This window comes from Ictidomys tridecemlineatus, chromosome 11 (genome assembly GCF_052094955.1).
Source record: "Ictidomys tridecemlineatus isolate mIctTri1 chromosome 11, mIctTri1.hap1, whole genome shotgun sequence".
Classification (NCBI taxonomy): domain Eukaryota; kingdom Metazoa; phylum Chordata; class Mammalia; order Rodentia; family Sciuridae; genus Ictidomys; species Ictidomys tridecemlineatus.
The window spans coordinates 37,360,417-37,648,774 of record NC_135487.1 but is presented as its reverse complement, the minus strand read 5'-3'; the positions used below and the strand labels follow the sequence as shown (position 1 = coordinate 37,648,774).

The following is a 288,358-nucleotide window of genomic DNA, read 5'->3' as shown; positions in this document are numbered from 1 at the left end:
AGGTAATGTATGGGTAGGTCAAGGGGGTGTGTGTTTCCGGCAGCTAATACCTCCCTTGTGATCACAGAAATCTCTTTACTGGGGACTCCCAAGGTTCCATGCTGACAGTTCCACTGTGCCGTTTAAAATCCAGTGATTCTCATATAAACTGGTCACCGTTACTTGAGGGCCAGTGAAAGGCTAGACTTTGTATAAAGAGCTTCCCTTGCATTAATGCATTTTATCTTTACAAGAGCCTCATGGAATGCATTCCATGGGGAGAAAACTGAGTCTTCAGAAGGCCTGAATGCCTCGGGTTGGCACAGGGGCTTCTTCATAGTCCTGCCACTGGTTCTCCTCCACCCTCCTGAGCCCTCTCTTTAGTCCCAGCCACACCACAACACTTTGTTCCCCAAACATATCCACCTTCACAACACCCTGCCTGTGCACCTAGAATGCTTTTCCTTTTCTGCATATCCAAGTACCTTCCTGTTGTTTAAGACTCAGCTCAGGTGACACTTCCTCCCAGGGCAGGCTGGGAAAGCCCCCAGTGGGAGCTGCCAGTCTCTGTACTCTCCATGGGAACACTACCTTGTGGTGTTGGGTTTGACTAATTACACTCTGTGCCCCTGCCAAGAGCCTGAACCAGCACTCAGCTGGCATTTACCTGGTGAGTGAAGGATTGGCTCATCCATTTCAGTTTTCATTCTTTGCTAGCTTAGGCTTTTTTTTTTTTTTTTTTTTTTTACTTTCTAACATTCCTAAGATTTTTCAGGGCCAAGATATAGGCTTCCAGGGCAGCAATCTGTGTTTTCTTGAAGGTTGGTCTTCTCAGGATTGGAAGCTTCAAGATAGAAAATACAGTGAGCCTCACATAATTGCATTCCACTACCAACCCCAGGCCTGGTGTGGAGTGGCATTGGATAGACACAGTTAGATCAATGCCCTTTTTTGCAGTGCTGGGGATTGGACCCAGGTCATTGCTTTTGCCAGGCAAGCACTCTACAGTGAGTTACACCCCCAGCCCAACAGCTGAATAAATCAATGAATAATCAATATGTTTTATGATGTATTCATTCATTGAGCTGTGTTCTGCGGGGAGATGAAGAAGGAAAATGGGACAGCTATATTTATGTCCTCAACTTTGGATTTATCCAGAGGCCCATTTTGAGATTAGGGCTCCTGTGCAAATAGCTTATAAGAGGTGATTTCAGGAAGCACTTGCCTGGGAGAAAAGTGGGACAGGAAAGAATGAAGCAAGGAAAGAATGTTACCAAAGAAAGTTCCAGTGCCAGTAGCTAGAGTGTCACCCTGCTGGGGAACTTTGGGAACTGCAGCCTAGAACACATGCCTTAAATTCATCCTACTGCAGGCCATGGATGAGGACGGGCACATGAGTGAGGAAAATGGTCTCTTGTAGCCAGAAGGAGCCTTCAGGTAGAGCATTGTAGACATGGGCATGTTGGGCAGCCATATGTGGGATGGTAAGAACATGGGGGAGGTAGGTGGGATACGGACAGTGTCATCTGGTGAGTGACAATCATAGGCATGTCATTACTGTACAGTATGGCTCCAGATGAAATTCCTAGAGGGGACAGCAGATAATGTAAAGGAGAGCAGTGCTTGTGTTGAGAAACATCATACAGCCTTTCTACTCTGCCACTTCCTCCAGCTGGGACAGAGAGTTAGTTTGTAGGAGGATGAATTTGGGAGTTTTCCTTAATATCTGCCTGTTTCAGTTGTTCAGCGTCTTGAGGAAGGAACTGTGCTAACTGGAGGGAAACCCTGCATAAATGGAATTGGAGAGGCTGTTTCTCACATCCAGCCACCACATGGGACACTGAGATGGAGGCTGATGTGGGGCCAGATCTGATTTTTAAAATGGGAAGTAGTAATCCAGATATTTATATGAAATCTCCTGATTTTAAAGGTACTGTATTGAATAGTGTTCCTTCAAAACTCATATTCATCTGATGTACTTTTTTTTTTTTTCTTGTGGCACTGGGGAATCAAACCCAGAGCCTTGTGCATGCAAGGCAAGCACTCTACCAACTGAGCTAATCCCCAGCCACCATCTGGTATAAAATTAACATCCACAAATCATTTACATTCCTATACATCAGTGATGAACCAAATGAAAGAGAAATTAGGAAAACTATCCCATTCACAATAGCTGCGGAAAAAAAAATACTTGGGAATTAATCTAACAAAAGAGGTGAAAGACCTCTATAATGAAACTACAGAGGGCTGGGGATGTGGCTCAAGTGGTAGTGCGCTCGCCTGGCATGCGTGTGGCCCGGGTTGGATCCTCAGCACCACATACAAACAAAGATGTGTGTCCGCCGAAAACTAAAAAATAAATATTAAAAATTCTTTCTCTCTCTCTCTTTAAAAAAAAAGAAACTACAGAACACAAAAGAAAAAAATTGAAGAAGATGTTAGAAGATGAAAAGATCTCCATGTTCTTGGATAAGCAGAATTTAATACTGTCAAAATGGTCATACTATCAAAAGTGCTATGCAGATTTAATCCAATTTCTATTAAAATTCCAACAATGTTCTTCATAGAAATAGAAAAAGCAGTCATGAAATTTATTTAGAAAAATAAGAGACCCAGAATAGCCAAAGCAATCCTTAGCAAGGAAAGTGAGGCAGGAGGCGTCACAAAACCAAATTACACTTAAATTATACTACAGAGCTATAGTAACAAAAACTCATGGTATTGGCACCAAAACAGACATGACAAATGGTAAAGAATAGAAGACACAGAGACAAACCCACATAAATACAGTTATCTCATGCTAGACAAACACACCATAAACATACATTGTAGAAAAGATAGCCTCTTCAATAAATGGTGTTGGGAAAAGTGGAAATCCCTATGTAGCAAAATGAAATTAAACCCCTGTCTCTCATCCTGCACAAAACTCAACTAAAAGTGGATCAAGGACCTAGGAATTAAACCAGAGACCCTGCACCTACTAGAAGAAAAACTATGCTCAAATCTCCACCATGTCTACTTAGAAACCATATTCCTCAATAAGACTCCTAAAGTGCAAGAAGTAAAATCAAGAATTAATAAGTGGGATGGTATCAAACTAAAAAGTTTCTTCACAGCAAAGGAAACAATCAAGAATGTCAACAGAGAGCCTACAAAATAGGAGAAAATCTTTGTCATCTGCATCTCAGATAGAGCATTAATCTCCAGGATATATAAAGAACTCAAAAAACTTAACACCCAAAAACCAAATAACACAATCAATAAATGGGCAAGGGATTGAACAGACACTTCACAGAAGAAGAGATACAAATGGTCAACAAGTATGTGAAAAAATGTTCAACATCCCTAGCAATTAGAGAAATGCAAATTAAAACTACACTGGGATTTCATCTCACTCAATCAGAATGGCAATTATTGAGAATACAAGCAACAATAAGTGTTGGCAAGGATGTGGAGGAAAGTATACACTTACACATTTCTGGTAAGACTGTAAATTGGTGCAACCGTTATGGAAAGCAGTATAGAGATTCCTCCGAAAACTTGGAATAGAACCACCATCTGACCTGGTTATCTCACTCCTCATTTTATACCCAAAGGTCTTAAAATCAGCATACTATAGCGATATGGCCATGTGTTTGTACAGCTCAATTCACAATAGCTAAGCTATGGAATTAACCTAGGTGCCCTTCAATAGATGAATGGATAAAAAATGTAGCATGTTCACACAATGGAATATTACCAATAAAGAAGAGTGAAATTATGACATTTGCTGGTAAATGCATGGAACTGGAGAGGATTATGCAAAGTGAAATAAACCAATCCCCAAAAACGGAAGTCTGAATGTTCTCTCTGATATGTGGATGCTAACTCACAGTAAGTGTGTGTGTGTGGAAGGGGGTTAGGAAAGAATAGAAGTACTTTTGATAAGACAAAGGGGAATGAAGGGAAGGGAGGAGGGATGGGAATAGGAAAGACAGTAGAATGAATTGGACATGACTTTCTTATGTTCATATATGAATACACCACCAGTGTAACTCCACATCATGTACAACCACAAGAACGGGAAGTTATACTCCATGTATGTACAATATGTCAAAATATGCTCTACTGTCACGTATAACTAAAAAGAACAAATACAAAATTTATATCCATCTGGGACCTTGGAGATGTGACCTTATTTGGAAGTAAGTTTCTCGCAGATGTAAGATGGGATCATGGGGTTAGAGTGGGCCCTAATTCGAGATTGGTGTTTTTTTAAAAATATTTTTTGGTTGTAGATGGACACAGTACCTTTATTTTATTTATTTTTTATATGGTGCTGATTTTATTTATTTATTTTTTTATGGTGCCAGTTCCTCATTCGTCCTAGGCAAGCACTCTGCCACTGAGCTATAACCCCAGCCACTGTTTGGTGATTTTATAAGAGAAAAAAATGGGGACAGAGACACAGAATGAAGATGGCCCTATGAAGACAGAAGCAGAGATTGGAGCTATGCTGCCACAAGCCAAAGAATGCCCAGGATTGCTGGCATTCACCAGAAACTGAAAGGATGGATTCTTCCCTAGATCTTATAGAGGAGCATAGCCTGTTCTCTTGATTTCAGACTTCTAGCCTCTAGAATGTCAGAGAATAAATTGTTGTGTTAAGCCAAAATTATGGTACCTTGTTACAGCAGCCCTAGGAGACTAATGCAACTGGAAATGACTTGTTTTTAAATGCTGCACAGGAAAACACTGCATGTCTGTAGTGGCCATATGTTGGGTGTGGTCATTGTCCAAATGTTTGTCCCTGAGAATAGACTGGAAATTGGAGTGTAGTCCCCACTTGTAGGTTACAACCTTGGCATGGGGACCAGCTCTGTGCAGAGGGCAGGGGGAGCTTCAAGGAGGAAGCTTCTTGCTCCTGATGGTGCCTGGGGCAAGAAGGGAAAACTTCACAGAGGAAATGAGGTGGAAAAAATGTAGTCTCAGGTGTCCTCTCCCTGACAGGAGGAAGGTGGACCCCAGGGTGTTTGCAGAGGAACATTGACAGGACATAAGGTTTGGCAGTAGAGGTGAGAGAGAAGCCTGGAGTCACTCTGATGCTTCAGGCTTCATTGATCAAGGGGTGTCCTAGGTGGGGAGTAGCAAGAATGCTCAGTGTCTGACATTTGGGACATGCAGGTGGAAATGAAGAGGATCCAATTAGTTTGGGTCTGTACTCAGAAGAGGTATCTGGAGGTGTCTGCAGCTATCTCCTCTGTGAGGGAGAAGGAGATGCAGTCAGAGAGGGAGGAGGAAGACCTGGTGATTGGGAGGTTCTGGAAGGAGGGAGGGGCAACACCACCAAAGGCTGCTAAGGGGCAGGCTTTGGAAAACACGTTTCCTTTCATTGCTTGTTTGGAAAATTCCCAAAGCTTCTTCAGAGAAGGAGAGAACTTGAAATGATAGGACCCTTTGTTTCAGATGAGTGGGGTCGGGGAGGAAGCCAGAGGAGAGGGGACAAGAGTGTGTGCGGAGAGGGTGGAGGCAAAGACTTTGGGCAGCATCTGCTGGTGTGTGGGGCAGGTTGAACTGTGGGGAAGGGAGGGAAGGACTGACAGATGAAGAGGCACGCGGATAAGGGCCAGGAGGAAGGACTCCACTTTTCAGATGGGCCAGTGGACAGGGGGCAAGGATGGTGGAGGATGCTGCCAGCTGTTGAAGAGAAAGGCTACTGGAGAGGTCGTTTCGGTGGGGGCACAGTGAAATAAGATCTGGGGTCACTTGCTGACCATGAGGGCCAGCAAACAAGGGGGTAAGTTGGCTGTCAGTGGACACAGTAGGGGCTGACCCAAGGTTCCTTGAGGGAGACTCCAAAGCTCACTCTTCTGTGAAGCGTTCACTGTCCCATGGACACATTCTTCTTGAATGTGTTGGGGGCACAATGTTAGCTGAAAAGACCAACCTGCATTGGCGTGTGTGTATCCCTGTGGGGGCTTCCAGTGCTGCAAAGCATGGCAACAGATTTGAGTTGAGGCTTCAGATAAGACAGCATATCTGCTCTTAGGCACTGGAATACCCTTCAGCTCTTTTACTTCATGAAATAATCCAAGGAGAGTATTGTTCATTATTCTTCTGTTACGGACATTAACATGACTCTGCTTGGATCATTCTGTCTCAGGCTGGCCCTTTGTACCCATCCCCTCACTCTGCCCTGTTGGAGAAGAAAGGATCACTGTTGTCCCCATCTTGCAGATGAGGAGGTTGGGGCAGAGGAGGGAGACATGTACCTGACCCAGGGGTGGCCAGGTGCCATCAGAGATCAGGCTCTTGGTGACCAGGAGCAGCCCCCTGCTGTTCCAAAGTGGTGCTGTGGTTGGGGCCATATGTTGGGTGTGGTCGTTGTCCAAGTGTTTGCCCCTGAGGAGAGACTGGAAGTTGGAGGTGTGGGGCTCCAGCAGAACCAAGATTCTCCTCCTTTGTCCCTGATAGAGATGGTGAGCTCATCTAATATTGATAACCTCTCACCCCTGCCCAGTTCTGTCCTTTCCTTCCCATCAGTAAGCTGCCTGGGAGCAAACAGTGGTGCCAACTCACTGCTGAGGGCCCAGCCCAGGGCCTGTATTCAGGCTGCACTCAGCAGAAGAGTTCAGAACCAAACTTTGGCATTTAAGGATGACCAGACACTTTCTGTCCCCTGCTGAGGCATAGAGTGTGGTGGAAAGAGGTTAAGCCACCTGATTTTGACTACTGGCCCTGGTATTCCCTAGCTCAAGATCTGGGCCATAAGTCACACAGTCTTTCTGGGCCTCAGTTTCTCCATCCATAATATGGGGGGATATTTTCCAGCAGCACTCCACATACCTGGAACCCAAGGGCCCTCCTCCACGCAGTAGTGTCACCACCATCACCATGATGGTAGTTGTCAATTACTGTTTACTATGTGCCAATTGCAGTTCTAGCACTTTATGGTCCTTATCTCATTCCACCCTGACAACTCTGTGAGGGAGATAAGGCGAGCCAGGCACAGAGAGTTAAATAACCCAGGCAGGGAACAGCACAGCCCTTTCTATGCTTTGACAGCTGACCAGGACATCTATCTCAGTTTCTTCAACTATGAAATGAGCTTATAATAGTGTATTACAAAGTGAGCATGCAGCACCTTGCCTACTAATTGTTCACACACGACGGATCACTGTCACTCTAGCAGTGCTTCTCCCTTGATCACTCTGTTTCTCCCCACACCCTTCATTTTTCTGCGATGTTTCTTTTTGTGTATTTTCCCACCCCCCTCCAGCCACTTTTCTCCCAGTCTCCCACCCTCTCCTACCCCGCCCTCAAGGTTTTCTCCGCCTGTCCTCTGCTGCCCCTGTGTGGCCCGAGGAGGAACGGTTCCTCGCGGGCCCCACCCTTCCTCGGGCCGCAGGGCTGGAGGCTGCAGCTGGAGGTGAGCGTTGGTGGATGCAGGTGCGCGTCGCCCTCTGCACTCATCCGTCCGGCCCAGTGGGTTTGACACCGAGCCTTTGACTTGCCCTGGTCTCTGGATTTATTTTGATTTTGTTCTTGGTGTGGGGGACGAAAGTCTGGCTGTGGCCTCGGTTCTCTGTTCACACCGGGAGCTGCCCGGCTGCTTCCAGAGCACCAGTCTCAAAGGAGGGCTTGCCTGGGCGCGCGAGCGCCCCCCTTCCCCTCTGAAATTCGTGAAATTGGAACTGGAGAATGTTAATTCCACAAGCCTGAAGGGAACACACCCTATACTTTCTCCCTTAGCCGGAGGTTTTCTTTTTGATACTTTTTGTTGTAACTAAGGGCTAAAGAACATTCGCAGAGATACTTATTTACCTCCAGGGCACATTGTCAATGAAAGAGATGGGATTTGAACCAAGGCATCTTCAAGTACTGTTCCTAGATTATCCAGCCTCTATTCAAAGCTGTTATTCTCCTGTTAGAAACCTGATTATTCATAAATTGTTTTATATGGTTGCATGATATTTAACTCTTTTATGTGTGTAAGTATACTTTAAATGCATGGTCACTTTGGAAAGATTAGACACACAGTAAAGAACTTCCAGTTAATGATGGCAGGCTCAACTTCTGAGTGTTTTTAACCATTGAAATGACAGCAGAGAGCTTATTGAAATATTCAAATCTGCAAGGACAAAGAGAAACACAGAGAAGCTGGTAGCAGCAGTATTATTTTTCCCACTTTTTGAGGTATAATTGGCAAATAAAATGCATATATTTATATATTTAAGATTTACAGGGACTGGGATTGTGGCTCAGTGGTAGAGTGCTCACCTAGCATGCATGAGCCACTGGGTTCGATCCTCAGCACCACATAAATGTAAAATAAAGATATTTTGTCCACCTAAAACTAAAACTAACTAACTAACTAAATATTAAAAAAAGATTTACAATGTGATGCTACACACACAAACACACACACACAAACACACACTGTGAAATAACTACTCATATTGAGCTAATCTACATATCCACCCCTTCACAAAGTTACTCCCCTTTTTAATGTGGTGGAAATACTTAAGATTTACTATTAGCAATTTTCAGGTATACAATGGTACCTCAGTGCATCAGTAGGATTTGGAAGCTGGAACCGACAGTGACATGTGAGTCAACTGATCTCAGAAGGCTGCATCTTCCATCCCAATAGGCCCATTCAAGAAACTTGACTTATACTGGAAAATCCCCAAAGACTCAGACACTTGAAGAAGCAGGTTATTCTAGGAGCAGAAAGTGGTTGGAGTCCTTCCTTATTTCCCTTTGCAGGCAGGTGACACCCTCCCTCAGGTTGGGCAGAAGACCATAGGTTTATGTAGAGAGGTAAAGCAGAGGATCTGCGGCCTGGGAGGAGGGAGGCTATTGAGACTGGGAGCTTTGCACTACCAACAGCAGGCTAAGAGAATGTCTGCGATCTGAATGTCTAGCACAATACCCCCTCCCTTGCCTCGCTGGGCTCCCAGCACCTGGTGACCAGGCAGATACCTCAAGGCAGGAAACTGGGCAATGATGCCTGGTGGGTGAGGGTCATCTTCCTATTCCCCCAGGAGGTCTAGTGTCAATAAGCCAGACCCCTGTGCACACAGCTTCCATTCAGCTTTTTAAGTTTTTAAAAGAAATCTGCTGTTTGGGGGGCTTGGTTGTGTAATTTGGTGCCAGAGCTCCTGCTTAGCATGTGTGAGGCCCTGGGTTTGATCCTCCGTGTATATATGTGTGGAGTGGAGAGTGGGAAGAGGACCAACTGTTTTTTCCCCCCTAATTTCAAACTTAGAGAAAAATAATCACAAGAATTCCTGTCTACTGAACACCAGATTTCTCTAAAACCTGGTTATAAAAATTTTATAATGATGCCTTTTTTATCCCAAATAATTCATGTGTGTTTCTTAAAACCAAGAACATTATTTTAATGTTGAAATCAACATTGATTCAGGGTTATTAACTACAGATCTTGTTCAGGTTTCACTAACTGTGCCAATAATGTCCTTTAGAACAGAAAATTCCAGATCCTGTGCTGCATTTGGTGGTCATGTCTCTTTCATCTTTTTGTGTGCTGGTCAGCTTTTTGTTGCTGTGACCAGATACCTGACAAGATCAACCTGGAGGAGGAAAAGTTTTGGTGGCTCCCAAAGACCTTGAGACCTTCCACTAGGCTTCCTCTCTTCAAGTTGCCACCACCTCTCAACAGTGCCAAGAAGGGAACCGAGCCTTTAACACATAGGCTTTGGGGGACAGTTTAGATCCAAACTATATCAGAGAGCATCATTAAAAAAAAATTCAATTGTGTGGTTATAAAGTAAAGCTGAGGAAAAACTCAGGTGAAACAAAGAGACAGAAATGGAAAATTACAAGCAAAAGTAAAACAAATTAGAGGTCTAGATTCTGAAATATAAAGGTTCCAGAAAAAGAGACCAGAGAAAATGAGATGAAGGCTACAGTAAGAGGAGGCTGAATGTTGGCCAGCCTTTTATGGAAGGACGGTGAGAGCTCCTGTTTTTGGCTATTTGAAAAATTGCTGGCTGTGGTGTGATGGCACATTTTTTAAAAACCTGCTCCCTAGAAATATATGCATACAAATGCAATTTTAGTTTTGTTATAAAATTTACTGAGTAGCACCAAATTTACAATAATAAAACATACCATATTCTTTATTGTAAATTCTCTGTAGCCAATTGATTCTCACAGGATACTGTCATTACTTTTTGTCAAACTCATCTGTAGCTAACCGATAGTTGTAATTCAACCACAATATGGCAATGCTCTCTTCCCAATAAATTTATTGTTATTAAAGCTGACATATGATTTACCAAAAAACTGTTTCTTAAACTTCAAATTGTAGACATTAAATTTAAGCCTCTTTCAGTTTCAGTTCTACATATTTTGAAGATTCACCAGGTTTAAATGATGTGAGTGACTTTTTTTTCTGCAATAGATAATAGTTTTTCAAGTACTTGAAAAATAGCTCCTCAAAATTTTGTGTGAGTTATGATGTAACAGCCACAGATCTGACATGTTAATCTACATTATTAACATTTTTCATCTCTTTTAAATCATCTAGGCCAGAGGACCATATATTGACTGTTCAGGTTTTGAGGGCCTTATATGGTCTCTGTTGCCTAGTCTCCTTTGTATATTTTTACAACGTTTAAAAAATGTAAAAATCATTCTTGGCTCAACAGAAAGGCAGCACTTTGGTTGTAATTTTGCTAATAATCAACAAGACAACAACTCAAGCCTGAATCTATAGTGTTTGCCAATTTCTTTGGTGTAAATAATTTTACCATGGCTGATTTCAAGCTATTAACATGATATTCTTGAATACAGAATCAGGGAGACAGGTGCATAGCACAGCGTTACATATTTGCCCCATACAGATGGAGTAGACCTGTATCATCTCAAGAACATAGGGAGTAATAACTGGAAAGTAATACATTTTGAATATATGTATTACCTTGTTTTTCTATGCAGTTTATTTATTGCATTTTATATAACTTAATTTTTAAAAATGGCAACCATTAACATGCAAGGTCGCAGGTTCGGTCCCCCACCGGCCACCAAATGCCGCAGTCTGGCTGGGCACAATTCAGGAGCCGCTTGTCAAGCAGAAGCGAACTTTATTTTTAGAACACACGCTGAACCACAGGAGCTATTCAGGAATTCCCTCAGAGCCCAACTGCCACCACCCAATATTGTGGAGCCTCTTAACCTCAGACTCCTTCTGCTCTTGAGGCCGATTGGCTGGGTCTCATGGGCGGAGCCAAAAGAGTCCCCCAGTGAGCAGCTCTGTGGTTTGAAAGTGTGTGGGGGGGGAAACAGCCCAATGAGCATCACCCAGAGGAGCCAGTCAGCTGGAAGTTTGCTGGGGCCACTGTGAGCCAATCAGCTGCAAGTTTGCTGGGGACTCTTTGCTGTGGCTCTCAACAACTTGCAAAATTCTTCCAAATTTAATAATTACTTCTCATTGTCTATCATGAGCTGAATCCATTACAGAACTGCTGTTAGGTTGGAAAGGGCATGACTTTGCTCTAAGCACCTTTAAACAGAATCAGTAGGAGATGACTGAGTGGAGATGACTGGGAGATAGTGATAAGGACTTCTATGGTAGAGACTGCTGGTCTTCAGTTCTCATAAACTCTTGGTTTGTTGTTGAACGTGAGGTGACTAGAATACAGACTGCATTCCCTGTGCAGCTAGGTGCAGCCATGTAATCACACTCTGGTCAATGAGATTTGAGTGGTAGAGAAGCTTAAAACTTCTGTGAGGTGTCCTGAAGAGGGTGGATGTGCTGTTCTTCCCTTAATTCCTTCTTCTTCCTTTTGGACAGAATGTGGGCCTAGAAGTTTCTAGCCATCTTGAAACCTGAAATATCTTTGGAAAAGGAAACCATGCATGGCAGAGAAATAGACTACAAGAAATGGGATCCCACTCTTCTACAAGGGTCTATCAGTCATTCACAACTACTTCTAGACTTCTCAAACTTGAAGAGAAAACTGAATTCTTATTGTTTTAAAATTCTTATTGTGGGTTAACTAATGCAACTTCCTTCCAAGTTTGTAAGGATTTATGGTAATTCACACCCTGGATGAATGATTCACTTATTTACTTGAAGAATATAGGAGTTTGGGTCTACTTATTCTCTAAACTCCTCTCCAAACTTTGAAAATCTATTGCCTTAACTGGAGTTGATTTTATAATAATGGATTTGATCTCCTTATAAAGTAAATTTCCTATTACTGGAAATGAACAGGCAGAAGCTGTATGTGGCATTATAATAGTCTTTGAATTTTGTGAGAGTAGGGTTGTATTTGTGTTGTTCATGGCTGAAACTTCAGAACCAAGTCCTCATTTGGTGCCCAATAAATGACTCATGAATGAACAAATTAATAAAAAGGAGATATAATCTGTGAAGAATATCATGGCGTAAAGAGCACTGACATCAGATTTGGACAGATCCATTTTTTATCCTGGTTTTTCCACCCACTACCTGTGCATGGTGCTCTATCCACCTGGCATATCTGCTTCTTCACAACTGCACATCTCCTCCTGACCCCTCTTGGTTGCTATAGAACTGACATGTTCTTCAGAAATCTCAGCTTCTCACCATAGTAGATTGGCTGAGGAGTAGGGAGGGTGCTTGATGCTGGACCAACTGGGAATTTGGAATTGGGATTCAGAGATTCTAGCTGAATTGGGCTCTCCTCATAGACTCAGCTGCAAATTGGGAGCTAATTGTATTAGGGAAATTTTGTTTTGTGACTTGGGAAATTGAGGGGAAAAAATGAGGCACTTATCTCAGAGAAAAGCCGAGAGACTAAGAAAAAGGGATTCCTGCTAACTGACACCAAGACCAGCTATCTCAGGTTTTGAGGTTCCCTCTATCTTTATAATCCCTTTTGGTTTCAGTCTTACTTTAGTGGAGTTCTGTTTCTTACAAGCAAGAGTTTCAACTGATATGCAATAATAGAGATTTCCCAAGGAATGAAGGTGGAGAGAGGAGCAGGGGGCTAGGATGGAAGCCTGTGGACCGCCAGAGTGTTACCTCCAAAGGGAAGAGGAGCTTGCAAAGAGGACTAAGGGGGAACACCTGAGAAGTGGGAGGAAAACCATGAGTGATAGTTGCAAATGCAACCAGAACAAAGAATGGTGGGAAAGTCTATTGCAATGGGGACAGATTGGGCAGATGCTGAGAGACCTGGGGAGAACAGTGCCTGAAGTAGAAAGATGACTTCTGGCTGCAGGCCATGGTTGTGAAGCCCATGGAGAGGGGACTGTTGCTGGCTTAATGGGATCAGGAGGGAGGGAAACTCTTTTTTTTTTTGAGAGGGGGGAAGATACTGAAGATTGTTTATAGATTGAGGAGAGACATTACTGTGCTGGGTTGTTGAGGGTCAAGGCACTGGGGCAGCTTGGACATGGACAGAGGAAGCATGCTTATCTTCTGAGGTGGAAGAGGAGGCAGCAGGAGTGGTTATGGTGTGTGAAGTCCACTGAAGTGAGAGGAGAGTGTTAAGAGTGGGCTGAGTGGCTGGAGGAGAGTGGTGGAAGTGCCTTGGAAGGGGAAGGGAGGAGGTACCACAGAGGAAGCCAGGGCCCGAGGGGCAGTGTGGAAGCCTTGTTGGGTGGACCAGGAGGTTCACCCCATGCATTCTGCACAGCAGGAGCCTTGAGCAGGTAGATAGTGGGGTGAGGTAGGAGGTCTGGGTGCAGGGTGGTGAGAAGTGCTTTATACCATCCTCTAGGGTCTCTCAGGCAGTGGGTGAAGGTGAGGAAAATTGGGAAAAAGGGGGAGGTGGAGGATGAGAGGTCCCCAGTAGTCCAGGTGCTGCTGAAACTCTGCTGGGGAGCAGACATGGGGAAAGCAGGAATCTGGGGTTCAAAGGTGGGATTAGTCTCTAGTTTAGATCAGAACTTTCAGGCTCAGGCTGTCATTGCTGTCAGGACTCAGTCTTTGCAGGGCTCAGTCTGGGGTAAATTTTGGGGCTCAAACTTTGATCAGAAAGAAACTGAGCATCTCTTCTGGTAAAGTAGACTGATCCCAGCAAAACTGGAACCTCAAACTCAGGCCTCTTCAATTACAAGGCTGAGAACCAGATCCCCGATCCTAGGCTGAGTCAAAAGATTCTGTCCTCTATCTCATTTTCTGTCATCTCTCTATCTCCCACTAGAGAGCAGCAGAGACTTGATGTAAGAAAATGTTTGAAGCACTCCCCCCCAACCCACACTGGCTCAAACCCTGCAAAGCTCCCAGGATGGAGTGGGGAAAAGATTTCTCACTCTGCCTGTACCACCACTCGGTTCCAGGCTCAGCCCTGAGGGTCGGGTGTCGGGCCATAGTCTGCAACCCTAAGTTGACCCCAATCACTGTCTCTGACTGGTTATCCTGCCTCAGCCCTGGCCCTGTCTCTCAGCCAGATCATTGTGCCTGGAGGCTGGGACATTTAGACTGCATTTAGACCCCCCACCCCGACTCTGTGCCTGGCACAGAGCCCAGCCCCCAGTGGGTGCTTAGGAAATGCTTATGGAATTGTACTCAGAGGTTGGGGCAGTGCATTATGTTGAAAAGAGCCTGGCTTTGGAATCAGATAGCTCTGATTTAAAGTTGGGATCTTGCTGTATAAACTGAAGCAAGTCACTTAGGTTTTCTTGCGCCTCTGATCTGCCATTTATAACAGAAATACTGGTACCTAACTTGAAAAGTGTTGTGAAGATTAAATAAAATGACACAGGGATGTACAGAGTGTCAGAGGCCAGGTGCTTAATAAAGGCAGCAATTAGGATGTGGTTTTGAGAAATGGTAAATGATCAGGTGTGGCTAAAGGAACAGGTGGGAGATGGAAGGTGTGATTGTTCCCAAAGGTCAGAGGTCATGAAGGAGCTTGAAGGCTACAACCACAAAAATGGGAAGTTATACTCCATGTATGTATGATCTGTCAAATACTCTACTGTCATGTATAACAACAACAACAACAAAAAGAACAAATAAAAAGTTAAAAAATAAAACGATAGGTTCTGCTCTGTCTGCAAAGGGGGCCGTCAAGGAGCTTTGGTTATCCTTGGTGAGATGAAATTTAGACATAGGAAATTTTTTTCTGGACCCTTTGGCAACCTCACTTATTGAGAATCCAGTACACACACCACACACACACACACACACACACACACACACACACATTAGAAAGTATTTCAATTTTACAGAACAGTTGCAAGTATAGGAAGGAGAATATACATATTTTTTTTACCTCAAATCATGGATTTATTGTGAATTGTCACTTTTGCTTTATCCTTTACTATCTCCCTCCCTCCCTCCCTCTCTCTCTCTCTCTTTCTCTCTCTCTCTCTCTCCATATATATATATGCATTGCTTATTATTCCTGAACTGATTAAGAGTAAGTTGTATACATCATACCCCTTGCCTCTAAATACTTCAGTGAATACATATATACAAAGAAAAAGGCTATTCTTGTATATAAGCACAGAGAAATTACCAACTTCAATAAATTTAATGTTGACATAATACTTTTTATCAATTACTAACTATTGTAGGCAGAAAAATGACCTCTCAAAAGATTTGCATATCCTGAACAAGTTTGTGTTGTTTTAAGGGACTCAATTTGTGATAATTGTTATAGCAGCAAGAGAAAATTAATAGTAATAATTTTATCAATTCTGACTCTCTGAATTTTGTCCATTGGCTCAGTAATGAATTTTATAAGCAACTTCTCCCTCCAGTACAAGTCAGTTTTGGATCCGTGTTGCAATTAGTTGTCTTATCTCTTCAGTTTCCTATAATCTGGAACAGCTCCTCAGAGTTCCTTTGTCTTTTATGATGATGACATTTTGGGGATACAGTCTGTCCACTCTCCTCAGCTCTGCTTCCCCCAGCTCCTTTGTCAATTGAATGTTTCTCATTTTGGAAAACTCTGGTAAGATCTGTGTTCTTCCCAGGGTAATGCCTGGAAGCACTCAAGGTCCATTTACCTCTCATTGGTGATGTTAATTTGGATCCCTGGCCAAGTCGTTTTAATGTCTCCTCATGCTGAGACCACTGAGAAGCATCTCACCTGCTGTCACTCACCTGTGTCCCACATGGTGGGAACTGGTACAATTTACATTATGATTCTCATTGTTCTGCTGGTGCATTAGTCATCTTTTTTGCTGCTGTGACAAAGACCTGACAGAACAATTGTAGAGCAGTAGAAGTTTATTTGGGGGCTCAGGTTTCAGAGGTCTCAGTTCATAGACAGCAGGCTCCATTCCTGAGGCTTGAGGTGGTGGAAGAGGGTGGTGGAAGGAAGCAGCTCCCATGATCAGAATGCAGAGAGAGACTCCACTTGCCAGATACAGAATACATACAACGGCATGCCCCCAATGCCCACCTCCTCCAGCCACACTCTACCTGCCTTCAGTTACCACTCAGTTAATCCCCATCAGGGGATTAAGTCACTGATTGGCGTAAGACCCTCATAACCCAATCATTTCTCCTCTAAAGCTTCTTGCATTGTCTCACACATGGACTTTTGGGGGACACCTCACATCCAAACAATATAGCTGGAAATTGAGCACCCAGAGACAGGTAACATCTAAACTCTGCCCTTGAGACTACACAGCCTCTTGAGAAGCTCCTAGGCTAGTGGGAAGATGGACAAGTAGACTTATTCCTTCATTCATGCACTCATTCCACAGATATTTACCAAGCGCTTAGTGGGCCAGGTTGGGATACAGAGAGGACAAGAGAAAGTAGGTACCCATCTTCCTGATGCTTACAGTTTAGTGAAGAAGATTATTAATCAAAGGAATGCTGCATCCCCAGTACCAAGAACTGTGCCTGTCACATAATAGCTGCTCAGTAAGCAGGGCTGACTTGCTGAATGAATTACTGCCCATCAGAACAGGATCGGTCCTTTCCTAGAGGCATTGTTTTGCCTCCGCTTCTTGAGCAGGTGAAGAAACTAGGGCTTAAAGAGGGGATATATCTCTCTTCCCCTAACCAGGTGGGCATAGAGGCTGTACGTGCTGGTTCTCCCAAGCATCAGTGTTCCAGCCACTTGGTTTCCTGTCGGTGGGCAGCTGGGGGTTGGGCTCGCGTGGGAATGAGCGATTCCTGTCTTCCTGGGGCCGCCTCCTCTTTCCATCCTGCTGGGGCCTGGGGCCTGCTGACTGGGCCTGTGGTTATTTAGTCAGCGATAATATTGGATTTACTTTCATCTCTGAATTGCATCAAATGTCGCCAGTGACATTTAGCTGACACACAAGGAGGAGGCTGGCATTTTTAGACTGTCAGCGTGTTACAGATGTAGAAGCGGATTGTGTCGGGGCATCTGGTTTATTGTTAATTAGATGGAGCCAGCGAGGCCTCCTCAGTGAGCGGGTGGATAAGCCCTTCCATAGCTCCTGCTTCAAACCGGCTTCAAACCCCCTCCCAGAAACTAATGAGGCCCTGACGATTTTTCCCATTGTGATGGGAAATTTCATTTCAGAAGTTCGGGGAGCGAATGACAAAGTGAGTTGTTCTCCATCTGTGGATCTCTCTTACATTTCAATTCTCCCCTGACAACTTATTCTCTTTCTCTTTTGCATCTGAGAGATAAAGTGGAGGGAAAACAGCCAGATTTGGATAGGGGTTCACATTAGTTCAATTCTTATGGCTGTTGTGGGGAGGAAATGAATTAAAATACCCAAGTGTTTGGAGGTGTGCCCGGCACGTAGTAGGTGTCATGTGCCTTTCTCCAGCCACTACTATCACTGCTACTATGAGGAAGAGACACGGGTTGCAGAAGATGCCCTCCCTTCTCTCAAGTCACTTACACTCTGAGGGAGGAAATGAATATGTCCGCCTCCACTTCTTAGAGTCTAAGGCTGCATCATTTCCAGATCCTATGATTATAGGGTTTGAAAGTTCTGTGATTTCATACTTATAAGATTCTCTGAATTCAGGATCCTTACGTTCTACAGGTCTGTGACTCTGTGTGATTCTAACTGCTCAGAGGTGATCTGAAGTGACAGATACTCGTTTGTTGTCCATGACATCTGTGTCATCTCCTCCTGGGTACACAGACTCTTTCTCCAGCCTCCCAGACAGTTAGGTGGGCAGAAATGGTGGAGGCCACTGTAGAGGTGGCCCTGAAGCCCCTGGGGAGTCTTCCTTGCCCTCTCCCTTTCCATATCTGGAAAGAGTACCCTAAGGACCTATCAAGGGGCAGAGCCACATGTGGAAGGAGCCTAAGTCTCCAGAGGAGCATGTGGAAGGGTGTCCAGTCAGGAATGAGACCAGGAAATAAATATCTACTGTGTCAAGCCATTGAGATTCAGGATTTATCTGATTTGGCAGTGAGCAAAAATTTCTATGCACATTTTGGGAGTTACATGGAGGGAAGGGTCTCAGAGGTGTGGGGCTAAGGGGAAGGCGGGTGGGAACTTTCCCTGATAGTCTCCTTCCCATCATTTTCCTATCATCTTCCACCTACTCCAGCTCCCTCCCACAGCCTTCCTCCTTGTACAGGTCCAGGCTTGCACCTTCCTGAACCTAACTCAGTTTTTAGCAGGTAGGGCAAGAAGGCAGTTTGCTCTGGTCACAGTTTGCTTGTGGTCTCGGTGCCTGTCTCTCCTCACCCTGCAATAGCACAGATGTAGCCCATGTTGTCACTCTGAGCGTAGGGACAAAGACTTCACCTGTGGGCAGGCCCAGGCCTCTCACACAAGCCCTTCCCCTTCTCGGTTGGGTTGAGCTGGTACAGCCTGCTGTCCTGCCCTGTCCCCTGTGGGCTGCACCTGCACAACCTTGTCTTCTCCCAAGCCTCCTCCCTGGGTGCCTGCCAGAGTCGCCTGTTCCTCTTCATGGGAAACTTGGTGCACTTCACGCTGCACTGCGCTGGGAAGGGCTGTGTGTGCGGCTTGCACCAGCTCTAGGAAGTGGGCAACAGATAAGAACATTTGCTCTGCCGGGGCTTCACTGGGGTCTGACCTTTAAAAACAGCCTTAGAATGTCAGCCAACAGTCTGCAGAGGTGGTGGGGATCTGGGGGCAGGGACACATGGGAATCCTGTCCTCTTTGCCTGAAAGCCCTCCCCTTCTCCATCCAGAAAACTGGACTGGGCCCACCGCTGGGAGGCCTTCCTTCCTTCCCTCAGACAGAGCTCTGCTCTTGCTCTGTGCCTCAGTTGCCCATTCACAGGCTCATGCTTAGGACTAAATGAGATGGTACAGGACATGCAAAGTGCTCAGATCAGGGTAGTAGCATGGTGGAAGTTATGTTGGCTTTGGTGTTGGCTTTGGGGTGGCTTCCCAGGGTGCCAGTTTGAGGTGCAATGGCCTTCAGTGAGAAAGATCAGTACAGAAAAGTATGAGTTGGCCTTAGGACCCCAATATCAAGATTTGAAAATCTGACAAGGACATATTCCTATCCTTGAAATCTGGGGAAAGGTGTCCAGGAGAGGCTAAGAGCTGGGCACTTCTGAGCAGGGCACTTCTGAACTACCTTTTAACCCAGGCCTCCAGCAAACACTTGTCACGGATGCCTAAAGGGAATGGAATGGGTGCCCTGTGGAAGTCCATCAATGAGAACTGGAGCAATCTGGTAGCCACTTTACCTCAAAGAGGCTGAGATTCAGAGAGGGTAAGTCACCTCTGCCATGTCAAACAGTCATTAACCCGCAGAGCTGGTGTTAGAACTGTAGTCAAGAGACTCAGTTGTTCCAGGATTTTCCCTTGGTCTAGGCCAGGGCCCACACAGGCAAGAGCAGCAGCTGCAGGGACAGAGATCCCAGGAGTGTCCTCCCAGTTCGCAGTGTGGGTGAGGGCAGCTGGAGAGCTTTGAATGCCACCGAACAGAAGTCACAAGGCTCCTCAGGGGCCAAGAGAAGGATGTGGGGCCTCATGGACTCATTCTTCTCTGTCCCAGGGCTGGCCTTCCCCTCCAGCTGGCATGGCAGGGAAGCCAGCAGAATTGCAGACGATGCCTGTTCTCTGCAGATTAGCGCTTGTTTGCAGGGCCGCTGTACACTGCGCCTTTGCTCTATGTAAATAACAAAATAAAAGGCAGGCGCTGGCACCGTGCAATTCCACAGTCCCCGTGCAATTCTGCTGTCCCTTGGAGCCTGTGGCTTCCAATTGAAAGATGTTTAGATACTAATGGATTCTACCTGAGTTGCCATCCAAACAGCAAACACCTTTGCGACTGCATAATGCCTTTCCCATTTCGGGCAGGTGGTGGGAGAGAGACGTTGCGCTGGGTGGAGGTGGACTTCCTGGGCTGTTATTTTTAGGACAGCCAGAAGGGCCTTGGAGATTTGAGCCGGTCTGGATGTTAAAGAGGAAGGGGTTTCAGGATAGATCTGATCTCTAAAAATGGAAAGAGGCCAAAAGAGGTGGTGATTCTGTTATGGCAGAGTCTGAGATAAAAGGCTAAAATATTGATGTCACCTTTTTAACCTGAATTTTATAGGGCTGAAATTTAGCATCCATCTTCCATTATGCGTTGTCGACCTTATGGCTGCACCCAGTGACAGAGCTGTGATAATGTGCGGCAGACAGTTTTATTTCTGTTGTTTACACGAGTCCTCTCTGGCATCTGACGGAGGCCCCGGCCAGCATGTCTTTGGTAATTTGCTCAAACACCTGTATATTAGAGGTGGCCTCAGTGACACAGCGCTCGGAATATATTGGAAGCTGTTTCCTTTCTCTTTCCTTGTGGTTGTTGCTAAGTAGAAGATTTGTGGACAACCACTCTCTGATTAATGATGGACTCATAAATAATCTCAGGACAATGGAAGTTGGGAGGCAGTGCCCGTCGCCCGTGGGAGGAGAGATGGTGTGATGGCCCCTTCACGTGTTTGGAGGCAGCTGTGCAGAGATGAACAGGCACACATTTCCTTGAGAGACAGAACTGGGCTGCAGTCTCCTATCTGCTGCTGTTCTCCATGAAGCTGGGAAAGTCATCACCTCTCTGAACTTCAGCTTCCTTAACAGTGGGACAGATGATAGTGCCTGCCTTACAGGGATGAGATGAAATAAGGAATGTGACGCTCCAGCAATCAGTGGTGCCCCATGGATGCTGGTTTTTATCCTCGTAGGTCCAGCAGACTTAATCTATCTTAGGTTTGCAATATTTCTGTGTTCTCTCTCTCTCTCTCTCCTGACTTAGAAGTCAGGCTGAGAACAGAGACTCCAGGCAGGGGTGAGGATATTGTGAATCCTGTTTTTCACAAACATCTCACATTTTTGAGCCGAGGTTCGGGGTGTTATGGTACAGACTTTATTTTTTCTGGTGCTGGGGATTCAACCTAGTTGTGTATTCGAGGCAAGTGGTCTACCACTGAGTCACAAGTCCAGCTCCAAGCTGCTTTCTTTTTTTTAAATAGATGGACACAATATCTTTATTTTTATTTGTTTATTCTTTTGTGGTGCTGGGGATCAACGCGGGGCCTCAGCCATGTGAGGCAAGCGCTCTACCACTGAGCCACAACCCCAGCTCCTCTAGGCTGCTTTTTGACATAATTAATTAATTCTTTTGTGAGAGGTGACAACCTAAAGGACTTGGGTCTTGGTGCTGGTCCTTGGCTCACAGTAGGCCCTCAGTAACTTTCTGTGGTAGAATGTTCTCTGGGAAGTCAGAAGATTTCACAGAGAAAGTGGCATTTCAGTTGGGTCTTGAAGAAGCCCAGGAGTGCTCCAAGGGGAGGAGGAGGAAGAGGAGGAGAAGGAAGAGAGTGCTGAGGTCAATGGCCCATCAAACCCAGAGGCATAAAATCGAGCTTCAGTCCTAAAACCTAAGTGCAATCCACGGGTGTGGAGAAGGCAGCTCTGCACCCCCAGAGTCTGCCTGTGCTTCGGACAACCAGCTTTTGCAATGCAATTGCAGCGGGGGCTGCTGCTCATCTGGGTAACAGTATCAGTTGATGTTACTAAGCACTTGGTGTGTGCCCAGCACCACAGGTGTGTTACACATCTGAACGCCTCTAACCTCCATCAATTTGTCTATCTATTCCCACGTTTGGTCAAGGAAACTGATGCCCAAAGACGCTGAATAGCTTCCTAAAGATCACATGCCTAAAGGTAATGAGCTCCCTAATTCTCCCTTTCCTCTAGAAGTTGGGCGCATCTCAGTGTGCTCACTTATTTAGTGTCTCCCACGAGAGAAGTGTGCTGCCCACAGATTTATTATATGATAAAGCCAGAATGAGCCACTAATTTGGAAATCATTGTTCAGCTGGGAATAGGAAGGGGAGGAAAATTAGAGGTGGCTAAAATTAAGTGATATTACTCACACATCTCAGACCTACTCCCACACCTGTTTTTCTTCCTGTTTTCTGCCTTTGTTCTCCCCTCTGGTTTTGAGTAGGGTGGTCACAGGTTGCTGATGAGAAGAAGTTGAGAGAAATTCTAGAGCCAGGCAGTCTCCCTGCCAGCCCTGATCTGGGAGGCAGTGCCAGTTCCCAAGTGTGGGACCCACAGCAATTTCTGCTTTCCTTCTTTGTCTTTTTCTTCCGAGGCACAACTTTAGTTTCCCCCACCCCTTACTTGTTGAAGGCGCTGAAGATCAGGACATTTGTCAATAGGGGTGATGGGTGGGGGTGGCAGAGGGATGGAGGTGGAAGGAAGGGTGAAGGAAGGGAAGGAGGAGGGACAGAAGGGCTGAGAGGAGGAGGAAGGGTGCCAGATGAATGGTCAATTCTCTTTTGTCCTCTGCAAACCCTCTTCTCCCTGCCTCTGGGGTTCAGGAGGTGGCAGTTTTCCTTCTGGTCCACACACTGCAGTTCCTGGGGAAATGTTTGGTGCTGGACTCTGGAAATCCACTTGTGAGGCTCTGCTCTGCTGGAGGCACTTGGTGACTGTGCTGAAGTAAGCTGAGTGGGTGTGCTCACTGGAGTGGGCTGGGGGGCCATCAGTGAGTGTGGGTGAAGCTCAACCTCTGATTCCAGAGGAGGGAGGCCCCGAGTAGAGTGAGTGCTGCTGGGTTCTAGACCTTGTTAGATCTGTGTTCAGATCCTAGTTTCTGTTATTTCCTAGCTGTGTCACCTTGGTGAGGTACTGAACCTCTCTGGACCTTAGCCTCTATTCCCATTCTATCTACTGGGCATTAACTATCTCTGTGACTCTGAGCATATCATGCCACTTCTCCAAGACTCAATTTCTTGATCTGTAAAATGGGGAGAATAATAAACTGCCTCCTGTGCCTACCTTACAAGGTTACTGTGAGGATGAAATGACACAAGGATAAAGACTGTGAAGCACTGAACTAATGGGATGTGAACATGGAACATCTTTCCACTTATTTAGTTTTTTAAAATTTCTTCCATTGGAGTTTTTAGTTTTCCTTATATACATCTTTTGCATATTTTGTAAGACATATATTTAAGTATTTCATTGGGGGGGATGTGCTAATGTAAAATGTAATACATTTTTTAATTTCAAATGTCACTTGTTAATTGAGGGTATGTGAAAAAGTTATTAATGTTTGTTTATTAACCACATATCCTGAAACCTTGCTATAATTGCCTATTAGTCCCAGGAGGGTTTGTGTGTGTGTGTGTGTGTGTGTGTGTGTGTGTGTGTGTGTGTTTTGTTTTGTTAGTTCTTTTAGATTTACAACATAGATGATAATGCCATCTGTGAACAAAGATAATTTTATTTCTTCTTTACCAGTCCTACACTGGTAAAGGAAATCCTTTTCTTGTCTTATTTCATCAGCTAGGATTTCAAGTATGACGTTGAAAAGGAGGAGTGACGAGAGTGGACATCTTTATCTTGTTCCTAATCTCAGTGGGAAAACTAGTTTTTCATAATTAAGTACAATATCAACTGTAGGAGTTTTGGAAATATTCTTTATCAAATAGAGGACATCTCCCTCTATTTCTGATTTGATAAAACTCAAATGGGCTTTGGATTTTGTCAAATGCTTTTTCTGCATCTATTGATAGGATTTCCTATAGCCTGTTGATATGATAGATCACCTTAATTGAGTCGCACTTATTTTACAAAGATTCAACTGAGTATCCATTGCATGCTAGAAGGCATTCTAGTTGCAAACAAGACAGAGGAGGGCCCTCACAGAGCTTATATGCTTGTGAAGAAGACAGACAAACAGGGTGACCTCAGATTGTGATATCACTCTGGAGATGAGAGAGATGCTGAGATAGGAGGGCTGGAATATCTCCTCTCAGTTGGATGGGCAGGGAGGCTTCCCTAAGAAAGTGACATCTGAGATTTGAAGGGTGAAAGGAGAAGCCAGCATATGAAGGTCTGGGGGGAAGGTCATTCTAGGCCCTGGCCTAGGACTTGGTTATATTATTTTATATGACCCTCACCATAGCCTCAGATGTAATCCCTATTCACTGGTGAGGAAACTGAGGCTGGGAGGTTAAGCTACTTGCTTGAAAAAAAAAAGTGGTAGAAAAAATTAAGCCCAGGTAGACACAAAGTGCCTCTGGGAGTAGTATTTTTGTGAAGAAAATAAAGTAAAAGTGCAACATTTTATCTGGTAGAAATAAAAGAATAAATTGGCAGCATTTGTGGATGACTCAGTCTTAAAAACATTTTCCACCTAAGTAGGCTCTCTCAGAGATCCCCTTCCCCACGTCTTTGCCGGGGCCAGTATCAGTCCAGAAGGCCTTCCCTGCTTCTCTGTGTCCATCCATATTCTTCCCATTTCTTGGGGCCCAATGCCAGCTCCACTTCTCAGGAAACCTTCCTGGAGGGCCCCAGGCCCTAGCAATTACAGGAAATGCTTTCCAGAGAGGGAAGCAGTTTTGTCCAGGGTCACCCAGAGGAAAGTGGTGTCAGAGCCAGGAGGTCAGATTCAAATGCAAGCCTCCTCTTGACCCTTGGAGAAGGAAGGGTTCCCCTACCCTCAGAGCATGCACCTGCAGCTGCCAGGCCCCGTTCACGTGGGTCAGCAGCTGTGTGGCATCTTCTGCAGGCTCGGGCTTCCGCCCCCTCCCTCTCCTCATTCCTCAGATTTCCTTCTGGGAGGAATGAACATTTTTTTTCTCCCAGAGATGACTCTGTTCTTGTGGCCATAGATTACTCCCGACACCTAATTACTGTATATCATCATGCCATAAAATGATGATTGGAGGTGTCACTGTCCCAAATTTGCGCTCATAAAATACGTGTTCTTTTTGTTTTCCTCCTCTGCATTTGTCTGGGAGAAAAGACAGGCAAATTTATTCCAACTTTTCAGAAGAACTTTAAAGCACAGGAACAGAAGAGTTTTAGAGGTGGGTGGTTTTAAAAATACCCTGCAGAGAGAGGAGGCCTCAGCCCAGCTGATTTGGTGTGGCCTGGGGAGAAGATGAAGACCTCAGTGAAGACACTCTTTCCTGCCAGCCCACATTCCACTGACTCCACTTGCCTGGCAGAAACCCCACCTTCAACCTTCTCACCTCTGACCCTGCTTCTCCTGATGGCCCTACCCTGTCATGGCCTCTCTAAGGTAGCACTGGAATGTGATGGAAAACAAGGCTTCAAATCTTACTTCTGCACATGACCTTGGGTAACCTGGTCACCTCTGGAGTGTTGGCTTCATCACACGTAAAATGGGGACTCATGATGTACCTCTAACAGCTGCTATGAGGATTAAAAATAAAATAGCTGTAGAGGTAAGGCATCTTCTAACAAAGAAGAGGGGCTCAACAAATGTCCACTCTCTTCCTTCCCTCCATAAGTTCCCCTGCCTGTTCTTCCTAAGGGGCCCTGAAATCTTAGAGTTGTTTCTTTCCTGACTAGCATCCCCTTCTCTTGCAAGTTCAGGCTGCATATAGGAGTAGGAAAGCCATCTGAGTATTGGCTGGCAGTAGGGGAGTGACTAGGATCTATGTAGTCCTTGTGAAAGAGCAACCTCATTCGAGGATAGAGAAGTTAGCCTGCTCCATTGCTCTCTCTGCACAGGGAGGCCACTATGAACCCCTACAGGTGGCTCTCCAGCCTCTTGTCCACCTCTTGTGGAGATGAGGTCTCTGCCTTCTGATGTGGTCTGCTTAGAGTCTACCTTTCTGAGGCCTCACGCTGAGTATCCATCTCTTGAAGGGCAAATATTCTCTTTGGGCTGTGGGAGTGGTTCTTTAAAATAGGATAACTTAGCTGGACATGGTGGCACACATCTGTAATCCCACCAGCTCAGGAGGATTCCAAGTTCAAAGCTAGTCTCAACAAGACCCTGTTTTATTAAAGGTGGGTGGGTGAGGCTGGGGAAAGTGACTCAGTGGTTAAGTGCCTCTGGGTTCAATCTAGTACCAAATAAGCAGACAAACAAGTAAAATAAAAAATAAAAATGGGTAACTTGTGAATCCAAACCCACTTGCAGGTGGTTCTTGCCTTAGAAGGGGGACTTGACGTGGGTGTGGGGTGAATGGCTTAATGGAGGCCCTTATCCTGTCTTGCCTCTGCCTGGCAAGCACCTCAATTCTCAAGGCTCCACTTGGAAGCACCCTCTCTGCATGCCTTCCCCACCTCTAGGTGAGGTATTCTTCCTTGGGATCTCTGTACTGGCCTGCTGCCTGGGATGGCCCTCAGTAGAGGCTGTGTATGGGTAAGGGCCATGCCTTGGCCTAGATTCTGACTCTTGGAGCACCTTGAATGTTTCTGAGGCTTATCCAATGTCTGTCTGTCCTCCTAGGTGGTAGCTTTGCCAGAGTGGTGGCTGGATTGACCTACTCATTTCTGTATCACAGGGGCTTAGTGCAGTGCCTGGCCAAAATGGGTGTTCAGTGAACAATCACAGTAGCATTACCTAGTACTTACTATGTGCCATTCTCCATTCTAACTGCTTTACATATATCAGCTCAAAAGAATTCCTAAATGTACATACTGATATCATTCCTGTCTAGTATGGCAAATACAAGCAGCGATTCTGGAGCCAGATTATTTGGATCTCTGACTAGCTAGACTTATTTTTTGTGTGACTTTGTGTTCTTCCTTGTTACCTGGGCAGAACTGTACCTGCCACAGAGTTGCTATGTCGTTAAATACTTTCACATCCATAAAGTGTGTATTAGGTATTACTTTCATCTTATGTGGGCAAAACTTGAGACAGAGTCTTAATAACTTGATGAAGGTCACACAACTGTAAAGGGACACAGGTAGAACTCAAACCCAGGCAGTCAATTCCAGAGTCCATGCTCTTAACCTTGACACTGTGCCGCTCTTATTGAAGATGGATTTGAAGAACTGGCTTCTCAAGGAAGCTCTTGTAGAGGTTTCTCGTCCTCTGAAACCTGGAGCAGAAAAGAGTATTTAGATTTCTTCTCTGATCCGGCCCCTGTTTGAGCGTTTTCTGGGCATGAGCTCAGGTCACAGTACCCCTTTTGCCTGCAGAGATTCCACAGGGGTGGTCACCCCATGTCAGCGCCGCCAGTATCCGCGCAGCGACTCCTCCTTCCGCCAGCAGGGGTCAGCCGCGGCTGCTGTTGGTGGCTCTGGTGAGCTGCTGCGAAACCCTTGATGCAGCCGCGGGCTTGGCGCGAGAAGGACCCTTGGAGGTCACGCGTCCGCAGACTGGACAGAAGCTCAGAGATGGGGAGATCTCTCCGAAGGTCACCCAGGGGTCCATGCTAATCTCTCCCTTCTACCTTGGCTCTTCCCCACAGCCCAAGAGTCCACTTCAAAGGGTTTTAGAAATCAATCCGTTTGGGCCCCGGGGAAGGTTCTACAGGAGTGTGGGTCCCTTGGCGGTGTGCCACTGCCATGCTGTGCGACGTCGGACAACTCATCACACTCTCTTTAGCTTCATTACCCGTCCAAGGAGGGGACCCGGGCAGTCAACACGTCCTGTGATTGTGGGGAGGGTACATCACCACCGCCTGCCTTAGCCACCTCAGGCGAGTCAGAATTGGACCACCGGATCAAGGCTGCCCCAGAGCCGCGCGCTGGGGGTCGGACCCTTCCTAGGCTCAGTGCCCGGGGCCAGTGGGAGCCAAGCGCCCGGAGCCCGGCAGGGGGCGCTGCCGCACCGCGCGTGGCTTCCCCGCGTGTCCTCCCAAGGACAGTGTGTATGCGGCGGGAGGCGCACGGCAGCGGCCAGAGGAGATGCGGCCGCGCCCACACCAGCATTGCCGGCCGAGGTCCGCGACAAGTGTGGGGCGTCGAGGGGGGCAGGGCAAGTCGTCTGGCACCCCCGCTGGCCCTGCTAGCTGGGTTATGTTCTAGATGTGAACGGGCATGGGTGACAGCGAAGGGGTGGGGTCTCCCGAACTAGCCCTAGAGGCCCAGGCTTCGCGGTGTGACCTTGAGAGGTCCCGGTCACTTCTGGGCCTCTGTTTCCTGTCTCTGTAATGGGGAGAGGAGGTTGCTGAAGAAGTCGGTGAGATAGTACATGTGAAAATGCTTTCAGGGAAATTTGAAGCTCAGGCTGTAGGCAAATTGGACCGCGTTTATTGAACAGCCGTCCCCTGTCTCACCCAATCTGTCTGTCCAGTTCCACACTCAGGTGGCAACCATTTTTAGCCATTTTTACCTGTATTTTCTGGGGTTTACCTACATATTTCAAAAGTAATATGCTTATACTACTGTTTTCTAATTTACCAACATTAGACATATTTATTGTCTTCTTGTTGAAATAAATACGAAATTAGTTGTCTTCCATCCCCACCCTCCCGCCAGTGTATCTGGAGCACCATTTTTAGGTAACTCTATGATCAGCATTCCTAGCAAGAAAATGTACCTCTTATTTCCCTCCAAAGCTCCGTCAGAATTGCCATCCACCTCTCATCCCCTGTCTTCTTTCCACAAAAGCTCTGCTCTGTTCTCTGTTGTCTTGAGCTCCTTTTTCCCAAGGGGACTCCCCCGCCGGACTGTGTTTCCCTACTGTCTGCGTGGTCTTCTCCAAAGCTTTCTCTCCATTCCCGTGTTTACTTGGTCCTCTGTCTTTGTTGGCTTACTCCTTTAGGACACCTCACTTGCTTCCTAAGAAAGTGGGTAGGGGAGGGGAATTTTCACCTGTAAATTTATCTGTATTCTGCTCAGGCACTTGATGGATAATTCAGCTGAGCATAGATTCTGGGTTGGAAATCATTCTTCTACAGAGCTGGATGTTCTGCCCCACTGCCTTCTGCACCCAGAGCTACTGTTGGGAAACTTCCTACTTTCTGGTTTGTGTTCCTTTTCATGTTTAACCCTTTTCTCTTTCAGACGTTTTTGAGGATCTTTATCTTTGGAACCCTGGAATTTCACAACATATGTGACATGCTGGTGGCTTCTGTCATTCATTGTGCCAGACCCTAGGTGGCTCTTCTCAATATGGATACACACGTCCTTCAGTTCTGTGAAGCTTTATTTGTTCTTTAATATTCTCCTCTCTGCTTCTTCTCTGAAATTCCTGCAAGCCGGATCCTGGGCCTCCAGGATTGATCTTCAGACTCTTTTGTCTTTTCTATTTTCCTTGTCTTTTCTTCTACTTTCTATATTGTTTCCTTGAATTTATGTCCCAGTCCTTCTATTGAATTTAAAAAAATATTATGTACTTTTTATACTTTTATTTATTTATTTATTTTTATTGGTGCTGAGGATTGAACCCAGTGCTTCATACATGCTAGGCAAGTGCTCTACCACTGAACTACAGCCCCAGGCCTCTGTTGAGTTTTTTTTTTTTAATTTCAGCTATCATAATATTAATTTATGAGAGAACGTATTTATTCTCTGTTCTCTTCCACCCCCAATATACACACAGTCTCTTCATATCTCTGAGGACATTAATTAATGTTTTATCTTTGATCCTGTTCCTTGACTTATCTCTGTGTCCTCCAGTTTCTTACCTTTGTTTTTCTGATTCATGTGGTCTCTCTAGCTCTGTGTGCCTCCTCATGATGAAGGCTTCTCTGATTTTTGGTGGTCCTTGGTTTTTGTCCATAGTTAAGGATGACTGGCACTGGATGTCCTATGAAGGCAGGAGGGGCTGATTTTCCTTTGGCTGGACTAAGCATAAATATCATCAAGGGGAGTTCTTTACCCAGGGTTTGCTCCACTGGGTGATGAGGCTGGCAGACAAACGAGATGCATGTAGGTTCAATATGGCAGGATGGATATGGTTAAGGGGACAGATTTTGGATTCAGTCTACTCAGGTTTGAATCCTGGCTCTGTTACATACTTGCTGTATAATCTTAGACAAGTCACTTAATCTCTCTGTGCCTCAGTTTTTTTATCTGCAAATTAGACCCAATAAGAATACTACTGCCTAGGTTGTTGAGTTTATATAGATGTGTCTTGATTTATAATAGGGCTATGTTCCAGTAACCCATAATACATTGAGAATATTCTAAGTAAAAAATGTATTTAATATACTTAACCCACCAAATATCACAACTTATCAAGAGCACACAGTAGAGTTGCAGTAGAGTATCAGTTATTTACACTTTTGGTTGCATGGTTAACTGCCAGCTGTGGCTCACTGTTGTTGGCCAGTATTTATTTATTTATTTATATTTTTATCTTTAATGATTTTATTTATTTATTTTACATTACAATTCTTAATACACCATTATACAAAAATTTATCATATCTCTGATTATATATAAGGTATGTTGACACCAAATAGTTGGCCAGCATTTAATGAGAGCATGGGAGCCAGGGGTGGTGGTACACAACTGTAATCCCAGCAACTGAGGCAGGAGGATTGTGAGTTCGAAGCCAGTCTGGGTAACTTAGTGAGATCCTGTCTCAAATTAAAAAATAAAAAGAACTGGGGATGTAGCTCAATGATAGAGCACCCCTGTATTCAATCCCTAATATAGGAAAGAAAAAAAAGTATGGTAGTGCATATTGCTAGCCTGGGTGAAGATCACAGTTAAAAATCCAAGATGAATATTATCACTTTTGCATCATTGTATAGTTGAAAAATTGTAAGTGGAATCATCATAAGTTGGGGAATCACCTGTATATGTAAAGCTCTTAACCTGATAGAGCTGAGGTCACTGCCATGTTTTTTACAAATGGGAAAGAGGGAAGGAGTGTGGTTGGACTATTCCCTATGCAGATTCTCAGTTAAGCCTGCTATTTTCAGCCATTTTTGGCCTCCAAATCTCATGCCTCCCTCTTAGGCTCTGCGAGCAGTTACCTTTCTCTCATGGTATACCTTCTGTAGGTCTCAGTAGAAACCAGCGTAGGGCTGGCTAATCAGAAAAATTGTTTCAAGTGAGAAATTGTTTTTTTTTAATTTTTTAAAGAGAATTTTTTTAATATTTATTTTTTAGTTTTCCACGGACACAACATCTTTGTTTGTATGTGGTGTTGAGGCTCGAACCAGGGGCGCACGCACGCCAGACGAGCGGGCTACCGCTTGAGCCACATCCCTGTGAGAAATTGTTAAAAAATGAAAAACATGTTGCAAACATTTTATTGTAACCTAAAAACTACAGATGTCTCTTTTCTTTTCTTCACTATGTTCCTGTTATCTGAAATTCTATAAGGTCTTTCTTGTATAAACACCAATGCCTATGATGTTGTCTACCATTTCCAGGTTCAACTTCCTTATAGTGCAGCTAAAACTTAAAGGCACTCACAGAACAATATGAATGCAGATTCCTTCTAGACTCATGTGTTTTCTTTCAACCTGTTAAAATTGCTCATCTGTAATTCACTTGAACTTTATTTTCATAGTACTGGGGATTGAACCCAGAGGTGCTTTACCACTGAGCTACATCCCCAATCCTTTTTTTTTTTTAATTTTGAGACTGGGTCTTGTTAAGTTGCTAGGGCTTCACTAAATTGTTGAGGCTAGCCTCCAACTTGCCACGTTCATGTCTCAGCCTCCCAGGTTGCTGAGATTACAGACAGGTGCCACCAATGCCTGGCTCATTTGAACTTTAAAAAAGAAATAACGATTTGCCTTTATTGAATCTTTCAGAGCATTGAAACTAATATTCACAAAACAGCTCCCTTTTCACAATTGATATTAAATTGATATTGTTGATATTAAATTGAAACATAATTACAAAAACAAGTACAACTAAAAAAAAACAGGTTTGGGAATAAGCAATTGTTTCTAGGAAGGCGAGACAGATAACTGAAGGAGGAGACAGGTGTTCTAAAGTGCAGCTTAACCTAACAAGAGTTTTAGCCCATAAAGTCTGTAGAGAAGCTGTGAGTGGCTATTCTGAGAGTGCCCTCAGTGGTGGTGGACTGGACTGCACACGCTTAGGGTGTGCTGTGGCTTCTATCCTCTGTTCATTCCTCCACCCCCCACTTCAGTCTTCCAGAAATTAGTTCAACTCTCTCACCTGTTAATGACTCTTCCTTTTTCCTCTCCTTGTGGGGTTCAGATCTTTTCTTTTACTTATTGTCATTTTTAAGGGGAGAGGATTGAGAGAAGAAGAGAAGATAAGCATTAAAGATTAAGCTGCCATTTTTATCCAGACAATTCTCTCTCATTTAAGACTTTCAACATCCGGTAAGCGGAAGAGTCTATTATTATCTCCACAAAGGTCACATAGCTGTAAATGACAGAAGCAAGTTTCAAATTCATGACTGTCAGAGGCTGCAGTGGATATTCTGATGTTTTGTCCAGATCCCCTCTCCAGGCTGGACATGCCCTCCCCCAGCTGCTGGGAATATTGGTTGTTGGTGGCTCCCTGGGCATTGCTCTTGGCTGCAGGAACTGCCTCACTCTGGCATATGCTTCCTTGAAGCAGAAGGCTGTGGTCAATGACTGTCTGATGCAAGCAGAGAAAATCCCAACCCTCTGCCCTTAACTCAAGACAATTCTGAGTTGTCAACCCATCTCCAAAGTTCCTTGCAATATCAGCTGGGTCAACTTGTCCCTTGGCCAGTTGTAGGTGTAACTCTAGAGAGTATTCTCCAATGAACCTTATGCACCAACTCTGTTTCAAATTTATTCTAGGAAGCCCAAGATCAGGCAGAGGTCATGGTCCCTGCTCTTCTGGCTGCCTCTTCAGGTAGCAGACAGAGTTCATAAGCTCCCAGGTTATCTTGAGGCAAGATTTATCAGCAAGAAAAGGAAAACTGGACTGGGGTGGTGGTTGAAGAACTCAGGCCCCACCTAAGGATGACTCTTCTCTGCAGGAGGGTCAGGAATGGCATGTTCCCAGGTGTGGTTGAACCGTCAGGCGCTGTTCAGGGTATGTGGTGGATGATGAGGCTGGCAGACAAATGAAATGCATGTAGGTCCAGGCAGGATTGGCTGCCAGTGGGGTCATCAGAGGATTTTACATGGAGTGACATGTCAGATCTGTGAGTGAGCAAGATGAAACTTGCCGCAGTCTGGCTGGGCACAATTCAGGAGCCACTTGTCAAAAGAAACTAACTTTATTTTTAGAACTACAAACACCAAACAAAACAGCTCCTCAGGAAAAAACCCTCAGAGCCCAACTGCCACCACCGGGTTCCACAAGCCTCTCACCCACACAAGCCTCACCACCTCCCACAATCCTCCTGCTCTTGAGGCCGATTGGCTGGGTCACATGGGCGGAGCCAAAGAAGTCCCCCAATGAGCAGCTCCGTGGTCTGAAAGGGCAGGGAAACAGCCCAATGAACATCACCGCAGAGGAGCCAATCAGCTAGATGTTTCTGGGGCTGCTGTGAGCCAATCATCAGCTGGCAGTCTGAAGGGGGGGGAAACAGCCCAATGAATATCACCGCAGAGGAGCCAATCAGCTAGATGAAACTGACTTCACAATGGATTGGAGGGGTCAGGTCGGAGGGAGGGCCATGAGGAGGCTATTACAGGGGTCCATGAGAGAAAGGAGGAGGCTTGGGCCAGGGCAGTGAGGATACAGAGGTGATTCTCAGTGAAGGACTGATACCTTGGTCTTTTTTCTGTACTTTCTAATGTGCCACATAATTAATCTATTTATTACATTTATTGTCTGTCTCCCTCCATTGCAGTGTAAGCGCCATGAAGAGTATGGCTTTTGCTTTTTTTATGCATTGTGTTCCCAACAACAGAAATGTGTGCCTGGCATATGACTGGTGCTCAATAAATAATAGTGGCTGGATAGATGAATGGATCTTCATAAGTCATGGGAGACTAGGACTAGCATCAGGGTTGATCCTTTGGCTTCTCTCTGGATGTCTGGTTGAATAGTGGTCTCCTGGAAATAAGGTCAGGAAGAGAGGTCTGGTTTTTCATGAACTGAAGGGTGCATGTGGGAGGTAGAGGAAGTCCCAAGTGCTGATGTCTAGCAGTTTCCGTCCCCATTAGACTTGAATTGTTTGGTGTTGCTAGGAGCTGAGATTTTTCCGTAGGGTGATCAGAGGGCTTGGAGTGAAAAGGGGTTTCTGGTTTTAATATGCTGCTTCTCTGTTGCCTCCCTGTCCACTCCTTCTCACCCTGAGCCCTACGCTCTGCTAGAGGGTCCATTGGTGTCAGGCAGGGAGGCTATGGAAGGTACCTCACAAATCAGGAAAGAAAGAAGAGCATCATGCTTGGCGGTGAGTAGGGACTCAGGTAAAGTCTATTGCTGGTGAAATGGCCCTGCTTAAGAGGCACCAAACTTGAATTTTCTAAATAATAAATAACAACCTTTCAGGAATAACGCTTGTAATGTGCTCAGCAGTTTAAAAATCACTTTACTTGTATGTTGTTGTGTGAGGCATACATAACAGCTGGCCCCATCTTTCAGGTGAAGAGTTGAAGGCTCAGACAGACGAGGAGCTTAGCAGGGTCGAGAGGCCAGGAAATGCAGGGCTGGGCCCGGCTCCAGGTTCTTCTGACTCCAGTTCCTGCTTTCTCAGGTGGCTCTACCTGTGTGAACTCTGTGCATGGTGGGCTCCTTCAGCTCTCCAGCCCGAGTTGCTCTCTGTCAGGTGAGGTGAAGTTGTGCTTTGGTTTTTGTTTTTGTGGTGCTTGGGATTGAACCCAGGGGTGCTCTAGCACTGAGCTACATCACCAGCCCTTTTTATTATTTATTTTGAGACAGGGTCTCACTAAATTGCCCAGGCTGAACTTGAACTTGTGATCCTCCTGTCTCAGCCTCCCAAGTTGCTGGGATTACAGGGCGTGCCATCACACCAGGCTTGTGAAGTTTGTTTATCTGAAGCACTCCTGACCCCCAGCCAGGGTCTCCTCCCTCCTCTGATAGTTTCCAAGGCACTGAATGCTGCATGACATTTGAGTCACGGCAGGACTTGGGGGAGTGATTTGTCACAGTCACAGAATTGGCTATGGACAGAAAACACAGGGGAGAGAGAGGTATTTTCCTGCATAGAAAATGTAAAGGATGGGCTCTCCATGGCAGTGATGGGATTATTTATTTATTTAGCGTTTGTTTCTTTAGAGATTTTTCTTAAATGACTCAGAGATGATTTTTCCAAATGTACTGATTTCTCCTTGGATGTTTAATCCAGGGTGCGTGGCATCTCAAAGCTGACATGTGCCAACCCCAGCTCATCATTGTCCCTTCCAGACTGTTTGGAAATTATTTCTTCTCCTCCTCCTCCTCCTTTTCTTCATTTCCGTTTCTCTTCCACCCCCTCCTCCTCTTCTTATTCTTTCCTTTTTCTCTTTTCCTTTTTCTTCCTCCTCCTCTTTCTTCTCTTCCTCCTCTTCTTCTTTCTCTTTTCCTTTCTTCTTTTCCTCCTCCTTCTTTTGATTGTACCCAGGAGCATTCTCTCTCAGAGCTACACCCCCAGCCTTTTTAATTTTATTTTTTGAGCCAACTTGCTGAGATTGAACTTGAACTTGTGATCCTCCTGCCTCAGCTTCCCAAGTTGCAGGGGTTACAGGCATACACCACTGTGCCCAGCAAACCTATTTTTATTTTGTCTTTTCTCTTTACAAATAGCTTTATTGTGGAAAATTCAAACTCACATGAAAGCAGAGAGAATAATATAATGAATGCCCCTGTACCCATCACCCAGCTTCAGCAGTTATCGCCTCATGGTCAGTCTTGCTTTATCTACTCCTGCCCCTTATTCCCAATCCTGCCCTGTCCCCAGATTTCTTTGAAGCAAAACCCTGAAAGCTATCATCACATCTATAAATATAAGGATGAATTGACATCTATAGTAATAATGTCATTCTATACCAATCCACCTAATTCTCCAATATCATGAAATATATAGTTAATGTTTAAATTTCATAGGTTAACTCAAAATTTTATTTCTTTTACAATTTGTTGGACTCAGGATCTAATAAATCCCATGGGTTGCAATTGGCTGATAGTCTTTTAAATCTCTTTTAATCTGTTGTTTTCTCCCTTTTCTTATCTTCCCTGGCCATATATTTATTTAAGAAACTGGGTTGTTTATCCTACTTCCTACATGTGCGCTCTGCTGAACAACTGCTATGGTGTCATTCGATAGGTTTATCTGTTCTCTGTATTTCCTTATATCATTATTCAAATCAAGAGGCTTTATTAGATTCAGGTTTACTTTCTTTTGGGCAATACTTCAGAGAGGTGATTGGTGTTTGTGAACTTCTATCAGGAAGCACATATATCTGCCATCTCTTTTTGTTATTAGCAGCTGTTGATGGTCATTGACTAGATCTATTGTTTCTTCAGAGTTTTAACATAGTGATATTCTGTCCTTTTGTGTTTGTTTTTGTTTGTCACCTGGACTTTTATAAAGAGTAACATCCTCTCACAAGTGATTTGGTTACCTGGAGCTGCAGTTCGTCCAGGAAAGGCAAGATAAATATTTGATTCTTTCCATTTATTCTTAAATTTTTTTTGTAGTTGTAGATGGAAAGGATGCCTTTATTTTATTTGTTTATTTTTATGTGGTGCTGAGGATTGAACTCAGTGCCTCACACATACTAGGCAAGCACTCTGCCACAGAGCTACAGCCCCAGCCCCTCCATTTATTCTTAATTTTTAAAATAATGACTTGGTTCCTTAAGATGATCCAAAAATAACCAATGAGATTTGTTTTGTATCATCATGAGCTCATGTGTTTAAATAAATGTGATGTTTTTCCAATCCATTTCAGTTTTTCTCCTCCTTAATGCTCAAATGATCCCATCTTTGGCTAATGGAAAACTCTTTAACTTGGCTTCTGAGTCCTTCTGATTATGATCCCAATAGTCTCTGCTAGCTTCCCTGCTTTCTAGAATGACAAGATGTTCCATTTTGTACATTTCCTGCCCCAGACATGCAGTTGGCCACTTGAAGCAGCCTCTATTTACTTATTTGTTTTTAGAGAAAAATGGTATTTAGAGACCACAGTCTCTTTTAAATATTATATTAGATACACATGCAAGAGGAACATACCATATATGTAATTATGAAGCATGATAACAGGGCTACCATTTGCCACCACCCAATGTAAGAAATGGAGCTTATTAACAATAGTTCATCTTTATATGTGCCCCTTCTTTCATGTAATCCACAAGAGGCGGGGTTGGGTACTTATTCTCTTGCTAATAAAAGGGTTTATCACAGTTAAAAGTACCCTTAAATATATATGTTTAGCTTAGTTTGTTTTTGAGCTTTATGAAGATGATACTGCATTGTGTGTTGTCTTCTAAGACCTGCCTTGTTTTTACTCAATGTATGCTTTTAAGATTTATTTTTTTTAGCTGTAGTTAATTTATTTTCAATGATGTATAATACACCATTGTGTGACTACACCATAATTTATTTTGCCTATTCTTCTGCTTGTGGACATTTGAGTTGTCCCTAGTTTTTTTTCTGTTCCAAATATTTTGCTGACATAGGGATGTGAGGCCACCTGTTCATGTTCCTGCACACCTGCAGGAGTTTGTTCAGGACAGCAGTCATCAAACACTTTAGTCTTACGTCTCAAAGAGCTTTTACTTATGCCAGTTATATCTGTATATATTCACTGTGTTAATATAGAAATATAAACATTTTATTTATTAATTCAGTATATGTTAACATAAATTACATATTTTGAAAGAAAAAAATCCTGTATTTTATAAGACAAAATAAATTAAGGGAGAAGAGCAGCAGTGTTTAAATTTTTAAAAATCTCTTTCATGTCTTGCTTAATAAAGGATGGCTGAATTCTACTTCCATCTTCAATCTGTTGGGATATTGCATGGTAGACATACTCTGAAAACCCCCACTGTACACTCCTAAGATGAGAATCAAAAAGTAAAATAATGCCTTCAAAGATATTATGAAAATACTTTTGACTTCATGGATCTCTCGAAAAAGTCTCAGGTTCCTGGGCTGCAGTTTGAGAATTGCTGCTCTAGAGAGCATTGGTCTAGGAGTGAGATTGCTGGGTCCTTGGGTTACAGAGGGTTTAGGCAATTGGTTAGCTACAGAAGACAAGGCCACATTGTTTCCAAAATGATAGTAATTAACATTTCTACCACCAATGTCTGAGAATTCCCACTGACCTGTATCTGCCCAATCCATCTGATTTTTTCCTGTGTAGTAAGTATGACAAGGTATTTCCTCGTGTCCCATCTGTGCTTCACCCCATCCTTCTCACACTGCCAGATTAATCTTCCTATGATAATATTTTGATCCTGTTATGCTTGTTCCTTCTAAACAACTCTCAATCAGCAGTCTCCCTCTATATCCTGACTAGTACCATACGTTCAGGCAAATAGAAATATTTGCTATTCCCAAATAGGCCCTGAGATTCTCTCCTTCAAACATTTTCTCATGAGATCTTCCTGACCTGAGTGCCACATGAAAACGTTGATTTTTTATGACATAGCTCAAACTCTCTGCCTCTTCCAAGAAGTCTTGCTCCCAAATTTTCCTTGGCCAAACACTCCCCTTTATCATGTGTGGCTTGGGTTCCAGTTACAAGTGAATGTATCTGTTGCTCCCACTAGTCCAGGAGTTCCTGTGGTCAGAGACCATGAATTTTTGTTTTCTGTATTCCAAACAATCCCTGGTTGCCTTTGGAATAGAGTGAATGCTAAACATCTGCTTCTTGTCAATGTCTCTTATACATAGGAGAAAACTGTGTTTTCTACAGAGCGGGAAATCAAGATCTTATATAAAGATAGAATAATATAAAGTGTTCTCTGATAAATGGTCTTATGGCTGACCTATCAAATGAGGGACCATAGAGAAAAGGTATGGGAAAAAAAAGGGCACAGGAGAGGGAGGGGACTGGTGGGAAGGACTTTCTGGAGCAAGCAGAGGAAGATAGGGCTCTAGATGAGTGAAGGTACACTGGACCCAGAGCTGGAGAGAGGAGATATGTGGGTCTGAAATACAGGGATGAGGATTTGGGTTGAATCCCAGGGCTCAGAATCTCTGTGAATATTTGTACCTTGTTCTCACTGCCTGCTTTGACTGGCAAGGGAATGGCCTGGCTCTGGTGCAGAGACCTGGGAACATCAGAGATGAAGTGGAAAGGCTCAGGGCTGGGGGCATTGCTGCAGCCCCCAGTCCAGCTGCAGAGGACTGGGTCCACCCAGAGGCCCTGGTGGAATATGGATTTCCTCTGTCATCCTTCAGAGGGGAGTTGATTGCAGGGGTCTTTTCTGAGCCTAGGGCTTTCTGTAGACTTCAAAGGTGGTCAGGGTTACCCTCAGGGAGAGGACTTCTCTTTAGTCTACTGGCTTCTTCTTTTGTTCCCTGGATCCTTGGAAGCTTCCTTTCATCCCCTAGGGCCACTGCTCAAGGCCCTGGTTGGCCTCTCTAATGGTCTTCTCTATTTATCCGGGTACAGAAGAGATTCATTGCTAAGATGTGGGACTTTGATTTAGTCATGGGCTGCACTAATCAGCTGGGGAACTGTTTAGGTTCTGACTAGAGGGGTCCAACTCACATGGTTAAGGAGCTTTCTTAATGTTCAGCCCAGTTCTCAGCACCAGGTTTGGGGCCAGTATTTTGTTAAAAATCATTGTGACTGCCAGGTGTGGTGGCACACACCTGTAATCCCAGCAGCTGAGGCAGGAGGATTGTGAGTTCAAAGTCAGCCTCAGCAAAAAAGTGAAGTGCTGAACAAGAAGTGAGACTCTGTCAGGGTAGGACATGGCAAGCCCATGGCTAATGTGGTCCTTGGTATTTTGGGAGAAATTGAGTCAAAAGGCAGGTCTGGTTCACAGGGACCAAGTCTATAGACTTAGTCATCCCATCTGAATCCTTGTTGTTCAACCCCCAGGATGCAAATGCCCCAAGCATATTGTTCATTTACCCCAAAGAGAGAGCTTGGAGGACTCAGTGGAGAGATTTTAGACATTTTGTTACTCACACAGTTCTCAGTGGCAGTGGGCCGTGGAGGGCCATGCTGTGCATACAAGCAGGAGGAATATACAGGGTATGTTGTATGCCCACTGTGCAGGTGGATTTCTCCAGATGTTTTATGAGTACATTCCTTTACTTTACAGCCAGAGTCACTGTTTTGATTGTCACCTAAAGATTGAACATAAAGGCCAGCTTCCCCTCTCCACTTCTTTTGTTATCATATTCTTTAGAGTCCTTGTTCCACCATAAGCTTTCCTAGGCACTGATTAATGTTTACCTCAACACTTGGCCACCATGAGAACCACATGCCTTCCCTTCAGGGTACTGTTCCCTGCCTTGAGGAAGCTTCTGGGGCCTCCTGTTTGCTGAATCAGGAAGGTAGCTGGTAGCATCAATGGGAACTGTGTGATCCAGGACTTGCAACTATGCTTTCTGAGCCTCAGTTTCCTCTTCTGTAAAATAGTATTAGGACGACCTCTGCTTCTGTCTCAGATCTTTTGTAAGGAAGAAACAGAACAACTCCCCCTACTTAATATCTGCACAGTTGTAGACTGATATGTCAAGCTGAATACATTATCTCATTTAATACTTGCAAGAGCCCTTTGAACCGGGTTTTATTATTCTCATTTTACAGATTAGAGACTGCACGACTTTCCCAACACCATGGAACTAGGGAGTGGAAGAGCTGGGGTTTGAATTCAGGTTTCTTTGGGCTGCTGAGGGTTTTGCAATGGTAATGGTGGCAGCATGTGGAGGTGGGTGTGATTTCATATGAATGTGGGCTTTGGGCAATGCTGGCTCGCAGTGAGCCAGGCTATTTGCGGGAGTCAGAGCAGGGTGGGTCAGACCAGCTGGTTATGTGATATTTGCCAATAGACATGACAGAGAAGAAAAATGAAGGGTGAGTTCTCAGGAGGGATGGTGGACGGTGGAAGAGGCAGTACCTGGCAAACAGTTACTGGGTACTTCTCGGTGCCAGGCTCTGTACTGGTCTCTGAGGTCCTAGCAATGGAGCCTACCTGGTTCCCCGCTCAGGGAACTCAATCTGAGAAAGACAGACATCTAAAAAGACAACAGATGTGTGTTATATTCTATTAGGATGTGGAGGTTGCATTCTTAAGAAATCTTTTATTATAAAGAAGATGGAATGATAGAGACAATTGTTTCAGTGGGGAAAAAGAGGTTAGGGGCTAGAAAATTTCAGACTCACTATAACAAAGTTATTTTTCCTTCAGGAATGTCAACAGTAAAGGTGCTTTTACAACTATAAGTGTATAGCTGTAAAATCTGAGCATCCCAGAGCAAACTCAGTGTTCCACTTCCTCATGATTTTGCTCAAGGGGAATAGCCCATTCCTCCTGTCACCCAGCATGGTCACCAGCTCAGACTTTTCTCACCTTCCAGTCACCTGAACTATCCACCACTGGAGTAAGGAAGTGCCCAGATCACTAAGAAGCATTCTGGGGACATCAAGACCCTCCCTCCCCCATCCCTATCTCCTCTGCTGGTTCCTCTGTCATGTTACAACTCCCTGTGATCTGCTCAGTGTAAATTGTGCTCTCTAATTAAAGGATCACATTATGTTTAATTTGCATTTTAAAATCCACCACAGAAGAAATTGTTGTAAGATGTGAGGATGTTAATGGGGGTATATGGAGGCAAGTAGTGTCAGAATTAAGATTGGGGCCTCTTCCCAAGTTGGAATCCTATCTTTGCCACTTGCTAGCTGTGTGATTTTGGACAAGTGACTTGATGCTCTGTGCCTCATCTCTAAAATGGGGAGGAATCAAAAGCATCCCCTTCATATAATTACCATGATTAGAAGAGAAGTTGATTGTGAAATCTTAGTGTAGAGGCTGGTACATGGTCAGCACTCAATAAATGTTAATTATGCATGGTACAGAGAGAGGTGGTGTCCACTTAGCCTGGGGTAGGGGGTGTGGGAAGCAGAGTGGGGGATGGTCTCCAAGGAGGAGTAGAGACTGGAGCTGCACTTATAGGGAAGTATGACTGCATAGCAGAGAACAGAGGCACACAACAAACTCTTCTGAGTTTCCTGAAAGAGTCTGGAATGACCAAGACTTTGGTTTCTACTTAACACCAGCTGCTGTAACAGATAAAACTCAGAAAGGACAAGGGCTTACTGTAATAAATGCACATTTTTTATTCACGTCAAGTGGCAGCGGGGAGGAGGGATGCTCTCATCTCACCTGTGTTATTCATCAACCTAGGATAACAGAGGCTCTGAATCATCCACATGGCTTCCAAGGTTACCTTGGGCATTGACACCCCGCTAGCAGGAGAAAGAATGTTCAGGGTCATGTGGGAAGTTTAAATGTGGAAAGCTTCAAAGTGACATTCATCATTTACTCATAGATTTCATTGGCTAGACTGTCAGGAGCCATCCATGGGTTGCATGTGGGTCACTGTGCATGGAAGCCTCATGGATAGAGACATCTGGTGCATGGGAAAGGCCAGTGGACATTTCCTCTGGTCAATTGCCCAGGGGCAATGTGAATCTCTTTCCTGCTCTGCCATGACCCATACAGCACCTGAGATGGGTGGTCAAGAAGTCAATCAACCTGCTGGTGGCAAGACATCATTAAGACATCATGCCCTTAAAGCCTTATCCGTGCCTTTGATGTACCCCCTAAATAAACCACCGGAGCCATTTTCCCTTTGTCTATTTCCAGAACCCACATGGACTAAATCTATCAGGGGCTTTGCATTCTGTGAATATTTTTCTGAGTATTTGTGTTTTGTTACTAACTAATTGTCTGAGATTGTAAGTTTTAGGGTGGCTTGGACTCCCCTGGATAGGAAAAAACCCCAAAGAGATGGTAGCTGGTGTCCCCTGGATATAGACCTTAAGACATGGACATCTGCAGAGGCATCTGGGTAATACAGTCTAGATACATTCTTAAAAAGGAGAATGAAGTGGACTTGGTTTTTAAACTAGGAGGTGTACCAGCCCAGAGGAACAGGGTCCAATGGTGAGGTCTTAGGTTCTGAGCCAATGAACTTCACCTTGACTCTGAGGGCAATGGGGAGCCTCTGAAGGGTGTTTGTTCATTAGGGGAACCACATAGACAGAAAAAGCCAGCGATTTGTTGGCTCACTTTGTCAGGTAGAGGGTGCGGGAGGGTGAGGAGGAAAAGGTGGATGACAAGTTAGGTCTTTTAGAATTAGAAAGTCAGAGAATAAATAAATCTGTGTTCTCTTAGGCAGGGAAGATGACATCATTATAGGGTTGATGATGTCATCGTATGACATCATCATGTCATACTATCCATGGGCCTTGGGAATCCAGGAATATTTCAAGGAGGTTCTCATGCTCTTACCCATTGGTGCAAACTGGAGTCAGTTTCAGCCTTTATGTGAAAATACCAACTCCTGGGCCCTGTCCAAACCTTGGGAGCAGGACCTGGAGATGAGTACTTTTAAAAAAGCTTCAGAAGAACATCTCCTGCAGCTGGTCCATGGGAAAGCCCTGGTGGAGGCCCACCTGTTCCTTCCTCTCCTCTTCAAAACATGAGAGAAACGGGACAAGGAGAAACCAAGTGACATCACTTGGAGGGGCAAGAACTAGAAGGGCTCAGCTTTATTATCTGTGTGACTTGGAGCAAATTGCTTCCCCTCTGACACTCATTTCCTCAAATAATAATCTGGATTGTTGATGACTTCTGCCTTTGGGATGTTATGAAAAGAATTTATTCCCTGTCCTAGGGTTAGGGCCTCTCTTCCAGAGGGGAGTAAAGTCTCCAGAAGGGAAGGGCTTTGAGCATTTTACCTGTATCAAAGGGTTGAGGATGTGGACAGTGTCCTGTGCATGCTTGTTGACAAGCCCTCCAGTCCTGGCCATCTTCACAGTCACCAGGTGAGGCCTAATCCTCTGCCAACTGGTTATGGCCCCAGTCTCCTTCCAGCCCCTCCCAGAGGCTCTGCAGGGAGAAAGCCTGGCCCTTCCAAGTAGCTTCTTCTGGAAAGCCCAGGAGGTTGCCTGGGTACTCTCTGACTTTGCTATCCATTTGCACTTGGGACTTTATTATCCAGGGATTCTGGGCTAGTCCTTAGTGGGGTGTTTGAAGCTTCTTTCCGGCTTGGTTTCTGCTAGTCCTTAATCTCAGGCTTTCACAAGAGTTATGGTGAGTGACGGAGACTGGCCTGGATGTCAGTGCTAGAACTTGTGCCACCTGCTTCGTAACCTGAGTGGAGAGGAGACACTTGAAATCCTGGTTAGAGTGGCCTGAAGCAGGTTGCTTCTCCTTTTTAAGGGCCTCAGTTTCTTTGGGTGTCAAATGGATGTGCTAGGACATTTCCTGAAAGATTCTGTGAAGACTAAAAATACCATCGATTCAGCTCCTGAGAAGAGGAGCTGTTCAATGAATGGCAGCTAATCTTACCACTTGTGTGCACATGGCTCCTTCACAGGGCTGAGGGCTCTCTGTGGGTAGGGGATATTTTTCTGCAATATAAGAGTCCAAATTTATGGAACACTTTCTGTGAGCTGGGCAGAACTTTCACGGGGTCAAAAATGACACTTCCCTTATAGGGTTGTGTGTGAGTTAAATGAAGGTAGTCCCATTTTACAGAGGAGGAAACCAAGGCTCAACTTGGTTACTTCTGTTTGCAGGTTTATGTTTCTTTGTTTTCTTTGTCTTATGTTTTCTTTGTCTTTGCACAGAGCAGATTGTGAAATTGTGGTACCTAGCATGAAGGTGTCTTGGCCCTGCTCACTGGACACATGGGAGAGACCTGGCTTCCCTCCTTTTCTCCTTCCCTTTTCTTTCCTGGCTGCCCCAGCAGGAAGGGAACACATGAATTTTCTGAGCAGCACTAGGGGGGGTCACAAAAGTCTGGCAGTCAAGTATAGGTCAGGGGAAGCCCATCAGAGGTATGAAGATCCTGTCAGAGGCCCCACCCTTGGTGATGGTGGGGACATTTCAAGGAGCCCAAGAACAATCTATGAGGGCCTAAATCAGAGTATGACAGGAATGGCAATGGATACAGGCAAAACTCATCTCTGCTTTGACCAGAATTTTCTGTGAAGAGCCCCAGTTGGCAGAGGGCTCCAGTGCTGATGTGCATTCCTCCAGTTGTGCCTCTTACTGTTTTATTTTCCTCTGTTTCTCCAAATGATGGAACTGCGCTTGTTTCACTTTCCAGTTGAGATTGCAGAGGCCTGCAGAGGGAAAAGCCCTGTCCAAGGTGTGTGTGTGTGTGTGTGTGTGTGTGTGTGTGTGTGTGTGTGTGTAGGGGGGAGCCAGGAATAACAGAGCGCTGGACTCGGGTGAGGCAGACTGTGACTCCACGTCTAGGGTAACTTGGCAAGTTTCCTTAGACAAGTTACTTTGACCTCTTGAGCCTCAATCTGCTGATCTTTAAAATGGATAAATTAATATCTCCACCTCATTAGCATCAGCATGGAGATTAAATGAGGAAATGAATGCAACTTGTCTAGCATGGTGCCTGGCAAGAGGGGATGTTCACGGGCTGGGATTATGTTTCAGTGGTAGAGCGCTCGCCTAGTACAGGCGGGACCCGGGTTTGATCCTCAGCACCACATAAAAGTAAAAAATAAAGATGTTGTGACCAAAAAAAATAAATTAAAAAAAGAGGGGATGTTCACAATGTGGGTCTGCTTGTTCTGCAGGCTCTATACACCATGGTGGCAGCATGTGGTTCTGTCACATAGCTCTTTCTCTTTCAGAACCAAGTGAGTAGAGGGAGGACCCAGTGGGTAGATCAGATCCTCAGGAATCACATTGCACAGCACCCAACTCAAAGGAAACTGCTAATTGGCCCACAGCAGCGACCTGCTGGTGGTTTCTGATTCTATTTATAGCATTTGAGGCTGCAGAGAGAGAACCAAATGCAGAACTGGGAGACTGAGGTTCAAGTACCGGCTCTGCCACTTCTGAGTGCTTGTGTGATTCTGGGCTGGTCCCTCCCTCTCTCTGGGCCTCAGTTTCTCCACCTGACAATAAGGGAGCAGACCAGGGAAAATTCTAGCACTATGAGTTTCTAATTTTACTCTAATTATATGTTTCAGGGAGGAGTAAGTAGACCCTGGATGTGATGTGATGAATGAATATTCTTAATGAGAAGTGGAAATAATTTGTGCTTGAGAGCGGTGCCTCAGATCAGAGTGACAGGTTACATGGTCAGGCTATATTTTCCAGCAGATTAAGTTAAAAGCTGTGGCTCAAGACATTGAAATATGAAGAATAAAGGAGAAGATGACAAGATATCTTTTTATGGAAATATTTTCCAGCCAAGTGGTGCAGCAGAGGACTTCCAGGAATTTGTTCTTGCTCCCTATCAAAGGCAAAGAGTTCTGTCTTCAAGGAAATGCAAGCTGTGGACAGAGTAAGGGGGCCTGCCTGGACCCTGGTCAGTTGCTGAACCTCTCTGAGCCCTGGTTTCTCTATAGGGGAGCTGATCTGTCTATCCAGGGTGGCTGCTGCAGGGATTAATGGAAGAGCAGCCCTCCTATAGCACAGGGCCCCTCTCTATTCTGGTTCTGGTGCTGCTGGGGTGTGGCTGGTGTGCGAGCCAAGATTTCCATTTTGGACCAATGGTGTGACCAAAGTGAGAACCTTACCATTTTTATTTATTTATTGAGCTAAAATTTATTGAACTAACATTTATTTTGTTAATGCTGGGTATTCTCTTAATGCTGGGTGGACAACAGCCCCCTCTACAATGTATAAAGTGCCTCCACATCCATAGGCTCCCCTCTGCCCCAGTCCAGCTCCACCTGGCAGCTGCCCACGTAGAGAATGGATGCAGCATCCCTCACATTTCCATACCCGTTGGACAAGCACATCATATTCACTCTTCTCCTAATATCACTCATGCTGTCTTTCCTCCCACAGTGTCCTGTATTGGGAATCCACTTGCTGCCTTTCCAACCCACATCCTACAAGGCAGCCAGAGTGGTCTTTCTAAAGCATAACCCATGTTATTGTCTTGTTCAGAACGCTTCAATGGCTTTCTTCCATCCTCCTCAGAAAGGACACAGCCCTTTGGGTGGCTCAACAGCCCCTTTCCCCCTGCCCCTGGTCTGGTCATATTCTTCAGCGCACACCACCCCTTCAGACCAAGCCCCACCTGGCAGTGCAGGTCTCCATGCTGGAATGCATCCCTCCTGCCAGCAACTGCTCAGTTTTGAGCATTGTGTTCTCTGTGAACTCTCTCCTGGGCCTCTCTCAGCAGAGTGGAGTCCTTTTCTCAGCTGTAGAAATAGACTTGAAGCAAGGAAGTGACCACCGAAGATCACAAATGAGATGTGACAGGCCCTTTTTGTTTTAGTCTGCTTGGTCCATAACAGAACACCACAGATTTTTGGGTGGCCTAAACTGCAGAAATTAATTTCCTCACAATTCTGGAGGCTGCAAGTCAGAGATCAAGGTACTGTCAGGATTGATTCCTGGTGAGAACCAATTGGTTCCTCTCTTCCTGGCTTGCAGGTGGTCACCTTCCCACTGCTTCTTCACATGGCCTTGGTTAGTCCTTGGGTCTCTCCCTCTTCTTTATAAGTACATTGATTTTTGTTGTTGTTGTTTTGGTACAGGGGATTGAACCCAGAGGCACTCTACACTGAGCTACATCCCCAGCCTTTTTAAATTTTGAGACAGAGTCTTGCTAAGTTGCTTAGGGTCTCACTAAATTGCTGAGGCTGGCTTTAAACTTGTGATCCTCCGGCCTCAATCTGCTGGACTTACAGATGTGTGCCACAGTGCCCACTGGGATACCATTCTTATTGGAGGTTAAATGTCTTTAGTTAACCTTAATTACCTCCTTAAATGTTCTTTTCTCAAATATAGTCACATTTAGGACTAGGGTTTCAATGTGAATTTTGGTGGACACAATAACACCCTTTTTGCTGGAGATCTGAGGCCAACACATAAGAAGTGGTTCAGGAGTAAGAGAGGAACATGTGTACACTGTGTAGCTAAATATGGGGTGTAAGGAAGAGCATGGAGGTGAGCGAAGAGAGGCAGAGGACTGGAACAGTCAGGGATGAGAAGGGGAGGATATTAGTGCCCTGGGGAGAAGGTAAGGAGGGCAGAACAGCTAGTGAGGGTGGGGAGGTGGACTTAGTATGAACATGCCAGCTGGGCCCTGGAAGGGGCATGGGAAAGGAGGGGTGTGGACCTCAGGTCTGTGTCCACAGAGCAGGTGGTCATTCATGGCTGCCATCCATTCTGTGAGCTCAGCCCTTCTCTAGTCCACACACCATCCTTCAATGTCGGGGGGGTGCACACCCCCATTTCTGGGAAGTGATAAAAATCAGTCGTCTAAGCTGACTGTCCAGCAAGCAGCAGAAGCAGGACTTGCACTCAGGGGTCCTGATCCCCAGGCTGAGGCCTTTTCTCTCCTCCGGGTCAAGACTAGGGAAAGGCAGGTGAGAGGCCCGGGAAGAGCTTACACAATCCCGAGGGGGAAGGGCTCCTCTAACTTTGCACCCTTGGCACCTTTTTTCTTTCTCCCTAGTGCTGATCCAGGCCTCCCCGTCCATGGTGATGCCCCTCTTCCCTCTAACCCTCGTCTCTGCAGCAGAGGCAGCAGGCTGAACGAAGTTGCAGCCAGGCTTGGCTTGGCTCTTAACCAAGTGGGAGGCATTAAGTTAATGGCCCTACAGGTGAAATCAATCCAGTTAAAGTTATTGCCTCTCCTTCCCTTGCCCACTTTGGGAGCCAGTCATGCAGCATGATCTGTTCTCATTCATCTTTTTGGCTCATAGGTCCCATAGGTCTACTTTAGCAATTGGGGTGCCCAGCACAGAATGGGGGTAGGGAAGGTGAAACTGGGCAGGAACCCCTTTCTCCTCAGGCTGCCTCATGGGCCTAGGGCAGTTGTCAGAGGGCTGGAAAATCTCAGAACTCATAGTTAGAACTTAAGTTCAAGTCCTAGTCTGCCATCTCCTGATTGTGGGACCATGGCAAGTCTCCAGACTTCTCTGTGAGTCTCTTCACCTCCTCTGCAAAGGGGGCAAAATACCCCCTTCCCCCCCAGCTTCCAGGCCACAATTAGAGGTGGTGTGAAAATGCTTTGAAAAACAAATAGGAGTGAGATGAAATTGGAAATAGTGATTTCTAGCACCTTTATAGTACTTACTATGGCACATATTGTCACATAACCCTAAGATAAAAAATCATCATCATCATCATCATCATTCCTATTTAGAACATGGCTCTAAGACATTATGTGGCTTACCTAAGGCTACTATATGCTGGAGTGAGTTCAAACTCTGGCATCCAGTTTGAGAACTGTGCTCTTAACCACAGTGCTACTTCTTCTTTTTAGACTTTTTGTACTGAATTTCAAATGTTAATTAAGAATGATCAGTTGCTTCCTAAGGCCAGGTACTTATCTTTTTTTCTACATGATCATCCTGAAATGATGGAAATTATTTACCCATTTTATAGATGAAAACATTGGTACTTAAAGAGGGTCATAAAACTAGCAAGTAGAGTGTCACAATTCAAGCTTAGCTGTTTGATTCTGAAATAAACATGATAGCAATAGGAATAATGCTAATATTCATATTAGTGACATATTAGTGACTCGGGGTTGAGAACGTATGTTCTCATCTTGCTTGGCCTCTGATTTTTGTGTGTCATTTTGCAAGTGCCTCCCTTATTGGGATCTCATTTTTGGTCTCTGGTTCTCAGGTCCCCTAAGCCATGGCAGGTGGTGATTCACCAGGGTTGGCAATTTGAGGGCAGCTGATTCCCTCAGATGGAAGCATTTGTTATCTGTACATTGGAAATATTTATGTGTCTCAACCTAATTAGCGAACAAGCATAATTTAAAAAAAGCCATCCTGGAAAGGGAATTGCTGTTGGAAACAATTGTTTAGACAAAACACCATTTGTTCCCAGCTCTTGCTCCCTGCTGGAATGGCGGGCCACTTGTTTTGCTGACAGATGCCTTTTGACTGGGGTTTGGAGCATGAGGAGCTGTGTGGGGTGTAGTGGGGATGGAGCCAGCTCACTTTCAGCTGGCCTCCGGGGGAAATCCTAAAGTTCCCTGGAAGTGGGGTGCTCTCCTCCTACTCTAAGAAGCCCTCAGGCCTCTGAGGCAAGGCTAACTCCTTAGTCCAGATGTTGCCCTGTTTTAACTCAGAATTGAGATCCCAGGAGATACAATGGCTTGCACAAAGTCATTCAGTAAGATGGTGGCAAAACTAGAAGTAGAATCCATATCTCCTCAGTGTTTCCATGTGGCATGTGGTCTTCTGAAGTTGATGCCACCTCACCTGGCCTTGGTGTCTGGTATCTAGTCTATCTGCTCATGCACAAATTTTCTCAGGAATTATTAAATCCTTATATCCTGTCACCAACCCTAAGATATTTGGTTTCTCACCAGGCACTATCACCCTCTGGGCTGGACAGATCCCAGGATGCTCGGGCTGGTCATGTGGCATAACAGAACAAGTGTTGGGGGGTGGGGTTCAGTCATAGTAAGGAGGCTTGAATCAAGTATAATAATTTTGGTCTTGGTCAAATGACTTTCTTCTTGTATGTAATTAGTAGTTAACCTCTATTTGCTAGTGCCGCAGTCTGGCTGGGCACAATTGAGGAGCCACTTGTCAAAAGAAATGAACTTTATTTTTAGAACACACGCACACACCGCACCACACAGCTGTTGGGCTATGAGGAAAACCCCTTCCCACAAGCCTCTCCCTCAAAACCACAAGCCTCTCCACCTCCCACAATCCTCCTGCTCTTGAGGCCGATTGGCTGGGTCACATGGGCAGAGCCAAAAAAATTCCCCCAAATGAGCAGCTCTGTGGTCTGAAAGGGCGGGGAAACAGTCCAATGAGCATCACCGCAGAGGAGCCAATCAGTTGGCAGCTAGAAGTTTGCTGGGGCGCTGTGAGCCAATCATCAGCTGGCAGCTGGAATTTGCTGGGGCCCCTTCAGCTGTGGCTCTCAACATGTTAGTGTGTTTTAATCTCAGTTTCCTCATTTATAAAAAGGAGTGGTAATCTCTGCTCTCCATGCTCCATTCATTAGGTCACTATAAGGATCAATTACATGAAAAATAAAAAATTCTTGTGCACTAAAGCATGATACAAAACATGACTAACAATGATGACCAATACTCATGAAGCACTTACTGTGTGGGTATTAGTTGAAGTCATGATGCTTGCCCGTAAAGCACACAATGTTCACATCCCAGTGGATTAAACAACCAAAGTTATTCCTCATCCACACAATGCTCTTGGGAGTAGCTCTTTTAACTTTATGTTTCCTGAATCTTTTACTTGCAGGTTCACCTGGATGATCACCTGGGCAGTTGAAAGCAACACACCTTGCTCCTGCCTATGTTTCATTTGCCAGAATTCAGACTCATGGTTCCTCATGGAAACTGGGAAATGGAGTTGAGCTATGTGCCACAGAGGAAAACAAAACTATCTGTGGACACATGGCATTTTATCAGTTATGATGTGCTATGAACCTTGTTAATCCTCATAGCAATATTCTGAGTGGTTTTATTATCCTTTGTTTTTTCACATAAGGAATAAAGTCTCAGTGAGGTCAAATGACTTACAGAAGATGCCTAATTAACAGAGGAGTGGTGATTCGATTTCAGCCTGTTGAGGATATATATATATATATATATATATATATATATATATATATATATATATTTCTTCCACAGAGAGAACTTCCAGCTGCAGGTGGAAGTTTAGTTCATTTTATTTATTGAGTGGCTACTATTATACAGTGTCATAACCATTCCTTTTCCTCATACCAAGACTGCCTCTTTTTTGTCAGCAATTCTAATTCTTTCTGGTCTTTAAGATAAGCCTCTGGAACTGGATTTGTGAGTCTGGACCAAGTATGTCAGCTAATAATGAGGCAAACCTCAATGGGGACCACCGGTTCACAGGGAACTGCTCAGGGAGGGTCCTTATCAGCAGAGCTTGTGGGGATCACCCTGAACCTATGAGGATCCCATCCACAATAAAGCAAGCCATTGGTTAGAGCATAAGTAGGGGAGGGTAGCCTCACTCTGAGGTGTCACACTGGTGTCTGCTACCTCCTGCCCTCATCCCACCCCAGTACCAGAGCAGTGAGAGAGGGAGAAGGAGGTGAAATGGAGCAGACTCTTCCCTTTCCACCTAGAGCAAGATGCTTGAACTGTATTAGGTATGGTGGAGATAAGAGTCAGGGAATAATAGAAGTGGGGTAGGAAAAGCCTTGAATAAGAATAAAAAATTCTAAGTACATAGGATTGAATCCTAAAGAACCCAAATGAGACTGTTCTAATAACTGAAAGTGACTGAAAAGTTATGGCCCCAGACTGAGTTTGTTAAGGCAGCCTGCTACCCAGCAGGAAAAGAGGGTTCAACAGAGCACAGTTGGTAGCAGTTATTGGAAAAATAAAACTATTTCAGGTTCATAACCCAGTGAGCTGAAACTCCACATTAAATCAGTTTCATACTCATCCATTTAGCTACCATTTGCAGAACTTCTGGTCTTTGCCAGACAATGCTCTTGGCAACAGCAAATCCAAGGAGCTTACCCTGGTGGGAAGACAGACAAGTCAAAAAAAAAAAAAAAAAAAAAAGAAGTAACCATTCAGTGTGATAAAGGCTGTGAGATAGGATGGGAGAGCCCATCAGGGCATGGAGGAAGGGACTTAGTCATGGTTTTGTGTGGCAGGGGAGGGCTTGGAAAGATTTTCTGGGGTTTTGAAGAATGAGTGAGGGTTGACTAGGCAGTTGTGGTAAGGAAGGGTGTCCATGTAGAAAAGGATGGAAGAATGAAGTGAGGTATGTTGGAGAAACAGCATCTTAAGAAATGCATAAGGAGTGCCCATTATTTCCATTTTGTTTCTTATTTTCATATTGTCTCCTTTGCACAGCTAGACTGTAAACTCCTTCAAGGAAGGGAAATGTCAAGTCTCAATTTCATCTCACTCTGACTAGCTTAGGTGTAGAAATGTAAAATGGAGTACTTTTCACTGTTGGTAATCTAGCCGAAGTTGCATGATTCTCCGTGTTTGGGGAAATTTGTCAGAGGAGGGAAGGTAGATGGCTTAGGGCAAGTCAGCCTCTTGTCTATGCCTTAGTTTCCTCTTCTGTATATAAGAAAGTTGGTCAGACATTCTCTATGGTTTGAATTTTGAATTGGTGAGATAAATGCAGTGAACTGGAAATCAGGGGATTTGGTCCCTAGTCCCAGCCCTGATGTTGACTTTGTGTGTGATCTCCATCCCCAACCAGGCCTCAGTTTCCCTATCTGTAAAATACAGGAACAACATATTTATCTCTATAGTCCTTTTCAGCTTCAAACTTCTGTAATTTCAACACTAAATTCAGTTGACCTTGTCCTGGCCTGGTGTCCTTGCCCAGGGAGGCCTCACTTTTCTCAGTATTCTTCAGATACATTTTCAAAGTCTGTGGGGTAAGGGAGGGAGATTAGGGCCAGGAGAGGGTATTTGAGTGAGGCCATGAATATTTATAACAGATGCTCCCACCAGAGGACACATTAAGTCTCGCAGCATAACAAAACTGAATTACCATGAAATAAACTTTCTTAATTAAACCAATTAAATTTCTTCCCAGTATGTAATTTAGAAACTCTGATAAACCCTGGTTGAAAAGGTTTGTTTTAGCCTTAAGCTGGCTGAGAAAGCAGGAACATCTGGTTCGTGGTGGAAAGGCCTGTTTAGGCTCCAGGCCATGGGGGCAGCACCACGGAGCTATCCGTGGTGCTGAAAACGCCTCTGCCTCACGGCCTCGGTAAAGGACAGGCAGGCCAGCGCCCAGTGGTGCTTAGGAGATGTGCTATTTGAGGACAGTCTTCGACTCTAGGCATGGTGCACTTTTCTCTTTCCTCTGCTTGACAGCAGCCACTCAGAAGTTAACCATGTATTTTCCCTACACCCACGGGCCCACGAGAGTTTGAAAACATGCCATAAATTTTCTTATGTTTATGGAATCCTAGACCCTCAGAGATGAGGGAGATAGACTAGTCCAACCCCTTGTTGTAAGTGTCATGCAATTGGGCTTCAGAGAGAATTAAAATAGGTTGGCCCAAGATCACACACCTTGTAAATGACCGAACTTGGGTCAAACCCAAGTCTCTAACTCTAAATCTAGTGCTCTTTTTATCAGGATGTTCCTGTAGTCAGTGAATGCTTTGAAAATAGAGATCATGTCTTTTTCACCTAGATTTTATATTAGTTCTTGGAAAACTTACCTGAACAAATGAATACATCCATTCTCTTTCTATTCCTCCATAGTCAAATACTTTTAATAGCAATTATGCAAGAATACAAATTACACTGACACAATCCTTTACTTTTGTAAGATTACTAAAATTTATGAAGCAGTTTTTACTTGCTATCCAGTTTTATTCCCACAATAATCTTGGAAGAAGTTTATAAAAGGAAAATAAAAAAATAAAGGAAAATAAAGGAAAACAAAGGAAAATAAAGCTCAAAGGTCTAGCAGTTTGTCCAAGATCATGTAGAGAGTCAGGGAAGGAGCTAGGAGTAGGATCCCCAGTTTTCCTGATTCTTATCTGTGAACCCCAGGGCTGCACTTAAAAAGCAGAAGGGTATTACATGGCTCTTGCTCTCAAGCTACACTCCAGTTGTGCAGATAAGCTGCACAAAAATGTGTGGAAACAAGGAAACAGGCACGTGGTGAGAGGCACGGTACTGCTCTGGCCTTTTAGGAGAGGAAGTGGTCCCAAAGGCCTTGGAGGATTAGGGAAGTCTTCGGAGAACAGATGGGAGCAGACCTGGCATTGGAGGGTGAATGAGATGAGTAGAGGAAACACCACTCTTATGAAATCAAACAATATTAATGTCAGGAGAATCTTACAGTTGATCACTTACCTTCATTTTTCAGATAGGGAAACTGAAATCCAAAGAAATGAGGGAATTATCCAAAACTATAAAGCCATGTATGGCAGACTCTTGTGTGTAGACATTGGGAACACAGGCTGGTAAGACATGTTCCTTTTCTCAAAGGGCTTTTGGGCTTGTAGAGAGTGGGACATGAGAGTGAATAGAAGCACTCAGATGTCACAGAGATAATGATGGAGTCTATGCAGTGTCCAGAGCACTTGCAAAGGAGGAGGCACTTGTTTACAGTAGAATATACTCAAAGTTCAAAAGACTTCATTTAGAATTCAAGGTCAATGAAGACTAGGAACAAAAAGCCAAAATCAATTTTCCAACTTATAAAATCACTGACTAGAAGGAATTTCTGCCTTAGTACGGTCTAAGCCAGAACACTGGAGAAAAAGCAAACATAGGATCTGGAATCTGGAAGGGCTGAGTTCCAATTCTGGCTGTCTTTTTCTGGTTGTGTGGCACTGAGCTTCCTGATCCTACTTCTAGGAACATCAGTTGCATTGTTATAGAAAAGGGAAGCTACTTTGTCCTTTTTCAGGGTTATGGGAATGAATAAGGGAAATATCAAGGGAAGAGTGCTTTGTCAATTCTAAAGTAATAAAGAAGTCACACACACATATGTTAATTGTTATTCCTCCCACATAGAGCTTGATGCAGTAAAAAAGTCCTGGATTATAGTTGAGTCACATCTCTGGGCCCTTTCTTATGTATGGAGTGGGATGATACTTGTCCTATCTACTTATAGAAATTGTATAAAGTGAAAAAATAATCATGATGATAAAATGATAGATATAAACAAACAAAATATATAGCTGTATTACTGGCTGGGGACCAGTGATTGAGCAGAAGGAAAACTTGACAATGTTATCATAAACTCACATTTACACTTTGAAGCCAGTTGCAAAGAAGACTCACAGAAATTAACCCATTCAATTCCCTCAGCAGCTCTGTAGGATGGGGCTGAGTCTCTAACCAACGATTAACTTCACCTCACAGATGAGAAAACTTAGAGAAAGTGACAAGCCTAGAAGCTGAATCTCAGTCACTTCCCCTCTTCCTTTCCAGTCAACTCCCAGTTTCCTGGTGCCCAGAGTTCTATCTTCATACTGGTCAACTTAGAAGTCAGGTTCTCTTGGACTTTGCTCTTGCTTTGGGGGACGATGCTGGCCTTCGCTCCCATTCATCATTTATACCCAAAAATGCCTGATAAAATCTCTCCCAGAGGTAGGTTGGAGATCTCACCTGCATGGGGTGCCCCTATAAACTCATCAATCAAGCCACCTGTACCTTTTCCTTTGTTCAAAGGAGTCCAGATGGGAGACCTGCACAGCTGGCACACTCCTTAGGCATGCTTTCAGCTGCTCAGGCTGCCTCAGCCTAGTCATTTTCTTCTTTGTTCAAGATCTCAGCTAGGACTGGCTTCCCCATAATGCGGGCAGGAGCTTGGGAGTTAATGTCACTTCTCTGTTTATGCCCTCCTTTGCTGAAACCCTCTAGTAGTTGGATTAAGCCAGCCCCCCATGTGTGGTCCCTTTCCCATAAAGACCTTGAAGAATAGAGGAGAGGAAAATCATTTGAACTTGGGGTTTGGGGCCTACTTAAATTGTGTTTTGTTGGAAGGTTTACTGTAAAGAACTTTATCCACATGGTGGCCATAGAAGTTTAGGAACTGTTAAGATGGAGCCTCCTGTGGGGCCTACATACACAAAATTCAGAAAGTATGACTGATTTTTCTTCTAACAAGGGCAGGATCTGGGTGTAAAGTATACAGATCCAGTTAGAAGGGGAAGGAATTGCTAGGGCCAGAGATGGCCTAGGCACAGGAAATACTGATACCTGCCTCCTGGGGAGCAGTTATTGGTGGATGATTATCCTTTGAGAGCATCCCAGAAAGCTCCTCTTCCAGGATGCCTTCCTGATCCCAAGGCTGGGCTGGGGTCAATCTTCTGTGGGCTCCCAAGGCCCTGGGTTTCACTCTGACCCAGCCATGACCACACCATGTTCCTAGTGTTTGTGTTAGTGACTACATCTCCCATGAGATTCTGAGAAACCCTCCACCTCATGCTGGCTGTAGCTCATTTTTTACCCAGCTTTCAACACAGGTCTTGGAATACAGAAGGGTTAGCATTGTGGTTAGGAGCATGGGCTTTGTAGCCAGACTGTCTGTGTTTTAATCTCAGCTCTGGAGACAGGACCAGTCTCTTAACCTCTCTGGGTCTTAATTTCCCTTTCTGTAAAGTGAGAATAGTAATAGTAATTACCTCAAAGGTTTGTTATTGTGATTTAAAATGTAAAACATTTAGAGCAATGTCTAACACAGAGTAAGTGCTATGTCAAGGTTGTATTTTATTTATTTTAAATTGATACATAACAATTGTATATATTTGATACATGCATACAATGGCCAAATTAGGGCAACTAGAATATTCATCACCTCAAACATTTATTGTTTCTTTGGTGAGAACATTTAAAATCCCCTCTTCTAGCTATTTTGAAACATATTATACATTATTATTAACTATAGTTACCCTACTGTGCTAAGGGTTGCATATTATTCCATTAGATTCCTGGTTCTGTATTTTGGATCTTCACTTTCTTTAAAGAAGGTCCACTTGCATCAAGATGAATTATTCCATGTTCCCTTTACCCCCAGCTTAGTTGTGAGAATGAGTTATGGGTCTGGGTCTAGAGGGCAAGGCAGACCAAGGAGAATTTTGCAAAATTTGTGAAATTTGACCCTTAATGACGTCTTTGTGTTCCGTGACACAAGATGATCTCTACTCCTAATCTGCTCATATGACAACTGTCACTTGGATCCAGCAGACACTGAGGAACATTAATGTTCTATAAATGTAAACGAGAAGAAAGTTTATCCCAATTATCCTCAGCTGGTGTGTGTTGAGTGGCTTAAGTAGGAGGGGATGTTGGAAGGCAACTTGTGAAGAAAGGTGAACAGAAAGTACCAGACGATTTCCTACTATTGTCCTATTAGATATGTCCACCGGGCACAGTGTCTAGGTAATATAAGCATTTTAAGAATAACTTACACCCTCAACCAGTCTGGTGAGGGGGAAGCCCTGGCATGGTTTTTGGAGTCAGCCATTTTGGCCCTGCCACTTACTGGTTGCATGACCTTTTGAAAATTCATTTGTCATTTCAAGCTTCAGTTTCCCCTTGTGGAAAACGTGGACTTTAAAACCAATGTTCTCAAACAAGGCTAAAATCAGCCTTCTTAAATGAAAGCAGATTCTCAGGCCTTACCCCAGAGACTTTGATTTATCAGATCAGAGTGGTGCTCAGGCATCTATGCTTCTAACAAGCAGCCAGGCGATCGTGATGCATGAGCAACACTCAGAGCACAGATTGCTTCTTCCTCTGTTTAATATGTTATGGTTCTGCAATTTCCTTAAGATTAAGTTACAAGTCTGACCACACTGGGTCCTGCTAAATCTCTTTACCGACCCCTGTGGTTTTAAAGGAAAACTCCAACCTTCTTAGCCTCTCTGGGTGCTGGCCCCCAACCCAGGCTCTGGATTGTCTCTCGCATGCCTTTGTCCTCTCCTGCTCGAACCAAACAAGAACTACTTGCAGCATGTATATTTCCCACCTCCACACTTCTGCTCAAGCTGTTCTCCTTTTCTGGTGCATTCTCCCTTTTCTTTCTTTTAAGGCTTAACTCAGGGCAGCCACAGGGATTCTATTCTCTGAGCTGCAGAAGCACTGACACTTGGTACCACTTGCTGTTTGTGGCCAGCTGCCTTGTATAGGTATTTGTGTCTAAGCTTCATCTTGTCCCCCTCCCCCATTAGTCAATAAACTTCCAGAGATCAGGGACTCATCCATGCCTTTCTACCTCCTTGTTTCAGCAGAACATTGTAGACTTTCAGTGAATGTCTGAAGAACTATAATACCTTAAAGTGATTCTGTCTCTGGTTGGGTGGTGGCCCATCTTAGGGTGAAGCATGTTGTTGTGTGTTTCCAAGTTGAGAAATACACTGCAACAATCAATCCCATAGTAAAAGAAAATTACATGACTAGCAATATTGTTTTCATTCATAAACTCATGATTCTAAAATTATTATTCATTAATAAGAGTGGCAGTGGACTAGTTCATAATTTGTTAAGATGGAAAACAATTCATAGCTGCTATTTAAACTGTAAGGGAAAGTGTGCTTATGCTCACATGTATCCATTAAATAGATAAAATTTGGCAAAGGAGTATCTGTGGGAGATGAGTTTAACGAGCACTTCTGGGCTCTGAAAGCCTCATCCAGGAATGTGTCGCTCTTCCTTTCTTCCTTCCTCAATCTAAACCACATGTCTGTCATTAATTCTGCATGCTAACAGCATTGTCATCTAAATAAATAATTACGATTTTCAATTAAGGATCCCAGAACCTCTGGGATCCAAGCTGACCCAGACACTGAGAGGCCTATGTCCCCAGAGGCCATGAAGGCGGTGGCAGCTCTGCTCTTAGCAAAGCCAGCCGGATCCCTCATATGGGAGGGGCTTTTCAGAGCCTGAAGCTGTGGGCCTTAATTGCTCACTAGCCCCACTGCCAGTCACTGTGCTGTGGGGAGAGCAGTTCTGTCCTGAAGCTCTCTTCTGGAAGTCAGGTGGTTTAGTACTTAGTCCCTTATTCACCTCCTGCCTGCTGGACCAGTGCTCCTCAAACTTGAACATGCCTAGGAAGCACCTGAGGATCTACCTAAAATCAAGATTGTGGTTCACTAAAAATGGAGTGGGGCTGTATTTCTGTATTTCTTCTGGGTGCCATTGCTATAGATGATTCATAGATTGCACTTTAAGGACCAAGGAGCCAACATGAGCTTTCCCATCTGAGCTCATTTCTTTTATCTTCAGGATGAAGATGACAGGTCTGAGGATCTCCAAGAATCTGTCCAGCTCTGATTTTCTGGAATTTCATAATCAATAATAGACATAACTTTTATATCTAATGTTTATAGCAGCACTATTCATAATAGCCAACACACAGAAACAACCTAAATATCCATCAAACTGATGAAAGGATACATGAATTTGTGGCTTGCCCTTGTGATAAAACACTACTGATCCATAGAAAGGAATGAACTACTGATACATTTAGTTGCCTGGATAAATCTCAAGTATATTACACCAGGTGAAAGAACAAGACACCAAAGACTCCAGAATGGGTTATTCTATTCATATGAAATTCTAGAAAAGGAAAACTGTAAGGACAGAAGTCAGATCAGTAGCTACTAGGGCCCATGAACAGGGAGAGGGCATTGATAAAGGGTAAGAGGGAAATCTTTAGGGTGATGGAATTGTTCTATAGCATCATCACCATGGTGATTACATGAATATATATGTTTGTAAAATTATCTGATTTAGTTAAAACTGGTGAATTTTGTGGTACATAAATTATCCTCAAGAAAGCTGGCCAAAACAAAAGCAAAAACCAATACAAAAACAAAAAGCAAACAAAGACATAGGTACTGTTTATTGAGTACCCACTATGAATCAGGCAGGCCACAGAGAATGTTGCCGTTTTTTTTAAATTTATTTATTTGTTCTAATCAGTTATACATTACAACAGAATGTTCTTCAATTCATTGTACACAAATGGAGCACAACTTTTGACCTCTTTGGTTGTATCCAAAGTAGGGTCACACCATTCATGTGATCATATATGTACCTAGGTAATGATATCTGTCTCATTCCACCATCTTTTCTACCCTCATATCCGCTCCCAGCTCTCCTTTGCCCCATCCAAAATTCCTCCCCCTCATCCCATGCCCCTCCCCCCATCTTGGATTAGCTTCCACTTTTCAGAGAAGACATTCAGCCTTTGGTTTTTTGGGATTGGCTTACTTCACTTAGCATGATATTCTCTTAACTCCACCCATTTTCCTGCAAATGCCAAAATTTTATTCTCTTTTATTGCTGAATAATATTCCATTATGTATACATACCACAGTTTCTTTATCCATTCATCTACTAAAAGGCATCTAGGTTGATTCCTCAGTTTGGCTATTGTGAATTGTGCTGCTATGAACATTGGTGTGGCTGCATCACTGTAGTATGCTGTTTTTAAGTCCTTTATAATAACCATTTGAGGGAGGACTATGCCCATGATAGGAACCCTAAGCTTGGAGGAAAGCTGACAGCTTCAAAGAAGAGGTAGAATTTGAAATAATGTCCGATTGTTGGTTCCAGGACCTGTGCTTCTCATGGGTGGCTCCACATCCCTTGGCCTCCTCTTGCAAATCCAGTGAGTTCTAAAAGGTAATGAAAATGCCAGCCTCTCTACCAAGAGCTTTTATTTTTATTGTTTTTGTTGTTTTCATGGTGCTGAGGATTGAACACAGGGCCTCACATGTGCTAGGCAAGTGTTCTATCATGAGCTACATCCCTTTTTTATTTTGTTTTATTTTGAGAAAGGATCTCACTAAGTTGCTGAGATTGGCTTCAAACTTGTGATCCTACTACTGCTTCTGCCTTTTGAGTAGCTGTGAGTACAGATGTGGGTCATTGTGCTCAACCAGGCATTCATTTTAAGAAGTATGGGTACTGTGTATCTCTTGGTTGAACATGAAACACACCCTGGTTAAAAAATGCCCTTACGGTGAGTATGGTGTCCCTATTATCAGTCTGGAGGGTGTAATAAATCAATGATAAATACATTGTTACATATCAATACACATACATATGTCTATATCTATTATTATTATTATTGTGGCCCTGGAAATGCAACCCAAGGCCTTGCTTATAGCTAGGAAAGCTACACTGAGCTACATCCCACTGAGCTACACCCCAGCCCTATAATTTTTTAACTTATAAGGGAAAGGCTATTCTGTGAGCACATAGTGTTTGAGGTAGGGTGGGAGAGTGGACCAGTGGGGATAGTAAACTTCCTGGATAAGAAGTGCAGGCAGTACAGCCCCCCTGGCCCTTTACAATGTGCACTACAGAGGCTGGTATTGTTATCTTCCCCACTTTGCAGGTTGAAAATCTGAGGCTCTTAAGGGTTAAGCCCCTCCTCTGGAGTCACACAGCTTGCCAGTGGCAGAGGCCAGGCTGAAAACTTGCTCTTGTGTCTCTCAGTTCCATGCCTTTTCTTTTTGATCATGAAGGAGAACACCGAGCCCTGCCCTTGACAAGTTTTTATGAACATGGCAGCTGCTCACAGCCATGAATGAATGTTGACAACCAGCCTGCGATTCTGTGCACTCCGTGGAGTAGCTCAGAATAAATGAGACTCAGCAGAGAAATGAGCCTGGAAGGACAGAGCAGTCAGGGAAATCTTCATGGAGGAGGTGAGCTTGTGTTAGCCATAGTGGTTGAATATAGCTGAGGCTGTATTTGTGTCCCCACCTCTAGCTTCCTGGGAAGACCCGGATATGAACCCTGGGGAAAATAATTGAACCATGGAGAGAAAACTTGGGAGGTTCAAGGCTTAGACCTATTGAAGAGAGATAAAAAACAAAAAAAACAAAAAAACTCTCTACTGTTCTCCCTCTGGTTCTGTCCAGGAGAACCAGAAATAGGAAATAGGAAAGGGGTATCTGCCACAGGTGGGCAGAAGGCAGGTGAAGGCTGTCTGTCCTCAGGGCCTTCCTCAGCATTGCTAAGGGTGGTCAGGAGGTCTCCCCTCTCAGTCATGGCAGGCATCAGATTCTGCTGTTCCATGGTTCCAGATGTGGCCTAAGAGCTTCTGGGGTCTTATTCAGCTTCACTCTCAACTCTAACATCACCCTACCCAGGACCAGACTGCCCCTCTGGGCACCCAGGAGGCCTGTTGGCTCCAGCAGCTGGTGCAGGATTAATAATTGAGGCTCTCTCCTGAGCCTTGGGGCCCATCAGGGACCAGTCCTCCTGCAGCCTGCTATTACTGCACTCTGATCAATTAGTGGGGAAGAAATGAGGTCAGAGAGAGCAGGTGTGGGTCTGGCTTTGTTTCTAGGGAAGGACTGAGCTGCGGCTGGGAAAGGGTGGCGATGATGAGGAGGGTTCTCAGGGCTTTAGGCCATGGGCAGCAGAGAGGAGAGTGAAGCACAACAAGTACAGGGCTCGTAGCTGGGAGGGCTGGGCCTCACAGTTGCCAAGAGATAAAAACAGCATTTGGAAAACATTTGTGCTCCAGGCTGCACAGGGCACTGAGATGGGCCCATTAGCCACTTAATGTCCTGGATAATGACCCTCGGCTTCCGAGAATGTCAGCTGGAAACCCAGACTCTACCAATGGTGTGGAAACAGGCCAGCATCCTTGGCCTCATGTTCAAAGCCCTCCCCATCTAGCCAACCAACCTTCCCCGCACCATCTACCGCCTTCCCCCATGTTGTTCTGTGCTTCAGCTTTCTGAACATTCTGGGCTGTCTTATTTCCCCTCCTTTGCTCAAGACAGTGCCCACTCCTGCCCCACTCTGATCTACCTCTCCTGATAAACTTGTCCTCATCCTCCGCACACCATGTCATATGCCAGTTTCCTCATGGAGCCTTCTCTTATAGCCATGGTAGGAGCAGTCTCTTACCTCTGACCCCAGGATGCCAATGACAGTTTGCCTGATATTAAGGGAATCTGAGCTCGTTCTCGTCTTCTTTCCCTGACTGAGAGCAGTGGAATCACAGAATGTTGTTTGTTACTTGTCCTTCTGAATGGCTGGCCTTGATACCTCTTGACTTGTTTGGAAAGTGTGAATTGTTTCACATGCTCTCTGGCACACAGTAGGGTCCAGAGACTGTTGAGTCTAGTACCTACCTGTATGTATTCAGTCTTCTTCTTTATATTGCTCTGAACACCCCCTGAGTGTCTATGCGAATGACATCCATGTCCTAACGTTTTCTGTTCCCTTTGGCTCAAGTGTCCTTCCCTGCTTTAGTGTCTGCCAAGATCCAGCTCCAACGCAGGCTAATCTGTGCTCTCTTTGTATCTTTTACACTTCTCCCTGATGGCATGATTCACACTGTGCTGTGAGTAAGGCAGGCTTTTTGCCCTGAAAGATTCACAACCTGGCAGGCAGACAAATAGCCTTAGTGCTGTCTTCAAATCCAGGGCTGACTCTCAAGCTTCAGGCCTCAGAATTATAAAAATTCAAATAAGTAGGCAATGAAAAGTTTCCCTCCTCCAACACCAGGGCTGCTGCTATATTGTACATCCACAGGGGACATCATTGACAATGTGGCTTAAGTGTGTGGCTCTGGGTGTGTTTTACACAGTACACAAGCTTGACAATTGTATGTGGTGTCCCTGATCCTGTGCTTCAGTTGTGGTTCTCTTCCCCACAGGTAACTGTTGTTGTTTCTTATTTATCTTTCCAGATGTTCTGTGCACATCAAGCATTTATGTATGAGCCATTTTTTATACAAATGAGATTTTGTCATGCCCAATCTTTTTGCATCTTGTTTTCTTAATCATCTTGAAAATAATTTACAATCAGAACAGTTAAACCTATTTCATTATTTTTTTTCATTCTGTGTGTGTGTGTGTGTGTGTGTGTGTGTGTGTGTGTGTGTGTGTGGTGCTGGGTGATTAAACCCAGGACCTTACACATACCAGGCAGGTGCTCTACCACTAAACTACACCCTCATCCCTCTTTCCATTATTTTTACTAGCTGTATTATATTTAATATATAGTATTTTTAATATCAATCATATGTGTGTATCATAATTTAATCTCTTCTTGATGAACATTTAAGACATCTCCGATTGTTTTTCTTAACACTTTAAACAATGCTGCAACAAATATAGGTACTTCTTTGAGCACTTGTAGGTGAATTTGTCAGTGGGACAAATTCCTAGAAGTTGAACTGCTGAATCAAACAGAAGGTATATGTTCCAAATTTTGATGGACATTGCCAAGTTTCCTTTCAAAGACAGAGCTGAGTGTTCTCAGATGAGTAAGAACTAGAGAGGTGAAATCATGAATATGAGGAACAGCATGATCAGAAGTTTAATGGGGGCTGAAAAAACACAGTCTGTTTGGAAAAACTGAGTCATACTGGGTGGCTTGACTGTAAAGCATAAAGCACTGCCTGGTATGTGATGGGGCCGAGTCACTCAGGGCAGGATGGGTTGGTTTAAGTTACCAAAGTTGGCAAATGCTGACTTGCTGGCCAAATCTGGCTCACTGACTATTTTTGTAAGATGAATTTTATTGAAAAACAGCTACACCCATTTGTTTTCTTGATGTCTGTATCTGCTTTTGCTACAATGGCAATTGAGTGGTTTGGGTAGAGTTCATGGCCAAGAGAGCCTAAAATATTCATTGCCCAATCTTTTAAGAAGAAGTCAGATTGACTTGAGAACAATGGCAGGCCATGGCGAACTTCAAGGAGGGGAGGAGCACAGTCACTTTGGCATTTTGGAACCAGCACTCCATTGCTGTGCAGAGATGATTGGGCGGAGGAGTGGGGTAAAAGATAAGGGAAGAGGCTGGTGCCAGGGGAGAGATTATGGGAACTGGAATAAGAGAGAGACAGTAGGATTGGAGAGAAGAGGCTGAATCTAATAGGTACTTTAGAGGACTCAGAGAATGGCGGCATGTCTGAGTGGGGAAGATAGAGAAATTAAGGATGTTTGGAAAGAAGCCGTGTTTTGGTGTTGATGCAGCAACAGGCCATTCAGGCACCTGGAACTTCTGGCTGTTTTCTGGCTCCTGGTGTGGTACTCAGGGTATGGCTCTTGTCCCTTATTTCAAGGACTAATGTCTTTAACCCTCATCAGCAAAGGGGACCTTTTAAGGCTGTGTTCAATTTTCATTTGCTCTTACTGCACTAATTCATCTTTGATTTTGTATCAAACCCATCTCCCTGATTTTCTTCCCATTAAAATATTCATTATTTAAGATGACTTAAATGATCCTTGAAACTACTGGGGACTAGGGCTTATAGACCAGATCAGACTGCTATTTTGCTTTTATCCACCTTCATAAATATAATCTCTTGGTCATTTCCCACAAGAGAATACTTTTTTTTTTCCTCTTTGAGCTGGTGGAGGTATCCCATTCAAATCAGAAGAGCTAGGTATAAAGAGCAGGTGAAGAACAGGGAACAATGGTTTGCTAGAATTTAGAGGGTTAGCCATAAGAGTTCTTAAGGGTGGAATAGGCCTTTTCAAAAGTCAGTGACACAGTCTCAGAATCCTTGATCTGAATCATAAGGATTATGTCCTGATGACAGCACAAGATAGACCATGGTTGTTCAGATAAAGGCAGAAAAGAAAGAACAAGCTTAGTTCAAGAGGCCTATCATGGTGGCTCTGGAAGTTTTGAGACTGACATGACCTACAGTGAAGCAAAAAGAGAGAAGGGAGAGAGGGAGGGGGAGCAGAGGACAGAGAGAATAATGGGGGTGGATAAGAGGAAATTGAATACATTCCTATGAATACTGGTTTTCGGTGAGCTATTTGTAGCATCAGGAGCTCCACACCCATGACTTGCTCATGATTTTTTAAAATGATTTTTTTTTTAAATAATGCTGGAGTGTAGAGAGTATTGTCATCACTTCATGCAAGGGTCAGGGAAGTTAAATGACTTGTGCAAAAATCTTCAGAGAATAGGTGATAGAGTTGGGAGTTCTGTTAGTCAGCTTTCTGTTACTGTAACAAATACCTGAAATCAACTAACAGAGAGGAAAGGTTTATTTTGGCTTGCAGCTTTGGAGGTGGTCAGGCAGATCCACTACTTATAGGCCTCAGGTGATGAGAGCAGCAACACTCAGGGCATGGTGGAGCAAAGCTGTTTACCTCCCAGCTGTGACATAAAGGAGAGAGAGGAAGAGACCAGGGTCCCACAATCCTCTTCAAGGGCATCCCTGAAATCACCTAAAACCTCCCCCCAGTTCCCATCTCTTAACAGTTCTAACACCTCCCTGTTGTACCAAGGTGGGAACCAAGCCTTCCCCACATAGGCCTCTGGAGGGCAATGCAGATGCTAACCTGGGGCTACCCCCAGACTAACTGCCTTCTAAACCTAGGCTCCTCCATTCTACAAGGCTCAGCATGGGACTAGGGTAGAGGGAAGGGAGGTTTGGGAAGGCGACAGGGCTGGGGAAGGCTCACAAAATCCACAGTGCTTGCCAAGCTCAGCCACTCACGCCTGAGCAGCCGGCTGATTTTTCATAAAATAAAAGAAGTCCCTGAATTGAGAAATATGTGTGTCTCCTAGATTGGATTGTGCAGTGAACAGTAGCCAGAGCGAGCAGTAATCCATCACGGCCTGGCGTTGGCGGGTGCTGCCAGCCGGAGCCCTGGTGGAATTGTTGTGAAGGTGACCTTGGAGGAGAAACCGGGGTTCAATCTCCAGCTTCCTCCTGAGAATGTGGGCACAGGGTAGAGGGGAATGGGTGACGAGCTCCCTCCTCTGTACCGGGGAGCTGTTTTCCTCCATTACCTTCTCAGTGTTTTTCATGCTGTACCAGTGCTAGATCTGGCAGAGCTGCCTGGGTCTCAGGAGCTGAGGATGGGACTAAGCCTAGAAAGAAAGGCTGAGCCACCAGATCCAAAATTTCACACTAGCATTTGAATTATTGCCCCTTGTTCAACTGTCCTCCCTTATTGGCTGGAGGTCCAGGGATGGGGCCAATGAGCAGAGATGGGCCCTGGAGGGCATTGTCTACCTAGGATAGGCCAGTGGTTAAGAAGTTTGGCTCTGTAGTCAATCAGACCTAATTTCAAATCCTAGGCTAACTGCCTACTTAGTCTTCTCCTAAATACACTACGAACCCCCATTTCACAGATGAAGAAACTGAGGCTAAGTAATTGAGGCTCAGAAATTGAGTAACTTGCAAGGGTCAATGTTTCTATAAAGGATTTTTTTTGAGTGTATCTTACAGGAGATCGTGAGGTTTACCAATAATAAGCGACACCTACTCAGTGTTGGCGATCTGCTTGGAATTTTCTATTTAATCTTCATAACCATTATAAGATAGGTTCTATAAAGATACTATTTACAGATGAGAAAATGGAGACACAGAGAAGTTAAATATCTTGCCCAAGATCACCCAGTGATGGAGCCAGAACTGGAGTACAGCCATTCTGGCTCCGGAATCTGTGCTTTATGGACATTGTTATGACTGAGCAGGAGCATGGGTTTGGTTTGGAGCTAAAAGCTCCATGTGGAGTAACTACAAACCAGAAAGGAGGATATGATTGTCATTGTTCTTGCTTTATATATGAAGAGCTCAAATCTCAGAGAGGTGAAGCAACCTGTCTGAGGTCACACAGATAGTAGAATGACAGTCTTAACCATTAAACTCCAAGGACAATAAAGAGATGGCACCATAATCCATTTTCATTTTCTACTGGGAAGTATAAAGACTCGTTTTAAAGGATTAGAGGGCAGATGTTTAGCCTACTGCTTTGGGGGGTTTGTGTACATTTCAGAGAGAGAGGCAAGCCATGGGGGTGAGGGATTGGAAGACCCTCCAGCTTGCTAAATATGATGAGGAATCCTGAGTTCCTCTGAATCCCATTCAAATTCTTACACCTGGGAACCTGCATGGTTTTGTGGAAAATTTGTACTTGTTAGCATCCAATGAACCCAACTTTGTCCTTTATACTCCTTTATATTCAGTCTTTAATAAGACTGAATAGCTTTGCGTCTCTTTTTTTTTCTTTCTAAAATAGTTATAATAGTTCTGTATTGTTTGTTTTATAGGGTGTCTTTCACCAAATCTGGCACACAGTAGGTGCTTAATAAGTAGTGACTCTTATTTTTGTGCCAGCTGGGGGGGCTGGTTTCCTACCAGAGTGCAGGAGATGGGTGTGGGGCAGAGGTATCATCCTCAGGTGAGGTTCAGAATGGTTCTCCTCTCAAAAATGAGGAAGCTCAGGCTACAGGACCAGTACTGGCTTTTCCAAGCTCACATAGCCAATTAGTAGCAGCGGTAGGGCTCCTGGCTCATAGTTCTTTCCATGGCTCAGCCTCAAACTGTGGCCTCAAATGGACCGCATGCTTTTCAGCTCTTCTCTGATGGGCTGAATGACAACCCAGGGTCCCTGAGAAAGGCTGATCCCTGGAGCCATTTATAGAAAGGTAAATGACAACTCAGGGAACCGGAGCTACTTCCCCCTGTCTTTTTCAAGGTCTGGGAAATGCAAAGGGCCACTCTGATAGATAGCCCTGCATGTGGCTGTGCCATGGGGACCCAGCTAGTAATCATCTCCTGTTGGTTGCCCCCAGACATGACTGAATACAGGAGGACCAAACTCCTCATCTATCAAGATTCCCTTGGCTCTCAGATGCCTCTGCGTCTCCCTCAACTCAGAAGCTGAGCTGTTCCTGTTGGCCGAGTCTGGCCTAATGTGACTGATGTTCTTCCAAGAGGTGCTGCCCACTCACACCCCCACTTTTCCCACTCTGTCTCACCAGCCACTCTACGTCCTGGCCCAACCTTTATTCTCACCAACTGGGACCCTGCAGCAGTCTCTGCTGGCCTCCCTGCCTCCCATCTGGCACACTGAAGTCAGAATCAGTTTTCTTGCCAAATCCAGCCCTGTCAACTATTGAAAAACCCTTTTGGATTTTTTTCTCTGCCAACTGAATAAAACTCCCTACCCCTTGGCTGGACATATGAATCTCAACCTTCATAGTTTGAGTCCTGTCTACCCCTCCTCTGTCATCTCCTGCATTCCCACCCCATGCCACAAACTCACCCAGTTTCTAGTCTTTGCCCTTGGAGCTCTCACTGTCTACAGGGCTGATTCCTCCTCATCTACTTGGTCAGACTACCAAGACATAACCAAATCACATCACCTTCCTCCACAGCCTCAGACTCATCCAAGCCTAGGCACTCCTTGACTTGTCTCCCAGAATGCTTCTGTGTAGTGCTTTTATAGCACTTACCTCTTTGGGTAGTCACTATTGCTTGCCTCTCTGCTTGGCCCCTCAGTTCCCCACTGGGCAGTAAACTCCTGGAGGACAAGGGCCTGGGACTCCTTCATTCCTGTATCTAGGACCAATAGTTGGGTTGCACCAGTAGAACCTTGTTGGTGGTCAAAATCCTGAAATATTTTTACATTGGCAGGTAGATAGCTGTCTTGTCCTCTTCTTTAAGATTCTTGGCCCTTGCATGGGATAGCAGGGTCCATGGTGAGCACAGCAGGGGTCTCCTGATTTGTCAGTGTCTTGGCCAAATCTGTTGGTGAATTTCTAATTTTATCCAAAAAAATCCTTGCACAGGGACTGGGGCTTGTTCCCTGCTTCTTTTCTACCTGGCAAATGGCCCAGATTCCTCCCAGATCTTGACTTTCAGTTCAAAAACAGTCCTAGTGATTTTGGAGGACTTGCTGCCTGGGAAGCAACAGAAACCTTCCCTGTAAGATGCCCAGGTCTGAGAAGGTGGTAAAGTGTATCTGTCCCTGGCCTCACCCAGAGGCAGGCCCTAGAGGCTTTAGACCTCGGGCTCTAGGTTGGGTAAGAAGTGGTAGCTCCACTCAGCTTTTGAGCATACACTGGCTTCCTGGCACCAGGCAAGGTGCAGAGCTGCATGGGCGTGGCCCTCATCCCTCTGGAGGTTACAGCCTAGATCAGAAAGTAAGTATGTTAAAAAGAAAAGAAAGTAAGTATGTAGAGATGATGACAATACAGGGTGACAACAGAAGTGGGGGTCAGAAGGCTCAGGTTAAGGAAGAACACCTTAGAGAGTGGAAGGGTGGCTGGCTGAGTCCTCAAGGTCTGCACAGAGGAGCTCCACCTGGCCCCAGGGTTACCCCTATGAGGCACTACCCTCCCAGAAGGCAATACCAAATCATTGCTGTCTCCGTGCTCAAACCAGTGAACAACAACAACCATAACCAACACTTAACCAGAGCCTATCATGTTTTAAGTGCCTTATATATAATGACTCCAGGAAGGAGAATGGTGCAGTGACCAGACCCCAGGGGAGACCCACATTTCAGGGGTGGGGAGCTGCAGAGATGCTCTGGTTAAATATAAGGTGTAATTTCTTCACTCAACAAACCTAGCACCTTTCATGTACCGGGTCCATCTCTTCATGCTGTGAATGTAGCAGAGAACAAGGCCGTAAAGACCCCACCCCGTGGAAGCACATTTGAGTGGAGGGAGGTGGCCAATGACCCAAAGTCAAATATGTAGCATGACAAATGGGGACAAGTGCTTTGGAGACTAAATGAGCAAAGCAGAGCAGGGGTGGAGGGAGGGCCAGGTGGAGCCGCAATTATAAATATGGGAGGTCCCTCTGGAAAGGTGACGTTTGAATGAAGATTTGAAGGAGGCAAGAGAAGTGGATATCTGGGGAAAGGGGAAACAGCAAGTCCAAAGACCCTGGGCAGGACTGTGCCTGGCACATAGGAGACTCCCTAGGAAGACATGTGACTATCACCAAAAAAAAATAAGTATGGTGTAACTATTACAGAGCTTTCAGTCTTCTCTGACTCTGTAGTGCAATGAGTTTTACAGAGATGGCTTTAGGCTAGCCCCTTAATCTTTCTGTGCCTCAGTTTCCTCATCAGTAACATGGGGTTAGTAGTATTATCTACTGGTTACTAGGGCTTAATGAGTTAATATATGTAAAGTAACTAGCACAGTGTGATTATTATTATTGAAATTGTTATTATTTTGTCATCATCATCTCTCCCTCTCTACACTGAATCTTCAGAGGACCATGTCATATGTGGTTCTTCAGCCCAGAGCTGTCCCAAGGCAAGAAAGACAGTGTGGGCTTGAAAAGGGAGACTTGGCTACAACAAGCGGAATAAAGCGTGACAGGATCCGGAGGGCACCAGGGTCCTGCTTGTCCACCTCCCTCAGAGCTGGCTGGGACCTGGAAAGGAGGGAACTTGAAGCAGGTCCATCTTTATGTCAGTGTATGCGGAGCCTCTGGGCCTGACAATCTATTTGTTATTAGGGTAATAAATAAACAAGTTGCTTGTCAGCACGGGGACTGGCACGAGCGCCTTAGAAGATAAATGCTGCTTCTGAAATAGACAAATATTTACCATCCTCCAGACGAAGTTGTCAGCCCCGCTAAAGGCCTCCAGGGCTTAGAATTAAAGTGAACGTTAAGTTTTTTTTTTTTCCAAACTGAATAGAAATAGATCAGTGTTCTTTTTCATACCAAAAAAAATGTGAAATTGCCTGTCCTTGAGCACCTACTATGTGCTGAGCCTTTCTCACAATCCCACCAAATCCTTTGGAATAAGGGTTGTGACCACCATTTTATAGATGAAGAAAGTGAGACTCGAATGAATAAAATGGCTTACCAAGGGCTGCATGGCTGGTGGTGGTAGAGCTGGGATTTGAACCTGGCTCCCAGCGAGGACTCTGGGTTGGAGCTTCCTGTAGCCAATGTGTAAGGATCTTGAACTTGGTGGAAGGGACAGAAGATAAGAAGATGGGTGTCTATCTCTAAAGGACTCTGGGGACACTTTTGCTTCATGGAACAGACAAATGGGGCTCATGTGTTTGCACCTGAGTGAGGTAGTCCTAGGATACTTCAGGAAGTCAATTGCAGAGTTTCAGAACTGGGGGAGGTCCTGGAGTTCCTTGTCTAGATGGAAATCAAGGTCTGGCCCAGTCCTCATATATATCAGCTGTGCTGTGTGCAGGAGTCAAGTGATGTGGTATCCATTTAAATAGCAGGAAACTAAGAAAATTATGACTTGTCCAACTACATGCCCATGGAATAGTAGCCTCAGAGGTCCAAGGTGGAGCAACTCTAGGTTATGCAGGTAGAGTGAGGCCCCTCCCCAAAGTTGAGTGTCAAGCTTCACAGTGCTGTCAATTAATAACTATGTGACCTTGGGCAAGTTACTTAGTGCTACGTACTTCTGTTTGCTTCTCTGCAAAATGAGCATCCTAACAACTTAAAGTTATTAGGAAGATGACAAAATTAGTAGACACAAAGTACTTAGACTGCCTGACATATAGTGGGCAATAAGTATTGGTAATTATGATTACCAATTGGTAATTATGATCACTGTAGGGTTGTTTGTGTGTTATTCATTCAGGAAAATATATGTGTTTAAAACAGATACTCCCAGTGCCCATCCACAAGCACCTGCGTTTATTACTTCTGAGGATGAGGGGCAGGCCAGAGGCACTAGGGTGTTAATACCCCACCTCATTTCCTGGAGCAACTTTCAGCCAGAGGACAGATATCCTTTCCCCCTCTCCCCTTGGGTAGGACAACTCTGAGGAAGGATTCTAGACTGGCTTTCAGAATTAGGTTCTAGTTACTGATAGCAGAAACTTGCTTAAAATATACAAGTTTGTTGGTGCCTTCCCCTCCTGTTCTTACTTTCCCATATCTTCCAGTGTTAACTAGGAACATTTTCCAAATCACTGTCTGCACTTGAATCTTTGTTTTAGTATCTGCTTTTGGGGAAATCAAAACCAAGCCAGTTCCTAATGTGTCTCAGATCCTATGTTTAGACTGATTATGCAGGTGCGGTGGGGATGGGAGATAGGGAGGGAATTTCTGGCAGAGGAAACAGTATCTGCAAAGGCCCAGAGATGTGAGCAAACTGTGCTTGGCAAAGGATGAGAACAGGAAGGCCATGATGTGAACTTAGGAAAGATCCCTCTGAGGGCCATGAGAACATTTCTGCCCACCGAACCATCCCAACCTGAATTTTTCTGGAAGTCTCCAAAGATATTCACAAACTTGAGGATGGTTTTGATTAGTTGGAATTTATTAACAAACACCAGTTATTGCTGATGAAACACACACACACACACACACACACACAAAAGAAAAACCAAAACCAAAAACTCCTGCTCTTCCATGCCCCTGAAGCTCTCTTTTGGATGCTCACAATCTTGTTATCTAGTTGGGCAAATAGTCCCTGAGCTTACACTAAAGCAGAACTCTGTGCCAGACCCTGGGGACTCAAAAGATGCCTCAGATGTAGGTCTGTGCTCCAGGGAATTTCTCACTCTGGACAAGGAGAAAAATCTGTACACCACCAGCAGTTACGTGGTAAAGAAGATGTCATAACTGAAAGCCAGACGTAGGACTTAATCAAACCCAGGGAAGAGGCCATAAAAAGCATTTCTGAGCCAATGAAGGCTAAGCAGGGTTTGGAAGCATTCAGAAGAGTTGGGTACTGTAATTCCTTGACCAAGAGTGTGCCTTCCTAAGAGGATGAGCATCAGATTCTGCCATCAGCTGCTTCCCTCAGGTCCAGCTAGTCCACAGATGGGAATGCTCAGGCTATACTCCCATTCTCCTCCACAACTAGAATCTCACCGACCATTCTGGTGGGACACAGGAGTAGTTGAAAGCTCTGGTTTGGAACCAGCACTACAACTCACCCTCACTGCTTTTGAATTCCTAAATAGAAATTTCCCATTCAATCTTGGGAAACCTGGGCTTCTTTTTTCCCCCCAAAGACTCTGGTATTTCAACTCTCTTGTAGCCCAAACAAAGCTACCTTCTGCCTTTTTCCACCATCCTGGGTGGAGAGTCTTCATTTCCTCTTCTACATCAATCCCAAAGTTTCCTTCACCATTTCTCTCAAGGTTCTTCAAATTCTAATGTAGAAAGCCCCACTGTGGGAAGACCTCAGCTCTCTCAGAATTCCAAGGTGGCTGTGCAGATTAGATTTCCATGGTGATACCCACTGGGCTTCAAGTCTAGAACTGGATCACATAGGCTCGCCTTAAAGAGGGCTGCTTTGAACCTGTATCTGCTTTTCTTTTGCCATGTGACTTGAGGCAAGTTCTAACCTCTCTTAGCTTTAGTCTTTTGTGTTAAATGAAGACATAATAACCTATCTCATAAGACTAACATATAAAAAGCTAAGCCTACTATCATATATACCTAATTAAAATAAATAAATTAATTTTAAAAGGCTGAAAATAGTGCCAATCAGGGAGGAAAAGGTGGCTTCATGTCTGTCAGCCCCCAATAACTATAAATCCCTGTTCTGTACGCCTCCCTGAAGAGCTACAGAATCTTCTTTCACCTGTTTTGTTTTGCTCTTTTCCCCCTTTAGACTATGAGATACTTGATGAACCCTAAATTCATTATTTTTTTTCTTTTTTTATTGGTTGTTCAAAACATTACATAACTCATGACATATCATCTTTCATACATTTGTTCAAGTGGGTTATGAACTCCCATTTTTACCCCAAATACCAGTTGCAGAATCACATGGATTACACATCCACATTTTTACATAATGCCATATTAGTGACTGTTGTATTCTGCTACCTTTCCTATCCCCTACTATCCCCCCTCCCCTTCCCTCCCATCTTCCCTCTCTACCCCATCTGCTGTTATTCAATTCTCTCCCTTGTTTTTTTCCCCCTTTCCCCTCACCATCTCTTATATTATTATTTGTTTTAATTTATTCTTGGCCTGTAAGATGGGTCCAGAAAGGTGGAGTGAAGGTCTCAGGGTTTTACAGTGTCTGAGTGGGTCCTTGGACATGGATCTGGCTGAGCCCAGGCTCAGATTTATTAGAAGCTGGGGTATGCTAAGACATTCTGATAGAATAGTCTAAAGTTGCTTAATATTTCAATTAACGAACCTGGTTCCAATCTCAGCTTCTCACCTCTAACATTCAGTTTGTGTTCATTTAGAATTTGTGAGCTGTCCTGAACTTTACTTTCGCATTTTCCATGTAAACTCTTAGAAAAGATAATTATTTCTGAAGGAAAAAATTCCATGGGGATACTTAATTGATATATTAAATGTATTAACATGATGTGTCCGTGACAAAGGTTGATATCCATTCATAAAAGTGAGTTAAATTCTAAGAATGGTTTTGGCGGGCTGTAGAATATGCCACTTGTAGAGAGGTGGGGCAGAATGAATTTCTTTGCTTTTATACTGTAGTTCACTTTTTAAATTTGTCAGCAAGAGTCTTTGAGCCCCTCCTCTCTAGCCACACTAGTTCTGTTTTTTTTTCTTTTTCATGGGCTTTTATAATGGGACAATCCCCTGCACCTGTTGATTACTGTGCCATTACTCATGTTGAGGATGGGGAGAGAGAGGTAAGGGGAAAGAAACCTAGAGTCCCATCCTAGATATCTCCGCTGATTTTGTGTTCTTGGACTAATTATCGACCCTCTCTGAGTGTTACAGTGGCATTCAAGTCTCTGTATCTTGGCCCCACTCACTCTAATAGCCTCAGGTCCCATTTATCCCATGCATACCCTAAGCCTCCAGTTGAACAGGCTAACTTCTCTTTCCAGGAACAGGCTCCTTGCCTTCCTCCTTTCTCCACCAGGAATGCTCTTCCATTATTAGTATTAATTATTATTTTATTTTTTTTACAAGTTTTAAATTTGTAAATATATGTGACAGTAGAGTGTATTTTGACATATTACACATACAATGGAGTAACACAACCCATTCCAATTAGGATGCTATTCTTGTGGCTGTCCTTTCTTTGCCATTTAAATCTCACCTACCAGTCAGGGCTCAGATGAGAATCTCTTTTCTCTCTAATGCTTTTCTCTCAGTTGGCTGTGTACCTTCTCCTACCATTTTTTTGGGGGAGCTCTTAATAATTCTTCCTGATACTATAATTCTTATAGACATCTTTCTTTCCCATTACTAGATTGGAAGCTCTTTGAGGCAGAATGAATATCATTTATATTCACATAAATCCACACTGCAGACTCCAATCCATATAAATCCTCCACGAGAAGTGAAGGAGCAGAGATTCTTACTTGAGACTGGAATGCAAAGTCCCTGTGTGGTTGTTAATTTTATGTATAAACTTGAATGGGATTGAGGTACTCTTATTTCTGGTAAAACATTATTTCTGCATGTGTCTGTGAGATTAGCATTTGAACCAGTAGACTGAAAAAAGCAGGTCTGATCTGTTGAGAGCATGGATAAACACAAAGGAGAAGGAAGGGAAAATTCACTATCTCTTTTTGAGTGGGACATCCATTTTCTCCTCCCTGTGGACATCATAGTTCTGTTCCTCAGGTCTTCAAATTCTGAATTACACCACTGGCTTCCCTGGTTCTCCAAATTCCCTATAGCATATCATGGGAATTTTTGGCTTCACACAAGACATTCTTAGCCCCTCACTCTATCATATCTATCTCCATCTGCATCTCTCTCACTACCTTCTAATGGTTCTGTTTCTCTGCAGAATCATGACTAATGCAGACTAATATTCCTGTCTCTGCATCCTTATGAAGTGGAAGAAAAATCCTGTTGATTTGATTTCAAGTGCACATAATATTCTATATTTTGTGTTACCTATGGGGGATTATCATCAACTCTAGGTTCTTTCATTCTCAGAGAGTTATGGAATGGCTCTGGCCTTTGTGAATGAACAGGCTAGAACTTCAGCTGGAATTCAGTAGTGGATCTGTTTCAGGGACTTCTCCATGGACTCCAATGCTGGATCTTGGGGATATCCAGGTCAGATATTAATGACTCTTCCTTCTGGGACCTTGAGGATGAATAGAGTTCTGAAGCTCTTTGGAGTTCTGAGCTCCTTCCCAGTCAATCTTCCCATCCTTGATGTTCACTCTCCAAATCTCTCAAGCATATATTGTATGGTAAAAAAATGTTGATTGAGTCCTAACATGTATTATGTTATGCCCTGGGAATAAAATAAAGATTAATCAGAGACCATCTTTGCCCTCCAGGGACAGGCAGACATGGAAAGAGACAATAACAACCAAAAGAGACATATACTATGGTAGAGGGTAGCTTAGGGGTCATGCTGCCCCAGAGCAGCTGCTGCAGTCTTGGCTGGGCACAAGATCATGAGCCACCATACACCTTGTAGATTCAAACAGCAATTCTTTATTCCCGAACTCACACCGGCCTCTACACACGTTCTGGGGAAATCCAAGTTCTGCCGCACAATTCACGTCCCAAATACTTTCTCAGTTCCACAAGAACTCAATGGGAACTTAGGCAGCAGAAACGCCCTATTCCCAGCAGGAATAACCTTCAACCTGGAACTGCCTTAAACCCAGATTGTCTTAAACCGGGAACGCCTTAAACTTGTCTTAAACCGGGACCGCCCTAAACCCAAGGAGCGGGATACTTCCTAAAACCTGCAGGAAACACCCTAAACCTGGATCCACCCTGGTCCTTGAGCAGGGTCACCTTTCTCAAAGACACATGCAATGTCACAGAGAATTTCCATTTAACATGGGGTACGCTGGCAAGAAAATTTCGATGCGTCATTCCTACTTGGCAATGGCCCTCAGCAAGCAGCAAGCCTTGGGGATCTGAGAGATCATGCTTCCTAATTTTTGCTCTCTTTGGACCATGGATAATGTTAATTTGCTGTTAGATCTTATATCACATTTCTTCTCTAGCCTTAATTTTTGTTCTTTACACAAGTCAACTGGGTTCAGTGGTTCCCCAGAACTCATCCCATAATCGTCACCTCTCTATGACTTTGTGCTAATGATGCTGGTCACCATGCCAGTCCTCATCATACTCTCCATATTTCTCAAGAGGCAGAGGCCTTCCTAGAGCTCCAAGCCCCATCAGATAGAAACCCTGGCATTGGTGAGGGTTTGCCCTGGAAATTACACAGAGGTCCCAGGCCTTCCAGTGGTGTCTCAGTCAGTACTGGACATGGCCAGGCCTGCTCTGCACATATTGCCTCCCTTTTAGCCAAATTACAAGAAAGGCTGCTTCCTGTGATCATTGTGTCAGGACCTGGGAGTATGTTGGTAAGCAAAACCAGACATAGTTCCTAACTTCATGGAGTTTGCAGTCTACTTGTAGAGCAGATGTAAATAAAACAGTCACATATAGGATTATATAATTACAATCTGAGATAAGTGCTTGAAAGCAAGAAACATAGTCCTAGGGAGCAAGTATAAGAGGATTGAAAAATGAGTTTGACAGCATGAGATCATTATGGAGAGTTGTTTTGTCAGAGTGATGAGTCCAGAAGCCATGTGGGAGTGGGCTGAGGAGCAAGTGGGTCGAGGAAGTAGAAGTGGCCAATGTGTGTATCTCTTGATCTGTGAGCACTGAAAGGGCTGGAAGGAAACTTTGAGGTCTTTTATGGAAGGTGCGTTGAGAAAGGTTACAAAGAGATCCACAGATATCATCTTTTATAATACTTAGAACAATCTTGTGACATAGGAGGGTCAGGTTTTGTTCCTATTTGACAAAGGAGAAAAATACAAATCCAGAAAGATGCTGTACCTTGAAAAGAATATTCACAAGAGAGCCAGGACTGGAACTGAAGCCCCTAGAACTCACACCTTCCTCTACTCTGCAAAGTTTGTTTACTCACAGGTTATCTGAATGAATGAATCTGTTTTCAGAACAATCAAGATTTCTTCTTCTGCAGTCTTTTAAGATTCAGGACCATGGCCAGCACCCACACAACCTTTGATAAACACTGAGGTAAGCCTAGTGTTTTAGCTGATGAGATCAGCACTGCTTTTGTAAGTTGATTTTCTCAACAAATGTCAACTAGACATCTACTAAGTGTCAGGTACTATGAGAGGTCCTGAGAAAACAGAACTGGCAAACTTCCCTTATGGAACCCACACTCTAGGATGGAAAAGACATGAACACAGAGATGTGCCCAGGGGCAGTGGAATCATAAAGCAGAGTGAGGGTGAAAGGTTTCCTAGAGGAGGCCTAGCCTGTGATGAATCTTGAATTGAGCAGATGGCAATGAGGAGCCACTGAGGGTTTTAAGCAAGGACATGACAAGGTTAGGTGTGCTTTTCAGAAAGATCCCTCTGGTGCAATGTGAGAATGGGTGGGGGTGAGAGAAGAGACAGGGAATGACTCAGGAGACTGAATAAAAAGAAGGAGTCTCCCCAAGCACATCCTAAAAGACATAGTTAGGTTTTAATTTTAATCTTGCTTGCAAGAACAGATGGAAATATTCTGGGTTTTACATGTTTTCTTTTGGAACAGCCAAGTTTCACTATCTTGACCAGCTGAAGCTGACATTGTGAGGGAGTTGTGTTGCTGGTGGACAGGAGGAAAATGAAATGCAGAGGAAGAAAGAAGGAGAATTCAATTTGTTGAACAATCCGTATGCATTAGCACCATGCTAGGTGCTTCTCACTTTTCTCATTTAATTCTCTCAACAATGGAAAGTCAGTCAGTCCCAAGTTTTCATAAAGAGAAACCAAGGTTGAGAGAGATTAATTAACTGAGGCCCACATCCACAAATAATCATAAAAGGAAGAGTGAGGATTGGAACCCAAGTCCCTGCGGCTCCAAATACTTCACATTCCCTCCTCATGCCTTTGTTGTTTTGATGGAGAATGTACTGGATCCCCAGCTGACAGAGGAGCAGAATAATGGCTTCTGGGCTCCCACCCCTTCAGCCTCCTTGTTCACACATGAAGAAATAATCACATTAAGTATTCTTTTCTCAGCTCTGAAGTCCAGGAGCTTTAGAAGGCTGCAAAAGGACTCACGTCAGTGACCTGTTCCCTTTAGGGCTAGGTGTGCTTTGCTTACTCCTTACTACCCCCTGGTACCTGGAAGAAGTGCTTCTGTGTTCAGGGATAAGCAGACCAGAGGTTTCATAGTGTGCCAAATACCTGCTTTGACACCCCTGAGGTGCCCTTGGTCCCCAAGTTTTGGAGACTGCGCCATTCTCTCTGGGCTTTTTGTAGCGGCTGTGGTGGTGTCTGCCGCAGAGCCTGAGGAAGCTTTATGGAGATGGTCACACTCCAGTGCCCAGCCTACTTGTTGGAACTTTCCAGAAATATTGCACTGCAGACATTTTCCACGCCGTTATGCTAATGGAATCAGGAAAAATCAATTGTCCTTAAGGAACAGGGGAATGAGACGTGCTGTAAATGCCACGGGATGAGTGATTGGTTGATTGCTTGCCGGCGATCGGAGCGCGTCTCATCCCTACATTATTCTGATGAATTTTTATGGCATGCCTCCTTTCTTGCTTGCTTCCTCCCCCACCCCACCCCCCCTTAGCTGGGGAAGAAGGTTTATGGCTTGCAGCTTCTCAGTTGATTGAATGCAGCTGGCATTGTTGCAGCAGAGGACAAATAGGTACATTTGCTTTACAGGCTGAGAAAAGTGGGTTTGGAGAAATTGCACCACCACATCCTTCTGCAACAAAGGCGCCCTTAAAAATGCAGATATTTTTTATGAAATGACTTTACTTTTCTTCTTGGCTGTCCCTAATCTTCCTATCAAAGGAAAGGGCAAAAAAAAAAAAAAAGGTTGGGGAAAAGAAATATATGGCTTGCAATTCTGTGGAAATCCGATTTTTCATTCTTATCACAAAGGAAGCTAACGAAGGCATTTCATTAGTATTCATTTTAGGGCCGATGTGAATTTCTCCTCTTTGCTAACATAAAAATAAATAAATAAACAGTTGAGCTATGTCTGGGAAACTGCCGACAAGGCGGCTTGGAGCAGAGGTCAGCATTTTCCGGAATGAGTGTGCACGGCATTCAGTAAGGTGGCCAAGAAAATGGATCCAGCTCAAATAAGGGCCATCTGGGGCAGGAGGGAGACAAGGTTTGAGTGGAGACAGGTCCCTTGGGTTTCAAAGCTGGTGTCCAGCTTGGCTGTGACAGTGTGTGGCTGAAGAAGGCAATCGGGCTGTGACTGCTGTCTCTTTGGGCAGTAGCAGCTGCTGGTGCTCTATGCCCTGCAGCTGGGGATGTTTCAGCTGTGATCAGGGCATCAGGGAGTTTCTTATATTATTTGTTCTCTCTTGTTTCTTCTTCAAGAGCATTGAGCCTTACTGGAGGTTGGGAAATCCTATCGGGTGAAAATCTAGGAGTGTTTGGTTGGGAAGAGGAGATTTGGAGACACAGCTGCAATCTTTATCCATTCAAAGGGGCATGTGGACTGAGGAGCAGGCTTATTATTTTGGGCTTCAGAGAGCTACACTAAGATTGGAGGGTGGAAGCAACAGAGAAGCAGAGAAATCCACCAAGTTTGAGATAAAATTTCAGATCAAGCATGTGTTGAGTATGTTCATAGGAAAATTACTGATGTCTCTGAACCTCAATATTCACATTTGCAAAAGAAAGCAAACTATAATAAAACTCCATTGTTTCCAAAATACTGTAAGGGACAGTAACTTACAGTGCTGGAAGTAGATGTTAATGACCCCTTTGTAGAGAAGGGGAAACCTTGTAGTTCAGTGGTAGAGCGCTTACCTAGCACGTGTGAGGCACTGGGTTCAATCCTCAGCACCACATAAAAATAAAATAAAGGTATTGTGTTCATCTACAACTAAAAATATTAGAGAAATATTAGAGAGAGAGAGAGAGAGAGAGAGAGAGAGAGAGAGAGAGAGAGAGAGAGAGAGAGATATTAGGTGACATGAGCTCTGGGAAGCAGGACCCTGGTCTCTGAGGCCAGATCTCTCTGCTTCTCCCAGCCAAGGGCCTCCTTGTTTAATTGCTTCTTGGAGCCGCTGTGAACGGGAGGTGAGATACACAAGCTGAACACTCTTTGTTCTTGCATAAAAATTCTTACCCAGTTCCCCTCAAATGCCAAGTCATTTGACATATTTCCATGTCCTGGACTGCACATTCCCGGAGGGAAGTGTCCCTTTGTGCTTAATTCAGATGTTTCAGCAATTCCTGACTTGCCTTAATGTGTCATGCCGGGCCTTGGCTTGTGCTCTTGCCCATGTGTGGAACATTTTCTTTCGCCTTTTTCATTTGGCCATTCTTCAACTCAGGTGCTACCCTGTTGGGAAGACTTCCTGGAGACCTTGCACAACATTTTATTCTCTCTGTGCTCTTCTTGAGTCACTGTATATTTGTTTCTAAGTACTTGCAATACAAAGAGCACTGGGAATCATGGTGTCAGGCTGACCTGGGTTCAAATCCTGGCCTTGGATATAATCATGCGTGAGTTACCTAAACTTTCTGAGCCTCCCTGTCCTCTAATCAATGGTGATGATGATAGTACCTACCTTAAAAGCTATTTGGAAGACTCAGTGAACATTATTTGTAAAATATTTTGCTCAATGCCTGGCACATGGATGACTTTAAGCAATTCAAAATGAATGCATGAAATTTCTTTTTGGTTGGCTAGAAATCTTGAGAGAGATGAATGAGGATACATTTTTTTTTCCAGTTCCTTCATTTCTGTCCAGTTTCCCCTAGCTTCAGTCTTCTCTGAATGTCCCCTGCATGATAATTAATACCCACATATGTTGAGAAGTTAGAGGCAGAGCCAGGACAGAATTAGGGTGCCTGAGGCCCTAGTCTAGGGCTCTGTTTCACTCTCCTCCTCCCACCAGTACCAGTAGCTTCTCAAGGGCATGGGTCTCATCTTCTCCACCTGTCTCACCTGCCATGCCTCCCATAGGTCACACCCCTCTGTGGGTGTTCTATGAGGTGTTGTGACAGGGATTGTGGGCTCACTGCTAGGAGATCTGGAGCCTACTTCAATCCCTGCCTGCCAGTGTGACCTTGAGGCCATCAGATTTCCCTGTGTCAGGGGGTGATACTTCTGTGGGACCTACTGCACTGGGCTGTGCTTAATGAGAGAGGAAGAGGAGGGAGCTTTGTCAGCTGTTGTGCACGGCAGGAGTTGAAGAGATGGCCCTGCTGCTGTTGTTGTACTTGCTGTTATTGCCTTTCAAAATAAAAAAGTCTCCACAGCCAGGGTCCTGGAGCCAGTCTGTTAGAGGAGATGGCTCTGCCCTTGAAAGCCACTCTTCTGGTCTGCCGTTTCCTGTGGGTAATTTGAAACTGGGGCTCAGAGAACTGAACTCCAGTTAATGGTTTTCAATAAAGAATTAAGTGCTGCTCATCAGGCTGGCGCTGGGACCTGGCTTCCCGGAAGGGGGGAGAGTGCTGGGGGCAGTTGCTTGCGTTTAGGGATGCGTTTGCATTTTACGGTCAGTTAGGCAGCCTGATGAAAGAGGGATAAGATCAAGCCACAGCAGCCAGAGGGAGGGGGCAGGCAAGAGTGACCCAGCCCCCCACCCCAGAGGCTGCAGGAAGGGACTAATGGTCACACCATTACAGCTAGATCAGCTGTTTCCACAAAAAGCCTGTCAGGCACCTGGTTAGGGGGGGGGGGGCCCCCCCCCTGCAGCAGCCCCTGTGGGAAGAAATGCTGAAGCATTTTCTGATGGAGCTGCCTCCCACATCAGTCATCACCATTACAACAATCAAAGCTCTTGGTATGGGCTTTTTGCATAAAATTACTCCTTCAAGCCTTATCTACAACCTGAAGTGTTGCAATTGCTTTCATCACTCTTTGCATTTCATATGAGGAAACTGAGGTACAGAGAAGTTAAACTACCCAAGGTCAAGTTTCTGTGGGCCAGATGTGGCCTTCAAACCTAGGTAATCTGCCACCAAACTCATGCGGTATAATCACTGTGCGGTGTTGTCTTTTGCATGGTCTTGGAATCACAAACTCTAGCTCATGACTTTGGAGGGGAAGGGCCATTAATTCCATCTCACAGATGAGGAGACAGGGCCAGGAGGGTGTTGTGCTGCTGTCCACAGGAATGAAAAGAGCGTGTGCGAGAGGTAGAGCAGACATCCAGACCTGGGGAGCAAGGTAGAAAGGCCCTGGGATTTCAAAAGGTATTTGGCAGCAGGTATCAAAAGCCTTCAGAGGGCTGGGGTTGTGGCTCAGTGGTAGAGCGTTTGCCTAGCAAGTGTGAGGCACTGGGTTCAATTCTTAGCACCACATAAAAATAAATAAAAGGTATTGTATCCATCTACAATTTAAAAAGATATTTTTTAAAAAAGCCTTCAGAATGTTCATACCCTCATGTTTCTTTGTCTGAGAGCCTGCCTTAATCTTGCCAAAAGAAGACAATTCTAAATAGAAGAAAAGAATGATTATTTATAATATCAAATGACTGGAAGCAATTTAAGTATCTTACCATGGGAAATGGTTAAGTAAAGACTGGTGTTTACCCTTGACTTGGTCTCAGCCATGAAAAATAATATTTCAGACAGCAAAAATGCTTGTGATATGTTAAATGAGAAAAAAAAAGTGAGACCAAATTGTATGGATAATAAAATCCCAAGTATATTCCAAACTTGCAAGAGATATGCAAAATAATAGTTGCAGTGTTTCATCAGGATGATGAAATTGTAGTTACTTTCCGCTTGTTTTTCTAACTTTATGACATATTGCTTCAATTATAGATAAATTGATGGACTTGGTCCAGATATGTTTGGATTACATACTCTCTACACCTTGGTTTCTTAATCAAAATAAGCCTTTGTTGCAGGATTGCTATATTTAATGAAATAATAGACATAACATACCTAGTAGCACAATGTCTATGCAGGGAAGGTGACCAAGAAATGCCAATCATTCCCCTGAGGTTTGTTCCATTTTTTCACATTTTGTCTTCTAACTTACTGAGGTTTGTGACACTGAGAATCTGACGGCCAGGTCCAAAGGTCCAAACCTATATTCCAGAGGTGTGGGATCCTTAGAGGTAGTAGAGACCCATCACTCCTCCACTGCCTGACACCAGCCAAAAGAATGAACCAGAACATCCAGGGAGGGTCAAAAGCACCCCCGATTTACCCTTTCCCTCAGGGACCCTCTAAGAAACACACACCATTTAGCTGCCTTCTTGACAGCATCTCCTTGAGTGTCTGGAGGGCAGAGAGACTCTGTGGTTCTGATTCTGAATGCTGGGCCCACAGGTCCCCAATTTTCTCATCCATTCATTTCTCATTCACTTGCTCACTCACTAAGTCCTGTGGAGAGTCAGTGACCATAGATCTTTATAGGTACTGACTCCATGTTTACTGAGGGTGGGGTCTGTACTAGGGGCTTTCACTTACCTTGGTTTACTGAAGCCTCACATCTACTCTGTAGAAGAGGTTCACTGAGCACATAATAGCAACTGCAAAGAGCAAGATACAGAGGAGCCTCTCCTCCCATTGTTGGTCAGTCCCCCTGGCCCTGCCAGTTCTGTCTCCTAGTGTCTCTTTATGTTATCATTCTGCTCTGGCCCACTCTCTCTCTGCCTTTGTAGAACCCAAACCTGATCTCAGGAAGCATCCCTGCTCAATAACGGTCCCTTGTGGTCTGGTCACCCACCACGCACCCCAACATACAACCACATTGCCCTGCCCCACAGTGTCCCTTAATGACTTCATGCTTTCCCTGCTTCCTAGGATGCCCTTCCTGCACAGCACTCCCTGACCCATCCTCTAAAACCTAGCTCAAATTTTCCCCCCATTGGCTCCCAAAGAAGATTGTTGCTCCCCTTCTCTGCCCACCCGCTGGAAGGTACTGCAGGAGGTACTGCAGGAAGTTTCCCGTTTGTTCCACCTTCCTTCAGGTGCATGTACTCCTCAAGAGCAGGGTCCACATCTTGTCATTTCTGCTTCCCAGAAGCTTAGCTCAAAGCCTGGCCCAGGCAAGAGCCCAATGAGTGTTTGTTGAGTGAATTATGAATGACAGTGTAATCTCAGGACCTCCACCAGGGAGGAACAACAGGGCCCTTTGACCTCTTGGGAATGGGAAGTGTTCTCAGCTGAATTCTCCTGGCAGACACTTTCAGCATTGCCAGCTGCTCACTCCCCAGAGGCCCTGTCTCTGCTTAGCTCCCCGACTGATATAGAATCATTTGGCTACAAACCAGGCTAGCTGTGGGACTGCAGCCACCATCTTGCAGAGAGCTCACCCTGACAGAGCCTTGACCTGGACAGCTGAGCATACAGGAAGCCTCATGGTCTGTCCCTGCCACCACACAGCCACATGCCATGCCTCTTTGAGCCCTCATGCTCCTGGCTAAATCAAGCCAGATTGAAAAGTTTCCTGAAAGCATCTTATAAGTTTTGCTTTTCTTTATGATTCCTCCAACCTGGAATGTTCTCTACCTGCCTACTGTCCTGTCTCTTGCTGGGGAATTCCTACTGGTTCTATGCTTGATTCAGGCATCACCTCTCTTCTGGGCTAGGGGCTTATCCTGGGAGCCTCCCAGCATCGGTGGCACCTCTGTCTTTGCACTGTTCACACTGTGCTATCATTATTTATTTTCCTAATGAGCTTATGGGCTCCCTGATGCAGGGACTTGGTCTAATTTGCTTTGGTTCTCTAATATCCGGATTGGGGTAGGTGCTCACAAGTATGCGCTGGATGAATTTATGGTCAGATGGGTATGCAGGTAAATTGTGCTGGGATGCTTCCCTTCTGCTGTGAGTCAAAGTGTGGCCCTGACCTAGGCCTAGTGTGGATAAGGTGTAAGGGTGGGGGTTACAGTATAGTAAAAAGCAATCCCAACCCTCAGCCTTGCAGGGTCAGTCAAGCACACAGTTCATGAAAGGGAGCTAAGAACACTCCAGTGCAGCGTTAGGTTGGAGGGAGAACTGGGCCTCAGGACCAGCTTTGCTTCACATGGGGTCTGAGCTCTCTCCTCACGTTTCTAAACTTGTTTCCTGATCCCTAAAATGGGAACCACAACCCATGCTTAGCCTACTTAACAGTTATTGTGAGGAGCAAGTAAGAAAGATAATGTCTCTGAAATTCTTTACAAATGGTTTTTACTCTTTCTAGGGGAGAAAGCTCAGCAACCGATACAAGGCAATACCCACCAGGGGGAGTGGCAGAGCAGGCCAGGCCCTCCTCACTAGAGAAAGTAGAAAGGAGGTGGCAGCTCTGGGTTAGATCCTGGGCTGGCCCAGAAAGGGGGGACACAGGGTCCAGTACATTATGATAAAGTCACAGGCTCCCCTTTTCTCAGTGTTTCTCATCTAATAGAATGACACTCTGGATAAGCAAGAAATCAGAAGAAGACTTGTTTGCAGGGGGAGGGTGGTGGGCAGCACTAACTCTCTGCCTTATCTATAGGGGTGATATTGCCAGGGTGGAAGTGTAGGGCCTCAGGTTCCTTCCTTTCCTGTATAGCTCAGGATCCTGGATTCCAGGTCTCTGAGGCCTTTGGGTAGCTGGCAAAGGACACATCTACTGATTTATAGACTATCATGTTAGTGGGATAGGAGTTAGGTCTGTGTGTATCTCCCTTCATGGATGTTTGAAACCTGCAGACTTAGCCTCACAGTTGATTAGCATCCTTTTTGCTGGGGCGGGTGGGACCAGACAAGGAGGCCAGCTGGAGGAGAGCTCTGTAACCCAATTTGCTGTACAGAGAAGCCAGTCTGTCTGGCAAGAACTAATTGGAAAGCTGCTTCCTCTAAGCCTGGACCCAGGAGGGCTCTAGGCCTGGCTGGGCGGGGGGCCCCCTTGGCTAGTCCAACATCACTTAGTGCTTTGTGGGAGCCGCTCCCAGCGGGAGAGCACTTAGCCCTAGTAATTGGCCAGGCAGGCTCATCATTAATTCATGCCAAATTGTATTTCTGAGAGAGAGAGAGAGAGAGAGAGAGAGAGAGAGAGAGAGAGAGAGAGAGAGAGAGAGAGAAGAGTGGGGGTAGGTGGGAATAAATGGGTTTCTGAAGGGAGGAATCTGGGTTTGGCTGAAGCAGCTTTGACTTGGGATGGAGATCAGGGATTCATTTGCTAAATTGCTGTTGACCTGAGCAAGTTGCCTCCAGAGGCCTTAGTCTCCTGATTCATGGTCAGAGACAATAACCCATGACCTACTACCTCAGAGGATGGCTTTGAGGACCGAATCCAGATATGAGGGATGAGTGCTCTTCAGCTGTTTAATTCAACAGGCTCAGGGAGACAGGGAGACTTTTACATTTAAGGTCATTTTTGATGTGGGTAGATTTCAGTCTATCATCATTTGGATCAACAGTAATTTTTAGTGACTCCATTTTATCTCTTTTGTTGGCTGATGACTCTATGGTGTGTTATTTTAGTGGTTACTTCAAGGTTTGTCGTATCCCTCTTTAAATCACAGTCTACTTTCAGGTGATCTTGTAACATTGCTCATGTAGTCTAAAAACCTTACCATGGACTATCTCCTCTCCTTCCTTCCTGGTCTTTATGCTAACTGTGTCACATGTTTGACTTACAAACGCCACAAGACATTGTTATTATTTTGTTTAAATGGTGAATTATCCCTCAAAGGGATTCAAGTAAGAATTTTGAATTTTTGTGCCTTTGCCCATGGAGTTGGCATTCCTAGTGTTCTGAATTCCATTGTGAGGATTCCTGTTTCCATCTGGACGTCTTTTCCCTCTGACTGAAGGGCTTCCTTTGGTATTTTTTCTACTGTTGTTCTGCCTGGTGATGAATTATTTTGGCTCCTGTATCTTGGAAAAAGGTTTATTTTGTCCTTACCTTTGAAAGATATTTTGTTGGGGTATAGACTTTGGTGGGCAGAACTTTCTTTTTAGACTTTAAAGATGCTATTCCACAATTACCTGGCTTCCACTCTTTCTAACTAGGGTCGTTTTCATCTTACCTTTGTTTCTCTGTATACATATTTCTTTTTAATCTGATGGCTTTTAAGGTTTCCTTTTATTACTAGTTTTGAGAAATTTGATTATGATGTGCCTCGGTGTAGTCTTCTTAATTTTCTTGTGTTGGGAGTTTATTGAGCTTCTTGGATCTATGAATTTGTAATTTTTTAAATTAAATGTGGAAAATTTTCAGCCATATTTCAGCTGTATTTGTTCAAATAATTTCTCTGGCCCCCCTCTTCTTTCAAGCACTTGAACTTTCTTGAAGTTTTTCCAAAGCTCATTGATGATTCTTTCATTTTTTTTTGATTCTTTCATTTTAAAATTCACCTTTTCTCTGTTTCCTTCTGAATAATTTCTGTTTTTATTTATTCAACTTCACTAATTTTTTTTACAAAGTCTAATCTGTCTCAATCCCACTCCAGGGTATTTTTCATCTCAGGCCTTGCAGTTTTTACCTCTAGAGGTTTAATTTGGTCTTTAAAAAAATATTCTTATGCTCTACTGACCTTTTGAACATAGGGAATGAAGTTATGGTAACTGTTTGATGTCCTTTTTCTTAATTCTAATATTTGTGTCAGTTCTGAATGATGCTTCTCCTGAGTACTGGTTATATTTTCCTGCCTTTTGCATACCCACTAGTCTTTAATTATATTGCAGACATTGTGAATTTTACCTTTTTGGGGGCCAGATATTTTTATATTTCTTTAAATATTCTTGAGTTTGGTCTGGGATGAATTTAGCTACTTGGAAACAATTTTATCCTTTCTAGTCTTTAAGATTTGTTAGGACCAGAGTGGCTTCTAGTCTAGAGCTAATTATTCCCCATAACTGAGGTAAGGCCTTTCTGAGTACTCTATGTAATGCCCTGTGAATTATGGGCTTTTAAAAAGTTGGCTAGTAGGAACAGACACTGTTTCTGTGTAATAGGTCTTTCTGTGGTCTTAAATGGTTTTTTCATACATATTGTACTCCGTTCATAAAGGGGAAACCTCTCAGATTTCTAGAATTCTCTATGTAGGGCCTTTTATTTTCAGTACTCTGTCCTGTGAAACCTAGTTTATTTGCTTCCCCTGGACTCTCAGCTTGAACCCCCCAATTCAGTAAATCCACCAGTTCCCCCTCAGTGTAGAGGCCTGGAGACCCTCATGGCAGCATGTGGGGCCATCCCAGGGCTCACCTGGCTTTCATGATGTTTAAGTCTTAGAGATTGTTGTTCTGAGTGGCCTTGTGTCTACTGTTTCGAAAATCATTGTTTTAAATATTATTTTTGCACGTGGGTGTTTAGGTGTGAAGGTAAACCTGATCATTGTTACCATTTTGTCTATAAGTGAAAGTTCCCAGGGAGGCAGAAAATGGGGACCCTTTAAATACAGTGTGCTCATCTTTCCTAGCCTTGACGCGTGGGATTTCTGAACAAGCTATATAGCAGGGTTTGGTAGGAGGACCCAGCAACGAAGAGGTCAAATTCCTCATTCATGGGATCTATCTTTGATTCTTCTGCTTCTTATAATCTTTTAGACAGAGTCCAAAATTCCAGTCATATTTTTCTTTCCCAGTGCAGACACTTTCAGAGGACTGACTGCTCAGAGAAAAGAGCCCAAGAAGGAAGAGGGAAAATAGGGAAAGTTAAACGTTGTGTAGAATTCCATTTAATCTGAGGGAAAGAGGGCCCAATTTCATCAGTTGAGATCAGATATTAGTACAGATAGATAGTGGTGTGTGTACTTTGTATGATCTAATTTAAACCACTCAGTGAATACTGATCCTGGCCACAAACCTATTCTTAGATTAATATGCCTTTGTTCAGATAACTGTGGTTGGTTGTAGGTTAAGCTCTGAAACTAGGATTCACTGGTTCACATGTGTAAGAGGGAAGCATTCAACGCATCCTCTATAGGAAACTCCTTAAGAGTTTTTGACTAGCAAGCACAAGGTCCTTTTATTTTTTTCTTTTGGTACTAGGGATTGAACCCGGGGCACATAACCACTGAGCAGCATCTCCAGCCCTTATTTGTATTTTATTTAGAGACAGGGTCTTGCTGAGTTGCTTAGGTCCTTGCTAAATTGCTGAGGTTGGCTTTGAACTCATGATCCTTCTGCCTCAGCCTCCTGAGGTTTATAGATGTGTGCACAGTGCCCAGCTAGAGTCCCGTCTTTTTCCAGGGCTCAGTTTTCCTTTTTCTTTTTTAAATGAGTGTCTCAATGATCTCAACTCTGAAGAATTTAACTGTGCTCTTCTGGGATTGACCACTGTAAGGGAACATATCATGCCCCTAAACCCTTATACTCAGCTCTGACCTCTGTCCTGGCTTGTTCTGGAATGGTGAAGACAAGGTTAGAGGTTGGAGATGGGGAAGATGTTTGCTTTAGGGCCAGGGTCTCCTTCCTGACAAGCCTATACTATGGCTATGTGGAGAACCTATCAGTTTTTCAGGGTTAGGGAATGAGAGTTGTGTCAGCACCAGAGAGAGCGCCCGGGGAGCCCAGCCTCCAAGGAGTCTTCTTGAAGTAAAGGAGGGCCCCGGCTGCTGACCAGTCTATTTACCTGGCCAACTCAACCCTGAGCCTTATCAGTCTGTTCTAAATTCAGGCAAGGTTGCTATCTGAGTCTTTCTTTAAAAACTGGAAGCTGTCCACCCCTGCCTTACATCTTTTCTTTTGGAATGGTTGGCAGAATTTTGCATCAGTGAAACCTTTGAAATTGTTATTTGAAGACCTGGTTTGATTCCTAGTTCTGCCACTAAGTAGCCATGTGGGATTGGACAGATTTCTTAGTTCCTCATCTATAGAAAGAGGATGACGATGCTTAACTCGTTGTGGTATTGTGAGGACCAAGAGGGGCAGCTAGCAAAGCAACCTGTGCAGGGCCTGGAATGTAGAAGAAACTTACAACACTTTGTTGAGGGGCGAATGAAATCTCTAGCAATGTCTGGGCCTTTCTGGATTTGATACATAGGATTTCAGCCTGGATAAGGGGGAGAGGACATTTTAGGCAGAAAGAATAGCAGTAGCAAAGGAAGGGAGTCATGAAAGTGGACGGGCTGGCCAGGAAGTGGGGAAAGTAGTTTAATGAGACTGAGGCATTCAGTGCCACTTTTGTTCCAAGGCCTCCTGAACCACTATTTTCAGCACAGAACACTCAGTTGAACATCCAGACTTTATTTCCAGCTAGCCTATTGTGCATCTAAGTTGAAAGTTCTACAATGCACCTCTAATATCCCTTTCTAAAACAGAATCCACCACTTTCCTCCAATGTACTCTATTTTAGATAGTATGTCACAAGGAAGATGGGTCTTGTTAATAGTTTTGAACCAGTGAAAGTTTTCTTAAAAAACATGGTGATCTTATTTTACTTTTAAACTAAGAGCAGAAAATTAGAATGATTTAACTTAAAGCATGAGATAATTGGGCTAGAGAAAGAAGGTCTTCCAATATCATAGATGGTAAGGAACTCAGAAGGGTTGATGGAAGGAGGCTATGCAATTCCACCCTCCTGCCAAAATAAAAAAAGAAGATATTTTCATTTAGCTTGAGCATTCTGCTTCATCACCATTTAGTCACTATTAAAATAATAGAGTTATTAATATCCTTTTAACAACAATTTACATATGTATAGAGTTTTGCAGCTTGTAAAAAGGTCTAATTTGATCTTAATCGCCACCCTATGAGGTTATCAAGATGAGCATTATTAGCTCACTCCCCTTCTGCCCTCATTGCATACATGGAAAAACTGAACGATCAGCCACAGAAGTGACACAATTGGCAAAAAATCAAATAGCGCAGCCAAGAACAAACTATGTTTTCTAGCTCTCTCCAGACCTGTGCTTTTCTCTAATACAGCACCCTATCAATGGAGATCAATGGCTACAGCAGCAGAAGCAACAACAGTTGACTCTGTAACTAAAGATCCATAGAGTCCCTCTTCCTGGTATTGTCACAACAGTGGGATAAAGGAGAACTGACCTCAAGGAACACAGGTGTTTCAGTTCAAAGGTCCAGAGAAGGAAGGGAAGGCCTGATGTCCTATTGGCTTCAACCAAAAGAATTGGCAATAATCTATTTCTCACACAGACTAGGACTTGGCAGTTCACACAGAAGTTCTGTCCCCCCTGCCTCATTAGTTAAGCTCCCACCAACCTGGGAGGAAGTCTCATTGTTACCGCCCCTTTACCAGATGAGGAGAGATAAGTTGAGGATGCAGAGGCTGAGAGAGGTCTATCCATGGATTTGCTGGAGGCCACTGGTCCACGACAGATTTGGGTCTGAATTGCCTTCTCTGGTCTCTTCCTCTAAACTCCTTCCCTCACTCTTTCTGCTGCATCCCAGCTGTCTCCGCGTCTGGCCAGACCTGAAAAACAAATCCTGTAATTGAGTTGGAATGTGGGTGCTGGGCCCGGGAGACAATGTTTCCTGCTTTTCAATCTGTTCTTAATTTATTAAAGTGATGAAATAAGGAAGAGGCCCAGAAGGGGTGGATGTTTTCCATCAGTGAGTCAGGGGAACGTGCAGAGGCAGAAGGTCAGGAGGAAGCTGCCATTGCTCCAGCAGCCTCACCTGCCACGGAAAAGCCCACACAGACCTTCTGCGGGGTGGGTAGGAGTGGGGGTGGATCTTCTTAGAGCTGTCCCTAAGAAAGAAAGAAGCCAGGCAAGAGCAGGCCCCAAAGGAGACTCTTCCCCTCCCTATGTCATCTTTGCTCATCTCCACATTTTCCTTCTTGTCTGATAAATGTCCAGGGTCTTAGAGAGAGGCCCAGGGAAGGCAGGTGGGGGCCTGGCTCAGCTTAAGGAGCATCAGGAGAGGCTTTCTAGTGAAGGTGGCAATAAAGCCTGAGACTTGAAGGGTGAAGAGAAGTTACCTGGGAAAGAGGGGTGAGGAGAAAATGCCTGGAAATGAGAGAGAATGGTTGGAGCCAGCCGAGTGGAAAGATGGGGCTAGCATGTGCAAGGGTTGGCAGTGCTCATATCCTGGAGAGCCTTCCGGGTCAGACCGGGAAGTCAGATTCCTTCTGAGGAAGGGTTTTGAATCATATATATATATGAAAATGGATTGCCAGGGGTGGGAGGGGGCAGCCCAGGCAAAGAGTAATGGATTGCTGGAGAGTAGGTAAGGATGAGAGGGGTGCTGGCTGTGGAAATGGGACTAGGCAGAGGGATGAAGGGATGGAGCAGCATCCTACTAGACAATTGGATCCCTTGGGTAGTGGGTGGAGCGAGGACGAGGAAAAGTAAAGAGCTGGCTTGCCCCAGGTCTTGGTGACTTAGTCCTGGAGGCCATTACTGACGGTTGTCTGTGTACAATGGATTTGAGGACTATATCCTGTAATTGCCATTCCGACTCAGACTGTTTGCTTTTCATCTCCAGTCGTCAGGGTTCTTCAAAGAAACAGAACAGAATAGGCTATATGATCTCCTATATAACAGAAGATATACACAAACACACACAGAGAGAATTGCCAGTTATATGGAGGCTTAGAAGTCTCCTGTTTGCAATTCTAGCCTGAATTTAAAAGCCTGGGAACCAGGGTAGCCATCCTGTAAATTCTAGTCCAAAGGCAAGAGAAGATTCACGACCCAGCATATTTAGGCAGGCAGAAAGAGAACGAAGCCTGCCCTCCTCTGCTTTTTGTTCTGTGTAGTCCCTCAACAGATTAGATGATACTACCTACACTGGGCAGGGAAATCTACTCTACTGAGACCACTGATTCAAATGCTAACCTAAGGCTAGAAACATCCTCACAGACTGGGGACTCCATGGTCCAGTTCAGTTGACACACAAAATTAAGCATCACATTATCTGTTAGGCAAAGTCTTTTCTGTGCCAGGTCTTGTACTAGGCACTGGGCATGCAGTAATGATTCAGAATCAAACCTTGACCTCCAGTTTGGGAGATATCATGTCAAAAGTGATGATCACGTGGTGCAATAAGTTTGGAACAGAGGGGATGCGAGTCTAGAGAGGATATCTCAGAGGGCAGAAATCTGGGGAGGCTTCCTGGAAGAGGTAACTCCTGAACCGGTTCATGAAGTCTGGTAAGAGTTAGCTGGGTTATTGAGGGAGAATAGAATTTTCTGAGGACATAAAGGGAATTAGGAAAGAGTATGGTAGGATCAGAGGGAGGTTTATGGATGGAGCCAGGGATGTGGAGAAGGAGATAGGCAGGGCTGGGTTTTCCTGGTTCTCTTTGTACTCTGTTCTTTCAATATAAGATATTTTATCTTTGGCCCACATCACACCACCCTTCAAAGTCCACTTTAAATTCAAACTGTCTTTTGAAGACTTTCTTGATTCCCTGCCTGGTTATAAGCAATTAGCTGAGTACCTACTCTTAGTACTCTTTATGTAATTAATTTCATTTATTTGAGAAGACATCCCTGTGTTCAGTCTAATATCTGTCTGGTCCTTATAAAGTGGCATGCTCTGAGAATGAGATAGATTGATCATTGCTCTTGGTTTTAGGTAGCTTACATTGTAGTGGGAGACTTCACCTATTAACAGGCATTTTCAATAAAAATGATAGTGGTACTCGTATTAGTCAGCTTTCCATCACTGTGATCAAAATACCTGGTAATAAACAGCTCAGAGGAGGAAAGTTTATTTTGGTTTGTGGTTTCAGTCCATGGTCAGTCAGCTCCATTGCTTGAGTCCTGGAGGGAGGCAGAACATCATGGTAAAAGAGTGTGGCAGAGGAAAACTGCGCCATTTATGACAGCTGGGAGGCAGAGGGGGCTGGACAGGGGTTGGGACAAGATAAACCCTTCCAGGGCACACCTCCAGTATCCTACCTCCTCCAATGAGGACCCACCTCCCGTAATCCAAATTATTGATCCATCAAATGAATTAATCCACTGGTGAAATTAGAACACAATCATTTCCTAAAAGCCCCTCCTCTGGACATGGCTGCACTGGGGACCAAGCATCAATGAGCTTTTGGGAAAATTCCACATCCAAACCATAACAGTGCTTTTATCTCCATTTTGCTGATGAGGAAGTTAGACATTTGTTTATTAACTGATTCCCAGGGCTAAGTGGATAGTAAGCAGCACCTGGGTCTGCATGGAGTTGAAGTCAGTGCCCTGTCCTCTGCTCCAGTCAACCCCCATGACACTAACCATGTCTGCTTGCTTTGAGAAAAGGAGATGTAAATAAGGAGATGCTGATAGATTTGACTTGCCCTGGGATTTGGATGTGAGTTTACTGGAAGCAAGATCTATGTTGTAAAGCAGTCCTGCAGAGAGACAGTCTGAGAAGGAGTTGGAAACTGGTAGTATGTAGGAAGCAAGGACCACGGGTCAGCCCTGTTCCAATGCAGTCCTCCTTCCCACCCAGGTACCCCCTCTTCTGTGCTTCCCACTGCTCCCACTCTCTTCTACCTGGACTTTTATCTTTTTCGCCTGGTCATTGCCTATCAACTTGCCTGTCTTTCTCTACTTGATCAGTTTGGAATCTTCAGGGCTCAGCATAGTAGGTGGACAGTCGTCACCGTTCAGCAATCTTGACTTGTCATGATGGAATTCTGAATGACTTCTACATGCTCTTACACAGGGTGTGTAAGTGTCTCTGCAAGAACCTGTATGTGTTGAGTCTGTGATTATCAGTGCAGACTCACCTGGTTTGCATGATGTGTGTGTGTAGCTGATTTCTGGGGCCCTACACTGACTTCTGCAGGTACCCTAAAAGGGCATTCCCACTCCCTTGCAAATCCTGGGTCTCCTTACCGCATCAGCACCTTACCCCAACCCTCTCTCCTAGAAATGCATTTCAGGATAACCGTGTCTCTCAGCCATGATTAACATTCTTCTGAACACCCTGGGGTTTAGAGCTTGGTCTCTGGATGGGTATCTAGTGTCTGCATTTGCCAGCTGAGCTCCTGTCTCTGTAACTGCTGACAATGAGAGTGGCCCAGCTTGGTTCTGAAGGCGAGTGGGCAGTAAACAATAAAACTATACTTGGCCCCCTGCACTGTCCCCAGCCCCAAAAGCACTCCAGCTGGTTTACAGCTTCTCTAAGGCACTGAGCTTTCGGGAGAGTGGTGGGAAGGTAAGGGTTCAGAACTTATTTTCTTTAGACAGTTTGTGTTTCTGGATGTATGAGAAATTCTCCCCCCTCCCAAGCTGATCATGGTGTTTTAATGACTCAAAATCATGAATATTAAACTGAGGGAAAGTTGACAGTATTTAAATGAGCATCATTAAGAGACACATAAATTAACAGGGTTTTTAGTTCTTGTGGAACTGCCGTTTCAATGTTAATTAAACAACCGGAGTGCTCGGGCGCTTTTGCAGCAAACTGTCCCCAAAGTGTGCTGCAGAATATCATTATGGGTGGCTGCCTTGCTGTTTAATTATTTCCAAGTTGATTTTTTTTTTCCATTGCTGCAGTAGTTTTCTGCTTGTCTTGCATTTGGAAAAGGTGATGGGGCCAAACCTCTGAAGAAACTGCCAGTATGATCTTTGTTGGCCCCATGCTGAAATCCTGAGCTGAGCAGTGTTGTCCCTTTATGCCAGGCCACTGTGAAGGAAATCCTGTGTGACCCCTTGGGTCCCTTGATGCACTGGTCCATGGCTGTTGATTCAGGGAGTCCAGGCATCTGACTCCTTAGTTGCAGAGAGTTTCACTCTTAGAGTTTGGATGAAGCCCTGAGACGCAGAGGAAAAGGCGGAGCATGACAGAGTAGGGGGTGTGTGTGGCTGTGTTGAACGGTGTCAGGGAACAGGAGCCAGGATCCCTGGAATCTTTTCTGGACTCCATCAGTCTTAGCTAAGTGACCCAGAGGTATTCCCTTCTTCTCTCTGTGTCAGTTTCTTCAATTATAAAATGAAAGGTTTAGATTAGATTATGCTTTCTTAAAAGGGATATAGTGTCCTCAAAAGGGTGAAAGGTGGTTCGTGTGTGTGTGTGTGTGTGTGTGTGTGTGTGTGTGTGAAAAAGTTCACTCTTCAAAAAATTTTAAACACACACACACATGTAGACATACATCTCTCTATATTACACAAACGTGCATACAATACATAGTACATAAACATACATAGAATGCTTGTGGAATTATAGTTTCATAGGGGAAGAAGAGTTAGGAGGAAAACTGTTTCAAAGACTTCAAATAGGTAATAATGAAAAAAAAATTGAGAAACAGTAGGATGAGTAAACCCCAAGAGCTTTATTTGCTCAGGGAAGAAAATCTATGCAGTGGCCAGGTAGCCATAAGCCGTGGGACACAGATATGGTCTCCATTACTAGGTGTGTGAACTTGACTGGGCACTTACCTCCCCTGGGCCTCAGAGGACTGGAACCAAATGACCTTTAGAATCCAGAGAAGCAGCTTGGTAGAAAAGGATGCAATCTCAGGTCCACATGGTGCTGCAAAGGCCAAGTATGTAGCTTCAGGAACTAGACCGCTGGCATCAAAAATTGACGCTAGCACTTTAAAGCTGGGTAACCTTGGGTAAATTCCTAACTCCTTTTTAAAGTGGGCTTAGGAACAGTAGTTAACAAGAGCATTGTGAGGATCAGGCAGTCATCATGAACAGTGCCTCACACGCACTAAGGACTGGCTTCATGTTGACTGTCCTCGCTGCTACTCTTGGTTAGCTACTCTTGGTTAGCTTGTTTTATTGTTATCACTAAAAGGTATTGTCCTTGAGTGGGCGGCTGAGGCTTTCTGGGTCTGGTTGCATGTTTGTACCGGGACATGTTTCTTGGCTTTGTGGTGTTCTTGTACACACTTTTTCTCTGCTAGAATGCCCTTCTGTGTGTGCCTTCCGAGCAAACTCCCTCCTCGTTCTGAAAGTCCCCTGGCAGCCATCACCTTCCTGGGAAGCCTTTCTTGGCCTCGTCAGGCAGGACTAGGTGTTCTCCCCTGGGCTCCCACAAGGCAGGCTTTCCTCGCAATGGTCCCCCTCTTTCATTTCTCAGTTTATTTTTGCATTGCTTCCCTGACCCTCTACCCCTTTACCTTCTCCAAATGTCACTTTCTACCTGAGATCCTCTCTGGCCACTCAAATTAAGATTACCCCCCAAGACATTTCTCATCCCCTCCTTTATTTTTTTTTTCTTATGCATGTTTTTTAGTCTGCCCCTTCATTTGAACGTAAGCTTCCTGATAAATTCAGATCTGTTTTGGTCACCGTTGCAACCCCAGGATCTGGAAGAGCAATGCCCACAGGAGACAATATTTATCGAACAAATAAAAGATGTTGTTTCCTTTCTTCAGCATTCCATGTAGGGTGTGGAAAAATTGGTGAAGCCAGCTTGCTATACGGTCATGCTATGATTGGGGGGCCCCAAGACCAGCTGAATCCCACCATGGCAAAGTCTCCCTTTTCTCCCTTGAATGTTTCCAGAGATATTTCTTGCAGAGATGGGTATGAGCATATCAATCTAAAGGCCAGATATGCTTTACTTTTTTTAAAAATTTATTTTTTTAGATATATGACAATAGAGTGTATTTTGACATATTATACACACACAAAGTATAACTTCCCATTCTTGTGATTGTATATGATGTGGAGTTATACAGGTCATGTATTTATATATGAACACAGGAAAGTTATGTCCAATTTATTCTACTGTCCTTCCTATTCCCATTCCCCCACTGCTCCCTCCATTTGTCTTTGTCTAATCCAATGAACTTCTCTTCTTCTCTCTGGTCCTCCTTATTGTGTGTTAACATCTACATATCAGAGAGAACATTCAGCTTTTGGATTTTGGGGATTGACTTATTTCACTTAGTATGATAGTCTCTAGTTCCATTTATAGCAAGTATCATAATTTCATTCTTATTTATGGTTGAGTAATATTCCATTGTGTACATATACCACATTTTCTTTATCCATTCATCTGCTGAAGAGCAACTAGTTTGGTTCCATAGCTTAGCTATTGTGAATTGAGCTGCTATAAAAATCAATGTGCCTGCATCACTATAGTATGCTAATTTAAGTTCTTTGAATATATGTTGAGGAGTGGATAATGGGTCAAATGGTGGTTCCATTCCAAGTTTTCTTAGGAATCTCCATATTGCTTTCCAGAATGGTTGCACCAATTTGTTGTCCCACAGCAATATATGAGTGTGCCTTTTCCCCCACATCCTCACCAACAGTTATTGTTACTTGTATTTTTGATAATTGCCATTCTGATTGCAATGAGATGGAATCTCAGTGTGGTTTTAATTTGCATTTCTCTAATTGGTAGAAATGTTGAACATTTTCTCATATATTTGTTGACTGATCATATTTCTTCGCCTATGAAGTGCCTATTTAGTTCCTTTGCTCATTTATTGATTGTGTTGTTCGTTTTTTTTGGGGGGAGGTGTTAAGTTTTTTGAGTTCTTTCTACAGATATGCTTTACTTTAAACAAAGGTTTTCATCTCAAGCCCCAACACCAACACCAGGAAGCTGAGTTGGGCCACCGAGTTATGTTTCTTTCTCCTGAACTCATTAGGACTACATTTCCCCAGAGTATACTGGGCCGCCAATGCTTAAATCCAGGTCTCACATCTTACTACTGTGATTCAAGGTAGTACTAAACCAATGCCCAGAAAAGTGGAGGGAGGAAGAGAGTGATTGCTTTTCCAATTGCCCAGGGCTAAGCTGGTCCAGTTGCCCTATAAGCCTCCAAGGAAGGGTGCTTAGACAAACAGCATCTCTTTTAGGATGCTTTGATTCATTTATTCATTCCATATTCCCAAGGGTAGATTTATTTAATGATACTAATAACAATGTCAAATGGAAAAAAAGAAAAATGACATAAAATTCTGTATGTGCCTATTGCTGTCTATGTGTGTATGTGTATATGCACTAGAATGAAAACCAGTTGAATGCTGCCCGGAGGCCTGCTTAGTGATCAGGCTGTGTGTCGAAGCACCTGTGGTGGGGCCTACAGGAACCTGCACGGGGATGGGGTGTTTATATCAAGCCTGAGCTGATGGAGTAGAAACTCCAATGTCTCTAGAATGGTGTCCACTTGAGAAGGGGACACAATGTAAAGACAGCACGGCATTAGTTTCTTCTAGGAGGGGCCAAAGCCTGGGTTTGGAGATGAACTCGTTTCCCTTCTTTGGGTCTTGACTTTCTGGCCAGGCCCAGGTTTGCTCACTAGGGATCTTAAGTTCACAGAGCCTCAGCCAAGAGTGCAAATGCCTTCTTTCATAAAATCTTTTAGATGAATTAAAATTTATTTAGTCTTGGGGATAGGGAAGGCTTTGAAAGTCAGGACCACGCTAAAGACAAAAGTCTTAAGGGAAAGGTTTAAGAAAGCCATAACAATTTTACACATACTACTTTTCGAATTATTGAAATTGCTTGTTTAAGATGTTTTCTGTATTGGACGGTAAGCTCTAGGGGAGTAAGTGCTGTGTGTACTTTTTCTCCTGTTATGTGACTGATCTCTGGCAGATGGGAGAGGTACTTTGTAAATAATACATAATAATAAATGGAACAGGGAGCTTACTGTGCTCCCAGTATTTGTTATAGTTATGGGAAATAATTTAGTTAAAACAAGAACAGAAACTTTCTTTGGAATGATCTCCATTCTTTCTTCCTTGTGTTTGCCAGGATTAATGGAACAAAGTTCATAAGCTTTAGAGTAGATTGGAAAAGTTGGCCATAATATTTTGTAAGTTGTCCCATCAGGAAATGGAGTGCATTTCAGGTTGGCTTTATGACTTGCTTTGGCCAATAAATATATGACATTTTAAAGTCTAGGTCAAGAGACCTTGCAGCTTCTTACTGTTCTTGAAACACTGAGACTACTGCCTTGTGACCAAACCCAGGTTAATCTGTTAAGATGAAAAAAGACCTGAGGCTCAGTTGATCGCCATCAGCCTCTGTTGGCAGCCAGCCAACTTCCAGAAGCAGGGTTTCCTAGCTGACCCACAGACAAATGAATGACCCCAGCCAACCCCGGCTGGAGGACCATCACCTGAGGCTAGCTCAAATTCAACCTATGGAATTTTAAGCTAAATAAGTGGTAGTGTGAAGACACTGAGTTTTGGATGATATGTTACACAGAAATAGACTAGTAAAGATGTTCAGAGGGATATTCAGGACTAATTAGAAGGTGTTTCATCATGTACCCTGCCAACAGAAACACAATTAAAACAACCAAACAAAGCTCACCAGGAAATGTATAATGACTGTTACGACGACGCAGGAGCAACATTTTCAAGAAACATACTGAGCAGGTAGTTCCTGGGGAAGCTCTCCAAGGGAGATTGCCGAAGCCTGGTGAAGCTTGGTGGTAGCTGTCGTGTGTTGGTGGTAATGGCTGGGAAGGTCCAGAAGTTTCTCCAGTTCTTAAGGTACATTGGCCTCAACCCTTCTTCCTGGGCCTCAAAAGACCTTGCTTACCTATTCTTATCTCACTGCCATTATAACTCTCATGCCAAAGAGGGTCCCTACTGCCGGTAAAAAATATTCAGACTTGGCCTCAGCAGTGTTTCCATTTCCTCCCACATCCTACCACCCTCCTGTACTCATTAAGCCATGCAGACCAGTCCTGGGGGTCTGCACACCATTTCCTTGCTTCTGTGTCTTGGTACATCTCTCTCTGCCTGACTCTTCATCTGGCAAAACCCCACTTGTCCTTCAAAACACAATTATACAAATTTTATCTTCTTGAGAAATAGCCTTCATTAGATGACAATTCTCCAGCTGTCACTGAGCTCCCAGATCCAGATTGTGGCCTCTGGCCTCATTTGAGGAGACTCTCTCCTCCTCTCTCCTTGTCTCCTCTCCTAAACTTGCCTCTTCTCCACTTGCAGAGTCCCCACCTAAATCCTATTTGGAAGTCAAATTCCCAGCACATGGCTTGTAATAGAGCAGGAACTCAATATATTCTTAGAATGAATAAATAAATGAAGAATTAAAACTAATATTTGAACAGGAATTTGCATCCATTGTCTCATAGTAGATATTCTCATTAGTCTTATTTTTCAAATAAGGAAACTGAGGCTCGGGACAATTAAATGACTTGTTGGATATTTCTCAGTGAGAGACAAAAAGGAGACAAGATTTTCTGAATTCTGGAACTCAGAATGCTTAATATCTGGAGAGTCTTTCATTCATTACCCAGATATTTATTTTGCGGCCACTTTGTCTGCCTGCTCTTGCATTTCCCTGTCTTTCCCACCATGCTGCAAATCCTGATGATCACTCTTGCTTAGTCTCCAGGATTACTCTCCTTGGGAAGTCTACATGGAACCCAGGCTGGGCTAGGTACTTTATCTCTATTCCCACAAACTCCTGGATTTTTCTGTCATATTCCTGCCTTCTCATTGGTCTTGAGCAATCTGAGGGTTCTCCAGAGTCTCTGCCATCCCCATTCCCAGCATGTTCTTGTCTGGTTGGTGTCTAGCAAGGGCCCATGGGAATGAAGACGTTAGGGGGTGGTCAGCAGAGGACAGATTTTTAAGGGATTTCTTAAACCTGTGAAGAGACTTGGACTTTGTCCTGAAGGCAAAGGGAAGGGACAGGAAGGATTTTAAGCAGGCAAAATGCCATTGTTTAAGGGATAAAGTAGTGCTCTTAAAAGACCAAGAGAAGGAATATCCGGTGAGACTCGGGAAATCAGCACACACGAGAACCCTCTAGCACACCATGCTGGTGCTCCACAGAGCCCCCCTTAGATGACCACCCCCCGACTTCATGTGCTTTCAGTGGTGCCCATGGCTCTTGTTTGGTGGACCGTCCTTAGGGTCCTGGACACTAGCCCACTAGCACAGGCCACCAAAAATATCTGGGAGTTTTCCAACGAATGACAGGTTGTTGGAAGGGGAAAGTGAAAGCCCAGTTCCCTTGTCCTGAATTGGGACAATGTACACTCCATAGTCCCCCTCAGGGTCAGATTAAAATTCTCAGTCTGTGGGACTTTTGCCCGAGGTCACAGTTTTGTTTGGCTCCTCACCCTTCCTGTCCTGCTTTCTCTGCTCCCTAATGGTTTCTCACGGAAACATTTCCTTAACACATCACTCGCTTATGAATCTCCATCTCAGGTCTGCTCTCCAGCGGCCAACCTGAGACATAGATACCTACAATGACATACAGATGGGATAGAGCTGGGCTCATGCCCCAAAGCTGAGTCCTACTATCCCTTCCACGCATTGCAGACCAATGACCTTACTTTCTAGGACCCTTGTAAGGATTGATCAATCCCACGAAGTTGAGCTGGACTTGTTCTGCCTCTGTTGTCCATAAGAGATTTGTGGTAATCCTCCCTACCTCCAGAGCCCTTTCATTAGTTTTTCGCTGGGCCTCCTAAACATCCTGCAATATAGAAAGTTCAGTCTCATTTCATTCAAAGATAGTAAAAGCTCAGAGTTGTTGAGTGTTTTGCCTGAGGCCACATAGCATGCTTCTGATTTCTTTGACTTTACTGTCCGAATTTTCTTCCACCAAGTTGCCCCTCTGTGGGCTAAATCTGGGGAAAAGTTTCATACCTTTGTGTTATAAAATAGAGATGAGTATACAGGAAGTAAACACATCCCTGCATAGAAATCCAGTGTATCTAACCAAAGAGACATAAGCATGTGGGAGTTAGTGTCAGGTCCGGAAAGAATGGCCTGAATGGTAGACAGGAAATGATGGAAGGTATTAAGACTGAAGAAATCTATATGCTCTCAGGGACCTTGTTGTCCAGAGGAAAAGCCAGTATCCCTCAAAACAAACATTACAGAGTAGACCTTGATCCATCTGATATGTCTATCAGCTCACAAGTGGCTCAGTTCAGACAACCCTCTTGTTATTTAAACAACCTCTGCACACATGTTTGCCTCTCTGCTTCACCTGTCTCAGCCTCACACCTCTATCAGACCTTCAGTATTCCTAGGGCCTCCTGCCCCTCCGGCTGACACAGAGTGGGCTGCTGACCGGGGCTGGTTTGCTAAGTGACCACACCCTGATGAGAATGTGTTCACCAGGGCTGCACTGGGGGAGGAACAGGAATCAATAAGATCCAATAGCAAACGCACTGCTCAGCTTCCTTCACCTTGGCCATTCCTGTGATCAAAGGACATTTAAGAAAAGATTTGTCTTTTTGCATGCAACTGAGTCTGGGGTAGCAGAATCTTCTTTTCCTAAACCAAGAGTCTGACAGAAGTGGGAGAACAGTCAAGAACTTGAGGGCAGAGAATGCGGAAAGCAGAACTTTGCCTTCCCAGGCAGAAAATTAATTATAAAATCAGATTGTGTTACCAGAATTGTTTATATCTGTGTTTTAAGGAATTTGCCATCTTCTGAATCTAATAGATGGAGCAGTCAGAGCTTGACTGCTACAACAGTTTTTAATTTGTTTGGAAATTAGTCCAAATAATGAAGAAATGCTTTTCAATACAACATGAAGGCAATACAATTGGCATGTCTTCTTTCAAACGACAACAGCATAGTTCTCAACATTGAATAATTAAAGAAACGCATCTGTCAGAAACAGGTTGTGCACCTCTGGTTTGGAGAAATGCCACTTTTAAGGGTGTACTGATACCTAACAAGACTTCATACTTGAGAACTTTGGTGTCTGTATCATTTTTGCCCTTTGAAATAGACCTAGAAGTCCAGCAGGTGACCTTACCTTCCATTTTGGACTTCAGAAAGACAGCTCAAGAGAATGTAGTCACATGCCCTGGGGACACAGCTGAACTGGTGCTCTCTGCACTGCTATGATGCTGCCCAGGTTTGGTAAACCTGAGGGTTTCTGCCCTTACAAGAAACAGGTAAATGTCTTTATCTGGAAACTTGTTGGTTTGGGGGCAAATCAGTCTGAAGTGTTAGTGATGATTAATGACAGAGACCAAGTCCATACATTATAGCCTAATGGCCCATTTTCACATAGAATTAAAATGTTAATGACATTTTACCACCAGCAATCCTCTATGTGATCTTGTACACATCGCTTTTTCTCCCTGAGCCTTAATTTCCTCCTCAGCAAATGGGGGTAATATCTACTTCACTGGTATGAAAATTAAAAGACATGGTTAGTATGTTAACAAGTAGTTGTGAATCAGCTAGTGGTGGTGAAGTATAAAATATTGGTTAAAACCAAGGTGTCATTATGGCATCTGTGACCATGTGGGTATTCTAGAAGTTCCCAAACTGCCCTCTGTGTCCATCTTTAAGGTGAGATATGACCCTGAGCTTGCAGAAGCCACAGAATAATTTTCCTCAATGAGCACTTGAGCTTTGAGAGGTTGCATTATAAGTTTGGGAAAGGTTCTCAAACGCACCATTCTTGGTCCTTGTTTTTTCTTTCGCTGGGTAATGTCAGTGGGTTGAGAATGGTCTGTTGGGGGCAGACTTGCTTATTGAAGTTGAATTTTTTTCTTTAAAGAGACAGGGTCTGGCCCCCACCCCCTAGTCCCTAATGATCCTTCCACTTCAGCCTCTTGAGTAGCTGCCTGCCAACCTTGCTTGACTGAAGTTGAATTTTAATCCCCGCCCCCTCAAGTCCTGAGAGGTGGATCAGATTTCAGAAAGCAAAGAGTTGAGGGAAAGGCATCTCAGAAGAAGCAGCAGCTCAAGCAAAGATGCAGAGATGTCGGGTAGGGGCAAGGGGAAGATGGGGAGAGGGCCAGGTTAGACTAAGGAGGGCCACTTGTTGTGACAGTCAGGAGCCAGTGAAGAGTTTGGAGAGGAAGAACGGCATCTACTGATTTTCTGTTAGGCACTTTGCACATGTCAGTCATTTAACCCATGAGGTAGGTATCATCATGCCCATTTTACAAGTGTAAAACTGAAATTCAGGTAGGGAGAAGGAATTTGTAATAGTCACACAGTGAGGAAGGGTGAAAGCCAGGACTTGAGGCCAGTTCTAAACAATTCCAAAGCCTTTGATCTCAGCACAACTTGCTGCCTTCCAGTGCAAAACAGGGTCTGCTCAAGTGGACAAATGTGAAGTCAAGGGCCTGGGAGTGGGGCCTGGAGGGGCTGGGCTGAGGGGGAGACCGGAACTGTGATCTCTAAATTTCCTCTGATCCTGGAGGAGGAATCAGAGGCCTTCAGTCCTAAGAGTGCATGGCAGAATCTTCCTTTCCTTTCTTTCTCTCATCTTCTCACTCCTGCTGCTCTACAGTCCTCCCTCCCCCTCCAGCCCATTATCCAGGCTTCTATGGCCCTCCAAGACATCTAAGGACAGCCCCTTTGAGTGGCTGTCCTGATAAATGATTTGCATGCACAGCACACAGCTGAGCAATGGTAGAGCTGAGCTGTAATCCAGGAAGTTAGAGCTTTTTACATTGTACTGTTCTCCTGCCTAGCACCAAGCCTAAGACAGAGTAAATGGTCAATCAATAGTGGCTCTTTCTCCTTCCTGCAGAAGCCAATGTCCATCCCTTTGGAGATTCAGAGTTTTAGAGCCTAAAGGTGTATTCACCCTCCATTCCTTTTGGAAGCAGCTCTGGTCAGATTTTGGCCTTTTCTGGACTCGGGCTCCTCCATATCTGCCTCTTAGGTTGAGGGGGCTGTGTCAAAGGGTCTGGCCCTGATAGCAAGAGAGTGGCCTGGCCTCGGATGGAGCAGCCTCTCTGAAGGCTGGGTCCTGGCTGCTTTGCATGCGGGATGAGGGCTCCTCTGGTCAATTTGCTTTCACTAATGTCAGGCCCCTGCGGCGCGGTCGTCAGTTGCATAGCAACTGGCCGAGCAGCGCAGCAGAGGTGGCCATGCATAAAAGATGACACATGATGGTGGGGCGCGGGGTGATGATTTGCAAATTTAGATACAGTCGCAGCAGGAAAATGAACTGGGCACTCACACAGGCATGGGGGTGGGTGGCTTTTTTTTTCTCCTCCCACCTCATTGAGAAAGCCAGGTTCCTACTGTATGGTGAGAGGTGTGTATGTGTGTGTGGGAACCAAATGGAAGTGAGGAAGGGAGGCTTGACTCCAGCCCCTAGAAAACCAGGGGCTGGGCCAGTGAGGGCTGAAAGGAGCAAAGGAAAGAAATGAGTTTGGACAAAAATTCTAATGTAGACGGGCTGAGACTTGGGGCATGTTGGGGACCTTTCTCAGGTGCCTGGCTCCTCTAAGGATTCTTCCATCCTGGTAAAAGGCTGATGAATGCAGCAGCTCTGAACACCCCTCCTGTGCCAGAGTGTCTTCTCTGAGCTACTCCTGACAGCTGCAGGGAAATGAGGTGTGATGGCCCTGGAGTCCCCAGGCCTAGATTAAAGTCTTAGTTCTGCCATTTCCTGATACTTTGGCAGGTGACTTTAAAGTCACATCTAATTCAATCCATCCAATACCAGTTGAGCACTTACTACAAACCAGGTTCTGACCTAGGGGCTAGGAATGCAACAATATAAAATACAGTTTCCACCCTTGAGGAATCTCAGCATGGTACAAAAAATAGAAGTTTGAAGATAAGATTATCCTCTGATGCACTGAGAGATAGATGGACTGGGGAGAACTTGACTCGAGTGCTGTTCTGAGTTTTAAATTATTTATTTATTTATTTATTAGTAATTGAACACAGGGGTGTTTTTGCACTGAGCTACATCTCCAGGCCTTTAAAATTTTTATTTTGAGAGAGGGTCTTGCTGAGTTGCTTAGGTTGGACTCGAACTTGCGATCCTCCTGCCTTAGCCTTCTAAGACACTGGGATTATAGGCGTGTCCATTGCATCTGGTGCTCTGAGTTTTGATGGTAATGGCAGGAGTGGCCTGAAAGTAAGGAATGGAGAGATAGATTCCAAGTAAAAGACAAAATGCAGGCAAAGGTGTGTGGGTGAGAACTTGCCTGTGCTCTCACAGGAGGTGAGATGGAGCAGCATCAGATTAGGAAACCAAAGGTGTTTGATGGAGTCAGAGGGTAAAATATAGAATCTCAGTCTCATTGAGGACATGTCTGGTAATCTCTGAAGGCCATCCTCCATGTGTACTTATCTTCCTACCCACCCCTAGCCTCACCTTATCAAGACACAAAGAAGCAGCAAACCATACAATTATTGATGGATCCCTGGAAGGGCCTGGAAATCCATCTGACCCAAATCTCTTATTTTATTTTTTTTTACATAACTTTTATTTTAAAATTATACACCAAAAAATCTTGGAAACCTCTATTTTAGACAGAAGGAAGCAGCTCAGAGAAGGCGAGAGGCTGGTAGGAACCCCCATTGACCTAGGTGGGGACAGAGGAAGAAAGGGGACAGCAGTAAGTGGGGCAGTAGGGACGCTTCTGATATGATGGGGACATGATGGCCTCATGAACAGAGACAGGCTTCCTCAGGAAGAGCTGGTCTGGGAGATAACTCCAGTACAAATATCATTTGCAGCTGTAAACTGCACAAGGGCAGGAGCTTTTGGTCCTATTTGAGAAAACATGCCCAGCACAGGTAGGTCCTTGTCTATTGGCTACTGAATGAGTCAATTCTCATTTGTTTAGATTCTGACAACCATTATTTTATTTGCTCCTCTACAAATTTCTGAGGTGGGTGTTTTGTTCCCATTTTTTTCCAGATTAGGAAACCTCAGGGTAGAACAGAAACTTGCCTGCAATTACACTCAGCATCAGCTCTTACACGTTTTCTGATTAGTGTTGTCATGCCCTCATGCCTCCATACCCAGAACTTCTGTCCTGGAGTGAACTGGGGGTAACTGTGACAATGGAAATAGGGAGAAATACTGATGTTGGGAGTTCATTCCAGAAAGTTGGATTTGGGGGCCACCAATGAGCAATGAAAGTGTCTGAGGGAGAAGATATAATTTGACTGAAAACTTGGCTTAGGGTCTCCCTGCACAGCATCACATACCAAAACAGGAACTCTGCTCAGGCAAAGTGGCTTCCCTCAGGCCCATCATACATATATATATATATATATATATCATTCTTGAGAACCATGCAGGAGTTCAAATCCTGGCTCTGCCACTTAATTGCTAGATGACCTTGAATAATTCATTTATCTGTATTTCTCAAGTTTTTTTTTCTCTGTAAATTAAGACACTTATAGCATCTACCTATGGAGTACTGTGTTGTAAGAACTGAATAATTAATACATGTGAACTGCTTAGAACAGTGCCTGGCATATGCTGTGTGCTGAGTAAAGGTTAGATGTTATACTGAAAACACAATTATTATTTTTGGAGCAGTCAAGAGGAACAGGTTGGGATAGGAGTTATAAGATGGAAATTGGGGAAAGGAGTCCTAAAGGATTTGATAACATGAGTTGAGTCTAGAAAGAAGTAGGAGTTAGCAAGTTCAAGACACATAGGGCAGGTTTACCAGATGGGCGAAAGAGAAGATATTAAGCTTCAGAGGTTCCAACCCTTTATTTAGCAGACTAGGAAACCAAGGTGCAGAGAAACAAGCAACAGAGCCAGGCTGGTCTCTGGGACAAAGGCTTCAGAGGAGATAAAAGCTCTGGATACCTCAGGGCATAGGGCTACTGATAAACATGGTTTTGTGTCCTCTCAGCCAGGGCTCTGTGTGGAGGGCACAGGCAGGGGAAAGATGGAGAGATGAGGCAGGCCTTTTCCAATCTCTAGAGAATCAGAGAAGAAGCTGGGTTCTGCTGGACCTTTGAGCTTCCATCTGGCAAAAGGGAAGAGGAATCCCTGGGTGGGGGCCTGGCACTTTGAGTCTCTAGTAGTTGAGGGGCTCATTGAACTATCAAAGAAAACCAGTCAAGTCCTGGCCTCTGGGAAGTGTATCATCTGCATTTCTTAAAGACTGTCCAAGGTAGCTGTACCTGATCTCTTTCAGATCTGAGGAGGGACCTCTATAGTACACATCCCCCAGGGCAAGGACTTGTGAATTTCTAATTCCCTTATGTGCTCTGGCACGTGTGAGGAGCTGGATGAGGGTACCTGACCTACTTGAGCCTAAGAATGTTGGAGTGTGAGACAGACTTGCTCTTATGGGTGGGCTCTGATTGTTTCTGAGAGGTGTGAGCCATGGAGCCAAGTGACCTGGAAGCTTCTTGGGACCAATTGCTGCAGTTCAGAGAAATGCACTGTTTTAGTCAGCTAACACACTGCTGTGACTTAAAGACCCATCCAGCACAATTGTAGAAGAGGAAACATTTATTTGAGGGCTCACAGTTTCAGAGGTCTAAGTCCATAGAAGGCTGGCTACATTTCTCATGCTGGAGGCGAGGCTGAACATCATGGTGTGAGAGTGTGGCAGAGGGAAGCAGCTCACATCACAGTGATCAGGAAGCAAAGGCAGAGTCCACTGACCAGGTACAAATATATACCCAAAGCCACACCCCAATTCCTACCTCCTCCAGCCACATCCCACCACTTCGGTTATCACTCAGTTAATCCCTATCAGGGGATGAAATCTCTGATTGGGTTAAGACTCTTACAACCTAATAATTTCTTCTCCAAACCTTCTTGCATTGTCTCACATGTGAGCTTTTGGGAACACCTCACATTCAAACCATGACATGCACCAAGAGCCTGAAAATTCAAATCCTTGTCCTGCCTCCTCCTGGGTGTCTGACCTTGGCCAAGTTACTCAACCTTCCTCCCTTTTCTCATCAGTTAAATGGGGGTAGTAATAGCGCCAACCTCAGGATTATTCAGAAGGCTAAATGAAGCTGTGCATGTAAGGCCCTCAGCAATGCTCAGCCAATGGAAACTATTTAGTAGATTCTCAGGTTTAACTCATGCTCAAACCCAAATCTGCAGAAAGAATGTACTAGGTTTTCTATTGATGATTGGTTTTCCTTCTGAGTCTCCTTTCTTCCTCTCCCAACTAGCTAGTGGGGAAATCATTGCTTTCAGTTCTGACCAGGATATAATTCTGATTGTTTTGTTTTTAAACTGTCAGAGGATACATATTACTTCATCTTTGTCTTGGGATTCCTTCTGGAAGATTCTCTACATTAGAAAGGGCAAAGCTCATTTACTTGAAGAAGTAAAAGAGATTAGTACTTCCAATTTTCAAAAAGGTTGCCTTTGCTACTCTTTGATTATTGTAATGACAATGCAGGGGCCACTACCTATTTCCAGGTTGAAGTTAGGATTGCAGCTTGCCTTATATCCTGAGACCAGAACAAGCCCTGGGCCACACAGGACATAACTGCTGTGGTGGTTCCACTTGCAGAGACAGCTGGTCCCAGAAGCCCTTGGCAGAGCACCCTGGCTCTGCACCGGCCTCACGTGCACCCACCACTGCCATGCCCTGTGCCAACAGAACCTGCTGCCTCCTGAAATCCCAGCCACCTGATCTCAACTGCAGTCTCTGTGTGATTCTCAGAGCCCTATTCAGAGACTTCTACCAAGGACTGTTAACAAAGAAAGAGCAGCCCCAGGGTTTGAGTTATATTTCTTTATTTCAAAAAGTAAGTTAAAAAAAGTGAAACTCAAGAAAACCACTCCCTTCTCTCCTTCTGGAAATGTCTCTGCATCAACTTTTATGTGTCTCTCATTCCTCATCCAGAGACCTGGACATATAGTCAGATAAACAATAGCAGGGGTCCCTGCAGGAATGGCGTGGAGGAGGGTCACTCACAGGTGGCCTTGGGGAATTAATCTGCAGCTACCTGGAAGTCTCATCTGAACACTACCTCTGGTCATGTGTCTGTAAATAAAGCCTTGACAGTGGCTAGAAGAACTCTGGGCCACTTTGACCCTCAAAGGACAGAATGACCAGCCCATGATTATAGATGATTTGTAAGATGGTTTGAAAGTTACTAAATCCCTCTGAATCTCAGTTTCCTCTTTCTAAAATGGGGATAGTGCTAGACCACATGGATTTTTTTAAATAAATTAAATGGATTAAATGAGTTAATTCCTAAAATGCTTTCAGAACAGCCCCTGACACATAGCACATGCTATGTAAATGTTTGTTAAATAAATAAAATGCAAAGTTGACAGAAATAAATAGCACTGACTCATAGAGTGAGAAAGTTGTTCCATTGAACTTATCTTTGGATCTGTCTGATTACATCAAGAGGTGTACACACCTTGGTTTTGCACTCTTATGTGTTGAGTTCCTCTCTGACTTTTGCTTTTTTCCCCAAGTAGAAGCATCCTTCAGATTTAGATTCTTTGGCAGGCAAGGGATGTTCTAGACTAATTTAGTAATTTTGTTTTGTTTTCAATGTAATTAAATTTACATTTACTTTTTCTTTATTCTCTGCAATTTAAATTTTTTTTTTAGTTGTCAATGGACTTTATATTTTATTTATTTATTTTATGGTGCTGAGAATCAAACCCAGGGCTTCATACATGCAAGACAAGCACTTTAACTGGAGCCACAACCCCAGCAGCTTCATGGTTTTCTTTTTATGATAGTGAAACACAATTCATCTAAGAATCAAAGTGAGTGAATTTAAAGAAAAATATAAAGTCAGTAATGGTAATGGTGACTTATGGGCTTGGCAAAATAGTGATACTAGGAAGCAAATCCTGGAAGTTAGGAAAACAATGGAAATCCTGTGTGTGTGTGTGCGTGCGAGTGTGTGTGTTTAATCCCTAAAGAGGAGACCCCTTGGAGGGCATCAATTTTCATATTTACATTAGGGAGTGTCTCTCCCTGCCTGTGTCCTGCATGGGTTCAACCTGGGAGAAGCCACCATCACGTGCACAGTGCATGTGGCCCAGCTCTCTAGACATGCCCAGGCTTGTGCCTCTTAAGGGTCTGCCACTCTTGAGGTCTCTCTCCCCTCACCCTCTCTCTCTCTCTTTTAATCTTCCTGCCTGGCAGAGTGGCTGTAAATTACCACATTAATTTCTAAATCAAGCCAAGTTCCATAGTAACAGAACAGCTTCCATCCAGACCTGAAAAGATTCATTAGGAAGTTGATTCGCTAAGTGCCCTCAACTTACTCCTTCAAAATAACAGCTGCATTTACCCAATTCTGATAGCTCTCAGGGTGGGGGCTCCAAGTAGCTGTGATCCTAGTACCAGGATGGCTGGAGGGAGCCCTTGAGCAGATAGGTGGGCAAGTGGGGGAATTACTAGAGCAGTGGAATGTAGGCTTGGTGTAGAGATCAGAAATCTAGGTATATCAGTGGGGGGGATGCTAGTGTGCTTGTCCCCCTTGAGAACACCTGGATGCTTATTCTGTTTGCTCAATTTGTGAGTAGACTTGATTAACCTGCTGGGAGAGGTGACAGGAACGATTTAGGACTGACTGTCAGGACCCAGGATTCTAGAATTTTGGTTCTGGGGGAAAAAGTGAGGAACACAGCCCACTTCAACCTTTTCATGACAAGGGGAGGGCTATTTCATGCTTAAAAGGATCCTGTAAAATGCTTATTTATAAAATTCAAGTAATTTTTAATTGTCAAATAAATTGTCCCCAATCGAGTATTGTTTGGAAGCTTCCATATTCTCATGCATAGAATAGGGACCTTCTGAACACAGGGTTATTGGGATGCCTGAATGGGATAATGTATGTAGAGTACTTAGTGCGACACCTGGCATGAAGTTAGTTCTCTGTATTGATGAGGATGAGGATGATGATGATGATGATGATGATGATGATGAAGAAGAATTGATAATTCAGCATCCATTTTTCTGTAAGCATCACCAATATCTGCATATTCCCCCATCCATCCCTCCCTTAGCACTCTCTTATTCAGCATGTCAGCAGATCTGGAAGGTGTCCCTTCCTGAGAATTTCTCTATTTCACCACTTCTCTTCTTCACCCTGCCCTGATGAGGCTGTTGTCACCTTTCATTTGGATACCTGGACCAGCACATCCTAACTGATGTGTCTCTCCTGGCTAAAGCTGAGGGGGACAAGTGAAACAGTTTCTCCTCCCCTTTCCCTCTACTCTAAGCAGATGTGGTTAAGGTTGAGGCTCTGGGGTGGTTATAGCCTTAGGGGAGACACCTGCTACTCTGATCAGGACCCACTGCTTCCTAATTGTGTGGCTCTGGATAAGGGACTTGACTTCTCTTAGCTGTTTCCTTACCTGTAAAACTGTGATGCTTCTTTTAATCATAAGAAGTACCATTATGTGGCTTTATTCATTTCCCTTGGCCTTGGACTGAGTCCTGGGTCCCAGAGCTGAGTAAGTTTCAGGCCTGTACCCCAGATGCTCATCTGCAGGGGCGGGGAGAGAGATATCTGAAGGAACCCCATAGTTCAAGACACCAGAGCCGAATGTAGCAGGCACACTAGGAAGCCCTCCTGGCATGCCAAGCCATGTGACATTGCAGGACAGGAATTGCACATGAGCAGAGATACTTAAAACTATTCCAAATCACCCTGATACCAAGACTTCAAGCCCAAGTTTCCTGCAGAAAATTGAAGAGTACATAGTCCATGGCTCTGCCTACATTTCTGTGATATCTTTTTGGTAGAAAGAACTTTAGAAACTTTTTAAATAAAAAAAATAGTTCTAATTAATTATACATGACAGTAGAATGCATTTTGACACATCATACATCAATGGAATATAACTTCTCATTCTTCTGGGTGTACATGATGTAGAATCACACCGGCTGTGTAATTGTGTATGTACATAGGGCAATAATGCTTTTTTTTTTAATTTGAGAAAATATATTCAGGAGACATTGTTGTTTTTTTTTTGTTTCCACATACTTTATAGAATTTAATGTGAGAAAGCTAATAACAAAGCTAAAGATTCTGGAACAACTACTATTTGCTAAGCTCTAGTGCTTTTCACATATTATCTGTTTGATCCTCAAATATCCCATGAGGCTTAGAGGACATTGTTTTCTCATTTTATTGATGAAATGGGGGCTCAGAGGAGTCACCCTGCTCAGGATCACACAATTAGGAAATTGGGTCTGCCTAAATCCACAGTCTCAACTTGTCGCCACTATACTATGTCTCCTGGCACCAGATGATCCAGTTTGCAGATAAGAAAACCAGGGTTCAGGAAGAAGGTGATCATTTTGGAATGGGTTTTTGGAGGCAGTGGTGCAGGGCTTGAGGATATTCTGGGCGAAATCGAGGGAGTGGCAGCTCAGGAGGGTCACCCTTCCAGGAAGAGCACCAAGGTGCCATCAGTCCTGGAAGAGACTCCTTTGACAGTACCTAGTTTGTGGGCAGCAATTTCCCAATGGTTTCCTGTCTGTGTGGAAACAGCTTCAGGCCAGCAAGCAGCCTCCCTCAGCAGCCACCCGAAGGCAAAGTCCTCCAAATGGCATTTGTATTTGCATTCTACATCCCTGCAGCCTGCAGTGGGGAGGGCAACCTTATTTTAATTTGGCAGAAATTAATAAGTCTGAGCAGAGAGACATCACACATCGGGCTGAACATGGCACTGTCACCCCCTCTAATTTGTTAGACAATACAGCCTTGCCGCAGCTTCCAGTGTCGATGAGGAAAAATAAACACATGTATATTAATGACTTTAAAAGATTTCCGTTTATCCAAGCGTGTCTCTTTCTTTTTATTCAGCATATCATCAGATCAATAATTAATCCCCATACATTTTAATAACTGGAGTTTTCACTTACAATTGTTTTTCATAATTTTGCATTTATGTTTGACAAGTTCAGGAACTTGTTCAGTTTGAAAAAGGGAGAAAGAAAGTCAGGGATGGTTTCTTCTTGTGCTGCAGTGTCCCAAATCTAAAGAGCGGTGGAGATGTGAGCTTAGAGGGGCTCAGTAAACTCTGGGGAGTCTCTTGACCTGCTTGTATTCTGGGTGGTTACAACCTCAGGGATATGTGTATTGGGGTAGGGGCAGGGGATTGGGTTCTTCATTATTCACTATTTAAAATTTTTGTCATTAGCAGTAAGACTTGCTCAGAAGGTGATCTAGTGGGGAAGGTGGGGAGCTGCTGCACATGCTGAAGCCAATGAGGTGTCTTCAAGAAGTATTTTGCCAATGAGCAACTAACCATTACTATCAATAGTAACACTAAAGCAGACCGTTAATAAAACAGTTGTGGTGTATAATGTATAGGAACTCTGTACTTTCTGCTCATTTTTTATAAGCCTAAATAAACTATCTTAATAAAAAAGATATTTTAGCCCCACAAACAACATCTTCTTCTTCTTCTCTAATGTTTTTTAAAAAATATTTATTTTTTTAGCTGTAGTTGGACACAACACCTTTATTTTGTTTATTTATTTTCATGTGTTGCTGAGAATCAAACCCAGGGCCCCGCACATGCTAGGTGAGTGCTCTACCGCTGAGCCACAACCCCAGCCCCATTCTTTTTCTAATGTTAAGAAAGATTCATTCAAGACCATTGCAAAAGGGGTACTGCAACAGGAGAGAGAGACTGAACTCAACTCTGAATTCAGCAATGACAACTGGGGATTTACTGTCAACAAGAAGAGTCAGGGGATCTGTGCATGGAACATTACTAAGAGGAGACATCAAGGATAGGAAGATTCTTCCTAACTTGGCTTAATAGAACTCTTGCTAAAGCCAGACCAAGGTCTTATGCAACATAGAAGAAGGATGAAGGACTTGATCCGATATCAAGGGTGGGAGGATTCTTGCTAAACTGGGTTATGCAGAATTCTTACTAAGATTGGACCAGGCAGGCCAAAGGCAGGACAGGACCAAGACCAGGCTCACAGGAGCTCGATTTAAGTTTGGTCATGGAGAGCGTCTTAGACAATGTTTTTAGGCATTGTTCCTGGGGGAGGGACTTCTTTAATTTTTGAAAGTTAAATCAAACTTGTCTTTGTAGAAAATCTAACTGTAGCTCCACACCCTCCTGAGTTTTTATGTCCTTCAGGAAAGGCCACTGTCACAGTGATGGTAGGTGGGACCTGATATTCACTGATGCCTGTTTTATATCAGGTCCTTTCTGTATTGCCATCACACCCATAATGGCCTTGTCCAGTAGGTATTATCATCTCATTTTACAGAAGAGCATCCACATATCACTGTGGGCCCCCAGCTGACCCTCTGAGCTGCAGCGAGCATGGCTCAGGTGTCTGGGCTCCTTTCACTCTGCTTTCCTACTTCAGCCATGTCATGGTGCTCCTTTCCACTCTTCTGTTATGACCCAGCACAGGAGTAATTATCCAGGAAGCCTCCCCTGTCTCCCCAGGTTTCCTGTCTGGCCTCCATGTCCCTGGGCTCCCCCTGTCCCACACCATGGGTGTGTTTGTCAACGCTCCATGTACGCACCAGTGGGCTGTCATCGTCTGTTTACACAACATCTCCCCCATTGGACTCTGGACTCCTCAGAGTGAGAATTGCACTTTATTTGTCTTTGTGTTTTCCAGGCCTGGAAAACAAATATCTGTGGGAAAAAGGAAGGGAGGGAAGGAAGGAGAGGTGCGGGGAAATTGAGCAGATTCGAAAGTTTTAGTTTTTCTCAACGCAACATATTCAGGCTGAATGGAGAAGCATCATTTCTCTTTTCCCAGTTCCTTATTTTTTATGAATGTGAAGGTTTATTTATTATTAAAGGCATATTATTATTTTAAAATGAACTAGGTGCTCTGAGCAAGGCAAAGAAGGCTACAACATGGTCTTTATATTCTTAGATCTTATAATGGAGCTTGAGAGACACACTGGTTATGTTAACTAAATAAGGAGCTTATGATTCAGAAGGGGGAGAGTGGGAGACTTAGTTATTAAGCATCTGCGACAGGATAAGAGCTGAGTTATGTGCTTCACATATATCGTCTCATCCAATCCTCACTCTGGTGCTGTGAGCACAACTGCCCTTGTTTTATTAAAAAGGAGACCGAGGCTCAGGTTGGGAGGACAGTAGAACAAGCTGGTAGGAAATATGGACTCAGGTTTGTCAAATTACCAAAGCTTCTTCTCCATGAACTGATTAGTGAACAGAAATTATGTGGGTTGCTAAGGGGTTGTAGAGGCAGGGAGAAGATATTTTGTTGATCTCTCTCTCTCTCTTTTTTTTTTTTTTGGCAATGCTGGGGATCCAACTCAGGGCCTTGGGTATGTTAGGAAAGCTTTCAACCACTGAACCACACCCCAGCTTCTCTGTGGATCTTGCACCCAGAGTCTGCTTAGCTGCCAGTCTCAGGCTATCTTGTGTTTTCAGGCCCTGAGCCTTCTTAAAACTGACAGAATGGCTTTGGGGTTCGGCCTCAATTGTGGATGGGCTCTGGAATTAGGCTCAAAGCCCAACCCGACACATTGGATGCCTGTCAGGAGCCCTGTGGCCTGCCCTCTCCTTTCTTGGTATTAGCCCAATAGATACTTATCCCTGATGGATTTTCAGGGTCCTACAGAGGCCTCAGCCTTGCCCTCAGCCTGCTTGGCTGATGCCTTGATCCTACAACTGAGGATTGCCTCTGATTAAAGGGGTAGGAAGAGCAAAATCATGTTAGCCCAAGTCAAGCAGTGAAACAAACCCCTCAAGTTATGTCAAATAGAGAGTTGGCTCTGTATAGCTGTTGGATGACCTGGAGAGCAAGGGGAAAAGCGGTGCTCCCTATAGGTCAGTTACTGCTAGGAAGCCATTACTGCTCTTAAGTCTAGAGAAGCAAAAGGGGGAGAGTGGAGGCTGCACTCCAGGAACATTCCTGGAACCGATGTCAATACAACTCCTGGAATCCAAGAGTCCACACTCCTGCAGATGACAGAAGCCAAACATGGTTTCTATTTTCTTCCTATCTTCTTGTGGCCCATATATATTTTCCAACTGCAGAACTAGACTGGAGCCCAGCTGACCTGGGGGTCTGCAAAATGTAGCTCTCATGTTTCTATTTCTGATGGTACATGGAATCAACCACATTCAGCATTGGATGGAAAGAATAGAATCATATGGTTTAGGGTTCAAATTTTGGCTTTTTCTTAATGGGTCTTTTAGGAAAATTAATTCCATCTCTCTCAATTTTCTGATCTATAAAATAGAAATAATGATGATACCTTTTTTTTAATAGGAGCACTGTGAGGTTTGATTGAAATTATATATACAAAGTGCTTAACACAGTCCCTATCCGTGGTAAGAAAGCTACTGATAACATCAGGGTATTTCAGTTCACTTCTCTTTTATATAAACACAATCTTTTGTTTCTTGAACTTCTCATCTCTCTTCGTAACTATCACAATTAGTGCTCAGTTTCACTGCCTGTGAGGGTTTTTTAAAAAGACCTAAATCCTTTGAAGATATTGCACCTCTGCAGTCACTTTTCCACCTACGCACCCCAGAAGTGGGATCCTACCCATGTTGTGCTTTTCCTCATCTCTTTATCTTTTTCTCTTGTGATTCCAAGGAGGAGACTGAGGCCTAGCGATATTGGTGGTTTGGATAACCTACCTTCTTCTTTCCTCCTCCTTCTGTTTCCAGTACCCCATGGTAGGATTTGGGGGGCAGGAATGCTTGGGTGCTGCTCAGCTCTCTCAGCATGTTTTCTGGGTGCCCACGAGTGATGGGCACGTAGCCAGGCAGCCACTGCCAAGCCCATCCAGACTGGAGTCGACTCACGAGACTCACGCAGCTAGGAGGGGGTTGGCAGCAGGAAGAAGATGGTGTGAGAAAAAGAACATCTCATGCTCCCCTTGCCCACGCATGAGCCGCTCCTGGAGAAATTGGATCCAGCCACTTTATTCTACTTTCTGGCTCTTCAAATGCATTATTGGGCTAATTCCAATTCAATCCTATTTCACATGGGTTTATCAAGTATTCACACAGGTGGGTCAGGCCCAGCGGCTGGCCTGGAGGAGCTCACAGTCTGCAGAGCCAGATATGGAAGAGCAAAGATGACTGTTGAGTCAGTGGTAAGTCAAGGAGTCACAGGAGGCACAGAACAAGGGCATCTGATTGTGCCTGGGGATCTGGGAAGATGTCTAGAAGAAGTAGCTGACCCAAGACTAGAAAGGAGCAGAGTAGCTGGTTTGATGGGGGATTTGGAGATGATGACAGTGGCAGAGGGATCCGAATGTGCAAAAGCCATTTGGGGAACTGAGAAAGGCTCATGTGGCTGACACACAGGGCAAAAGCAACTGTGTGAAATGGTGAGGCTGTGAGGGATAGGACTGGGCTAAATCATACAGATCCTTGTGAGTTATTTCTGAGTCTGAACTTTATCTTAGGGACAATGGACAGTCACTAGTGGTTTTTTTAAGCGAAATGTGACATGCTAAATCCATGGTTCAGAAAGGACATCCTGGGGCTAGAAAGAAGTAAGAGAGAACCCAACAGAAGACAGGGAGGCCACTGAGGAGGCTTTACCATTTCTAGAAAGAAACAGTGGTGACCTTGACTAGGGCAGTAGTATAACGAATGGAGAGAGGGGCAGGTTTATTCATGAGTTACTTGGGAAGTAGAAGCAACCAATGCAATTACAGTAGCAAAGTATTCTTGCCATATGCCAAGTGCCATTTTAAGTGTTTGCCATGTAATTCATTTAGTTCTTGCAATAGCCCAAAGAAACAGGCTCAGAAATGCATTCAAGTTATATATATACCTAGCAAGTGGTAGCATCAGGATTTGAATTCATGGAGTTGAGCTCTAGAGTCCAGGCTCTCAATCCTGCACTACATTGAGTCTGTAGGTCACAGTGGTTGGTGGATGATTAAGTGTGGAGGTAAGGGTGAGGGAGAAGTCTAGCATGATTCAGGGGCAGAGTTGAGGAAGCTGAAGGAAACACAGCTGCATACCTCTGCAGTGGGTGGCCACCTTCGTTCAGATCCCATTTTCTTTCTGGACCCAGCCTTTTGCCCTCATCTTTCCTGGTTCCTCTGGAAGCCTTGACACTGTTCAGGACCGCTAGCTCCTGCCAGATCCTGGGAGTTTAGGTTAGCAAACATTTCCTCCCAAGGGGGTTTCTGAGAACACAGGGATACTGCAGACATGGTCCCTGTCATTGACAGTCATGGTGGGGACACATCTGCTTCCTCTGTCTCCCATCCCCCAACATGTTCCATTATTTAACACCTCCTATACTATCCATGGTGAAGGATCTTTTATTTTTCCATTTCCAATATGCTATAGACCAATATTTTTGTAGAATACAGTAAAAATGCCTCAGCAATGTCAAACTTCTCTAAAGATTTCTATGTCCTTGTTCTCCCGTCTCCTGTTTTGTACCTGTCTGGCTGTGGACTGGTTACGATTCGTGGATCAGCCCCAGATTGAAGATCACTTTGTTGAGCACTGCCCAAGCCTCTATCTCCAATTTCACCACCACCACCCTGGACTAGGCCATCAAAATCATTTTCCTGGACATCTGCAGTAGCCTCCTACGTGGTTCACCCTCATCCTCTCTGGTTCATCCTAGGTTAGAACTGGAGGTGTTCTCTACCCTATCGACCTGACCAAGTCATGACCTCTAGGACTTCTCATTGTCTTCAGGGTGGTTCCTGAGATGCCCACTCCTACTTCTTCCTATCTATTTCAGCTCTCACTGTCCTCCTTATTCACATACACCAGGCTTCAAGTCAATATACTGCTATAGGTTTTATAATGAACATGCTCTCTCATGCCCCAGGGCTCTAGCACAGGGGGTTCCCTCTATGGAATGCCTCCCCTCCCCCGGTTAATTAGTTTATTAATTTTTTCATTTAATCAACTCTTACAGGACAGTCACTATCAGCAAAGCCTTGTGCTAAGCATGAGACTGCACCCACCCAGCCCCTTTCTCTTAGGAACTTATGCTATAACAGGGAAAGAGACAAGTACGTTGACAGTGAACAGTGTCAAAATAAAGCACAGGGACAGAGAGAGGGTAGAGAGGGTCCTGTGACCCAGCCTGGTTCAGGAAAGGCTGCCTGGAGTAGATAACACCTGGGCAGATCACCAAAGAATCATTCTGAGTTATCCAGGCAACCGTAGAGGTGGGGTGAAGAACGGTGAGCTGGGCCAAGCTTTTACAGGGCTCAGAAGTGCCTGCCAGGGAAGGGGAGAGGGGAATGACAAGAGTTTCTCACACACACACAAAAAATAAGAGTTTCTCTCATTGCCCAACTGGGCTTTACCAGGCTACAGTCAGGTACTGGATAGTCCACACATAAATATATACTTACAGACTGAAGTGCACACAGATGTACAAACATTCATGGATTACTTTGAAAATGTTAAGCTAAGTGAAGGGATCCAGACACGAAAGTCACATGTTATATGATTCCATTTATATAAAATACCCAGAATAGGTAAATCCACAGAGACAGAAAATAGATCAGTGGTTGCCAGGGACAGGGGGAAGGAGGAATGTGGAGTGACTGCTTAATGGGTACACAGTTTCCTCTCAGGGAGATGATAATGCTTTGGAATTAGATGGCAGTGACGGTTGTGTCACACTGTGAATGTACTAAGTGCTATGGAATTATATGCTTAAAAATGGTTAATGTAGCTGGGTGTGGTGGCACATGCCTGTAATTCCAGCAGCTGGGGAGGCTGAGGCAGGAGGATGGAAAATTCAAAACCAGCCTCAGCAAAAGCAAGGTGCTAAGCAACTCAGTGAGACCCTGTCTCTAAATAGGGCTGGGGATGTGGCTCAGCGGTTGAGTGCCCTTGAGTTCAAACCCTGGTACCTCCCTCCCAAATTATTAATGTATGTTATGTAAATTTTGCCTCAATTAAAAAAATACAGACACTCATAGACATATTCACTAAACAAACACCTACCTTGGTCCAGGCCCTGAACAAACACTAAAGATTCAGCGATAGTTCATGCCCCTGAAAGTCCCACCCCTGTGAATGAAAACACACTATGTGAACCCAGACAACAGAAGTACATGCTTCATGAAAGTATGCAGGCACATTCATATATTTATTTAATAAATATTTATTGAGTACCTACTATGTGTCAGGCAATTGGCCAGATACTGGGCCTCCATCAGTGAACAAATAGGGGTAATGACTGTCCTTGTGGCCTATGGACACAAACGCATAGTGACCTACAGATACATATCCAGATTGAAGTTCACAAACACAAATGTACCCAAACAAGGACACAGCCAAAGCCCACCAGCCAAATATGTGTTGAGTGAAAGAAATGAGCAATAGCACACAGACAGGCAGGCACGTCCCCTCACGCTCCCTGACAGACACACTTCTCTCATACAATCAATGGAAGTTCCATTAAAAGTCAGATTAAAACTGGCTGGGGATTTCAGTGCCTTCTTGGGAGAGAGGAATAAACAGGCCTCGGTAGAAAGGCCTGGAGCGTTGAGAAAAAAAAAAAAATCTCCAAGTCTCACTTAAGTGATTTTTGGCAGAAATCAAATTAACGGCAGGACTATGGACTGCTGACAAGGTGCTCCATCATGCTCTGCTGTGTGAATGTGTTTCTTCTACATGTTGTTTTCATTAGCACTTCATTTGATAATGATAAATGGCATTTTCATTTGAAAGGAAAATATTAAAAAGTTCTGATTTGCAAGAGCAAGTTAGAATAAATGATATTATTATGTCCTGTCACTTGTTCAGCTTAGAGAAAAATAATAATAATGATAATAAAAAACCCCAACAGCTTTCCCTGCTGAAGAAACACAAGCATTTTATTTCTCCAGTGGGCCATTTTCTTGCCATCAAATCTGTCTTTGACACAGAGACTGCTGAAAGGCAATGGTCTTGGATGATGGGGGAGACATTGTAGATATGTCAAAGGCCATCAGGAGAGGGGGACCTTGATTCTCTTAAGGAATAGCAGAAGAAGAGATCGATCTTTGGCTGAAACTCTGATGGGGGTTGGAATGAACTTTCTTGCCTTTGGGTCAAATTTCAGAAAATTTTCTCCACCCTTTATGGAAGCCTGGTCTCTTAAAAGCTTACTGTAAAGACTCCAGGATCATTATCATGTTTGACAAAATCACTGCCTAGCTCCACACCCATTAAAGGATTCCTCATCACCCACGGTATAAAGTCGTAACTCTTTAACTTGACATCCAACACCCTTGGTGACTTTGCTCCTGCCTCCAGCTTCAACCATCCCCCGACACTTACTTTATGCTCTAGTTACAATGAACTTCATACAACTCCCTGCATATGCTTTCTGTTTTACCCAGATTTCACATAACACCCCTTGATTGCTCAAGGAGTGATCTACTTATTCCAAGATCTGGCTCAAACATCTCCCTATGAGATCTTATTTGAGTCCTCCTCTGTAAGGGCCCTCTTTCCTTTGTTCCCAAACCCTGCTTTTACATAAGTTCTCTGAGTACTCCCAGGTCCAGCACAGGTTCTGCTCAAAGAAAGAAGCAGCCAGTATTAATCAAGTGAGTGAACCATGGCAAGATGGTCTTTCTAAGAAGGGTGTGCCATCTAAATTTACACAGAACTTGTAAAAATTAAGGCCAGGGCGAGTCAATTGGAGAAAGTTTTTCCTAGTGTTTCTTTGTATCCGTAACATAAACTTTCTTTTCTCTAGAGGTGAATCAGAGTCAAATAAGCTTGTTTGAAAGCCCAGCACATCTTGGAAGGGTCGATGGCATTAGCATGCATTGGGAGATTTCCAATGTCTGGCCTCAGCCCAGGTGATTGATGAATCTCCCTCTTTTCCTTTGCTGCGGAAGGAGCCTGGCACGACAGGAAAGGGATAAGTATCTGCTGCCTATGGAGGAGGTGAGAACTTCTCAAGGTCAGTGACTATGTTAAAATGTAGGACTTCAAGGTTGTCCTTTCTTTCTGATCACTGGATGGTCTACCCAGCCACTGCTTCATTTAATGCCCCTCAAGAACCTCATGAGAATTCAATTCAACTAACGTGAGATTAGCTCCCACCAACCGCCAAACACCTTATTGAGTAATAATGCCAGGAGAAGTAAGACTATTCCTGTTTTATAAATGACGATCCAGTTCAGAGAGGGTAAGAGTCTTGCCCAAGGCCACCTAGCTGGCCAGTAGATGAGGTAGGACTGGAATCAAAGTATTTCTTGCTTTGACCTAATTTACAGATCTCCCTCCTTCAAAGCAAGACATCTTTGAGCATATGTAGGTATTCAGCCCTGGAATGGCTACTGGGGAAGAGAAAGGGTTGAATGAATCAGTTGTGAAAATTGGGATGGACAGTAGAGTCTGAATCCTATCTGACTCTGAAGCCCCAGTTATTCTATCTTCAGCCTCTTCCCGTCTCAGCCCATATCCCAGCCTGTATTCCAGACATACCATTTCCTAAGCAGACCTCACCATATCCACCCCCCAGACCTTTTCTCAGTACCCCTTCCTGGTAACAGGCCCTTTTCTTATCTTCATCTGTCAAGATTCCCAGTCTCCTTTAGGATCCAATTCATATCCTACCTCCTCCAAGAAAGCTTTAACATTAACCAACTACATATGGTTCATTGTCCCAGAGCTTTATGGGCCTTTTGGGAATATGAACTTCTCTAATTCATTTTTGGATTATGCTTGGGACACAATAGGTGCTGAGTAAATGTATATATAATAATAATCATCAAGCCATATTTATTATTATTAACATTGCAATTCTTACAATAGTCTAAAACAACGCTTCCCTACTAACTTGGAATTGCCTTCTCTTTTAAGAATCTACTGCTGGAAGCCATGCACTCTCCTGCTATAAATGCATAAAGAGAAGAGTCACATTTTATACAGGGTTTGGTTCTAAAGACAGTCTGTAAAGCAAAAATCACAGGTAATCCAAATTACCCTTGAAGATCCTTTGAATTTCCCCTACAAATCCAGAGTACATAGTTCTGTGTCTACACAGTAGTTAGTTGGTTTACACTTGAGAGCCATGTTGCATGAAAAAGTCTTTCTTTAAATAATAGAATCACTTTCAGCATAGCACAAAGCTAACCTATGAGAGGCAGGAGGGAACTTGGATTGTTTGATGGAACAATAGATCTATGACTGTACATAAATTTAGGATAATCTTCAAGGGGTTTGTAGACTTCAAAGCTCAGGCATGGACCTTAAGTTAGAGTCTTTGGTATAGAGCTTTAACATTTACCACATTTAAGCTCATTTAAATCCTAAAAACCATTCTTTGAAATGGATATCATTGAGGTTATTCTTACTTTATAGATGAGGAAATTGAGACTCAGAGAGTTTAAAATGATTTTCAGTCCAAAGGCCTGGTTTTCTCTTCCAATGACTTTGTCCAAGGAGTCCCCTATCTTACTACCTGGATGGTTATCTTGAGGGGCTGAACTAAACCTCAATACTTATTGATGGAGTAAAGGGATATGTGACCCTAGACTAGTTAGGTAACCTCTCTGAAACTTAGAAGGTCTTATTTTCAAAATAAAAATGATAATATCTACCTGGCAGTGACCTTGGAGGATTAAATGAGCCACTATATGTGCCATTTATGACAGGAGCCTGGGATATTGCAGAGGCTCCACAAAGATTGGCTTTTCTTTCCCTTCTCTGCTGACATTGGCACTATCCCAGGAGATTGGACAGAAAACAAAACAAAACAAAACAAAAAAACCTTCCGCTGCACTGCTGAAGTCTTCAATGATAGCTAGGCCTATGCAGGGTCATCTCTGACCTCCTAAGCTCTTCACAGTGTTGGAGTCTTGAGTAAAACTTAAAAATGTACATACAATTTTCCTTGTCTTCAAAATATCTGATATCCTCAATGCCATTTACTCAAAGGGAGTGGAGAACAGAGGAACAGAGGTCAGGAGGCCTGTCCCATTACAAATTCTGTATGTCTTTGGGCGACTGTCTTTGAGAAGCATTTATGGAGACACAAATATTTCCCCCTTCATCCAGGCTTTCAAGACTGTTCACAAATCTCTGCTCAGACATCCCAGTGGTCACCTGTTTGACTTAAGAGAAAAAGTGCAAGCATTGCAGGGGCCCCTGGAGCCTTTATTCATCAGAGTCCAGTTGGGAAACAAAGTCCACAACAGGTAATTCAGGGGAGGTCATTTAATGTAGGGAAACTAGTTATAAAATTGTTGGAAGAGTTGAAAGAGCAAGCAGGGGAAGATGAGGCCATCCTGGATTAGCAGATTCAGGGGTCACTGCTCCCCCTGGGGATGCAGAAATAAAGGGAGGAGGCCAGGCTATCAGAGCCCACAAGCTGGAGTGCCCCATCAGAGCCAGGGCCTTTCTGGCAGAAACAGGATCCACAGGGAGCTATGGCCCGTGCAAGAGATGGCATTTGAAACTGGAAGGCAGAAGGCAAGCCTAGCATTTTTCTTCCATCCCACTCTCTTACCTCCTGTCAGTGTATCCCATTGGTCAGAAGCCAGAGGGCAGGGGGCAGTACAAAGAAAGACAGAATGGGTATCAGGGGAAACTAGCTACCAGTGGCACAAGGACTTTCAGGATATGGTACACCCTTCCCCAGTCCCCTGTACCTTCTGGACTCAGCATTCAACATCTCACACCTTGCTCACTTGGCCCCAGCCACGCTGGCCTCCTCAAGCTTTTACATTTGTGGTTCCCTCTGTATATGAGTTCATACAGCAGATAGTCACAAAGCTCCTTTCCCTGCTTGCATTTCTCTGGAAGCAAGGCCTTCTCTAATGATCCTACTCAAAGTTTGTACCTGCTTCCCCCTCATTGGCTCTCCCTTCTGCTTTAATTTTCTCTCTAGCTTAAAGACCAGTCAATAGTCCATGAAGTCTACATCTTCTCTCCAGCACATGAGCTCCAAGGAGGGCAGAAATTTCTGTGTGCTTTGTTCACTGCTGTATCCCTAGTGCTCATAATGGTGCCTGGAAAATAGTGGATACTCAATAAATATTTGTTAAGAAATAGGTGAATCAAGACCCAAATACCCACTTCACCTGTCTTCATTTGTTCAATCAAATAGATGATTGGAGGAAGGATTGGTGGGAGAGAGTTAGAAGCAGGTTGAACAGGGATGCACTTCTCATCTCTGGGCCTCTGTCTTCCCATCTACACGGTAAAAGGCCTGAGCAGGAATGCTCAGAGGACCCTTCCAGGCCCACTATTCTATAAACCAAGAGCATTTCTCTGACAGAACTCCTTGGAAGATAAAATTAATCTTTTTTTCTTTTTAATCAGCAATTCCTATCTCTGCACGTGACTTGTCAGGGGAACTTTTCTCTGATGCTCACAAGACTCGGGAACTTGTCACATCTTCCATCTCTGGGAACGTCCTCACCTGAAATTGAAAGGTAAATATTTCAGTTGTGAGTCTCTCTGTCATGACTCAAATAATTTTAAAATTGCTTAGATGTCTTTGCCTAACAATGTTCAGATTGTTCTAATGCAGGGGAAAACGGTAGTTTTAGACACAGTAATATTGATAGCAGCTAGTAATTTCCATGTACTTCTCACAGTTATTGGCGCTGCGAGGATTACCAAGGAGAACTTTCTACTGACTAAAAAGACATTCTATGTCGAGGGCCTAGCATGGTGCCCGGCAACAGAAGGTGTTCACTGGATGATGACATTTACAATTATTATTGTCAAGGAGTTAGGTTAGAAAATAGCCATGTTGCTCTCCAGCATGCTACAATGTCATCAGGGATCTCAGCTCCAAGGGATTTTATCCTCAGTAGGCCTCTTTAGACACCAAGACAGGCTCACTGCAAGAGTATCAGAAACCTGTAGGGCAGAAAAGAGTAAAAGGATTGAAAAGTGCTGAGAAGGGTTTACAAGTAAGAGATGGTGGACAGATAAAACCTGGCACATCCCTTTCCTCGCTCATTCACCAGATAACTTCTAGCACCTTCATGAGAATCAAATTCCATTCCTGCCCTCAAGCAACTCCAATCTATTTGGAAGGACAATGTCATGCTGTAAATATCAGCCAACGCACCTCAGTGTAATAATAAAGGAAGGTATGGGGTATTGCCCTGTCTTTCAAAAAACTACACATTGAACCATGCACAGATTTTGTTCTGCTGACTTCCCTCACCAGCCCTAAATAAAAGGAATGAATATAAGAAGGAATTATCAGCATCTGACAGACTATAGTTTCTCCATGTGGTTATTTTTATTGTTTGTTTCTTCCTTGAAGCCAGGGAATTTTATTTTATTTTGTTAACTGCTTTATCCCCAGCACCTAGAAGCATGTGAAGTGCATAGTAAGTCCTCCATAATATTTGTTAACTGAGGGATTAGACCAGCACAGGAGAAGAAATAAAACTTGGCCCCAGTCAGGAAAAGCTAGAGAGCCCTGAGGTCTCTATGGTCAGTATGATAGTGGTAGGTGTGGCAATTGGGAAGAAAGGGGCAGGGTTCAGGGATTGGAAGGCTGGCTAGATCCTGGAAGGTATGAATGACAGGTCAAGTATCTTGGGCTGGGTCCTTAGGTCCTGGATTAAAGGATTTTAAATTGAGAGGAGGCCTGCTCATATACCTGCTGCATATCTCTTTCTCTAGAGAAGTTTCCAAGTTTCTTTTGTGTCTTTTGCTTTATTCAACAAGTCCAGTCTTCCTTGGGAGTTCTCTGGCTAGCAAAGATCTAACAGCAAATGAAAGGAATCCTGTTATCTGTCCTTTCCTTCCCCAAATCCAACTCAATCTAATTCAAGCCCATATTCTTCCTGTAATTAAACCCAAACTCTAGCTAAATTAGGCAAATATTTAAACATGACAACTCAAGAAGAATGTTTTAGCAATAGTATGATGAAGATGTCAGATCTTTGTCATTTCATTGCAGCCTGAAGGCCATCTGGGAGGGAAGTCACTTTGAGAAATTTTAATAATGTGTCCAATTCTTGATAAGTATAAAGTTGATGACAATTGGATGCCAGTCTCAGAGAGAGAATGGGTCCAGCTTTTGGTTTGGTGTGTCTGTGCCATATATATACACGTTTTTTTCACACACACACACATACACACATATCAAATCATCTTATATTTATTCACAAATATTTATTAAACTCCTACTAGGTTTCAGATACTGCCCTTGATACTGGGGCCAGAGAGACAGTGTTCACAAATCCATCAAGGAATTTTCAATCTACTAGGGAAGATTTGACACAAGGTCATAAGAACACCATGACAAAACAGTTGTCTTTATGTACTATATGTGATTTATATACATTTTTTTTCATTTAACTTATGGTAATTATTTGAAGTTGATATTTTTATTTCTATTTTTTTAAGACAAGGAAGCCTGTGGCAGTGAGGTGAGTAAGTAGTGAAATTAGGATTTGAGTGAGATCTGACCCACCACCCATGCTCATTCTGCAGGGCTGTGTCTTACCTTAGAGGAGAGCCAGTACATGTGTGTGGGATATGGCTGGCAGATAAACAGTGATGCAATATGTCAAGAAATCTTGCAAAAGATGAAGGAGCAAATGAAAAGTAGAAACTGGCTAAGATGGGGAATGCGGAAATTGGGAGGGACAGAATTACTGGTCTTCCATAGCTGTGGACAAATCATCAAGTACCAGGAGACTAGGGATTTTATTTTAATGGAACAAAGCCCAGTGTTTAGATGTCCTATAAAGACGGCAGACCTAGGAGTTTAGGTACTGTAGAACTCCAGCCCTTTCTATCCCTAGTAGAGAGAGTACCTAAAAAATGGCATTGACCAGGGGAAGGCCTTGGGAAACTCAGGCAGGGGTTAGATAAGAAGAGGGGAGAGAATATAAGCAATGGACTTACATATCCTTGAAAATATTTACTGATTTCCACTATAGTTGCCCATAGATTCATTCCACTATCTCTACCCCTAGCTATATATCGTACTCATGTCTCTCCATGGATGTAACCTACCAATTCCATGGTAGTCCTAAGATTATCTGCAGAGATTCTACTTATCTTTTCCTTTCAGGCACTTTCCTGCTCCCTTATATTTAGGCATAGCTGTATGACTTACTTTAGTTAGTCACATTCATGGAAGTAACACATACAGAAGGAAGCTTTAAGAGTCAGAGCATTATTTACCAGATTCTCTTTCTCCTGTTGCAGTGAAAGCCAGTGTCAAGAAAGAGCCTCCATTATCCTGGGTCCCGCCAGCAGCTACAATGAACAAAGCCTCCCTGCTGATCCACAGTGGAAATCTAATGAGAAATTAGATTCTAGTCTTCAATGTGAATCTTCCCGTGTGCTGCTCTTCATCCTTTCCCTATCAGGGTACCTCACTCAATGCCTTTCATCTGGTTCTCTGAATACTTGCAACCTCTTATCCCTGTTGCCTTCATAGGTGACCTTCTCCCTAGGCTTAGATTAGTTCTAGAAGAGGAAATATGTGGCCTGTGAGAGAGAATCAGGTAAGAGACCAGGGACGTATTCAGTAGCTTAAATATTGAGAGTCATAAAATATTAGACATTTCCTATTAGAATGAGACTTAAAAATTATGCTTTAATATTTGAAACTGCCTGGAAGTTTTAATAAGTGGTTAGAGCTCAGTAATTGTGGTCCCCTTTTCCTTCCCTGGACTTCTCTCCAATTTCTAGAACTAATTATCACTTGTTGGAAAAGGGACTTGAGAAAGTTTGTCCATCTTTCCATTCTTCTATCTATTCATCCATTCTTCCATTCACCATCCACCCATTTACTAAATATTTTTACTATTTCCTATGTGCCTAGCACATTGCTTGGACTTTAGTGACTAATAAAGAGGCATTGCTCTTGCCCTGATGGATCCACAGCTTGGAAAAGACGGAGACTTAACCAGAACCTCCTTGGGGTGGGCACTCCAGTCTGACTGCCCTGGGTCTGCATAATGAGGGCACTGAGTTCCCCCTATTGGAAAGGGAGGCTGAACTGAATGCCTGGCCCTGGTAACCTGGCTTCCATGTGGACTGTCTTTTGCCCTATCACATTTGGACCATCCTGATGTATCTATTTCCTCTTTGTCTTGGGTCTCACCTTATTCTTGGTTCACTCCTTCCAGATACCCATCATGATCCTCATCCCAAGGCTAGGGGTCCTGTTTCCAGCTGCTAGTCCTCCCAGATGGCCAAGTTCAAACATGGGAGATTTCCTGATATCTCCCACCTCATATTTATGATTCTCTCTCTCTCTCTCTCTCTCTATATATATATATATATATACACACACACACACACACACACACACACACACACACACACACACACATTAGATGGGCACAATACCTTTATTTTATTTGTTCATTTTTATGTGGAAGGGAATTAATTGAACCCAGTGCCTCACACATGCTGGGCAAGTGCTCTACATTGAGCCACAACCTCAGCCCTGATTCTCTTCCTTTAACCATCTACTACCATTCCCCTTGACTCCTGGGAGTTTTTCATCTGTCACTGGTGTCACCTTAGCATATACCTCTTAAATACCTCACAGTGGGCAGGTCTAGCTGCAGGTTTCAGCTGCTTTCCCAGTGATGTGAGAGAAACAGAAATGCTTCTCTCCTCCGTTGTTTCCATGAGTGCTTCCTATAGTCTACTGCTGAAATTGTATGGCTCTTGCTGGCTCATAGTGTCTTCTCAGTCACTCACTTGCTTATCCATTTGCTGAGCAACCATCTATGTCAGGCCTATGTTGGGCTCTATGGGCACATAGACATATTAGACCTTGTCTTCCCTCTGGAGCCAACACTGCAGTGAGGAGACAGAAATGATTCCATAGTGTCTGTGTTGGGTGGTTTGGAGGACACGTTGAGGGAAGGAGAACTGCCAATGGGGTCTTCTCTAGGCAAAGAACAGGGAAGGGCCAGAGTGGTCTTTATAGGGGACGTATCCTGAGCAGCTTTTGAAGGATGTAAGGAGTTCAGTAGCTGAGGGTGGGGATAGGGGTGAAAAGGGCTGGTGAGGGAGGAGCAAGCCAGAAAGGGCAAACTATATGTACATAGGCATAGAATTCCTGGGGTGTCATAACACCTTGAGGACTTTGGGATTCCAGAGTGAAAGAGGCCAAGGCAGGAGATTAATTTGGAGAAGGCAAGGGCAAGAAGGGCCTTGAATACCAGGTATGGTCATTACTGTATTCACTGAAATTTTTACCTGACTCCTCTTCTTCCAGAGTATACGACATGACTACATCCCCAGCCACTATCCCCACTGAAGTTACTGTGGTCCCATAAAAACCTCCGATGTGATCCCTCTTTTCCCTGTCTGTTGGCCAGATAGAGATGAGTGCAGGGCCTTCAGTTTTGGCGGAACCAGCCATAGGATAGCAGTTTCCCCTTGGAGGAGAACTCACTCCTCAGGAACATCCATGAACACATTGTGTAGATGGGAAATAAACATCTATGTGTTAAGCTGTTGTAGTGTGTGTGTACGCACATGTGTGTTTCTGTTATAGCAGCTAGTAGATTCCTTTACTCAGTGATCTCAAGCTTTAGCATGCACCAAACTCACCAACAAAGCTTGATAAAACACAAATTGCTGGGCCCTACTCCAAATTTCTGATTATTTCTGGGATAGGGCCTGGGGTTTGTATTTTATTTTTGCATTGCTAGGGCTTGAATCCAGGGCCTTGCATATGCTAGGAAAGTGCTCTACTAAGCTACACACTTGGTTCAGAGATGTAGTATTTTTAACAAGTTGCTAATGTTGATGCTGCTGGTCCTGGGACCACATTCTGAGAACCACTCTTTTACACCAGGATAAATGATTTGACTTTGTAAGAGGAATAACCTTGGGTCTCCTGTCAATATGGCATAAGCTGAATAAGAAAGGACCTTGGTTAGATGATGATGATGTGGTGAGGATGACAACAATGAAAATAATGAAGGGCAACATTTATTAGGTAGTCACTATATGCTGTATTCTAAATCACCCAATACTCTCAACAACCCAAGAAGTTAAGTAGAGCTCTTAAGTTTCCATCTGTGAAGGGCAAGTGTTCCTGTGGTGAAGGAGCCTTTGATGTCCCCTTCCCCAGACTCTGGAAGAGAAGAAAGGAGGAAAATATCCCTGGGAGAGGCTGTGGGACTTAGTAGAAAGAGTACATAGAGCTTTGGAGTCAAGAGAAACTGGGCTGGAATTCCAACTTCTTCGCAGACAAGCTGTTGGTGCTGTAAAAGTCACATGATTCTCTGCATCTCAGATTCTTTATCTGTAGAGAAGGAAAAATACTATGCAGTTCAAAGGAGTGTTAGTTACAGATTATGTGGTAAAGACCCTCGGTTTATACTCTTGAAAGGCAGCCCTGATTATTGCCTTTGCTTTGAGCTCCCGGACCCCATCCCTGGGCCAGGCCTGACTATATTAGCACGTGGAAGTCCTTTTCCCTCAGCTGCTCCACTGTCTCTTGAGCAGCCCAAGCCACTGTGTGACGATGGAGGGAGAAATGCAGCTTCTGCTTCTACCAGTCTGTTCAGCTGGTTGCTGGCCTGGAACTCCAGCCTGGCTCTCCAAGATTGCCCAGGTGCGTGGGCCAGCTGGCCTGAATCAGATGCCCTGTTCCTTTTGTAACCTTTCTTGGAGCTGTCCTGACCTTGGGAGCGGTGGCTGCAGTCTCACCAAGGTTTATATTTAACTCTCCCTGAACACAGATGAGGCCCAGCCTCAACAGAAGGAGAAGATGGAGTGAGAGTTAACAGCTGGAATCTTGGCTGGAAACCTTCAGGCGTCAACTGTAGAAAAATGGCTCCTGCCTGTTAGAACTATTTTAATGTCTTTACATTAAGAAAAAAAAACATTTCTAACTTTCCCTTTTGTTTGGTTCTTGGTCTTTATCAATCTACATTGACCTTCAAGGTTTGTCAATGACACCTCTGAAGGTCCCTGATTGATTTCACTTGAATCTCAAGGCAATGGTGCTATGTAAGCAGATGAAAAATGCTTATGGATGTAGAGTTCAGAGAGGGACAGATACTTGCTAAAGATCACAAAGTTTAACCCTGACAGAAAAGGGGATCTGAATCCTCAGGTCTTAACATTATTCTATATTCTTTATGCAAAAAGTTGACATGGCAAATGAAATCAGTGGCCTTCTTATAAAATTCACACTCCTTACGAGGTTCCCCAAAGCTCCTGTCAGCTCCCCATCAATATTCTTTTCCTGGCACTTTCCATGGAGTTCTTTCTGATCCTTCAGGTCTAGTTTCAAAGTCATCTTCTCAGGGAAAAGACCTCTACCCTGTCTACGTAGAGCCTCTCTGTTATTTTCTCCCATAGCACCTTCTTTCCTAGCCTTTATCACAGTATGTAATTATTTTACTTATTGAAAGAATAGATGTTGAATGATTTTGTATTCAAGTCATTTAATTATTCCTTTATTCAGCAAGTATTTATTGAACACCTACTAAGGTCCAGGTGCTCTTTTGGGTATTGAGGTTATAATAGTGAAGAAAACATACAAATCTCTTCCTGATGGGGAAGTCTTTTTAGAGGATGGAAGGCTAAAAGAATGGAATTAAGTGTATCTTCAAGGGTTTGGGCTTGAGCCACAGGAAGGATGGTGCTTCCTTTTGCTGAGAAGAGAGCAGGATGGGTGGTTGGATGAGAGACCAGAATTAATTTTTTTTTTTCCTGTTGAATGAGATGCCCCTTAGACAGCCAAGGGGAGATGTCAACTATGCAATAGAACACATGTCTCCAGAGGTCAGGAGAGATCTGGGCTGGAATATATATTTGGGAGTCATCCAAGAATAAATTATATTAAAAGAGACAACATTAGATGAGTAACCCAGGAGAATAATGTAGTTAGGTAAGAGGTCCAAGAACTCAGCCTCCAACATTTAGAGAGGAGGAAGCTGAGATGGCTGGAAAGGGAGGAAGAATATGTGGTAACTGGGGAATCCTGGAAGGCAAGTGAAGGAGGCATTGCAGGGGTAGATCGTGACTAACCCGATCAAATGCTGCTGCAAGATTGAAAAGGATGAGGACCCAGAATTGCCTGTTGGATTTAGCCATGAGGAGAACACTGGTAACCTTGACAAGAACATTTTGAGAAGAAGATCTAAAGAGAGCGTTCAAAGGAGAATGGGGAGAGAATCTAGGCAGTGACAATCATGACTCTTCTAAGAAGTTTTCGTCGGGGGAGTGAGAAATGGGATAGTAATTGGAATTAAAGCAAAGAGGGGTTTTATTTTTAAGATGGGAAAAGTAATATTTGTGTGCTTATGGGACTGACCTGGTAGAAAGTGAAAATCCAGTGTTGCAGGACAAGAGAGTCACACAGCGGTGTGAAGAGAGGTCACTCCTGGGTTCCTGAGTAGGTGAGAGGGTGGGTTCCAACACACAGGTGGAAGAAGGGCAATGAACGGTTTGTTCAGGGCAACAGGAAAGAAGGTGGAGGTTTGGGTCTGTCTGTTAAGGTCTGTAGACAAGTCAAAATAACACGTGGTATTTTGCCAGAGAAATGTTAGAGTTCCTAAACAAGTCTGGATGGTGCCTGGCAAAATGCCAGAGGGAGTGGTTTGAGAAATAACAAAAGCAAGCCATTAAGTGTGGAGATTCCTTATTGGTTGACTGATGTATCTAGTTTATGCTAATTAAGATAAGCTGTACAAAATGTATAAATAGCTCTGTTGTCCTACAATAAACGGCTCCCATTCCTGCTGTATCAAAGTACAGAAGTTATTCGTTACCCCCCGGCTATTCTGCTGCAGCCGGACCCCGGCATCCGTCCTCTTCTGGTGGATTTTCTCAGTGAAATAGGAAGCAGGGTCTTCAGTTGCAAACGAAGATGAGGAAGGAGGTCTAGGAGGCTCTAAGAAAGAGGAGAAAGAAGGAAAACGTCATTTAGGAAAGAGGGAGAGTGAATAAACTAGGGAAATACAGTGTGAGCTTCAGGCAATTTTCAGGCCCACATGAGACTGGCAGTCACTAATTTGAAGGGACTGTGGACAGCATGAATGTGCATCTTTCTTTTGTCAGATGGGACTGTAAGGGGGTAGGTGCAGAGGAGATGGAGCTTTGGTTGAGATGAAAGACTATAGTGAAGGGGAGAGGACAGAGGAAAAGGAGAGCATATGCGAAGAAAGATTATGTGTGTGTTTTATTGAGAATTTGAACTGAGTAGGAGGAGAAGGGAGCACATGGTGGGGAGAAGGCGGTAGAAAGTGAGTTGAAGGTCCCAGGAGGGATGAAGGACTATTTTGAGTCCTGTATTAAAGAGTATGAGATAGGACGCAGGCAGCAACAAGGGGATGCTTGAAATTGAAATTAAGGTGTTGAGGCCTAAAGCATGAGCTGGGAGGGTGTGACCAAGGTAGAAGGAGGCATAGAGGCTGAGGAGCCAGGATTTGGAACGTACATTCTGAAATCATCAAGAATTATGACAGATGTGGTTTCGGAGAGAATCTTAGTGTGGGGTGTATTTATGGGAGATAAGGTATGTATGCGTCCAGCACAGAGTGGGTTCTCAGTCAATTCTGTTTAGTTGTTTATTTGCAAAATGTTTTTTTCTGGGCTCTGGGGCTTCTCTCTCAGTTGCTTCCCCGGCAGAGCTTCATGGCGTGTTGTGGGGTTGCATTGAGGGTGGGGGTGGAAGTCACAACTGAGTCATGAGGCTGGCCTCAAGGGAATGTGCAGGTCCCTGTAGCTTGCCTCATAGCCCAGGGTCCAGGCCTTTCTTCAGGCTTCCTGCTGGGCCCCCACTGGAGACACATGTCTTCAGCTCAGTGGCAGCAGCAGATGGCACAGAGTGGGCGGGCTGGGGCATCTGCAACTGATCCCACAACCACCAGATTAATGAGACCTCGTGCCCACCTTCTTTTCTGCAGCCTGCCAGCCAACAGGAGCTTCCTTTACTGGGGAAGGTTTGTTTGTGGGAAAATTTTTGGCAATAAAAGCTTAGAACCTGATGGAAAACTTCCTCTGCCTCTCATTCTCCCTTCCCCTGGCTCCTAGGTTGGTTCTGATGTGCTCTGAGCCCTCCCGCCTGCTCCGGAGGTTCTTCCTTGTATTACACTGAGGAAGCCGAGCTATGTTAGTCCTGCTCTTGCATTTCTGGCTGGGGAAACTGTAACTGAGAGTTTCCTCATTCATACTAGAGCAGGAGACTCAGGACTCTCTATTCCATGTCTTTCTGGTGCCTGGCCTCATCTCTGGGTTGGCATAGACCCCATGAGTAAGCACTTGGATTGTTCATATTTGAGGTTCAGACATATATAAATATATCAGCATTGAAGTAATGGGGATATGGGATGTTAGGAACCAGATTACAATGGAGACAGAGGGGCTCCTGAGGGAAAATATTACTGTTGAGTGAGACAAGAGTCCAGCACAGAGGACCAGAATAATCAATGGGTTTGAAGTGAAAGAATGCTAGTGTGGGCACAGTGTAAAGCTCTTCTTAACTTTCTCTGCCCTGCTCCTCCTGGTAAATCCCTCAAACTATTTAACTTTATCCTTATGGATTCAAGTGCCTCTATGGTAGAACTGGTTTTTCTTCATTGCAGGTGGGTAAAAGAAAGGGAGGGACCATCTCTAATGATGAGCAAGAGGGAAGGAGAGAGATGAGTTCTACAGATGTGAGCGAGATGCTTGGAGATCCTAGTCACTGGGGGTCAAAAGGTCAGTACCACTGGACGGTGGCCCATGAGGAACATTTGATGTGTGGCAAAGTGATGCAGGCAGTGGCATGAAGGCAATGAGTCTGGAGGCAGCTGGTGATGGAGCTTTTAGCAGTGTCCAGAGGCCACTGAGAGCATGAAACAACTGAGGGCACAGGCAATGGCCAAGGAGAAAGAACCATAATTAGCCTTAAGCCACTGAGATAAATGTTGTATAACTTTCTCCACACAGCAGCTCGCATACAAAAATAGTCATAGGACCAAACAAGGTAGAGGGATGGGCTGTTTGGAGGCAGAGATGAATGCCTTGGTAGCTCCATAAGCCCAGGGTCCCACCTGATTGCTCAGAGGGGTAAGGAAATAGTGAAAACATATCAATAAAAAATGTAGACATGGGTTGGAAAGCTTTTCTGCAAGGAGTTTATTTTTCTCAAGTAATACGAAGTCCAGAGGAGACAAGCTAGGACCATGGTAGCAGTTTAGAGGTGCCATTGAGGATGCTGGCTCCTTCTCTGTTTCTAATCTGCCATCCATGTTTTTTGGCTATTGCCTTCACGGTTGCAACATGGCACCTGCAGCTCTAGATTTCATATCAACATTTCAGGTGGGAAGAAGGAAGAAGGGGAAGAGGGCAATAGCAAAGGGAAAACTATGTCTGCTAAATTAGGTCCCTTTTAAAGAGCTTTCTTTGAAGACGCATCAGGGACTTCTTATGTGCCATTGACCAGAGCTGTTTGATAAAGCCATCACTAGGAAAACCAGAAGAGACTTTATAGTTAGGCAGTGAGGAGGGGGAGGATGGGAAGATTCTGAGAAAATCTCTGGAGATAAAATCGACAGGGTTTAATAATTGATTGGATGGTTGAGGAGAAGAATACTTTGGAGTTTTCCACTGCTAATGAAGATGTGAAACACAAGAAAAAGACCAGGGATAGAGGACAGAAGTTGTTCAACATCACACAGGAAATTGGTGGGATTTGAACCCAGGAACTAGGAATTTAAACTCAAATCTCCTGGTTCTTTCCTGTTCTTTCCATCACTCTCCTTTTCATTCTTACCTTTGTCTTCTGGATCCCAGAATTAGAGGTCACTCTTATCTTTGTACCCACTGATTTCTCTCCCCACCAAGTCATGAGAGCCCATAAATAACACTAATGTGGTCGTGGCATCTTGTTTCTGGGAGGCCCATTGCGATGAGGGTGTGCCAAGAGGATAGGGAGAGGCGCCACCATCAATACTGCCTCTGTTTTCACTGATGTCAGGGGTTCAGGGAAGGCCTGGACTGACATGTCTTCTCCCCATAACTACTCTTTCTTAACTCCTGCTTTTTGCTTCGGTGGTGTATTAGTTTCCCATTGCTGCTACAACAAGTTACTACAAATTTAGTTGCTTAAAACAACACAACTTCATTTACATAAAGTTTTCGATGTCAGAAGTCTAAAGTCACGGCATTAGCAGAGTTGTGTTCCCTCTGGAGTTTTCAGCGGAAACTCCATTTCCCTGCCTGTTTTGGTTTCTAGAGGCTGCCTGCAATCCTTGGCTCATGGGCCTTTCCTCATATCACTCCAACCTTTTACTTTCATCATCACATCTCCTACTACTGACAGTGATCCTCCCGCCTCTTTCTTATATAAAGATCTTTGTGATATTATCAGGTCCACATGGACAAACTAAAATAATCTATCTCAAAATCCTTGATTAGAACATATTTACAAAGTCCCTTCAACCATTTAAGGTAATGCCATTGTCTGAATGATTCTATTCCTCTAAACTTATAAATTTACATATAATCCCCCAATGTGGTAGCATTAAGAGGTGGGGATTTGGGGGAGGTGATTAGTTCATGAAGACTCACCTTCAGGAATGGGATTAGTGCCTTTATAAAAGAGGCCCAAGGTGGCTCACCCAACCATTTGCTGTGTGAGGATGTATCAAGAATTTACCATTTATGAGGCAGGAAAAAAATCCTCATCAGACACTGAATTTGTTAGCACTTTGACCTTGTACTTCCTAGCCTCCAGAACTATAAGAAATTTCTATTGTTTATAAATTACCTAATCTAAAATATTTTGTTATAGTAGCCCACAAGGACCAAGATAACATATTCCCAGGTCCAGGAATTAAGATGTGCACATATCTGGGGAGGCATTATTCAGCCTACCACAGTTGAGTATTTTCAGTGATATTTTTCTATGTGCCTAGCCTTATGCTGATGAATAGGATTTAGTCCTTGCCCTTCATGAGCTTATAGTGTAGGGAAGAAGGTGTAGAAGAAAACAACAAATTTCTCTACAGGGTGAGCGAGAACTTTGGAACTCCAGAGGCATTGTATATAACCTAGTCTTGAGAGGGCAGGGAAGGAGCACCAGAGAAGAGGGTATTCATGCTGAATTTTGAGATATGTAGAAGAATTAGCCAGATGGACAATAACAACAACAACAATAATAGCATACACTTATATAATTATCTCTATCTGTCAGGTTGTGTTTTAAGCACTTAACATATTTTAATGACTTTAATCCTTTCAATACTGAATGAAGTTGGGCATTATTATCATCTGTATTTTACAGATGAGTGTATTAGGGTTCTCTGGAGAAACAGATCTAGTGGGAGATAGATAGTTGGAGATGGGACCATATGAGAGGGGATTTTTTTTTTTTTGTGGGACTTAGCTCACAGGTTTATGGAGCTGGGAATTCCCACAATAGGCTGTCTGCAAACTGGAGAGTCTGGGAAGCCAGTAGTGTGACTCTCAGTCTATGGCAAAAAGCCTGAGAACCTGGGAGCAGCTGGTACAAGTCTTGGAGTCTGAAGGCTGGAGAATATGTAATTCCAATTTCCAAGGGCAGGAGATGAGTGTCCTGGCTCCAGCAGAGAGAGTGAGTAAGGAATTTGTTTTTCTTCTGACTTTGTGTTCTATCTGGGCTGGTCCCCACCGACACTGGGTGGAAATGATCTTCTTACTCAGTCTACAGATTTAAAGGTCAATATCTTCCAGAAACACCATCACACATATCCCAAAAGTAATGTATTACCTGTGTGTTAGTTAACTGTCTGTCACTTTAACAAATATCTGAGATAATCAACTTATAAACAAAAAAAGGTTTTTTTTTTTGTGGCTCAGTTCCAGAGGGTCCAGTCCATGGTTGATTGATCCCATTGTTTTCAAGCCTGTGGCGAGGCTGTACATCATGGCAGAACAAAATCATTCTTCTTGTTGCCAGGAAGGGGGGGGCGGGGAAAGAAAAGGAAAAAAAAGGAGAAAGAGGGAAAAAGAGTTTCTATTATTTCTTTCAAGGACACACCCCTAATAACCCAAAGATCTCTCACTAGGTTCTACCTACAGGGTTCTACAATATCCCATCAGCACCTCCCTAGGTACACAACATGAGCCTTTGGTGATATTTAAGATCCAAACTAGAGCATCCAGCTATCTGGATATCTCTTAATTCAGTTGACACCTAAAATTAAAACTTACATTGAGTAAGCTAGGCCTGAGCAAAGATCCACTGTTGGAATGTAGGCCCTTCCCTATTAGTTACTTTTAATTATGGAAAATCAAAGTCCTTCCTGTGGCTTGCAAGAGACTTGATGATCTGGTCTCTGCTCCTACTCGCAGCCCAGCACCATTCCTGCTCTCCACTGCTGAGTCACTGTGCCTTACTTCCCTCTCCACTCTGGCCCTTTCACACATGTTGTTCTTCTCAGCCTTCAGAGATCAACTCAGATGCCACTGTGTCAAGGAGTTTTCTCATCTTCAGTCAGGCAGGTTTCTGTATTACTCATTGTCAGGCAGCCCATACTTGACCTTGACAACACTCACCTTAGCTATGTATAGCTCTCTGTTGTTCCCTTCTTGTATCTAGGAGTAAGTAGGAACAAGATCATCTGAGACCATCTAGTCTAAAATTTTCCTTTAATTTCTGGGAAATTGAGGTCTAGAGAGGGGCAGTGACTTGTCTATTGTCATACAGTAGATTGGCATCAGAGCTGAGGATTGTGACTGTTGGTCCTGGGCTATAACCTTTCACCCTTCCCAAGGTGATACTTCTTGCCTTGCTCCATGCCTGCCAGTACAAATCTGATTCATGCTTCAAGACATGGCTGGTTCTTAAACACCTCTAGGATACTTGTCTTAATACACTTTGACTTTACCCCACCTTGCCAAGGTTAGAATTGACTGCTCTTCTCTCTGTGCTCCAAATATTTTGTATCTTTGTCTTTGTTCTGCTTACATTTGAACTCTTTGAAGGGAGGTAGTGTGTCCGATGCTTCTGTGAGTGCAGTGTATGTGGGGTGACACATGAAAACAAAGAGGTAAGGGATTGTTGAGGAATCTCTAACCCAGCCCAGGTTCCAGGAAAATTCCCTAGAGGCAGTGAATCCTGAGATGAACAAGTGGATTAGCCAGTTGAATAGTTATCTGTATGTGTAGTGTATGGGGGTTGGGTGATGAGGGAAGAACATTTAAGGAAAGGAGCCCTGATGTTGTGGCATGAGATTGTAGCTAGCTCCCAGTGTGGGGTGGGATGAGGTATAGTTTGGGGCAGCCTAAAGCCCTTTTTGTCCCAAGGATTTGAATGAGGAAGTTGAACTGAATTTCAAGGGCTGTCTATAGCTAACTAAGCAGGTAATATTGGACAAGTTTGGTATGCAGAATGTGGAGGAGGGCTGCCCTTTACCAAGGGTCTAATTGGATTTGTTTTCCATCTTGGTTGAGATAGAATTTTTGACTCTTTCTATATCCCAGAGGAATGTGGTATTTGTGCTATTTCACTTCCTTGCTCAAAAGCCTGCTTTCCTAAAGATGTCCCCAGCCTCTAACAGAGTATACAACCCTCTTCCTCTGATTCCTCTGCCTCCCTTCCCTGACTGCTGCCTAAGCTCCTTAGCACTGGATTCCATCCTTTTGCCCTAAAGTGAAGTTCAGTGACTCTTCAGTGATGCTCCCAGCTGCCTAATTCTCAGGGACGAATAAGGAATAATGGCTAAGTCCCTGTCATGGCCAGACACCAGAGAGTATCTGGTTGCTGACAGGTAATCAGAGCCTCTTCCAGGCACTGACTGCAATTACAAACATCTTACATTCAAAGTGAGATTCCCAATAACTTGTTCCCACGTGTATCCTTACTACTTCTTCCCTCCCTCACTTGAAGGGATCTAAGGACTTCTTGATCTTTTACATCAGGGCATTGACCACACACTCCCCTTGTCCAAAGGGCTTAGCCCAAGCTCTCTTCTGGAAACTCTTTCTGGCTACTGCGTAATTCCTACTTTCCATTGAGTGCCAGGAATTTGACATACTGTATCTCTAATTCTCCCTTTTCTGATCAGTAATCTTAGAGACATTAGATGATTTGCCCAGGGATCTGAACCCAGAACTTTGGCTAGAGCTGGTCCTCTTTCCACCACTCTCATTCTTTCCTAGGTTCAAGAACGCTCCTTCTGCTTCCCACATATCTTAAAAATTACTTGAAATTCTCCTTCCAGCACAGAGGGCATGGCTGCATCATTTTACGTGTGTCTTGTCTTTGTAATAAAACTCAAAATTTCTATTCTGTGCTTTTGTTTCTTATCATAACTCACCCCTCAGTGTTCCACACAAAAGAATACAAGGGAAAAAAAGAAGCTGGATGTGTCTATTTACCTTGCCCCTAGCTTAGTACCTGGCATATGGTAGGTGTTCAGAGTAAGGACTCTAGTGTAGACAAGGATTAGGACTCAGGGGAGCTGTTCCTCAAGCTCTCACCCTTGCACACCTCACATCCAGTGTGTTCAACAAATGATGGTGTCACACTGAAAGTCATCAATGTGGTTTAGTGGAAAGACACTGGATTGGAATTAGATGACATGTATGTAAATTCTAATTCTACTACATGCTATGCAAACTTGGGTAAGGTATTTCACTTCTTTGCTCTCTTTCTGTCAAGTGCAAAATGGGAATTATTCTACCTGCTTTCTAGGATAGTTCTGAGAATTCAGGGGCAACAGAGATGGTGAAAGGGCACTCACCACCATGCTATTGGTTTGCACAATGCCTTCCTCTCTTGGAGGAGACCCACAGTGCAGCTAAGGGCAGCTAAGTTGGCTTAACATTCTTATCTTCTGTCCTATCCTCAACTCCTTTCTACCTCCATGACTCTTGGTGGTTAAAATAGAGCAGCTAACAAATAATTTCATTTTTGAACACTACTGAACAATAGTGCTTCAAAACTATCACCTTTAGTTTTTGTTTGTCCATTTGCTTGTAAAACAATGGTATTGAATTGGTGTTTCCATTAAAGATCTGGGAAGGGATTTAGCCTGAGGCACAGTGCATTAATGTAATTTCTCTGGTTCCATATATAACAGGACTCATCTCCACCTTTAATTGAAGTGAGGACCATTTGGTAATTGTTTTGAATTTAGTTATACAAGAATTGGCTCAGAGCCAATTGGAGGGGAGGGTGTCTCAGAAATCAGACAGACCTGGGTTTGAATTCTTGCTTCATCACTAAACTTACTTGCTCTAAATACCTAATTTTGAGAGTCTCTATGATTAATGCAAAAGGGGGATGATAACCCTCACTAGGAATATATGTGTGTATAGTGCCTGGCATAGTAAAAACTTAATACACGCTAGTGCTCTCTCTCTGGAAACTTATACCTCAAGGACTTTGCTGGAAACTGTTTGAAATAATTACATGGCATACTGGTGTGTCATGTGAGTCCACTTTGCATTTGAACTACTAGTAGATTAAGCTGAACTTGCATAGGAAAGCCTTCTGGTAATTAACCTGGGGTTGAGTGATTTTAAGCTAGTTTTCATTCTGCCGCAGAAACAAAAAAGATGAGACTGGAGAAATGCTATTCCTTTAATTGAAGGAACACTTTTATGTTCTCAGGTCTATTTTAATCTTAAGTGCCGATTATGCATCATTCTCTCATGTTAACGGACACTTCTGTAAGTGATCTGCACAGAAAGAAATATGATTCTTACATAAATACTGTACCATGAGAAATTATCTTATTACCTAATATGCCAAAAAGCTAATAAGATAAAGGAATGGTACGAGTCATTTTTGGACAATATTAAAACTTGATTTTAGCTCATGGAAATAAAATGTAATTTCCTTTTATTATTCTCTTCTTCAGGTAGAACAAAGGCAGGGAAGAATGTAAGGATATTACACAGCTCTGTTCTGTGAGCTCTCGTTAAGGCAGTGGGAGGGAGCCAAGCAGGATGGACTCAAATTAAGATTTTAATGATTTCCGTTTAGAAAACTCACTCTTGCTGTTAATGCTATCCTGTCAGGTATGAGTTTTAAATTCACAGGTGAAAAGTAAAAAGAGAAATTTCTTACTCAGTTGTCTAAATGCTTGCCTCTATGTGCTTGCCTCTATTCATCCATTAAGGAACAAATGAAAAGAACATAGAGAATGTAAGGATAAAACAATCTCAAGGACTGGAAGTTTCCTGAATTATCTATGGCAAAAGGCAATTGTGTGTTGAATTTTACAAGGTTAAGGTGTTCAAAGGATATGGGCCTCACAAAATTTTGTGTTTCAAATGTACTTTTATATGCTGATCTTGGGGGATTAAATGTCTTATTTACAAATAAACAAATGATGGTTGATCTTTCTTATAATTTTTAAAAATTCTTTTTTAGTTGTAGATGGACACAATACATTTTTTATTTATTTTTATGTAGTGCTGAGGATCGAACCAAGTGCCTTCCACATGCGAAGTGTGCACTCTACCACTGAGCTACAACCCCAGCCCTGAATGTTGATCTTAATGAAAGAAATTTAAACAGAATTCAAAGTTGATAAAAATTTTCTGGCTATAATCACTTGGTCAGTGTTTGCTCTTTAGTATAAAGTTTTGATGCTGGTAGTGATGATGTGGGATAGTGTTAGACACAAGAACATACCTTTTTACATTCTTCCTTCCTATCACTTTGACAGAAATAACACTAAGTAAATGCCATCAGCCTTCTATGACATACAATTTTTCATCCAAGCAAAATATAATGGACCTAGGACCTTGAAGAAATTTAATAATCTCTGCTTTCTTGTGATTTGTTAGTCGTTTCCTACAAACACCTACAGAAATTATGTATGTTTTCTCAGAGATTTAGGTAACAGGCTTACACTTGCAGCAAGATGAATTCTTTATTAGATGTTAGGCAGACGCATTGTGCACATGCTGGGAAGGGTTGGCAAGATCATTATGTAGAATGCCCTCCTATGGGTATTTCTAAGACCTATTTAAAGACCTACAGCTATTTGTGAAACTTTCAGATCTGTTGTATGCTAGGGAATGAACTGTCTGAACTGGAAAGATTGCACCAACTTCCAATATTCCAAAATAAGGTATTCATCCATGTAAGGTACACGGAAATGACTTAAGGAGCAGGGGTGGTGATGAGTGATAACTATCACAGGTCTGGCAGCAATATTTTTGGAGCCCACAAACATGTTTGTGAAACTGTATTGTCTCTGGGGATAGTTATTTGTTTGAATACCCATTTTTCTTGAGAAAAGAAACAGGGGTTTTTCTTTAAACTAAAAGAACCTTTGAGTTCAGCTATGTGAGGTTCAGGCTGACTTAGAGGTTTAATATTTAGCTTGGTTAATTAAATCCCATTCTTTGCCCTGAATTTAATTATCCCAACCAATGTGGTAATTTAATATAATAATAAAAAAGGGGTTAATGAGAAATGGAAGAGAATCTGACTATTCGTTCATCTGGCTCAGTGGGGGCATTTATTCTTGAAGTGTCAGTTTATGGATGGTGATGCTTTATAGGGTATTATGAATTTTCAATTAGTGAGAAAATGAAAATGAAAGACATACAGTAGATCATCAATGAGTGATCATATTAGGAAATCACTAAAAAGCTCATTCTGTAAAGTTCAGGGCATATTTTAATACGGCTTCGTGATAAGGTAGGCAGGTTCCTTCTTCCTAGATTGAGCTTAAATCATGCTCTTTCTACACCAGGTGAGTTCTTGTTTAGGGTTTCTACTCAAGAGTAAATTTGCTCTTTCTAAACAATGACGAGTGTGACAATAAAAGGGTGACCTTTCTTGTTTAGCTGTCACTTTCAGTACAAATAGTCTGCTTCCTGAATACTGTGCAGGTTCTGCAGTCTAGCTGCTGAGAGAGGTTTGTAGAATCAGACTCTGATTCAGCTCCCAGCTGGAAACTTGCTGGCTGTTTCAAGTTATTGAGCCTCGGTCTTGTCATCTGTGAAATGAGGATAATGCTATCTACTCCTCTCAGATTGCTGAGAGGATAAAGTGAGAGCATGTGGAGGACACCACACAGGCCTGCTTGATATATAATAGATGCTCTGCAAATGGTGACTCCTTGTCCTCTGAACAAGTCACAAGTTTGCTTATAAATGAATAACAGACATTAACGTTGTCATGATACCATGCAGGATGCCAAGTGTTCTGGCTTATCAACCAGAGCAATGCCTCTCAAGCTTTAAATCACCAGTGATTCACCTGGGGATCTGGTTAAATATAGATTTGCATTCAGCCCGAGATTCTGCATTTCTAACACACTCCCAGATGATGCTGATACTGCCGATTGGGGACTTTGCTTTTAGTAGCATGGAACTAGGGCAATGACTTCTGAATACTGAGTTGACTTTGAGAGACTGGGCTAAGTTGCAAAACAGAATTTTATTCTACTTTTTCTTTTCTTCCTGATTGAATGATAAAAATATCTGGCAAATCTGCAGATGCTACAGAAAAAAAAAGTTTGAATGAACACATTTAAAAATTTGGGAAGCTCAAATTCATTCTACACACTTTCATTTATTGTCTGGACATATAAAGTACAAATAATTCAAACACAACAAGATTATGAAAAAAAAAACAATTACAATACTTTCTCTCGGAAATCATCTAAACTAGCAAGGTTAACATGAAGTCATTCATTTATAACTAAAGTATACAACTGCCTGGTCCTAAGATTTTTTTTCCTTTTTTTTCCCCCAGATTGAACACATTATAGAGAAGAGATTTTGGCATGCCTTTCCCACTAATGCTTAGCAAATGCATCAAAACTTTGCCAGCAAACTGCGTTCATTCATAGCAGGTGACGTAAAAAGGTTTCCCTGAATGTTGAACGAGTGTTCTCTGAACTGAAATCTGGTGTTTTTTTTCCAAAACCGAAAAGAGGAAAAAAAAACAAAAAAAATTTAAAGGAGGAGTCTATGATGCAGCCTTGGTTCTCATTATCTGTCTACCACCACGACGACTACTACAAAGTTTGCTTCTTCAGTGTGAAAACAACAGTCCTGTCTACATGCACTTAGTGGGCTCAGCATGGGAAAAAATGCACAAAATAAGCACAAGTTATAAATAACCATAACGTTTTATTACCATTAAGACTAAACTTGTATTGAAAAGATTTTATATAACAAGACAAGAAAAGCAATAGCAAATTTAACTATCAACTAGATTATGCATAGCGAGTAACTGTTTCTATTACCCAGGGAAGAGCATAAACTCTTGTATTTTTTTTTGTTTTGTTTTGTTTTTGTTTTAAATATATAACCGTACAAAGCACAAACATACTAAAATGATCAGTGCACTGGACATGGGAGAGTGCTCCCGCAGTCATTTTGTTCCCTTAGCTCTGTTTTGTTTCCCCAATCTGAATTACATTAAAATAAAGACCCAGTTGTTTTTATTTTTCTACTGTGCAGTAAGAAAAAATATTCACAACAAACATGACAATATATCAAACAATAGTTCTACACAAGTTACCTTGATACCTCTTTAACTGTCACTTAAATATCATAAGAAAACATTTTAAGACATATACAAACAAAACTAGCCAAGTGTTACAACTTATAATAAATTAACCCAAAGAAAAAATAACTTTATATATATATATTTATATTATATATACACATACACACACAACAGAATGACACAATAATATGCTTCTTCCCATAGTTTAAGTAAACAAATAAGTAGTCTAGCCAATCTAGCTATATTTGATCTCGGCCATAGGCATCATCACATCTGCGATTAAATAAATAAGTGTTTCAAGCAACATAAACAGTGTTTCAAATGTACCAACACAGCCCAAGTCTATCAGCATGGGCTACAAAGTGAATTTGAAAATTGCTTAATGAATTTAAAGCAAATGTATCTTTTGTTTTCCTTTCCTAAACACATTACATTTAACTATGATACTAAGGTATATAAATAATTTCGTAGCACCTACTGCTCAAACTAAGGAAGTTTTAGATCAAAAAGAAAATTAATCTTTTTAATTTTTGTTCTGCTGACATCCCATACTGATGACTTAAAGAAAAACTGTCTTTCAACTCATCTCCTTGCTTTTGGGTTTTGACTGTGGGGAACTGTGGTACCCTGGGTAGAACGAACACTCCTTTCCCCTAGTAATTAATAATTTATTATTATTATTACATGCTATGAAAAGATATGAAGATCATCTGTTTATAGCCCATCCTTCAAAAAACAGTCTACGAATCCAGTTTAAAACACACATCTTGATCTCTAAAAAGTTACCAGTGCAGTATGAACGCGACAAAGTTGTCAATTTCCCCTAAATTAGCCAGTCAAAATATTTTTTTTCTCAAATCCAGATTCTCTTGTAAAAATTCTTTATATTTTATAAAAATAGATTTTTCTTGAAACCCATTTTCAGCAAAGAGACCACCTCTTTGGCAACAATGTTAATGTTATTAAATTGTTAATGTCATCAGGTATCCCCCTTTCCCCCATCCCCTAACAGAAGACTGTTTTAGTTCACATGATATAAAAGAAAAAAGGAAAAATAAAAAAATTTGCAAAAGTTTTTTTTTTTCATTTTTGCAATTTTTATTATTCCTCTTTAATTTGTGTGGGGGTTTTTACCAATCTGATTGGATCAACATTTTGACAAAAAAGAAAAATCTTTTTCTTTCTTTGAATTCCATTACTTTGTAAAAATTGTTTTTATTATTTTTTTTTTTTGTTTTTTGTTTTTCTTCTTCAAATGAGCGAATGGTCATCTTAAAAAGACCCACCTTCAAGGAAGGTAGCAAAGTTAGCTGGCTGGGTAAAAATCCCTGCACATCGCTATCTATGTATATTATATTCAACAACGACAGCTATGAAAGAACATTCAATGCATCAAAGGTATTTTTTTGTTTTTTTTTTTTTTCTTTTTTTCTAAGCATTATAAAATCCTTTCCTGGTACACCTCAGGATAATCCAATGTTTTAATACTTAGGCAACACTGGCTTATAAAGTCCATGGTTGAATATAAGCCTTGAAAAGTTTGTTTCTCTCTCATTTGTGTATGTGTGTGTGTGTGTGTGTGCGCGTGTGTTTTGTTCGTATATATTTATATATATATATTTTAATAAGTAAGGATGGGAAATTCAGGACTTGTGGGCTTTGTTGGTTTTAAAGGAAACTTGCAACACTCTGTCTCCCAGGCGATACCCGTTGAGGCTGGCGATGGCCATGGCTGCCTCATCATAGTTGGTCATGGTGACAAAGCCGAATCCCTTGCACTTGTTGGTGTTGAAGTCACGGATGACCTTGACGTTGTTCACTGCGCCGAAGGGGCCAAAAAGCTGCCAGAGGACGCTCTCGTCGGAATCTGGGGACAGGTTGTAGACGAAGATGCACCAGCCTGTTCCTGTGTGACCAGGGATGTTCATTCCCACAAGGCTTGTCATCCCATCAATGGTGATTGGGGAGAACCTGGGGGGACAAGCAGAAGGGGGGGCTGGTCCAGACATCAGTCTGACCATGGAAAACACACAGATGCACAGACACAGACACGGGGCAAAGGGCTGAGTGAGTGTTTGCAGGAGAGTCTTTAGGGTTTAAAAACCAAATGCAAAAACTAACACCTGTGGCATTTCTTCCAATGGGAAAGGCTTAGAAGGCTAAGGCATGTACATGCCAAGAGAAAGGCCTAGGTCAATTCCTAAAAGGCATGAGGGACTCCCAAGTCTCCCAGAGCAAGTCTCTATCACAGTTCTATCACAGTATATATTCATACGTTGTCTCCTCCCACCTCCCCCAACCCTGCAATAGATAGTGAGTTCTCGGGAAAATGACTCTATTTCAAGGCTTATATTCTATTGTTCTATTTATCTATTCAGTGGAGCGCACAAGGGAATCTCATAGACACAGTGACACATAGAAGACACTCAATAAATATTTATTGATTGAATAAGTGAATAACTCGTTGATGTCAGTGCTTTGGAAATTTTATTTTGTTATTTCTAGGCAGAAATGGGGGATGGCCCTTGAAGTATTCAAGTCTACCATCTTTGCAGTCCCTTGATTTATGGCTGTCAAAGATCTCTTAATATTATTGAGGATGGAGATACATGAGAACGAAGAGACATGTCTTATTATTAATCAGATGAGTGGCTGATGTTTCATTTAGTATTTATTCAAAGACTTTTCCCCAAAAACTTGAGTAATAATAATAGAGATGTACCATTTTTTAATGTTATATTATCTGGAATTCATTTCTAAGCATCACTGGAACAAGATTTCAAGTGGTTTATGCATTTATACATCTTGAATTGCTGTACATTAGAAAAGCATAAAATTGCCATTTGCCCTGTTTACAAGTACTTTTATATTGGGCTTAGAATCTTCTCAGTTTTTGTGTAATCTTTAAAAGAAAAAAATAACCCTTTATATTCTACTCACTGTCTGATAAAATAAACCCATGTGTGATTTGTGATGGATGCAGTAGATAAAACAATTAGGATACCAGTGCCTACTGCTGAACATTATTTTTCAAAATTTTGTTTCAGACCAAATGTATACAGGGATTTTGATGCTGTACACTGACTAGAAGCTTGCTTTTCATTTGGTTGAGGTTTTTTTTTTGGGGGGGGGGTGGACTTGGGAGAGAGGAGGAAGCAAAAACTGGGAAAAGCATGGAGTAAAGTGTGACCAGGAATGTTTTTTTTAAAATAAGCCAATATTCTTGGTGCTTTGGGAAGGGCCCATAATGAATAGTTCTATACCTGACTAGACTTTAGATAATATCAAATGGTGGATAAAGATAAGCTGAACATAACAACTCAATAGAAATTGTTTTTGCTACTATTTGCTAAGTCAATTTTCTTTCTTGCTTAAAGACAAGATGCCGTTCCCCTCCCCGCCAAGGAAAAAAAATATCATGGTACAGATTCTTAGAATGGCAAAAGTAAGTTTAACTGCATTTGAATACTTATATAATATTATTAAAATTATTAGGTACTGGGTATTGAAACCAGGGGCACTCTACCACTAAGCTACATCCCCAGTCCTTTTTATTATTTTTTGAAAAATTGAGACAGGTTTTCACTAAGTTGCTGAGGCTGGCCTTGAACTTGAGATCTTCCTACCTCAGCCTTCCACATAGCTTGGGGATTATACGTGTGCTTCTCCATGCCTAGCTGCTATTTGCTTTATTTCTGAACACTGTCTTCTCAATGGTCTCTCCTCCAACTAGGTAATTAGTCCTTTTCATTGATATGGTAGAAAATAGCTAAATATTTATCATAAGGCCAAGGCCAGAGCCAGAAAAGAGGTTTCAAGTAGGACCTTGATTCTAGTTGCTGATGGCTACCAGAGCCTTTAGGTGAGAAGGATTCTAGATCTAAATCTGGGTTCAATAGAAGGAGAAAAATGCTGTTATCAATTAATGTGTCCATCCTGGATTGGGCACTGGAGGAAGAGGCAGCACATAGGCTGCGGCTGTGTCTTCCCTGGTCTCACCTGTGTTATTAGGTATTACTCTTCTTGTGGCATTTGGTGCTACCTTGCTAAAATCAGAAAGGAGCAAAGGGATGGGGCAGAGCTAGGAAAGATGGAAAAATGCCTGGGAAGCAGGCAGTGTGTGTTAGACATGTGGAGATAATTCACAGTTATCCTCACTGGTAGCTGGGACTGAGATTCAAGAAGCTGGCGCTCTGATAGTGAAGTCTGCAGTCAAGTTACTCCCCTGACTGTGCACTAGCTTCCAGTCAGGGTACTTACCATGCATGGCCAAGTGGTGAAAGAACTGCCTGGAGTGGGGAGTATGATGTGGACTATTAAAAAGCACATCTCTCTCCCTTGAGTGGAGGAAGGGGAATTAAAGTGTGCAGCTCTACTGAGCAATATGATGAAGATGCTCTGTTCCTAGCAGTGCAGCGGAGCTTATCAAAAGCACATATGGGAATCTCATGGACACAGTGACATAACACACTCAACTCCCCAAGATTCAGATTTCAGATGGGTCTGGAACACCCCTGTGATTGCATTCAGAGGGTCCCCAAAGCCTTGACCCTATTTAAGTACCCAACCCCACAAAAAGGCTTTAAATGAAAGAAATAGCGAGTTAAAAACCCACATACATATAAAACTGAGGGAGGATTTATAATAACTGCTAAAACCTGTAACAAAAGAAAGTCCTGGTTGAGGTGCACACAGATACACTTCATTCCCAGGATGTGCTCTGATATGCACACCGAATTGGCGGTGGAAGTCAGAAAGTCATTCGTGTGTTAATTTATGCTTTGGCCAGAGCTAGTAGTCCAAAATCTAAATTTTCCACTGAAAATTATAAGATGGTCAGTCTTGATAAGCAAAATGTTCTAATTTTGATTTGCTGGAATCTGCCCTCTTAACTGAATCTTGGCATCACTAATGCAAAACAGTTGCTTTGCAAGTTTGCAAAATCAGCCAGCAAAGAGTCAGAGCTTTCTCCCTTAGGGAAGCCGTTCAGAGGACCAGATTATCAAGGGCTTGGTAGCTGTGGCACCTGAACCATAGGATAAGCCCACCTGCAAATAAAAGAAAAAGTGAAACACACAAAATGTTTTGTGTGCCCTAAAAGAAATAAAAATCAACTGAAGTCTGAAATTAAAATTAAGAGTTTGACATGCTGGTGGAAGAAAAAGGAAGAATTTAAAAAAAAAGTAAAGTTAGTGAATTAAAAAAAAAAAAATCTAGCCCCAGTCTGTGCCAACACGGACATCTGGCAATCTGTGGAGTTTTAATTACCTCTTTACGCCATAGGCCATATTAAGCAAATTGTCCAGCCTGCAAAGAGAAGGAGGGTCTTTGGGTTAATGCCTCACAGATGGCAAGATCACTCAATGGAACTATTAATAAGAATGCTCCATTTTCAAAGAAGAAAAGCTCAACAACTTTCCCCACTGCTGAGGAGTCTATCCACCGGTAGTTTCCCCCTTTCCTGCCTCCAACTGCAAATAATTCATGTTCAGGTCAATGCTAGAGTTTCAAGCAAGTGTCTAATGAATCCCCCCTTTCTTTCAAGGTCTCAATCAATCCCACTCCCCCCACCTCTCAGAACATGTGTGTGGATTTTATTTTATATTGTGTGTGAAATTGTTAGAATGGGGTGGGGGGGCTTCTTAAATTGTTCACCTTTTGGTGTAATTAAACTTGCGAATAAAGGTCTCTGTTCCAGATCAACAAACAATACATGTGCACACAATACGAATCAGAATGGATCTTTTCTGTTAGCCTAGTTACATTAAATCTCCTTACCACACACATGGGTGCAGGGAGTGTTTGTGGGTTAAGACTAAAAAAAAAAAAAATAGCTTACTATTTACAGCCTGAAAACACCTCCTGGCAAACTGTCATTATGCTATAATCTTCCTCACGTTTAGTACCTTACTTGGGGACAAGCTATTCACACCATGGGGCAGTAGTAACCATAGTTTCCACCATTAGAAGCCTGCTGGAGAGGCTTTTTACATAAATACTGCATGCGCTCTCACACAAAATAAAAATTAGATGATTTGGACTCTTCATGAAATCATTAACCATTTCAGATTCATGGGGTATGGGAGGACAACTGAAGAGGCTGATTTTTCTGTGGCCAGATGGACTGTTACTATTCTAAATAGACGGACCTACTATTTTTCCCACGTGAAGTTTAACAAGAAGAAAAACCCTTTCATTAAAGAGGAGTTGGGGCGTGGGTGGAATGACATAGTTGTTTAAAATTTACTATGGTTAGGTCAAGGCTATGCTTATCTTCTTGCACAATGGAGGCCGATCAAGGTTGTACTGCCTTCATGGAGAAACCAGTCTTTCAGAAATGTCTAGAAGGGGAATGCTCCCAGCACCAGGAGCTTCCTCGGGGTTGGATATCCAAAGAAAACACTAAGGCTTGAATGAAATCTTCTTCCTTGTCTTCAGAATGTGCTGACTAAAGAGATAAAGTTAACACTAAAAAATTTTCCTCCCCTAGAACCCAGAATTCACTAGGAAAGGAGGACAGGACAAGCCACTCCCCTCAGGCAAGGATCCGCCTCTGGGCAGTATGAAAAGCCCCTGCCCAGTCTGAAGTCTAAGATTCTGAAATGTCACTTGTGACTTACTTTTGTTGAAACCAAACTTTGTTCCGTTAAATTTTGTTTCTACTGAAGAATCTCAAGTTTAACCAGTCACAGTAGGAAGTCGCAAGGGGTTTTGAAGAGCATCTGGTCTAATCACCTCATTTTACAGGAGTGGAAACTGAGGTTCTTTGCCTTGCCCCATACTTCACAGTCATGGGCTTCCCTGGCCCTTGCCCAGCTCTGTACCATGCAGCAGGGGTTCCCTTCTCTGTGGGCATACCTACCTGAACCTCTGAGCCTGGTGGTGGAGTGGGCCTGGGTAGCGCCGGTTGGGAGACTGGTACAGCTGGGACAACAGGGCCTGGCTGGACTTCTGGCTGGGGTTGTTGGCAAACTTCACAGTAATCGGTTCCGTAGCACCGCTGGGCTTCTGACCATTCAGCCCTTTGATGGCTTCTTCTGCCTCAATCCTCTTATCAAAGCGGATGAATCCCACCCCTCTAGACACTCCTGGGGAAAATGAAAGAGTCTTTGTAAAAAGTGAAAAAAACCAAACTGGTAAATATCTTTGGGAAGAGATGAGTGGGGCCTCATGGACATTGTGTGGGGTGTCAGTCCACCTGTGGGGCCTGGCAGAGCCCAGCTCCTTGAACTGAAATGTATCTGCTTTCATATACACCAGCATGGCCCTGGACACATGCCTCCAATCCATAGAATAGAGGATTTCTTGCATCTGTCCTCTCTGGTCCTCTACCACTTCTCATCTCCCTCCAGTTACTATAAGTGAACATCCACCAACCAGTTTCCAGTTCTCTAGTGAGTCCTCCACACCCAGTGGCTAAGTCATCTATATGAAAAGACAACTCTGACTACAGTTCAACCTTTAAAAACATTTTCTAAACCTCTTATATGCCTTTTGAATATTGTACTTTGTGCATTGTATCTATTCTTCACTGCCCCAAACAGAACGAACAAGAAACAAAACCCACAAAATACCCTTCCCTGGCTTCTTGCTGCATGCAGATGAAGTCTAGATTTCCTGGCATTCAGTGTCCTTGGAAATCTGGTTCCAAATACCCTGTTGAGTCTCACACCAGCTACCCTGAACTGCCTGACGTTCCTAGAACAGGCTGTTGTTCTTCCTTAACTCTGTGCCTTGGGATATGGCATCCTCTTTATCTAGAATGCTCTATCACTCCCTTTTGCCAGGTAACCTCAAGTCATCCTGCCAACCTGTTCAAACATTGCCTCTACAATGGAGCCTTCCCAATAATCATCACCAGGCATAGTACACTCTTTCCTGAGCTCTCACAGGGCAACTTGGACGGCACCTAGTGGGAACCTGTCACATTGGAGTCCTGAAAGGAACGATGCTTTTCCTTCATCCGTGGTTCCCAGTGTCCCTCTGCACAGTGTCTGGGTCAGAGCCTATTTCAGTGAGAGTTGGTTACATGAATCAAATGACAAACGTGCTAAACTTCTCTCAGGGGGCGACTTCTAAATTGAGATAGAGTGGGGGGTAGGCATAAAACACCTTGTCATTAAAAATGCAACCCCAGGTACTTTACCTTTCTTGCTGAGAGGTGCTGGCTGATTGACTTTCTTTATTCTGGACAAAGAACCTGAGTCCCAAAGCCTGGGTTCTTACCCTGCTCTGCTCCTGACTAGCTGGTGGGAAGTCAGCTCTCACTTTGGATCTGTTTGCTGATGTACAAAATGAGGTAGTTTAAAGTTCCTTTTAACTCTGTAATGCTATGAATTGGAGCTAGAGCTACACATACAGGTTTTCGCATACAAAAATAACCGTTACTGGTTGAGGGCTGAAAGAGACTTTGAAGGTCATACAGCTCCATTCTCAACCTGATACCCAAATTCTCTTTTACAACCTTGCCAAATAGTGTAGCGGCTGCTGGAACAATTCCCACGACGGAGAAGTCTGCATCCCAATATGGCCCATTTTAAATTTGGGCAATTGATGGATGAGAAATCTTTCAAGTCAGAAGTGTGCCTATTCATGACCCACATTCTCTACTTTAAGCAACTATTAGCCTGCTCCTACGGATAACAGTTGGGCACTGATATGCAAGAAAAGAAATTACAAAGAAACACTTAACCTGTAACTTGGTCAACCAGGATTCGTGAGGTGATGATACGACCGTATTGCGAGAAAAGCTGCTCCAGCTCCTTCTGGGTCATGGTTTTGGGAAGGCCGCTAACGTAGAGGTTAGCATCCCTGATTGAGGCCGAGCTTGGACGGGCATATGAGACCTAGGAGAGGCAAGAGGACTAAAACCATTATAGGCACTTGACCTCAAGGGAGAGACTGAGGAAATGACCAAGAGGACAGTGCCTCGGCTGGCAGTATAGCTCAAGGTGCCAGTTAAAACCACTCAATAGTTCAGAGTCGGAGCTACTCTTGTAATAGTAATGAGAATTAGGAGAACAGCCATAGAGGAACAAAAGGAGAGTTGACGATAACTTAAAACAAATGCACAGATAAGGGTCTCTAAGTGCAGAACAAAATAGCTACTGTATGGCAGCTGTTAAATGCAGAACTACCCACGCATGAAGTTCTGAAGATTTACCTCCTGGATGTGGGTGTATAGATGATTTACTGTATCCAACACATAATAATCTTTGAATAAACCAAAAAAAAAAAACCCTATGAAATTCTGCTGTGCACATTTCTCTCCCTGCCACTCTCCCTACCCCCATTCTCTTCAAGAAAACATAAAAGCAATCGGGTTCTCTGTAAGATTTTTTTTTTTTTAATGTTCTGTCCTTTGTGTTGCTCCAATCTGTTCCCATAAGGTCTGCTCTCCCTGAATGACAAAGCGCTGGTGAAATGGGATTGAATGAACATCTGCTTGCGAAACTGGATATGTGACCTTGTCGTCACATCTGCAAGGACCAGTTGCCCCTAACTTTGAGATCGGGCAGATAAAACCACAACAAACAAAATGGGGGCACAGTGTGCAGGAGGGAGGGAAAGGGCAGCCAGAGAGGGAAGAGAGCCTCACTTATGGTTATAATAAGTTTGACTTTGTAAATTTGTCCTCCCAGATCTCTCAACTGCTTTTTTTCCTCCCCAAAAAGCTAACACAGAAGTGTAAACAGATCTGAAATTCCATCTGCAAGAAGCCAAATCTGTAGCAGTACACATAAGCAAAGCAAACCCCAGCAGTCATTAATTTTAGACTTTCATTTACTTATTTATTTATTTTTTTAAGAAAACAACATCAGACATTTGAAATATAATTTACAGCTAGTCTAACAAAAGCACTTTCCTGCTAAAGCTATTTCTGGGGCGGTTATGGCTCAGAATAGATGATGAATACAGTCATTTCAGAGCACATCTGACAGCGTCGGACAGGAAGGGACTTATATGCCTTAGCATTTTTCAGTTGGGAGTTTTATTGAATCTAGATAACGGACTTCATAAGACCTGGTCAGACTGTGGGGCCACGCGTGTGTGAGTGTGTGTGTGCTCACACACAAGCCAGTGTGCAAAAGGAATTGCACATGTAAAAACCAACCCTTCACCATTAAGAACTAAACCTTAGGAAGCAAAGTGGACACTGCTTCTGGAAACTTCAAGGGGAGAGAATGGGTGTAGCAAAGAGGAAGAAGGATGAGTAGACTCCTCACCCATGGCACATTCTCCCTTTCTATGACAGAGACACCAGGTCCCTTTATGAGTTCCACACCTAAAAATAGATGTTGACTCAACAGAAAATGATGTGAGTGACTAATCTGCCTCTCTGGCCTCCCCCTGCTGATGGAGTGAGGCAGCTGCCTACATTGTCTACATCTTCTAGAAACTCCTGGGTGGCCTGGGAAGCCACTATAGGTTTTGCTTCTTCCTAGCACAGGGCTGGGAGGCAGAGGGTCCACTTCATTGAGGTTTCCTGTGTATGCACTTGAGGCCACAGGGGGTCGTGGGGGGGTGCAAGAAACCCATGCAACTGCCTGGATAGGGCTTCACTCCACATAATGTGCTCCTGCCCTTGTCCTCTCAGGCTATAGCATAGAACTATTTTTGAGGGAGGAGGAAGAAATCTCATAGTGGTGGATCCAAAGTACAAGGGTCACCCTAGTCTCACTCTAATTACAGGCAAGTCATCTGAATGTCATTTGCCCCTCTCCCACCTTTATGCTTTTGCTCATGGGGAACATTTTTTTCCATCTTCTTCCTCAAATACAATTCTTACTTTTCTTAAGGTGGCTCAGCTCAAATGTTACCACCTTTTCTTGATGGCCGCCTCTGTCTGATCTTGCCTCCTCCTAAAAGTCTCCACAGCAATGTGCTCAATGAATCATAGCACTTAACCCGTTCTAACCTTAACTCACCGCCTCTCTATCTGGTCTGACCATCTCCTTGAGGTCATGGATTATATGTGTCTTATTTATCTCTGTGGCTCTAGCTCCAGGCACAGAGCCTGATTCCTGCTGGGTGTTTAATACCTTCTGAAAAAAAAAAAATGAGTGGACACCCACAGCTCTTGATGGATGATGTGGCCCTTAATGGCTCTTTGGGGTTAACTATAGCTTGGTTCCTCTACTAAGATGGATCACTGAGAGTCAAGCACCCAGAGTCATAACGGTGTTTCCCTACTAAGCTAAAAGCTAAGGGACAGTTTCCCACTCTTCAGTGTCTGGGGTTGGAATAACGAGAACAGGACGTTGTAGGACTAGACATCACTTCTCTCAGCAAACATTTCTTGAAGATCTACCCTGCGCCAGTTACTTGCTGTGCTGTGTTCTGGGGACACAGCAAATGCAAGACAAGGTCTTTTGCTCCGGAGGACTTCCAAGTCTAATGGAGGCCACAGACATCTCACAGGACATGCTTGATAAATATGGGTTGAGTAGAATAATGGATGAGGAGGCATATAAACCAATTATCACAAAGTCACAAGACGTGTGCTATGCCAGGGCTATGTATGCGTGTGACTCAAATGCAGAGGAGGGATAAATCAAGGATTAACGAGGCCAGGAATAAGACAGAGCTGAAATGAGGCTGTTGGTGAGACAGGTGGTGGTAGGGTCAGGGAATGGCGGCCTGGTAATAACCTTCCTCTCTCATGAATACAAATGAGGCCAAAGCTAAGGGAAGGGCCTGGCATTGTGCATTTACTACTATCCAATAAATGCACTGTGGATAGTAATGAACTTGATTTCCATTAGTATTGGGCACCCAGATCTAGAGTACAGAGGAAAGCATTTTAAGGACTGACCCTGCTAGGGAAAAGAAGCTGGCACTGGAGTCAATGACACAACCAAAACCATTTCCCTAAAAGATGATTCTGACAGAGACGGAATCTTAGGGAAAATTACTTTGACAGATTCCCCAGAGATGACACAAGGCAGTAACAAATCCCAAAAGTGAACAGCACCTTGGTCATTCTATCCCAAGACTAATTCCTGCTTAGTTTTTCTCCTCAATTTGGACCCTTAAATTGCTGTTGTTTTATTCCCCTCTGCCAGTAGGAGTGGACAAAAATGACAGGAAAAGGATCTTCCCGCCTTCAGTATTCAAAAGTACATTCAAGTATCTAAAACTTTCAAGTTTCTTCATACACTTATTAAATTCCAGTGGAATGGCTACTGATGTCAGATCCTTTCTCGGGCCTAAACATTTAAAAAAAATATTGCCAATTTTCAGCCCCTGCAGAGAGGCCAGCATTATTGGCACGTTAGCTCTTCTGAACCAGTGGCCTAGAATCTAGGATTCCCAATGCTAGAGCCAATGCTCTAGAGAATTCCCCTTGCCTTGGACCATCAGGATCCTGCTTATTTCATTCATCCAGAATCTTTGAAGACAAAGATTGGCATTTCTAGGCCATCAGAGATATGGCTCCAGAACTCAGAAAGAGCTGAGAATAAAGAGGCCACTTCTCTCTCTGGGTAATAATGGTGGCCTAAAGGCAGGTGACTATGAATGCCTGGCTTCACAGACAGTGTTTACAGAAGATTTTCAGCCCTTTTCAAACTCCCCAGCACTGCCCATCCCTGCCTGCCCATAATCCCCCCACCCTCTACACTACAGCAACAAGATTATGAGCTCAGACTTTGGGTGGGCTCCAGTACTCACTAGCTGTGTGAGCTTGAGTAAGCAATTTGATCCTGATAAGTCTCAGTTTCTTTACTTGTAAGAAATGGGGACAATTCTCCTCTAATGGGTTATTGTAGAAATAAGTAAGAATAATTTATGTCTAGAACATACCTAGAATTTAATTAAACTTAATAGCATATATCATAACTTATATATTATTATGATGAACTATACAGGTGTCTGTGGGTCAGTCTGGTATCTATCCCTCATTGGGACATACCCTCCAATTTTATCAAACAAGCAAACACATGGATCACTACCAGTGAATGCCTACAGAGGCATTGTCCTCCTTTGCTACCCTACTGGGGGGTCTGGCTATCTTTCAGCAGTTCACTGCCATGAATTTCCTCTAACAAGTTTCAACAAATCCCACCCCTTCATATCCACAAAATACTTTCCACTTTCTTAAATGAATTAGTGCTCTCAGAGATTTTCACAAAGTGGGTCAGGCAGCATTGTCATTCACCACAGATGGAGAGAAGGACCAGGGCTGGGGTCTGCCTCTTCCCACACAATACCCACAGGTCCCTCTGCCTGCTCACAGCCAGGACTTGGCTTGGGGAGTGGGAGAAGAACATTATGGTCCCTTATCCGACCCACCATAATGCAGAGAAAGGAGAGGACATTAGAAACAATAAAGGCATGATATTGGGTTGTGAGGAAGGAAAAAATGAGAGGAAAAGGCATCCTTCTTAGCTCCTGAAAGGTGCTCCTGTGGGAAACCACTGGATTAAATAAGAGTTCATTGACTTCTCACTTTCCAGAACAACTGCTGTGAGCTAGACCCTGGGATGGGTGCTGGGAGTGTGTCTGCTTCAAGGACCCCCACAGTCTGGCAAGGGAAATAATTAAGCAAATGAGGTACAATACTAAGGGCTGTTGACAAGGGGACACTCATCTTCCACTTCTGTTGTTTCCCTCCAAGTGGAGGGTGCCCTGGAGTAACAGTCTAGGCCTTTTTCCAGCCCCTCACCCATTCTTCTCCAGGGGACTTGGAGCAACTGCTCTGAATGGAGTCTTCAATAATGGGGTACTTAGGTGCTGGAGCTTCTTCCCATCTGGGAGCCAATGCCAGACAGAAGCTCAAACTCTGTCCTAGGCTCTAAGTTCTAAGGGGGCAGGCTCTGTTCTCATTTGGGGAGACCTGTGGGGTTCAGAGCACTTATGACTCCCTCTCCACCTGCCACCTGATACATGCTGTTCTTTTATCTGGGGCAAAAACTGATGGTAATGTTTCTAATGAGTTCTAATTATTCCATTTCTTCCTGCACAGAACTTTTCAATAATTCTTTAATGCCTTGTGATGGAAGTCCAAATTTCTTATCTGGGCATTCAAAGCCCCCTGGAATCTGGCCCAAATTTTCTTCTCCTGCTAACCCTTTCCTGCACCCTTTCAAACAAAAACACAGTCACAGTTTTCTGAGTAGTGCTGAAGGTTTCCACTTTCATGCCTTTGTTTTTGGTCTTCTTGATTAGTCAGTCTGTCAAAGTGTTAGGAAGTCCACTGGGTCCAAGTAATACGCCCAGGCCTTAAACAGTAATAAAGATGACCTCGGGATTCCACACTCTTTTGTCTTGCCTCTCAATTGGTTTAGAACCCAGATGTGCAAAACAGTGAGGTCATCTGCTGGGCCCTTTTGGATTACAATAGTGGCATGGCATCTGGAAGTTTTTGTGAGCTAGGTATTATATTTACAAAACTGCTAATGTCTATAATCACAGTTCAAGGTAACTGGAGATAAAGATGTCAGAGGCCACACGGGTGTTCTTGACACTACTATCCCTGATATCTGCTTCAGAGAAACTTGGTGCTAGAAGAAGTGACCTCAAAAGTTCAGTGCAGGATTTAACACAGCTGGCTATCTAGCTTGTACATTCTACCGACAGGAAGCTCACGACCTCATGTGGCATCCTATGCCACTGCTGGCCATTACTGATTTTTCTTCCTTCGACAACCCTGGAACATTCTCCCTATCCTCATCACCCCTTATCTTGTGGATCTCACTGACAGATGCTAGTTACAGTATCATGTAACTATTTTGAAACAGGACACTCCAAAGAAGCTTTTGTTTATGGTACTTTAACTGAGTTCCTGTTCTATAGTAGAAAAGAGTGAAGAGGTTAAGTAAGAGCAAGGGCTTTGGGCTTGAGGAAATAAAAATGTAAATCCTGACCACTTTCCAGTTGTGTGACCTTGGGGTGAGTCACTTAATCTTTCTGGGGTGCATCACTTGAATAACATAGTTTAGAAGCTCTCTAAAAGAGCTATTTCCTTGTAGGATTTCTAGGCACCATACCTGGCACACAGTAAGTGCTCAATAAACAGCAGCTTTGACATGATTGCTATGTAATTAGGCCTTATGCTAGACATCAGGGTGCAGAGATGAATACAACAGTCCCTGACACGCAGGACTATTAGTCTAGCAGAGGAGACAAACAAACCAATCATTTCAGAAGATCAGGCTGCAGATTTTCCCCAGTTTGTAGTAACACCCTATTCTCTGAGTGAATACAAACTCCCCAGAGCAGACAGGTCCCTGGGGAACATTCTTTCCAAAGAGACCAGGAGAATGGCAGCAGAGAACAGACTGCGGTGCTGCCAGGGCTTCTAGGAGCAAACCCTCCCAGGGACTTCCAATCCCACCTCTGGGAGCGGGGAGAGAAGAAAGAAGCCAGCTGCCTCCTAGAACAACAGCTCTGATTGTGAGGATTGGTTCACCTCTGTGCCTGTGGCTGCAGCCCTGCTCACAGGCAGGACAGGTGTCCGTATTTGTAGCCCCACTCTTTATACTCCCCTCCACCTGCCACCTGATACATGCTATTCTCTTATCAGGGGCAAAAACTGATGGTAATGTTTCTAATGAGTTCTAATTATGCCATTTCTTCCTGCACAGAACTCTTCAATAATTCTTTAATGCCCTGTGATGGAAGTCCAAATCTCTTATCTGGGCATTCAAAGCCCCCTGGAATCTGGCCCAAATTTTCTTCTCCTGCTAACCCTTTCCTGCACCCTTTCAAACAAAAACACAGTCACAGCTTTCTGAGTAGTGCTGAAGGTTTCCACTTTCATGCCTTTGTTTTTGGTCTTCATTCATCATGGCAAAATGAACTCCTGCCCACCTTCCATGAAGCCCAGGCACAAATGATTGCTCTCTCCTTGGACTCCATAGAAGATACATGTCTCAATGACAGCAGCGGTCATACCTGAAACATTTATTTTTTTTCTTTCTCTCTCCCTCCCTTCCTTCCTTTCCTTCACCACCTTTTATTTTTTATTTTTCCTAGGAATTGAACCCAGGCCCTCTCATGTCAGGCAAGTGCTCTACTGTTGATGGACATCTCTATCCCCTGGGGAGCATTTCTTGAGTATTCAATACAAACCATGGTTACCCACAAGTGAGGAATCATTAGTTCTGTTTTCCAGAGACAATTATGACTCAGTGAGATCAAGTACTTGCCCAAGGTCACACAACTGAACTAAGGCAAACAGACAAACTTGAATATGACTCAAAGTTCTGGGATCTTTCCATTTTGCCACGCTAACCTGAACAGTGAGATAAAAGCTATATTCTTGGCACCAACTGTTACTTTTACTGGAAAGGTACCAAGTGGGAAGGAGCATGCTGTAATATTTTATTAGACTATTAGAGTTGGAAGGAACCATTCTGCAGATGAGGAAATAAGGTAAGTTGCTCAAGGTCATTCCTAGTAATTTTTGATGGAAGCAGAACTGGACTATCCATCTTAACTCAAAGCTTTTAATGAACAAAAAGGGGGAAGGGGAGAGGGATGTGGTGATTTCTGATCTTTGACAGACCAGCTCTCCTGTCCTGAGGCTTCAGAGAAATAATTCTTTAGTTCTCAGGGCCACTGATGTTCTACGCAGCTCTGTGCCACAGAACTTTCTGGAGTCAGGAGATGTCCTATATCTGTGCTGTTCAATATGGTAACCATTAGCTACGTGTCAGCATGGCACATTTCAAACGTGTCTAGTGTGCCCAAGGAACTGAACTTCTTATTTAACTCAAATTCAATATGTGGCTAGTAACCATTATACTGACTAGAGTAGTTCTACACCAAGAAAAAACACAGAGTTGTAACATCTAAGAATGAGAAAGGACATTCAGGGTCATTTAGTCAAAATTCATCTTAAGACAAGATTTTTTTTCCTATCTCATCCCTAATGTTTCATTTGAATGACTCTGATGATGAAAGACTCACTACCATTCAAGGCATATATTCTACTCTGACAGTTACACAGCTTTTCTTTCCAGATTATTAAAATATAGGATTGAACTAATGCCTCTGGGTCACTGCAGAATTTTCTTTCCAAGAGAATGGAAAAGCAACCATTGTGGGATAGATACATGGGTTCAGAGCTCTCTTTGCCATCTGCCTCTGAACAACCTTTAAGTGTCATGTCTTTTAAAAATGATCTGGATGGGTAAAAAACACCAGCGATGAGCTGACCAGAGTGGACAAGAAAGGACCACCAGTCCCTGTGATCTGTAGTCATATTCTCCTAACATAGCCAAGGGAGTGCCAATTTTTCAAAAGCAGCTCACATCACATTGTTGACTTCTTTTATGCTTATGGATGGCTAAAACCCAGACCCCATTCCATGTACTTCTGAAAACTTAAGTGTCTAACTTATACCTTCCCAGTTTTCTTTTTGTAATCCACACGTAGAACACTGCAAATGACCTCAAAGATACTAGCATCATATCAATTTCATGAGCTGAGAGCACAGGGGAACTATATTTCCACCTCTCCAATTCCTACCTCTGTATTTGAATTTATTCACTCAAAGGAAGTTAACTGGGCACTGGAGACAGAGCAGCCAAATATAATCTCCCACAAAAAAAGAGAGAGGCAGCTGGTACAACTGGGGTAAATGTGCATCCAGTTTCCGATAGCCCTGCCATGTGCCTTCTCCTTGGGGATTCAGTGATCCAGCCGCCCCTGCTGACCTTGGCAGGGAAGTGCTCCCACACTGGCTCTGACTATAACCTGAATGGGGGAGGAGAGAAAATGCTTTTTTATTATTAACAAGACTGAGGAAGGCAGGCCATCATTTCTGGGTAGGGTGATATCCATCAGCAAAAAATGATCTGCTAACTCTTCGGGAAGCATTAAGAGACGTGAGAGGAGAAATAATTGCTTATGCCAAGTGCAAAGAAAAGATGCCTCAGCGGAATGGAGGCCTTTAGCAAGGCAGGTGGATGGCGGGAGGGGATGGGGGGAGACACGGCTGCCCATGACCCCTGGCAAGAGAAAGAAGCGGGAGGGGCAAACTGGAACCTGCAAAGCTCAAGTGTAGGAAGATCCCCTGGAGGCACTGTTAGTGCTATTAGAAGAATAAAGTGAAAATGGAGAAATGGTTAAGCAGCATCAAAACATCAGCAGAGAGGCGGAAATATGCGAACTCACTCTCCTTCCTGGAGAAGGGAGATTTTTCCTTCTGAAAGGCCCTGGCTCACACACTTTCCCCTAGTCTTGCTCCCTTGAGACTTGGACTGCTGCCTCGTGATAAAGTGTCTTTCTTACTCTCTCACCCCATCGCCTGACTGAGTGCAAACTCTCATGGGTTTGCTCAGAGCTGAAGAAGCAACCCTTTTGCCCCTTAATCTGAGAACTAGTCCTGAAATTGCTCACACCCTAAGTTTACACAAGAGCTGTGCTTTGGAAATGTTTTATTTCAAGTTATATTAGTATAATTCAAGTAAAAGCTTAATGCAATTATTAGAAAAAAAATCACTAAAATCATCTGTAAATATGTAATGCAATGAGAAAAGAACAGAAATATGGAAAAATGTTAACACTATTGGGCTGATATGTGTTCATGATATGATTCTCAGCATTCTAAATTATTTAAAAATGAGGTCTTGCTTTTAACACGAATGAAAAAGCCCCTAATATAGAGATGATTTTGTCAGTATCTAAGGCTGACAAAACCTACTGTAGTAGCCTGCAAAGTGTTGGTTTCATTTGTCAAACACTCCATGTGGCACGCCATTCACAGATGAACCCACAGAACACTCTCCCACTCACACCTTGCACAGCTCCCTATCTCCCCACAACATCCAAATGGAAACCTCTACAACCCTGTGATCACCCCATTCCACTGCACTGGAGTTGCTCCTTTTCAGGAGCTCTCAGAGCAAGAGCAAGCAGTGAGCACTTCTGCAATCCTGCTCCTCACACTTAGGTTGAAACCCAGATGTCTCACCATTCTGAAAGTTTTAGCAGGATTGAGAACAAACCTTCAGTCACATTTTATTGAAGGCTCTCAATGTCACTTGAATATCAATCCAACCAAACCTTTGGTAAACATGTGCTTGTTTTGGAGGTACTATAGAACCATCTAATTTTTTTTGTTGTTGTTGTCCTTAATTAATGTGACACAGAGCTGAACCAAATGCAACTGGACTCAACTGAGTGCTTCTTAGTGTCTAAAAGTACAGTGTAAAGTCAGGGCTGCTCATTTAGAGCTGAGGACTGGGACAGGCATTAGGCATGAATGGGGTCAGCGAGGGAGAACTGGGAATCCTTTTCCAGAATCCACAGCTATTTCACCCAATGCTTCTCAGAGTCCCAAATGATGCTTGGTGGAGAAACTAGAAAACCAAAACAAAACAAAAACAAAAGCTAACAAATAGCACCTCAAAGCCCTAAATGGAGTAAATCAACCCCACTGAGCTCAGAGTCGAACACTGAGAAATGACCCAGTTTCCTAAGTGGGATTCCAGGCTGCTTTGGCAGGCCCATGGTCCATACCCTATGGCTTCCTGAGACACATGGATGGAGGCATTTCCAGGGCACTGCCGTCTCTGGTTACCTAATCCTAGGACTTAAAACGGAATCTGAAAAGCCAGGGTCTAGGAATAAATTACTTGAAGTCAGGGGTGTCCCTAAGTTCAGAAGCCCTGAACCATAAGTCTGCTTACTGAAGAACCTGGAGGAACCCTGTAATTCAGTTGTTTGCTTTTTATATCTCCTCCCCATTTGAGGGAGTATAACCCATGTGTGTGTAGAGCCAAATACACACCCACACTCCCTTACAGAATGCACATGCTGTTGGGCAAACAGTCATTGTGGCACTCCAACATGACCCACTGCAGAGAGCTATTTAAAACTTCTTTTTCTTACTCCAAATCTCATTTACCAACTATGTGATCCTGGGTATGTGCCTTAACCTCTTCGGGCCTCAGTTTCCTCATTAGTGTAATGGAGATAATAGTACCTTCTTTTAGTCTATTTTAAGAAAAAGAGCTGACATGTGCAAAGTAATTAGCCCAGGGACTGTTCAAAGGTTAAATGATAATAAGCATGTAAAAAGATTATAAATATTATTGGACACAGCATAAAAACTAAATGCAAGATAGCATTACTATTTATTATTATTATTTTTATTATTATTATTACTTCCTCTCGAGCTCATGCTCACACATTAAGCAACTCCTCTTCTAGAAGCAAGGTCCTTTGGATGTTAACTCCATCTCTACTGTTGGTCAATTGTATGGCCCTGAACAAATCACTTCACTTCTCTGAGCCTGCTCTCCAAGATAAGGGGTTGGAATATCCCACTAAAGAAATTATAGACCAAAGAACAATTCCTCTGGAGTCACCATCCACAACTACTCACTGGGGCCATAATTATGCACCATGCCCTTTCTCTGCTTTCTTTACCAGAGGTTTGGCCTTGCCCTCCACATGCCCTCAATATTCACACACAGTCACTTTACATTCCCTTTAATAAAGGTGAAATAAATTTTGTTGATAGGGAACCATCATTTGTGGACACCTCTTACTAGTCGCCTGGTAATGAGCCATTCACTGCTCAATTGGCAAAACAGTGTTTGCATATTTAAATTTGAGTTCAGAGGTTGCAAACTGCCTGTCCAAAGGTCAGCTAACTATTAAGTTCTGTTTGGTTGTCCCACATAATGCTTTAAATTTTTTTTTGAGTTAGTTTCTAGTCTTTAAAAATGTGGGAGATTTGACGTTTAAAAAAAAAAACCAGATTTCAGTTTTTATTGAGCAAATGAAAGATCTAGCAACAATACGGATTTGAACAATCCTCACTGTCATCATTACCACCACCATCAGCAGCAGCAGCTGAATAGCTGTCCTCTTTACCTAATACACACTTGAGTTCCCCCCACCTCAGGGCTTTCCAAAACCTTCCCAGAGTCAGATTGCTAATCTTTCATCTGCATAGTTTAAGAATTAACTCTTGATTTGCCTGCACCTATTTTGCACATAAAGTAGTGCAGAAAGCACTCCAGAAGCAGGGTGGAGGAGGGGGGGGGGCGGGAAAAAAAAAGAGAGAAACTTGACCAAAGTTTGCAAACATGTACTAGATGGTTCCAAGGATATCTCTCTAATGCATGCTTCCAAAGAAGATATTTGTTTTTTCCAGATTGGCAAGTTATCTATTCCTTCATGGAAGTCAGAGCAAAGAGATAAATCTCATGTCACTTATCAAAGCAAACTGAACCAGAAGAAGTAAACAGTGGCCTGAAAGGCAAAAAAGCAATTTTGAGAAATTAATAAATGATGAGACTATTAACAGCACATGAAAAGGGTTTGCTTTTTTCTTCCCTTTAATATGATTTTTTACCTTAAACACTGTGTCCCTTTAGGAAAGGGAAGAAAAGTTAATAAAGGAACCTATCACTCAAACTTAATTTTTAGTATGGCAAATAAACTGCTTTAATGAAAGGGCTGAAATCCCCAGGTTTGCACATTAAATTTTCATTCATAGTAGAGAATGGAAATTATTGATTCAGCCGTGGCATCATGCTTTTTGAATCCTACAGTGCTTCAGAAGCCCACATTTCTGCTGGGTGCAAATGTGTTGGCAGCATTTTGATGCAGGGGGAGCCCAGGGTGGGTGGGAGAGTGGAGAAAGGGATGTGGATGAGGGAAGGAGGCAGACTGGCTCTTCTCAGGAAAAAAAAAAATCAATGTTCCTTGTCTCTAAGATCCATTTAGATAAAGCATTTGATAGTATGATGGGCCAGGGGATACATTCTGAGACCAGAAAAGCCAGGTCCACTCAGTCTTCTGGGAAACCCCACAGGCATTAGGAAATACTAAAAAGAAAAAAAAAAAAAAGGCAGAATTGATGGCTGATGATTTGATCCCAAACCCTTAGAGAAGAGTTTGAGTTTAAGAAAACTATAGAGGAAAGAAAATACCTTTCTCAGTTCAAGGTCAGGGTGTCTGTCATGGGAAGAATAAATGTCTGGCATTCTAATGCTGAACTAGATAGTACAGGAAATCAATCAGACCCACAAATACAGCTATCAACCTGGTGTGGCCTCATCAAACAGTCAGGTGACGTGAGCATCTCTTCTTTACTTACAGCACAAAAATAGGTATGTTTTTCCTTTGAAAGAAATTAATCTTCCTGCCTCTCAGAGGACTACTTCATAATTAAACAACTCTTGATTATTTCCCCCTTAGAGAACTCACAGGAACTGATTCTAAGCCTAGACGAGGATAGCCTGAATTAGGCCCATTTTGGTGTCTTTGTGTACCAAAGACTGTAGGAGATCAGGGGAAGCAATTATCTTTAAAAATAAGCTAAACTCAATTGCAAAAGTAAAGCTGCTTAAAAAAGACAGATAATCACATATTAAAAATAAAAGGCTTTGTTTTGTTTTTGTTTTTTATTACCTCTTCGCTAAGATTATCCTATACTAGTCAGTAGACTCTTCTGTCAGTCTGGGTGTTGGAAAAGTAGCTCCGTTGGACTAAAAAGTTCTGGTTTTGTGTTTTCAGACGCTGAGAGCTGGTGCCATCTATAGATTTCCATTCTGGGAGAGGTTTCTCTTTTGTCCTACTTTGCGTCAGACCTGCTGTCGTGAGGATAAGAGCGCCCAGGAGACACTTCCCTGCGGTTTAATAGGCTATGAAGGATGGGACTCATTAATCGGCTGGCAGCTGCCCCTAAACAGGATGCTGCCTGGAGGTGGGGGAAGAAGCAGGAGGGAGGCCAAGGAGCAGGGAGGGTCCATCCTGATGACAACCCCCTGGCTGTCCAAAGGGGGCCCCCAGAGCAAGCAGCACCGCCTTCTGAAGGATCCCACAAATGTCTGAGCCCAGAGTATAACAATGCTGCCACAGAAACCTGTACCTCCTGAAGGAACAGGCTCTGGGTTACTTTTTTTTTTTTTTTTAATTTACAACAACAATCACTCCTGAGATATTATCTGCCCGTCTTATCACTCTTAGATTGACGAAATATTAGTGTTTTTGTTGTTCTTTTACTATGCTCTCATTGATTTTATAGCACCTGTTCCTGTTACACCAGTGTGTGTGTTTATAACTGACTTTCCCTTTCCAGTTCATGGTTGGGAGGTTCCTAACCACCCCTAGCCAAAGCCAATCTGCTCAGACTGGTTTACGTCTCTTGACTTGACACTCGGACCCTCCTCTTCTCATTGCCTCCTTTCTAAACTCAGGCCATACTAGTCACACCTAGAACAGCTTCCCTGCCTCAACCTCTCCCCTTGGCTTGCTCCTGCCATCTGTGCCAACTCAGGCTGACAGGCAGGCCCTTTAAGTGGGGTCTTGGATCCCAGGCACCTGATCTGCCTTCTGGATTGGAGGTCCCAGGGCTCCCAGAACCTTCCCTATACTCAGCCCTCATCTCACTCTTTTGTGATGGCCTATGTCCCCACTTAGTAGGGTGCACTGTAAATGTTCTTTGAATAAATAAAGAACACCACTTTTGGCTCCACACAGCCTGGATTTATTAGATTCACAGAATGAAATTTAACCAGGGCCTCCTGAATCAGGAGCCAGTATTGTCACCTCTTACCTTTATGGTTTTGGTCTGGAGTCTGAGTCCATTTAAAGTGTTGATGGCTTTCTCTGCATCCTTTGGATCAATATAGTTAACAAATCCATACCCTAAACTCTGTCCTGTGGAAACATTAAAAAAAAGAGAGAAACACAGAGAAAGAGAGAGACAGAGAGAGGGAGGGAAAGAAAGAGAAAGAGAGAGAGAAAGAAAGAAAGAGAGAGAAAGAGAGTGCTCAGTATCTTTGTAGATGCAACACTTTCCATTGCAATGGGTCAAAACCCTCCTCTGGTACATGCTTCCTTTATGCTGGGGTTTACCCCCAGACTTGAGAGCTTTTCAAATCTTCCATCCCTCACTCTGGTTGGCCTTTCAATTTACAGGGCTACTTACTCTAAAAATGGGTAAGTGCCCCTGCATCCACACCTGATATGTACAAATGTCCACATAATCAGGAAGAGGCAGGACAGGGCAGTAGAAAGACAGCAGGTGTGATTCGTTAGAAGAGATTTGAACTGGATTCCTGGGACTTTCCCATGAGCTGTGGGACTTTGGAGAAGTCCTTTAATCTCTCGTTTCCCCAGATTTCTACTCTGGAGATAACACACTTACCTCAGACAAGTTTGTGAGAGTTAGTAAGACATTGTATAAAGAAGGCCTACCAAGTACATTTCCTAGAACACAATAGTGCTCAACAAAAGACAGCTCTGCTCTGCTCAGGCCCGTAAAATCAGGGCCAATACTGGATGCAATAGAGCTGTGTCTATGGCCTCAGTCAAGCCAGCCACACCCACACTCAGAGGGATGTAGCATAATCTGAGCAGCAAAAACTGGAGCCCATTATAGTGAAGGAAGCAGGCATGGCCAGAATTGAAAGCAGTTGCTGCAAATCATTCTTTGCCCTCATCATCCCCAGGGCCACAGAACAATAAAAAGAAGAGGGCGGGGGTTTCTATTGTAGACAACAGGGGAGCTCCTAACACAAAGGGGAGAGTGCAAACACATTCTGCAAAGAGGATTTAGCTACTTTAGGTGGAGATGGCATCAAATTGTCTGCAAAAAGAGGTAGCGAGTGACAGGGCTCCCCCCTAAGTGAAATAAAAATAATGTGCTTGCGATCGTGCCACTGATTATAAATAGTCCATCAGCTCTGCCATGTGTCATCAGCCAGAAATATCATTAGGAAACTTTACATTTTCTGACATACCCTTTAAGAAACACAGAGCTTGTGGTGGCTACAAAACCAGCTTGAACTTCCCAGGCAATGTTATTGATTTGTGGGCGGCAGCAGAGCCGAAGGGGAGAGAAATGACAGGACATCACATGTCAGGAAAGACTGATTACATAAAGCTCTCTTTGGAGTACTGGGGCCAGGACTGGGAGACAATACAGCAAAAAGCCTGCCATGTCCTGGTGACAGGAGCCCATTTCAGCAGCCAAAAAAATCTTTCCAACAGCTTCTGTTTTGCTGGTAAATGTCTGTGTTTGTGTTGGTTGTAGGAGGGAACCTGGGAAAACAAGTTGGGTTCTGGATCAGAAAATGGGTGACTTTGTTATCCTTCATAGGATGGAAGCAAAGAGAAGCATGAGAAAACTCAAAGGCATACCCTAATGGAAGGCTGTCATCTCTGCCATGAAAAACTTCAGACGACTATCTTTAATTAGGGTTTGCCATTGGGTTTTGAAAGAACAGTTAGAATAGGAAAGACAGAGGCAAACTTTGCCAGATAGGGCCTTTACCAGCCAGAATTGGTAACTGAAGAAGGAAGAAAGAGTGAAAGAGTGCTGGTCACATTCCACTGCTGGGACATTTCTCTTTCCATTTTATGGAGTAAGTGTGGGTGTGTGTGTGTGTGTGTGTGTGTGTGTGTGTGTGGAGAGAGGTTGAGAGAGAGAGAGGAAGAGAGAGAAAGAGAGATGTGTGGATTGTAAGACCCTGCCACATGGTCTGAGAACCTTCATTTTGCAAACACACAGATACAAGAGATCACTTTCATTGGTTTAAAAATACCATTTATCCTAAATTTGGCTCCACCTCATCAAGCCTAACTACATTCACCTAATTAAATCCATTTTCATCATGCAAATTTCTCAGTCATATTTACCTTGCATATACAAGAAGTCTAAAAAATTGCTGTATTAAAATATTCTTATAATCACTTTTTAAAAACAGTCATGCACCAAGTTGAGCTGCTTTAAAAGAACATTTTTTTTTTAAAGCAATGAGGTCAATGATAAACCTTATATATGAATTCTAGCAAAATGGTCAGATGGTCCATTTTTCAGTCCAATTTAATTTGTGTAAAATTAAAATAGAATATGAAAAAATATAAACAAAACCTCATTTTAGCTGCAAACATTAGATCTACCTCACACAGAAAAAGTTCCTTATTTCATCATGGTGATAGAATATATGTAGAGGAATTTATTATGTTTTCCAGTGGTGCAAGCTTCTAATACATTATACTTTTAAAAATTATCCATATATTGATATAAGTTTAAATATAGTGGATATAGTTTTTATATTCTAAATTTTATCTCTGTTTTAGGCTTTTGCTTCTAGAGAAAGGAAAACACACTCAGGCTCAGGCATTAGGAAGGATGCAAAGGTCAAGTAAGGGGAAGATTCCTGCCCAGCTAGATGTGTTACATCAACCTACCTGCCTGTATCAGTCCCAAACCTATCCTCACTTTGGTTCCTATAATTAGCACTATTGTGCTATCATCACCTGTCTCAGGTTTAGAAAGACTGTGTTTAACATCAAGGAGGAAGAAAAACTGAAAACCAGATGAAGGTTATTTCAGAAAGGGGGAAAAAAGGGTGGAGAGTCTCCTTGATACAAAATAATGAACTGCAAACTTTAAAACAGAGCACTGCATTGAACAAAAGAGGATAGAGATGGAAAAACTTGCCTGTGAATTGAAAGATCTGAGATAAACTGTCAGCATAATGAAACTACCTGTGGTTACCCTGGCCATGAACAGGCTTTCTTCATGGATTCTCACCATCATAGGAGGAGTTCAGCTATGTCTAATAAAAATATACTCTATGGATCGAGTATTCTTTTTTAAAATGCCCTAGAGAAGATTTATTTCCTAGGTAGAAAATACAAAAAACCCAAGCTTCATTTCTTTTAGAAACTGTTTTAGTTGTGGGGGAAAATAAAATGAGGAAGAATTTTGTTTTATATTTGGTGGCTGTATATTGTTGGTGGGTTTTGGATCTAGAGTTCTGTGTTTAAATGTATATGGAAAAATATAGATGGAACAAATTCACAAAGAATGATTTTTTTTTCCATGGGGCCCAAGAGAGTCACCATGTTGAGAAGCCTGCAGGATCCAATCCAAAGGCTATAACTAAATGTGTATGTATCTCCAATTCAGAAATGATGTCTTTTTATTATTCTTCCCCCCCCCCCAAGTAGCTACATCTTCTCCCTTTATCATCAACAGAGTAACAAGATTTGGGCATATAGATATGGCAAAAGAAAATTAGCAGAATTTATTTTTGCTTCCAATTTATAAGTTTATTTACGCAGCAATTACCAAAGTTATGCTTATTGAATTCTCTCTGTTAAAGAAAAAAGATATTATGAAATGAAAACTATCTCCACAACTTAACAGCTCTAGTGAGTATCTGGCTTTTTGATGCCCACAGGACCTAATATTCCTGTCCAGCTGCATGGGTGAGGGGTCCCCACTTACCATGCATGGGAAGGAAATGCATTCTTGGCATTCTTGGATGGAAACTTGTAATTCAGGAAGTAGTTTCCAAGAGAAAACCTCTATACTTGATGGCTACATTTTAAAGCACCTAAGTACTTTGGTTAAACAGGTTTGTTTTGAACAAGCTGTTCTTAAATCTGAATATTTCTGTTTTTATGCAGCACAGGCACGTGAATACACAAACACAAAATGTCCTCCAGACATGGCCAATCTCCACACTGTTAAAATAATTTTTGAATCTAACTTCTTCTCTAAAAAACCTAGACACTTCTTTCCATAAGAACTGACTTACACGCCTGTAATCCCAGTGGCTCAGGAGGCTAAGGCAGGAGAATCATGAGTTCAAAGCCAGCCTCAGCAACAGCGAGGCGCTAAGCAACTCAGTGAGACTCTGTCTCTAAATATAATACAAAATAGGCCTGGGGATGTGGCTCAGTGATTTAGTGCCCCTGGGTTCAATCCCCAGTACCCAAAATAAAACAAAACTGGCTTACAAATGTTTGCATCTTTTTGCACACAGCAGGTACTTAACAAATGCTCAGTAAGTAGAAGAATTAATGGACACTTTTGTACTAATCTTTCATTTCTGGAAGCATATGACCAGAATGTTTTGTACATTTGTTGGAAGAAGGAAAACAAAGAAAGTACCTGGGGAATTCGTTTTGCATTGTGAGGAAGGAGGGAACACAGTAACTGACCCCAGGGACTGGAAAACGAAACAGAGGATGCCCTGGGTGAATTCTCCTCTAGCACAAATCAGGTGAGCAAAAAGAATCACCCCTGCCCAAATTCCACAGTGATTCTGGATTTAGAAAATACTTTCCCATCCATTCTACGGCGTTTGTTTCTCACAACAACCCTGGGTGAAGAGAGATAATTATCATTACACAGATGGAGAAACTGAAGCTCAGAGAAAAAAGTAATTTGCCCAACATCACAGAGCTGGATCTCATTCTAGACCAGGGGTTGGCAAACATTGTTTTATGGGTGGGTTAGGATACAAAATAGTTTAGGCTGGTGGACTCTACAATCCTTGTCACGACAGTTCTGGCCTTGTGTGGCAGCCAGAGACAATATATCAACCAATGCCCTGGCTGTGGTCTAATAAAACTTTATCTAGAAAAATAGGCAGTAGGCCCAATTTGGCCCTTGGGCCATGTTTTTCAGATCCTCTGATCTAGATCTTTTGGCTCCAAATCCTGCACTGTTTGCTATAATCACAGTTGCCCTATTTGAAGTAAAATGTTGTTAACAACTATGGTGAGGTCCAGAAATACCTCAGAGGCTTTTTTTGGATCATCCAAGTAAAAGAGTAAATTATTTTAAGTGGTTTGTGTTGGGCATTTTTATCGTATTCAGTCTCTAGTAAGTGGCCAGATCATAGCTGATTATAATCCTTTATTTTTTTCCCGGATTCTGGGTAGAAGTGGCTTTTCCTTGCCTTTAGGGTCCCAGGCATTTTTCTGCCACTGACATCCTCATGGCTGATCACAGCAGCAGAGAAGCTGGCTGGAAGGAACCTCAGCATTTCTACACTGCTGACCTGCATACTTTGCTCTTTCTCTCTCTCTCAAAAAACCATCATTTTCCAGAAACCTAACAGCTCCTCCCCTCATCTGTAAGCCCCCAAGGGGGCAGCCAGATGGGTAGATGCTGTTGACGAAAACTTCCTCGTTGAGTAAGGAATTTTTGTGGACGTTAGAACCCCTAGCTCAGGCTGAAATCCCATTCTAAAAGCACATGATAAAATCCCTAGTCACCTCAGGATCACCTGCTTGGCGATAATTCACATACTGGGTTAACTGCAGCCAACTCCAAATCCCAGGATGCCCTCGCTGCCAGTTCTGAGATGCCTTTCCCTGCTGTGAGCTGCCTCGAATTTATCTTTACACATCCAAAAGAGGGGCAGAGAGAACTGTGGTTGTTCCTGCATCTATAAATGTGCATGTGGCTCGAAGCTGTACTTGCATATAACCTTGATTAAGTCATTTAGGCCTCACCAGCCTGTTCCCTTATCTGGGAAACTAGAGACAATCCCTTAATCCTCACAATCAAAGGATCACTGTGGAGATTATTTCAACATGGGACTAACGGCAGCTATAATTTACTTAGTGCCATCTTGTGCCAGACCCTGTGCTAAGTGGCTTACTCATGCTACCTCATGTCATCCTGTGTGAATTGGGCGTCACCAGGCCCGCTATGCAGACATGGAAAGTGAAGCTTAAGAAATGTTAAAATAACCTGCCCAAAGCTGACTAGGAAGTAGACTCCAAGATTAGGATTCAAAGGAACCCAGGCCCGGGTGCTATCCCAGTTATGTTTTCTCTCACAGGTGCTGTAAGTGCCCAGCAGAGTGTCTATACTGGATAAATCTAGGGAACTCAGTTGGCTTGCCTTGGGGGCTCTCACACTGACTGGAGGTACCCTGGGTTCTACAGCACTTATGGCTCTGCCTCCCTTTCCTCCCTCCTGCAGGGCTGGGGTGGGATTTAAAAGTGTTGGTCAGCAGAGTCTTGGCTTTTCTCCTGCCAACTTCAAGTTATTACATCCAATGAGTCAGAATATTGACTACTTTTGGTAATTTACACAATTGCAAAAGCTAAGGATGGTTTAAAGCCTTGGCTACTTCGAGTGTGGTCCTCATACCAGCATCATGGCCATCACGAAGAACTTGCAAAAAATGCAGATTCTCAAGTCTATCCCAGACTTACTGAATCAGGATCTGCATTTCAACAAGATCCTCAGGTGATTCAAAGACACATTAAAGATGGAGATGCACTGGTCACTCAGAGTGGTCAGATGTGAGTCTGAACCTCAGTTCTTCTGCTTATTGCCATGGGACCCTGGCTCAGTTAAATGAACTTCCCTGTGCCTTGGTTCCTGGGAAACTATTCATCCAACCCACCAAGGAGGGAAGCTCTGATGAGGAAGTTCTCAGAATTTCTTAACATACGTTAGTCCTTTTTGTTCTCAAATTTTGCATTCTTTTTGTCTCTTTCTGCTTTGGTGTTCTTATCTATAAAATGGGGTCAATAATATATTTTTCAGGGGTTGTTAGGAGTATTAAACATGAAAGTGCATGCAAAGGGCCTGTCATGTAACAGATGTTCCTCAGAGGTTGGTTCCTTTTCCTCTTCTCTCATGCCCCGTTAGACACTGCCTCCCAGTAATGTCAGTGTGGAAGTTCTCTCTTCAACAAGGCCCTAACCTCCTTGAAGGTGGAGTATTCTCCTGATGATTTTCTTTTACATTGGAGCACGTGATACGCAATAAGCACACAGACTCCAAGAACTGGCACATGTTACATGCTAGTCACTCTGAGTAGACTCCAAAATAACCATGAAATTGTTCCTGCCTTCAGATAACTTTTTATGTAAAAGGGAAAGACAGTTAAAAGAATTAATTATTGCCCAGAAGAACATAATAAATATAGCAGAGATTTTTCTTTCAGGCCATGTATAAGAACAGACAGGAGGTGAATACTAATTCTGACTAAGCAGGATACAATTCTGACTAAGCAGAGGAGGGAAGGCTTCCTGAAGGAAGGAACATTTGAGCTGAGCTTTGAAGAAGTAGAGTTTTGATAGGGTTCCCCTATAAAAGTCATGACATTCCAACTTGAGGGCTGAATGCAAGCATGAAATTTATCTCACAGATAGTGACTGAGCAACTATTATGTGTCAGGCATAGTTTCACTCACTGGGAACACACAAGAGAACAAATCATACTTGGTTTGTGACATCACTGAATTTCTATTCTAACTGAGGGTGAGGGAGATACGTAAGAAATATGTAAGTAAGGGGCTGGGGTTGTGTCTCAGTGGTAGAGATTGCCTAGCATGTCAAGGTACTGGGTTCAATTCTCCTGCACCACATATAAAAATAAATTAAAAAATAAAGGTCCATTGACAACTAAAAAAAATTTAAGAAGAGAAATATATAAGTAAAATGTGAAGCTCAAATGACAGTAAGTTTTAGGGAGAAAATATAGCAGAGAAGGGGAAAGACTGTGTGGGGATAGGGTTGTAAATTTTACATATGTGAAAATCCCCTCAGTCTCACAGGTCCCGTGAACACTCTCACTGACACACCCTTTCAAAAGCACCTCTTACTGTCTCACTTCCCCCACTAGATTGGGAGCAAGGTGAGTCTCATTCATCTCTGTACTCCTATGACCTAAAAAGGGTTCCGGACATTGTTGGATATCCAAGAAACCTTTGTTGGGTGAATGAATGAATATTATCTATTCACATGCATATTTACACCTTCTAAACCACTCCCAATCCTCCCACATACCAGAGAGAAGGGGGCCAGGGAGAGTAGCAATATTGTTTCCTCTCTTACCAACCTCCTCTGGATACAGGTATCCAGGGGAGGTTGGTAAGAGAGGAAACCAGATCCTATATGACACACTTGAAAGATCAGTGGGTATTTAATTTGAAGGAGAAAAGACTCTAAATGTGCTCAAAGCTCCTTCTAATATTTGCAAGACTGTCATGGGAAGGCATAGGTTCACTTGCTATGTGATACCCCAAGGGAGAGAAAAAGGATTTGGTAGAAGTAGAAGGTGAAGGGGCAAATTTTTGCACTGATTAAAGGAAGAAATTTTAATAATGGTTTTATAAGGGGGTGAGCTATCTTGTGAGGTGCTAAGGGCCCCATGACTAGAGGTATGCAAACAGAAGCCAGACCTACCCTTTTTCAGGAGATGCTGGAACATCTGCAAGATTGACTCCTAAGATTCCCTCTGGTGCTAAGATTCAAAGGTTCTAAGTTATATTTATTTTAGATTCAAAGATCACAGCTAGTTCCACTATTCTGACTTCTGAGAAAGCAAAATGATAAGAAATATTGCTTGAGCACTTACTATGGGCCCAAGCACTTCACTTACATCATTACCTAAATCTTTATAACCCTCTGAAGCAGGTATTTTCACTTTACAGAGAGGGAAACTAAGGCTCAGAAAAAGACATAATTTACCCAAGGTTACTAGTCTAGAAAATGGCAGCGAGGCTCACCTGACTCGAGAGCCAGTATACTTTCTGCAGGGCCCTGGATTCTGGAATATTTATTCATTTGTATTCTAAACACCTGTCCTGACCTAGCAGTGTGCCTCAACTGTGAGAGCCTGTTTTTCAGTACTATCTCCAAGTCCTTGCTCTTTCCAGTTGATTCCAAAATAAAGCCCGAGCACCCCATTCCTATCTCCTAGCTTGGTTGCAATGTCAAACTGAATCTGGTGCATCCTAGAATGCCAGTCTTAAAAGGACTTTAGAATCACTCATCTTCAAATCTATTCTACAGATATAGGAACTGATGATTAAGGAAGAAACAAGAAGTTCAGAGTCTAGCAGGAAAGTCAGACTCATGAATTAACAATGTTAGTGGAGTATGGTTTGGTGTTATGATACTGAGAAGCAGAGAGGGCTTTCTGGAGGATGTGATGCTTGAGCTGAGACTAATTTGAAAAGATTGACAAGAGGTAGTGAGACAACAGACAAGGGCAACAGGCAGAGTCGGGCATTCTAGAAGGAGAGGACAACATGATCACCTGTCCCTTGAGAGAAAGTTGTCAATAAGTTTATGGTAATCACTTCCACAAAGCCACTGGTTGTAGAAATGGCACGGTCAATACCATTTCTAAGTTGACAAAGAGTCAGGAATCATCTAAGAATTTGAAATTTTGAGCATGTCTGCTCTCTGTTAACAACACTATTGAAAACCCAGGACCCAATTTTTCATTCCAAATTCCCAAAATATTTGAAATTACCTGTAGCCAGTCCTTAGTTATTTCCAGAGGCTACATTCTGGCTTCCTAAGTAGATGCCATTTCTACTCATCATGGGCATCAAGACAGCAATAAGCAAAGTGCTTGATCCACAGCAGGCATTCAATATAAGCTGAATGAACTGAATGTATTTCTCAATGAACTTTTATTTAGGACAGGGACGTGGATGTCTTAATCTTGGTATAACCCATGTTTGGCATATAATAGACTTTCAGTAAATCTATGTTGAGTGGATAAATGAATGAATAGTAACAAAAAAGTTATTTTTTGTTTTTGTCCGTTACTATACCAAGTGCTTTATTTCTATCATCTCATCTATTCCCTCAAACAACCTGACAAGGTAGGCATTATCGCTACCATTTAAAATCAAGGAGACTCATGTCCAGAGGCCTCAGATCCCAAAAGGAATCCATCAAGTTCTAAAGCCCACATAAACTTTTAATAAGAGTTTCCTGATTGCAGAGAAAATATCAACCCAACTGTTCACATAGATGGAAAATGGTACCTCCACAACTGTGGTAAGGCACATGGAAATTCAGAGTACCTACACTCATTTCCAGCAGTCCCCAAAACAGAAAGGTACGTTATGCAATAAGAAAAGCCAACCAACCAATTCTCAAAAGAGATTTTTTTACTCTTTTGGGTTTGTCCTATAAAATAAGTTGCTCCAAATGACAGGTCTTCAAATATAAATTTTAATAATAAACCTTAACAAATGAAAAATGGAACTAATCCGAGTCAGTCCTATTTTTCTTCTGTTTGTGCAGGAAATAATGGAAATTCATAAGATAAAAAGCTGGTATCAAGTACTTAGTTTTAAAAAAAGACTGAAAGGAAAAAAATATTCTAGGTAATGTACTGGGGACAATAGAAGCCTCAGTGACAACTGTCTCACCTTCAGCATTTATTATACAAAAAGAAGAAGTGTTCAGACTGATGACCCTGGGGCAATGAAATATTCTTAATCGAAGCAACATTAAATTAAATTATGTTCAGAATAGTCTTACAAGACAGGAAAGAATAGTCACACATTTAAAAATATTTTTAACAAGGGTTGAAACATGAAGAGGAGGATTTTGGCAAACACCCAGGTAGCCACAAAAAATGAACCAGAATTCTTAATTCTTGCTTGGCTGATTTTCACATAAAAAGGTTTGGATATCGACAGACAAGACTTCCTACCCAGGGTGGGTGCAAATCAACAGGTGATTCCAGAAATGCAGCTGATGTTAAAGATGAGGGTTTAGCAACAAAGGAAGAGGTAGGAAAAACTATCAGGTTATTAGTATGTGCACTGTAATTAGCTGTGGAGCAAAATGAGACTCTGTGGGTGAAATGTCTGTGGGTGAAAAGAGCTGCTGTATTTACTACCAAGACATTGCCCCCAACACTGCAATGGAGGGCTCGTGAGAGCTCCTGATCACATGTTGGGATTTAGATTAAATAAGTTATGTGAGAGGGCTTTGGCACAAAGTAATGCTTGACAAATATCACTGAATATAAATCTATTAAAATTGCTTTTATTTAAAGTAAAAAAAATTCATGGCTCCCATTGAAGGAGATGAGATAAATAACTTGTCTGTGCAGAGACAAATAGGGATGACAAATGTCAGAGGGACCAGGACTTTGTCTGAGAGCCTTTATTTTTTTATTTTTTATTTTTTTTGGTGTCTGAGGGGAGGTGGTTACTGGGGATTAAACCCAGGGATGCTCTACCAGAGTTACATCCCCAGCACCACCCTCTCCCTTGTTTTTTAAAAGTTTGAACAGGGTCTCACTAAATTGCTGAGGCTGGTTTCAAACTGGCAATCCTCCTGCCTTAGCATTCAGAGAAGCTGAGATTACAGGTGTGCATCAAGGTGCTCAGCTCAGTGTGTCCTTTCTGAAATATTGGCTTGAGGTTCTCTGGCCTTGGATCTACCACTAATAGCTTTGTGAAATGCAGACACAAACATCTCCATCCCTGTCATCAAGTTCACTGATAGTAAAGTACCACATATGAAGTTTATTACTGTGGTCTGACAGCTTAGTTTGATTCCAACAATTTTTATCTTTTAATTAATTAATTAATTAATTAGAGTCAGGGTCTCCCTAAGTTGCCCAGACTGGCCTCCAACTCGTGATTCTCCAACCTCAGCCTTCTGAGTAGGTAGAATTACAAAGATGTGCCACCTGCCCTCTACCAACAAAACTTTAAAAAGAGATTCATGAAGAAGAAAAGAAACAAGAAATCAAAATGTGCTTTTTTTTTTTTTTTTCCCAATCACCATTTAGCTAGCAGGAAGGAAACGAGGGAAAATAAAGACATGAAATCTCAAGAACAAAAGAACTCACACTTAGAAATGAGTCTGTAGGGTAGGAACCAACCAGGAAAGCCATCTTTGGTTTTCTAAAGGGCTAAAAGAATGCTGGGGGAAGGCTACACCAAGAAAGATTGAGCAGCCTCATCGTCATCACACTGAGTCGGATTCCTGGTAGACGTGAAAATGAGGGAGTGCCCAGGAATAAGTATGAGACTGCAAAATGGGAACACCTTCTAATGGTGTGGTTCCTTTGCACCGTGAAAATGAGATGGTAGGTTTCCCAATAATCCGGACACTAAAGGAACCCATGGTTTGCATCACACCCAGAAAGTGTTCAGTACCCAGTAACTTACCTAAAACTATCTATTAACCGATGGGACTATGCTGTTGCTAGAGAGATGTTTCTCCTGGGAGGAGGTGAGACTGTCTCAGCACACCAAGGTCTCCACTTGCCCATCGACATGCAATAGAGGACCTCACCTCTTTCTTAATAAAGGAAAGGAGAGTCACATGGAAACTGTTCCAAACTGCCTCCTCCTCTCCTAGCTCTCAAACATCCCCATGGAACTCCAGTCTTCCCTCTTGGCTTGGAAAATACAGTTTACAAAAGGTCAGAGGGGGAAAAAAACATTCTTTATAAAACACATTTTATAATGCATGTTATCACACACTTAGTGATAAAGAGAAGTCAATTTTGGTGCACTTCAGTCTCCCAAACCCATTTTGGGGGAGAATTCTCTTAAAAAACAAACAAAAAAAAGCCATTTAATTCATTTATGGATTAAACATTCCTGGGAAAGACTTTTAGATGGGATTTCCAAGTGAACATTACCCTTTGAAACAAGACTGAATACTGTCTCAGCATGAAATTACCCTAAGATGGAGGGTCTGGTTCCCAATGCTGACCTCCAGTTCTTGAGATAACAGAGGAGCGATAGAAAAGGAGGAGACCCATCCAGAGAATACTCCTAAGGTTTGAACAGGGTCTCACTAAATTGCTGAGGCTGGTTTCAAACTGGCAATCCTCCTGCCTTAGCCTCCAGAGAAGCTGAGATTACAGGTGTGCACCAAGGTGCCCAGCTCAGTGTGTTCTTTCTGAAATATTGGCTTGTCCTTTCTGAAATATTGCTGTGACAGTCTGCAATTCTGTTTCTCAGAATACATCATTCGGTTCTGCTTCGGAGACAATCTAGATAGGATAAAGATGCGTCATGGGGGACGGCAGTCAGCTATCAGAAGCCTTGTTTTCATGTTGGTACACGTTGTTCAAATCTGGTTCTAGTTCACTACATGTGATAGTTAGCATGCAATGATCTCTAGAAGTTTCACTAGGAAAACCAAAGACCCAAGGAAATGAACAAAACATAATTGTGTGTGGCTATATTGATATAGAAGCACACACTTGTAGGAATACACATATAGAAAAACACATACATAGTATCTATACTTAATTAACTAGGTATATGACTCTGGGAGGTAGTATAATATAGCTGATAAAAATAGAGGCTTTGGAGTCAAACAAACATTCAACTTTGTTCTACTACTTAGAAGCTGTGTGACCTTGTACAACTTAACTTTTCTGAGTCCATTTCCTCATTTGTAAAATAGGGCTAATAATAGTTACACCTCAAAGAATTGCTGTAAGAATTATACTACAAATCCCACCATAATGTAAAATTATAATGCACTAATAAAATGTGGAAAATTATATTACTATACAGCAGGTACTTTTCTGAATATTTTACATATATTAATGCTCACGATAATACTATTAATATCCCTGTTTTAGAAATGAGGAATTCTGAGGCACAGAGAGGGTGAGAATTTGCCTTTTACACAGCTAATGAGTGATAAGGCTGGGGTATAAATGGAGGCAATCAAGCTCCTAATCACTAGGGTATGCTGCCTAGCTGGATTCCCTAAGTCCGTGATATTCCTCTGGCCCACATACACAAATATACAGACACTCTACACCTCCTCTTCCTCTCTGTTTCTAAGAATCTGATGTTTTTGTTATTAGTTTATTACACAGTGCAGTTCAAGTGGGCAGCATGTGGACAGCAGTTTCCCAAACAAAAGGATCCTATGTGGTTGCTCCACGAACAGAAAAACAAATTCAAACCTGAGAAATGTGAGTTCATTCTAACGATGACTCACAACCGCTATTTTCACAAACAGCCTGCTAATTAAACTTTCTTATGAACTCTGCTAACTAATTTTTCCAATGCATGGAGGAAAAAATCATTCATTATAGACCGGAATCCAAAATCTAATATTAACAGCACAAGTAGGATCTGTGGCATTGTAATTTGATCAGCTGGAGCATTAATAACATTTAGATCTTGATGTCTGAGAGTTAATCAGCTTTTGCCGAGATGTACGCAGATAACTGAACAGAACATCTGGAAGGCAGACTAGAAAGCAAAGCCAGCCTATCATGGGGGGGCTGACTACTTGGCTTTACTCTCATAAGTCCCCAGCTTACAATGTCCTATCTTCTGGGTGACCACGGTAATACCCTGAATTGGTGTATCACTTTAACAACCTGTCAATACATTAGCAGCTCATCTGATCTCACAACACTTCAGCCAGTATTATTATCCCCATTTAGTAGATAATAACCCAAGGCACAGAATGGCTCCATCTGCTGAAAGTCCTGCAGCTAGAATAAGAACTTGGTGGATCCTTCCATTTTATCATGATGCCGCTCCCGTGAAAGTGGCCTAATTCTTTAAAGAATCTCAGAAATTATCATGACATTTTCAAATACTGAACTAAAGGCTTTCATTTACAATCTGCCAGGACCACCCAAACTGGGATTCATTATTGCTGTGAAATGCTGTCACATATGTCAACTAGTCTGAACTCAGAGTACCAGCCAAAGAAAGCAGGGTAGGATTTATCTTTTCTACTGTATATTGAAGAAATGGAGTCCCCCAGGGATAAAGTGATTTAAAAAGGCCACCCCTCATCTATGAAGTGTGTGCGAGGAAGGGCAGCACTTTTATTGAAGTCTATCTTGTTCTGGTTACTTCAACCAGATATTTGGTATTTCTCACCAGGAAGTGCTAGGGGGATGTTCGTGTGATTGTTTTGGGATTGTGGCTCAGGTAGTGCTTTTTCCCTTTTGTATCTAACAAGGTGATCTGTCTTATTGGGAAGGCTCCACTGACTGGTGAGGGACTCTGGGAAGAGCAAAGGTGTCTGAGGACCGGTTCTGATTTCTACTGTCAGGACCAGGAAGTGAGGTTAACATTCAAGTTTCCTGTCTGTTGTCAAACTCGGGGTTCTGGGCCACAGCTCACTGTGGGAACCCTCACCACAAAGATGGAAGCAGAATACTGAATGAAGTTTTCAGCATGCCCAACCTCAGGATGACGAGACTGGTGAGATCCAGAAGCCAGGAACACCTCAGTCAGGGGAGTGGGTCAGGAAGACCTGCTTCGGAACAAACACCTCCTTCAGCAAGCACCCTGATTATGTCCCATGCTAATAGACAGGGATTATACCCAGGCAGTTTCTCTGTGTCCCTGCCTGCCGTGGCCATAAAAACAAGTCAATCAATCCAAAACGGGTCCAGGTAAGAAAGAAGGTAAAAGGAAAATTCCATGTATGTGATTTCAGGCTGCACATCCCATCCTGTGTTATAGCTGGCTTCTGTCTCCACAATTATATCCACAGCAAGAGCTAAGATGAGGGTTTGGGAAGGGGTGTGGGACTGGGCTTCAGGTTACTACTTGAGAAAGGAACAAAGGTCATCATCATCCATTTTTCCTTTATGTAAAGAAAGCCCTGGGCCAGCTGGTCTCTTCTCAGATAAGTCACATTTAATTTACCATTTTACCTCTGCTTTCCTTTTCTTTCTACATTCATTTCTTTCTGCCCTCTTTTTTAAAATCTAGAACTATTTTAATAATTAGCATTTTTCCATATTATTTCGTAGACAATTCAAATCCTGTTTGGATCGAAGAGGTATTAAAATAAAAAGGCAAAAAGAGAAAGCAGGTCGGAAATAAGCAAAGAATAGAGAAGAAGAAAAAGCAAGGAAAATAAGAATCCATATATTCTTGACTTGTAGATTCTTTGGGCTGCCCTGGCCTCATCTATAAAGTGATGAGGATTTCCTATATCAGATATTTCCACAGGTTACAGGAGGTGCTGATAATAAAAGTCCTCGAAAACAAATACAAAGGGCAGATATCTGGGATCATGAAGTGCTTATGCTTATACCACCAGTAAAATTATTTAATTGGATTTAGGATGTTTGTAATGAGAAATTCCATTAGAAGCCATAGAAATGAGAGTGCTTATCCTAACTAGCTGTATATCCTTTGTGTTGATGGCGCCGTGCATCTCACCAGTCAACTTATAAAACAAGAGCTGAGCAGAAAATCAAACTTATAAATCAGCAGGAAATTAAAGTACATGGGAAAAGTCACTGAGCAAACATGTATCTGACCTCATCGACACAATGATTCTCAGATCATAGATGTCAAGGGAAATCTGCAAACTGTCACCCTATTTGTGTCAGGTAGGGTTATTTATTAGCAAATTAGAAAGAACACAGCTTTGAGCATCTGGCAGACATGGGTTCAAATCTAAGCTCTACTACTTATTGGCTCTGACTTTTTGGATAAATTACTCCTACAATCTAATTTCTGCTAAATTCAAGGCCAAGTTTAAGTCTCACTCTTCTTTGATGCTTGCTCTGAGAACCCTAGTCCATTGTCAATCTTTCCTCCTCTGCGCACACATAACTGATGTTGCTTTTACCTTCATTCTGCAGAGGCAGAGTGCTAAGTAATAAACCATAGACTTTGTAGTCAGACAAACTTAACCCCACACAGCAGCTAATTCTGGGTTTGTCTTACTCATCTGCAAAACCTAATGAGATAGTATAGATAATATCCCCAGCCCTGTAACTGATAGATAGTAGGCATTCCATCAAATATCCAACCTCATTATATTGTTATGAATCCTTTCATGCTATTTTTCCAGTGATATCAACAGCCAGAGCCAGGAAGGGTAAGACTGGACCTTGGTAAAAGAAAAAAAAAATGCCACTACAAAGCAGCTAAGGTATGGTGATATGCTTCACAAATAAGGCTACCTGTGCCTTCTAGATCTGTGGGCTGCTGGAGGGTCCTACAATTTGTCCTGGCTTTCCTTACTCATCACCCCTGTAAGAACATATGGGCATAAACTATGTCTTATCCTTTTTGATTTCTTCACAGACCCTGATATAGAATTTAAGAGTAAGAAGGAAAGAGAATAACATCTATTTGGTCTGAGAGAGTAGACACTAAATAAATACTGTTGGCTGATTGAAAATGTTTTACAAATGTAAAAGCCTTACACAAATATATGGTCTCTATCTGAGTTTTATCTTTTCTCCAAACTAGAAATATCTTCTCCCATCAAAGCTCAATTTTGGCACTGTAGAAAAAAATGAAAAAGCAACTTAAAGATCCTCACTTCTTATGAGGAATAAAGACAGATACAGAGTTCATCAGTTAAGAGCAGTAAGGGAGAGGCAGAAAGAGGGCGGGGGGCAGATTGAAAAAAGAAATCACCACTACCACACCTCTCAGAAGACAAGGAAAAAATGAATTTCCCATTAACACATTTCAGAAAGCACTTTCCTCCTACCCCGAAGCTGATGAATTGCATTTTTAGATAATGTGTGGAAATTTCAGTTTGACATTACCTTCCTGCTTAGTTCCTAGTCTCAATCAACCAGGCCATTCTACGGAGAAGGGGGGGGGAGTAAGGGAGTGAATGTGTGTTAGGGAAAGAGAGGAGGCTGGGTGAACAGGAATCGGTCTTAAGAACCAGTCAGCTAAAGCCCAGAAATAGAAAATCCTTAAAATACCCAGGCCTGATTCACATCTTAGGTAAAAATCCTTTGAGACATCTCTCCTGGGATGTGAGAATACTTTCCTATGGTTATCCAAGTTCGGAAGCAGGGCAGAACTGGCTGATTTGGAAGGGAAGACGAAAGGGAGGACAGTCAGGAGGCAAAAGAGATGCACACCTGGTCCCTTTTGTCACCATCCTGGGAAAAAGCTGTGTGGAGAGACGCTCTATGTACCTGCACTAAGTGCAAGCCTCACAGCTCTGCTCAACTAGCAAGTCCTAATTAGGAAGGATGGAAGGTCTCTGATTGCCCCTGATGAGTGTGTAAGAGGCACAATGATTACATGGTTTACTGTCTGCACTTAATGTTCTGACGTTCTGCAAGTTCCCCTTAATAAGGCAGACCCCCTATTCTCCTATTTTGTAGCCCTATTAGGCTGCCAAATCTTCACCATACCTAAAAATTTTCCATTCACCCCCAATAATAACCAATCCAAGTCAACAAATCAAAACTCTCTTATTCTTCTTTGTGGAATATGTATAAGATGACTGCAGGGAGGTGATAAATAAAATGACAAATGCAAATCTGCCTGATTTTCCTCTGAATGCAGGAGACGTATCACACTGCACCAAGCACATTTTTCCAAATCAGAGCAAAATATGCTGATATACTAATAAATGCTACCGTCTCCTCTACTCTTCCCATCACTAACTAATATCCTTCTGATGTACATGTAAGAAAAGTTCATTTAGCTAATCAAATCTTGGGATTTTCTTGGATATACCTAATTGTGGCTGGGTTTTAACTATGCTTAAATCCAAGGCAGCATCCGTGCCAATACAGTGCTTATAAAATAAAAAAAAAAAGGTACACACAGTGAAGGGTATTTCAGAAGGGAGAAAATCAGAAATTAAAAACCACTTCATGTATATAGTTTTCCTTATACAGGTAAACAGTGATCTGTTTAATTCAAACATTTTACTTCTTTAATGCACAGTGCGCTGTTTTCCAAAACAAAACGTTGTGAACTCTAACTAGATTTTCCTTGTACTGAAAATTTTCATTCTCTAGGTTATGCAAGTTGAACTGGCTTGTGAAAGGGAGGGGTCAACTTAATATTTAGGGGAAAACTGCCAGAGATGAACAATATGCTGGAAAACTCACAGTCAGAGCTCCCATACTTGGAAGCTAAGTCAGCTGTGCAAGTTACTTAAATGCTCCTAAATTCAAATTTCTTCAACTGTAAAATAGCAGTCTTGAGGATTACCTGATACTCTACCCTCCTAGTCTCAGCACACTGTAAGTGTTCATTAAATGCTGGCTACTCTTATGATTCTCTGAGAAATCCCAATTAGGTAATTTACCTAATTTTTACCATTTAAATGAACAATGATATTTAAAGTATTTAATAGAGGGCCCACAATACACATTAAGTAACACAAAAATATACAAAAGCTGCTGCTATTATTCTTATTTGTCTTTGCTAGGAGCTATTAGAAATTATGTCAACAAATAGCTGACCTCACATTTCAGGAATGAATCAAAAAGCATTTTCATATTTTAGGACTTTTCCGAGCTATTTATTGTTTACATGGTTATCTCAGAAGCATAACCAAATTTCCCTAGTGTTCTTATAAAGCCAGTTCCTTGAAAGCATAGGAGGTAATATACAACAGCCCCTGACTCTCTCTTCTCACTATCTCCCACCCAGTGGACAGAATTGTGTCAGGCCTCCTGGCCTGGAAGCTCTAACAGTCATTCGCACTACTGTGGTCCATGTCCCACATCTCACTTTTAGAGAGAGATGTAGGATTATTAGCACTTTCACAAATCCAGAAAAAAATAGAAGTTACCCTATATCACCAGATCGAAAGTGAGCTGGTTCCTTTAATTAAAGATATAAATCCAGACATAAAAGGGGTGGCAAAGTATTCACCCTAATGTCCACGGTAGTGAAGAGTTTCTTTTTTTTTTTCTTTTCTTTTCTTGTTCCACTTTTCCCACTGAATAATAATATTAATTAAGCCAAAGACATATTATAAAGAAAAAAAAACAGAGAGAGATGGATTAGCGGTGGTGTTTCTGTAATGCCTTTGTCCACTGGGGTGCAACTCTAACCAATCTGGCTTTTGGGCACTTAATCTGGCAACACTGTTTCATATCTGAGTACTGCTTCCAAAGAGGCACATGCCAGCTCTACTTCTGCTGTTGAAAGCACAGAAGAATAACAAGTGTTTTTGGTCTTCCACTGAAATTTTAGTTCTATTACTTTGCCTTTCTTTCCTATAAATCCTAACCCCATCGTTCTAACCTTCCCCAATTGCTCCAGCTAACAACTGTCCAACTATTGACAACACTTAGGGTCTGTCCATTTGCCAGTCTCTCAATATATTCAGTTTTGTAAACAATAATGTGCAGTTTGGACTGCCCTAGCCTCAAAACCTCCCCTTAGAGCTTTTACCTGCCTGAAATGGATAGAATTCGACTCTTACAAGTTACAGTTCATGGACACATGGAAAATGACAGCAAGTAAAGATACAGTTCTTTTTTATCATTGTGATGCAAGTAATTACACAATGTGAGTAAGCAAAACTGCTTATTGTCTTATACTGATTTCTTTCTTTCTGGGGATTTTTTCTTTGTTATTTTCTCCCCTTTATTACTTTTGGGTGGGATAGTAAGATAATAGGCATTGATAAAACTGCAATTCAGCATTCTAGCAAAAGATACATTCTGAGCCACCCAGACCCATCCTGATAAAGTGATATGTTTCTTCACCTAAAATATTAATCATATATATAAATTTAGACTCAGTAAGCAAACTCAATGCTTACAAACCAAAACCAAAACCAGAAAGGCAACGAAGGAAAAAATAAAAACAAATCAATTCTCTGTAGTCCATGGGAATAATAAAATTTTCCCCAGAGGTTTGGTGTTCTTTGCATGAGTTTCTAAGTTGCATGAATCCTGTGGGCCATGAGCCACTATTCTTTCTTTCCAGCAGCAGAGGCTGCAGGTAGATTCAGGAGAAAAGCAAAGGACTTGGCTTCTAATGCCATCACATGACCATGGCTGCACACAAAAGCAACTCGGGAAATGTGTTTTCTCTCCCTGGTTCCTATATTACTCTGATGAGCATCCTTTCCCAATTGGTAAATGAAAATCTAATGTCTTTGAGAAGACATTACTTAATAAGTAACAGAGATGTCCAAAAGCACTCTAAGAGAATCTTAAACTTGGCACTTTTAGTAAATTTGGTTCTATCTTGAAGGAGGACACAGACTGAATTATATCCCCCAGTGGATGACAAATATGGTTATCTTTGCTTCCCTTTATACACAAAAGTCTTGTTTAAAGCCATGGTGCATTAGGCAGACTCTCTAGAGGATGGCCAGCAATCTCCACTGAAAGGAACAAAATGTAGCACTGGGTTATGGGGTGGGAATTAAGCAGGAGTCTTAACCTTAGCACATACTTCCCAAAAAATCATGCTTTTGGAACCTACAGGCATTTCCCTGAGCTCCACCACCTGCTAATAACTATACTGCCTTGGGAAGTTACTTAGCCTAATTTAGGTTCAGTTTCCTCATCTAAGAAAATAGATAACATTTCTGTAGTGAATGAAATAAGTTATGTCCACTGCTTACAAGTACTTAGTACAAAAGTGCCTGCTAATTGGTGGCAGTTGTGTTCATATTGCCATATCAATTAAATCCATGCCCAAATGTCTTCTATGTGTTCTCAAATGGAGAATTCTACAATAACCCATGTTCAGGGGTAAGTCCAGCCTGCCTGTAATGCAGTGAACACAGTCACTTCTTCTCAAGGGATTTGGACTTTATTGAGGACAGAATCTTCTAAAATAATCCACTATATTCTTTTAGGGAGTGGTTTGGGGCTGGAAAATCTTAATCTTGAATTCTTATCTTTTTGCCACTTCCCACCACCCAATCCTCCCACTGGATATTTAGAACTCCTTGTAAACTTCACAGGATCGAGATGCATTGAGATCTGTAGGAGGTGTTGGAGGAAAAGGGGGGGACTGGGAAGTTAAAAATCAGGGCAACAAAAATACCTATGATGTCATTCACCCTGACATCTGAACTGAGGCCTTTCCACTTGCCTGGTGTGATACCTCACCTCTCCCACCCTGTGTTATGACTTAAACCCCAAAAGCAGGCCTAAGAGGGTCTTTCTAGAGCAATTCTTACTCCTTCCCCATTTCCCCAAAGCCCTGTCTCTCCCTCCTTCTCTGACTTCTAGCACAGCCAATTAAACCTGAACAACGGGTGGATGGAGGAAATATGCTGCATCTATGGAATGGTACAGCAGGGACCAGTTTCACTGTTAATTTAAAATGCTAGAATTAATTAGGTAGTGTAAATGAAGAATTTAATAAGCACTCTTTACAACCACAAGTTCTACTTTTATTAAACACTGCTACCAAATGAGGGCAAATATCTCTGGTCTCTGTATTTCCCTGCCTCATTCCCATAAGGTCTATATAAATTAAAAAAAAAATTTGCCTGAATTTTTAAAAATTGCATAATTATAAATATATGCCTAAATTGTATTTCTGCTTTCAACCCGTAAGCTTCTTCTTCTTTAAGCTCAGATGCTACTGTGTGTCTCTGCTTGTGCTGGAGAGGGTGCTAAACAAACCAAAGTTGACAATTTTGGTTTTGTATACCAAATTAAAGGCTGTCTTCGAAGCTGTCACTCCTATTCAAATCCACTCGGTGAACTACCAAATTAGCATTCTTTCAGTAAAGGAATCTGCTTGTTTAAACATGTGTCTTTAGAAAACAAGGATCAACACCATGAATCAGTACTTCACAAAAATCTCACTACCATTCTAAGGGAAATCGTCTGAAAAGGTGATTAATAATGTTCACTAATATAGCTGGCAGAATCCCTATTTAGAAGGTAAGGCTAAATCAAAAATACATTTTCTATATAGGAGTGGGAGGAAGAATCATATGGTTAACTGGTTTTAATTTGGTTTGAATTATCATCCTATTATATAAAGATTATTCAGGAATCTAAACACCGGCTTTCTGAAAGTGTAGGCAATTCTGTTAAAGGATAGATGTGCTCTGGGATAAGATCATTAAAGCCTGGCCCTATTTGGAGACCTGTCCTAGTCACTCTCCTCAAGCCCTACTCGCTATATCCGTAACAGCAACATCCTCCATTTTCAGGAAAACTCCCTACACAATAAGTGTTGGACAAGGTGCTTAAGCCAGTCTCACATTTCACATTTACAACACTCAATCTAAGATAAGCATTATTTTTGAATTTTATAGTTGAGGAAAGTGTGTTTGAAAGGTTATGTGACTTACATTGTAGAAAGTAGCACCTTACAAGTTTAATGATTTTGCAAAATAATTTATAAGGGGGGAAGTTATATGTGAATTATGAGAATGGGAGAATTTATATTTATTGGTACACATATATATTATAGACTTTGATTTAAAATCAAGATGTCCTATCTCCCTATCTTAATCAAAGAGCTTCCTTTTAATTTACGTCAGTTGCTTATCAATTAAACTGTCCAAAGAAAGGGAAACAAAAGCCAATACTCACAACTGACAAGCACTTGAAGTTGATGTGAATGATTTCAGGAGTAGAGCACCAGAAAGCAGCAGCTTCACTGTCATCACTGTGTGGTTTTCTAAGAAAATGTTTTCATTTCCAACAAGATTACAGGGAAAAATTTCCCCAAAGAATTATAGTGCCACTGTCTAGCAAACATTAGGTCCTCAAAGAATAGTTATTAGGAAAAAATCAGAATGTAAAAATCTCAAATATGAAAATTCTACAGGGTACTGTTTCACTTTGAAATCAAAAAAATTCTGACTTTTCAGAATATCCTCAAAACAAACAAATGCATACAATGTAATACCTCAAATGCAGATCCTTTTTAATCATCTCCTTCCTACTGCAGAATAGTTACAGAATAATCTGCTATCCTTAGGGACTATTTCTCCTCAGGGACAATGAGCAGTTGTGTAACCCTTCCACAGTCCACTGTGGCACCCTTTAAAACACTTGTCTCAACACATGGAAGAACATTGGAGACACACACAATCTAAAGCTTGGAAGGAGAAGAAGTGAATAAAAACTACTATGGAATATAGGAGAGCAGAGGGCAGAAGTGGGAGCTAAAGAACAGAGAGAAGTGGTGGCTGATTAAGAATAAAAGAGGATAAAACGAAAGGATAACTTCACATAAAGTTGAAGAAGCTCTAAGATCTTCATGGGTTTCCTAGTCCTACCAATCCATAGTATGGTTTTATGTGGTGTACACACATGTACAGTGCTGTGGGTCTAGGACTGTGTATAGGTGCCATCCTTGCATGCAGGATACATTATGCAGACACTCAGATGCACAATCACACACGTGCATTTCTTCTAAGTTCCCCATATTCAGTGACATAACGTAGCTGCAAGTCCCAAGTCTAGAATATGGAAGAACATACCTGTAATTTTGTCTCTCACAAGTTTGCAGGATTCTATTTCACCAATGCTCCCAAAGAGACTCCTGAATTCCTCTTGGGTCATATTCTGGGGTAAGTAGTTGACGATGAGGTTAGTTTTGCTGTCATCTGTGGCTGCCCCTGTCTGCATAGGAGAAGGACAGTTTCTGTTGTTGCTGGAGGGTCCATTGCTTGTATTGGATGTCGGGCCATTTGACACCTGAGGCTCCATGGTGCTAATTATCTAAACAAAAGTAATAATAATAAAAGAAATCTTTTGAAATCTGAAAGACACAATCAAAGTCCTTTTAAAATTTTACTTTATTTTATTTTTTGAAAAGGAAGAGAACAAGATGGAAGCAAGATGGAGCAAGAAAGACTGGGTTGTGAACACAGCCACTTTAGAAGCATGTTTTTAACCAAAATGTTAAACTCCCCTTGCTATTTTTAGGCCAGCCCTTAGATTTTGAACACAGACTAGAATGCAGTGGGAACTCTCCCATTATTTTGTTAATGAAAAGCTAATTCCTGTTTTCATTACACAATCACTCTCAGAAATGTATACTTAAGCCACACCAAATTATAATTAAAATGTAAAGTAATAATCATGATTAAAATTATAGTTCCATTAAAGCTGAAAAAGCTAAATATAGAGGGCTACACTCACAAGATCAAATACAGTACCTGTTTATTAACTATCTCATAAAGTAAAATGACATTGAATTAAGCGGGGCCGTTCCATATGGGAAGGGTTGAGATTTCCACTGATGCTTAAACACTGATCAAACTTGTGATTTCACAAGTACATGCCAGGGAGCTACAAAATCATCTAGCGATTTTTTTTTTTTAAATCTAGCCATTTGGCTGTTGTTTCTCCCAGACCTCTAATAAAACAAAAAACAAAAAGTTTTTTCTAGGTCTCCACCTTAGGTCCAGTGTAGCCCAAGACTGTCCTCTTGTACATTACTCTGCGGGGCCGGGGAAAGACTTTCTCTGGATTTAAATACTTAATTGAAAAAAGATTTCCTTGGGTGTGTGAACTGTCTCAGGCAACATACTAGTGGAAAAAATTATTAAGAGTTCCTGTCCTCAAGGAGCTTGTAGTCTCCAGGACACAGACAGGTGCATGGCTGGTGGCAGGACAATAGGCATGAATAGAGGTACAATGACCCCAGCTCACAGAATAAAGGCAATCAGGGACAATGCTGAATGATGATGCTTTTAGATGGAAAATGGGTTTAAACTGAGGGAGCAAGGCCATGAAGATGCCCTGTATGGGGTGACAAAAATGGAAAATCACAAAACTGCAGAGCCAAAAGACACTTTAGGGAATAAAATCTAGCTCAGTATTTTCATGTCTGGGATTAAGTCCAAAGACATCCAGTGACATTGTCATTTCAAGAAAGTGGAGCAAAATCTGGGCCTGCACCCAGGCTTCGTAGTCTTCTTGGTCCCACCTTTCCATTCTATTTTATCACTGTCCCCTGTTTATCTATCATATGGCTTCTGTCTCCTCTGAAATCACTTCTTAACTCTTAGGCAATGGAATCATGCCCTGCCACTCACTAGCTGTGTGGCATTAGGGAATCAAGGTGTAACAGATATCTGATAAACAGTAGATCCTATTACTATTACCCTTTTACTGTTCAGAGAATTTTTTTGGGGGGGGTAAGCATTTTTGTTGAATATCACATACATGAAGTAAAGTGTACAAACCTCAAGGCTACAAATGCACAGAATGTTTACAAAGTAAACACAACTGATACCTGGGTACCAACTTTCACATTGTAGCACAGATTGTGACTAGTACCATGAAATCTTCCTGTCCCCTCCCGTCATATACATCACCCTCCTCAAAGTAACCACCATTCTGACTTCTAATCCATAGATCCCGTTTGCCTATTTTTGAATATTTGCATAGAATCATACCATGTGTAGTCTTTTCACCTATCTGAAGTGTCATGTATATTGTCTGGGTAGCACTATAGTATAGGTTTTCTTTTACTATAGTATAGGTTTTCTTTCCCTATACTATAGAAAATTTAATTGTAGGAAAATGTCACATTTAATTTATCTCTTGATGAACTAGATTGTTTCAGGTTTTCAACTGTCAGAGTTGTAGCTGCTATGAGCATTATGCACAGTCTTTGGTTAGGTATTTGCACATTTATCTGTTTGGTATATTCCTAGGATTCTGTTTTTGGGGGTCATGAGGTATATGCATGTTCAGTTTCAGTAGATACTGCCAATAGTTTTTCAAAGTGGATGTACCAATTTATATTCCCACCGGTAAAGATTGAAAGTTCCAGATCCTCCACATCCTCATCAATGTTCACAGACTGTTTTTTTTTTTTTAAACTTATTTTGTTTTTACTTGTTTTCTCATCTGAAGAAGAGTGGTATGGTGAGGGGAGGAAGAAACTAGTTTTGGAGCCAAGACATCAGTTGCCTTAAAATTCTAGTTCTATCACTTATTAGCTGTGACTTTGAGCCTCAGATTTCTCTTCTGGAAAACTAGAATAAAACCTCCCATGCAGGATTGGTTTTCTTTAGGATGAGAGCTCATATATAAGAAGTATCTACAATAAAAAGTACCTAGAGACATCATCACTGTTATTCCTCATTATGCCCCAGTGATACTGTTTCCTCTTTTGATGGTCACAAATGGGAAATGAAACCAAAAGAAAAACATGAAGTCTTGAGAAGAGCTAGGGTAATAAAGCGGACTGAGGACGGTGAGTAGCGTCTTAGGTTCTTTACCATCATGCAAGTAATTTAAGTGGCTCCACTTCTCACATCACCAGAACTTTCTTCTTGGCTTCAGGTCAACTGTAGGATTCCAGATGGCTGGTCCAGACAGCAAGGAGAAAGCAAAAAGCTTCTGAGAAGAATCTTAAACCAAGCTCTCCTCAGAAATGATAGAAACCAGCCAGGTGTGGTGGCATATGCCTATAATCCCAGCAACTCTGGAGGCTGAGGAAGGAGGATCTTAAGTTTGAGGCCAGCTTTAGTAACCTAGCAAGATCCTAAGCAACTTACTAAGACCGTGTCTCAAAATAAAAATTCAAAAAAGGGCTGGGGATGTAGCTCAGTGGTAAATTTCCCCTGGGTTCAATCCCTAGTACAAAACAACAAACAAACAAACAAAAACAAAAACAAAAAACCCAAAAAACAAAAAAAAATCACACACACACACACACACACACACACACACACACACAAAATGATAGAAACTGTGCTCAGCAAAGCCTATTCAGCAGCTCTGCCCTCAAGACAAGGGTCCAGGAAAAAAACTGGGGAGCTGGGCCCAGCAGGGGTTAGCAGGCATCATTAATGGACAAGATATTGTAGAGCATCAGCAGAGCTCCTGGCTGGGAGGCAGTTTCTCCATAGTCACACTGTCAGGCCTCCTGGGCCAGCTCTACATAGCCAAGCTGTCTGGCCTCCTGGGCCTGCACAGCACCTCCATTTGCTATGTCGTCTCACTGCTTCACTGAGTTAGGTGTCCAGGCAACAAATATAGGAAGCACAGCCAACTCAGTAAGGAACTGGAAAGTTGGAGTTTATCCATCTCAGTAGGCCTGGTGGGCAGACCCTCAGAGCAACCCAACTACTGTATTTTCATTTAATGCCACTCGTTCCTCCCAAGACCCCTACAATCCACAGAGCTGCTTTCTTGCTTACTACCTTTCTTATGTGTTACCCCTCTCAGAGCTCCCCACAGACACCTAGAAAATATCCTGCACCAAAGTGATGCAGATTTTTTGGTGCTAATGATGGAGAATATATAAGAATGTGCACCACCCCTAAGCTTACTGAGACTCTGTGAGACCAAAAATGTTCAAGGTCACCTGACAGGTTCAACTTGTGTCTGACGGGCATTGACTTCACAAACGTGGTGAAAGCCAGCATTTGTCCATATGACCAAGGCTTCAGGTAAAGTAATTTCAGTTCCACCAACAGCCTTCTGTATCTCCTTACATCTTATGTGGATTTTTAAATTTATGTTGACTCCCAAAGTTGAGCCCTATTTGTAGATTAGACAACCAGTGGTGCCCATGAGATGCAATGTTTGCCACTGAGCTACCTCAAGCGACCATATTCATAAATTAGGTCATGTCATTCTTACGTGATGGAGATGGAGCTCTCTCTGCTCTGCACACACACTAGGTAGTTATACTTTTGTGTATCTAGGAAGAATTAATGAACATACATTCACACAGAATTTTCTCAATAAAAATATATAGTCTGAAAGCTGAAAAACATTTGCAAATGTCTTAATATATCTTATGTAATAAGATCCCTGTCGCTGGTCTTAATGGTGCATCCCAGGATACCAGGATACCAAAAAAAAAAAAAAAAAAGGAAATGTTAAAATGCCACATCAAATCTGATATATGAATAAATCAAGAGGATTTTAAACATTACCTGGAAAATAGGAGGAGTTGCTAAGATGTAAAGATACTGAATATAAAACCGGAGCATTTTAAGGTTATGAGAGATCTTAAAGAGAGGACACCTGTGATCTCTACTTGGTCTGTTTCAGACCAGAGGTAGAGAAAATGCATATTCGTGGGAAGCACATCATCCAAACAGAGGTTGGTTTGGCAAAATCAGAACACTTGCTTCCTCAGGCTAATGCCTTTGACATTCTAACAGCACAATTTTCATTACAAACAAATATATCAGGTACCCAAGAATGCATATGTACTTTAATGAAACTTTTGGTGTGGGTCTCACAGCCAATTTTGCAGCTGACCAGGTTCCAAACCCCTGACTTGCCTTCCCCTTCCCTTTTCTAAATGGCAATTAAGAACAAAAAATTATAGTAAGCATCCGGGCAAGAGCATTGAGGAGGTTCAGTTGACTTCAAACTCTAATGGTTGTACAAAGCACTACATTAAATCTTTTATGTTCCTGTGATATATTTTAAGAAACATTATACAGGCAGAAAATTTCAGGGATAAACTATTAGAGCAGTGCACAATAACGTAGGCACTCAAATCCTGTCATTGTAAATGTCGACGGTTTGAATGACTAATTACTCACACTCAACGCATTAACCTCACCCCTCCCACCACTCTTCTCTGCAAAATATACAACAAAAGCAAGCAGGAAGGCCTCAGACAGCAGCTGCAGGATCATCACAAGGGTCCTTTATCTCTGGAGAGGGTAGGTAAGGAACAGAGGCTACGCCAGCTTCTTTCTCACAGTACTGGGGGTTGGTCGGGGGGAGAAACCAACCTTGATGGCACCTCCCTTGCCACAATCTGGGTATCCTTATATCCTCTTAAGTTAACTGTAACTCTACTACCTGGACATACCAGGTCATATGCACATAAAAAAGGGTTTATTTTTCACTATAGCTAGATTTGTGTATGTGAGATGAAGAGACAGAGCCCCCAGCATGCCAGGCACTGCTCTAGGTAGGGTCCTGGGGATACAGAGATAAAGACAAAGAATGGGCCCTCGCTGAGTTCACAGTGAGGATACACAAGAGATATCAAAGGACATTGGGGGCCACCGAGGCCAACCCCATAATTTTAATGAGGAAACTGAGGACCAGAAGAGAGTAAAAGACTTGCCCAAGGTCACACTGCTAGTAAAAGGCAGAAAGAGAATGGAACCCAGGTGTGCAGATCACTTCACTTGTGTACTCTTGTGACAATGAAGGCATGGCCATTTGAATGAGGGTATAATTCTCCATTTTGGGGGGCAGCGATGAGGTGACCCATTTCATCCAATCTCTTCCACTTACCCACTGTCCACCCCACTGCCCACACAAGGTGGGGTGAGACCTATTAGTTAAGCATGCTGATATCACATAGAGTCCCACACTACACTCTCATCTCAGCCCCATTTTAATGATGCATCAGGAGAGAGAAAGTAGAAGCTGGGGGTTTAGGGCAGCCTTTGGTCTTACTGGTATAAAAATGGTACCTATCCTCGCTAAATTGTCACGAAGACTGAGGAAGATGATGTGCATGGAACACTAAGCACTATTCCTGGCTTGGTAATCCCTCCACAGATATTAGTGATGACTGATGTTAATATTATTAGAAGAGAACAGTGGAAAAGATAAAAAAAAAAAAACTCAAAACCTAAGAAACTAGGTTAGAAGTTAGAAGAAAAAGCTAAGAGTAGCAATGTAATCAAAGGACAAAACCTTTTCTTTCTTCCCAAATCTGTTCATATAATATCTTGCTCTTAGAATTCATTCACTCATTAAACAAACAAATATTTATTGCTGAAGAGTCCATATGTCAGAGGAGAAAGCACATCCTGTGGCCAGGGAAGTCCTTGAAGTGTATTAAGCAAGACTATTCTAAAATTCTAGAAGTGTACTTAAGGACTAAAGTACTAAAAATGTGCTTAAAGCCCTTTTAATATTTCTTCCAACAGCTTGTGAATTGCTTACACCTCCCTCCATCCTCCACTATTCATAAAGCTTTAATTTGCTCACATTTAGGAGAAATCAGGCTACAGTTGCATGACTGGTGCTCCTTCTCACAATGGAGAACAGTCATTGTCCAAGGCCTCAGAGAACTCAGAGTGATGCTATAGTCCTCTCATCAATCCTGCCAGTCATGCCATATTGTATCCTTGTCCCAATATTGTCCATAAAAATGGTAGTCTGACAACAAACTATTGTTTTGCATTTCTGTATTTTAACCTAGTATATACATTCAGGATTTACTTTGTGGGGCAACTAAAGGGCTACAACTCTGCATTACAGGAGTCTACCCTGATGCAGAACTCGCTATTGTCATTGGTCATTCAAGAGCCCATTGCAGGGCCTCTGTGCACCCACACAAGACTCTCAGCACTCTTCAACTTCCAGTTTTCCACTCTGGGTCTCACTGCTCAATTTATGCAAAGGGATCAAGAGAAAAGAACCATAGAAGGTCACAGGAAAATAGTGTTTCCTTTCCAAATACTCTTCCCTTCTGTTTTCAAACCCCTTTAAATGTCAGCAGTCCCAGAAACTAGAAAGATGCTGAAGGAATGCACCGAGTGTGAACACATCTCAGGTGTGTATATCTGAGATACACACATGTGTCTTATTAAATATTTTAACGAATATTTAAAGGTGTTTTCTTTTACCATGTTGGAAGGACTTTTGAAAATTTATACATAAAGGCTAACCCTTATGTAATAGAACAAGTGCTCCCAAGAGCATGAAGAATAATGTTTACCAAGGGCAGTCACTGAATCGAGCCATTAAAGAAATAGATTTAAATTATTCATGAGAACAAAAATAAAAGTCCTAATTCTCTTTGTAGGCATTTCCCACTTAACCCTTATAAAATCCTGACATGCAGTATGTTAGACTCTGGTGGAGCAGGCCTGACTACTGCGTTTTGCCGGCCTCACAAAAGCCTGAACAACAAATCCCCAAAGTTAGAAAATTACACAGCAGATTCCGTGTTTCTGAATACAGACATTATTTTTAGGAATAATTCCTCACTTCTTGCTCCTTGAAAGATACTAAAAATGTCTGTACAGCCCCCCAATTTCATATTTCTTTGAAGTTTCCTCTATAAGCTCATAAAATTCCTTCCTCCCCCTTCCTTTTGTCAAGAGGCTTTAATTGGCTCCATTCCCTTTAGATTAATATTGTTTTCTAAATACAACGTTCCTGGTTATGATTCAACTGTGAAAGACACATGTTATTCATGGGGCCCAAGAGAAGGGGCCAGATCCGTGATCTGATCACTCTTGGAAAAGGGAACTCAGAGGTGATTACTCACACAGACCACTGGCTGCAGACCACACTCCAAGCCCCCCAAACCATTCATACCAAGTTTCTATAGATTCTGCTGGAAGGTAACTAGAAAACTCTAGAAAAAAAATTTAATTTCAACTGGGGAAAACACTCTGACAGTTTAATAATACCTTTGGGCACATGCACAAATAACCTGAAAGACCTATTTACTCTAGGAAGTTCAGTGGTAATAAATTCTCAGTATATCCTTAAAACAAGTGTATTCAATTCAACACAAGCTCACTGGATGCTATTATAGGCCAGAGCATTGTTCTAGGAATTGGAGAAACAAAAATAATTTGGTCTGTGCCCAGTACAGGAAGTTCAAACTGGAAGGATGGCAGAGGAGAACAGGTAAACAAACAATTATTTAAAATCAACTGTAAACAACCCTTTATTGTAAGCAATCCCCTCCAGAGTTCCTCTAATGACTCCCTTCCTTGCCCAAAGCACATGCATTGAACATACTCAGACTAATCCTATGCTGTTCTGATACTGAGCTGACAGGGTTGTTCTTGGTCTAAATGCCTCTGTCCTAAACAAATGCCTGTTTGTAACAAAGAGGGAAGCTTGAGGCATCCCTCCTTTGAAATGGCATCTTCTTCAGTGAGAGGAACACCAGGCATGCCAAAAGTATTCTCAGTGGAGGTAGTCAGGGCTTTTAAAAAATCAGCAGTCGCTGGAGAGAACAAGAGACATTAATACTTAAAATAGCAGGGCCAGCGTGGATATGAAAAGCATAATCAAAATTTAATTTCTCTCAGGCATTATTCTCAAAATCACAGAAATCCAAGTTTTTAATCTCCTTCCCCAGACACATCACGCACACTTCCTCTCCTAAATAAATACTGACCTCCTTTATGCCCTACAGTTTTTTCTTTAGAGCTTCGCTTTGGGCCTAAAATGATTCCCCAGGTGTGTCCACCCTGGTGTAATCCTGGTAAGACTCCTGGGTGTTTAGTTTTAACTGACTTTTATGGCAAACTCTCCAGAGCTGAGGGACAGCTTGACCATCCACAGTTGATTATAAAAATTAGGGAATGTTCCTTTATCCCCCACAATTCAGTCCTCTGTTCCAAAATGGCCAGTAAATACTATCAAATTTTCAATATGCTTTTTTATATTTGAAAAAGGCAAATATTTTCATGTTAATATAATTTCCTGGGAAAGCTCAGGATAATAAAAAAATCATTTGAAAAACAATTCCTTTCCATCCTACCACCTAAGCCCCTCAGAACTCTGAATGTTTAATGTAGATAAAATGCCTAATGATAAACTATGGGTACCTGTTGGGATGGGGACCAGTTGTGATAGTAAATATGTTATCTCATCTTCCATACAAAGAGTATTTAATGAATCATTTGAAAAACTGCCCACAGACTGATTAAGTCAGATTTATCTTTTGATTAAATGCATAAGCAATAGCCAATGGCACAATTCATGTAAACTTACATATTGTATATATATATATAAAATGCCTGGCTAGTGGCTCAGAGTGTGAGCAAACTCATCGAGACTTAGCTGTTAAAAGCAAACATGTTTCTAAATTTGCTTTATATGTACACTCAAATTAAAAATTTCAGAAATCTACATAGAAATATATTTTATTTTGAAATTAATAGTTGTTTTCTTAACACAGCTGGGACAGGATAAGGAGGAGAATTAAGAGGAGTACAGAATGCCTAGAAAAATCTGTGTCGAACAACCTTCTCTTTTTCAAAAAGAATTGTATAATGCCAACCGTTCTTCCAATTGTGCAAGTCAGAAGAGAGAGGTTATTTTGGGGCATTCTGAAGCTAAAGATACTGAGTGAAATCAAACAGCTCTCAGTACCTGAATGTGTGTACAGTGGCCATGGTCTATTGTATTCATGGACGATTCGCACAGCTTTATAGTCTCTCTACATGTTCATTAATGAAAAGACCCTGAACATCATTCTGGTAGGATAATTTTAAATTTGAAAATTATTTTATTATACTTGAAGTTTTATTGTTAGTTTCCCCATTCACTGCTTTTCTTTATTCATTTCATTTCTTTCTTTTTTTAATAATAGAGAAACTTTTGGAAAAAGGACTTTCTGACTTGATAGGAGAACTTTATCCTTCCAACTGCCCCTGAAAGCTTAGTTGGACACCATTTCCCTGAACATTCTCTGGGAAGGTAGAATGAGCAGGAGTAAAAGTGAACTCTGCCAAATCTGTGTTGGTGAGAATTCAGATCTCAACTGGGAGAAATGAGTCTTTGAATTATTCATGGGCAACATGTTTACATAGAAATGAGAAGTTCAAGATTTGCAACTGTCAAGCTTTAAGTGCAATGAAATGGTCTTTCTCATCATTATCAGTAGAAATATAAATTGGCAAAACAGTTCTGCATTTTAGATTCCTATTCTTAGACCCAATGATCCGTTCTGAAACTTGGAAACACTTCCAAAATTATGTAGTTCAAAAGTACAAATAATATCAAGAAGAGGAAAAAAAACCCACCAGAAGTAACCTAAGTGACTGTCAAGGAAGATGGCTGACGTTTAAATAAAGTACAGCATATTTTTATGGTATGGTATTCTACAATTGTTAAAATTATGTTTACAATGGGTTTTCATAACCTAAGAATGTGTATGATCAATGTGGAAAAAGAAATAAAAGATTGATTATCTCAATTATATAAACACATAGAGTAGGAGGGAAAAATAAAAATTGCTAACAATCAATGGTAGGATTAAAGGTGATTGTTATACTTGTCTTAATCATTATTTTGCAATTTAGTCTTGTTTTTATAGTAAGAATATAGCAATTTTATAATCAGAAAGGAAGTTATTTTTAAAATAAGAAAGAAAATGTCAAGTCCTTCAAACCAGTTTGGAGTGTCAGTATTAAAAATGATTCTTTTTCCTCCCCAGAGCCATCCTGCAGGATCTCTCCTTGGCCACAGTCTGTTTGTTCCTACATTAGAGGACACATGGGAACCCAAATGAATAAAAATTGCATTTCTTGAAACAGTCTCTGGTTCAGTCTCCCTTTCACCTAAATCACTGTGAATTAGCAAGGTTACAATCTTAAGTCTGCCTTATCGCCTGGCAGCAACCTTCTCGAGGACAGCAAGGAGAGAAGATGATTTATAAGAAAACCATTCCCTGGATCAGGGAGTGAAAAGTACTGATCCGTTCTAAAAGCTCCTGCTGACAAACTCTGATATTATGAACATTCTGCACTTGGACAAAGGCTCCCACTTTTCTTAATTACATGGTTTGAGCAGGAGCCTGCTTTCAGGATCTGCCCAATCACACAACAGCCATTTATTTTCCCAACCGCAGCTGCCAAAATTTCCCTGATCTCTGTTCTGTGCTCCATCTTCAAGGACATCTTGTGAATGTATGACACTGTCAAGCAGCATTCCACACCATGCTTTTTAAGCCTTGCTCTCTCCCTCCTGCATACGGAGATCCTCCTAATACATTATTTATTAAAAATCTCATGAACAAGAAGGAAAAAGTAGGCAGGCAAAAAAAAAAAAAAGCCATAAGTATCAGAATATTTCTGTCTGCTCTGAGGCAAATTCTTTATTGTGGCAATGAACCACTAATATTCTCTGTGTGATAGATTTGCTTTTGTTTCGTGGACACCAAATCCAGCTAAGTCCTTGGGTCCCTCTTTTTAACAGTTAGGAAAATAGGTCCAGCATCCTGAGTGTAAAGAGCATAGGACCTCACTGCAAACTTTTGCTTTATTATTATTTTTTATTATCTCTTTGTTTTAATTGGTTCAAAACATTACAAAGCTCTTGACATATCATATTTCATACATTTGATACAAGTGGGTTATGAACTCCCATTTTTATCCACTATATAGATTGCAGAATCACATCGGTTACACATCCACATTTTTACATATTGCCATACTAGTGACTGTTGTATTCTGCTACCTTTCCTATCCTCTACTATCCCGAATCTTACCTCTGAATTTACCTGATTTTTTTTTTTTATTTTTTAATTTCCCTTTGTCTCAATTTCCTCATTGTTCTGTTTTCTTAAAATATATTGTATATATTTTATGATTTTTCTTGTAAAAATAGAATTTTAGATTATAAGAGAGAATAAATAAGTTAATATTTTTGTCTTCACAATCTTTGGCTTGTTTCAAAATATGTTTTCAAACCTCACTAATTAGGCAAAAGTCAAACTGTCATTTTTAAAATTTAGAAATAAGAAGACTTTTAAAAACATGCAAAGTTTCAAAAATATTACCTTTGTGATATAACTCAAACTGCATAATATGTAATTCTCAGATGAGACTCTTTTAGGGCTAATTTACTATGTTTCTAAGAATATTCTGGGTATGATACATATATGTAAAACTAGCTCACTGAAAACTTTTTACTTCTTTGTACTTTTTCCTTCAAAATCACAGGTACAAAGTAAATTTGATATACTCTTCCAACTTTTGATACATTCTTTTTACCCCAGAAATCTGCTTTTTAAAAATGCAAAAGACTAACAAATATACAGAATTATCTGTTCTTAAGCTAAAGCAACCTCAAATTTCTTTAGTTACAGGCATATTTTAAATAGAGGTATGAACCATAAACATGATCAATAAACATGATATTACTATGGTCCATTTGAATAGTCCCTCCCCACAACCAAGTTAGCTCTTAAAAAAAGAAAAATAGTACAAAGGAACAAAAACCAAACTAGGTTCCATGACATGAATGAGTCCCTTCGATGGTCCAGAAACCATCATGTTAAATGCCAGGAATACAAAGGAGAAAGAAAGTTTTACTGCCTGCACGGAAGTCAATAAATAAGTAAATGAGTAATTAATATATAATGTCATAAATATAGTCATGGAGGAGTATGTACAAAGTGCCTAGCAAAATCCCTGCCTGGAACCTGGCAAATGCTTAATACATGGAGACCCTGTTGTAATGCTGATTAAAAAGTGCTTTTGGGGTTACATGGGAAAATGTTTTGGCAAGCAATTACCATTAACTCTGTCCTTTGCTACCCACAGTGAACACATACATAATAAATGGTAACGTGTCTTTATGTATATTACTTCACTTAAATCTCACATAACTTTTCAAAGTGGGCTTTATTACTTCCCCCCACTTAAAAATGTAGAGTGCAGTCACTCTACGCATGATGGAGAAATGCAGCTCTAGGCAGTGTTCACTGTCACTCAGCTGGAAATGCAACTTGAACCTAAGACTGAAAAACAGAATTCTGCACCCTTTCCTAAACCTCTGAGGAAAAGTTCAAGCAACATAAAATGAAATCTAGTAGTCTTAGAAAAAGTAAATCATCAAATCTGATTAAAACCATCCAGCCACTGTATCTGCTATTAGTCAAGAAATACTGCCAAATAAATGGATGTTATAGGAAAGATCTTAATTCACAATTCTATGTGGTAAAATGGAATGAGCACAAGGTTTGGAGTTGATCTGACCTGGTTTAAAAACCAGCTCTAGCTTTGACCTTGGTTTTATCAATTTAAGACTTTATGAAGTATAATTTAAATTTATTTATCTGAAAGGTTTAACTGTATTTGCCTTGTGAAGACTTAAAACAAGTCTGGGGCTGGGGCTCAGTGGTAGCCTCTCACATGTGAGGTACTGGGTTTGATCCTCAGCACCACGTAAATAAAATAAAATAAGGGTATTGTGTCCACCTACAATTAAAAAAAAATTTAAGGCATCTGGTCCAGAGTTTGGCACACAGTAAACACTCAATATATGTTAATTCTCTTTATCCAAATTATAACATTCTGAAAATACCTGCTCAATAAAATGTACTGTAGGAGGCAAAGATGACTAATCTAAGAGCTGGTAAGATTTATCCTTGGAATTTAATTTCTGAAATAGAAAAGAAGACTTTAAAATATTACTACTTATCACCCATGCCAGTAGCTATTTCCTTCATCTTCACAAAACTTCACAAACATTCACTAATAAGTTCTTACAATAATGCCAGATAGGAAGATGTACAGATATATAGATATAAGGGGGAGGGGCTAAGTGAACTCTTAAAAAATGAATAATGAAAGTACCACTCCCTCATATTTACAAACATGATTTCTATTATCTTTTGTCCTTTCAAAAAAACCCTCCAAGGTGAATGGGTAAAGTCAGATACTTCACAGGTAAATTATCACAGTCATTACTGTTTCTGATTTCCTGCAAGGAAAATGCTCATGTTTTCTTGGGAAATTTCCTAACACTGCCACAGTGCACTCTGTACGCTGAGAGCAGAGGGCGCTTCTGGCTTTTTATGAGAACCTGCTCAGGGTGGAAGAGCAGGGTTGTTCCTGTTTTACCCTCCACCTGGATTGTTCTTTCCTTTCTGTGGGTCCTGAGAAGTGGCTACACAGACAGAATGCATAGCAAGAGGATCCTCAGGGCATGGTCAGAAAGGTGTGGTGGGAAGTGCAGATATAACACAGCAAGTGTTATTCCCCCTAGAAGAAATGAGACCAACCCTTCCAAAGCCCTTACAACCACTTGCTTACAAAATAAGAATTCATTAAATCACCACCTTGATTCTGGGGATTTGGGAAACATGTTCACACTTATCACCCCATTAATCTTCATGAAGACCCTGAGAGCTGGGTGAGATCATTCCTTAAAGAGCAAACAGAAGGTAAAGTTACGAGCCCCTGTTCACGTGGTGGGATTTGAAGTGACGTTTCCTGTCACTGATATCCATCTTTCTCCTTGAACTAAGACAAGCACTGGAAAGCACATCCCAGGCCACACCTTCTGGCACTGGCAATGACAAACCAGAACACAGTATGCTCTCCCCTTTGCCACTCTGCCACCAGGTCTAATATGCTCTTCTCCAACCCCCGCTCAAGTCTCCCACCTCTATCCCTTGTACCTATTTCTGTTAGGGACATTCACCTCACAACTTCAAAACTCTCTAGCTTCCTGTCTTCCTTTGTAACTGGACTATGAGCTCCTTGAGGACAGAGGTTGTGTTTGATTCATTCACAATCCTAGAGACCAGTGCAGTGCCAGTACACAGCTAGTGCAGAACTCCTGGTTTGATGGTAACACAAATGAATGAATAGATGACTCTCCAGGCCCTTGCCTGTTTCCCATAGCCAAATCTGCTATCCCTGTTGTTCCCTAACTTCTCTGCTTTTATCTCTCCTTCTCAAGATCAGTTTAAAAATAAGAGCACTTCATCCTTTTAAAGCTTTGTTGCCCTTATTATTATTTCCCTCAACTACTTTTAAGCTGTTCCCAAAGACTGCATTTATAAGGAAGGGCCCCCCACCTTGTGGGTAAAGCTGCATTTAGAGCATCTGATTCTTCATTTCCATACTCCTTCCACTTCTGCTGTCCTTGGTTTTAGACCTAAACTCAGTTCATTTTCACTTTGGGTCAAATCTGGTTATTGTCTGCAGGACGCTCTCGAGGTTAAGAGTCCCACAGAACATTTCCACTTGTGAGAGTTTCTGCAAGTCACACAAGCCAAAGCCAAAGTCTGTGGGGACACTTGGATTTCACTGAAACAACTCTTAGACCTGGGATTGCCTGGAATGTTACTTCTTTTAAATAAATGAATAAATTATCATATAATTATTCTAGATCCATTCAGTTAAATTCATCCAAACATTTATTAAATCTGTTGAACAGCAATAGCTAAGAACACAGGTACTAGAAACTGACTGCCCATGAACAAATTCCTGTGTAGCTATGGACAAGTTACTTAATTACTCTGTCTCAAGTTTTCTGAAATGCAAAGTGACACATGTCGATAAGGTAATGTTGATAGGGTTCATAAGAATGTGGTAAAAAATGAGCATGTTATTATTATTAGATAACTGAGTACCATGACACTTGATCCCTCCCCTCTAGTAATTCAGTCTTGGGATGTTAGTAGACAAAAGTTTCAAAATGCCATGAGGCAAGTACTATAATTTGAACACCTTCTGCAATACCTCTTCCATGTTTTTGCATATGTGCTCACTGACATGTTTCTCTTACCACCATCTAACTAACCCTGAAATTTTGCAAAATTCCCTGGAGACTGTCTCACTAAACCCTCCAGCCTCAGGAACCTCTTCTTCTTCCTCTATCCTGGTACTCACCACTTTATACCTTCTGGTCTGATTGGGAGGAAGGCCTGAATTTTGGTTGACTTCTTGTTCCTAGCAAGCAGTACACCAAAAGAATTCAACCAGTACCCACTGAATGGATCAGTGATAAGAGGCATGTGCAGGATGCTAGGAGACTTTATAGGGACAGAACAGGGTCATAGGAAGAGACTTCCTTTTTTCCCAGCCCACCCAGGCTCCTGAGCATGCTAAGGAACACGTGGTTCTATATTTTAAAGTCCCTTTCTTAAGCCTTTTCTTTACTCTTCCTGCTCTATTTATTTTAGACTAACACATCAAGATCAAAACAAATGTGAACTAGTGGCCAATGGGGTCAAATAAATTCTGGGAGAATCACAATACTGAGACCCTACCAGCCACAAGAGGAAGAAAATATTTAGGGCTTCATTCAGAGTTCTGCACAAAAAGTATGTTGCCAAATGCTTGGAAAATTATTCCTTTCTTACATGTGTTTGATGGAGAGTTTTGTTTTTCAACTAGTTTTAAGTCTACACATTGCTAATTAAAACAAAGGAGATCTGGGACAAGAATAAACTATACTTTTCTCTCAAAAATTTAATCTAATTTTAAGGAATAGTATACACAATGGCAAGAGGAGATAAAAATATATAAAAGTTTGTGTGTGTAATCTAAAACTAATGCTTTCCAGTTGCTCACTCTGGAGCATAAAGTCACTTTATTTACAATTCCAGTTAGTAAGGAGTCCTTCCCTGAATATCTTTGACCTATGAAAATAATCAAATCATCCTTTCCTCTCACCCCACATTCAAAAGCAAATATTCTCACTTATTACAAGAAAGAATTGAACTCCAAGCCCTTACAAGATTTCAGACTCCAAAGCCTTTTTATCATGTGCTTTTCTTCAGAGATCCTCAGGCCTCTCAGGGCTGGTGACCCCCGAGGGATGGAGACAACACAGCTTTGTGATAGGGACTGGCTGTCTCAGTCTCTATCACACTGATTTGGAGCAAATCCAATCTTATTTTCCTTTGGCATCCACAAAATCCTTTCTGAGATCGTATATCCTCAGTTTTGAGATTATCTGCTCTCCTTTTTGAAAGCTATGGAATGGGAAGTAGGTTTCATATTTCAGTCTAAATCTTCTCTCCCTGTGAGCCCTGAAATAAATGACCAATATCTAAAATGCCCACTGTAGGTGGACTGAACTAGTTTTTAAATTCCTCCTTTATTAACTGCTTTCTGTGTACCAGAACGTGAACTCAGGCTCTTTACATAAACTGTTTAATAAATCATCTAAGCAAGTCTATGAGGAAGGTATTATTAAGCCCCATTTAGACAAGAAAATCGAGGCTGGGACCAGTTAGTGACTGCCAAGACCACACCAAAATAAGGAGGGAGAAGGAATAAAAATTAAATGAAAGGAATAAAATAAAACAAAAAAATCCAATTTCTTAGCCTCCAAAGCTGATACTCTTAATTAGTAGAATACTCCATAGAGATGTGGAGTCCTATGCTAATATCAATGACTATTACACCTTCAAGTTTCAGGTTCCCACACTGGAGCCATCAGGAACCATATAAGGCTTACCTGATGAGATATCCTGTCTTCAGCAGGATGACTGGCCAAATCCTCCTTCTGATTTTCTTAGGACATTTAACCCAGTTTACAGCCAAATATTACTGGGAGCCTGGCCTATTTATGAGTTCTCTATGATGGAATTTCTTGAGGCTCAGACATCTCAACACAGTTGTTCAATTGTCTGCTACATTCTAGGGATGAGCACCTCATGGCCAGTTCAGGTTGGCAGGCCTGCCACGCCACAAGTTGGCAGTTGGATACATAAAGCTATACCTTTCAGACGGACACTGACTATCCAGCTTATCAAACAGAAGCAAGACACTGCATGAGCTCTTGTGGCCTCACTGTGTCCAAAAACAAGTACGCACCAGTGTCACTCTGTAAGCCATTATTTCTTATTTTTTATAATAGCATTTCATTATGTGAAATTATAAAATTTCACATAGGTTTTCACATAGTGGGTAACATTTACTAGTAACTACTGCTCTACTTACTCTGTTGTCTGCCTTCTCTGACTAAAACAAAAGCTCCACAATTGCAGGGACTTGTCTAGTCAGTGCTGTTATCTCTAGCACCTAGGACAGTGTCTGGCAGAGCAGGCACTAAGCAAATATTTGAAAATGGGACACAAATTAATATTGTATGATAATAATAATGATAACCTTTATCAGTATATATTCCAAGTATTGTTTTCTTTTTAAAATATTTTCTCTTATGGTACTGGGGATTGAACCCAGGGGCACTGTACCATAGAGCTACATATTTTTTATTTTGAGACAGAGTCCTTCCAGGTTGCAGAGCCTGGCCTTGAACGTGAGATCTTCCTGCCTCTTTCTCTAGAATAATTGGGAAGTATGGGCAGAGTAACTGGGATTTAGACCAGGAAACTGAGACTTGGGTGAATTAGTGACTTTGCCAAGACCACACCACAATAAGTGTGGAAAGGAATAATAATCCTATCTTAGGCTCCAAAGCTGATATTTTAACGAACAGAACACTCTTATGGGCCATCATACCGGGCCAAGTACTGTTTTAAGTATTTAACATACATTGGCCCACTAAGTCCTCACATCAACCCTAGTATATAGACAAAGAAATTGAGGCACAGGGAGTAGAAGTGATTTTTCCAAGGCCTCAGCTGGTAATCCTGATAAACAGGATTTGAACTTAGGCAGTCCAGATCAAAAGTCCTTATTAATAACCACTAGTCATTAGTCCTTACCTTTTAAAGGATGAGTAATTCAAAACAGAATAGAGAACATGGGTTTTGGAATCAAACTAGGCTTTGAATTCAAGTCTGACATTTCCTAGCCAGGTGACCTTACACAACTTACTTAAGTTACGAATGTGGTGCTCATTCTTCAAAGTGGGGATAAAAATACTTGCTTTCAGAGTTGTTGTGAAATTTAATGAGATAATCTAAATTCTTTTTGAAAAGTCTGACATACACAATACAAAAGGTCATTATTATTGCGATGTATCATTGTTAACTGTGTGGTACAGAGAGCAAGTGACATAAAGGAGTCTAGAAGGAAGAATTACTGAGGAATTACAGGTGAGTCATGGTGATCAGGAAAAGTTTCATGTAAATAGACATTCTCAAGATCTTCAGCTCAAACTTGCACTACTGTGGCTGCTGAGCAACAGCAGTTTCAAAACTAGTCTTCATAACAAAAGGGGGCTTTTCATCCAAGATCCCACTCATAGACTAGAGTGGGATACTCATAGTATATTTCTGATAAAAACACATTATGAAAAACCTAACTGACATTCAACTACATCATTTGGGTAACAGTTGATAACTAAGCATGAACTAGGTGCCAGGCACAGATATAAACCAAGTCCTGATTATTGAGGTTCTGGTGAAATGAGACAAATCTGCAAATGATTATGCTATAGGAAAGCCAATGATGGAAGGACATTGGTAGAAGTGGTTCTAACCCAGAATTAGGAAAGCCTTACTGGATGAGATGGAAACCTGTTTGTCTTACGAAACCAGATGAGGTGAGATGAAGGATGTTGGAAACCAATGAGTCTCTCTGCACACAGCAGATGGAACAGCATGGTATAGTTCCACAGTGGAGCATGAACAGAAAGCAGAGAGCAGCAGGACAGGAGGCTGGAAAAGCAGAGCAGGGGCCAGGCCACAGATGTTCTCCTGGGCCTTGGGAAGGAAGCTAGACTTGGTCTTGAGCCACACACTAATTAAGAAGTCATTTCTTTCTTTCTTTAGTTGTCAATGGACTATTTATTTATTTATTTATTTACATATGGTGCTGAGAATTGAACCCAGTGCCTCACACATGCTAGGCAAGTGCTCTACCACTGAGCCACAACCCTAGCCCTTAAGAAGTCATTTCTGAGACCTCATCTGTATTGTGTTCCTGTAGCAAATATACTGTTTCCCTATGATATACCAACAAAACAGCATTGAGAGAGAAAGAATCTCTTATTTTTTTAGTCCCATTGCTGAATTTTCTTTAGGGTCCTATTTTCTTCCTGAATAGAATCACAGGCATTTTTAGCACTAGTATAGTTTATCACTACCTCATGATACTGTTCTCCTTTTGTGCTCTAAAGTCATTTAAAATTCAACTCTGTTCACTAATGTTTCCCTCCTTTCTCCAGCACAGTACCCTGAACAACTTTATAAATATTTGCTGAATTGGGCTGGATTCATCAAGTAACTATGGTATAAGGTAGCAATGTGCCAATAGACAAGGCTAGGACCCAGGGGTAGGAAGAAATAAAAAGATGACTGTCACAGCACTCTTGCCTAAATAAACATAAAACTCTGATGATACAAGTGAGACACATACATGACAATAATAGACATATTCCAAAGAAGGCTGTGGGGTGCTCCATTCCCTCTCTAGTGGCCTTTGCAGGTGGTGGGAGTCTAAATCCCACATCTCACAGCACTCTTATCAAACATTTCCCTGAGAGTAGAGGACTATGTGTCCTTTACTACTAAATTCTCAGAGACCACCCAATTCATAAGTATCTATCAAATGGATCTATTTAATCCTCACAACCTTGAGCAGTATTGAAACATTTTTCAAGTGTGTAAACTGAGGCTCAGAAAAGTAATGTGACTTGCTTGAGGTATATGTCTAATGTGTTGCTTAGTAAAAATAACAATAGCAGCAACCGTTATTATTATTGTTGTTTTTCTACATTCTAAGGAAGCCCACTCTTATTTATCATTCTCCAAATGTCTCTGCCATAGGATTCTCCTTTCATACTAAGATGGAAAATGTTCTCTCTGGCTGAATGAAACTTGAGGTTTACAATTTGAATTCTTGAGCTGTTGTTGGCTTTTCTCTGACGTTGTGGGAACTCCATAAAATACTGGGTAGTTTAGGACAGATGGATCTGCCCACATCGCAAGTAAGGACATCTACACAGCTAGGTGCAGTAAAAAATGCATAGCAATTTTTAGCACAAAGCTTCTCCATTTCCTTCCCAGTTCCTGGGTAAGAATTAACCCAACTTCCATGAATCTTCAATGCCTACTATGTGCCAGGTGCTTTTCTCAGTACTTCCAAAATAAAATACATGGTATGAAATGCTCTGCCCCTTTTCTATCTTCTGTTATTAAATCACAGTAAAATCCCAAGAGCAGCTGGTAAACCCTGAAGGGCAGAGACCAAATAGATGAATACAGTGCTAATGTATAGTAGGCATTTTAATATATTTTCATGGAATTGAAAAAATCTTTTAAAAATTGTTCTGGAATCAGACAGATGGGTTCAGATAAAATCCTGGTCTACCAATAACTGGCCACGTAACTTAAATTTATCTCTTAAAACCTCAGTTAGGGGCTATGCCTGTGGTTCAGTGGCACAGCACTTGCCTAGCATGCGTGAGACATTGGGATCGATCCTCAGCACCACATAAAAATAAATAAATAAAGTCATTCTGTCCACCTACAATTACAAAAAAATTAAAATAAAAATTAAAAAAACCTCAACTCAGCCATAGATTAGGAAAATTATCATCTACCTTTTAAGGTTGTTCTAAGGATTAAAAGGGATAATGTTTATAAATTTTTAAAGCCTGATCCATAGGAAGAGCTCAAAAAATGAAGTTAGCCATTTCTACTACTTGTTATTGTCATTATTACAATTACTTTGCAAGTTCACCTAGGTATTATGACTGAGGAAAATAAGGCTAGTTAATAAACATTTTGGTTAATATCTCCATCACATACCTTGCAGACAGATTCAGTTTTCAAAGATTTAGGATACAATGCTTCACATTAAGTCAAGAACAATCATAAGTTATCATTTCTTTAATAATCTTGAAGATATCAAAGATCTTCTGCAGCATACCTCTGAAAACATTTAACTGTAATTTCTCCTTTGGATAATACAGAGCTCACTATAACAGTGTTTCTCAAACTTTTCTAATCATGACCCAAACAAAGTAAAAAAAAAAAAAGAAATATATTAGACACACAAACTTTACAACTTCAGAACACAGGTAACTTACACAAAAGGTTCATTAAAAAATACTTACCCTTAGAAAGTACCATCTACTGATATTTTCTTTTTTACTTCATTCCACTCTATTATCCTATCCACTGTTTTAATTTTTTAATGCTATTCAAAACCCAGTAAAATAACTATAGGCAAAGCTAGAACCTAGTAATTTCAAATATTGTTACCCCTTCCAAGAGAATGGATCAAGGTTATCATTCAAGTGATCCTCCCATTAAGCCATGAATTATATTAATTCTATTTTATATACTAAAAGAGTGAAACTCAGAAAGGTTAGATGAGTTGGGTTAAAACAGACTCCCACAAGTTTATGATAGACTCTGAAGTCTTCTTATTCTATAGTTAAGGCTTTTTATAAAACAAACATAACCCCCACAAAAACCACATTATGATAATTCAGAACACATTTTTCAAATTCCTACTACATACCAGATACTGAAATAAGGGAATATTCGACGTGATCTAGCTCTCCAGGGCTAATAGACAACTAAGTAAGATCTAATTCAGGAAAATTAGGTGACTTGGTACATGCACTTGGAAGTCCATAGTGAGTACTTTTTGATATCAGAAGAAATAAGCTTATTTTCACTCCCCACCATCTTCTCTCTGGCCACACATTGTCTTACAAGGTAAGCACTGGTGAGAAAATACAGTATGCTCTCCTCAAACAGTATATTTCTTCACAGTAAAAAAGTCAATATTTTCCCCTCCTACTGCTTTCTGGGCATTGTAACCCTGATCTAATTCCATCTATGAGCACCAGTATTATAATATCACCGTGTCACTGGAAGGGTACTTTAATGCTCATTCCCTCTAAATAACCAATTACTAATTGGGCAGCATCTTCTGGGTGACTTTATTTCTGAGATATCATGACTTCATAAAGACAGTCTTGGCCCTGCAAAATAATCAGGAAACAACAGACCCGTGATCTAAAACATCCCATAGTCACCAATTCAAATTCAAAATCATGCAAAAATACCTGAATCTTTCTAATCTGTAACTTTTCCCTCTCTAGTTTATCTTGACACACCCCTGGCTGTGTTCACTTATGACTACTTATGACTCCTCAAGCAAGCTATGTAAGTTCCTGCCTCTATGCCTTGACTCATGTGGAATTCCCCTTTCTTCCAATTTTTCTTCCTATCTGAGCTCCAATCAACTGGCATTCCCTCCATGAAATCTTACCTACTTTCCTCAACAAGAACTTATATCTCCCTCTTCTGTGCATTGTACCACCCCTGCCCAGACACCATCCATGCTCTGCCTATCATTATCCTTTCCCACTATATTACAATGGGTAGTAAGTACTGAGACTTCCTATGAGGCAACAGACATAACAATATATATTCGATCTAGAAAGGTAATTACCTTTCTTTGTTTCTCCCAAGAAATGTAATTTTTGGCCAAGCTGGACATGTTCCAAACACTCTGGAGCGATGACTTCTGATATTGCTGAACTTGTAAACTTAGGCAAGTAGCTAAGCTTTATTTTCTACAAAAAAGGATTAATAGTACCTGTTCTAATTACATTAAAGAGATCAAACTGACACCATAGGGCAAAAATTATACAATGCCAAGTGAGTATGAGCGATGATCTCCTTGGTCACAGTTCTGTTCTAAGCAGAACTGTGTGGGAAATAGCTGAAGTTCTAGAATGCAGACTTGCTCCTCTGTTCTTGGAACACTGACAAAACCTGCTAGTACTGTTAAGATGACACCAATGGCAAGCTTGTGTCTCCAAATTTCACTCACTGGAGACCTAAGAGTTCTTACTATTGCTCTTCTAAGCTCAAAATCTTTTCTTCTTAAACTAGAAAAGTGACAAAAGAAAAAAACTGAGATTCAGGTATTGACTTACATATATAAATTTTCAATTTTTTAATAATACTAACACCTGTCCAACAAGAAGGGCCTATAAATAAAGGCATTCTGTCCACAAATATCCACCTGCCCCCATCCTGACCATTTGCCTATTCAAATCACTAATCCAATCATCTCGTTTTCATCCTTCATTAAGAGGTGTGAGATTTTCTAGGTTAAAGTATAAAGAAATATCTTCTATACCACCCGTTTCCAAATCAAACCCCCCCTCTTTGTTTTGGTACTGGGGACCAATTCTACAGCTCACACATGCTAGCCAAGCACTCTGACCATGGAGCTACATCCTGGGCCCCAGTGTCCCCCTCTTTAGAGCTATGTTTTTGCCCATACAAGCACATTCTGAAGATCAACCAAATTCTTCCAGAGCACTTGCAGGCCACATACAAATTATATACACACACTTGCAAAACGCTTGGAAGATTCTTGGTGAAGTCTTGAAATAGATTCATGAGGAAAGAGAAAAGTTCTGTGGTCTGTTTCACAGTAATGGATTTTTCTTTCTTTCTTTCTTTCTTTCTTTCTTTCTTTCTTTCTTTCTTTCTTTCTTTCTTTCTTTCTTTCTTTCTTTCTCTCTCTCTCTTCTTCTTTTTTATTTTTTTTAAAGAAAAGCATCAGGCCTACAAAATAGCTTTGGGTGGGGGGCAGATGAACTTATCCCTCTTGTCCTAGTTGTACGGATTAAATAAATGAAGTGACTCCCCTTTACATCCTTTCCATGATCACACAAAATAGAATTCAAAGTCTGTCACATTAAAAAGATGTTCTAAGATTGTGTTTGTAGTTAAGTCTTGAACTCCATCAGGAACTATTTGTATTTTTTTCATTCTCACTGGTAAGAGCAACAGGTCCCAATTTAGGACAACTTGTGAATTCATTTATTGTGCCTATTGACCCCTTCAGGCACAAAATTAGGTTTGTCCTAACACCTGTCCCTGACCCCATTTGCTACCCCTTCCCAAGTGTATGTAATCAATGATGTCAAAGCCCCTGTGGTGTTCCCCCCTTCCCCCCTTTCTCTGTCTCCTCAAATGGGAGGGTAATAAATTGAGGGCCAGCATTCTGCTCACATCTCGCACACCTCTTCACTCAATCTGATCACTTTTAGAGCTGTTTGCACTGCCAAAGCCATCCATCATCCTGCCTCACCAAGCAGAAGGAGGAAAACTGATGGCAAGTTAGAAAAATCTCATTAAGCCACTTTTTGCCTCAACCTCTTCACTGCTTCTTGAGAAATAGAACTTCAAAATTCAGCCCATTGGAAAAAGGGGCATAGAGAAAAAAGGCTGACATGGTAAAGGGCAAACATAGCTCTAAAGTCAGTTGGTTTCTGGGCAAAACTCAAGTAACCCACAAGTTACAATATACATTTTAGACAGCAAAGATTGGCCCTCATCAAGTATGCTCAAACCCCACTTTTGGAAGGGGGTACTGGAGCTTGAACCCAAAGCATTATGCATGCTAGGCAAGCATTCTGAGTGACACCCCTAGCCCTTTTTATTTAGAGACAGGGTCTTACTAAGTTGCCTAAGCAGGTAGGCACCACTGCACCTGGCATTGCAACTCATTTTTATTTCCTTTCTAGTTGATTTCTAAATTTCCTAACAGGCTCTTTCATGAAATTAAAAAATAGTACTGGTTAAAATTTTTTTATCTTCACCCTTTTTCTCTTTTGATGACTAAATCTCACGTTAATTCTAATTCCAAAGAGAGCATGGATGTACTCTGCCCTAAGAGTCACACAACTCCAGAGGATTGAGGGCTTGTTCATGTTAAACAAACAAACAAACAAACAAACAAAAAAACCACCATGTGTCAAACCCCTTGAATGCTGGTAGGAGGATGTAGACTGTGCTAGTGACACTTGTCAATTCCCAGGGGAGCATAGACCTCTTCTTTGGGGAGGGCCTTGGCCAAGAAACAGAAAGACTGACAGTCTGAAAGAGACTTAATGTTCCCTAACCACCTTCAATTTTCAGGTCCTACATATGACTTGTGCCTTCAAGTACTGTTTCTCATTTGATCCTCACAGAAACCCTGTGAATCAGGCATTATCGTCCCCATCTTAAATATGAGGAAATTAAGGCTCTGAAAGTTGAAGTACCTGATCTAAGATCACCAAATTATTAATTGGAAAAGTCAGGATTCACATCCACCAGACTCTGAAGTCCTTTGTACTTTTGGGTTCCTTTAGATAAAGAAAAATCTTTGCAGAGGCTTGCCTGTACAGGCACACGATGAAGTTCCTCCAAGGTTAGAGGGAGACTTGTTGTTCTGCAGCCTCTGAGCCAGCCTTGCCAACAAAGCACGGTAACAGAGGTATATAGTAGAAATGAAACTAATTTTCCTACATGTGGACAAGTGGATATGTTTTTAGCCCTATGTGCACATTGGCCCTCTGGGTCCTAATCACAATAAGCAGGTTGATTTCAAAACTGGAACCTTTCCTATTATAGAGGTGATTAAAATATAATCAAGCTAGAAAGTTATCCTCCCCCAAAGCCACCTAAAACAGAGCAACTCCAAAATAAAACCAATTTACATATTTTAGTCCAAATTAAAAAGTAAAAGCTAAGGATTCCCTTTTAATATACTGAATAATAAATGCACATTTATGTAAAGCTTCCTTTGGGGAACAGTTACTATGAGGACAACTTCCCCAATATTATTCATAAATATCACTTTTGTTTTGGTGTTACAGTAAGAATCTGGACTTCTAGTGGGAATTGTACTGTTTGTACCCAATGCACCAACAGAGATAATTAATGTTGAAGACATGTACAATATCCAAATTTTAGATGTGTGGTTGGCTGCATTACAAAAAGAAACATGAAAAAGGATGAATCAAATCTGGTTAAAATCACAAATTGCAGGGACTTAGTCGTTTACTCCATTTTAAGTGAGCATTTTCCTAATGAAAGTTTCATTAGTAAAGATTGCAAGTTCTCAGCCCTTCCACTACAGACTTTTAAATAGCTCTTTGAGCTAAAGTTTATCATTAGAGCTGTATTTACTACTGCTGCATCTTCAAAGGGGACATTTGAAAAAAAAAAAGTTCAACTCAGACTGTTATTTTTCATGTACAAATTAGAAAGCTAAACTTTAAAGCATTTAGATTTATGGCCTAGGAAAATAGGGATTACTTGAGAAGCCACAGTCAAGGCACACCAGGGGTCAGGGCTGTTTATAACTCACATGAATGTGCACGCACGCCTATGCACACATTTGCACACAAACGGTACACAGTATCTAGATGTGCATAATAAAGTAAACCTATGCTTTCTGCTCTCCTAGTAAACTTCCAGTTTGCACATGGGAGACCAAAGGGTCACTAGCTGTCCAACAACTCCAGGGTAATAGGAAAAGGTGTTCAAAGAAGCATTTCTGTGAAAAGCAAGGCATTAATATTTCTGTAAAACTAACAGGTTCCAGCCAAGTTTCATAGGCAACTAGCTGACTGAAAGTCAAGTTGCTTCCAACTGTCCAAACTACATCTTCCTTAGAGTGAACATCTGGATACATGGAATTGTACAGACAAAAATGTGCAAAATACCTGTGAATTCTTTCTTTGGGAATCACTCTTAGATTCGTACAAATACAAAAGGGAAAACATGCATGCATGTGAATGTTCTGACGAACCTTTTCTCATATTTTGACACAAGCCTCATTCTGTGTTGTCCAATCTTAAAACCCCTCACCTTAACTTTATCCACAAGTACAGGGAATTATCCTCTAATTATGTTTTTGGATCAGGGTCAAAAGAAAAAGAAACGGTGACCTTGAATTCTATGTTCCAAAGAAACACACCTAGTAAGTCCTCAACAAACAGCAACGAGAGTCAGTCACTACTATGAACACCATTGGCAAAACAACTTCAAGGACTAGTTGCTACAGGAGTATATAACAATCAAGGATGACTGCTTCATAGGAGTAGGAAAGGATTCGATGCCACAGAGTACAGAGGAAACCTCTGTGCTTTGGTGTGTTTTGCAGAATTCGCCATCTTGGCTGGAATCCTTTCTCTGCTTCCTCATATCCTGAAAAAAAACCTAAACTTCCTATGGAAAAGAGATTTGTTAATTACATATTTATAGGTTAAAATGAATAACTGAAAAATTGTACTCAAGTTTAAATGCTATTTTTCATACCAAGAGTTCAGGGGAAGTTATTTTCAGGAGAGGCCGATGACATATAATTTTTTTCCATTAAAGAAAAAAAATCCCATATGCTAGTTTTGCATTTTACTTTTGTGGCTAAAAATAAGGCTTTACAAAAACAACAAAAGCCAAAAATGCAAGCACAACAATTACACCAACCTTAATTCTTCAACATTTTTACTGCCTTCTCAACCAAAATTTATTTAAGGATTCCTTTACCGCTCTAAGCACTTCTTAATCATTGTAGACAGGTCTCCTTATTGAGGGGAATTATCTCTGTGTTAGTTACAACAAGGACCACCAATAATGAGCCTCCAAAATCCTAAGATGGCCTGGGTGAAGGCAGAATCTCGGGGCTGGGATGGAGAGGAAGAGACAGAAATAGAGAGAGAACCATCAGCCTATTAAGAGCACTGACATTGCATACACTATTTCTTAATGAATGTACAAGGAACAGCATAAATATTACCATTAAGCAGAGTGGATGTGAACATCCAAAACAAGCTAGCTGGCTGCCCGCTTTCTTATTTTTGTCCTTTTGTAACAATTTCATTTCCAAAGTGTTTGATTCCTAACACTGATGCTCCAAAGCTATTGTGAACACACTGCCTGAATACTTAATGAAGTAAACAACAAACAAAATGGCTCATCTCTGTGCCCCCAGCTAGCATCCCAAACTGGATATAATTAAAGGTGTGAACAAGCAAGCAAGGAAGTAATGAACCTGCAAAGTCAAGGTTCTCAGAAATTATAGGGCATCCCGCACTGCACCAGTTCAAATTTATCACTCATTATCTCCTCTATCAGAAAGGTGCAGATCCACATGTTGGTGCCCCTCTCCACTCTTGTCTTCCAGCTTTTTTCCCTTTTCACTGCTAGATAGCTAATTTAAGACAATTACTGCTGGTGACAATTCCCAGTCCTGCACCCTCCCCCCACAGGTCATTTTTTTCCTCCTTACAAAGCCACTGACCTATAAAAGCCCTCTTAACCCTTAAAATACACTAAGGTTTCAAAAATTCAAGGATAATCATTAAACACACACACATTTATAAAAACCAAAGCACAGGATGCTACACAACCACTTTTCCTCCTTATTTTTAACAGTGTAAGACTATGTTCAAATGCTTCCAAAGAATAACAACATTCCTCTTAAATACACATACACACAATTTAACTCAAACCCAACCCCTTAACTGAACGGGCAGCTTTTAGCTCACAGATATTGTTCGGGATCTGCACATTTATAGTTCTTCAAAAGCAGCTAAAGAAAGGTGTCTGGTTACTAATGGAAGTCTGTAGGATCTGCATATATATTTTTGGTTAAATATTTAAAATGTTGTATTTTTCTAATAAGAGAACTCTTGAAGTTCATGAAGGAAATAAGCTATTTATTATGGGAATCAGTCCAGTTGGGTTTTCTTTATATACTGTGCATCTATACAAGCATTTGGTAACACCAAATAAGGAAAACCTAAGACAGGTGGAGGAATTCAGCAACACACACACTGAGACACACACAGTCTCTCCCTCTCTTTTTCACACACATTCCCTTCCACACACCATCAAATAGATGGCGGAATGGATAGAAGGCAATAAAATGTTGACTTTACTTCTAAAAGGAGAATTGACCAATTCTGTACAACATGGCCGGTCAACTGGAAAATAGTAAACTAATAGTTTGATAATGTTACTGTCTCTTCTTACCCCCAAAACTCTCAATGACATTGGGAAAAAAAATACTGCATTGCAGCATTTGCCAGCGCATACTTATATATCTAGCATCCGCTGGCCAGCTCACCAAAAATGTACATATTAAATGTCCAGGCATATAAATTAAGTGCCTGGTGGCCACCGATCACTGGAACTGATGAAGAAATTTGTCAAGGCCAAAGTACTTCTGTCCATATATAATGACCTTTATCAACACCACCATTCCTTACTTGCGGTACACATAGATAATTTGTTTCTTCTTCTTCTTCTTTTTTTTTTTTAATTAAAATAAAGCATTAAGATGCTGGGGCTAAATGAAGCAGCACATCTCTTCATAGAAGAAATAGTGTTTTGTCTACACGTAGGAAGAGAATCCACCCACAATAAGGAGATAAGTGCAAAGGGAAGAAATCTAACCAAAGAAAAGGACTTGCCCTGAGGAAACCCTTTCATTGTTGGTAGTAACTCTAACTTGAGAAAAACACCTCCATTCACCCACAAATTCTTTTAGAGCTACTGCACACACACAAACACACAAAGCACCTCTAGATTTGAAATTTCAAATAGATTATCCCCAACAGAAATCCTAAATTTAAATTATCTGAAGTCGAACATGTCTTAAACCCTCTTCGCAAGACTGAGTTTGGAACCAAACTGCACACACGTAGTTCATTTTCTTTTTCTTTCTTTTTAAAAATATATTCTACTATTACTACCTCACAACAATCTGGCCTTCCTCTCACAATAAAACCTTTACATTCAAAGGACTGAGAAAGAGCTACAAGGATAAAAAAAAGTTTTAAGACTTTGCGCAAACCATTGAACAGAAGCAAGCTCATCGATATCTGGCCAGGAGGATGACTTGAATGAATAGTAGTTAGGAATGAATGGGACCAAGATCCAAATGAATGGTTAAGTTGTTTGTAGGTTATTTTTTTTTAATGAGATAAAATCACCTCATACACCAATTGTTCTCAAACTAAATTTTCAGCTACTTCCCTATCTATGCTCATTTGACTCTTTCAAAAATTTAAATATTAAATGATACAGTCATTATTTTGCTATGAGATATATAGGTGTTCTGCTTGTTAAAACTGTGATATAGTCAGGTGTTTTTTTTTTTTTTGCAGAAATATTTCCAGTCAGATGTTCACTCATTAATAAATGTACACTCAGCCTTGTGCTTCCATAAAGGCACACCTCCACAAGCAGGTTGTAGGCATTAATATTTTTTAAGACAAAGAAGCAAGAAAGGTCAGCAGCAGAACCACGTGTCTTTTTTTTTTTTTTTAACAAACCAAACCAAGATGATAGTTCTTATGGAAATTATTTTCTCCTAACAAAAAACTACTAGAAAATTCTCAGAAATTATAAAAAGGAAACTATACTAAAGATAATAAAAAAGTATCCTATTTTTAAATATGACATAGGTTTATGCATTCAAGATATGAGAACAAGTTCAAATGTAGAACCAAAAATATAAGTATATTTTTACCTCAAGAGTCAAAACAAAATATTAAAATTTACCAGGAAGACAAAACAAAAAGAAGCATCTGCAAGGAAAAAAGAATGGTGGGTGTGTGTGTGGAGATTTGCAATGAGGAGAGTGAGATTTAACAGTTCTCTTAGTAGCGCTGGTTATATTTCCTAACCTTGCAATGTATTTCAGTATTTTTTAATCTCTCATTTGGGGGATTAAAATTAGCTACCTGATTATGTGCCTATTTTTTCCCCCAAGAAGAAACTATAATAGATCTCTCTTTCAGTTATTTTTACACTATCTCCTATTTCTCTAAGTACTCTATCTTTCAGTCCTTCTGGTACCTACCATCATGGGGAAAAGACACTAGTAGTAAAGCACAGTAAGAGAGAGAGAAAAATCGAGGGATGCCTGTCACCCTGCTCACACATGGGTCCTAGATGTTCAGAGACACACACAGAAAAAAAAAATCCAGATTTTCACTCAGTTTCTGCCAAAACCAGATCCAGGACCAAATGCCAAATGGGAAACAGTGGCTGTGAGGGTGCAGCCCGATGGAGCCTGTAGCTGAAGGCATGGGGAGGGAAAGAATCAAAGGGCTAGAGAATAGCTCTTCAGTTATTAATTTTTAAAGTAATTTCTACTTGGGACATAAAAGGAGACATACAATGAACTCCTCAGAACTAGAGTATCAACATTTGATTCAGTAAAAATATCAGTATCACCTAACACAAAATCATTGCTTAGTGTAAATCTATTCTAATAATATTTTTTTTCTGATGAATATTTGCTGGAAATTTCTAAGAAATCATTTTCAGAAGCTATCAGCTGTGGGAGTTCACTATTATGCTTCCGTCAACTTCATTCAATATAATTTACATTTTTTTCAAATGGCCTCACAGGATTCCTTGCGATTTTTCGCACGTACAATTTCACAGCAGGGAAAAGGGGGGAATAAGAAAAAAAAAAAAAAAAGCAAGATTCCCTACCCTCCCTTCCCTTCCCCCTCTCCTCTCTGTTTTTTAAACAAATAAACAAAAAGAAAAACAGGAGAGACAGAACAGATGCTTAAAAATAGATTTCTAAAATCACTGTAAACCAGAGTTAGAAATGTAATTAACACCTATTTATAAAGAATAATTAAAGTTGGGCTGGCCACAAAGAACAGCAAAGATAATCGAGGTCCTGTCGCGCCCCCCCCCCTCCTTTTTTACACTGTTTGCAGTGTGTTCTCATGATAGCCACCTGCTCCCTACTCGGCTTCTCCTCTGTTCGTTTCCCCGGCAACCTTTCATTGGGTTTTCCTCCCAGCTATCGCTTTCAGTTGGGCTGCTCGGTCTAATCTTATTTGTTTTACACCCATCAAAACAAGCAGCCAGACAAAGGCAATCCTCTAAGAATGGGAAAAAGACCACAGCTTTGCTATAACGTCTTTGCAGAGCGAGAAGTCTTCCCCGGCTTCTCTAGTGAAAAATAAGTGAGATGGATATGAATTTACAGCCTCCCCCTATACCCAGCCCCGAAACCCCGAGAAAGCTATATTGCTGGTGAAAATTCAAAGTCAAAGTGGGCACTCGTGGCATCTCGTCGTGCCATTTTGTGCCATATCTTCAGGGTCAACATCGGGCGACAGGAGCGGCACTCAAGGAGTTTCCCTGCTTCTTTTTTCAGAAAAAAGATGGTGCTAAAAATAGATTTACTACTTGGGCAGAAAGGTTTTCCACTTCCCCATCCACATCCAAAAGTCCTGTTTCCCAATTGCATCTGCTGGTACTGAATCTTACCTCCTCCACCCCTCATTTCCAGCCTTCCCCATCACTCTTAGCCTGAGACTGAAAAAGAAATGTGCCTTTAACTTTAACAGTCATGTAATTCTGCTGAAGGCTCACAGAGGCGGTGGACACGCCAGCCAACAGTGACGGTGACATTGTGATTGTCAAAAAAGACACCAACCTTGCTTGGCTAAAATGTGTGTTTGATGGAAAAGGCAATGTGTGTGCCTTGTGTGCATGCAATGCCATTATACTTGGAGGTGAATTCTGGTTTTCAGAAAAAAGAAATACTAATAAACACACACATACACACACACACACACACACACAAGCGATCAGCAGAGTGATTTACGATGCACAGTCCACCATCCTTACACACACACACACACACACACACACACGACTGAAACCTACAAGCTTCCTTCCTCTTTTCACTTACCATCTTCAAGCCATTCCACTCCATCTGTGATCAGAAGAAGATGGACCCTCACACAGTGTGTCAAAAGCGGAAAGGAACGTTATGTAAAAGCTGACATTCCTTCTTACAGAGCTGCTGCCCAGAGAAGGAAGCAACAACTCAACACGCCAGGCACCGCTACACATACAAGCCGCCTCCTCTTTTTTATGAGGTCATGACAGGAAACTCTTTGAAATACAAGATGCAGCATTTACTGAAGCCCAAATAAATCACTCTCTTTGCCGTTTTGACTGCGCAGTCCCCCAAACACAACTGCCCATCTCAACGTTCAGCATCCTGGAGCTGCCTCTCGAGGTTTAAATCTCCAGCACAGAAATGGAGAGATCCTAACCCTGCTGCATCCACCCCCCAGCCCCACAAAACCCAGGCATGTAGACAAACCCCTTCTCCCTTACAAAAAAGAAAACCTTTCTTTTGCCATGATGATCTCAAGTAACATAATCTCTTTCAACAAACCAGCAATTATTTCATCCCACCCTCCACCCTCCGCTTTTATGTTGAAGGGAAAACTGACAACGACCTGTTAAAAATGACAATCTATCTCCCCACTGCTTTTCAATAAAAGGACCTACCCGCACTCTACACAAAAGATATAGTAAATGTAGGAACCACACAGCAGCAGAGAACTAAACTCTTGTGCAAGCATAAGACTGGTCAAGGTGTAGATGCTTGTCTTCCATCCAGCAACACAAACAACAGATTATAAATCTAGTCATACCTACCATAACCATTCTTATTGGCAAATATTGGGTCGCGCAGAGCTTCGACTCTTCTCTTAAAATTTGCAAAGGTTTCAGAATATATTTTTTAAATGATTACTATTGTTATATATATTTAAAGATCCACAAAACACAGTGCGGATGATTATAAAGTAAATCAATTATTTTTTTTTGGGGGGGGGGTAGTGGGGGTGGGAGAAAAAGAAAAAAAAAGAAAGAAAAGGAGCAGTGAGCTGAAACCCCCGATTCTAGGATGTAGATAAGAACAACTGAACAGAGCCTTGCTGAAATTGGCTCGAAGCTTCCCCTTTTTACATCCATTTATGGGACCATCTGTCAGCCAAAGCTAGAATCTGATTGGCTGGGGAAACGAAGGGAGGCGTTGCAACATCAGGTGCTATTTAAATTAGCTACTGCCAGATTGACGATGTTAATGATTTGGTGACCTCTACAACAACAGAGACCAGATTTCTGAACTGCTTCTTGTGTCTAGTAATTAAGGCCCGGCGGAAGCAACAACAGCCATACTTGTATTTTTACCTTTTCCCTCCTCCCAGCTCAAAAGTACTGTAACAACTGCAGGTCACTGGAGGCTTGCAAACCTTAACAGTGGGAGTGTCCTTCCTTTCCCCTGTCCTGAGGGATGCACGATCCCATCTCTCTGATGGAGGGCTTTTCTAGTGTAGAATATTTTCAACCACCTTATCTTTCTCGACAGTTGCTTTCTAGTGAAATGCATATTTAATGATCTGCCTCTAGGCTTAAAGATACAACAAAAGCACTTTAATGTGCTTACACTTTTACATTTTAACTTTATTATTTCCCAATATTGCTGATGTTTACTAAGTAATGCTTTTTCTGCAGCTAACATGGTCAATATTTCAAAAGCATGCAAGTTTGGGATTATGCTTGCTCTGTGAACTAGGTTGAAACAAGTTTGCCTCTTGGAAAAAAACAGTCCCTGATAAACAAAAAAGAAAAAAAAATCTGGAGGCAGGAGGGGGACTGCTGTCAGCCTCTACCTTTCTGCCTTCTGTCTGAGCTTTTCAAAACAGAGAATGATGAATGATTTATTTAAATGAATTTATTTCTCAACCTGGGCATGATCTGAATTTTTAAAAATCGACCAAAACACATCCCCCCTTTGCTTTCCACCGCTATAAAAGTAAAACATTCTTCTGAAATAAAAAACCTTATTTCATTACCTGAGCAGAGTGCTCATCTTGCTTAACTGAACAAGTGATTTTGCTTCTCTCCTTCAAAGGATGTCCTTTTCCTTTGGCCTCTTAAAAGATTTGCAAAGAGAGATTTAGCAAATGTGTGGTGCTATACCCAGTTTGTCTTCCTGTTCTATATTTTGTAACCTCTCTGCTATCCAGCTTTCAATAATATATATATTTTGGTTCTGCTTTGGGTTTTTAAAGTAGCTTACCTGGAAAATTTATGCCTCATACCTATGCAAAACACTATCATCACTATTTGTTTAATTTTTAATTTAATTAATTTATTCCTCAATAAATATACAGAGATAATAAACATGACCAAAGGAAAAAAAACTCAATCTTTTTCTTTGACTGAGTTGACAGTGACACAGTACTGGAGAGACTAGAAATACATGCTGAAAAATATGCTATATTTCCAGGATTCAAAGTCCAAGAATGAATGGGTTTGTGAAAAATTGTTAGAAAAGAAAATAACCTTTACATTTTTAAAGATTGAAACTATTCTCTTGGGGATAGTATTTCATGAGCACACACACACATAAATGTACATATACATAAACACACTTCAAAAAACACAGATACACCATAAAATAATATGTGTTAGGTACACTACATGAACTATTAGACTTGAATATAAATAAGTTCAACTATTAGAAATGAAGTACATGAAATAGAAAAGTAGAAGTGATAAAACTATAATCCCTTCAAGTGGAACAACACTGAATTAAGTAAACTTTTAAAATAATTTCTTTAGCAAATGTGTAAAGTCCTATAAGTCATAACAGTACTGTGGTATCTGAACTGTTAACTAAGGATGAATTTGCAAGTTAAGTGTTGAAAATGGCTCAACATAGGTACACAGGGTAGGTATATATGCCCGAATCAAGAATAGAAACTCGAGTGTGATCTCATCAACATCAAAATATTGTGAAAAGCAAATATTAACACAGTGCTGACAAACACAAATAAAAACAACTCTCTTGAAACAAAATATTTACTTGGTATTTTCGGTGCAGGTTATAAAAGATGGAATTTTTAAAAACCCTTTTCTCCCATCCACACTAACCTCAGCACACTTAGTGAACCATAAATTAACATCAGGTATATCAAAAGATATTCTGGCTATTTTTCCAAGATAATAACTGTATATTACAGTATAAATAATTAGCTGGTTTGCTTAGGCTAAAAAAAAAAATCCACGCACTTTGTATATTGATCACTTCTCCAAAAACCTCCACTCTAAAGTCTTTCAACGGAATCCTCCAACAAATGCACAAATGTCCTCAGAGGCCTTTTCTCTAAAGACAAAGGCAGAATCCTATTGTTGGGAAAAGTCAACCTTATTATCGCATTTCCAATAGTACCATTCATCTTTCAGAGTGAGGGGCTGACCGCTACATCAGTGGTGTGACATTTGTAAAGCAACAGATTCTCAATATATTATCTCAAGAATCAGGCAGGCGAGTCTCCCAGTCATGCATGATTTTTTTTTTTTTCCTGCCACAATCCACCACCACAGAAAGAAACTTGTCTCACTCAAGCAGCTCAGGCAACCTAAAAATGATATCTCAGAGCTGTGGGGCTGCCGGCGCCGCTGTATCCCTCTTACCATAAATGAGCAGTTTCTTGACTCATTAATAACAATTTCCCTTAAAAGAAGTAATCTCATATCAGTCAGCCCCTCGCCACCATGCACACATCCCAAAGGTTGCAGATATCTCAGCATCAGTCGCCGGCAGCCAGCTTTCCCACACAGAGTCCAGATGGACTGTACCAGAAGCCAATTCAGCGTTAATAACTACCTACTCCGCGCAGTGGAGAAGCCTTACGTGGCACAATGGGCAAGGAAACAGCAGCCGGCTGAAACTGCAAATAAAAAAAAAAGACAACCAAATTCTCCAAAAGCACTGAAAGGAAGAAACAGAAATGGAAGCGTGAATTGTATTTCCTTGACTTCCAGGAGAGGAAAGGAAAAAAAAAAATCCTTTATAAACATAGGGGGAAAAATGAAGCAAGGGGGGGAAAAACAGATGCTGCCCAGAAAAAAGTGACAAAATATTACCTCATTATTTAACAAAGCAGCATTAAGCGTCCTGCTGATTTCAAACATCTTGCCACAGATTTTGTTTTAAGAGAAACAGATAGAATCCTTTGCAAAGCACTCCGTCTGCAAAGGGTTCTTCAATTTTCTTGCGCGCCACGGAACAGTCAATATATTATTTCCCTAGAGTTCGCACATTAAAACCTCTAGTCAGTGAGCTGAATTTTCCCCTTATCTCACACACAGTAGACTCCTGTTATATGTACTGCTCTCTTTGCAAGAGCAGCCTGCCCCAAACATGGCTGGTGTTTAAACTACTCTTTAAAGTAACAGTTCACTATATAACCACCAGGTGGGTAGAGTGCACAGATTCAAATGAACCATCTTAAAAGACAGTGTTTTTTTTTTCCCTCCCCTTGGAATAGCTTTTGGGTATAGGATGTGACAAGAGAAACGCCAGCATCCTAACAGGCAAGATTGTCTCTTGCTGTATCTTGTCTAAATAAATAAATAAAATTCCGGCTCCCGACTTAAAGCAGGGAAACAAAACAAAACACCACCAACCAATGCTAATAAGAATTGTGAAGAATGAAACACAAACTAGCTTTGTTTCATCAGCAAAGGATGATCAAGGAAAAATACAGTTAAGTGCAGAGCAAGGGAGAAAACCAAAAACTCCATGAAAATATTTTCCTTTAGCAAAATGAGAAAAATATTCACACAATGAAAACCTGATTCAAAAGTGTACATGAGGATGAGACACACATAAGATGGAGGCAAGAGTTTAAGGTGCAACTTTTTTTTTTTCTGAGTAAAACTTTAGATTGATTTAATATGGTTCCTTATAAGAGGAAATAACAAAAACTTAAAACTAAAGACATTGAAAAAAGAAAAACCAAAAAAATTGTAAGCATCTCTTTTTAAAACACAATTATTTGAATAGTTATAAACAAGCATGAGAAGAAAACAATCATATATCTCCTCTACCCAGGGCTGTTCTTTCCCCTTAAGATCTGCCTTGAAGTGGAACATTTCTGTTGTTCACTATTTTGGATGTGTAGTTAACTTGGCATTTTCTTTGTACCACTTTATTTCAATTAATCTGTTCCTTTGCCAGGAATGAAGATTTTTGTCCCAAATTGAAAACTCCAAGTGATAGAGGAGGTATGTTAAAAGGATATAGAACCACCTGAACAAAAATAAATGTCATTACTTGAATTGTTATATGGCTTGATCTTAAGGGGAATCTTATTATTTATTAAAGCATGCATATACTTTTCTATGCTCCCACGTGTCTAAAACAGAAACCAACAGACATGGATACCTGGGATTTTGCTTTCCTGGCTGGACAAAATCAAAGCTCTGGGACTTCCACATCCTCTTGCAAACACAGATGTTGACACTGGTATTTTTCTGGCCCATCTAGGCAACATTTAGCCAGAGTGACTGTCTCCTTCATCTTTAAATCAAGTCTGCATTACTTAATATCATTTAACCTCCTCGCATATATTAAGTTTCAAGTGACAATTTTTAACTGGGGAGTGAGAAGGAGGAGTTGCTCTCATCAAATTCTGGTTGTATGAAATAAGCTAATTTGTACACTCACCATATGTCTTAAACACTAATTAAAAAAATGTCACTTTCTTCAAACATTAAAATGTAATCAGCCTAGTAAATAAAATATTCTCGTGTTTTCTTGCCTTAGTGATAATTTAAAGGGTGTTTATCTCAAGGTAACCTCTCTATCTTGATTACCAAGTAAAACTTCTGATTTGAAAGGGAGGACAGAGATACTGGGGACTGAGGGAAATGAAAAGAGAAAACCACTACTGTATGTAGCTGCACAAAGGAAAATAAGATGAAGGGGGTTTTTAAGGACCCATAGTCTTGTTACCCTAAGGCAAATCCAGCCAATCAATACCACCCATTGACGGTCTACCATCTGCCATGCTACCCAGTGATGTGGCTAAACAGACCTGCTCCATATGATTGTAGCCGGCTCATTTTCAGTCGATTAGGGCAGTTCCAGAGCATTCACGTGCAACAGCACAAAACTCCAAGTCAGGCTGAGCCTCTCTCCTCACACCAGTCCTTCCGAGCACAGCTGCAGACCTTTTCCTCCTGTTCCGGCTGTCTGGATTACCTCTACTTGCCCCTCAATTGAATTAGCAAAATGCAGTGGGAAGGTAGAGTGAACAGACACACACACACACACACACACACACACACACACACACACATACATAGAAAATTGCTGGTCCTTCTTCACTGTCATGTGGAAATCGGGAATTCCATGTGCTCTGCCCTAATATGATTATGGCACACCATTCAAATAGCGTCATCAGTGACTATGATTTGACATTTTCCTATGATTCAATTTCTTTTTATCCTCTCCCTCCTCCCTTGAAAAATAAACTTAAACTGCTGATATTTCTTTCCTTGGAGAAAACACAATCATCTGCCTAGACAATGGTATATGATATTTAAAGGCTTTTGATAAAATTTAAAGCTTAATTTTCCTTTGTTGAATTGTGGTGCTGGTTATTGTTCTTCCCCCCATCCCTCCATAAAAACATTAAATCAATTCTATAGAAAAATGCAAACATATCATAGAGTCAAGAAAGATACACCAGACTAACATGAAGGAGTTTACCAGAAGGATCAGAAATTCACTGTTGAATGTGCTCTTAGAGATATATGACCTGACTATGTGATTCCTTTTTTCTTTCTAAGTCGTTTATCTACTACTGATTATGGGAAAGAGCTACAAGAAAGCTACTGTATGGAGAAACAAACAGGTATTGGTCTGTTTAAATCCCAAGAGTTCGCCTGTGCAGGTAAACTGACCTAAGAGGAGATTTACACTTGCTCTTTCTTCACACACTCCAAAGCCTTATGCTAAAAGGGCAGCTGAAAGTAGGTTTCTTTCCAGAATCAATGTACATTTGCCTTTTCAAATGTGCTTTGGACCGCACTCTTAAAAAGCAATATGATGTATTTCTGGAAAAGAAAACTTAAAAGGACAAGAAGACTGACTTATTTACAAGATTCTCAAGAAGACAAATACACATTTATTTAAGCAATCTTATTTGGGAGGGGCAGCTGCCTAGACTTCTCACAGGTATATTCTTCACCATAGCCCACGAAAACTGTAGGATCAATGTGAAAATACACATATTCCTTTATTACAGAATTTGGGTCCTTTTCATATTTAGAAGAGCTTTACCAAAAATGAAACAAAAACAAAAGCAAACAAACAAAAACCCTAGTTTAAATACAAATTTTAACAAATCTCAGTATAATGAGTCAATTACTTATGGAATCATTATCTATACCTTTAAAGGATATAATTTTTAATTGGTTTACTACAGTTTTGAAAATAATTCAATTTTATTTAAAAAATTCTGGACTCGTTTACAATTCTGTAAATATCAATAAAAGAATCGGTGTATTGTAAGAGGCAAGGAAGGTACATCTGTAGAAAAAGAAATAGGAGAAGGAAGAGGAGGGGGAGGATAAACAGCAGCAAAGGAGAAGGAAGGTGAAGGGGAGGAGAAAAAAGGGGAAGAAGGAAAGGAGGAAGAAATAAATAATTGGACAAAAAATAAGTATAAAAAGTGCTATTTTACCAGGAGTCTACCAAACCCTGCATTGAGCACTTGACATGTACAACATCCCAGTAGTGATAACTGTTATGTCTAAGAATGCTTCTAGAAAGGTGTTTTCCTTATTTAAAAGTAAGATCTTTCCTCCATCTCATCATAGAGTAACATGCTTACTAAATATTTGTTAAATGAATGGAAACAATGAGCACAGACTGGAAGAAAAAGGAAAGAGATGGTGAAAGCCCGGCTTGATTTTTTTTTTCTCAACTAAAAAGATAGAGATTTCTTTGTAACATGCTTTCAGCTGGGTATGACCTCCAGATGTCTCATTTAATTTATCATTATGATCAGGTGTAAACTGAGAGTGGGGGAGATACAAAGGATTAAAGCAGCAAAAATTCCCGGAGAGCAAAATGAGCACCCAATTTAGTCTCCCAGCCTCACCCCTTCTTCTTTTTACAAACCTGGCCAAACTCTTTATACAGAGTAGCTGCTCAACTAACATGGCTTGAATTAACCTCTATGACCTCAATTCCAAGCAGTGCTCACTTATGGGGAATGAATGAAGATCAGTAGTCCCACTTATCATTACCTCAAATATTTTACCAAAGCTCATTTCATTTAATTCAACTAGGGCTCACTGAACAACTCTTTTGGGAAAAATGTAAGACTTAGTTTTATCCTCTGTAAAATGGGTATAATCATACTCCTCTTAAAGTTTGTTTCCACCACTGAAACAGATATATGGTTGGTGGAGGCAGCATCTATGTGATAACTGGAGGGTGTGTGTGTGGGGGGGATGCATACATTAGTCCTAGCTTCAGGGTAATTCCATCTTGTTGAGGAAGATATGCAAAGACTCAAAACAATTGAAGAATAATGAGACAACAATAACTAATAAAGTCTGAATGCTCTGTTTCAGCTTAAATAAACAATGCCTGCTGCATAAAAACATTTACTTAGTCAAGTGGGCAAAGTTCAGTACTAAATTCTTGGTGTGAAGAATAAAAAGGGTTACAAGTCATAGTTCCCACCTTCAAGGAGTTTTCAGTCTGGCTGGGAAGGAAGGAGCTTTCCTTTTTTGTTCATGAATCCTTGTAAGGAAGAATGTGAAAGAACAGTATCAAGATCTTGTGCTGTGGCTGGTGGTAAGGACGCCAATGGCATGGCAGGGAAAGGCTTTATGGAAAGAATTGTGTTTGAGTATAGGTTTCAAGAATGACAGAATTTGGCCAGAAATGCTGGGATATTTCCCATATGAAAAGTGGGGGCAGGGACCCGGAAAGGCATGTTAACAATCAGTTCATCCAAACTAGCCTGGCTCCAAGGGATCCTCTAAATCCATTCTATCCTCTGCCAACTTTTAGTTATGAACAGAGAACTATTATATGACGACTGCGAGAGGGCAGATCTTTATTCAATATGTTCTCTTACAAAGATTTAGTATTCACTGAGAACCTGAGTGTCATATAATGCATGAGGTGCTTTGCCTATAAATCTTGTTTCATTTCAGAACTCTGGATTTCCAATAAAGAAACTAAAGATTAGATAATTTAAGTGGTTTTCTCAAGATCACATAGCTAATAGGAGGCAAATTTAGGTTTCATATTTACATATCCTAACCTCAGTCTATACTCTTACTATATAATACCTTATACAGAAAACTATTGCTCTACAGAAATCTTAAGTCTTATTCTCTGTATCATCGTTATTGTTGCTTTTCTTCTTCTTCTTTTTTTTGGGAACTGGGGATTGAACGCAGGGATGCTTTGCCATTGAGCTACATCCCTAGCCCTCTTTATTTTGAGACCAGGTCTTGCTAAGTAGCCAAGGCTAGCCTCAAACTTGTGATCCTTCTGCCTCCTGAGTCACTGGGATTGTAGGTGTGCACTACTATACCCAGATATTATTCTCTGTGTTATTCTATGCTCAAAAACTAGCATTTTTAATCTCTTTTAACATCTACTGACAGTGGAAAAAAACATTAAAAAAAATTCATGAGGCTGGGGTTGTGGCTCAGCAGTAGAGTGCTTGCCTAGCACACGCAAGGCCCTGGGTTTAATCTTCAGCACCACATAAAAATAAGTAAATAAAATAAAGGTATTGTGTACAACTACAACTAAAAAATAAATATTAAAAAAAAATTCCCCACTAAACCTGGCCTGCAATTTCAGTGTTCCGCCACCAGGTGATGATAGACCTCTGGTCCTACAAGAATTACAAGGGTCATATTTTGCCCATTATTATTTTGTACCTGTGCTATTCCATCCCCCATCACTGGTGGTGGATCAGAGATTGCCTGATCTTTCGATGGAACTGTCTATTAATACCATAAGACTTTCCAAATTGTCTTCTTTCCAAATAGTCTCTAAATTTTTATTTATCAAAAATTCAACTGTGAATATAATACTAAACTTCAATAATCTTTGAACAATTCTATTACAGATTGCATTCAATGAATTATAGTGTGTTGTTACTTTCACACTGTACTGTGAGTTTGCATGGTAGAAATTGTATGTTATTTCCTTATAACCCCAACACATAGAAAATCAGTACCTGGAATACAGTGGGCACTTGATAAAAGAACATAAATTATTGACTTCAAATAATTTAGACAAATTTTTGAACTAAATTCAGGGCACAGTTATTTGGTATTTTATGCACTAATACATTACTTTTTTTTTTAAATCAAGTCACCCTTAACATTGGGTTATTATAAAAATCCTTTCCTGAGGTTGGCTATCAGTAGACGCATTAGATCAGCAACCTATAGCTGCTTTTCTCTTGGTGGCCAGGGACTTCTCTTATGCCTTAGTTGGAGTAGTCTACATCAGAGGCTCTGCCCTGCTCAGCAGCCTACCTTACCTTTCCAACCTTCTTATACCCCAAAATATTACTTCCTTTCTCTATGAGGTGAAAAAAAAATGTAAAAAAAAACAAGAGGCATACTAGATAACAGTTAGAAAGGGGAAACTCTCCATTTGACTCTTTTTAGTTTTTCCCCTTTCTGATTCCAAAGCTGGAGGAATGATTTAACTATAAAGCAGAAGAGTAAAGTTACACATTAGTGCTGAGTAGCTCATTTGCCTTAGCAACCCCATAGCAACAGCAGCTTCAAGTTCAAAATATCTCCTTGAAAAGGATCACATCTTTAATGAAGATGAGTATTTTCCTAATGTAAGGTTTTTGAACAGATGTTTTAACATTACAACCCTCACAGCCTTGTTTGCTACAAATACCTATTTCATTTTAACCACCTTTTACAATATTATGTGATAACCAAAATGATGATGGACTCCTACAAAATTCTGGCCTTAGAAAAGCCCTAATCCTACTTTGAAGTTATTCACAAATATATAACTTTTTTTTTTATCAAGGTACCATTAATCCTGGGTTTTTATAGTTACACTCAAGTATAATTCTTTTAAAAGGGTTATTGTTATTGATATCGCTCTTCAATCCAACTATTCACTATTATTCCTTTGCTGAGAAGAATGAATAATTAAAATCACAGTGTTTAAAACCTACATTAAGATTTTACCAACTATGTTATATGTAACCTAAGATTCTGTGGACACTTTAAAAGAAAAATATAAAAATGAATTCCAACTTAATCCCAGACTAGTAATTGGTAATTTTATTATTTGAAACCTACCTTGTCCACTTCATTATCCATAAAATGGATTACAGGATAATCAAATAATCATCACTTATGATTGTTTGCACACTATAGGTAAAATGAGAATGCCAGCAAAAACCTATTGCTAGCCTTCAAAACCCCCATAAATATGAGTGTGCATTATATATGATATGCATAGTGTAAAACTTCAATTTTGCTTAAGAATTTGAAACTCTAATGTCATCTTCAAGGTTTCATAATGTAATCAAATAGTGTAAAAGCTCCTGTTTGGAATTTGTGCTTTGCCATCTATTAACATGGGTAACTTGGGGCACAATAAAACAAAACATACAAGAGTTTGACACAGAAATCTTAATAGACATCTTCACTATTTAAAATTTATTATTAATTACGACCATAAAACTTGTATATGCCAATTTCAGGATATAGGTGGCTAAAAGAATTTTCCTCTCCCATCTCTGAGGAGACAACTAAACTGAGCTAATTACCAAACATAAATTTTTACACATTCCCATGTGTAAATGAACATACTTAGAACAATGGCTTTTACACACAGAAGGTGCTCAATGCTTGTTCACGAAAGTAAGATCCATTTTAATTCACTAGGGATCACAAAAGGGAGGGGTCAGACCTCAAGGACAGTACCATCTCTGTAACTATTAGTTCTATAATTATGGTGAATAATTTCTTTCTGGACTGGAATCTTCTTGAAGAAATTTTAAAAAGAAATGAAACTAGATGATTCCTGAAGCTACGTCCACCTCTTCCATGTCAGAGTTTGTACATAAGTAGTTCTAAATTAGCAAACTCAATTTCAGTTAGGTTAATTCACATTTTCAACTGACTTTACAGTGTAAGAATGCTAGCTAAAGGGAAACTAAGCTTTTGAGGGAGATTTTAAAAGCTGCTTTGAACGAAGAGCTAGGCTTGTATCACATTCCTCCATTATCCAGTTTGTTCAGAAGAGTTATTTTAATAAAATGCAGAACTGGAGTTGGTTGGTTAAAATCATTAAAACCATGTGCTTTTAAAAGTTGGAAACCATGACCTTGATCAATACCAAAGACATTCTCTGAACTTCAGTGTCATCCTATTTAAAATGAGGAAAATAATATTGACTGTGAGGATTTAATGAGATAATCTATATAAGGAATGTATTATGGGATATGGCATGCTCTTAGGTACTCAAATATGTTGACACATTTTATATTAGGTTGAAATACAGGAAATTGTTTTTATAGGTCAAAAATAGTCAAAGATTGTCAATTTTCTTATGGTTCAACCTAGTTTGTTTACTCTCCTGCTTAAAAATCCTTCCAAGATCCTCACCTCTTATATCAAGTCCAATTATTCAGCATGACATCCAAGGCTCTTTACAATCTGGCTCTCATTTAAGCTTGCTGATTTCTTGGGACATTCCCTTCCATATACACAGCTTCAGACATGACAGTCTGTTCCCACATAACACTTGGCCCTTCTGCCCCTTGTCTTTGTTCCTGCTGATTCTTCCATCAGAATGCCTTCTCTTTCTGGGAAATCAGACTCTTCCTTCAAGGCCTCAACCTCACAAAGAAAAATTAGCTTCTTTATTATCTAAGCTTTTATAGTATCTTGTTCTTCCTGTCTTCATAGAATTCATGCCAGAGTATCACCCTGATTGTTCACAGGTTTGTCTCCTCTACCTGTTTTTAAGGTACTTGGGGGCAAGAACTGCTCTTATTTTTTCTGTGTTTCCCTCTAAGTGAGCACAGTGGTTGTCATAGTTGGTGCTTGGCAAATATTTGCTAAAGTAAAATGAATATATTCACATGACATGCTGAGATATGGTCTCTGCTAGAAATACATGAAAAATAGATGAATCCAAGGATGACTCAAAAAACCCTACCTTTTGGAATCCACCCTTCCACAAAATCATTTTTGTTATGTTAGAAATTCTACCTAAGGTCTTTTTCCCCATTAGAAATGTTCAGGTGACTAAAACCAGAAGCTCTGACGTAGAAATTTCTCTTCAAGACAAATCGCACTGATCTAAAGTCATGGGCTTTCCATAGAGATAGTGTTTTATTGATAGAGATGAAAATGTTCTGGATACAAACTTATCTGGTAAAGATAACATGGAGAAGATCTCCATGATACACTGAGTTTGTGCTTCCATAGCTGGAGAGGTCTTTAATCACAGAAAACTCCAATAGGTCCTGATGATGTGGAAGACATGGAAAGGAAAAGGATACCGCTGGAGCTAACTTGGAGAGTGAATTCATCACCTGCCCAAATTACCATGACCTATGAAATCCAACCAAGACTTGGAAAAAACCTAGCAAGTACTGGTGCTTAAGATAATTGATATGTTGGGCTGGGGATGTGGCTCAAGCGGTAGCGCGCTCGCTTGGCCTGTGTGTAGCCCAAGTTCGATCCTCAGCACCACATACAAACAAAGATATTGTGTCTGCCAAATACTAAAAAATAAATATTAAAATTCTTTCTCTCTCTCTCTCACTCTCTCTTTAAAAAAAGATAGTTGATATGTTAATAGGGTATTCTAAATATTATTTAATATGCTGCTTTTCTTATTTGAAGTTACAGAAAGCTACAGTTAGCTTTGTTTCATTTATATAAAATTATACATTAATATGCATGTGTATGTATATATACATGCATACTATATAATTACATATATGTGTGTGTAGAATATATGTATGTGTGTGTGTGTGTGTGTGTGTGTATATATGTATATAACTTGAAAGGAGAGTGAAGAGCTCTGCATTATCGGAATATCAGGCTACTTAGAAAGTTTATAACTCTAGAGTATTTATTTTCAAACGTTTTCCCCAAACAAAATCTTATGAACTCCCAAGATATGAACCAATAAAAAAGTGTTGCTCTCCTAGTTGGGGGAAGAATGAGCCTCACTAAATATATACCCCACAACCACATAGTTCTTGGAGTACCTGAGGAACCCAGCAAACAGAAACCAATGTGGCCTAAATAATACTACCCTGGAAAAATCCCTGAGTACTACCTTTGGATCCAAGTCCTTATCTATTATATTCAAAGTATTTGGTAATCTCTATCCAAGACCTCAAATGAAATGCCTCAGTTCCTTCAGCCTCCCAAATACACAGGCTCCTCTCATACTTTATACCCACCTTAAAGCTTCACAATTCATTTATCTCCCAATCTTTCTTTACTTATAGAAACATGGAGTACAATTAACAATGGGACACTCCAAGTGACAACAGGTTTTACAGATACCCAGAGGGGACTTTGAAATAAATCTAGCATCTTAATCTTGTCTTGGATGATTATTATCAACATAATCCTACCTCCCATTTCCATGAACTCCATTTACCAGCCACAGTGACCCTTTTAAAATTCCAATCTAACCACATTGCTTCCTTGATTAATACCAATCAACATCCATTCCTCTTTTACTGACATTTTCCGTGAGTGGTCTCTACCCAGCAGACCTCTAACCAACCACACAAATTTATAGGACATTATTTCTTGAGATAAACGTAAGTTCATAATATTCTTTTGCATATCTGTCTATTCTAGTAAACTTGAGTTTTTTGAGGGTGGAGCTTATAATAGTTGAATATATTAACAAATGCAACCTTGCCTAAACAAAGCTTCCAAATAGCTGCTTTTCTTTTTTGAAGTTACAGAAAGCTACAGTTAGCTTTGTTTCATTTGCAAAGCACTTTCACATAATACTATAATACAGTGAGCATTTACTGTGTCAGGTACTACTCTGGGTTTTTTATATTCATTAACTCACTTAATATCAAATAATTCCATAAGGCAAGTGATATTGTTATCAATGCGTTGACAGTAAAGAAAACTAAGGCAAACATAAGGTAACAAACATCTATTATTTGGGTAATTATAATCATTCAACATTTACAGTGTTTATCATGTTATTCTTAAAACTGACTGTGAGAAAAAATAGAATATGTACAAAGATAGCTTTAAAAATAAGGGCCACAGAGAGACCATGTGGTGTTCATCCCTAGGGGTCCCTGGAGTATGGGGAATAGAGTCACATTCAATAAATATATACTAATAAGTGTTGAATTCGTGCTCCTAATATCTAGAATTGGAGTTTTCTGCAATCACTTTCTTTGACTGATGCTTAAGAAAAAGGACCCCTATTTTTCTTGTTCTAATCTAAAAACTTTTAGGAGTACAAGGAGTCTCTATTAAGAATCACAAGGAGAAATCAGGCATAAGTCAGGACTGTTCAAGGTAAACCAGGTCACATGTTCACATTACCCATGATCAAATTCTCCTGAAACCCACATATGGGTTTCAAAGGAAGGATGAGAGCAGAGGAGGCAGGTGCAACAGTGTCCACCCTATTGCAGGTGATTCAAAAGGACATCAGTTGAGAGTCCTTAGTTAAGACATGCTGGTGTGGTTAACCTTGCCAAGAAACCCAGCACAGTGATGTGCAGGGAGAAGTCATTCTTTTAAAAAATGAAAAACAATTACCAAGAAATCCCAATGATATCCACACTTTGGAATAATACCCTCTAGAAATAAATTCTGGAAAATAACATTTAGGTGAATAAAAACATATGCCCATGCATGTTTTTTTGTATGAGTTATGCTCTCTAACGGAAGCACAATGTCCCACTTCTGCCCAGTGAACACTTACTAATGCTTCTCGGTCATGTTCAAATATTAATTCCAATATGTTCATTCAGCAAATATTTATTGAGCACCTACTCAGTGCCGGACACTAAACAACAGTAAACAAGACACACAGAATCCCTTTCCTTGAGAGTGTACACTGAAATGGGACAAGCAATAGAGCTTCCCAAATAGAAGTTCCCAATGTGAGCTCTCTTAGAAGTTGTTCCTCAGATTACTCCCTTCCTCCTGGCATTGTGATAACTAACTTCCATGTCTGCTTTCACTCAAGTCAGTGAACTCTCTGAGGTTAAGAACATGTGTGTCTTCCATGCCTGGCATGGTCCTAGTTTGTCTAATTAAATGGAAATCCACATTCTTTCCCTTAACACTCCTTTAAGCTCACAGCTTGATTTCTGAATATTTTAAAATTTCCAAGCAATTCCTTGACACCCACAGTGTCCTGTTCTTAGCCTGGGATTGGGGTATGTAGTAAGGATATGACATGGTTCAGGATCTTTGAGTACAATCAGACTAGGGAGGTCAGACTTACTGATGAGAACAAAGGCAGCACAAATTACAAGAGGACATAATCAAGGGTTAGATTGTGTGGGCCAGGCCCAAACAATTCCCTAAGTGGCCCAGCAATGGGTACACGCAAGGGTTACAGAACGTCCTCTTTCCCATGTAGCTCAGCAGTGCTGTCAGTGTGCCCGTAGGTTCACCATCTCTAAAACAAAGCTGGGATATCTACACACAGGCCACATTCTCTCAAGCTTCTCTGCCTCTGCTTTGCCTGGGATACCTCTTTTCTCTTTCTGTACCTGATGTCCATATGTCTATAAGATTCAGCTCAAGTGTCACCTTTGGGACACCATCCTGATCTTCTAAGAAAGAAATCGCCATGCCTTCATCATGTTTCCATTCCTGCCCCTTCTCCGCAAACATCCCCATCATATTTCATTTGTACGTTAAATTGTATTCCTCAATTATGTAGTTTTATGTCCATCTCCCCTGATAAGGTCATTAACTAGTTGAAGGCAAAGACCCAACTCATCTCTACATCTGTAGCACAATGCCTAATGCAGAGTTTGTGGACGAACATGTGTATGATTGGATCAACTGGTGGACAGAGTCAGTTACAATGAACTGGAGTGGCCAAAAAAAAAAAAAAAACGCATCAGCTGATATTAACTTGTATAGCATAGGGTAAGAGTCTTGTGTGTGTAAGTATAGAGATTTGGGTGCTAATCCTGCATTCATGTCTCACAGATTTTCAGCAAATCCGTTAATCTTTCTGGACCTCAAGTAATCTTATCTATTAAAGGAGGGTATAGTGTGAAATCACTACCTCACACAACAATGACTTAGAATTGTAAAATGAGATGCAGAAAAGAAAGTGCTTAGAAGAAAATGTTGTTTCAACAGAACATGATTTCAGGAGGAAAAGAAAGCATCAGCCACTCTATTGTTACCTGGAGATATTTCTGATGGAGACCAATACCTTCTTTTTCCTTCTAAACTGACACATGGCGGCACTTTTTCTAGGTCTGTTACAAAACAATAGGTGACATACTACTGTGTTGGGAGTCTCTGGGATGAGTTCCTTTTTCTCTTGCTAGATGGGAGAAAGAGGATTTGTCTTCTTTATGGGTCTGGGGTTTCAACTCTCAAGGTCTAAACATTTTTGATGGCCTTGAACTAATTTCGGCCACCATCAACAGAATGGGAGTGGAAAAATCCCTACCACATCTGCCTTGTCAGGGGGTGGAAGAGAACTTTCTAAATAGCCTCATTATTGGTCCCAGCTGAATTCTGCTCCTGTTCCATGATGCCAGCAAAAGCATTTTAGTAAGATGCTGCCAGCATCAAAAGCAGATCCATTTACGGTTTCCTGTAAGCGTATCTGCAATGGCAGAAGGTGGCGGGCAGCCAGGTGTGAGCGTGCGTGCTAAAAATCTCCAATACGTCAAGCTGGAAGAACAATTTATGAAATGAAATTCAACGTTCTATTTCTACTCCAAGATCTCAGTTTAAGGCACCGGAAATTCAGCTGGGTATTTCGGCTTCAATTCTCTGCTGCTATATTGAATCAGAGAATCTTAGAGATAGAAAGGTGCTCCTCATTCTTCTATATTGTATTTTCCCCATCCTGACCTACTGAGACTTTAAAAACAAGGGTTTACTGGACTCTGCTTACCTACCTTCAATGAGAGAAGCTCACTCACTGCTTTTCCAATTTTCCCAGTCTGGGGTTAGGTCTAACTGTGGGATAGAAACTTCCAGAGTTCACTAAATACTTTTTTTTTTTTTAATCTGGTCACCCAGCTAGACTATAGTGGGGCTGAGTGACTGAGTTCTCACCAAAGAAATGCATGTGGAAATGATGCACCTCACTTCTAAGGCTAGCCCCTAAACCACTTCTGTATGTGCTCCACCTTGTGTCTCTCTCCTCTTTTGCCTACCAAGTAGATGCAGAGTATATGACAGAGAACTCTGAGACCCAAAATGAGGGCAGAGCCACTGGAGAGGAAGGGGCCTGGGCTCCTTAATTTAATGTCATTTAATGTCATGGAGAACAGCCACCTGTGTATCCATGCTGAACTGTGATATGAAGGAGAGATTACCTTGACCATGTTAAAACACTGAGATGTGAGGGTTGTTACAGGAATTTTCCTATTCTGATTAATACAAACTACTCATTCATTTTTTCCTCCTCATAGCAATACTAGAATAAGTCTCTTAGAAGTTACTGTATCACCCTCTCCCTTAAAAGCCTTGGTGGCACACAATTGTATAGAATATTTCAGAACCGCTCACTGTGTACCACTGACTCCTGAGGAGTAGAAAGGAGTAGTGCAGGAAAGTGGGCTATGGGTTATGGGAAGGAAGGAGAGAAATAGGGAAGGTCACATTTTTTTCAAGGATCAGTCAGTCTCCTCATACATGAGAATGTTACTTATTCCCTCTGACAACACTACCAGGTAGCTAAAATCATCACCACTATAAATAAACAGGAGGAAACAAGAGACTCAGATTGATGTACATAAGTGAACCTGTTTAGCTTCTGCCATTCACCACTAATTTCAGTATCAGACCCTTCTAACTGGCCCTTGTGGGCAGACATTCTTGCAACCTCCACCTGTCTCTCTGATGCCCAAATACCAAACTAAATATTTTGTACTTTACATGCTGGTACCCCAAATGCTAGGCTTTAAATGACTCTTAAAACCAATCTGAATTCCTTGGACACTGAATTTCCCCATCTGGCTGCTGCTTTCTTCTGCAGGTGGCCTTAGCAACCAGCTGTGCTCCTGGTGGCATACACTGAGAAAATGAACACCCCCCCCTCCTGTCCACTCAACCAACTGAAAGCATGAAAAAGAGGTTTTTAAAACATCAATACTTGAGAGGATGTTGAAATTAAACCAAAGTTTAAAGAATGGACCAGAAATTTATTTTTTAAAAATCACCTTAGAACTATAGAAATCATCTTGAAATTAAAAGGAAAAATTTCCAAGTTAATAGTGCTTTATCTTTTTAATCAAATCCACTCAGTTTTTAAGAACCTTCATTAGGTGATCTCCTTTCTGCTCCAACAGCCTCCTCTGCTCCCTTTCCACCTTAATTGACTTTTCACAGTGTAATGACTGGTTTATGGGCTTTCCCTTCTGCTATGTTGAGAATTCTGCAAGGTCAGAGACCATGTCTGGTTCTCCTTTTCATCCCCTGCCTGACAGTGTGGCAGAAAATATTTGAGGAGCTTATTCATTTTTAGGTTGGCTCAGAGTCACGGAGGTTCTCAATTCCTTTGTTGTGGAGACCTTAATGCCTGTTTGGGTCAGCATTATCAACTATGAAATGGGACTATATCCTACTTTGCTGAACTCTGAGTAGAAACAAATGCAGTTGAGTGGATCTGAAGCTCACTCACCAAGGTTTAATGCTGTCTAGCATTTGAAGAACAGGGTCTGTGGGAGGATATAAAAGGTGCTAGCTGGTTATGTGGGTGGGTGCCCTTTTTTGTTTCCTGGTTTCTAGTGACCTGCATTCTTGAAGGAGCCTGTCTGTCTTTAAGAGTGCAGGGCATTTGGTGGCTAATATTATAGAAGTACCATTACCACTATGCTAAGACCTGCAGACCAGAAGTTGGCTTTGTTTGTTTGTTTTATTTAAAGAAGTTTATGAGGCTTGAGCCTGCACATTTTTAGATCTCTTAGTTCAAGGTTGCAGTGTTAAATATTTGTTTCCAATTTTGAAAGCAGCTGCATATATTAGTGCAAGGGCACCAACTTTGCAGTGGGGAAGATGTGAGGCTCAGAGTTTGGTTAGAGATGCTTGAGTTGGTCCTTAGACTGAAGGCATGAGAGGAGGAATCTCTTTAAAGATTCTGTGATTCAGATGTTTTTCATAAATGTTAATGAATAACTCAGCATGGGAGGGAAGACAAAACCAGCACAGTGCTGATGTTCAGGTATTATGTGCATGTGCCTATGATTAAGTGATTTCAGGGGTAGAAAAGTGAGTTCCCAGGCCAGCAAAGGCTCTGGCTACAGAGACATCTCGATACTAATACATCCTTCACTCGTGGTTCAATAGAAGACAGGCCAGCTTCCACCCACCAACTCTTTTGTGAGCCAGGATGTTTCTCATTAACAATAAGCTATTTCTCACAATTCGAGCAAGTGCTCTGAAGCACTAGTGACTTAAATGCACAAAAGGTACCCAGGGTATAAAAGGAACCAGTGGAATGATGGTTTTCTAAAACACAGATAATCTTGTAATTTGCATGTCTACTGGATCTAGGAACCAGAATTTAATAAGACAATAAAACTTTTGTATCAGTCAACTTGGATTGCTATAACAAAATACCATATACTGGGTGGCATAAACACCCGAAATTTATTTTCTTACAGTTGTGTAGGTTAGAAGTCTGAGATTGGAATGCCAGCTTGGTTGGGTTCTGGTGGGGGTTCTCTTCCTGACTTGCAGGTAGCTGCCTTGTCCCTGCATCCTCATGTGGTAGAAAAATCTCCCTCTTTCCTTCTTATAAGACCACATATCCTATTAGATTAGGACCCCAGCCTTATGACCTCACTTAACCTTAATTACTTCCAGGAGCTCCATCTTCAAATACAGTCACATTAGGAGTTAGAGATACAAAATACAATTTTTAAGAGCATAATTCAGTTCATAGCAACTTCTCACATGGGAAGTTCAAGTTCTGCTTTAGGTGGTTACCTTTTAGGTCACATCACTAAGGTAAAATCATAAAAATCCAAATATATTCATCTTCAATGGGTTATTTTAGTCAAGATTTTAAAAAAACATAATCTAGGAGATGTAGTCTGTTTGTTGCTGAAGTTGTAAAATGTACTTCTCTGGAGAAAGACACGGTGGAAAGCACTGGAGAGGAAAGCAGGAATAGCAAGCATCTTTGCTGTATCACTAACAAGCTGTGCCACCTTGGCTAAGAACATAGCCCTCCCTGTATCTCTGTCTCCTTATCATACCAAGCTGGTTTAAGTGACAAAACACATCAATTTAAAACAGACCATGTCTCAGAATTCCATTTCTGGTTGGCTATTTTGGGATTGGAATCTTTACAGTGATTAAGAAAAGAATCTCCCGCCCCCAAAGGGGAAAATAATGGATGATAAATAAATATCCTTAAACTGTGGGTTCATTTTCTTTCATTTTAAGCCCAGAAGATAACTGGTGGGGGTTCTCTTCCTGACTTGCAGGTAGCTTCCTTGTCCCTGCATCCTCATGTGGTAGAAAAATCTCTCTCTTTCCTTCTTATAAGACCACATATCCTATTAGATACGTGATTAACCCTCTAAGCCCACCCTCTTTCTTGGTATTATTAGCATTCTCCCTTTGGTAATGTAAATGGGAACAAAGGGAATCTTTCCCTGTTGAAAATGGCAGAAGCCAAGGAGTGACTTGAGGAACTGGAATGAAGTACTGTCCTTGGACTACAGAATCCCTGAGACAATGCACTCACACTACAGCAGCCCCCATCCTTTCCAGAATGTAGTCCACAACCTCCCTTCCCTGAAAGGCAAACAACAAAGGAACACTGGCTACAATCCAATTATCTGGGGGGTGCAGCACTCCCTGGACAGCAGGAGGCAGGGGTCGGAGAGCTCAAACCAGGAAGAGCTCTGAAAATCTCTCTCTTATATAGAATGCATGCTTCTGGCTTAAAAAAAAAACACAACCCATTAATTTCATTGCAGAGAATCACCGAACAGTTTTCCAAAGATTCCCAAGATCTCTCAAACCATAAAAAGCATCCTTATTATATTAGTATGCTAAAGGGTTCCTCTGCATACTATTCTAGGAGAGAGCATAGGGGGAAAAAACTGAATGATTCCAAGGAACCAAACAAAGAAATACCTTTAGAGCTTATCTAGTTATACCTCATTTTGAAATCTATTTTTTCAAAGCCAAATTGAAAAAATATGTTCACACCAATTTTGGAGAAGATGCTGTAGAACCAGGTATTTACAACTCAAATGATTTCAATGTTTCTTTATACAATTAGAAAGCACCTTCTAAACAAGTCATGCTTATCAAACCATAAAATAGGAAAAACAATTAATACTCAACGTTTGACTCATCTAAGTTTAAAAATGATTAACAAGGAAAAATATTGATATAATTGACTACTTGTAATTCAAAACTTCAGTAAGTCAAAAACAGTAAAAATTATAAGGAAAACAAGCTGGAAAAATATTTACAAAATATGTACAAAGGGATTTCTGCTTTGACCATTTAAAGCACTCACATAAACTTGCCACAAAAGACATCAATGTTTATAGACACAGACAAAACAAATAGATAGTTAGCCAAAAGAAGACTTAGAATTGGTTAACAAACATGGGTGGAAAGATCTACTCTCACTATTAGTTTAAAAACATGTACATTAAAATAATGTTGATAAGGGGAGTCTCTGTATCTATTTCCTTCCCCCTCCATTGCCTGTCTCAGGAGGAAGCTTGCAGCTATAAATACAGTCAGGTACAAGAGTTTTTTTTTTTCTTCCTAATTGGAACACAGACTCAGTGGATAAAGTTTTAAACAATGTATTAAATATTATCCATGCTTAAGGCATCTCTTATTTTGACTTGAGAATAAAAATGGTATCTTACCTGCAAAGATGATATGCAAAGATGCATATTGAGATGGCATTTGGACAGATCTATACCAACTGTGACAAGGCAAACATTCTTATTTTGCTGGGAGCTAGCCTTTCTTCACATTTGGGTATAGATATAGGGGGGAAAGGGCAAGGGGCAACCCTGTTTTTAGGCTCGAGCTACCTCTATGCCCAGCAAAAGGAATTCTTCATAAGGTCCAACCCAGATGATAGCTGAAGAAGCCAATTGGTGCAGCTCCACTTGCTGTTTTTCCCTGTGCTTAAGGTTCTCATTGAGCTCCCAGAAAAGGGGGTCCAGAAAAGGATTTGGGTGTTCTTGGAACTCTGGCCAAAAGTCAACTTTATATCATCATTCCCTTATCAAATGAAATGTACAGAGCCCCTACAATAGGCAAGCATTGTTTGAGTCACCTATTGAAATAGCTAAGACTTTGAGAACTGGTCAAGCTGGCAAGGATTCAGTGAGACTGGCACCCTCACACAATGTTCCACATTGATACACTTTGGGATGCTGAGATGAAATTTTTTTCATTATTTTTCATTTGTTCTAATTAGTTATACATGACAGTAGAATGCATTTGACACATCATACATAAATGGATTATAATTTCTCATTCTTCTGATTGTACATGGTGTAGAGTTACACAAGTTGTGTAATCATATATGCACATAGGGTAATAATGTCAGATTCATTCTACTAGCATTCCTACCCCCATAGCCCCCCTCCCTTCACTCCCCTCTGTCTAATCCAAAGTATATATTTTTTTCTAATTATTCATGACAGTAGAATGCATTTTGACACATTGTATTCAAATGGAGCACAACTTCTCACTCCTCTGGCTGGATATGGTGCAGAGTCACACTGGTAGTGCAGTCATAAAAGTATAAAGGCTAATAATATCTGTCTCATTCCACCAGTCTTCCCACCTCCACACTTCCTCCCTTCCCCTCACTCCCCTCTTCCCAGTCCAAAGTTCCTTCATTCTCCCCTACCACACTCCCCCATCATGAATCAGCATGTGCTTATCAGAGAAAACATTTGGCCTTTGTTTTTTGGGTTTGGCTTATTTTGCTTAGCATGTTATTCTCCAGTTCCATCCATTTACCTGCAAATGCCATAATTTTATTCTTCTTTAAGGCTGAATAATATTCCATTATGTCTATATACTACATTTTCTTTATCCATTCATCTGTTGAAGGGCATCTAGGTTGGTTCCATAGTTTAGCTATTGTAAATTGAGCTGCTATAAACATTGATGTAGCTGCATTACTGTAGTATGCTGATTTTAAGTCCTTTGGGTATATGCCGAGGAGTGGGATAACTGGGCCAAATGGTGCTTCTATTCCAAGTTTTCTGAGGAATTTCCATACTGCTTTCCATAGTGATTGCACCAATTTGCAGTCCCACTAGTAATGTATGAGTGTGCTTTCTTCCCCACATGGGATGAAATTTTTGCAGTAAGATCAGGCAAGAGTCTTAAAGATGTTTCTACATTTTGACTCTGTTTGAGCCTCTATGAAATTTTTATAATAATAGAGAAAGTATGTTATGTGCAAAAATTTTCAGTGTAACATCATGGATCAGCTTGTGATAGACCTAGACCTTCAAAGATGAAGGTGACACCTGAATACAATAGAAGGCAAAATAAACTAAAGGTAAGTTGTAATGTGCTAGGAAGGAAACCCACATAGGTCTAATAAAGAGAACAGAATCTACTTGAGATAGGTAGGACATTTAGGGAAAACCTGTACATTTAGGGTGAGACCTAAAGGATGAGAAAAACTACCCATTTGATAGCTGAGGCAAGAGTAGTTGAAGCAGAGAAAATAGCCAGCGCAAAGATCCCAAGACCAGAAGGTTCTTGGCTTGGTCCAGAAACCGAAGGCCAGTGTGGCTGGAGAGTGACATGCCAGGCGGAAAGAACTACGAGATGAAGCAGAGAGGGAGAGAAGGCCAGCCCGCATGAGGAAAATGCTTATATCATTATGTAAAGTGAAAATGAGAGATTGAAAACTGGGTTCACAGCACAATATCAGCCATGAAAAAAATACGCATTAAAAAAGACTTGGAAGAAACATCCTAGAATGCTAATAGCGGTTATGTGGGACAGTGCAGGCTTTGGAACTAGGGAAAAATAGAATGTTGCATCCATGCTTCACTACCCACCACTTATTTAACCTTTCTAAGCCTTAGTTACAAAATCTATAAAATTAGATTTGTGTCACTTCCCTGGCAACAGTGGCTGACACATGGTAAGCATGCTATACTTAAAAGAGTATTTGTTATTATTACCACCTTTACTCTTGGATAAAAGGATCATGGATGATTGATCTTCTTTATGCTGTTTTTGATTGATCTTCTTTATGCTATTTTTATTTTCCTAATTTTTAACATTAAATGTGTTTCTTTCATAATCAGTAAAACACATTATTTGTTTAAATGTTCTGAAGGTTAAAGGAAAACAAAGTACAGTACATTATATCAAGAGCACTTTCACTTCAATGAATGCATTTCCATTGGTTTACTAGGCATTCAAGGTAGCCCTGAACATTGAGGGCAGGGCAACATTTATAAGGACTTTGTGAACAATAAATGTTCAGCTATGCAAACATTCAGAGACTCACAATTAACCTGAAATATCAAAAAGTTGTTATTGCTTCACAATTAACCTGAAATATCAAAAAGTTGTTATTGACCTTTTAGGAGTGTCAACAATACTGCAGGTTCTATGCAAAATACAAAATTAAGATACATGACAACTCAGTTTTGGTCCTAGAACAAATTTTAGAAACCTCTAAAAAACCACAGTAAGCATTCACTTCTTTCTACTTCAATAGGATGGATTTTCAGAGTTCCCAGAAACTGGGAAGGTGTTAGTAGCAATGCCCTGGAAAAATTCTTGATTTGATAATTTACTTTCTGGAATATGAATTTTTCTCCTAAGATTTTATGCTTTTATAAGGCCCGTGAGAATTGGTACCCCCCTGCAAGTATTTAGAAATACGTTCTTCCAGGGAGTGGGGATATGACTTAGTGGTAGAGTGCCTGCCTAGCATGTATGAGGCCCTGGGTTTGATCCCTAGCAGCACGCACACACAAAGAAATATGCTATTCCAATGAAAGAGAATAGGGAAGCGTGGAGTCAGAAACACCTGTAAATGAATACGACTCTTTAAGCTTCCAATTTCTTTACCTATGAATTACAGTACCTTGCTAGATTAGTAGTAATGTACCTAAGAAGTCTTATAGAGCAGCGGACACTTGGTAGCTGCTCAAGAAACATAAACATTTGTCTAAAATATCTTAAATCAATAATTTATATCAGTATTATTTCCCAGGAGAGTTTACTTCCTAGCCAACGCCTTTTGCCTTTTGTCTTTCCCTCTCAAAAAGGACAAAATTCCAGGTTAACCCTGTTCTTAAGACTGGATCTTCCTCATGGTTTATATTGGTTCACTGTACACAAGGCATAGATGTTAGGTAAGTGCAAAGAATGGGAAGGAGGATGGAAAGGAGAAAGGAGTCTGTTGAAAATTGTGTTTACAATACAATCTCAGCCATGAAAAAACACATGTTAAAAAATATTTGGAAGAAGCATACTAGAGGAAACATATTAGAATGTTAACAGTGGTTATGTGACTCAACAATTTCATGTATGGAAATGAAGACCACATCTTTCAATCCAAAAATCAGGGCACGAGGTCTAAAAAGGAATCGAAACAATGAATTAGGATATCTGAACTCATAAGTTCTATGCAAAGTTTCCCTAGTTGTGTAACAGACTATAAAACCTGTCCCTACTATCAGTTGTCTGAGGGCCAGATCCATTAGAGTCACTCTAGTGCACTTATTAAAATAGAGCTTCATAGGCTCCAGCCCATACCCACTAAATCAGACTCTGGAAGAGAGGCCCCCAAATCAGCATGTTAACAAAGCTCAGTATGTGATTCTTGGCATGGCAAGAGCCAGTGGTCTAGGGGAAATAGAACTTCAAGCATTCTTGTTGACATTATATTATTCAGACAGCTAATGAAAGGTGAATGTGGCACCTCATCCACCACACACCTCTCTGAATCATGTGTAACCTTTCTCTATGTACCGTTCACAACTTTCTCACTGGAATTCTGCACTCTTGAAGAATCATTTAATTTTCCAGAGACAAACTGAATTCAGTTTGCGGCATGTCTTGCCATGCTCAAAGTCTTTAAAAATCTGTAATTTTCTGCTATGGCAGCACAATGGATAATCCACAACACTGCTCTTTTTTATGTTGTTTCTTTGTTTTGTTTTGTTTTTTTAATACATTTGTCATCTTTTGGGCTCTTTTAGCACTTCCACAAGAGGGCAGTAAGGGGAAAGTTTTACTTCTGTTAGAAAGCCTACCCTTGTCTCTTCTCATCCTTGGCTCAAATGATGGTTCTAGGTTCTTAAAACCAAGAACACAATCAAATATCAAATAAATTTAGTCACACTTTTAGTGAAATACATAACTGATACATTGATTCTGTAGAATTTATGTTTTAAGTACAAAGGTTTTACATACAACTTTTCCCTTTTGTTCTCCACCTTGACCTTTTTACCTTTCCCCCAGGTCCAGGAATACATTTCCCTTCTCCCTGTGGCTCACTCTGGGAGGAAAGGCAGTATAGAGCCATAAGTATTGTTATAGAGAATTCCAGGGGTGCTGCTCACTGGAGGTGACATTTGAACTGAGCCCTGAAGGATGAATCAGCAAGGAAAATTCTTTCTTGGGAAAAGAAACAGCATGCCCTAAGACAGGAACATAAAATCCTGGTATATTGAGGCATAGATAAAGAGCTTTGCTCAGATTTTTTTAAATTTTATGATAGTGATGTTAGGGAGCTACAGGAGATATTTCTGCAGAGAAGTGACACATGAGATATATGAAACACACATGCATACGTATATATTTGAAAGAAATCATACAGTGGTGGAATTCACATGTACATACACATATACATGTATACACACAATTTGGATGCATCAGTGGGTCAGGGTAAGTGTATGTATATCTGTGTGTGAAATCAATGGCATATTACATCTTTGAACTCCTATACACAGTTCTTTTTGTAAGCAGCTGGTCCCTGGAATTGACTTGGAGTTTCTCAGTATTCTTGATCTCTGGAATATACAGCTTTCCTATTGAGGGCTATTGCCAAGGTATTCTGATGTCAGTGTCCTACAAGTCTACAGAACTGACTTCAGGGTCAGTACAAAGTTGGGGATGTTAGGGCCAGCACTCATTTATGTTTAATTAACCCCACTGATGGGAACTGTTAATGTTAGCAATGTTTAAAGACTGTGCTTAGAATTTCTCTGAGCCTATATGGAATATAAAGTGTGAAGATAGATAGATAGTCAAGAAAGTGCTTCCAGCTGCTCTAACCATCCCAGATTAAGGTCAGAGTTCAGAACAGTCATTTCAGTGGAAAGGAAATCAAATCAAACCAACCCTAGAGGTTTTAAAATAGGATGGCATAAGCACTTTTAAGACAAGATTAATAACAAAGAGAGAGGGGAAAGGGAGTCTTTGGGGGAAGTGAGAGGAATAAAAACAAGGGGGGTATACTGACTTCATGATTCTTACTGAGAAACTGCTGTAAGAAATAGACTCAAGTCAAAGAGGTATTTACTGAGCTCCAGTAATACTGCTGTTGATGTTGATAACTGAAACCATATACTCATTCAGTGCTTTATAGCATGCTTTACATGTGTCAGCTTTCCAGTAACTCTGTAAAGTTGTTTCTTCGATGGAGGCTGTGACGTGCTCCTCAGATCAGAAGCAAAGGATTTAGACCCCCAGAAAACCCTCCACTGCTAGCTCTCTTTGGAGTTGCCTTAACTGACAGTTGTCTCTCACAAGGTTGTACTCTTCTCTAGCCATAGCCAATACAGGGTCTAAAGAACTAGTACCACTCCAACTCAGGACCATTTTAAAAGGCTCTCCTCAGCTTTGGGGCTCCTCCTGGGGTATGCTGAGGCCTTTGCTGAGGCTGAACTGCAGCCCCACTTCCCCCTCTGTCTGGCCTTATCTTCTTCCCTTCCCTTCCTTTCCCTTCCCCTGGTGATGGTCCAAAGTACACTCACCAGTCCACATCCCAGAATCGGTTTCCCAGGGATTCTAACTTATCAATCCCAGTTTTAAAGATGGCGAAATTGACCACCTTGGATGGATTAATCACCCAGAGTTCACCACTTGATATAGGATGGACAATGACTACATATCAGCACTGGCAGAAGTTTCTCAATACATTTCAGCATGCTCGGACAGCGGAGATAGAAAAATGAATAAAGCCCTAACCCATCTGAACTCACAAAGCAGCGAATAGCACAAACATAGCATAAACGTGCTCAGTCACTGACAAAAACACAGAATAGGCATGAAAATGGGAAAGGGAGAGCTATTTCAGCAGGATGTGGAATTTGCACAGGGCCCTGAAGACATTCCACACATTCTGGGAGACTGCAAAGAATCCTTTGATCTGCCCTACCTACTGATCTGTGAAGATCAGTGAGTGATCACATCCACAAGAGGTCAGTGCTGAGGGACTGGGATGGATGGCTTGTTCCATTAAACTTCAAAACTATATGGGAGCGTCTATAGAGCACCTCTGGCTTTGGAATCAGGTCTCTGTTACCTTTGTTGAATCTCCTTTCCCCTGGAATTTACTTCCTGGTAAGTGAGCTTCAATTCTGACATCTGTAAAATGGATCACCTAGCTGGCACAGTTTGTAAAGAAACTACTTGTAAAACACTCATTACACAGCTTGAAATTTAGCAGTGCAGGGATCAAAAAGGGATTGGAATTCATGTGGCCCAAGCAGTGCTTTGGAAATTCTGGATTTTAATGTCTTTAAGCTAAGAGACCTTTCTCAGTTCTCTACTCATCCCATCACTTTTTATTGACTATTCTTGCCTGCTTAGCACATGGATGTCACCTGACTGATGCCTGAAGGCATCTGTTTGCTCTGTGAAATCATCAGCACCACCACTGCAACATACATATATATTATATACACATATGTAAATGCACAGCATATATGTAAATACTAAATGCCAGGCTGTGTTCTAAGCACTTTACAATTACTATCCCATCTCAGGGTAATGGAAAACGAGGCACAGAGAAGTTAGTAACTTGCTCCTAAGGTTATGCAGCTGTTGACAGTGCTGGATCTAACCATGATAGGCTGGAGGGAGGGTTAAAGTTATTGTGAGAATTATATGAAATATGGCAAGTAAAATAGATCAGCAACTGGCACACAGGAAGCACTGTATAAAAATAACTATTATCCTTAAGAAACATCAATGGTGACACACCCTTTCATCTGTACAATATGTTTTAACACGCAGCATTTCCACAGCAGGCAGGGGAGTCTACTTTATAGGTCAACTTGACCAGGCCACAGAGTGCCCAGACAGTCAAATATTACTCTCGCTCGGTATGTATGGGAAGTTGTTTTGGATGAGAATAACAAATATTCAAGTTGGAAGACTAATTAAGTAGGTTGCCCTCCCTAACTTGGGTGGCCTCATCCAATCAGTGGAAGGCCTGAATAGAACAAACAGGCTGCCCTTCCTGAGAGTAAGAGGGAATTCCTGTCTGATAGTATCAAACTGGGACATCATTCTTTCCTGCCTTAAGGCTCAAACTGAAACTTTGGCTCCTTGTGTGTCTCGGGTTTGCTAGCATTTCAATTGAAATGAACCATCAGCCCTCCTGGATCTCCACCTTACTGCCTGCACACCGGGATTTGTCAGCCTCATGGTCCCATGTTCTGACTCCTTATAATAAATCTCAATCCTCTCTTTCCCACCAAACACACACACACACACACACACACACACACACACACACACACACACACCTCTCCGCACATACACACACACACTCACTTACCACCCCCATGAATTTTGATCAGTATTTCCCCTCTTACAGATAAAGAACTAAGGCTGAGGCTCTGAGAGGTTGAATGAGTTGTACAGGTTACAACCCATCTCCACATTTTTCATCACCAGGAATCTGTTGAGTCATGCTGATTTAGACTTTCTTTCACTCAATAAACACCAAGAATTATGACGGGTCAGGCATATACCCCCAAATAATTTTCAAATCCACCTGCCCTCTCTCTATTTCCGCTCCCCTTGGTCCTATAATGGCACAGCTTGTCCTCACTTCTATAGGGCACTAAAGATTCCACACTCACCTCTCAGCCCCAGCTCTTTCCCATGGTGTACCTTTTCCTACACACTGTGGCCTCCAGGACCCCTGGGATATGTAAATTGGATCACACTGCTCTCCACTGAAATCCTTCACTATCTATCTCCTCAGACAAGTCCTCCGTATACTCTGGCCTGATACCCAAAATAGTGTGGGCTAGCTCCTGCCACACGCACATAGCTTCTTAGGCTTCCATTGCTTGAGTTCTCCTTTGGCCTTGGCGCTAAATGATGGAACAATAGCTAGAGCACCCACTTCTTGCCCTCAAGACTCTTCTAAAAGCAGAGGCCAGAGCATTTTGAGATAGATTTAATCTTTGGATTCAATAAAATGAAAATTATATTATGTGGTGGGTACAGAGGAGCTCATTTAAAAATTCCTTTTTCTTTACTATATGTTTCGAAGAATTTTTATTTAAAAAGTGAAGGGAAAAAAGTCAGGCCTTTTCTCTGCTTTAAACCTTTGATTGCTTTTCCTTGAACCTAGAATAGAATTCAAATTCCCTAAAATGTCACCTACAAGGCTTTATGTGATCTGTTTCCACCTGTCTCAATGGTAGCTTTTTAGCCCCTTGAACTTGCCAAACTCTTCCTTGCCGCGAATCTTTGCATATACACACAGCCCTCCCCATCTGGCACTCTCTTTATCCTACTCTTTTTCTGGCTATTCTATTAGGTCTCTACTCAAATATTGCTTTCTCATGAAGGCCAAATTCAATATGTTTATTCTCTTAGTGTCTTATTCTTTTCTGTCACAGCATTTAACATAATCCATAGTTAATGTTTGTGTTTTTACTATTAAATACTCTCTCCCTGGCACTAGATTATAAGCTCCATGAGGTTTTGCTCATAATTGTATTCCCAGAGCTAGCACACAGCAGGTGCTCAATGTATTTACTTAATTAATGTTCTTTATAGAACATAACTCAGCTTAGCACCTTCCCACATCTGTTTTTACTGTCCCTTCTGTTGACCTGCTCCCATCTATCTCAAATGTCTTCATCTGGAAATTTTCTATTTCACTTTTAAGACTCAGCTCTACCACGCTGTCTCTCCCCTAGGTTTATAGGTCACTTTGTGTGAATTCCCACAGCTCTTATAGCACTGGGCTCACTATACAGTAGCTGCCCTTTATCTTTTCTGGGAGCTCTCTTCAAGGTAAGAGAGCTAAGTCCCTTTTATCCCTGAGAACTCCTGAGCCAGCATAAGCCTGACATATAATCAACCCAGCGAACATTTGCCAAAAAGTTGCTGACCTATAAAACCAGAATCAGAAATCTGGACAACGAAACTGGCATCTAGAATGTGCTCAATAAATGGCAGCCATTATTGTAGTATCACTTTTGTACCTAATCTTCCTGGGAACGTTCTTTTCACCATCCTTTAATTGCACTCTACAGACATTACTAGAGTGCCCACTCTGAAGTGTAAACAATTGGGACAATTAAAATAATAAATTGGTCTGCGATTAGCTCCTCAAAAACTCACAAGATATGACAAAAATATAAGTAATTATAAAGTAAGTTCTAAGAATTTAAGAGTCTGGCTGGGCTTCAGCCACAAACTGGAAAAGCAGAACCCAGCCAGTCTGGCCATGCTATAAGTACAGCCATGGGCCCAGGACTATTAAACTTTACCAGAAAAACTTCTCAATGTGTATTATCTGGACTGATGGCCACCAAATTAACTCCCCTTTACCTACCTACATTGCTGATGACTCAGATTTCCTTGCAGCCATGCCTAACGATACATCAGTTCAGTCTAGTTCACATGATCCAGTGAAGATGTCCATAAACTATTAGAGGTGCAGGAGTTCAGAGCTTCCAAGATTTCTAGGGTCCCATGTGAGACCTGCCCTTTTCTAAGCACTTAGGGCTTTTGATGCCCTTACCTGTCTAATTTACTTAGGGTTGCCTTTATATTCAGACAAGATTCTTGGTGTTTTTCTCATCTATAAAATCACTACATCTCAAATTCCAGTGGATGACCAAAGTTAACATTTCAGGTTAATGTTTTTTTTTGTGTGTGTGTGTGTGTGTGTGCGCCCGCGCTCGCGCGCATTTTCACTAAAAGGTTAGGAATTGTTTGGTCCTTAATTCATTTTTTTTCATAAATTTTTAATGTATATTATTGATTTTGCATTGAAATGGTTTTGCAAAGCATTTTAGCTAGAATTCTTATTTAGCATCTTGCAGGCCACAACATCAGTAATAATGATTTTTTTTTACCAAAAAAAAAAGGGACTTAGATTTTTGTGACTTCACTTTAAAAAAATCAATAGGGCATTTGTGCCCCTATTAGAGATTAAAATAGTTCTTGCCTCACAATTAAGGTGAGCTTTCTTTTTCTTTTTTTTTTTTCTTAATAATAAAGGAGAATGTGTCAAAAATTCTTTCTCCTACACAAAACATTTCAAATTTCTTAAAAAGTTTAAAGATATAAAGGAAGAGAAATGGCCAAATGTGAAATTAAAGATCCTGAGTTTATATCCTAATTTCACTACCTACCATGAGGTACTGGCAGAGTGTTCCTTCCTCAGAAGGAAGATGTGGCAATACCCTCTACCCACAGGTGCTGTGAGGCTCGAGGGGACTGTAGAATGCACAGGTGGTGGCATCTTCTTCCTCAGAACTCAGGACACAGATTAGGGCATCATCCACACAGAAAGGATTTCAAAACAAATCTTAAGGACTACCATCAGAGCTGGCACCAGGCTGGGGTGGAGACTAAAGGTAAATGAGAGCTTCCACTCTTCAGAGTTCACAGGTTGGCAGAGACAATAGACAGACTGAGTTCACAGGTTGGCAGAGACAACAGACAGACTGAGGATGACAACAGCACCAGCTCTGGAGTGAGATGATTTCAGGAGACACCCCAACTCCCTGATTTTCTGGCTGGGGTAACTTGGGAATTATTTCATCTCTCAAAACTTTAGTTTCCTCATGTGTAAAATGGGGATCATGGTACCTATACCTCCCACAGTTGTGGAAGAATTCAAATAAAGAATTAAGTATAACATCTGGCATTTAGCAAGTAACCAACCTGCATATCAGGATTATTATTTTTGGCATTGGCAGCAAAAATCACAGATGAGAGGGACATTTAAGGTACCTCAGGGTCTAGCCTCTGAGAGAAGGAGAATCTGTATCCCCCTTAGTGAGCTAAAGGGCGTGAGTGACTCATCCATGTCTTGCTCTTTTCATTTTTCCTTTTTGTTTAGTTGTAGATAAACATAATATTTTTATTTTATTTATTTATTTTTATGTGGTGCTGAGGATCAAACCCAGTGCCTCACACATGCCAGATGAGCATGCTACCACTGACAACCCCAGCCCCAGTCTTTTCTAGGCCTCTTGTCATTCATTAGTAATGGTGGTGGTGAGGGGCTGCCACTGTGACAGGACTTGGCAAATGTCTCATGAAACCGTGAGAAGGCCTGGGGAGCTACTTGGAAGAAGCAAGTCCTGTCTCTACTGGGGAAGAAACACAGGGTTGCTCACATTCAGGCAGTGGTACAAAAGGCATCTCTGAATTGCTCAGGCCACATTTATTTTTCTTACTTCTGACATTTTTGCCATAGTGCTTTCTTCAGAGGATGGACAGGAATTTGATAGAGAAAGGAAATTGAAACTTGCACAGGCTAAGATTAGGTTTGGGCTTTATTTCCTTTGCTTATTCATTTATTCATTTACTTCAGGACTTTGACTCATTTCTGTCTGACTCCAGAGTCCAGATGCTTTTTTGTTGGTGGGGGAGGGAGGGAGGTACCAGGGATTGAACTCAGGGGCATTCGACCACTGAGCCACATCCCTAGCCCTATTGTATTTTATTTAGAGACAGGGTCTCACTGTGTTGCTTAGGGCCTCAATTTTTGCTGGAGATGGCTTTGAACTTACAATCTTCCTGCCTCAGCCTCCCAAAACGATGGGATTACAGGTGTGCCCCACTGTGCCCTGCCAGAGTCTATATTCTTAATCACTATACTCAAAGACCCTCCCATTCTTAAAAATGCAGAAAGGGAGCAGAAAACAATCCAAAAAGTATGCTTAAAGGAAAACTAATCATTAACACTAGTAAAACATCCGAATCTTTACCAGTGCTTCAAGTCATTTCTAAGAGAATTGATAATGTTAAATAGTAATAGGTCCAATTGTTGACTGCTTACTGGGTGCCAAACACTTTACATGCATTCATGTAAATTTATTTGAGTGCTATTTGATGCAAATTGTTATTACATACATTCTTTCAACTGCTTTACAACAACCCCTCCCCCATTCTCCTTCACCATTTATGGACCTCATTTTACAGACAAAGAAACTGAGGTAGAGGAGGTAGAACGTGTAAGGCCATCCGTACCCATTTTCTACTTAGTTTCGTGTCAGTCCCTATCATGTTCAGAGACAAAGTTCTTTATGTTCTCTTGATCTACTCAAATTCAGTTCTTCTCACCCTATCTTAACTGCTTCTCTTAAAATTGACATTCAGCAATAAGACTGCACCTAACAATTTCTACCCCAAAGGCAAGCTACCTATCTAGTAGAAGCTATAGTCATACAGCTTGGGAAGCAAATTGTCTTGGGAAGCAAATTGTCCATTGAATTTTTACTGGCTAAATTAGTAAAAATAAAAGATGCATAGCCCAGGAAAAAGGTGTTGCAAAGCTGATATTAAGAAGTTTATTCATTCTTTGTGGAATGGGTAGTGCCTGGCATGTTTACATCACAATAATACTTTCTAGGTACTGTGTGCCAGTCACAGTCGCAGGGGCTGAGGAGATGAGGAAACCAAGTCCCTGACCTCATAGAGTTTACTTTCAAGTGAAGAAAACAAACAGGCCACCAAATACTAAGATAGTTTTAGATAGTAAGTAGTATAAGGAGAAAGCATAAGCCAACAGACAGAAGAAGGTAAGAAGGGAGAGTTTTAGACTGGGGGTCAGAAATGGCTGTCTGAGGAGGGTTCCTTTGAGCAGAAGCCTGAGCCACGTGGAGAAGGAATCCACATGAGGTTTTAGAGGTGCAGGTAGAGCAGGGTGGTGCCGTGTAGCCAGCTGAGCATCCCGAAAGAAGAACAAGAAGGCCAGTGAGTTTTGAGTGGTGTGAGAAAGAACCAATGGTGATCCCAGATTAGGTCTGAGAGGCAGGCTGAGGTTGGCTAATGCTGGATATTGCAAGCCACCATTAGGAAGGGCAGAGGAATATGTGGTATTTATAGAGGAAAGAATCAAGACCTAAAAAGATTATATAGCTTTCCTTGACCTTCTGAGACCTTACCATTTAGCAGTGGAATTTTCCTATTCTACAGTCTTGCTATCAAATTAAAGAATAGGCTAATTAAGAGAAAAATGAATTATGGGGAAATGAGCCACATAGAGGATCCCACATTCTCCCTACCCCCACACATTCCAGACACCATCATAAAATGGCAGAATCTAAAAGAGGATTCAGGAAAATAAATGCAATCTTGAGCCTTTTTAGCTTTTTGTAGTTTTATTAAATCTCCCACTCTGCCCAAGAACTGCTATTCCCTCCATTGCAGTAACCTCTATTTACATCCCACATCTCCTTCTATGTCCAACACCATTAACTGTGTCAAGAAAGCTCAGGAAAACAAGGAATCCTGTTGCCTGGCAAACCCAAAGATGGCAAATACATCAATTCTATCTCGGTATAGCTATTCCCTGAAATAATTCTGTACTTAGCAAATATACCTAAGAGGAAAAAGAAACCACAGAATTTCATAGGAGATATTAATAACAGCCCTGACACTAAAACAGAAAGGATTTAGGAATGTAAATCCTAAATGTAAAATGTAAAATAGGTAATACCTTCAATCCACCTTCACTAGAAATTCACAAGGGTTGACCCCTGTGAGTTTCTAAGCATGGGGTGGGCTACAAAGGCAATCTAGCACCAAGGTGAGGAGTATGGGCTCTGGAGTCAGATTTCATGTGTTCAAAGGATGGTTTTAAGGACTTAATGATAGAATTCCTATAAAGTACTTAGTATAATACTTTCTACTCAAAAAAGCTATTATTATTATTATTATTATTATTATTATTGCAGATAAGTCCCCAGACCCTGCCTCAAGGATGGTAAGATAAACAACATCACAAGTTTCAAGGGCGTAGGGGAATCAAGAGCACTTATCCAAATTAAACTTACTGAGTAACTTCTGTAGTGGTATGGAATACAAGGAAGGTTAACAAGATGAGCCCCGTTCTGGAGGAGTTCACCATAACTTTCCTTACAGCCATGAGTGATTCCGAATCAATAAGTAGCTCACAAGTACCTACATCTAATGCTGACAAAACACTAATAAAATATTGATTTAAAACACAGCCTTTGGATCAGATGAATATACAACCCACTTAGGGAGATAAGGCTCAACCAGAGGCAACAAGAAAATAAGCTAAGCATGAGAAGGCATGGGAAGTGTATAAATGTGATATGTCAACAGAGATAGGTGACAATAATGGGGGTGGGCATGAGGTCCAGAAGAGCTCCGTCATCAGGTAGGTGTCTTAATCATCACAGTGGATAGGCCTCCATCCATCCAGAGTAGGTAGTCCCCTTAGCTGGTAAAATGATGCTGCTATTGAAGAAATTGAAATATGACACAGAGGTATGTAAACAGAGCTTACATGAAATGAAATCTGTTTCACATAAGACAGGAGGATAGTAGAAAGAACATGGACTTAGAGGCACAAGGCCTTAGTGGTTACTGTCTGTGAAATCCCAGGTAAATTACTTATTCTCTCTGAAAGAAATAAATGTTTGCAAATAAATGGAGTAAATAGAAATTAAATTGCCATACACTGTTCAAATCAGGTAGTTTTATGGTCAAGAAAATTCCTCTCAGATCCTAGGAAGAGAAAAAAACCATCATATGAAAGAAGGATTATTATTAATCCATTTCATCCAGGGAGGTCAAAACAGATTAGATCATCCTTTCTGGGAAAATTTATCTGGAGATCTCCATTTAAATTCATAGTCACCTCAACTGAATAGTCACAAGAAGATCTGTGGATTTCATACAGCCAGATGTGTGATGCTCAGAACAGCAATTCAAAAACCAACTCTTGAGCACCTACTATGTGCCAGATACTGTGATAGGCAAAAGGGAGGACAAAGACAGCACTCACAGGCTGTTAACCATACTCTTTTAACACAGTGCAAGAAGCCCTTATACACACTGCTATTAAACTGCATAGATTTTTCACCCCTGAAACCTTCAGCCATTGGTTCCAACTTGATCCTGCCTTCTCCCTCTTGAGATCTTTAATACTAGAAGATGAAAATTTGCCAACTCTCCTGAGCTCCACCCCCTTCAAGCCAGTTAAAGTAGACTGCTCTTCCGGAGAATATCTTCTTTATTTTCCATGTGTAGTTAGTTATGTCTAATCTTTATTTTCAGAAAGGCCTTAGTTTCTCCATCCCCATCTCTACATATCACTGACCTGACCACCTACCTAAAACAACTTCTTCCTACTTCCCTTAACCTATTTCACTTTCCTTATAGCACTTATTAATGAACTGAAACTTCATTATTTTATTTAATGACTTATTAGCTTATTATTTATGTGTCCTACTGGAATGAAAGCTGTGTCCTCAGAATCTACTATAGTGTCTGGATGTAGCAGGTGCTCAATCATTTTTGTTAGAATAAATAAATGACAGAACATAACAACCTCTATCATTTTATCTACACCCTTCTGAACTATATGTGTCCATTTCAACATTGAAATATTTAAATCCATATTTACCTGTATAGTACACCTTCTCTATGTGGTTGGAAACTCCTTGAATTTCCACCTTTGTATTCTCTGGACACCCAAGGTAGAGAAGTTCTTAGTTAATGTCTATTGAATGAATACATGATGTGGTCTTTTGGTTAAAGTATGTTGAATAAATGAAGTGGTTCCTTACTTGTTTCTCTTCAGACTTCTTTAATCTTGACTTTGTCAAAACTCTATCTCCATCCTCAAGGATATGAACATATTTGATAACTTGGAAAAGTTAAGGGACATTTTAACTACATTTCTGTTGCTTCTTTTTAGGAATGAATTACTTAGTTACCAAGCTTAGAAGTTCTCCCCTCCCCCACCATCCTTATCCTTCAACCTCTTATTTGGTAGGGCTTTTGCAAACACTTAACAATTTCTTGCAGAGGGTGGGGAGTGAATACCACCTTCAAAAACATGCACTCTTTCAGAGTGCACCGATCTCCGCTTGCTGTGGGTACAAGCTATTTTTATCAGGTGATACTGTGATATTCCTTTTCAACACATGATATTCACTCTTTCAAGCTGTTCGACACTGTTCTATTTGGTTTCATGTTACATCAATGAGACAGTTTGAGGGAAAAGGAAAAATGGGACATGCTATATTTAGTAGCACCACTAAAACCCTAAATAAAAACTCTAAAATCTAAGCTCCTCAGCTATCCAATTTACATTCAGGGACCCTACCTACCAAACCAAGATTGAGGCAAATAAGAAATGCCTTTATCCCAAGAGCACACTCTTAAGAATCTCAATTACATTTTCAGTGTCTCTAAACTTGAAGGGGTTAAAGTTATACATAAAGGTTATGGACTAGTTGAACAATTTCTCCATGTGTTTTGTATTTTCATAGCATTTTGGCTCTATGAATTATCAGCCTAATCATATTTCAAAATAATAACACATCTGGCTACACATCTGGACATGCTGAGCTTGAGGTAGCCATGTGACAACTATGAGGGGTTGGCCAACCAGCTGTTAGATACATTAGAACAAAGCTCCAGGAGGTTTAGACTGCAGTATCAATGTCCCTGCATACAGAACATGAAGCCCTGAAAGTAACTAACATGGGTATTAAAGAGTCAGGAGAGTATTAGGCTTGGGAGGAAACCTTGCTACTCAAAGGTTAGCAATCAAATTATGCTGGAAGGTGTGCCTAAGAGAGTATCTAGCAAATAATAAAGCCCTGCTCCCAAATGAACTCACAGTCTTATTGTAAGACTCAGTGATTAAAAGCAAAAGATCTTTTGCAATCTGTAAACCATGATACAGATATTTATTTTCATTACTTCTAGAAGGAAAATGCAATGTGGTAGATTAACTGCAAAATTTGCCACAATCTTTACCTGTCCTTGAATCCATACCCTCTGCAATGTGACTCTGCCCATGTTTCTATAAAGGGATGTAATCTATTTACTCACTCCTGTATTTGGGCTGGACTTGTGATCTGCTTTGGCCAATAGGATGGGGTAGAAATCCCACTGTGTCAGTTCTTGTTTACTTTTACCGTCTCTCTTGGAACCCTGCCCAGCCATCATGTGAATAAGATCTGGTTGTCCTTTGGAAGGAAGGAAGACAGTCCAGTGAGCCCAGTCAAGACTATCCCATAATAGTGTATAGCCCACTAACTCCATTTGTGAGAAAGCCCAGCTAAGACCAGCACAGTTGTGAACCTGCCACAGAGCTCACTTGCAAATGCATGACTGAGCCCACCTGAGGTCAAAAGGACAGCCCATCTGACTTGTGGACTCATGAGCAATATCAAACACTCATCGTTTTAAACATTGCATTTTAAAGTGGCTAGTTATACAGCCCCGAGCCTTGCCATGTGTCTGGCATTGTGCTAATAAGCACTTTACCAGAATGGGTTCATTGCCTCTCACAATAACTTCATGCAGTAAATATTATTATCCCCATCTTATAGACTATAAAATTAAGGTACACAGATGTTAAGTTTATTTGCCCCAAAATTGCACAGCTAACAAACAATGGGGTCAAAATTGAAATCAGACAGTACAACTTCAGAGGAGCATTTAGTCCAAGAAAGAGGATATTTCACTTTACCCAAATAAATAAGGAACTTTCTTCATTCTACTGTCCTACCCTTCTCATACACTTCAGATTGTTTCAACTCAAAAAGACATTTCTATAAGCAATAATGATAACAAAAATGACTTCAACCCATTTGATCCTCACAACAACTTTTGAGGTCTCCACCATCACCTGCGTCTTACAGGGGAAAGAAGAAAAAATGGGAGTGAGGCTCACTAAGACTTTGCCTCCCCAACTTACCCAGCCTATGAGTGGGTCTGATAACTCCAGAGCCTATGCCCATTTGCCTGGCTGCTCTTCTGAATGACCTCCAAGTTCTCCATGTCTTTGTGTAGCTTAATTGCCAACCGTTTCAAACATGTAACTAATATCCTCTTTGTCTCTAGCTCAAGGTCTACCCTTGGGAAGCTTCAAAACAGTTAAATTCATGGTTCCTGCCCTCAAGGAACTCATACTGTTTGGGAATCTAAGACTGAAATATACAAAAAGCTAAAGGATGCACAGTCATGCCTCACAAAATATGTTTCAATGATGAACCATATATATGATGGTGTTCCTATAAGATTATAAAGAAGATGAAAAAATCCTACTGCCCAGTGACATAAAAGTGATAGTACAATGAATTATTTGTGTGTTTGTGGTGATACATTGTATAAAAGTATAGTCCATACAATTATGTATACCTAATACTTGGCCATGATAATGAATGACAAGTTTACTGGTTTATATATATTTATTATTCTCTATGTTTTGTCATTATTTTAGAGCATACCTCTATTTGTGCCTTATTACACAAGCAGTCTCAGACATCTTGTTTACTGAGTCTCTTGTTGCATCCAGAGGTCACACTGAGTGATTGACATCTATCATCTAGATTTGTCTAAGTACACTTGATATTCACACAGTGATGAAGCCACCTAACAACACATTCTTCAGAACATAGCCTCATCATTAAGCAACACATGATTGAAAAAAAAGAAATGAAATGTAAGAGGGCATTACTTATTGTTCAATGAATGGAATAAACAGGCAAAGTTTAGAATTCAAAGAAGAGTCAGAGACATGGACTCAAACTGTCTAGCAAGGTTTCATACAGGAGGAAATATGAAGATGCCCAGAATGAGAGATTTTCAGTAAGAACCCAGTCTTCTGTTGCTATAGGTGTATGATTTTTGTTGTAGAGTTGTCATGGTGATTGTATCTTCAAGATATCCATGTGGTGACTATTTAAATCTAGTGGGTTTGGACAAGGCCAATTCCTTACATACAGGCAAAAAGGATTCATCTGAGATTCTTAAAGATTCATTTAAAAGTTGACAAAGCTGATAACTAGATCCTGGAATCATAAAGCAACCACCGTATCATGCCAATCAATAGATCAGAAAATGGATAAGTCTAGACCAGTCACATGGGGTAGGAAAAATGATGGAGAAGAGGACAAAGAAGAAATGTTAGCCATGTATAATGTATACAAAATGCCAGAAATTGATGTTTCAGCCCTTGGAATCCAGAGAAAAATTAACACAATTGCACGTAGTTAAATTTGACCAGTTTCATTTGAAATTATTTTCTTTCTGTTCTTAATATCCAGGAAAGATCTTCCTTGATCTGATACACCCTCATTTCCCAGGGATACCTCTTGCCATGTACATCCTTGAACTCCACCATGCACCAATCACACTGCAATGCTTAAGTCCCTCAGCACAACTTTCTTTTCACACACCCATGCTGCTCCCAATCTGTGGGACTCTGTACAGGTTATTCCTTCTACTGGATCTCTCATCTTTTCTAAGTACCCTACCCAATGCTGCTTCTCCCTTTCCATCGGCTAATTACTACTTCTCCCTCTTTCTTTAGTTTAGATGTCACTTCCTGTTAAAAAGAGAAAAAAGCAGGAATTTCTGTGGGGGGAAACACCATAACTGAGGAAAGAGGCTGAAATAATGGGACGAAGATTAGAAGGGATCAGTGGTTCCAGATGCAATGCAAGGTTCTAATTGAAAGCTACACTTAATAGTTTGAGAAAACAAAAGGCTGTGTGATAAAGAAAGAATGAATTCTGTCATTAGGATCCCAAACCTCAATGCTATAGGAGCTCCATGAAAGCAGGTGTGTAAAGAAAAAGAAAATGACTCACTAATGACTGGATGGAGGTAAGAACCTAGCATCTGCAGGAAGGAAAAATTGAAACAAATGAAAAGTGGCAGAAAGAAGTAAAAGCAGATGCTCCAATAAATCTTTGGTGGTTAGAAAGTGAAATGAGCATAGCACAGTAGGTCAGTGTAGATGCTGATATCAGAACAAACATCTACAAACAGTGGCCAGAGAAAGTGAATACACCAGCAGGTCACATCATGTGGGTGGTTCCAACATTGCTAGTAGTATGAGTGGCAAAAGTGTGAGTAGAAGGACACAATATCATCATTATCACCACCATTTATGAATGGTTTACTCAAGTACCAAAAGTATGTTGATAATATGCATTATTTCAAGAAAAAAGTGGCCTTTTAGGGCACCCAAAGAAACACAAGAAAGGAGCAGGGTAGGCAGCACACCATCTGGTAGGTAAGAGCATGTAGATCCACTGGACTTAATGACAAACATTCAAGTGTCCTGTCCTAGGATACATTAACTGGAGGGGTCTAGAGGACAGTCAATTGTACTTGTTGAGAACCTCATTATCCTAATAGTATGAAAGCTTCTTGTGGACACAGACTGTGATTTTTGTTTGACACTGTGTGAGCACTTCCTGGCACTATGGCAGCCATGTGGAGGACACTCTAATTGTGACAGTAGACTTAACAAACAAACAAAATATATGCATGTCTGGATAAAAAAAAATCAGCTTAACATATTTGAATCATTGGGAAACAAGATATAAAACATCTGTCCATATTCGAACCAAAATTTTAAAGAAGCAGGATAATGTCCCTGAATTCATATCTGCAGATGACAGTGGGAAATTAAGTCTGAAACTTTCAAATGAAAGGTGAAATTCATCTGCCCCCACCATTCCCCTCCCGTGCATTTACTTCCAAATCTGTTTTCTCCTCACACCTTGAAGGACTCAAACTTTGAGAGTTAACAGGTTAATTAAACAAATAATTCTCCTCCATTGATTAAAAAGCACTTCCTCAGCCCCTTCTATTAGCTAGACATGAACTAGGCACTAGTCACACGGACAAGCAAGAGAAAATCTATAAACAGACTAAGGTGGATGTGGAATGCTAAGTGTGGAGGTTTCCCATAAGAAGGCGGAGCGGTCATGGTCAGCTCAGTTTGGGAAGATTAGAGGATAACAGGCATTCAAGATGAGAACAATGGCAAAGGCTAGGGGGTCAGGAAGAGGTAAGTAGTCCATGTCACAGGAGTGGAGGAAATGAGAAATGACATAAACTAAGTTCCTCCCATCTAGACTGTCAGGGCATCCTGTACATATCTCATCGTTACACTTAGGGTACAGATTGAAGCTGTCTACTTATTTTCCTTATTTTCTCCATAAGACTATGGGCTCCTTGAGATCAGAGACTATTATTCCTCTATGGACTTTCAGCATTCAGTAGAATTTCTGGAATATAAAGGATACTTGATTGGATGAGCAAAAATTCTAGAATGGGGAGGCAACATACCATAATAGTTCAGAATATGATAAATGACATTGAAACCCATTTGACTGTAAGACTAATGTATGGACAAGTAAACTAAAAGGAAATAAGGAGGCCTGCGGTCTTTGTGGCCTGCCTTATCACTCTGCCTGAAGATATTCAGGCTAAAAATAATATCAAAGAAAATAGCTACTCTTTAAGCCCAACTCAGATTCAAACTTTTAAAATTAAAATTGCATATAATTTTATGAATAAACAAAAGTTACTTTGCAAATATATTCTACATCACTTTTGGTTATTGACAGTAAAGCACAGGATCATATAGACTCTGCTTTTCACAGTCTACACTGGTAAAGTCAATCTCTTTATTTTAGGATTGATATGACAATCTTAAGAGGAATCAAGGAATATTGAGGTTTCTTCTGCACTTGATTACTCTAAATTTTGATTTTCTAAAAAAGTACAGTGATTTTTTTTGCTCAATATTATACATGTTTGGGTTTTTTTTCCCTCTCCAACAAGAAAAACAGATAAAAAAAAAACTACCTTGAATGCTTGTGTGCTATGAGGCATTTAGGGTATCTTCCCATAGGAAGGAAGCTGACAGCTTTGTCTAGCTACAATCCAACAAGAGATAGAGTAGGTGTGGGTTATTCAAGTTGCGGGACTTAAAGGGTGGAAACTGCCCCTGAGTTCTGTAACCCATTTGAGACTTGGTGAATAACAGTGGGAGAATATTCTCACAAGTGGGAGCATTGGGGAACAGTGCAGTAGTTAGAACAGAGATTCTGCCTTGCACATTCTCAGCTACAACCTTCCCAGGTCCTCCTCCATGTGGTAACAACAGGAGCCTCTACTTCACAGGGTCTTTAGTCACTGCTCTGCATCTTAGTCCTGGATCAGTACACCTGAGGTGAGCTGCAGCTCTGCCACCAGTATTTCACAGCTTAGATGCAAAGGGCAACACCACTCATGATTTCTGAGTAGGGCATATGATGTATCCTGAGCCGACTTGGGAAACATGCTCTACTTAATTATATACACTGAAAAACCAGCTTATATTGGAAGTCAAGCTTTTGACCTACAGATGTCAGATGCCCAAATGACATTACTTGAAAAGGTCATCTTAGGGCTGGAGTTGTGGCTCAGTTATACAGTGCTTTCCTAGCATGTGTGAGGCACTGGGTTCAATTCTCAGCACCACATAAAAATAAATAAAATGAAGGTATTGTGTCCATCTACAACTAAACAACTAAAATAACTTTTAAAAAGGTCATACTTAACTCTCTGAACTCCAAAATTTTACTATCTACATAAAGAGATTTTTTTACAATGTATTCTGTTTTTAATTGCACCAAATGGTATATGACAGGCAAACTTCAAGGTATAAAATATCTTTTCATTTTATTTTGCAGCACAGTTTAATATTTTAAGGTAATTTTTATAAAATTTACATAACATAAAATCAGCCATTTTAAAGTAAACAATTCAGTGGCAGAACTTATCTACAAATCAGGTGATGGTCCATTCTGACTCCTATAGGATAACTCTTTGTGACTAGGGGGTAATCACTAAATTTTAGTTTACTCTGATCACTTTCCCCTTGTACTGCAATTCTTCCATTTGAAAAATCAAGGGGGAAAATAAAGTTTATTTTAATTTGGTTACAATGCTTTGATGCCACTATCGTTTGAAATTATTTTATTGTAAGAATACTCTAGCCTTCCATAGTTTATACCTCAAAAGAATAAATCACACCATTGAAAGTAAGAGAAATACTATTTCAATTCACAAGATTGTCCCATGCATACAAAAGTTTCTTAAGCTCTGTTCTTCAGCCATATGTCCCTAAATGGAATAGTAATCAGACCTCTAATTATAGTATAGTATTGTGGTTGGTATCATTTCCCCGGAAACACTGAATGGACAAGGAGAGATTGTAGTATGAATCTCTGATTAGTTATACAAACTTGGGGTCTGACCTCTATTACCACAGCCATGCACCTGGTACTTCTAGAACACTGGTTACAATAACCTGAATAAGATCCTCAAAACTGCTGCTCCCCAGATGAGGCTTTGTTCAGAAACTCATGCTGTGAAAACTAAAAGGACTTAATTATCCGAGACATGGGTAAAAGATGACCAACCAATCCATAAGGTGAAAAAAGGGAAAACCTCTTCTGTAATAGCAGGGCAAGCTAAAACAAACCAACCATGGTTGGATAAGAGACCAGAGATGTATAGAGTCCTATTCAGGCAGCAAAAACATGCCTCCAAGGCATAGAGTCCTTATTTAGAAACTGTGTAGTTTATGACTACTCAGAACTAATGCTGTTTTTTTCTTCTGCTTACTTTTATCCCCACTCCACCTTTCTGACATTTTAATTCAAGACAAGAAAAACAACTTCAAAATGTTTCTTTTAAAGGTTTTTATCGACTCACACTGAATCATTTGCTCGATAAATAAGTTGTTGATCTCCACTAAGTACATAGCCCTCGACTGGGCTCCAAGACCCAGAGGATATAATGATAAATAAGACCTAGTTTCAGTCTCAAGGAGCTGGACTTCTTTCTCCAACTCTGTCAGCTCCACCTGTGGGGTCCAAAAGGCTTCATTTGATATTTTCTCAACAGAACCCTGGTGGATAAATGGTTCTCTAAACAGATGACAGAACAAGGAAGATGATATCATAGGCAGAAAGAATGGCAAATATAAAAGGCAAAAGCAAACATGAAGCATGCTTTGTTAACTGCAAATAATTTAACAGTGGACCAAGTGCAGGATTTAAATAGGAGAAAATGGAGGGCTGTAAATTTAGATATAAGGGTGAAGACAGATGGAGAATGGCAAGCCAACCAGCTTGGGCTTCGTTCTGTGGTAATGCAGGACAGGGAAATAATAAGGTCAGACCTATGTTTTAGAGACAATCATTAGTATTGGTGACTTGATAAAAGGGGAAAAGACTTGAAAAAAGGACAAAGAGCAAAGAAAGTTACTTTGTTCTTTTTTCAAGTCTTTTCCCCTTTTATCAAGTCACCAGCAAAGAGATAAAAGAGGGAAATTACAGATTATTAACTATTCATACACTATCCCTACCGTTGTTCATCACCATAAATAACCAAAAGTCAATAGTCTAAATGATTCCTAAGTCTGTCTACATACTTCTATTATGAAGATATGGCATATTTTTTAAAATTTGGGGGGAATAGTATTTTTTAAAGAGTCCTATTCTTTTTTATAGTTTTATAGTTATATATAGTAATTGAATTCATACTGACAAATTCATACATGCATGGAATTCAATGTCAATTCATGATCCTTCCTTATCACTTCTCCTTTTCCATCCCATCCTCCCTCTTCTTCCCTATACTCCTATCTCTACTAGACTTCCTTTCATTAATCTATTTATTTATATTTTATATTTTCCTTCTGTCTCAGATATCCTGTCAGCATCCACTCCCATTGGCTGAATCCTTTTGGAGGCAAGATGGCAAGAGAGGTCAGTGATGCAGCCTGTGAAGGTCAGCCCCAAGGTTACTGATAAGATTTGAAAAAGGGAAGGATAGCTCTCACAGGCATATGGAAGATACTGGGGCCCATAGTGTCATAGATTTGCCGTGATGGTCAAATGAGACAATATATATATATATATATATATATATATATATATATATATATATATATATAAATACTCAATAAACTGTAAACAAAATGCATAAATATAACAATATATGATCTATCCTATAAAAAGCAATTAAGAAAGAATAATACCAGTCTATACTATAAGCCTCCCAAGGTTGACTGATATCAAAATTTTGAATCAAGCATTTTTCTAAACTGTAAATTTTTCTTTCCAGTTAAAAGTTCAAATCATGAAAACAACATCAAACAGAAAAGGAATTTTCCAGTACTAGATGGTTTGAGTGTAAGTGAAAAATGAATCCCCCTAGCAAGGGAGGAGTCACAGTGGTCAGGCAGGATTCAGAAGTCTATTCCATTTTTGCTATAGATTAGAACCAGTTTTATAAACACCAATTTATTTGCCAAAGAAACATGCAACAAGCATCTGAAGAAACAGTATGTGCTTAGCAAATAAGTTAAGCATCCATCTACTCATTGGTAGACGATACTTAGAACAATATTTATTCAGCAATACAAACCCTGTAACCCAATTTATTATCATTTTTCCTCCTCATTCATCCCTCTTAGCCACGCTGACCTTCTTGTTGCTCCTAAAACTCCTCCGGGTACACTATGGCCCTAAAGTCTTTGCTCTGGCTATTCCCTTTGCCTATTCCCCAGATAGCTACATAGTTAACTTTCTTACCTTCATTAACTGTTTTCAGATCTCAATGAGGCCTACTCTATTCAAGATTGCAATCCCATCTAAACCCTTAACCCTCTTTTCTTATTTCACTTTTTTCCCTATAGCAGTTATAACCTTCTAACATGCTATACAACACACTTCTTTATTATGGTTATTTTTTTTTCTCCCTTGCTTCCCCTGCTGACAGGAATAACTGGGTTTTGTTCAATAATGTATCCCAAGCACATACACCTGGGCCTGGCCCACACTGTACACCAATAAATACTCACTGAATCAATCAATCAATGAACCATTCAGTCAGCTACATAAAATGGTTTCAGGAGATTCAATGACATTACAAATTTTTGCCAATGTCAACTTTAAAACTCTAAGAAGTAGAGCTATTTGGGGGTTATATTTTAAATCTAATAGCCTCATCACAACTATAAATTTCTTCCAAAATTTTTCCTTGTAGGTGCAATTAGGTGCTGATTAATCACTACTATAATTAAAAGTGCCAATATTTTATTTTATTTTTTGAGAATTTTTAATATTTATTTCTTAGTTCTCGGCGGACACAACATTTTTGTTGGTATGTGGTGCTGAGGATAGAACCCAGGCCGCACGCATGCCAGGCGAGCGCGCTACCGCCTGAGCCACATTCCCAGCCCCAAGTGCCAATATTTTATTAAAGGAAATATAAGATCAAGCATCAAACTAGTACTATAGATAACAAGTGTTTGCAATTAACATACTGTGGATAACTATAAACTCCATCATTATACTAATAAAATGTAAAAATTTTTAAAGCACTGGGAACTCCGTGGCAGCTACAAAATCAACACTAGCCACTTTTACAGTTGTTCAGAGGTTGCACAAGTGAGCACAAACTGATAGTAATGCACATAAATTAATTTGGAAGTCATTCTCTAAACAACATAGGTTTAGCGATTTTTTCTTTTCTTCAGATACAATATCATATTCTGATGCATGAACACGTGGAATAGAGATGAGCCTCAAATTGATAAGGAGAATTAACTAATAAGTAGGCAGTTTAGGTACTTCTGAGTAAACTATTGCTAGGCTCTGATTTGAGTGAACCAAGGTTGTTTGTCCTGCAAATTTGGGTTCATAAGTTCATGGCTTGAATATGTAGAAAATATGCATTAAGGGATCTGTATAATTTGTTGCAGAGTACCTGGAAGGTTAAACTAAAAGCTCAAATGACAACTAGATATGGGTAAATGGTTTATTCGCAGAAAGTTAAACCTTCTACTTCCATCACTATAAAGTCAGAGAGATTAGGAAGCCACTGCACAATCATCTGTCTTCATCAATAAAGAATATTGTTACTAGAATTTTTAACAAATTAATCTCCAGTTGGACAACAACCCTAACTCTGCTTCAGTTGTAATTAGCTTCACACATAAAAGGTTTTTGTGTGTGTAGGTACTTGAGAAATACTTTTCACTTTCTCACTGCAGCAGCAAAATACATCATTTAAATCCAAATTGAACTATTCTAAAACAAGAATTAAAATGGACTTGTTGCCAGCATGGTGGTGCAAGCCTGTAATCCCAGTGGCATGGGAGGCTGAGGCAGGAGGAGAATCACAAGTTCAAAGCCAGTCTCAGCGAATCCCTGTCCTGCTTCAAAATAAAAAATAAAAGGGGCTCAGATATAAAAAAAAAAAAAACCCAAAGCAGATCTGTTTCACATTCTACATGCTGAATTATTTTGAAAGAACCAATATAACCAATAAAGGTTTTTTTTAAAAAATAAAATTCTTGTATCATTATATACATTAAATTGTGCCCCTCCCATTCATATATATTCAAGACCTAATTCCCAGTATCTCAGAATGTGATTATATTTTGAGATACAGCCTTTAAAGTGGTAATTAAGGTAAAATGAGGTCATATGAGTAGGTCCTAATCCAACAGGATTGATGTCCTTAAAGAGGAGATTAAGCCACAGAGAAGACCATGTGAAGAAATGAACAGAAGATGGCCATCTATAAGTCAAGGAAAAGTGCTTCAGAAAAACTCAGCCAACACCTTGATCTTGATCTTCTACCCTCAGAATGTTGAGGAAATATTTCTGTTGTTTAAGTTACCCACTCTATGATATTTATTATGGCAACACTAGAAAGCCTAGTTCATGGATCATCTTAGGTGGCTGCATCAAACAATGAGCATAATTTTAAAAATCCAGTTCCCCACAATGTCAATGACTGCCTCATTTATGCAGTACCATGAGGGAATAAATCGTTCTGCCCAAGTACAATCTCCACATAACTGAAGCTTGTCTTTAAACAAACCCGAGTTTATATTCTAATCACATCAGATAGAATGTTTTCTAAAATATATATTATACACTATTCCCTTTTAACCCACACTTTAAGCCTTTGTGAGAACAAAATAGAAATGTCAACAAAACCAGCAGTAATTTTTCAGCACTCTAATTATTGATTCTACCTAAGATTTTAAAACTGATTTCTCAAGTCTTATCTTTATAATCTGTCCACCCCTTGCTTCCAGCTAACATTTCTTGAAATTCACAATGTGTCTTCTTCTATCTAGCTGAGCTTCTCTGTTGCAGGTTGAGAAGCAAAGGAACAAAGTATGTTAGAACTGGCTCCTATAAGAATCAAAAAGCTTAAGGGAGGGTCTATGGAGCTTGCCTGTGAGTGAACAAGTTAATATGGCCTTTGTGGCTCTATTTTTCTTCTCAGAAACATTTTTACTTCCATTGTAGTTTTTGCCTATATTCCCAAGAGTTAACATCAAAAGCATATGACCATTATGCTTGCATAAATGAGATTTTATTTTTTAATATTTTATTAATAATTATTGGCTTGTGACTACTTCAAAAGCTTTTCACAGCATCTTTGTGGTGAATTGATATTAAAATCCATATAGTGTTGATTTCTGACCTCCAAAAGAAGGATGAATATGAATATATCAATTTTAATAACAACAACTAGCATGTATCAGCATTTACTATGTATTGTGCTAAAAGAACTTTACTTATCTCAACTGTAAACACGCAAAGAATTTATTGAAAGCAAGGAGAGGGATGTAATATCACTATGACTTTTCAGGAATTGATCTTACTGGATAATGAACATAATAAAACACTTTAATATCATTTTTTAAAAGCTACTAGTAAAATCAACTACTACATGCAAGTTCCAAATTAAATATAATCTCAGCACAAGCTAACAATCTTTCTTCTCCATGGATCACCACTCTGGACATCAACCTAAAAAATTAAAATGCCTTCTAACTTTCTTACAATTCAACATGAATTTATGAAGAATATAGACTCATGTATAAATGGGCCTCTGGAAGTGAAGATTATGGAGAATTAGGCTTCCCAAAGGTGTATACTTAACACATTTGGAGATCATTTTTTAAAAACTAAATTTGTTGAGATATAACACACATAATGGAATGCACAGATCATAAGGGTTCAGATTGATGAGTCTGACAAACAGATACACCCTTGGCCAACACCCCAATCAAGACATAGCATATTTCAAACATCTCAGGAACTCCTTTGTACCCCTTAGCGGTCAATCCCAACCCCAACTATTGCTAGATATTTTTTAAGCAGACAAAGTAGCGATGGCAGTAGCTACTGTTTATGTTTGGTTAACAATAGTAGTATTTATTGAGTGTCCATGTGGCAGGCACTGAGCATCTATGGTATTCCATTTAATTTCCATTATCAACTTTGTAAGGTTGGTATTATATCCATCCATTTATGGGGGGAAAGAAGAAGAACTAAGAAATTAATTATGCTAAGTCACAGAACTACTAAGTGGTGAGATCAGACTTGAACCTATATGACTTGAATCCCTCTTGCAAAAATTATATTTCCTATATATAAATGCTAAAGGGTTTGCTGTTAACCCAAAACACACACTAAATAGAGGAATTAGTGAGGCCACTGGCTCTAACTCACAACCCCATCTCTACTACAATACATACCCAAGTACCTTATCTTAACAAGCAAGAAAAGGTTTCTAGGCTAATACTAATGACAACTAAAGAGGATTACTTACAAGTTCTTCAACCGAAAATCTGTATGTAAATCTCTTGTATATTCTAGTAGATGGGCAAGGAAAAAAATCCTCTATGGAGTTGGGTGGGTCACAAACCCATCAGCCTTGAGGATTTTATTAGTGCTTTCAGAAATGAATAGAAGGAATCCAACCATCAATCTGCTCTTGGAAAACCACATTGCCAAAGTCCACCCTACCACAGAACCATAAGGAGAGGCACCATGCAGCATTTTACTGTCACTTTATTAAGGAAGCACCGAGGCAAACATCTGGATTGAACCTTTTGATTCTTTGTTACGTTAATTTTATTCAGTGTTTTAAATTCAACCCACTCACATTTACAAAACACTTCACACAGAATACTTCCCTCATGAATGGAGCTTCATTCACATCTCACTTAAAACATCAAACTTATTCTGAAATGACTGAGGTTAAAGCTTGTTCAATGTCAATTTGCAAGTATTATAAAAGATGAAAAACTAGGCGTACAAATGCAAGAGGGTAATGTGAGGCAGCCTCTTCAAGGGGCTCTACTAAAATCAGGCAACTAGGTAAGGGATCTGTATATGCTTTCAGGGGCCCGTGAAGCTCACGACAAACTGTGTTGCGAAGGCGGGCATTTAACTCCCTGGAGGGAAGATTTTATGAGAATTATCGCCCTTGAGCGGTATCAGCTAACAGCTTGGGAATCAGTATGATTCATTTTCCCCCAAACCTGGAGTTGTTTTCTAGAAGTCCCTCCCATCCGTTTCCCTGTGGTCTCCCTAAGTCCCTTAACATATGCTGGGGGAAGGGAAGTTTCTCTTTAGAAACGAATTAGTCTTTAGCAGATCCAAGACTTCAGACCGAGTGTTTACTAAATCCTAAATGTATGACAACCCCCCGCCCAAAGAGAGGCAACAATTAAAACACACAAATATACCCTACCCAACACCTGAGCCTCCCTTTTCTTATTTTAACAAGAGCACTGCTTAGTGCAACCAAAGAGCCCTCTCAATTTCATCTACAAATATTCTCAACCCCAGTCCACAGCAGGCTGGAATGAGGGAAAGCCAATGGGGGTGCTGTCAATTAGCGAGAGTCACACAGACGGAGCACCCCTGAGGATCGGCGCCCGCGTAACCAGCACCCTGGAGTCCGCTCTCTCGCAAGCCTCCCGGACTTTTTGGCGCCGCCAGTTTGCTCCGCAAAGCCAGCAAGAGAACCGCTCACTTTGGAAAGGAGCGGAGGGGAGTAGCGCGGGGCTGCGGTTTCTCAGCGCTGCCAGGTCGTGTCCCGCGGTTGTTTCAGTGGTCTCCCCCCAGGAGACCGAGAGGTCTCGGGGAACATCGGGGTGTGACTGGGAACCTCGCTGGGCCCACGCCTCCAGATGGGCAGTGGAGGAGCCCGCCAGGAGTCCTGGGGTCAGGGGAGGTTGTCGTTATCAGCCTCCTCCAGAGCCCTTACCCCTTCCAGGGAATGGAGTGACCGGATTGGGCGCTGGGGAGACCAAAAGCGGCCAAGTGGCCGGACAGCCGCCGGCACCGGTGACAGCGGGTGGGCGGGGCGTCGGGGACGAACAGCGGGCTCCAAGGCGCGGCTACCTGGTTCTTGAGGTGCATCTTTCCCGCGGTACAGTAAGGCGGGAGACGGTGGAGGCCAGGCGAGGCGAGGCTTGCTGGAGGACGTCCGCAGGGTCGCACCATGCGAACTAGCTGATTTGCTAGCCCGCCCGACACCGCTGTCCGCCACCCCCACCGTCGCCTCCAGGGGGCGCAGTACGCCGAGACCTTGGGACAGATCCCAGCGAGTTTGATTCGGGCTGTGGTTCTGGCGCCTTTTTCTAGGCTTAGCGTCCAGTGTAGCTTAAAAAGTGGAATGAACAAGTCCTTCTTTTCCTCCAATATTACTACCGGTGCTGCGCTTAAATTTTAAGTGAGATCGCTTCCTCCCTAGCTCAAACACACTAACACCATTTGGAGCAATGTTATTGGCAAAACAGTTGGAGGTTTATATGACCAAACTGTGGCCCTTAGAACAAAGCTTAACCTTGGAGAAAGAAACCTAAGGGAAGTGGTCTGTCTCTAGCAGGCAATGTAGACACCTTACGTGCATCTTTCAAGCAATATTTGGCTGTTTGGTGTCTAAAATACGATTGACCAAAGTAAAACGAGAAATGTATGCAGTGATAAACATCAGTAAGCCCCAAACAAAATGAACAATACTTTTGCGCAGGCAATCTCAGGTCTCAGGCCAAAACTTTTGTTTGCCTGAATGACTCAGGGGAGTTCTTCAGTTACTCTATAACCTCCTAAATGCACCAGATGTTTGAATAATACAGTATTAGTCCAGTGCTAGGTAGTGGGATGATCACCAAACATAGGAAAGTGGCTTCATTGGCCCTTCCTGACTTTATGAACTCCTACTCCTAGGGCTCAGAAACTCTTTGTCAGATTGTAGAGAATATCCACTACTGCCTACAGAAAAGCTGCCTTGATTCAAAATACAGGAAATACAGGTCTGAGTCAGAAATGCTGGGTTAAAGCATGCGTGATATTAAGAGTTAGAAATACTAAGGAGGTCGTCTTACTCAATGTCTCTCTTTTTTTTAAAAAAAAAAAAACCTTAATTTTATTCATTTATTTATTTTTATGTGGGGCTGAGACTCAAACCTAGGGCCTCACACAGGCTAAGCCAGCACTCTACTGCTGAGCCACAACCCCAGCCCCCCCCCCCCCCCATGCCTCTTTATAGATGAAGTGCTGAGGTCTGGAGACCAGCCCTCAATCTCAAAATTCTGGGGGGAAAAAAATTGTAAAAGTACTCCTGACCTTTAGATTTTTGCTTTACTTACAATTCTCAGAGTTCTCAACTTTTCCCTACATATAGTTTAGGAGTTGACTGAGATCCAAAACTTCAGAGACTCAAACTAAAAAGGAGGCCTAGATAGTAAAATGACTTGGGAAGACAAATGGAACAAATTTGATTTCAGTTTCATTATAATAGTTATTGATTGTTGACACTGTATGCCAAGTACTGTGCACTTTCTATTGTCTGTCTCATTCAGTCCAATGATTTCATTTCTAGTGCAGCCTTATAATTGAAAAATCACTGACAGCTATAAAAGCTATTTTCCTACAGTCTCTTTTGGTTATATAATACAAAAGGATTTGTTCTGGACAGATAGATTCTGCTAGCTCATATAAATTTATCTTAAGGAAATAATCATTAATGAGTTCAAAGATTTGGCTCTAAGATTGTTTACTGTAGTAGTCTTTGAAATGTGGAGATAAAGTAATGGTCAACAAAGGGAACTAATCTTTCATACAATGGAATATTCTGAAGACATTAAGGATGATAGTTGATGAATATTTATCAACACGGAAAGATGTTCACAATATATTTCAAAGTAATAAAAGCAGGTCACAAAATTGCATACTCAGAATGATTCTGTTTTCGGAAGGGTAACTGGTTATTTTGGAAGGGGGAATTATGAGTGATTTTTACTTCTCCCTCTTTTGCTTACCTGCATTTAAAAAAGTCAATAGCAAATGTTTATTATTTTGGAATTAAAGCAAATATGTTTTAATATATTACTAGCTCTGATTCCGATCAAAATGCCTATCGTGAGCAAAGTACTATGTCAAAAGTCAGCAGGCAAAAATTTAGTGCAATTTAGCACAGTAAAGAACAGTAGTTTTAGATTGGAGTGGTGGTGCACACCTGTAATCCCAGTGACTCAGGAAGCTGAGACAGGAGGATGATAAGTTTGAGGCCAGCCTGGGCAGTTCAGCAAGACCTTGCCTCAACATAAATAAAAAGGGGTTGGGGATGTAGCTCAGTGGTAAAAGCACCTCTAGGTTCAAACCCCAGTACCCCCCCCACTAGTCTTAACTACTGTAGTTAGGTTATTAATCAAAATTAATAGGGTATCAATTAAATCCTAGCTCTGTCCTCTTTAATAAAATTATCTTGAAAAAGTTGTATTTCTAAATCCTAAAAACAGTAATGACAACAATAGCTAACATATATGAAGTGTTTACTTTGTCCTAGTCACTGTGCTAAGTAAGTACTTTGTACTAGCTCATCCCCAAAGCAGCTGATGAGGAAACAGATTTAAATAGGGAAGTAAATAACTTGCCTCAGTTTACACAGCTAGATAAATACATCATAGTCTTATTGTGAGAATTAAGTGCAAGGTAGGCATTTAAAGCATTTAGCCTAATACACTAAGGTGTGTGTTTATGCCAGGTATGTCTGTATGAACTTG

General features: G+C 41.6%; 1 protein-coding gene and 1 long non-coding RNA gene across 11 annotated transcripts; one reads left to right on the top strand and one right to left on the bottom strand.

The window, feature by feature from the left end:
* Positions 1–127,490: 127,490 nt before the first annotated feature.
* Positions 127,491–132,858, top strand: LOC120890763 (uncharacterized). The gene is made up of 3 exons (XR_005735180.2): positions 127,491–127,739; positions 128,866–128,978; positions 131,731–132,858. It is a non-coding gene; the product is annotated as an uncharacterized LOC120890763 (long non-coding RNA).
* Positions 132,859–149,000: 16,142 nt separating this feature from the next.
* Elavl4 (ELAV like RNA binding protein 4) lies at positions 149,001–285,714 on the bottom strand. 10 transcript variants are annotated; one of them, XM_021726854.3, is made up of 8 exons: positions 231,751–232,015; positions 200,384–200,470; positions 197,627–197,867; positions 173,490–173,593; positions 158,658–158,811; positions 156,828–157,053; positions 155,234–155,272; positions 149,001–151,978 (listed from the first exon to the last, which is right to left on the bottom strand). In XM_021726854.3, exons 2-8 carry the CDS (start codon positions 200,387–200,389, stop codon positions 151,609–151,611), a joined length of 1,140 nt encoding a protein of 379 aa, XP_021582529.1. In that variant the 5' UTR covers positions 200,390–200,470; positions 231,751–232,015; the 3' UTR covers positions 149,001–151,608. The 10 variants fall into 10 exon arrangements, with proteins under 10 accessions (XP_021582529.1, XP_021582528.1, XP_040144577.2 ...); XM_021726853.3 differs by lacking the exon at positions 231,751–232,015 and adding an exon at positions 230,990–231,337; XM_040288643.2 differs by lacking the exons at positions 200,384–200,470; positions 231,751–232,015 and adding an exon at positions 285,693–285,714.
* Positions 285,715–288,358: the final 2,644 nt, after the last annotated feature.

Coding starts and splice junctions, on each gene's coding strand:
- Elavl4 (XM_040288642.2), bottom strand. CDS start 234,696: ATGCTGAGATATCTGCAACCTTTGGGATGTGTGCATGGTGGCGAGGGG. Junction 155,273..156,827: donor CACCAGGCTCAGAGGTTCAG/GTAGGTATGCCC, acceptor TTCTCTTTGCAG/GCTGGACAATTTGCTTAATA. Junction 151,979..155,233: donor ATGGCCTATGGCGTAAAGAG/GTAATTAAAACT, acceptor TTCCATGGTCAG/ACTGATGTCTGGACCAGCCC.